General features: G+C 43.2%; 3 protein-coding genes across 15 annotated transcripts; 1 reads left to right on the top strand and 2 right to left on the bottom strand.

Moving 5' to 3' along the window:
* Positions 1–25,544: 25,544 nt before the first annotated feature.
* Positions 25,545–173,710, bottom strand: PARN (poly(A)-specific ribonuclease). 5 transcript variants are annotated; one of them, XM_014866332.3, is made up of 24 exons: positions 173,531–173,710; positions 173,032–173,109; positions 171,616–171,695; positions 171,074–171,141; positions 170,907–170,988; positions 165,021–165,081; positions 158,222–158,387; positions 157,456–157,521; positions 156,695–156,733; positions 155,261–155,303; positions 154,143–154,223; positions 150,928–150,984; positions 146,945–147,022; positions 143,100–143,143; positions 141,152–141,194; positions 140,157–140,232; positions 138,033–138,143; positions 137,656–137,725; positions 122,361–122,416; positions 121,109–121,195; positions 118,626–118,700; positions 68,413–68,599; positions 34,665–34,858; positions 25,545–26,590 (listed from the first exon to the last, which is right to left on the bottom strand). In XM_014866332.3, exons 1-24 carry the CDS (start codon positions 173,547–173,549, stop codon positions 26,538–26,540), a joined length of 1,914 nt encoding a protein of 637 aa, XP_014721818.1. In that variant the 5' UTR covers positions 173,550–173,710; the 3' UTR covers positions 25,545–26,537. The 5 variants fall into 5 exon arrangements, with proteins under 5 accessions (XP_014721818.1, XP_014721819.1, XP_070340992.1 ...); XM_014866333.3 differs by lacking the exon at positions 146,945–147,022 and having other exon boundaries at positions 173,531–173,688; XM_044746708.2 differs by lacking the exons at positions 25,545–26,590; positions 34,665–34,858 and adding an exon at positions 42,946–44,909 and having other exon boundaries at positions 173,531–173,691.
* Positions 173,711–177,536: 3,826 nt separating this feature from the next.
* On the top strand, positions 177,537–210,355 carry BFAR (bifunctional apoptosis regulator). 9 transcript variants are annotated; one of them, XM_014866330.3, is made up of 10 exons: positions 177,537–177,759; positions 187,629–187,965; positions 195,156–195,360; positions 196,096–196,265; positions 198,403–198,547; positions 205,127–205,300; positions 207,014–207,216; positions 209,017–209,053; positions 209,176–209,260; positions 209,359–210,355. In XM_014866330.3, exons 2-9 carry the CDS (start codon positions 187,703–187,705, stop codon positions 209,257–209,259), a joined length of 1,281 nt encoding a protein of 426 aa, XP_014721816.1. In that variant the 5' UTR covers positions 177,537–177,759; positions 187,629–187,702; the 3' UTR covers position 209,260; positions 209,359–210,355. The 9 variants fall into 9 exon arrangements, 8 of the variants coding, with proteins under 8 accessions (XP_014721816.1, XP_044602542.2, XP_014721812.1 ...); XM_070484893.1 differs by having other exon boundaries at positions 177,560–177,735; XM_070484894.1 differs by lacking the exon at positions 177,537–177,759 and adding an exon at positions 179,022–179,224.
* Positions 210,356–211,758: 1,403 nt separating this feature from the next.
* Positions 211,759–227,742, bottom strand: LOC106847166 (group 10 secretory phospholipase A2-like). The gene is made up of 4 exons (XM_014866331.3): positions 227,594–227,742; positions 224,497–224,638; positions 223,410–223,516; positions 211,759–212,367 (listed from the first exon to the last, which is right to left on the bottom strand). The coding sequence occupies exons 1-4, from the start codon at positions 227,649–227,651 to the stop codon at positions 212,216–212,218; spliced, it is 459 nt and encodes a 152-aa protein (XP_014721817.1). The 5' UTR covers positions 227,652–227,742; the 3' UTR covers positions 211,759–212,215.
* Between the last annotated feature and the right edge of the window lie 9,081 nt (positions 227,743–236,823).

Genomic DNA, 236,823 nt, shown 5'->3' with positions numbered 1-236,823 from the left:
CAAACACTTACTGAGCATCCACTGTGCCAGACGGGAGATACAGTAGGAAACAAGACAGAGCCAGCCCTGTCCCCAAAAGAAAATGAACAAACCATGTATATATAATGGTGATAATTCTATGAAGGAAAAGTCCAGGGTGCCTGGAAGGAGAGTACGGGTTGGGGGTCTAGTTTGGACAGGGTCAGGGAAGGACTCTGAGACGTCACCATCTGAGCAGAGGCCTGAAGTGTGGACTGGAGACAGTGAAAGGAAGAAAGGAGGAGGGGGGTGTTCCAGGCAGAGGGAGAGGCTTTGCAGAGGCCCCGAGGCAGGAGAGAGCTGAGGGGGGCCGGGCAGAGGGGGCCGGGGGTGCACAGAGGCGCCAGACGTTTGCCAAAGTCTGAGCACAGTCAGGATTCTGGGTTTCATCCCGGCCGTCCTGGGGAGTGGATGACGAGTTTCAAGCCAGGGCCCGACACATGTACAAGCTCCCCTCTCAGGGGAGGAAGTTTCTGGAGCCCAGGGCTGGCCCAGGTGACCCTCTCGAGTCCGATGTGGGAACTGCCCGGCTCCCCCTGAGCGGCAGGGCGATGGCCACAAACCATTTCAGGACCTCCCGTGGCCCAAGACCAAAACCCAGCCGGGGCAGGAGGGGTCAGCTCAGGACAGCAGACTCGAGAAGTCTCGGGGATCCCCTGGTCCACCCTACAGAGGAGGACACACTCAGAGGGGAGGGGCACCTTGCTCAAGGTTGCAGGATGAGTGAGTACCATTCCGATATCAATCCGTCCAGAAATGACTTGCCGACCACCTACAATGGGTCCCCACTGTGATGAGCATGAGGGACAGAGTGGCGAATTTAGGACATGGTCCTTGTCCTACAGTTGCCCACACCCCCGAGACAGGGACATGTACGCTGACCCTGCAGCCACGCCCAGAGCAACCTGCTCCCCACATCTTCACCTCCTGCCCAGTTCCCATTTCACCAGCGGCCCCTCCCGCAGGCCTGCTGACTTGGGCTTTTGTTTGGGGGCAAACAGGTCACACGTCCCCTCTCACCCAGACGCACAGACACCCGCCAGTCCTCCCGCCTTATCTTTGGGAGCCTGTCTCAGAGTCAGGGAAATGATGCCTCCTGGACAGAAGGACGGATGGAAGGGCAGATCAAAGCAGCAAGCCTCTTGATTCGCCCCACCTCACTCCACTTCTCTACTGGGATGTCACCTGGGAGTCCCCTCCAGCAAGAGCCTGGCCCACCCCCCACTCTCTAGACACATTCGGGCCCCTGACTCTTGAGCAGCTGAGCAGATGTCCCATCTCGTCCTGCAGGAACCCCTGGTCACCCCGCGTTTCCTAGGGGCAGGCAGAGCCTCCACTGAACCTGGGACCTCTCTGTCCCTTCATCATTCATTCACTGGTCCAGTAAGCGTTTTCTGTGTGCCGGGAACCCACAGGAGCCCAGCCATATGAGGGCGGAAGCCCACATGGGTCTGCAGCAGCCACAGCAAACGGCAATGGGCTGGGGGACTAGCTCAGGTATAGAGCAAAGACAACAGAGGGAATGCGAGTTCTCTTCTCCCTTAGGAGCAGAGCTGTGGCCGGCACCCAGAGGCCCTGAACCAGAACACCTCGGAGGCGCCCACCCAGTTTGGAGATCTGATTTCCAGTCTGCCCACCAACACACATGCGTTCTCCTCCAGCGTGGCCAGGGCCCAGAGTCTTGCTCAGGGTCTCGGTTCAGCTTCGCAACTGCCCCAGGAGGCAGGCACGGTGGTGATCCCCACTGTGTAGGTGGGGAAATCAAGTTCAGAGAGGTTAAACAACTTGCCAACTTGAGACAAATGTATTCTCTTACGGTTCCGGAAGCCAGAAGTCTAAAATCAAGGTGTTGGCAGGGCTGCGCTTCTCCCGGGGGCTCCAAGCAAGAAGCTGTCTCCTTGCCTTTCCCAGCTTCTAGAGGCCGCCTGCACGGCTTGGCTTGCAGCCCCTCCTCCATCTTTAATGCACATCACTCCAACCTCCGCTTCCATCATCACATCTCTGTCTTCTTCTTCGATCCTCCTGCCTCCTCTTGAAGGAGCCTTGCAATGAGATTGTTGGGCCCACCGGGATAACCCAGGTGTCTGTCCTTGTCTCCAATCCTTAATCACATCTGGGATGTCCCTTTAACCACATAAGTTAACATATTCACAGGTGCTGGGGATTAGCACACGGGCCTGTTTGGGGACCATTATTCGGCCCATCACAGCAGACAATCTGGATAGCGTTTTGCATGCATCACTTTAAACAGTACATCTCACACTTTAACGTACACACAGGTCCCCAGGGGATCCTGGGAAAATGCAGATTCCGCTTCAGGAGATCGGGATCCTAACAAGCATCCAGGTGATGCTGCTATTTTATGGTCCAGAGACCGCATTGTGAACAGCAAGAATCTTGATGAGGGGCTGACAGACTTTTTCTGGAAAGGACCTGATAGCAAGCATTTTCCGCTCTGCAGGCCCTATGGTCTCTGTTGCGGTTGCCCACTCTGTTCTTATAGGCCCAAAGCAGCCATAGATAATAGGAGAATGAATGGGCCTGGCTGTGTGCCAGTAAAACTTTACTTATAGAATTTGAATTTTGAATTCTGAATTGAATATAGAATTGAAATTTGAATTCTGTATAGTTTTCGCATGTCATGAAATGTTATTCTTCTTTTGATCATTTTCAACCATTGGAAAACGTAAAAACCATTCCTAGTTTACAGTTTGTGCAGAAACAGACGCCGCGCCAGATCGGGGCTGGGGGCTGTAGTTTGCAGACCCCTGATCTGGGATGTCAGTTCCAGGAGAGAGTGTGTTTCTGTCTTATTTCGTCCTCTGTAGTATCCTTGCGTCTAGATCAGTGCCTAACACCCAGCAGCTGCTTAGAATGTATTTGTTGAAGGAAAGAGCAAATCATCTCGTTTAAGTCTCACAGCTACTTTACCTGGGAGGTATGGTTATGAATCTGGCATTGCAGAGGAGGAGCTGATGAGAGTAATGCCTCTGGATTTATTGATGGAAAAAAGGGCACAGTCCTAAGCCATGCAGCTGGCCGCCTGGAGAAGCCAAAATCACTCTGGCCCCATCCGTGTCCTTCCCTGCAGCCAGCACCACAGAAGCGCCTGCACCCCTGTCTCCTACAGGGAATGTCCTGCTCCCCCAGATAGTAGGTCTGGGGCCCTTCGCACAGCCGCATCGTCAGCCAGGTCTTGCCGAGCTCTCCCAGGGCAACCAAAGGCCACAGAAAGCTCTCCCCATTGTGGGCTGGGAACAGCAAACATCCCAGCACTTCTGGCCTGGGCGACCAGGCACAGGCTCCACCAGGTCCGCGGATGCTGGCGAAGGCTCCGGGCAGGTTAGAGCCTGGCAAACAGATTCCCTTCGGGGGCCAGTCCGGTAACATAAACATGTGAAATGGGTGGGGTTGAAACCACAGGCGCCAAATGGCTGCTACTGCCATCAGCAGTGACACCTGTCCAGCTCTGTGGCTTTTTAAAACCCTCGGTGGCCAAGACAACACATCAGAGAGACCCACGTGGCCTGAAAGCTGCCGGGGTGTGCCTCCCCTCAATTTCAGAGAGTGCCTCCCACCCAGGACATCTGCCCATGCCCTTCCCTCAGCCTGGAATATTCTGGCTGCCCCATTAGTTAACTCTGTCTGGGATTCCTAGTCCCAGAGAATCCTTCCCCAGCCCCGGCACCCTGCACCTCCTTGTCATCCTAGAAATCTCACATGTTCGCCTGACGGTTTGATCAATGTCTGTCTACTCTTGTATTCATTTCCTAGGGCTCGGTAACAAATTATCACAATCTTGGGGGCCTAAAACAACAGAAATTTATTCTCTCACAGTTCTGGAGGCCAGAGGTCCGCAAGCAAAGTGTCAGCAGGGCTGGTTCCTCCCGGAGGCTCCGGGGAGAAGCTGTCCCAGGCCTCTCACCTGGCTTCTGGCGGTGGCCGGCCATCCTTGGCGTCCCTTGGTTTGTAGATGCATTGCTCCAACCTCTGCCTCTGACTTCTCATGGCTTTCCCTCTGTGTTTCTCAAATCTCCCTCTCCTTTCTCTTATAAGGACACCAGTCACTGGATTTACAGCCCACCCTAAATCAGAATGACCTCATCCCGAGATCCTTAATTTAATTACATCTGCAAAGACCCTATTTCCAAATAAGGTCACGTGCACAGCTGCCTGGGGTTTGGATTTGAGCATATCTTTTTGGAGCTATTGTTCAACCCATTACAACCCTAAGAGACTATGAACTCCATGAGGAGAGAGACTATGTCAACCTTTCCCCACCAGCATATCCCTGGTACCCGCCACCCAGCCTCGCACACCCTCGATGCTCAGGAAATATTTGTCAAAGGCAGGACTGGCTGTACAATTTGCGGAGACCAGTGCGAAATGAAATCGCAGGGCCCCTTGTTCAAAAATGAAGAATTTCAAGATGGCAGCTACAGAGCATTCAATCAGCATGGGGTCCTTCTGACCAGGGGACCCTGACCACACAGGTCACCCGCCCGTGAAACTTGCCCTGGTCAAATGAACGATGAGTATTGAAAATTACTTACCTCGAGAGTCACCCTGGGGAGTGACTGGTGACATCATCTCCAGCCCAAGCCCCAGGCTCAGAACCCGAAGTTCTGTCCATTCCACAGATGGGTAATCAAGGCCTGAGAAGTCAAGGATGCGCGACATCAGATGGAGCCGAGACAGGACCCAGGTCTCCTGACCCCCGACCCCTTCCTCTCACCCGGCCTCTTGGTTCTTTTTTTTTTTCAGGAAGATCAGCCCTGAGCTAACATCTGCTGCCAATCCTCTTCTTTTTGCTGAGGAAGACTGGCCCTGTGCTAACATCCGTGCCCATCTTCCTCTACTTTATACGTGGGACGCCTGCCACAGCATGACTTGCCAAACGGTGCCATGTCTGCACCCGGGATCCGAACCGGTGAACCCTGGGCTGCCAAAGCAGAATGTGCACACTCACCACTGCGCCACCGGGCCAGCCTTTGGCTGACTCTTTAGCAGGAGTGCAGCACATTCAACCCTCTCAACTCCACCCAGCGCTGGCCATCTTGCAAGCTTGGGGACATTTCAAACCATGTGCAATGGGGCCACTGAAGGACCAGAAGAAAAACAATTGTCCTTAATGTAAACTAACCACAGGCTTGGCCCGAGCATCTGTGTCCATCAGAGCCACATCTGATGGCCGCTCACCCTGGAGCTGGCTGGGGTAACCTGCAACAGCCGGTCCTCTTCCATCTCACAGCCACCCCATGAGGAAAGAGCAGCTTTATCCCCATTTTACAGAAGGGAGGCTCGAGTTCAGGGTAACGTGCCTGAGGTCACTGCTGTCTGCATCCAGCTCCATCTGACTCTGGGACCTGAGGTCCGAAACCCTCAGCTCACAACCTCTCAACAATAATGCCAACACCCGTGCTATAACCCCACGCAGCCCTGCAAGGAGATACAGGTATTATCCCTATCTTCCAGGCAAGGAAACTGAGGCACAGAGCAGCGACTTGCCTAAGGTCACCCGGACAGCAAGTGGCCGATTTGGAATTCAAAGCCAAGCAATGAGCGGCCTGAGTCCTTGCTGCTCACTGCTCAGCAAGGCCACTCATGAGCCTCTGGTGGGGTCACGGGCAGAGTCCGGGAAGGGAGACATCACAGGGAGCTGCTTTTCCCGTCCGCAGACGACAGTGATCGGGCAGGTGCGCAGAGAGCCCAAGGCTCAGCGTTTTCCCCAAGCACTCCCTCCAAGCCGAGTCCAGGGCACGCAGAGGGCACAGAATGAGGAAGCCACCCGGGCCATGCTGGTGTAGCTGGCACAGGATCTGCCGTCTACACACCGGGCGCTGACCCTCTCCTGGAGCCTCAACTTGTAAAGTGGGGACAATTGTGGCATGTACCTCACGGGAATGTTACAAGGACTAGATAGTTCACACAGTACCAGGCACAAATCGGCACACGATAAAGGCCTTAAAAATGCTGATGGGCATATGGGGTAGGACACACAAGTATGTGAGCCTGTTCTCCCGGCTCCCAGGGACCTAAAACCAACCCAAGCCCCAGCAAGGGGGGCCGGCTCTCCTGGCTTGCCCAGAACCAAGAGGTTCCCAGATGCAGAGCTCCCAGGGCTACAACCGGAAAGGCCTGGGCACATAGGGACGAGCTGGGCAGCCCAGCCCTAGCATCCCAAGGCTGCTGGCTCAGCAGAGCCCTCTTTGGGCTTTCGGTTTGTTGTGAGCTCGGGGGCAGCTGGGGAGGGCTGGGGGTGGGGGTGGGGAGTGAGGATGCTGGTCACCACTGTCCCCAGGGAGATGAGGCCCTGGGCCTCAGGGCTGGGGATGGGCCTTCCCTGTGAAGTGGCGCCAGCTGCACACATCATGTGGCCTTTTCCGCTGAAATCTTTCATCAGCTGAGAATTTCTTCTCCTCCTGGAAGGGGGCCAGTTTCCCATTCGAAGTCCTTAGCAGGGTGGGGAGAAGAAGTGCGGATTCTCAGGAAGGCCCTGTGTTAGAGTCCCAGGGCCACTGTGACAAAGAATCACAAATGGGGAGGCTTAAAACAAGACATCTGCTGTCTCACGACTCCCGAGGCTGGAAGTCTGAAGCCGAGGTGTCCACCGGGCCCTGCTCCCTCTGCAGGCTCTGGGGAGAACCCTTCCTGGCCTCTTCCAGCTTCCGCTGGTTGCTGGTCATGCTTGGTGTCCTTGGCTTCTGGCTGCACCACTCCCATCTCTCCTCCTTCGTCACGTAGCCTTCTCCCTGCGAATCTGTGTGTCCAAATTTCCCTCTTCGTAGAAAGACAGCAGTCTAGGGCCCTGCTGATCCAGGATGACCTCACCTTAACTTGATTACATCTGCAAGGACCCTATTTCCAAATAAGGTCACAGTCACAGGTTCTGGGCAGACATGGATTTTGGGGGGACACTATTCAACCCAGTATAGCCCCCCAGGGTGGGGGACCTCCCTACACCATGCCTGGAAGGTAGTGCAGAGGCTGAGGCCCGAGTGCTGAGACACTCTCACCCACTCGCCACCAGCCCACTGCCCTGACCTGTGCTGGGGTGAAGGTGGATGAACCGGGGGGAGCAGGAGGAACAATGGGTCAAGATGCCCCAGTGGCCAGGGCAGGAGCAGATGGTGACGGATGGTGCGGTGGCACTTGATGTCCTGGTCTGCCCGGCCTCCTTTCCTCCTCTTCCTGGCAATAGGGCTGGGACTTGCCTCTGAAGACTTGCCCCTCACCTCCTCTCAGTTAAGGAGCTTTGGGTAGAGATGACATCATTCCTAGCTCAGGGGATGGCCATGGTCCCAGGCCTGGCCAATCAAAGCAGTGCACCCTACTTGACACAGTGATTGGTTCAGGACTGGCCAGGCGACCCAATCAGAGCCAACAAGACACAACCTGGGCCTCTTGCTATTTACCCTTGGGAAGATGAGGCCTTGGGCAGCCATTTCCACACTACAAGGAGAGAACCTGAGCTTGAATGAAACCACCACAAAGAAACTAGATTCCAGAAACACAGAGAAGGATTCCTGACACCACGTTCGTGTACTTGGATCCAGCCATTCCTGAAGCCACATCTACACCTGCACTTTTCGATAATGTGGGCCAATCAGTACCCTTTTTGCTTAAGCCAGTTTGAGTTGGTTTTGTGTCAGGGACAAATGAAAGAGAACGGACAGATGGTGTGAAAGCACGTTGGACCTCAGTACCGAAATGGAAACTGAGGTTTGGTATGGTTGAGTAACTTTCCCAAGGTCATTGTTCTGACTTTGTAGCAGGTGCTAGGCTAGACAAAGCTTGGTCCCTGCTTAACGGGAGATAACAAACAATTACAGTGTCAAGGGGCAAGGCCAGTTTGAGCATTTCAGTCCCCAAGCACACCCAGGAAGGTGAGACCCAAGAAGAGAAACTCAAGGATGCCAGGGGGAAGAGTTTTGAGGGGAAGATAGAAGATGATATGCTGAAAGGAGGTTTGGAAATAGTCCCCCAAAATTGGGAAGGGCCTGGGGCTTTGCAGAGCCCCCTGAGAGGAGATGTGAGGCCCCTCAGTACTAGGAACAGAGCTCTTTCTGGCTGCTGGGAAAGCTTGGTTCACAAGCTGTGGAGCTGCCCCCTTTGAGGGCTCCTGGCACTTGGAGTCAGAGCACACAGCAGTCTCGGCGTAGATTCAAGATGGGGGATGCGTTTCCATACATGTTCTGACCTCAGATCCTCCTGAGACGTTCTCCCAAATCTGAGGAGTGGGGGCCGAGAGCCCAAGGGTTGAACGGATGGCGGCTCACAACACATCCCATTTGATTTAGAGGAATAAAGGATTGTGACATTTTGTCCGTACTCCCCAAAGTCATCTATAAATCCAGGGCAATCCCTATGGCAGTTCCCAGGGCATTTTTCAGAGAAATAGAAAAAACAATCCTAAAATTTGTACAGAACCACAAAAGACCCCAAATGGCCAAAGCAATCCTAAGAAAGAAGAACAAAGCTGGCAGCATCACACTTCCTGATTTCAAACTATACTGCAAAGCTACGGTAATCGAAACAGTATGGTGCTGGTATAAAAACAGACACAGAGCCCAATGCAACAGAATCGAGAGCCCAGAAATAAACCCTCCCATACACAGTCAATTAATATTTGACGAGAATCTCAATAGGAAAAGGACAGTGTCTTCGATAAACGGTGTTGGGAAAACTGGATATCCACAAGCAAGAGGATGAAATTGGACCCCTATCTTACACCACTCACAAAAATTAACTCCTAATGGATTAAAGACTTAAACATAAGAATTGAAACCATAAAACTCCTGGAAGAAAACACGACGAAAAACCTCCTTGACCTTGGTCTTGGCAACAATTTTTTGGATATGACACTAAAAGCACAAGCAAGAAAAGCTAAAATTAATAAGTGGGGCTACATCAAACTAAAAAGCTTCTGCACAGCACAGGAAAACATCAATAAAATGAAAAGGCAACCCATGGAATGAGAGAAGATATTTACAAATGATCCATCTGATAAGGGGTTAATGTCCAAAATATGTAAAGAACTCATACCATTCAATTGTAAAAAACAAACAATTTAAAAATAGGAGCTGAACATTTTTCCAAAGAAGACTTATAAATGGCCACCAAGGACGTGAAAAGATGCTCAGCATCACTAACCATCAGGGAAATGCAAATCAAAACCACAATGAGATGTCACCTCACACCTGTTCGAATGGCAATTACCAAAAAGACAAGAGATAAATGTTGACAAGGATGTGGAGAAACGGGGACCCTTGTGCACTGCTGGTGGGTTTGTAAATGGGTACTGGCACTATGGAAAACAGTATGGAGGTTCCTCCAAAACTTGAAATAAAACTACCATTTGATCCAGCAATCTCACTTCTGGGTATAAATCCAAAGGAAATGAAAACAGGATCTCAAAGAGACAGCTGCACTCCCATGTTCATTGCAACATTAGTCCCAATTGCCAAAATATGGAAACAACCGAAGTGTCTGTTAACAGATAACTGGCTGAAGAAGATGTGGCCTTTCCATACAATGGAATACTACTCAGCCACGAGAAAGAAGGAAACCCTGCCATTTGCAACAACATGGATGGACCTTGAGTGAAGTGAAAAGAGCTAAATGAGCTAAGTCAGAAAGACAAACACTGTGAGTTCTCACTTACAAGTGGAATCTAAAAAAGCAGAACTCACAGAAACAGAGAGTAATGTGGTGGCTACAGGGGCTGGGAGTGGGGGAAATGGGGAGACGCTGGTCGAAGGGCACAAACTTCCAGTTATAAGACAAATAGGTTCTGGGATCTAATGAACAGCATGGTGACTGTAGTTAATAATACCGTCTCGTATACTTGAAAGTTGCTAAGAGAGTAGATCTCAAATGCTCTCACCACAAAAAGGAAATGGTAATTACGTGACGTGATGGAGGTGTTAGCTCACACTGGTGGTGATCATTGTGCAACGAGGAAGCATATCAAATCAACACGCTGTACACCTTCAGCTTCCACAATGTTCTATGTTCATTCTATTTCAATAAAGCTGGAAAAAAATTTTAAATAAAAAAAATTTTCTAAAGGGCTATGATATTTTAAAAACCCACATGTGTGGAGTGATACTCATTCGTCTGACGAGTGCTGGGGGCAGGGGGGTCCCCCCAGGAAGGCTGCTGGCCACTCCCCGCCCAGCCCTGGGACCCTCCCGTCCGTCTGTTCTCAGCCAGGAGTCAGCTATTAAACGCACAAAGCACTTCGAACAATCTGGCTCAAGGCACGGCTGCCTCAGAGGCCGCCTTATTGCTGCTGATAGGATCCGTCTAGCACTTTACAAGCTTCAAGTGAGAAGTCCCAGTTTGGTAAAACACCAGGATGTCCTTCTAGGACCAAAAATCTCTTAGAGTGCTGAGCATATGATGGAAAAGAAAAACCATGTTTTCTTCCAAATGTTTAAGGAGAAACACGTAAAGACGTCTTGGTGAGTGCCAGAAACATCTGGTCACTCGCCTCCCCCCCTGAGCCACAGACGTGATGACCCAACAGCCGAGTCTTGCAATGACTCACTTCCTGCATGTCAGTGCTTTCAGGAACCACATGCAGCCGCTGCCCATTTCCTCCTGTGGTCCCAAGCTTGTCTTCCCTGAGAAAACCTCATCAGGGTCTGGGGTTTCCCTCTAGCCTCACACAGCGGATCCTGTGACCCACCCGACAAAGAAAGGTGAGCCCACTGTGTTCTCTCCCACCTGGACTCCCCCGCGCAGCCCAGGACAGCCACCCACCCAGACCCCTGCCGCCTTCCAGTTGAGGTTGACACTCATATTCTGAAAACGTAATAAGGAGAACATTCATGGTTTGCTGCAAACACGTAGTCACCAGGAAGATGGAGAGACGGCCATGCACAGAGCGATGGGGCGAGGGAACGGGGCTGAGAGGGGAAACCATCCCAATGAATCCTGGTGGCATGGGTCCCCGCACTGACACGCTCTGCCCCGTGGCCTCTGTGCATGCAGCTTTAGCTCTGGGGTTACAAGACCACCCCCTGAGGTCTGAAAAGGTGAGAGCTATGGAGTTGCCACCAGCTAAATACTGATGCCAGGGTCCCAACTGCCCAACGGTAACGTTTCCTGTGGATGGCACTCTCTGAGAGAGGCCCATTGTTAGCAAACAGCCGACTCACTATATCTTTTGTGCACATGAAATTCCTAACAGAGGATATAATGACAGAGGGCGGTGTAAAGCAAAAATCACCCCGGCCCCAGCCCATGACTCAGTGGCCCAGCTAAACGGCCATCAGTGACTCATTGAAAAGCCTCAAGCTGGACACGTATCCAGCTCCAGACCGCTCCAGAACTGCTCTGCTCCTTATCAGAATGAAAGGATTCCTTTCCTCCTTAACACTCCTCTCCCACCCAAAGCTCCCCCATGCACAGGCGCACACACACACACACACACACACACACAGTGCTCTCTGCTCAGTCCGCCCTCCTTTCAAGAAGACAGGGTGTTCAAACTCTCTTGTGCATCACTTTGTCGCGACAACTGTCCAAACTCAGAGCGTGGCCTCTCCATGTTTATCCCTCCAGTTCACACTGGCCTTTTCAAGTTAGGCACCCATGGGGAAATGCGCGACGTGTCACCGCCCACACAGCGTTCACATGGTAGGGCCCCTCTGCAATGACCAGCAGGACCCTCACAAGCTTCGGCAACTTCATGCTAAACAACCTATTAAAGGCCGTTTTTTTTTAATTTATAAAAGCATGTTTACACACATTAAATAAGAATAGGACCCCACAGGTGCACCCATTGCCCTTCATACTCACTCATTTTAAAGAAATCGCTGCTTTTACAGAATTCAAAGGACTGGTAAAGATTTTTAATAAGGCAGTTAAGCCTTCTGTGAATATTTTATTAAGTTCTCATATATCCTAGTTCACTAACAAAAATCAGGAGCGAGAATACTGGCACACATTTCATCTTCCATCATTATTGAAGGAGATTGAGAAGTCGACGACTCAGGATTTGTCAGGTTTTTTTTCTCCCCAGAACGTTTGTTTCACTGAAAGGTCTTGGTCTCAACTCAGTCTGAAAAATTGGGATTTCATTAAATGTGAAATGAGTCAGGAGTCCACATTCTCCCAGGGTGACAAAACCCCTACAGCCTGGGGGAGGGGCGAAAAAACAAGGGGGGACTCAATTCTTGCCTCAGTTAGGTACACACATCACCGTGGGACCCAGGGAACACTCTAGATTTTTCTCCCGGCGCCGCCGCAAGTAACAGCCTCTTGGGGTCCTGCAAGGACTTTAGGTCTCTGTAGACAGACACAAGGAAAGATCTCCAACAGCCTAAAGCAAAACCAGGAGGAAATACGATGCTCGTTCACTCAAAAAGCACTTCATGTCCCATAAACCTGACCTCCACTCCTCTCGGGGAGAGAAAATTGGGTTGAACTAGCACAGTTTTTTTTTTTTTTTTTTTTTTTTTTTTTATAGGGAACTCTGTAAATGCTCCAAATCCTGGGTCTGCCTCAGCAACAGCAGCGCAAGAGGAAGGTGGAGCAGAGAGCGAGGGGATCTCGCGAGAGGGGCTCAGGCTCCCACCTCTGCCTTGAGGCTGGGTGACCTTGAGCAAGTGTCTGGTTCACGTCATAAGTGGGGCGCCTGGATGAAAGGGGCTCTAAGCCCCTTTCCCGCTAAAATCTTACCGTTCCGTGAGCCCACCCGCTGGCTCAGGGGGTCTTGGCTTTTGCAGGAGTAGTCATTCTACTGGTTGGATTTGGGGAGTGGGGTCTGAACTGTGACAGGGGAGAAGCCAGAGAAAATAACATCTTAGGTCCAGCACAGCTGTGTCTCCTAGAAGAGCTTGGTGCGAAGCGTGGAGAGCAGACTCTGGACAGTGGCCCTCTGCTAGCCACCTCTCCTTAGGTGCTTCCCGGGTGCTGGCCCACTGTAGGTGAGCACTTTACAGACTCACCAATAGTCCTTTGACGTGTGTACAGGTGGCAGCGACTGTTGGTTGCCTCCCAACCTCCCTCCTTCTCAGTAACAGAACTCTGGGAATGAGTCTACCCAGAAAATACTGTATTAGTTAACTCTTGCTGTGTAACAAATGAGCCCTGAACTTAGCCCTGAAAACAATACACATTATTATCTCGCGGTTCCCATGGATCAGTTTTGTGGGTCTTCTGGATCAACCGCTCAGGATATTGCAGTCAAGATGTCTGCTGGGGCTGTAGACATCTGAAGGCTTGACTAGGGGAGGATGTCCTGAGTTCACTCATGTGGCTGTGGGACTGAGGGCCTCAGGTGCTCACTAGCTGTTGGCCAGGGACATCAGTTCCTTGCCACCTGGCCTCTCCACAGGGCAGCTCACAACATGGCAGATGGCTTTCCTCAGAGCAAGAGAACAAGAGAGGGCACCCAAGACAGAAGCCACCATCTCTTTGTAACCTAATCCCAGAAGTGACATCCCATTACTTTTGCCATATTCCATTGGCTAGAACAAAGCGACTAGGTCCAGCCCACACTCAAGGGGAGGGAATTACACGAGGGAGTGAATACCAGGCGGCAGCAATTAGAGGCTACCTACCTACCTGTCCTGGACTTTCTTGAAGCTAGATATGGCCACGTGACCAAATTCTAGCCAAAGAAATATAAGCAGGAGTTTTGTGGTGGACTTCCGGGAAGGCTCCTAAAATGGTGCATCAGCATGTACTTCTTGTTTTGTGCAGTCTGAAACGTAATGGCTGGAGCTCTAGCAGCCACTTTAGACCATGAGGTGGCCTTTGGGATGGAAGCTAGCACAGGAAGACTGAAGGAGCCCCAGTCTGTGACCCCTCCTATCAGCCGTGACTGCCTGCCATGGGGGTCTTTTTTATTGGTATGCATCATCTTTTTAAGTAAAATTTTTTGAATTTAATTTCATTTTTTGAGTTAAAATACATGCAACATAAACTTTACCATCTCAGCCATTTTTAAGTGTGTAGTTCAGCAGTGTTAAATACATTCACCTAGTTGTGCAGCCATCACCACCACACATCCCCATAACTCTTTTCATCCTGTAAACCTGGAATTCTATACCTACTAAACAATAACTCCCCATTCTCCCTTCCACAGCCCCCAGCAACCACCAGCCTCGAGAGGGCTTTACATGAGTGTTTTAAGCCACTGTACTTAGAGCTCTGTCACTCACAGCTGAACTAGTCTTTTTTTTAAAGATTGGCACCTGAGCTAACAACTGTTGCCAATCTTTTTTTTTTTTTCTGCTTTTTCTCCCCAAATCCCCCCAGTACTTAGTTGTATATTTTAGTTGTGGGTCCTTCTAGTTGTGACAAGTGGGATGCCGCCTCAGCGTGGCCTGACGAGTGGTGCCGTGTCCCCGCCCAGGATATGAACCAGCGAAACCCTGGGCCGCCGAAGCGGAGCACGCAAACTTAACCACTCAGCCACGGGGCCGGCCCCTGAACTAGTCTTAAACACTTCAGTATTATTATCCCCATTGTACAGAGAAGAAAACTGAGGTTCATGGATACATAGGACTTATCCAAGGCCAAAAGTAAGTAAGTGGTTGAGTTGGGCTTGACTTCCACTTTGTTTCATTAAAAAACACCTCCTTCGAATGCTTCTAGAGAGAGATATGGGGGGGGCGGGGCGGAATCCTCTGGAGTCCTGTCCCGTCTTCGAGACAGTTTTCACCACGTGAAGTCAAGCGGGAGCCAGGAGCTGTGTGCCACGGCAGCCAGGCAAAACAGTCTCTTTACTAGGGCAGGGAGCAAAGACTGCCAGCTGCACTCATCGTGTTCCCTGTGTCTCCTGTGGGGACACTCAGCACGGAACACCGTGGCCCGGGCAATTGTTGGTTTGGGACACATTTCCAATTTCAGAATAAGTGATAGGGAAGCCTGGACTGAAAGAGCAAAAACTCTAGCTAACAGATGGTCTGTGCTTGAAGGCAGGCTGCCCCAGGCTACGGGCAGGGTTTAGTGACGTCCTCCCAAACTCTCTAAGGCAAGAGGGCACCTCCCTCTGGAGAGGATCCTAATCAGACCTCCAGTGGAGTTTGACAAAAGGCTCTGGCTGAGATGAGTCATCCCCGATTCAGGGAACTCTGTTTCAAACCCCAGGACGGGCCAGAGAAAGCAGCCTCCCACGGGTGGTGGAGGGAAGCTGGTCAACTGGTCACCTAGGTTGCCTGTCAGTGTGTGAGGACTTTCTGCTCCCTGCCTTCACTCACCCTGACCTACAGCAGTACCTTCTATTGGGAACATGAACCCCATTAATGAACCTACCTGGATGCATGGACACAAAGGATTCGTCATCAGCCTATCCACTGGCCGTGGGTCAATGAGTGCATCTCAAGGGGCTGAAACACTTGACTTTCTCAAGTCGAGCTAAACATTTCTGTTTTACCCCCTATCAGTCTACACTTTCCCAGCGCTGGCAAGCTCTTTTCAGAGACTGTGGGGCTCTTCCTGTACCCAAATATGCCCCGTAAGAGTCAGGGCTTTGTGGTGGCAAGAGACAGAAACGTACAAACTAAGATAAGCAAAAGGAGGGAGGTGGTTTGTTGATTTGTGTAACTGGCAAGGGTGGGGTGGATCCAGCATGGGGCACAAACGGATCCAGGACCCAAATGCTGCCCTCCATATGCTCTCTCCAACTGGGTTGCCCTTCTCTGCTATGGCAAGTGCATTCTCAACGTGCGCTGGGAAATGGCTGCCAGCAACCCGGATCAGGTCCTTCCAGGACAGTGGCCCCAACAGGTAAGAGAATCTTCCTTGCAACTCCGCCTGCCCAGGAAGTGATGGGTCCCATCCCACGGTAGGAGGGGTCACTCTGATTGGCTGGGCCTGGGTCATGTGCCCACCTGTGGCTAGGGGAGTGAGGTGCTGTGAATGGCAGGCCCTACCAGAATGACACGATTGAAGAAGTTCGGCTCAAAGAAATGGGGTGCTTCCAGGAAAATGCAACTCCTTTCCACTTCAGTCCAACATTAATAAGCAAATAAGCGGATGAAGGCGTGTCTGTGTGAGAGGGAATTCTGTCTCTAGTCCCTGCCTAAGGTCGCTGACAGGCGCCCTCGCGCCCTCTGAGCACAGAAGTGCTGCTGGTAAACCGGGCTGCTAATTCCCCATGACATTTGACCTTTCAACTCCAACCAGCTGAGTGGCAGCTGAATATAAAGCCACAGCTGGATGTTGACAGTTCTTGGCCTCAAACAGAGAGAGGGAGGAAGGTGCAGATGCCACCCATCTCCTGTGGGCAGAAGGGGCAAGCAACCTGATTTGCTTGATGATGTGTCCCAGTTCTAACCGAGGAGACACGGGGTATAAGCTCCTTTATGGTTTCCCCCCCAAAACAAAGGGCCCCCTTCCAGGAGCACAACTCTTTATGTGCACTTGTGTCTGTTCACAGCAACTTTAGCGTGGCCAGGAGTCCAGGAAAATACGATGGGGTTCCTCGAGGACCACCCCAAGAAGCTTCAGACTTGGTTCTCCTGTGATGTCAGGAAGCCGATGGACGCCTGCGGCTGCTTGTTGCTGTTGTCACTGCAGGGGCCGGGGCGCTAGAAGAGAGGAAGTTTGTGCCCCAGAGAGGAGCCAAATGAGCACCCCGAACAGAGAGACGGCAGGGGCAGACTTCCAGAGTCAGGATGGACCTCACGAGTGGGTCACGTCTCATTTCCTTCTTTCACAACCCCCATTAGGCTGTCAGCTCGCAGTTTTAAAGGAGGGTCTTCAGACCACCTCTCTCCGGGGTCCTGCCTTTGATCACTGTCAAGGTCTGAATCTTCCAGCCACACTCCCTCCTTTGGCACATTGTACCCTATTGCCTTAGTCATCTCACCCATTTGGAGGCCAAGGAGAATGAAGACAGTGAGGGAAGCTGGTCCTGGCAGACACAGGGATGGACTGGAGGCCCCTTTGGTTTCCAGAAGCTGATCTGAAACCTTCCCTTTGCCCTGCGTTCCCATTGGCCCCATCTGCGACAGTAAACGCATGGCTGTACTCAAGAGTTCATTTTTCAATGTTCTGCTTTTTCTCTCTTCACAGTGCTGGAGTCCAGAGGGAAGCAGAAGAGAGGGACAGAGACTTCTGAAGTCTTGCTCGAGCTCGCCTCCTCTCCGGAGGGACCTTTGCTTCCAGAATGGAGCCGTTTCTCGGCACTTCGGTCTATTTTTGCAGTAGAGCTGGCTGCCCCATGCCAAGGTTTCTTACCACAAATAGAACTTCTGGAAGGGCCCACTGGTTTCCTCCGCGCTTCCAGACACCTCTTCACATTTCATCTGGCTTCCCTTCTCCAGCCCCAAAAGGGAATATTCCGAGTCTCCTCTGTGTTGCTGTGATGAGGGCACCTCCAGAGGCCCTCCAGGGGGACTCCCTCGGGGCGGCCGTGAGCCTGGCCTGGCGCTTGGGCTCTGGCCTCTGGCCCACCCCGCCACCACTCCCCACAAGCTGAGCTGTGAAGCCCCAGGGGGCTGAGTCCCAGGGTGAATCCCAAATGGAAGGCTCACCCCTGAGTGAGATGGTGAAACAGACGAACCACACTCAGCCCTCTGGCCCCTCACCTGTCATTTAACGTGGGCTTTGAGAACTCATCACTCCGAGTGTCATGGCCAAGGGATATAAAACTGAGACACTTCCCTAAACGGGATGCCTGGAGTCTGGACACGCTGGAAACATCCCTACGAGCTGAATTAAAACAGGTGGGGGGAAATAAAAGCTCACCTCACCAACCTGCTAGGAATTGTCAACCAGGCAAGAGCTAAGTGGGCCCAAGATCAGCTTTGGTTTGTCAGGGTCTGAGGTTAGACCATGCAGGGGAAAGCTACTTTCTCAGGTGCTTGAGACAGAGCTTCGGAAGATTCCAGAACAGCAGCAACAAACCCAATCATTTGAAAGGCTCCCATGTTATGTAAGCATCTCACCTCCTCTCAGGCGGTGTGGCTGGTAAGAGCTCAGTCTGGCAGATGGACTGGGTTCCTATTTCAGTTCTGCCGCTGCTGGCTGTGTGACCTTAGGGTGTTTCTAAACTGCTCTAAGCTTTTCCTTTCTTCTTGGGAAGCAACAAAGGGGAGAATGACAACGTGCCTGGCACAGAATAAACCTGCAAGGATGAATAACAAGAGTCTACGAGAGCTGGACCCTTAACACAAGCGAGAGTGACACCCTCCTCACGGTCCCAACCATCCAAGCTAAAGTTACGAGCTAAGAGGTGCCGACTCCACGTGAACTCGAGGTGCAAGTGACCCTGCCCTCGGAGCTGCTCCCAGCCATCACGGATTTGGTCCATAAACAAGCGTGTGTATTCCCCTTGCAGCTGACGCAGCTTGCCCAAGACCAGGGGCTCCCAGACCCAGCAGGCACCAGAATCACCTGGAGGGCTTGTTTGCAGACTGCCGGGCTCCACCCCACCCCTGGGGCTTCTGACTCAGTAGGACTGGGGTGAGGCCCAAGAATTTGCAATTCTGACACGTTCTCAGGTGATGCTGATGCTGCTGGGAACGAGGAACTTCAAAGACCTGGGCGTGTTTCGGGGCCTCCCAGCCTTCCTCTGACAATGGAGCGATGAGCTGGCTCCCGAGGCGGGCGTCCTGGACACCGCTGCTCAGGATTCCTAGTCCTTTGGCAGGAGCATAAACTGGAAAGCAATTTGGCCATCTATATTGAGAGCCTTTAAAGTGCTTCTGTTCCCTGATGGCTGTAATCCCCCTGCTGAGAAGCTGTCTCTTAAGAAACAAGCCTCCGGACAAAGCTTTATGATCGTCTGCGGCCGGCGGGTGCAGGTGTGTGGCGGACTTTCTGTGCTTAGAGCTAGGGACGGATGGAGGCCACAGAAAGGGGGAATCTCGGCCTAATCCGGCACTGACTCCTGCTGTACCCAGGAGACGCACAGAGGAGACTCAGGTACACAAAGGATCTGGCGACCTCCTGTCCCTCAGCACTTCTGCTCCCTTTTTTCTGTCTCCCTTCCATGTGACATCCTTCATGTGGACATATGACAGTATCTTGGTTAGGCACGTCGGCATTGTACTCACACATCCTGGAGTTTGAACTGAACCCGCCTGGGCCTCTGTTTTATCTTCAATTAGGGATAAGAGTACCTACATCTCAAAAAGATTGCGAGGCGCTTAGAATGGAGTATGCTTCAAAATATAGTCATGTGCTGCGTAACGACATTTCGGTCAATGACGGACCGCACGTACGATGGTGCTCGCATAAAATCAGCACCACAGGGCCTAGGGGTGTGGTGGGCTCTACCATCTAGGTTTGTGTAAGTGCACTCTATGATGTTTGCACAATGACGAAATTGCCTAACGATGCATTTCTCAGAACACAACCCCTTCGTTAAGTGACGTGAGACTGTGTATTTCCTATTAATGTTACAGAAAAAACATACAGTGGAGTAGAGAAGAAAATTTACTTTCAAAAGTTAGGATTGAACACTAGAGGGGGAATTTTATTTTTTGGTTTTTTTTGGTGAGGAAAACTGGCCCGGAGCTAATCTGTTGCCAATCTTCCTTTTTTTTTTCCTCCCCAAAGCCCCAATACATAGTTGTGTATCCTAGTTTCAAGTCACTCTAGATCCTTCTATGTGGGATGCTGCCACAGAATGGCTCGATAAGCAGTGTGTAGGTCAGTGCCCAGGATCTGAACTGGCAAACCCCAGGCCGCTGAAGTGGGGTGTGCCAATCCAACCACTCGGCCATGGGGGCCACCCCCTGGGAATTTATTCTAAAATGGAAAGTTCTCAAGAGCAGGGGTCATGTGTCTTCAAGGAAGAAGCCCCCGAGTTTTCCCAGTGTAAGTGAACAGTGGCAGAGAACTGGGGAAAGACCTTAGTGACCACCCACTCCCTGTGGGAGCCTCCTGTTCTCTCTGGGCAGCTCACAGTGACCCACAGGAGGGTGGTGGGGTTCTAGTCGGCCTGGCAGGAAACCAGGCTGAGCCAGCGTCCTCGGGCTCACACAGCTGGCGAGCAGCAGAATGAGGACTGAGCCCAGATCTGGGTGACTTGATCAGAAAGTCCAGACGTTGTGCACCACACCGTGTGCAGCACGCTGCCTCTAATGTGTGGTTTCCTCAGCCCGTTATTAACAGAAACTCTTCCAAGAGGCTGAGTGGGAATGAGCGAATGGAAAAGGGAGACAATGAGGCCTCTGAGACCCAGCGAGGCGGGGTTCTCTTATCACACTATCCATCAGGACGCTAAGTGCTTGCTGATTCACACATACCGGGCGGAAGATGAAGTCAACTGGACAGCGGAGAATTACCGTGCTTGTGAAAACAACAGAACACCCAAAGGACCCTCCATTTTTTCCCACTTAGACCCAGGCTCCAAAAGCAGGCCAAAGCCCAAGCTCGTGAGTCACGATCCTTTATCAAGGTAACTTGTAGGCACGGCGCTCGGAGATGCTATTTAATATTACCCCATTCAACAAATGGAGGACCTGCTGGGTAAGATGAGTCATTCCTGAGTAAAACGAGCAACTCTGAATTCCCAGATTCTGGGTATCGAAAATAAGAGGCTGGGCCAACTGGACCGCAGGGCACAGAGGGGAGACGTGCAAAGAGAGTCTACCTCCCTAGCACGGGTCTAAGTGTTTTCAAGGGTCTGGCGGTTGCCAGGCATGAAGATTCGACTGTCCAGGCGTGGAGCACTGGGGAGGGCAAGTCGGGGGAGGAGCACTCCCCCACCCACCTCGAGCTGGAGGCGGCGAGCGTCAAGGGCAGGTAACCAGTTCCCTGGCTGGTCTCAGAAATACAGCAAGAACTTTCCATGGACAAGCTGCATAAGCCAGGCACGGGAGCACAAGGCTGCCCTCCGCACAGGGCTCCCCACAAGTGCACAATTTGCACACCCAGGCAAGCGTCTTTGGCTTCAGGGTTTCCGGTCTAGTATTTCCCTTAAAAAAAAGGGCATGACACAAGGTTGTAATCTATCATAACATTAATAAAAAAATTTAAAAAAAAATGGGCATGAGAATTCAGTCTCTTTTCTTCTGAAACACAGATTAAAGTCCATCCCTCCCCCAAAAAAGAAGGAAAAGAAAGGGGGCTCTCTTTGTTGTCCTGTCTTTTTCCTTGGGATTATCTTGTCTAAAACATTTCAATTATAAAAGGCCCTCTCAGCTGGTGAACATTTTCACCAGGCCCGGCCGCAACCAAGAGCTTCCTCAAGTTCAGGTTCACGACATGACTAGAAAAAGCAGGAGGCCAAGACGGCAACGGGCAAGCGGCTGCAGACAGACCGAACAGCTTCGGTAGGGACCAGACAACTTGGAGGAGAGGACGGCTCACAACCAGGAGAAACATGAACTGGCCGTCAGGGATCCCATTTCTCCTCCTCGACAAAATCGGACGCGTCGATTTACTCCATGAATCATTTGGGGGAAAAAAAAGATTTCAATTGAAGTCATGAAACCTAAGTCATGAGATTAAAAAAAAAAAAGCATCTAAAAACATGGCACTATTTTTAACACTCGCTAGTTTCCCAGGTCAGGAGAGAGTGGCCTGGCCTGGCCTCAATAGGAACCAAGGGTCACAGCATTTTCTGCTCCATGTCAAGAAAAGGGCTGCAAAATTGTGCAGGTGGGAGCTGCACACGCAGGAGGGAGGAGAGCCTCTTTGTGCTGTTGTGCAGTAATATCAGCACACTTTAAACACACACACACTCAAGACCCACACTTGTCATCAGGTCAACAGAGTTTTGCACGAGGCACCAAGAAATCCAATAGGAACGGTCTTCTCCACAAACGGTGCTGGCATGACTGGATATCCAACATGGAATGAAGGGACCTCGACTCCTCATACCAAACTCCCCCCAAATTAATTCAGGATGGATCTAGACTTAAACATAAACGCTAGAACTATAAAGCTTCTAGAAGAAACACGAAAGACTATCTTTACAACTTGAGGGTTTCTTAGAAAGGACATAGAGAAAATCGATAAAGTAGATTTTAGTAAAATGAAAAATTTCTGCCCAGTAAAAGACACTGTTAAGAAAATAAACATGTTGCTGGGGGAGTGTGGATCCCGAATGTTCTCACCACAAGAAACAGTGATTGTGTGATGCAACGGCGGTGTGGGCAAGCGCTACAGTGGTGATCTTTTTGCAACATATGGGATATCAAGTCAACATGTTAAACTTACACAATGTTCTATGTCAACTGTATCTCAGTAAGGCCGGAGAAAAAAAACAAACAAACAAGCCATACACTGGACTGAATATTTGCAAAACTGATCTGACAAACGGCTGATGTCCAGAAATATATAATGAAGGTTGTTTGGCTGTACACCCAGTTGCACAAGCAGAGCGGGACAGGTTGCAGAGAGACTGAAGAAAAGACCTGGAGATGGTACACAGGGCATAAAGGTTTACTGCGTCTTGCTTGTGGGGAATGTCTGGGAGTGGCCGGCTGGACTGAATGGTGCACCTGCACCCGCTACCGTGAATGGAGAGGGGGCTGCTTATATAGGCAGGGGAACAAGGCTACATGCTTGCCAAGAGGGACTGTCCTAGCATGGGCAGCATTCCAAGGATCACAAGCTCATGTGGAAGAGCTCTGTGTTCCCTCAGAACGTGATGTTCTTTGAGAGAAACAGTTACAATGTCGGATGGTGGGTGTTCTGCCAGGACACATGGTTGCTATAAGGCACACAGGTTATTGCCAGGCAAGCATGACCCTACAAATGTCTACAACTTAATAACAGAAAGACAAATAATCCGAGAAAAGGCAAGAGAATTGAATAGATACTTCACAGAGGAATATATACAAATGGCCAATAAGTACATCGTCATTAGTCATCAGGGAAACATGAAGGAAACCTGCAATGAGTATACCATACACCTGCCAGGAGGGCCAAAGACTGACAACGCCAACTGCTGCCAAGGAAGGGAGCTACTGGAACTCTCATACATTGTTGGTGAGGGTATCAATGATACGAGCACTTTGGAAAAGATCTAGAAGTTTCCTGTAATACTAAACATACACCTGTCCTATGATCCAGCAATCCCACCTCCCCAAAATGAAAGCTTTTGTTCTCAAAAAGACTTGTACTGGAATGTTCACAGCAGCTTGATTCATAATAGCTTCAAACTGGAAAGGGCCCAGGCGCCCATCAGTTGGAGACTGGACAAACTGTGGTGGCTGCACCCTCGGCAACAAAAGGAACTGCTGACACCTGCAGTGACACGGATGGATCTCATCACTCTGAGTCAAAGAGGCCTCACACCAAAGAGTGATTCTGTTTCCATGAAGTTCTAGAAAAAGTCAAACTAATCTGCGGTGAAAAAATTCAGACCGGTGGTTGCCTCTGGGGGTGTGAGAGGGGTCGGGGTTGACCGGGCAGAGCAGAAGGGAATATTCTGGGGTGATGGTAAAGTACTGTATCTTGAGAGTTTGGGGTCCACTCATCGGAACTTGTGAAACGGTACATTTAAGTTCTGAGCATTTCACTATGAATTTTATCCCCACTGACCCTCAAATATAAATAAATATTAGACTCTGGCTAACAACAAGCTGAAGTATTTGGGAGGGGGAGTGCACTGTTTGCAACTCACTTAGAAATGCATCAAAAACTAAGATAAATTGCACCAGCCCGGTGGCGTAGTGGTTAAGTTTGCGGGCTCTGCTTCAGCAGCCTGGAGTTCGCCGGTTCAGATCCTGGGTACGGACCTAAGCACTGCTGATCAAGCCATGCTGTGGCAGGCGTCCCACATATAAAATAGAGGAAGATGGGCACAGATGTTAGCTCTGGGCCAGTTTTCCTCAGCAAAAAGAGGAGGATTGGCAGCGGATGTTAGCTCCAGGCCAATCTTCCTCAAAAAAAAAAAAAAAAAGAAAGAAAGAAACAAAACTAAGATGAATTGAAGGATGGATAGAGGGATGGCTGAACAGATATGTAATAAAGCAAATACAGCAAAATGGTAACTGCACAATCTAGGTGGGGAGTAAATGGGTGTTCACTGAACAATTCTTTCAACTTCTCTGTAAGTTTGAAAATTTTCTTAATAAAAGGTAGGGAGGAAAAAACTGAACAAAGCTATAAAAAATGGATAGAGCCACGGTGCTTAGCCTGCACCTCAGCTCCAAAATCAAAGAACTACAGAAGCATTTGCAGGAAACACGGAGGTCCCCACACCCATGTCTGCCTCCAGGTTTGGCCGCGGTCCTCAAGAAAGACACAGCCCTAAGCACAGCCCCGTCATACTATGCCTCTGGACCTCAGTTGTATCAAAACACCCAAAGCACCATCCCAGGGTTGTTATGCCCAAGACACTCAACAAAGCCTGGTGTGTATGTCTGGAGGAGCGGAGGGCCAGCCCAGTTCACCTATTTTAACTCATCTGTTACCGTTGGGAAAATAGGGGCCCGGGCGTGTACGAGGTCTCCGCTGGGTATTTAATTCTAAGCCAAGTCCCACGTGACCATGCCTATGTGGGCTCCCGTGGATGGAAGCAGATACCATGAGGGTTTCAGATCAGAAGCGTAATCTTCCACTATAACTACAGTTTCTTGCACACTGTGTATGCTGGGCATTTTACCTAATTTCATTTAATCCTGGAAACCATCCTAGGAGGGAGGTTTCTTATCCTGATTTTACGACTGAGGAAACTGAAGCTCCGAGAGGGTACTAAATACTGTGTCCAGGAACACACAGCTGTAGCTGGCAGGAAAGCAGAGTTCCATGAGGCTCGGGAGCACAGGCCCTTTCTGGAAAGCAAGCAAGGAGGGTGCAATGTGTGTCTGTAAAGCTCTGTGAGCAGAGAGCACCGGGCTTCAGGGCACAAGGAAGAACTTCATTACGTGGGGCAAGAGGCCAGCCTGCTCTCCCAGTGAAGACCTGCACCCACGGAGGCTGTTGGCCCGCCCGGCGCTCTGCATCTCCACGCAAGGCCTGCCCCTTAGGCCACACGTGTTTTTTCATTTGTGCCCAGCCACAGCCTGCCGCGGGTTTTCCCTCTTGTTCAGCGTGTTAAAGAGAAGCATCAGGCACTCCATGCACCCGGCACCCCCCCCCCCCCCCCCCGTAGATTTTCATGACTCGGCAGGGTCCGCAGCACCCTGGAAGGCCCTCCTGGTGATACTGTCCTCACCGCCTGTCTCCACCCTCCTGCTTGCGTCTCCACCAGCTGCAAGCAGTGACAGCTCAGCAGGGTGAAGCTCGTCCTGCCAAGTCTGGGTTTGCAGCTTTGTGGCTATCAAACTCCTGGGGAAGGGGGAGGCGGGGAAGAGGGAAGTGTCAAGAGGCTCTTAATTGGGGAAAGTGTTACAAATCTGAATTCCAGGTAAGAGCTCAGATTCCTCCTGTGGAAAAACGCAGACAGCCATTTGCCCCAGAGCTCAACTCCAGCGCTGGGCGTCTGACTCCTTAAGGCAGCTATAGGGGTTAGAGGCAAAAAAAGAAAAAAAAAAATCCATAAACACTGGGCTTAATGACTTACCAGAGCTTGTCAGGGGTGATCTTTACAGGGAAACATCTATGTAGAGATTGAATATGTCATTCACTTATAAAAAAGAGGAAGGAAAAAACCAGAATCCTATGAAAATTTCTTTAATTTTCACCTTCTGGAAATACATTCTTCATTTTTATTTCCATGATACAAAAATGTTAAATATCTAACAATGATCTATATGAAGCAGATCTATGAAGTAGATCCAGGGAATTCTGTCGCTCTTGCGATCCGTTTCAACAGAGAAAGGGCTGGTGCATGTTGTAGATTTGTCATGATTCCACGCACACACGTACGCGCACACACACGCACATGGACGCACACACGCCACCCAAACAAACAGAGCAGATGACCAGGCTAAGACTGGAAGAGTGAGCGCAGCACTACAGGTAAAACAGAAATGAACTTTTCACTCATACACTCCGCTCTGAGAAACTCACATCTTAGGAAAATAACTCTGCATGGATATGCCCCAGAGGCCAAGGCATATGTTAAGTTCCTTTCTGGGTTGATGCGGGAGACGTTTTCCTACTGGAGAAACAAGTTTGAGAGCTTAATATTCTCAGGCTGCTGTGGCGGGAAGCAGGCAGACACGGCCGATCTCTCCACCGGGAGACTGGAACCGCGTCCTGCCGCTGCCCCAGACTCTGAGCGTGAGAAGATGGATGAGAACCTCTCGAAGGTGGAAAGAGCTCAATCCCAAAGCCATGGTCACGGCATCCAAGAATCTCGGCTCTTTTGCATATTTCAGGGGTGACATTCCCCATCCGATGGATTCTTAAACACACTAATTCATGACAGGAAAAGTTTCACACAAGCAACAAGTAATTAGCTGGTTAATAATGCACACGTTCACGACAGCCTACAACCGTGCTGAGTGTCAGCAGGCAGTTTACATTAAAAAGGAAGAAAAGAAACACAGCTGCAAAAATAAAAACTGGCTTTTTTCAGGAGACATACTTGGTTTCAAACCCCTCCCATACCACATTTATTAAATTAAATACAGTATGGCTTCCAAATGTGCCGGCTGGCTCCTCCTCGGCGACAGTACCAGGAATTCGTTGTGCTCAGGTCTGGGTTACCACGTGTCAGGAACTTCAAAGAGCTTGGCAGAGCTGTCCGACAGGCTTCCTGGTGGGAAAGGACAAAGAAGATGAACACGGCGAGGACAGCACCTGGAGGAGAGGCGGCAGAAGGGCACGCAGCAGTGCCCGGTGCGGGGGCAAGGACAGCGTCGGCCAGGCCAGGGTAGGGCGGCTGCACAGCCTCAGCTGAAGAAGTCCATAGACAGGTCCTGTCTATGGAGAGGTGATGCCCCGGAACAGCACAAGCAGGATTAACGTAGGCCTCCCTGCCTCGGCTCGGGCGCCTCTATTTTATGGGGGTTAAAATGTGGATGCTTACAACGTTGCTCAGTGAGCACACGCACTGTATGCTTTGCTGGCCAGCTGGGCCACTAAGTGCTGGGCACTTAGTCCACTTAGTCTTCATAAAAGTCCAACACAGTGGTATCAATATCCCCATTTTACAGACGCAAGAACAGGCTCCGAGAGGCTGGGTAAGACGACCAGTCACACAGCTGGGGAGCGGCTGGGAGGGGATTTGGATCCTTCTACCGTCCCAGGAGACTGGGTTTCTCTGTGCTGCGGTGTACTGGCACCTAGATGAGAAATCTCAGGGGCTGGTGGCTATAGAGTGGCGGCTAGCTGACCAGTGGGGGTTCAGAGATCCCAAAAAGGGCCAGAGAAGCCTGCAGCTTTTTTCAATTTCAGCAACATTGCCTGAGGTCTTCCTCGAGTGAAGGGCTTCTTCAGTTACAAACAGTGTCGCCCCAAAGCTAGCAGCCCTTCTCCTCTACTCATGCTACTTTCTGCAACGGCAGCAGCAGCACAGCTGGGTCAGAGCTGAGCGAGTGGGAATGAAGTCAGGAGAGAGCGTGTTCCCTACGGAAAGTGTGGCAGACCAGGCACTACTGCGAGAGCGGTGTCACGTGTTCCTGAAGCCATAAAGCAGGGCTGGCAGGAAAACCGGCAAAGGCGAGCCCAGCTGCTAACACTCCAAGATTTCAAAAGGGGAGAGAAGTCTTTGATGCTGCCTAAAATGGAGAGTAACTTTTAAAAATGGGTGTGTGTGTGTGTGTGTGTGTGTGTGCAGGGTCCCAAAAAGCAGGAAATCGCTCAGCTGAGAGTGGCTGCTGTCAACTACAGGAATGCCTAAAGCTAATAGCTATAAACACACGAAATCATGGTGATTTCAGCTACAATGGGAATTCCCACTTCTGATCATTTCTTGAGAGAAAATCCAGAGTGACAGGATGAGAAGACCAGGAGAGGGCTAAGTTGTCTCATCGCTGTGTTGAGCACGCATATCTCAGGACCCAGTACAGATTGCCAGGCTGCTCCTGAGAAGGGCCGAGGGGCAGCAGATGACCCACATGACAAAGATTCCCAGGAGCCAGTTAGAAAGGGAATAAAGATGATTAAAAAACAAAACAAAATACAAACACTGTCCCCCCCAGAACAACTCAGTACTGCAGATGGCCCCTGATGCGACACAATGGCCTGAGCCTCAGCCACACTGTCATACAATACCTAATCAACATCCATAAGGGCATTTTTATAACTCACATATCAAAGAACTATTACAGCAGCCTGTTAGCCACTGTAAAGGTCACAGCTACAAGGCCAAACATGGGGAACTAAAGTAAATTAAAACTAGCTGAGAGGAAAAAAAGATCAATGCCTAAAAGCAACTGCACCGTCATATCTACAACAGCACCCGCTGTGGTCAGGCGGGAGTGTGTGTGAGTGAGGCCCCACACTGTCCACACATAGGAAGGGACTCCATGAAGGGCTGGGGAGAAAGAACGGAATAAGCAAAAGCTCTGGGCTGAGCCAGTCTGGCCTGCCCATTGTACTAGCTGCGTGACTCAACAGCTCTCACGGCCTCATCTATAAGATGGACTGATACGACTTCATGCCACATAGGACTTCTGTGACGGAGCAAAGTTCCTGGCACGGAGCAAGGTTTTAATGCACATTAGGTCCCTTCCCCTTATCAACAAGGTGGCCCAATATTGAACACGGCTGTTCCCCAGGAAACCAACAGTCTGCTAGTTTCCACTGCCTAAAACGTGCAGCTCTGAGCAAGAAGGATGCGCACAGAGGACTCAGGGCTTGAGCAGCTCCGTCCCTCCACCAGTACTGGGACTGTCCTTTTTAGCCACTCTGATGGGTATACAGTGGCATCTCATAATGGCTTTGATTCGAATTTCCCTAATGACTAATAATGTTAAGTGTGTCTTCATGTGATTATTTGGCTTCCAAATCTCTTCTTTGGTGAAACATCTGTTCAGATCTTTTGCCCATTTTTTTCCTTGGGTTGTTTGTTTTCTCCTTATTGAGTTTTGAGAGTTCTTTATATATTCTGGATACAAGTCCTTTTGGGTGTTTTGCAAATTCTTCCAGACTGTGCTTTTCTTTTCATTCTCTTAACAGTATCTTTCAGATAGTTGAAGTTTTAAATTTTAATGATATTCAATTTATCAGATTTTATCTTGGATTATGCCTTTGGTGTCAAACCTAAGAAATCTTTGCCTGACTCAAGATTGCAAAGATTTTCTCTTATGTTTTTGTCTAGAAGTTTTATACAAAGTTTTAGGTTTTACATTTAGGGGTACAATCCATTTTGAGTTAATCTTTGAGTGTGATACGAGATAAGGATTGAGGTGGGAATGAACAATGGTGCAGCCACTTTGGAAAACAGTGTGCCTGTTTCTTATAAAGCTAAACATATAGTTACCATCTGAGCCAGCAAGTCCACTCTTGGGTATTTACCCAAAAGAAATGAAAACTTAGTTCATACAAAAACCTGTACACAAATGTTTATAGCAGCTAAATTCTAAAAACCAGTAACAACCTAAATGCCAACTGGCAAAATGGATAAACAGCAAAACGCCCATAAAACAGAATACTAGTCAGCAAGAAGGAACGGACCACTGATACATGCAACAACATGAATGAATCTCAAATGCATTATGCTAAGTGAAAGAAGCCGAATGAAAGACTCAGAAGGTTACCTATTGTATGGTTCCATTTAAATGGCATTCTGAAAAAGGCAAAATTACAGTCAGAGAAAGCAGATCAGTGGTTGCCAGGATGTAAGGGTGGTGGTAGGAGGGACGGACTATAAATTGGCATGAGGGAATCTTCTGGAATGATAAAACTGTTCTATATCTCGTATCTCCATCACAGTGATGATTAACATGACTGTAGACATTTGTCAAAACTCATCAAACTGTATACCTAAAGTCTATGACTTTTAATATATGTAAATTATATCTTAATAAACGCTGACCTTGCAAAAGATTATGCTGATAATTAAAATTATTTGACCAAGAGTTTTTTTAAATGGGGAAAAAACAGGATACTAAACTGCATATAGAGTATGATGCCAACTACATATAAACATAATAGGCAGAGTAAAAACAATTGGTAGAATACCAGGGAACTGTGGGGTTTAATTTCTTCTGTATTTCTTCTTTTACAGATTTTCACAGTGAGTATATTATTTTTATTAACAAAAACAACAAAGGAACTTAAAAAGGGGTAAACACGAAAGGTGACTGTTTCTGCTTATTTAGCTTTGAACTAAGTAGAGTTGAAAGGGAGAAGCTCTGAGAGGTAAGACATCTCTTCCCTCAGGTAAAGCCAAAACAGAGGCTAAAGAACAACACGGTACGCTGGAAATCTGCCACTGTAGCATTTTCTCCAGAGCGGAATTCTATATAGAGAAGATCCTTTGGGGTGCCATACAAAAGTTTTTGACTAGGAAATGCTCCAAAGGCCTGGTGATGGGGTGGTTTCCCACAGCAGGAAGGCAGGGCTCCCCGTGGGTGGCTTATGGGGAGCCCAGAGGGCTGCCAGGAGGAACAGGGAGGGCACGAACAGGCACTGATCACAGCACAGCACACACCTCATCTGCCACATTTAGGCTGTAAACCACATTTTAAGGGGGTGATTAAAAGCTCCTGGGAAGGTCGCTGGACTTCCCTAGCCCGGTGGCATAGGGGACCGACAGCAACAACTGCAGATCTTGTTTCTGACTCTAAGGAGACCTGTAATTGCATGACGAGACTGCTGCTCTAAGTAGCTCCTAAAGGTTTAGACTGTTACCCTAAGGGTCTAAGCTTGAAAAGGTCAGCAGATTAGTCAAGACTGCAATAAAACTCATAGCTCCTGGCAAACATTTAAAGGTCTAATGTGCTGTGTTTCAAACATAAGGGGGAAAAAGACTTGGAATGTCTTCTCTATTACGAGACAAAAATCCCCAGGAACAGTCCATTCTCTTGGCACTCCTCCACGAAGGCTGCCTACAGGGCGCCGGGGGAACCTCCGGTATCGGAGTGTCCATGAGCATGTATTTTGAGGACAGCCAGTCTGCTCAGCATCAGGCCCCCGGAACACTGTTCACTTACTCAGCAAGTACATGTGTGCTGTGGAAACTCGTCCATCACACACCGTCTGAGGAACGTTTCCTAGAGATAGCAGATTCCAGCATAAATGGCGCACGGAACTCTTTGCCTTTATATACCCACTGAGAATGTACCTTGAATTCCCCAGAGGAGAAGCAGACAGCACTACGAATCTACACTAATCGTAATCAACACAAACGGAGAGGACTTACAAGTTTGCTTCCTGAAAAGAGGATAGAAACAACAACACTTAAGAGAAAAATATTTGCTAAGTCCATAATATATACATCATAAGCTCCAAAAAAGAATGGTCGCTTGGATTTTTATCACATGATCACAAGAAAGTCCAGGTTGGTGACTGTTTCTGATCTAAGACAGCTGCCAGAACTGCCGTTGTAAGGAATCCTTTGCTGCCTCTGAAGTTCGGCCAGGTTTCACAGACTGCAGAGGGGGGCGACGTGCGAGTTCGGGATCAGACAGCCCGCCCCGCCACCCCCAACACCAGACATATTGGACTTTGCAAGTTTGTAATTCCTTGAGCCTTGGTCTCCTCTTGATAAACGGGAAATAACGGACAGAAATCCTTTCATTTAACTCTCTGAGGTGGTCACCACAGTCCATTTTACAAGTAAGAAGACGCAGACCTAACAATGTGACTTGCCCGAGGTCACAGAGCCCCTAATTCTGTCCCACAGGAAGGCTGGTGCTTTTAGACACAGTTTCCTCTTGTCAGCTCAGGATAAGAGGGACGCTGCATTGCAGCATTTTCAGAAGGACTAGACAATAAAGGGCGTCCCTGGCACAACGTGTGGTACATGACACAAACTTAAGCGGTCAGGTCTTCTGCACGCTAAGTCATTTTGTGATCTAGGAAGGGGTCTAGCACTTAACTCTTAGTGTATCTTAGATATTAAATGTCTAACTGTGAAAAATGATACTGTTTTGTGTGGAATTTACCGAGCACTGATTGTCCCAGGAATGCTAGAGGACACAGTATGCTTGGTCCTACTTCCTCCTTGGAAAACACGAAATTCCCTAGAGGTGGCACACTGTCTTTTATGTTTTCCATGCCCTCACTGACAGCGGTGGGCACCCAACACACCTTAGTGAACCCCGAGTACTACCTGTGAGGGTACTCTCCCCAGCAGGAGAGCCAGACCTGCCTTAGAACCTGCCTCTGCAGGACAGATGTAACCACACCGCACCGAACGCTAACACGGATCCTGCTAACGCCCAAACGAGGCCCTCCCAGCTCCTGGAGTGCTCTGCACCTCTGAGAGTTTAGCACAAACCCTTCCCAGGCCTGAACTCTGCTCTCACTCATTACAGGACCTTATCAAAGCAAGCGAGCAGTCAGAGTTGGTGGTTTCCAGGGGTTCAGCGCCTGATCTCTTGACCTACATGCTGCTGAGATTGTTAGGAGTAAAGGCTTACACAAACCAGCTGAAAAGCACCCACTACGCTTCCACTCTCGCACCGTTGGAAGGTCTCACTCGGTGAATGGCGCTCAAGAGGAAAGCTCCAATCTCTCAGATTCTCTGATTCAACTACAAGTTGTCAAGACGTTTCTTTCTCTTTCGTTTTTAGCAGGACTGACAAAGAAGTACAAAATCTATCACGTTTTTAGCTCAAATCTTGAGGCACTGACAGCTTTACTGTCAATGGGAGGGAAAAAAACTATTTTAATGACGGTATTATAAATTCAAAACCCCAAATAACTCAAAAAAAGTTTTTACTTAAAACGACAAAAGTTATAAAAGGAGCTAATCTATTAACGCAGTCTATTATTAGGTATTTTAATTTTAACACCTTTAAGATTATGCTGAGATAGAAGGAAAGAAACCTAAAATCTTCTCCCTGAGAAGTACCAGATAAGCTGAAAAATTCAAAAAAGAATGAGATACGAAGAAAAAGAGGGAACCCTCCCTCGCCCAGTCACGTTCGGAGCGATCTCAAAAAGTCACGCTAACATTTAATATTTAACATTGGTTGAGCAGGTACAATGTGGCCGTGGGAACAAGATCTCACAGATGAAGAGTGAGTACACTACAGATTAAAAACATCGTTAGGGAAAGGAAGGGAGGCAGGTAAAGGGAGACGCGCAGGTTCAGGGAGACGGCTAAACTATACAATCCAGGCTTCAGACGAGAGTTTAAGTTTTCCCTTCAAGTTAAGCTTTGGTATAATGTATAACAAGCATATGCAACATTTTTGCTGCTTCTTTGATTTCATTAATATCAATGAGATTCAGAAAATTCCCTACGGTCAGATGGGGCCACGTGCAAAAAGAGAGCTTAAGTACAACACAATGAAGCCTCAGCCCGGGTGTGAACAGGATTCCGGTGCTTCGTGACCTTCCTCTGATTCGACTGTTGCTTCTGCTTCCGGATGTGAAACAAAGGAGAGGATACTCGCAGCCAGGCAGCATCCCTCTCACCCTGAGCAGACAAGAGGAACCTGTGTCTAAAAGCGCCAGCGTTCTTGTAGGACACAGTTAGGGGCTCTGTGACCTCGGGCAGTCACATAACCCTTTAGGACTCTGTCCTCTTACGTGTAGAACGGACTGTGCTGACCGCCTCAGAGAGTTAAATGAAAGCATTCTGTCCAGCGTGAAGTGCCCTCTGAACCCTTAGCAAGTGTCAGTCAGCAGAGCTCTCGGTACCGTCGTCGTCGTGACTGCCGCCTGCTCAGGTGATGCAGACTCCTGAGCGGGGAGTGGCCTTCTCAGAGGCGGGCGGGCCAGCGAGCCCCTTCCTCGCCCCCACGCCCGCACCGCACTGGGTCTGTGCACGCAGGGCTGCGTTAGGTCACGGGCCTCCACGGCACGTCTGGGGGACGGAGGGGCCGTGGCACTCGGCTTCACAGGGCCCGGGCTCACCTTCGGGTCCGGCCCCTTACTAACTCCACGGCCCTGCATGGTCTCTTCACCTCCCTGAGCCCAGACATCTGCAGCGCTAGAAGAGGATGGCAATTCCTCTCTCAGGGCTGTCGTGAGGATGAAATTAACTAGGGAGAGAAAAGGCTCCTACTCCGTGTCTAGCACGTGGTAGGCTCTCAAACTGCGTTCATTTCCTGTTTCCTTTGCCCCTTACGTAATTCTGCTTAGAAGAGAAATCCAGGCTGTCGGGGGTTTGCTGGGAACAGTGAAAACTCTGCCACTGAAAATAACATGTGTAGGAGCAGGCCTTCGTGCAAATATAAGTGCACATTTAACAGACTGAGGCCACTTAAACACATCGGCAAAACCTCTAAACCAAGGAGGAGAGAGAGAAGACTACCAAAGTGGACTATCTTTTTTTCCTTTTTTTTTGAGGAAGATTAGCCCTGAGCTAACTGCTGCCAATCCTCCTCTTTTTGCTGAGGAAGACTGGCCCTGAGCTAACATCCGTGCCCATCTTCCTCTACTTTATATGTGGGATGCCTACCACAGCATGGCTTGACAAGCGGTGCCATGTCCGCCAAAGCAGAATGTGCGCACTTAACTGCTGCACCACCAGGACGGCCCCCGGAATAACCATCTTTAACAAGGAGTTCCCCACCAAGCCTTACTCTATCAAGAGTCAGGGCATTTTAGGGATTCCTCAAATTAAATTAAATTGATCCTAAAAACCACGGAGACTACATGGGCTCTCCCACCAACTGAAGCCATGCTCTAATTTCTCCCCCAAACACGAGTTTCTAGAGCACTAAAGAGTATACGATGCCAGGACTTTAGTAAGATCTGATACAAACCTGCTGGAGAAAGGTCTTTCTTCATTCTTTTCAATTTCTTGGCCTTTTTCCTTCCCTCTGAGAGGGATTCTGCACAGGAATCTGTCTGCTCAAGCTCAGCGTCAGAAAGCTCCTCCGATACTCTGGCCTCCAAGCCAGCTTCTGCTCGACTGGGACTCAGGGTTCTCTTTCCTACTGTGCCGGTAGCTGTAAGACTGAAACGCAAACAGCGGAACAACATGAAAGGTGTTAAGAGTAACAGAAAGACTAGCCTATAAAAATATTTTAATACGCTTAATTCCATTAACACTTAACTAGCAGTCAACCACATGGGCGGCTGCCGCCTGTAGATGAAAGTTGAAGACCTTATCACGACCCGAAGTCTAAAAGTTTACCCATGACAAGCTTCTTCAGCACCAAGTTCTACACTATGCTTGTGCATAGATATACACAAATCTAAACTGTTCTTAGTGCTTCAAAGAACAAATTTTTAAAGCAAATCCCTGGTCTCTATTTTGGTAGAGCTCCTGTAACAGAAGAGTAGAAGAGAAGAGCAGAGCTGCTATAACAAATAATGGTCTTGATTACATCAAATCAGAAGATGGCATTGTTAGCTTCATGACTGCCTAATGGATACACAGAGAACAGAAGGGTTCTTGAGTCTGGCGGCTATCACACTGCTCATGCATTTGAATACGCTTACAGGGCATGCTCCACCTTCATCTAATTCTCTTCTACTCCAAAAAGGTGACTTGTCAAATTCATAATGAAACCTGGCTTCATTTTTAAAGCTTTATAGGATATGACATGTTGAATTAAATCAGATTAATGTCCAGATTTTTCCTTAAGAAAATATGTTCCCTGAAATACAACTTGATAAAAACAGAGACCACATGGCCAGTGTGAGTCCTGCCTCCTCTAAATGGGCCTTACAAATAGACTTTTTATTATAGGCCCCAAGTTATGAAAAGCATAAAAAAATCAAGTCATTCCGCTTAAGGGAGGCCACTGAAGCAAAGAGAGGGGGTGGAGCGAGGGAGAGAGAAAACTCAAACGTACTCCAATTTAAGCATTCCCTAGGAAGTGAACACTTAAAATGCTACATATAAAAAACTCTGGCTACCCAATTATTTTAGTTCCTCTGTGTTACTCCCGCACTCACATCTTCTCTGTACTTGACAGTTGTTCACTCATGTAAAGAAGGAGGAGAATAAACTGCTTCCCCCGTGGTTCTTAGAAGCCAGAGGAAGCGGAACGGGGCTTAGAGTACAGGGCCTCTTAAGACTGGCTGGCTGGCTTTGCATTTGTCATCTTTTTCACATCTATTACACGCAGCTTTCTGAAACATCTCTTTTACTGAACAGATGTGGAGAAAGGGGGGGTATTAAAAACTCATGCTAAAGTTTACTGGTTAAAAACTGATAATATCTTTAAAAAACTTTGGCTGGTTTCAGACAATCTGGAAAACTCAGGGGGTATAAATAAGAAAATAATGACCCACTCTCATATCACAAAAGGGGAAGAGGACTAAAAATTCCTCTGAGCAGCAAATCCTGGAACCGGTTGACTTAGACGTAAATGTTTAATGAAAACTCAGCTGGAACCATCGATATTAAAAATACTTCAAGAAATACAAAGTCCAGAAATAGCCCCAATGCAAAGACGGACTTTTAAACTTTCTTACTATAACTCACAATCCGGATGCAATAAAAGATTTATAAATTTGATCTCATAAAAATAAAAATCTTTTGCACGGCAGTAAATAACATGAGCCAAGTCAAAAAACAAATGACAAACCAGGAGAAAAATATTTGTAACATATATCACAACTAGAGAGTTAATGTTCTTAATATACAAATAACACTCAAAATTGAAGGAAAAAAGGCCAAAACTCCTAGAAGAAAATGGGCAAAGCTATGAATAAACAACCCCCCCACACACCTTAAGCACATGAAAAGATGTTCAATTCCATTCATAATGCAAAATAAAATGACACTGAAATATTGTTTCTCACCCACTAGATTAGCAACAATATCCAAAAGCTTGGTAAACTATTCTATTCACGGAACTGGAGAAAGAGGCTCTCATACATGGCTGATAAGAATGCAAAATCCACAAGCTACTCTTATGAAGGGGAATGTGGCGATGTCTAACAAAACTACACATTCATTTTCTCTTTGAGCTAGGAATCCCACTTGTAGGAATTTAGAAGACACGCCTCCAACAATGCATAAATATTATGCACAAGGTTCTTCACTGCAGCATTATTTGTAATTGCAAGATATTGCAGGGGCTGGCCCCATGGCCGAGTGGTTAAGTTTGCACGCTCTGCTTTGGCGGCCCAGGGTTTCGCCAGTTCGGATCCTGGGCGCACACATAGCACCGCTCATCAAGCCATGCTGAGGCGGCGTCCCACATGCCACAACTAGAAGGACCCACAACTAAAAAATATACAACTATGTATTGGGGGGCTTTGGGGAGAAAAAGGAAAAATAAAATAAAAAAAAAAAAGATATTGCAAAGCGCCTAAATGTCTAAGAACATTGGCCCACACAATCAGAGAAGTACTAAGCAGTTACAAGAAAGAATGGAGAGCTCAAAGAACTGATGTGGAATAATTTCCAGTGAAAAAGGTGAAGAAAAGCAAAGTGCAGACGAGGCATTTCCGAGTCCGGTCTTCCCAATCGCGCGGGGTGCGGGGAAAACGGCACACACCCTGAACTCTTCAGTAGGCGGGCTTCTGTAGCGGAACGAGGGAAGCAATGCTGCAAATACTTCGATGCATTACAGTACTGAGCAAATGAGTAAATCTGTTGATGTGGCTGGAAGACAGACAGATAAAGAAATCGGGCAAGGCAAGGAAGAACCCTGTGGGGATGAAATGGAATTGAACATACGGGGTTGGGCTTGTGACTTCTAAAATAACTATGTGCATATGTGTATACATACATGTGTGTGCATATACGTATGGTTATGAATGTGTGTACATCCGTACACATATTTCCCAGCTCTGTCCACTGAAAGGACCTGGAAGCAAAGAAATCCCAGCAGCAATGAGCACATCTAGTGTCCAGATCTTAGTTTCTAATACCATAGCCCAGTCAAAAAACCAAGGCTCCTTGAAGAAGTGGCTGATTTCAGGGCTGGTAAAGGAGGTTCAAAACGAGCCTGGACCATGTTGCAATACCACAAAGTAGGAAACTGCTCAAGAAATGATGGCGCATGCACAGGGACGCAGGAGCCAGTGAGAAAGGACGCCCACTGGCCACGTAGTGGAGCACCAAAATAATTAAGGGGCAATAATAAAGTCTAAACCATTGAAAAAATAGGAACCCATGAGTCTACACCAATATATAACACAGAGGAGAAGGGCGAGCTCTGAATCACAGATGAATGCTGACTATGAAATGGTAAAGGCAGAAAGAGATGGAGTTGGCAAATCATCCTCTTGCGACCATCACATAAAGAAAGGCTGAGGCAAAAATCATCAAGAGATGCTGAATCTGGGGAGGTATTTTGAGAAGAGCAGGATATTTGCATGGTCTTAAAGTGTCTCTTCACAGACTGACATCCCGAGAACACAACATCTTATGTGGTATTCTGGTCAGGACTGTATAACCTGAATGTAATCACAAAGAAACATCAGACAAACCCAGATGAAAAACATTTCATTGACAAAAAGTAGGGAGGGGAGCTGGTGTTCTTCAAAGATGTCATTGTCATAAAAAAGACTAAAGAGACATGAAAACTAGGTGCAACACCTTATCCATAGACTGGATCTTATGCTGGGTCATAGACTGGATCTGATATTGGAGGGGAAAAAGCAATAAAGACCACATTGGATCAAATAACAAAGCTGGGATAGGAAGAGTAGACTGAAGTATTATATCAATGTTGAGCTACTGAGGTTGGTAACCGCACTACAGGCATGTAAGAGAGTGCCCTTATTTAGAGCATTTAGGGATAAAGGACCATGATGTATCTAACTCCCTTCAGATAGTTCAGAAAAAAAAACGTGTATGGGGGGGTGGACAGAGAGGGAGAGAAAACTCGACACACAGAGTACGTGTTTACAGATAGGGAGGGAGAGGAAAAGAGAGAGAAGGAAGAAAAGAGAGCATGCGCACAGAAAGCAAAAACCAAATGGAGCAAGATGTTAACCACAGATGTATCTGGATAGGGTGTATCAGTGTTCTCTGTAATATCTGTGTGACTTTTTCTCAAGTTTGAAATTATTTCCAAATTAAAAGCAAAAAAAAAAAAAAAGAATTATTGGAGATACCTGACAAGCTTGATGTGTAATAAATAAGGAAAAGTGCATTTCATTGAGGAACACCTTCTGATGCCTGCTGTGACACAATCCAGGACTGAAGTGTGTGTGTGCTTATACCCGACTAATAAATACATTATCAACCTATTAACACAAGGGGGAAGCTGCCCTGACCATTAACAAAATGTCCCATTTGATACAACTGAATCCCTCTGCAGCCGCCCGGGCTCCCGCCCTCAGAGCCAGCATCTGCCCCTCTGCATTTTTCAATGCCTAAGCCCTGGCTCCTTCTGAAGCACACTTTATTATCCAGTAACATTCCACCAACATAACGAGTGCCTCCCTCAGGCCACCTCCACCTCCAGGCCTACCCATTTCACTCCTTTCTGCTGCCATGCCAGCTCTTTCCTCACTCACTGCTGCCATGGGCCCTGCTCCTCTTGCCCCTAGACTATTAAAACAGAATCCTAATTGGTCAGTCTCTCCCTCTCCGCCTCTTTCCAGACTCCCTTCCCCTTCAAATCCATTGCTTCCAAAGTTGCCGAACTTCTTCCAAAGCAGAAATTTGATCAAAATATTCCCAGCTCAAAAATTTCTATGGCTCTCCACTACAAAGCTAAATTTAAACTGCTTGGCATAGCATTCAGGATCCTCTGTCATCTGGGTCGCAATCTGCTTTTCTAGCCTTATCTTCCACAAGGTGGCTAAGCTGCAAAGACAACATGCGTTGACCTTAATGAATTCCATTACATGCACTCTTCCAGACATATCCACTGTCCTATTAGTGGGCTGATCAGCCCCTATCCAGCCTACAGTTTCCATTTCACTGTTGCAGTGTGTGCCAAGGCCCTACTGGCCATCTCTTCCTGCTCAAATACCACCAGCCTCTAAGAATGTTCCCCAGTTCCTACGTTCAATGTTCCCTTGCTTCCATGCTGCCCGTAACACTCTGCTTGTCTGTCTCGGGGGCCCTTAAGTCATTCACCCTTATTATTTATAATAAACAAAAAGTGGAAACAGTGCAGGTGTCCAGCAAAGCAGCACAGAGGACAAACTGTGGTATATGTATACAATGAAAACCAATTCAGTGTTTTCCATTGGTTAACCACCAGGGCCCGGTGGTTAAGTTTGCATGCTCTGCTTCAGCGGCCCAGGGTTTTGCCGGTTTGAATCCTGGGCACGGACATGGCATCACTCATCAGGCCACGCTGAGGCGGCGTCCCACATAGCACAACCAAAGGGACCTACAACTAGAATATACAACTACGTACGGGGGAGCTTTGGGGAGAAGAAGAAGAAGAAGAAAAAAAGAAGATTGGCAACAGACGTTAACTCAGGTGCCAATCTTTAAAAAAATAAAAACAATTCGGCATGTAACAATAAGGAACTACTGATATACACAACAACATGGAGGAATCTCAAAAACATTCTAAGTGAATAAAGCCTTCACATAAAAGAGTGGGTATTTCACAATTCCATTTATATGAAATTCCAGAAACGTCTGCTAAACTATGGAGAAAAGAATTCAGAATGGTGGAGGTGGGCAGTGGGCAGGCAGGGATGGATGGGGAGAACCTGAGGGAACTTTCTGTGGGGGATGTTAACGCTCTGTATCTTTACAGGAGTATGCTTTTGTCAAAACTCATACTTTAACATTAGGTGGATATTCTATAAACATAGGGATTGAGTGATTAATTGTAGCATTAATTGCAACTGATGTTTTTATAGGCATTTGCTGGAAGACATTATTTTTATCCTAACCGTAAGTTATTGTGGTATTTTTGACCAACTAGGCCCATGAATCTGCAATGCTCCTCTCCACAAACATTTGAGAGTCTACTGTGCCTCAGGGACTATGCTAGAACCTTGCCTCTGGAAGGTTCTTGTTCGTATGTAAGTTTTAAGTTTACAAAGCACTTTCAAAACATTTTCCCAATTAATTTACAACATATTTCTTAGGTCCTAATCTGTAGTTTCTGCTCTCAAATAAGAACCCTTTGCTTCCTAGGAAGGGCTGTGGTTTATCGGATGCCCTGCCTGAGACAGCCCTCAGATATGTGTGAAATTAATATATTTCACATGCCTAAATATGTGGATGTATGAAATATCCACATGGGCACAAAATTCTCTCAACTATCGTTCTCTAGTAAAACTAAAAGCTGTGATTATATCCCATAAAGCTTAACGAAAGCAGTTTTGGATCAAAACTAGTTTTTACTATACATTGAAAACCAGACACAGAAGTAGTGCCTTTACATTTGTGATTATTTATACACTTTCAAGGCACAGTTGCGTGTGTGTGTAGGTATGTATACATACTCTCAGCATATGCATGTTGGTAAGATAGTCCTTTACAGGTTGATTTTAAAGGTCAAAGGTCAAAATGTAAATCAGGCCACAGAACCTCCCATGGGTCTGAGCTCATTCTGCGTGCAGAATTATAATGCACAAAGTACGAATGTGAAGTGCACACTTAAATCCACTGAAGAAGCGGTGATTAATTAAAAATTAAAATATTAGAGACGCAACTTAGTTATGACAAAATTGAACATTAAACCTTGATTAGCATTTATATGGGAGATGCAAACAATAAGCCATCCTACTTATAATGGCTATTAGGTCAAACTTCGAATTTTGCTGTAAGTTAAGATATTATTAACAATGCAGCAACTACAAATCGAATTCTGCGTGGGTGAGTATCTCCAATAACTTCCTCTTTTTAGTAGAAAAAATGTTTGCTTATTAGGTGATATTTATAAGCTCCTACAAATACCTTTTGCTGTAAAAACTACAAAAATCTGGCTGTCCCATAAGATTTTCCCCCTCTTTATTTTAAATTAGGATATTATTTACATGCAATAAAATTCACTCATTTTAAGTGTTCAGTTTAGCTAATTTGGGAATTGCATAGAACCATGTAAGCACTACAGCAATCAAGATATAGAACAGTTCCTTTTCTTCAAAAAGATTCTTTGTGCCATTTTGTACTCAATCCCCTTCCTGTGGCCACTAATCTGCTGTGGTTCCTACAGTTTTGCCTTTTCTAGAAGTTCATACGAATGAAATCATACAGTACGTTATCTACTCTTTTGTGTTTGGCTCTTTCACTTAGCATAATACTCTGAGAACCAGCCACAAAGCTGGAAGTACTGGTGTTTCATTCCTTTTATTACTGAGTAGTACCTAGTTCATAGTATGGCTATACCACAATTCATTTATTCACTTACCAGTTGTTGGACATTTGTGCTGCTTCCAATTTTTTGCTATTGTAAATATGAACATCTGTGTAAAGACTTTTCTGAGTTTTCATGTTTTTTATTGTGGTAAAATACACATAACATAAAACTTACCATCGTAACCATTTTTAAGAGTACGGTGTGGTGGTATGAAGTACATTTATATTGTTGTGCAACCATTACCACCATCCATCTCCAGAACTCTTTTCATCTTGCAGAACTGAAACTCCATGTCCATTAAACAATAACTCCCCACGCCCCTCTCCCTCCCAACCCCTGGCAACCAGCGTTCTACTTTCTGTCTCTGATTTTGACTACTTTAGGGGTCTCATATAAGTGGAATCATACAGAATTTGTTCTTTTGTGACTGGCTTATTTCACTTAGCATAATGTCAAGCAAGGTTCATCCATGTTGTAGTATGTGTCAGAATTTCCTTCCTTTTTAAGGCTGAATGATACTCCACTGTACATATATTTCATATTTTGCTTATGTATGCATCTGTCAATGGACGCTTGGGGTGTTTCTTTAGCTACTACGAATAATGCTGCTACAGATATGGGTATACAAATATCTCTTCAAGACCTTGCTTTTAATTCTTTTGGGTATATACTAAGAAGTGCAATGGTTGGATCATATTGTTAATCTATTTTTAGTTTTTTGAAGAACCACCATCCCGCTTTCTATAATAACTATACCATTTTCCATTTCTACCAACAGAGCACAAGATTCCAATTTCTCCATATCCTGACCAACACCTGTTATTTTCTGTTTTTGTTTTGTTGTTTTTTTTGATGGTAGCCATCCTAATGGGTGTGAGGTGGTATCTCACTGTGGGTTTGACTTGCATTTCCCTAATGATTAGTGATCCTTCCATGTGCTATTGGCCATTCGTGTATCTTCTCTGGAGAAACGTCTAAGCAAGTTCTCCGCCCATTTTTGAATTAGTTTGTTTTTTGCTGTTGTTGAGTTTTAGGCGTTCTCTAGATATTCTAGATATTAACCCCTAATGAGATATATGATTCTAAAATATTTTCTCCCATTCTGTGTGCCTTTTCACTCTGTTGATAGTATCTTTTGATTAAAAAAAAGTCTTTAATTTTCATGAAGTCCAATTTGTCTATTTTTTTCTTTGGTTGCCGGTGCCTTTGGTGTCATATACCAAAAAAAAAAAAAAAAAATCACTGCCAAATGCAATGCGTGAAGCTCTTACCCTATGTTGTCTTCTAAGAGTTTTATAATTTTAGCTCTTACATTTACATTTTTGACCCAGTGTGAGTTAATTTTTATACATATTCCATAATACGAAGATAAGTGTCCAACTTCATTCTTTTGCATGTAGATATCCAGTTTACCCAATTTATTACACAGACCATCGTTTTCCCATTGAATGGTCTTGGCACCCTTGTTGAAAATCATCTGACTATGTAAGTGAAGGTTCATTTCTGGGCTCTCTCTTATGTCCCATTGGTCCACATGTCTGTCCTTATGCCAATACCACACTATTTTGTTTTCTGTAGCTTTAGCTTTGTAGTAAGTTTTGAAATTAGAAAGTGTTAGTCCTCCACTTGGTTCTTTTTCAAGATTGTTTTGGCTATTTGAGTTCCCTTGAGATTCCATATGAATTTTAGGATGGATTTTTCTACTTCTGCAAAAATTGTCATTGGAATTTTCAGAGGAATTGCATTGAATCTGTAGATCACTTTAGTTGGTACTGACATCTTAGCAACATTAAGTCTTTGAATCCATGAACATGGGATATCTTTAAGTCTTCTTTACCTTCTTTCTGCGATGTTTTGTAGATGGTAGAAGAGAGCTCTCTCTCTCTGTCTTCCTTTTCTTATAAGAGCACTAATTTCATCATGAGGACCCCACCCTCATGACCTCATCTAACTCTAATAACCTCCCAAAGGCCCTGTCTCCTAATACCATCACATTGGGGATTAGGGCTTCAACACACGAATTGGGGAGGGAGTGAGCACAATTCAGTTCACAGCACAAGGTGACTAGGATTTTTTCTAATCTTTTCCTCTAGAAGTGATGTTATAGTTTTAATTCTTACGTCTAGGGCTATGAGTTATTTTAAGTTCATTACGTATGTGGTGTGACGTAAGAGTAGAAGGGCATTTTCTTTTGCTGTTCGTTTTCTCTTATCCAACTGCTTTGCATTATTTGTTGACAAAACTAACCTTTGCCTACTGGATAACCAGGACCTTTGCCAGAAATTTTTAATTTTCCAACTTTCCAACAGTTACTAATCTTCAGGATTTAAGAACAAGAAATTGGAATTCCCAAATCATAAATTATTCTGTATTTTTTATAGTACTTTATTATGTTTTTTAAGTAATAATGAGTTATCATAATCATAAACAGAAATCACTTTTCTGTGATAGGATTATATTAAAAATTTCAAGGGTTAGGTCAGTAAAGTAAGGTATAGTAATAAATACATGAGTTATTATGAACCAATACACTATTACAAAATTATATATTTCAGTAATGTAAAAATAATCTCTACTTGATATAGACATAGGTAATAGAAAACATTAAAAGAATAAAACATTAGTGTCGAATGGATGCCCAATAAATTCATTTAGAAATTGAAAGATGTCACAAATACTTAATATTTAAAAGTTATTCTTAAATGAGATTTTAAAACACACACACATTAATCGCTAGTATTTGTCTTGTGACCGGCATTCCAGGTGCAGAAGAGTTTCTTTCAAGTTGTGCTGACGTTGGTCAAATTGTCTTGAGTGCGTCTAAAGCCAACACAAGGTGAGAGTTAGACTACATACTGCCTCACGGAAGCTCATTTCCTATTCTGGGGATGAAAATATTTTGTCTGCTTGCCTCGATTTTGGTTTTGCTGTAAAAATTGATATTGCTTGTCCTAATTCAGATTTTAGATCAGCTGATTTCACAGTGGAGTATTCCACAGTGATATTCACATCTTGTCTTTGTGTTTCTTCTGTAAATGTATTTACAAAGAACAGTAGCCTAAAGCAAATATTCAAACACTGAAACACTACTGGATTCTATTAAGATAACGTAACATTTGGATATGCTAGCAAGGCTGACAACACCACTACATAGAAACATGTTTCCAAGTGCCAATTTTAAGGACTGCTTCCAAAACTTATTCTTTCTTGGAACCAGAGTCACAGGATTTAAAAAAAAAAAAATTTTCACTTATGCATTTCAGGTTCTTTTTCGTTTGTTTGGTTTTTTTGTTTGTTTGTTTTGTGAGGAAGATTGGCCCTGTGCTAACATCTGTGCCAATCTTCCTCTATTTTGTGTGGGATGCCTCCATAGCGTCACTTGATGAGCGGTGCTAGGTCTGTGCCTGGGACCTGAAACTGCGAACCCTGGGCCACTGAAATGGAGCACGCAAACTTAACCACTACGCCACCAGGCCAGCCCCAAGATTCACAGGATTTTTATAAAGTGTACTAATGTGTATAAATTCATTAATATATTTTTATTTATAAGAATGACTCACTGTTAAAAGCAGACAGTGCCATGAACACACACTTCTAACACGGCAACTGTGACAAGCAGGAATGACTGATCTGATCGTGGCCCCTTCTCTCCAACATGCTCCTGTCCTGGTTTCAGAAATGCTGACCTGAACTTCTGACATTGATTCCACTCTTGCTTTGGACTTCATGTCAGTGGATTCTTTTGAACTAGGAGTGTCTATGTTGATGGTTAGACTTTGATTCCCACACATTTCTTCTTTTATCCTGATCTCTCAACTGATTTTTCTCAGGATCTGGAGTAACATACAAATGCCCCTAGAAATGCCAGGAAGGAATTCCTGCCTGGAAACAGTACTGGAAATCCACTGACCACAAATGTGTGCTTGTATTTCTGGACTCTGTTCTGTTTCATTATCTATTTGTCTTTCCTTACGCCAGCACCACACTGTCTTTATTCCTATGGCTTTAGAGTAAGTCTTACAGAGACAGACTAAGTCCTTTCGTGGGCTGGGAGGTTCGTGCTGCTGGATAAAACAGCCACCTTTCAGTGTAAAGGGCTGCCCAGCTTACAAAATTCTCTCATCGGATACTTGTATACGACCATCTGAAGCTGAACACGTGTTTTCATTCCCGTTTCACAGACAAGACCCCTCATCCTCCGCCTAAGTGGCTTCCCTCAGCTTGTGTAGCTGGTCAGGGAGATCTGAGACTGGGCCCCAAGCCCAGTGCTCTCTGAACTGCTCAAAACCCCCTCCTCACCCACACCTTCCCAGGGCCGGTTCTTAGGGTGCAGGTCTCAGATGAAAAGAGACCCCTCGAGAAGGCGTCCCTGACCCCTGAGGAGCCCCTCACCCTTCAGGACTCATCCTTCTACCTTGTTTCGTCTCCCTCCTACTCAACCCCGCCTGTGCTTCCTCCTTGTTTCTTTGTTTATTCTCTCTCTGCCTCTAGAACGTAAGCTCCACAGGGAAGGATCCCGCCTCCTCTGGACCACGACATTCTCGCCCCTGGCACACGGCCTGCAGAGAGTAAGTCCGCCGAGTCAAGTTTGTTGAACGGATGAAATACGGGAATGCTTCCCCCCAAAGCAATAAGGCAAGTGACAAACCCAAACTGCTTATTTCATCCTGCACTGCATATAATATTAACATGGTTTAAGTCCACTTCCCCAGTCTGTCTGGATAAAAACCCATTCCCTATAGATGTAACTAAGGGAAAGAGGAATGTCCCACTGTACAAAATACCTCACACAGCACAGCAAACTGGAAAAATCTGGGGAAGTGGGAGCTAGAAAATGCATTTTTATTGTTTTCACAAACTTTCATACTGAATTCAAATTCCAGGAGCGTGACTATTTCTGTTTTCGGGCACGATTCTGGGTGGATGAGGGGAGGATGCAGCACAGCCTATGCTCAATTCAGAAGGCCAACCCTTGAAGATTGCTGCTAAACTGTTAAAATTAACATTAAATAAGGTATGTCTGTATGATAGCTAGCCAGTAATAATGGACATCTCTTGTGGAAAAGGAGTGAGTGTGTCTGTGTGTGTGTGTGTGTATGTGTGTGTTACAGAGACAGAAAAAGTAAGAGAGAGATGGGGGGAGAGAGAATATACGAATGTGTTGTGTGAGCATGTGCTCAGTCCCAGATATAAATTTTATCCGTAATTATATAAATTGGCCTAAATGAGAGAGAAAATGGTTCTGGGTTATAAAGAATCAATGGCATTCAATTAGAAATACTTTTTACAAGAACCTGGTTTGAATATTTTAAACAATCCCCTACTGCTAACTCACTTTAATTCAATAGAAAAGATGAATTGACAAACATGAAAAAAATTACTCTAACACGAATTCCTAAATTAAGAATTTACAGACAACATACAATTAATTGGAGCTGAATTGAGAAGATCTGAAATTTTCAGAAGCTGGGATGAAATTTACTTTTGCACTAAAATTCACCTTTGACTCTGATGAAAGGATTTGCTAATGAAACCAGTAATGTAATCAAAGTTATAGGAGGAAAAAAACTAACTCCCCCTCCTATACCAAAAGCCCAACTATTTTAGAAAATGAACTGCTTTTAAAACATTCCTAGGAAGTTAGACATAACCGATTGAACACATTTATCTGCAGAGAGAGAAATCTCTACGAGGCAGAGAGGAGAGGAGACGCAGCACCAGAGGGTGGGATGTCAGCTCACTTTGGAGGCACTCTCTTTGGAGGTGACAAGCTGGGAGAAGAGTGCCAAAGAACCATGCGTAGAGGAGGAGACAGAAATCCAAGTGTGGTATAAAAGGCTGATTCACCCAACAGAGCCCTGCAAAATCTTGGCAAACCACAGGCACCAAATTCCTGAAACAAGCAGGTGATAAGGACGGGGGCCATGTCAGCAGGGAGAAAGCTGTCCTAGGATCTCCACTCCCATCCCCGGGAAGCCAGGGCACCAGCATTCCCCCAGCCAGCGGGAACCGGAGAGGAGCTTTAGTCTCTGGCACCTGGTCCAGCAGTAAAGAGTGGGAATGGGTGGGGCAACAAGAACTGACTAACGGGGGAAGTAGCATCCCCCGAATGCTGAGAAGTGAGGCCCCTGGCTTTCTTCTGCCGATCACATCAGCAGTCAGGCTTATCTTCCCCAAGTTGCAAATCAGAAAATCGATCTCTAAGAAAACTGAATCCTTACAGCTAATATCATACATAAGCTGAGTAGTTTTTCCCTAAGAGATCAGCAACAAGACAAAGATGTTGGCTCTCACTACTTCTACTCAACGCTGTACTAGAGGCCCTCACCAGTGCAACAGGCAAGAGAAAGAAATAAAATGCATACACTCCACTGGAGGGGGAGACATACAATTGCCTTTATTTACAGATATGACCATGTAAACAGAAAACACCACACAGCCTACAAAAAGCTATTAGAACTAATAAGTGAACTTAGTAAGGTCCAAGGATACAAGGTCAAAACACACAAATCAATTGTATTTCTTTATATTAGCAATGAACTGCAAGTTGAACTTCAAAAATATGACTTACAATAGCATCAAAAAACAAAATACTTAGGGACAACTCTAATAAAGCATATGCAAAATCTGCATGCTGAAAACTATAATACACTGATAGAAAAATCACAGAAAACTTGAATTAGTGAAAGATACACCATGTTCATGGGTTGGAAGACTCAATATAGTTAAGATGTTCATTCTCCCCCACATCATCTGTAGATTCAACACAATCTCAACCAAAGTCCTTGTAGGCTTTTTGCAGAAATCAACAAACTCACTCTAAACTCTCTGTGGAAAAGTCAAGGACTTAGAACAAATATTTTTTTAAAAAGAAGAACAAGGTTGAAGGACATGGTACCTGTTTTCAAGACTCACTATAGAGCTATAGTAATCAAGACAGTGTGCTACTGGTGAAAGAAGAGAGATCAATGGAATAGAAGAGAGTCCGGAAATAGACTCACATATATACATGGCCAACTGGCTTTTGACAAAGGAGTCAAGGTAATTCAGTAGAGAAAGGATAGTCTTTTTAAAAAAAAAAGAACTTGTACTCATGCCTCACACCATATATAAAAATCAACTCGAAATAGATCATATACCTAAACATAAAAGAAAAATCTATGAAATTTATAGGAAAAAAATGAGAAAATCTTTGTGACCCTAGTTTAGGCAAACATTTCTCACGCAGATCACAAAAATCATAAGCCACAAGGAAAAGCATAAGCTTCAGAGAAAAGATATATAATTACACAGGCAGCTTCTCACTTTATCACTCTACAGAGAAAAACCATCAATAAGATCTGCCTCCACACCCAGAGCTTCTCAATCCCTTTTTAGTTCATTCTTAAATAGTAACGTTTGGCCCAAAATAGCCAAATATTTGGAGAAAGTCTTCAACATGAGAGACAAAAACCCAAATAGACCAATATACAGTCAGAAAAAAACTCTGAGGAAACAGAGACAATGTAGGGAGCAGAGGAAAACTTTAAAAACTACAGGCAGTCCTTGCTTTGCACATAGCACACGACCATAAAAATGACGGCACAGGCTGACCACATCTGCAAGTCAAGAAGCGGTAATAAGTACATGATTTGGAAAAATAAGGAAAATATCAAAGAAAGTTGAAAGTTGTTGCCGCTGAGGAACAGGATGGGGGTGATAGGGGACTTCTGTTTACTATAAACTTTTTTGCGTTATTTGGTCTTTAAAAACAATGCTCATGTATTTCATTGAAAATATTTTAAAAGAAAAAACTGTCAAGGACTTGACAAAGATCCACCTAACGCATGAAAAACTACTACACCAACAGTGAATCATTACTGGTCTGGTATACTCAGCTCTGTTACTCATCGCCTTTGGGACTCTGAACGAGACACAGCCTCTCTGACCTTCCAGTTCTCCCTTGTCATGTCACAGAGGGTGGACTAGATCACCTTCAAGTCCCTTCCAGCTCCACAAGTATACGGCTTTACCAAGTAACACTTGCTCTCACAGTTATAGATGCCACTCATTCTTCAAAACAATATACCTGCATTTCTTCAACAATGTCCTACAATCTAGACGAGCCTTCGGTCTTCACTTCCATTCATCCGAATCAGTGTGGTATGACTGTATTTCACAGTTATTAGCATTTGCAAGTAAAAACGACACATAAGAAAAAATTCATTCCCTAGCTCCCATTGGCAGAGTGCTTCTAACCACTTCCAGTTTGGCACAGCCTGATTCCAATCAATTTTTGCTCAAATAAACGTAAAATTAAAAAAAAACAAAAAACAAAGCCAGTTACCTAAACAACATTTATAGCAATAGTACCTTAATCATCTATATTTTTGAAGATATTCCATCTCTTGGGAAATCGTCATTTTTGGTTGTTTCTGTTTTTCTTATAAATTGATTAACTTCAACTTGAGAAGGAAAACACTCCATAATGTCAATGGGCAGGCTCAAATTTGGAAGTAAATACTGTTTTACAAGTGATGATGAAGGAAGGAGGCAGGAAGGGCTTTCATACTCTGGAAGGATCCAACTTTTCCTCTCTGCTTGGGCACTCACCTTTATCTAATACCCACTGTAGCCAAATGATCTGAGCTAGCGAGCGAGAGAGAAACTGGAGATGAAAGAAGAGGATAAAAAGAAAGCTATCAACCACGTGGAGAATGCTACTCTAAATTTTAACAGTTTCATTATATTCACCAATTTAGCCATCCTAAATGGACATTCACATCATATATTTAGCCAAATTCCAAATGAGATGACATCATTAGCACTAACCATTTGATTTGAGGAATGAACAGGGTATGATGGCTTTACCAGGAAAAGAAAACAAGGTTCTACCTGAGGGGCTGCTCGTGACATGGAGAATGTTATTTTAGCTCCCTAACAGAGGACCACCTACCAGAGGTTCTGACACCAAGAAATCACACACTTCTTGCATCTTAGTTTGGTTCGAGAAGATCCTTCTGGGGGTCATTCATGGCTACAGCAAACTAGAAACTAATCCCTTCTAAGAACTTAGAATTACTAACCTAAGATGATGAACTAATGTACCTCATGGTCACTCCCAAGAATTCCCCAATTCTATCAAATAGATGGTAACTGATGTAATACTCAGAAAATGGTGGTCTGAATATTGATTTCTGCAGCACCGCATGAGACTGATTCTCTTTTAAAATGTTTTCCCTTTAAAAATGTGGTAAGGCATGCATGAATGGTCTTCAGACCTGGGATGTTCCAAGGCATCCACAGTCGATCTACTTCCACCTTCCCATGGTTCTTCCAGTCTAAACAGCAGGCAAGGCAACAAAATAAGGTGGATACTGGTGCAATTATGAAAAGAACATCATTTCTTTCTGCCTTACCTTTAGTGAAGCAATTGAAAGTATTCCTAGCATGACTTTACACTGTTCAAAAGAAAAAAGGCAGTCTGCACAGCCTTCTCCAATAAGAAACTGGGTAGGAAGATGTGTTCCTAGTGTGTTACTGGCTCTCTCGTGCATTCATTTATTTAAACCCTTTTCTGAATGACCACAAGGCATCATTTGTTAGGTGCTGGGACACTAATATGAATAAACAACAGTCCCCAACTTTACCTTTTCATTCCTACAAGAGTCTCCAAGGCAAAGAATTCCCAAGAATTCCAGTAGCATGGAAGGCATCTTGGAAGGCATTTCTGGTGGCAAGGAAGGATCACATGTGGATCTATGAGGAGGGAGCAGGCAGCGGGGAAAGAGCACGAATGGGGTTTGGGATGAGAGACATGAGGGCTTGAACCTGGGTTCCATCAATTATTGGTTTGGTGACTCTGGGCAAGTTCCTTTACTTCTCTGAGTCTCAGTTTCCTCAATTATAAAATAGGTTATTGTGAGGATTAAATAAGAAAACAAGACAAAAGAGCACATGTTACACTGCCTGGCACATGGCAGACATTTAAATGCCAGTGGATTCTCTGTTCCCTCCCTGTCCTATGTGGGCAAAAGGGGAAAGTCCATGCATTTAGTGATGTGATCTGAGTCTTCGGAGGCAGTGGTCCAAAGCTTTGAAAAGCATCAGGAATGAAGGAGAGAGAGAGAAGGTAGAGGAGAAGGAGGGCAGAAGCAGAATGAACAAGTAGGTTGCACAGAATGGTCCTGATGGCCGGAAGGGTAAGGAGGAAAGTGTTCTAGCAGCTTCCCCAGTGGGCAGGTAAGCCATCAGCTAGACAGCTGTTTGTTAACTCACAGGAGCCTGGAACCTGCAGACCATCCAGAACCACTCGAACTGCCCTACTCTGTTGGAAATGTATACAAGGTTTCTAGAAGCCACAGTTCTATTGTTTCCTCAACATTTCATTATGAAAACTTCAAATATACAGAAAAGTTTAAGGAATGGTACAATAAACATCCATTTAGCCATCACTCAGAGTCTATAATTAGTTCTACTTGGGGAATGGAAACTTGAAAACACAGAGCAGATTTTAGTTCTTTTGTATTCGGGAAAAAGAGGGACAAAAGGGAGGATCTAAATGTTCCCATATGACAAACATTTGGCTTTGGCAGTTGAATGAAATGAAATCTTTGAATCAGAGATCTTTGAGCGGACAAAAGGAAGCACCTCAAATCTGTAGACAGCACTTAAACATGGAGGCACCTATCAGCACCATGACAGACGTGGCGCTGGGCCAGGTTCTTCATCCTTACACCCGCCTCCCCCAAATAAACACAAGAACTCGACGGCTTCTCCTGGCCTCTAGTATACCGCAGAATTTTTATAAAACATAAAGTGTCAAAAAAGAACTGCCAGAAAAACGTCAAGGACTTCTACAGTCTGGCAATTAAAATACAGGATTTAACATTACATACTTTATTTCAGCTAAAACTACTACAAATAATCCTAACTGCACATGATCTGGGTAACTGAAACAGGAAATTTGTTTCGTGTTTGGTTAACAGATATGGAAAAAATAGTATTTCACTTCCCTATCATCTAAGGGTGTTGAGGGAAATTTCAATTATTAGCATCATTTAAAAAAATTATACTATTACATGAAGACAAAAAAATATGTAACATTATTAGAAACACAGATGATGATGATTATTACTATTTTAAAGATTGGCATCTGAGCTAACATCTGCTGTCAATCTTCTTTTTTTTTCCTTCTTTCTTTCTTCTTAGTCTCCCCAAAGCCAGTACATAGTTGTATACTCCAGTTGTGCGTGCCTCTGGTCGTGCCATGTGGGACGCCACCTTAGCGTGGCCTGATGAGCGGTGCCATGTCCACGACCAGGATCCGAACCAGTGAAACCCTAGGCCGCTGAAGCAGAGTGTGTGAACTTAACCACTTGGCTACAGGGCCGGCTCCAACTATTTTTAATTATGGTTAATCAAATAAACACTAACTACTTAAAAATATAAATATAAAATTTATATTACAAATAATTTTAAATTTAGTATTCAAATATTACTGCTATCATGAAACATGAAAGCATTCCAAAACATCAAATGTCACACTAAGTGTAAGGTGATATTAAACTGAGCTTTCATGTTATTTAAAATAAAATCTTGAGATGATATACTGCTTTAAAGTGTGAGGTGAAAGCAGGCTTTCAGTGCCAAATTCGAGACTTCTGCATACAGGAACTTTTAAACGGAAATGCTGAATTCTATTGGAGATGGCGGCTAACTTTTCCGTTTTTAAATTCAAAGAAAGCTAAGTCATTGCTAAAATCTTCTGAATTTTAATGAATTACAGATTTAAAAAAATCAACTGACAGATATCTTACAGATTAAACTCTTTTAAAAATACACGAGATAGTTTTTAATAAATACAATTGTTCCACTTTCACAGGTGTGCTTTTGTCAGTTTTGGTAGAATCGACACTTCATGCTCTAGGTCTAGTAAAGCAGACCTTCAGCTAAAATAGTCTACCTGGTTGCCACACACACCATAGCCCACACGACAGGTGAGGAAAGAAAGGCCAGATCCCACGGCATTATTTCAATCTACTTACCAACCTCTCGTATTTTATCTTGAGAACTTTTACAAAAGCATTTTAATAAAGTATAAAATAGATAAGTAGGAATTGGACATTCAATTCATCTACTATTTTTCTTGATAATTCACAATTTTCTATGTATTTTTTTAAAGCATTCTAAGTCTCTCATTAGCATCCTCCCCCATCATGAGAAAGGCTTCAAGTCTAATTCAACTATAAAAAATGCATTCCAAGTCGCCTGCATCTTTTTTGAATTTTCAATTGTGGGAAAATACACATAACAAAATGTATCATCTGAACCATTTCAAGTGTACAACTCGGTAGTGTTAGGTACATTCACATTATTGTGCAACCAATCTCCAGAACTCTTTTCAGCCTGCAAGACAGAAACTCTACACCTATTAAACAGCTCCCATCCTCTCCTCCCCCGAGCCCGTGGCAACCACCATCCCACTTTCTGTCTATGAATTTGACTATTCTAGGTATTTCATGTGAGATCATACAGTATTTGTCTTTTTGTGCTTGGCCTATTTCATTTAGTATAATGTCTTTAAGGTTCATCCATGTCATAAAACGTGTCAGAATTTCTTTCCTTTTTAAAGTTGAATAATATCCCATTGTATACCTGTACCACATTTTGTTTATCCAAATTGCCTGCATCTCTTTTGATGTTATTCTCAGGAATTCTGTTGAAATATCTCCTCTGGAAGAAAGCAAAGGTGTCCTGACCTACTGGTCCAAGAGAAGTCAAAGGAAAGAGACAAGGCAGATCAGTTCATCCTTCCTGGACCCGACCAGGCAGGCGAGACAGAACAGGGACAAGTTAGAGCTGTTGCTACATCTTGATTTAAAAGCTCCCAGGTTTTAGGTCTTAGGAACATACCATGGTAAAACCAATTTGTCTGGCTAATTATCCCATTTTATTAGTAATTACATACTTTAAAATTCTGCATTTTACATTGACCAGACTCTCATTTTATGCTGAATTTTATTTGAATTTCTTAAAACACTCCCTTCAGGGGGCTGTCCCCATGGCCTGGTGGTTAAGTTCGGCATGCTCCGCTTTGGCGGCCCGGGTTTGAGTCCCTGGCATGGACCTATACCACTTGTTGATGGCCATGCTGTGGCAGTGACCCATATACACAATAGAGGCACAGATGTTAGCTCAGGGCAAATCTGGGCGAATCTTCCTCAGCAATAAATAAATAAATACTCCCTTCAGGTCAGTCTGATCCTTTCTTTCAACTGTTCAGATGTGGAAAGGAGCTGAATAAGAGGGAAGACTGAGTGGAGGGCCATGGCAATTCTTCCTTACTTATTAAAAAAAAAATCATTTACAACAGATGTTAAAGGTCTCTACCATCTTTCCAGTCTGAAACTAGCATAGCCCTTGAAAGATAATTAGATCTAGCCACAACTAGCAAAGAGGAGGGGGAGGCTAGCCAATCAACATGAAGAGCTCTGCCTACTGTAGCACCAGCTCTATGATCTGGAGCAAGACACCTCCCCTCTCTGAGTTTTCTTATCAGCAACGAAATAGGACTCATAATGCTACCTGAGTGCCCTCAGGGTTCTGCCTCAGTCCTCCGTGAGGATAAAGAGCCACGACTCTTCTCCTCATGGCATTCCATCATCTTGGCCATGGCTCCCACTGCTCTTTCCCTCCAGCTCCTGTTCCAGGTTGAACAGACTCAACACTTCCCTTCCTTTCACCAACAATTCATCTTCCTCCACACTCACCTCAGTTCCTCTACTAATTAGCCAACCAGTCCACTGAAGGCCAAGACTGGACTCTCCTGAGGGGATGACCAGCGCTGAGTGTTCTAGAAGGATGACTACTGAGTACTTTTGATATTGGCTTGTATATCCCAGGGTCATTTCTGTTTCTTTTAAAATTTTTAAAAACTAACAGTTTTACATTGATGATCTGTGGGACTAGGCATCTAAATTCTCTCCCCAGAGAAGTAAGGTTGAAATTTGGAGGTTTTAAACTTAGGGCTTTAACAGCCTTTTGTTTTTTTCTTTCAAGAAAACACAATTTATTAACATGAGACAGCACCTCTCTCAAACAGGCACACTCACCAGGGTAGATGCGACATGTTCTAAGAGGCAACTTAATGCACTGGGCTATGGATCCAAAAAGCCTGTAAGAATCCTGTATAACTTTAGCTAAATTATTTAGCCTCCCTGAGACTCAACTTTCTCATATATAAATTAGGAATACCACCAACAGTTTCACTGAGTTGTTAGGTAGATTTTTAAAAAAACACCACAAAGCACGCAGCACAGTGCCCGGAATGAAGAATCTGCTTAATAAATACGAGCATTTTCTCTTGTTTTTCACATTGGTCTGTAGATATTTCAAAAAGCATGCTGTGTGTCCATGAGCTTTACATCTTTATACTGATGGGAGTGAGAAAGAGATAACAAAATGGGAAAAGGTAAAAGAAGAATGATTCATCTGAAGCAGAGCACTGCTCATGAATTAATTTTTTACAAAGCATCTGACTTATACGTTATTCATCACTTTTGCTACAAGGTTGATTATTTAAACTAGGATTAAACACCTAGGTTTAGCAGGTAAGTATGTTTTATTAAGGAGGTTGAAGAACACTAACGCCATTTGCAGCATAAAGAATCACATTTTAACAGAAGCAGAATAAGAGTGACTTCTAAGATATATGGCTAAACAAAAAAAAGGGAGGGACAGAAAAGTATGTGTGGTCCATCACCGTCTACCTAACAAAAGGTGGGGGTATATGATGCAACTGTTTATATATGTGTAAAAATGGAAAGATATACTGAAAACTAATAAACTGGTCACTACAAGGGAGGGAGGAACCCAGCTGGAGAAGGCGGGGAGAGAAGCCTGGTAGATTTGTCTTTGGAACCACATAAACGCCTTCAGAACTATAAAGCAATATTAAATTTTATAAAAGGTAATCCCTAAGAGTAAAAATAAAACAAATGTAAATGTTTATCAAGTGGGTAGCTTAACCACATAAAGAGGAATTATTTCAACTGACTTTAAAATAAGGTAATTCGACTGTTCATCTCTAGTAAGATAAACTCTAGGGACAAAAATTACTGCAAAAAAAATTATTTTCAATAATTCTATGATTAGTAGTGACACTGATATAGGTCTTCTGAAACAATCACATAGAGTGGGATAAAGCAAATAAGTAATACCAACAGGAACCGAAATTCTCAGCATAAAAAAAGAGAAACAAAATTAAAAGAAGTTAAATTAAGTCCTGGAGTCTAACTAGAATTGGAAATATCAGTATAATTTATCTTAAAAAGAAAAAAGAGGGGCCGGCTTGGTGGCGTAGTGGCTAAGTTCATGCACTCCACTTTGGCGGCCCAGGGTTCACAGGTTTGGATCCCAGGCGCAGACCTACACACCACTCATCAAGCCATGCTGTGGTGTGTCCCACATACAAAAAATAGAGGGAGACTGGCACAGCTGTTAGCTCAGTGACAATCTTCCTCAAGCAAAAAGAGGAAGATTGGCAACAGCTGTTAGCTTGGGGCCAACCTTCCTCATCAAAAAAAGAAAAAGAAAAAAGAAAGGACTTCCTTGCTAGCTCCTTTCATTCAAAAAGACTATAAATGATGATGAAACCACTATCAATAGACACACTTAGAAGGCAGATGATGGTTTCTAAACACCATTTTCCATCAAAAGGAACAAGCCCCCTGGAGAAATAGCTGATTCCAAATATAAGGCAGGAAATGTCTAAGAAGAGCCTGGACTATCTTAAGAATACCAGAAGTCAAAGAAACCATCAAAGACTTTTGGGATTCTATCAGAAGACTCAAGAGACAACTCAAAATGGTTCCCACTGGTCAGAAACAAGATACTTATAGCATCAAAAAGAAAAGCAACTGTAATGCACTAAAATATATTTTTTAAAAAAACATGATTCAGGGGCCGGCCCTGTGGCTGAGTGGTTAAGTTCACATGCTCTGCTTCCATGGCCCAGGGTTTCACCAGTTCAGATCCTGGGCATGGACATGGCACCGCTCATCAAGCCATGCTGAGGCGGCATCCCACATGCCACAACTAGAAGGACGCACAACTAAAAATACACAACTATGTACGAGGGGGCTTTGGGGAGGAAAAGGAAAAGTAAAATCTTTAAAACAACAACAACAACAAAAACCCCACACATGATTCAAACAAACAAAACAAACCTCATTGCTCACCTTTGGAAGATGCTAGGAAACCGACTAATTATTCTGAAAATTGGTTTAAAAAAGGTGTGCTGGGGGGATGGATTAAATAATTTATTCTACTTTTTCTATATGAACTATATCTTCAGGTAACTAAATAGATGATGAGAAGAAATTTTTTATCTTATTTTATTTATTTATTTTTTTTGAGGAAGATTAGCCCAGAGCTAACTACTGCCAATCCTCCTCTTTTTGCTGAGGAAGACTGGCCCTGAGCTAACATCCATGCCCATCTTCCTCTACTTTATACCTGGGACGCCTACCACAGCATGGCTTTTGCCAAGCAGTGCCATGTCCTCACCCGGGATCTGAACCAGTGAACCCTGGGCCGCCTAGAAGCAGAATGTGCGCACTTAACCGCTGTGCCACCGGGCCCAGAAATTTTTTATTTTAAATAAAAGCATTTGGAATAATAAATAAAGAAGCAACAAACTATAATATTACTATTCTGCAACCCCTAATGAAATAATGGATCTAGCCATTGACTGTTAATAGCTACTAAAACATCAAGTGAAAAGCTGACAGAAAACTTTATATTGGATGGACCAGTCTGGCAACATCTGAACCCACTTGGTCAATCTTATCACAAACAGACAAGGAGACATTTTGTGCCACCTGATGTAAAGCATAGGAAATACACAACACCATCTAGGAAATATCCTTGCCATTAGTTCAGTGTGGAATCTGATCAAATTTATAGATCTAACTACCAGTTAATTACAGACACAGTAGCCAGGGAACATGTTAAACAACCTTAAAAAGATGTTCCAGAATAAGGGAAATTCTGCAGAGCAAACAACTTGGTTTCTTAAATATATTGCAAAGGTGTGGGGTAAGGAGAATCTACAGAGAGAGGAAATTCACAGATTAAGAGAGATAAGAGACACTCAACCAAATGTAATACAGGAATCTGTTTGGAAACTAGAGTGCAAACAAAACAATTATTTAAAAAATCTGTGAGCAGGAAATTTGAACACTGGATATCTGATATCAAGGAGTTAATTTTTGTGTGCGTGTGGTGGGAGTATTGCGGTTTTGTTTAAAAATGACCGCTTATCTTTTATATATATAGACATAGTTGAAATGATATGCTATCATCTATGATTTGTTTCAAAATTATCTAAAGGGGAGAGAGAGAAAGAGTACTAATAAAATAGGACTTGCCACGCAGACCGTGGACACTTAGAGATGGGAGTTCGTTATATTGTTTTCTCTACTTTTGTATATGCTTAAAATTTTTCTGTAATGAAAAGTTTTGATATTCTTTTAAGCAAAAGTTCAAAAGGTCTCTCTTCTGCTTCCTAGGATTTCATTTTTGAATGAAAAGATACACTCTCGGATGTTTTCTTAGGGATGTGGGGATCAGAGTCAAGACAACATCCTCTGTGTGGCATGCACCTAGCTGCCGTCTGTTTGGGCGCCTTCCTCCCTGGTGGACAGAGCTGCACACTAGACCTGAGAAAATTTATGGGGAGCATGATGGACAGCGGAAAGAATGGGGCTCCGTAGATAATCCTAGTATCAAACGCAATTCTTTGTCAAGAACTGTTGAACCTCCCTGAGCCTCTTGATGGGGGATCGCCTTGCCTCCCTCACAGTGCTGCTGTGAGCATCACATGAGATAAAACACGGAGGACCTGGCCCAGAGCAGGCACTCAGGAAGCCGGCACTGGAACGTTGATTCACTCACTGAGTCACCAAACACCTGAATGCATACTCTGGGTCAGACTCTAGGTTAGGAGCTGGAGCTATAAAGATTCGGAAAAGATGGCACCTGCCCTGAAGGAGAAGAGGAAAGTAAACCAGCGATTACAGTGTCAAGAGCAATGTATTTAAGTTCTGAAAGGATACAGTTTTTGGATACAGAATTTTATATCCAGCAACATTATCAATTATGAAGGTGAAATAGAGACATTTTTACAGAGTTTACTAAGCCATACACTAAATATGCAAAAAAGAAAAAAAAATCACTGAAAGGAAAGGAAACTATTTGCCTCAAAAGAATCTACACAAAAAAGGCTGGGATATTTGGAAGATTCTCCTTTGGATAGCCAAGTTTTAATGACACAGGAAAACATTTTCTTCTCTGTGGGCCCCATTATGCAACATTTTTTCTTTAGAGAATTACATTTACACAATCCTGATATTATACACGCTGTATACCTGCTGCCATCTCTTGGAATCAACTTCTCAAGAAAGCACAAAAATATACACAGAAAAAAGGAGTAGAGTATAAATAACTAACCAAAGCGAGAAGGGGGACGGAGAGAAATGGAAGGTAATGTACATGTGCTAGTTTCAATCTCTTACAGGAGTGATCAAGATATACTGGTCAAAGTTGATAAGACAAGAAACAGAGGTATCATTTAAAGGTATAGTGGAAAACACACACACAAAAAATGGTAACAGTAGCTACCACTGGGGGAATGAAGATTTTCCCCCCTTCATTTTATATTCTCCTGTACTAAGGGAATTCTTAAAAATTACATGCATTTATCACTTCAATAGTTTAAAAAGTGCCATGGGAAACACTTTCTCTACTAAAATATACTTAACCCACAAGAGCTACAGTGACTTTGCCAACATTTACTCTGCTCAAATACAAGAAAGGTTGTGAGGTGGCTAGACTAAATAATTTTTACAGTCCTTTCCAGAAGCTAAGGGTCTATCCAAAGGAATATGCAAATTGCAGAAATGTCATTTGGTTAAGATAAAGACACAAATGTAAAGACTGTTCCTAAGCTATAGCACCTAGAGGCAAATAAGAGCGAAACAAGAAATTTCCCCTGAAAAAGGTAGCTGAGACCCAGGAACAGAAGAAGTAGTTAAAGTTGAATGGTGATTTCTGCAGTGGAGGCAGGGGCAAGAAAAAAAGAAAGGAGACAGCCACAGAGAGCTTCTGCATGCTTTCCTCCACTGCGGAGAGGGAGAGAGCCTCCACGGGGAGGGGGCTGGTGCTCCCTCTGCAGAACTCATTCTGGGACGTTCAGACCATTCTGCGGGGCTGAAGGTGAGAAGCAGCCACTCCGTTACAGAAGCAGGAAATCAACGAAGGTGCAAACAGAGGGCCAAGACACAGAGGGCGAACAGGGCTGAGCACCAGTTTCTTCTGCCATAGGCCAGCAGTTGCTAACTGTCTTCTTGAAATCACGGGGAGAAGGAGCTTCTAAGAAACTCTCGTCTCCAGACGGGAGGTGGGAAGTCTCATCCCCAGACGGTAGGCAGGACCCATTAAAAGGTCAATGATCTGTAGCTGGTGTGCTGTCTTTACTGCTTCAGTGCAAAGGGCTTCCATAGGTTCATCTGGGACACTGCCTTCCCCAATCTTATTTCTATTATTTGCTCTTCAACACGAAGTTCTCCTACTGTGGGGATTTTCAATAACCTAACTCTCGTGTTGAGAAGTCGGGACTACTTGCTATTTGAGGAGAGAAGCAAAGCATCTCAAGAGCTTGCGTTAGGTTCCTCCTCACGCCCTATGCTGTGTGCAGTGTAAAAACATTTGAATTTAAGGGCTCGACGGGGCTTTAGCATTCTTTCCACCAAAACGCCTCAGCTAAGTTGAGAAAACAGAGGCAAACACTGGGCTCCTCATGGGTATCTGCTGAAGGGAAAGAAGGAGTGAAGAGAGGTGCTAGGTGGCAGCAGAGCTGAAGCTAGGACCTTGTCTGCTAGCTGCCTGCTAGGTCAGTTCCTTTCCGCCCTGCCCTGGGAGGCTACTGGCTTTCTGTTGTCGAAGGCATTTTTTCAGCAGGAGAGAAAATACTTGCTCCACAGGCCCTTTTATGAATAAAGGTGTAAGCAGTCTGACAAAGCGATGTGTCCTGGAACACAGTCTGGTTAATCAGAATTCTTCTTTGTCTCCACAGGGCTTTTGCCCCCATTTCCTAATGTAACATGCACATTCAGTTACTCTCAGAAACCGCTAACTTGAGATGAAAACTAAGTGAAATCTGAAAACCACTGCTTTGAGACATGCTTTAGCATTTCCTACACAAGCAGGACTTCCCAAGGGCTACCACATTTTCAAGGAAGGCTGAAATGCAGTCTCACAGCAAGGAAAGGCTAGAAGGAAAAGACCAGCCAAAGGGGTTTCCCAACAGTCAAAATAAGCCAAAGAGCAAATAACCCACAGATGTGACTGACCAAAATCTCTGCAAGGGCCAAGTGGCCTTGGAAGACCATTTCCTTTAATTACAGAAGATTATTAATAAAATGAGAAGGGTAATAGCATCGTGATTCAGAAGCATTTCAAACATGAGTGTTTATTTACAGGGACTGAATATCTATTAGGGAGATCTTAAATGGTTTAGCATCCACGGTGAAGGTGGATTCTCCAAGTACCACGCTAACCTCTATTTATTCAGATCTCATGCCACCAAACCAAGGCTCTCCTTCTCAAGCAACTTATGTCCAGTTCAGTTTCCCAGAACGCAAGCCCCATCTTTCGTCCAGTTATCAACTACAAAGTCCTTGAATATCCTGGACACTGAATGTGTTACCGAAAAGAAAAGCAGCCCGCTGCCACAATACCAATGCAAACAGCAGGAGAAACGGACATCCATCTCGATCAGCACCGCTAACAGCCAACAGCAGAAGCTCAAGTGCTCTGAGGGTCCTCCCAAGGTCTGCGAGTCACTTCTCCAGAGCTAACGGCAGTGAGCCACAGAGCTGCAGCCGTCTCCTCTCAGACGCAGGCCCCACAACCCTAACTGTGTCTTTCTAAATAAGGACGCCTGGATCTTGATGTTTATACTTAGGCCCTTTTCCCAATACTTTTAGTCCCTATTTTCTTTAAGACTATTAACTGTTCAAAGAAAAAGGAGAGAGGAAGGAAGAAAAGCAACAATGTATCAAGTTTACAGAATATGCAGAAGTAAAATACAAGACAAAGGATCACAAAGGATGGGAGGGGTAAATGAAAATGCACTGTTTTAGGCGTCTTACGTTGCTCATGAAGTAGTGTAATTTTCACTTGAAGATAAGCTGTGATACACGAAAGAGGCGTATTATAATCTCTAGAGCAGTGCTGGGCCAATAGAAAGATAATGTGAACCAGATATGTGATTTAAAAATTTCTAGGAGCCATCATTTAAAAATGTGAAAAGAAACAAGTGAAATTAATTTAAACAATATTTTATTTATATTTAAATTAATATAAATATATATAATATATAAATACTTATATTTAATATTTTTATTTAGCTCAATATGTCCAAATTACTATTATTTCAACTTGTAACCAATTCTTCAAAATCTGGTGTGTATTTTAAATTTATAACACATCTCAGTTTCGACTAGCCACACTTCAAGTACTCAATAGCCACTTGTGGCTAGCGGCTACCCTTGGACAGTGTGGCTTTAGAGCAGAAGTCAGCAAACTTTTCAGTAAGGGACAGATAGTAAACTTCTGAGTTTTGTGAGCAATAAGATCTCTGTTACACCTACCCCAATCTGCCATTGTAATGCAAAGCAGCCATAGGCAATATGTAAATTAATAGGCACAGCTGTGTTCCAATAAAACATTATAAAAACATGTGGGCCAGATCTGGCCTGTGGCCAACTGCTACTCTGGAGCAATGACTAAAAGAATAACAAAAAGGGGCATAAGCAAAAAGTCAACAGAGAAGATAAAATGGGATGCTAAAAATCAGTAAGTACTAAATAATAATTTATCCAAAAGGCAACAAAAAAGAGCAATAGAGGAATACAGAACAAGCAGAACAAATAGGAAATAAATACCAAGATGGGAGATAGACCTACCTGTATTATTAATTAGATTAGATATAAAAGGCAAAGATTGTCAGAATGCATAAAAAAGCAAGACCTAACTATTTTGGATTGTTTACTACTAGGTTGACTGTTTAGAAGAAACACACTTTAATCATAAAGACAAACAAGTCGCCAGTAAAAGGCTGAACAAAAATATAATAGGCAAACTGCAAGCATAAGAAACAAGAGTGTCTATATTAATATGGGACAAACATCAAAAAAAGATTATTACTAGAAATAAAGAGGAATATTCCACAATGATAAAAGGGGAAAATCATTAAAAAGGCACAATCTTAAATGGGCATATCCCTATCAAAAGAGCTTCAAAATACATGAAGCAAAAATGGATATAACTAAATGAAGAAATAAATCTACAACCATAGCTGGAGATTCCAACGCCTCTCTCAGTAGCTGAAAGAAAAAGTAGACACCCTCTCTCCCCCAAAATCAGTAAAGATATAGAAGATTTGAGTAACACCATGAGCCAACATAACCTAAAATGGTATTACTGGAACAGTCACCAAGACAGACCATATGTGAGGCCATAAAACAAGTCTCAACACTTAGGAAAGAAGTTCTAAATAACTCATAGGTTAAAGAAGAAAGCAGAAGAGAAATTAGGAAATACTTTGCAATAGATGATAGTGAAAAGACAACACATCAAAATACATGGGATGCGGCTAAGCAGAGTCTAAAGGAAAATTTACAGCTTTAAATGCTTTTATTAGAAAAGATGACGTACAGAAATCAATGAGTTAAGCTCCCACCTTAAAAAGAGAGACAAAGAATAACAAATTAACTGCAAAATAAGCAGAAAAAATAAACAAGAGTATAAATAAATGAAAAAAGAAGACAAGAACAATTGATTCTTTGAAAGAATTAACTGATAAACATCTAGCAAGGAAAAAAACAGAAGAAACAGAAATTACCAATACCAGGAAATTTTAAAGGGATACAATTATAGATCCCATAGATATTAAAACTATAATGGAATATTTAGAGCTAATGATTTTATGCTAATGACCTTGACAACTTAAAGGAAATGGAATATTCCTTAAAAAATACAAATTACTAAAAGTGATATATGAAGAAACAGAAAATCTAAATAGTCTCAGATCTATTAAACAAATGAGTTTATAATCAAAAACCATCCACAAAAAAACTTTATGTCCAGATGTCTTTGGTAAACTCTACCAAAAATTTAAGAAAAAATCTTACACACACTGTCAGAAAATAACAGAAGAGGAATTTCCTAACTAGTTTTATGAGGTCAGCATAATCCTGACACCAAAACTTGTCAAAGATATAAAAGAAAAGAAAATTACAGTCTAATATTCCTCATGAACAAAGATATAAAAATACTTAACAAAATATCAGCAAATCAAATCCAGCAATAGGTAAAAAGGATAATACATCACGACCAAGTGGAATTTCTCCCAGGAATGCAAATCTGATGAAGCATTCAAAAACCAATCAATGTCATTCAAAATATTAACAAAATAAAGGACAAAAACCATAGGACAATTTTCCAGACGATACAGAAAGAGCATCTGAAAATATTTAGCATCTATTTATGATACAAACTCTTAGCAAACTTGAAATGGAAGGGAGCCTGAAAGAATTTCTGAAGGGAATCTCAACCTGAAAAAGGACTTGCGCAGACAATCTAAGAATCATATTTCATGGGGAACACTGAACTTGCCCTCTCCAATACTGGAAACAAGGCAAGGGTATCCATTTTTCTCACATCTATTTAACAATATGTCAGAGGTGCTAGTCAGTGCAATCAGTCAAGAAAAATAAATAAAAGACATAAAAATTGGAAAAGAAATAAAACTGTTGTTAATAGTATGCCAACATGATTATGTACATAAAAAACTCCGTTTAATATTTTAAAAAAGAAACTATCAGAATAAGTGAATTTTAAAGGGTTGCAGGATACAAGGTCAACATACAACTACTAATTATACATCTATATAGAAGCAGCAAACAATGTGAAAATGAATTGTTTTAAGAAACAATTCCATCTACAATAGCATCAACAACACAAAATATTTAGAAAGAAAATTAACATAAGACATATAAGACCTCTATAGTAAAAATTACAAATAAGGCCTAGTGAAGAAACAGACAAGATGATTCTGAAATTTATTTGCAATACAAAGGACCTTGAGTAGCCAAAACAACTTTAAAAAGAAAAACAATGTTGGAGGGTTTATGCTACCTGATTTTAGGGTTTCTTTTAGTCATAGAAACAAGAAAGTGTGCTATGGGCATAGAATGGACGTAAAAATGAGTGAAACGGAAGAGTTCAGAAACAGACCTAGATACACATGGTCAATTTATTTTTGACAAAAGTGTCAAGACAATCCAAGGAGGAAAGAAAAGCCTTTGAACAAATATTGCTGGAACAACTGGATGTCCACATGGAAAAAACTAAACTCTGACTCCCACCTCATTCCATATACGAAGTTGAAATGGCTCATGACTTAAATGTAAAAGCTAAAACTATAAACCTTCTAGAAGAAAACATGTAAGAAAATCACTGCAACCTGGGGATGGATATGCAAAGATATTTTGGATAAGCATAAAACATACTAATCATAAAACAAAAAGATTTATAAACAGGACCTCATCAAAATTAAAAATATCTGCTCATCAAAAGACATTACTAATAAAATGAATAGGAAACACTAGTCATGAAAAAATATATTTGCAGCACATATATCTGACAAAGGATGTACATCCAGAATACATAAAAGAACTCCCACAAATCAACAGTAAAAGACAAACAACCCAATTAGAAAATCAGCAAGAGACTTAAATATCTACCTCAAAAAGAAGACACCTGAATGGCCAACAAGCACGCAAAAAAGTGGTCAATATCATTAGTCACCAGAGAAATGCAAATTAAAACCACAATGCAATACCATCTTATATCCTCCAGACTCACTAAAATAAAAAAGACTTGACAGCAGTAAATGTTGACAAGGATGTGGAGCAACTGGAACTTTCACACAATACTAGTGGAATATAAAATTGTACATTCAGTTTGGAGAACCGTTTGTTTTTATAAAGTTTCACATACACTTACTCTAAGAACCAACAATTCTAGTCTTGGGTATTTACTCAAGAGAAATGAAAACATATGCCCACAAATTTTTTTTTACAGAAATGCTCATAGCAGCATTATTTACAATAGTTCCAAACTGGAAACAACCCAAATGTCCACCAACAGGAGAACAGGTAAATGTTGTATATTCGTACAATGGCACTACTGAACAATAAAAAATAATGAACTCCTGATACACACAATATCAATGATGTATTTCAAATCAGGTTAAGCAAAAGAAACTAAACACAATACCATATGATTCCATTCTTTATAAATTCCAAGAATAACAAAATTAATCTACAGTGTCAGAAATTAGAAATGGTTGTCTAGGGCAGTCGGGGCTTGGGGTTGCTTGAAAAGGGGCGTGGAGAAACTTTTGGGGGAGACAGAAATGTTCAGTATCTTGCTTTGGGTGGTAGTTACATGGGTATATACTGTGCAAACTCGTTGAACTAAACATTTTATATCTGTACATTTTACTGTATGTTCATTACACCACAATTTTTAAAATATCAAAAAAACCATTTAAAAAGTGTGGAGGGCAATCCAAAATATTAATAGTGATTGCTTCTGGGTGGTGGGATGATGGCAAATGTTTTCTTCTGTCAATTCACACATTTCTAAACTTTACAATTGTCTATTATGAACCCTCCTCCCCTCGTTTTCTATGCCTAGGTTTTATACTTTCACAAAGATGCCAAAATGTTACTAGTATTTATCTCCTGAAAGTAGGATTCTGGGCAATCAAAGGAAGTAAGTGTCAAGTTCTCCTTCTGTGGTGGGCATGTGGTTCGGGTCCCCACACGGGGTCTGAAAGGAGCGCAGGAGTTCAGGCAGAGGCAAGGCGGCACACTGAGAGGAGGAAGGGATCACACCGAGAGTCCCGCTCTGAACCCCGTGCTCTCTTTGAACTGGGGGGCAAGCCATAGAGTCCCCATTTCCTCACGCCTACAATGGAAGGAGGCGCCCCGTCCGCCTGAAGAGCGTTTTGTGAGTGTTACCTGAGACAGCTATGGTCTTAAAAAGCAAGAAGGAATCAGGTAGCAGTAACTTTAGCTATTACATGAAAAGCTAGAAAAAAGTCTCTCTCACAAGTCAGATTTATTACTTACAACCCTCTAAGAGGCAACAAGAAAAGCTATTGCTAGAGCAATTCTGCCCTTCCAAACGCAGAACCAAGAGCTCCTACCTGTTGGCGTGGTGATAGTGATTCTGCAGAGCATAGGATGCGCACTGGGTATTTAACCGCTTTCTCTCAACCTCCTTCCAACCATCTTCTGTCCACTTTCTCTTGATCTGCTTCTCGTGTTTTTTCCCCACGTACTCAGCATAGGTCTGGATGCGATAGCTTTCCGCATACTTGCTGGTATTGACAGCTACAAGGAAAAGAAAAGATGCCTGTAAGAGTCTGGCCTAGCCTCAGAGATGTCACTGAGGTAGTCAAAGCAGCCCTGGGTTCAGGGCTGAGCTCCCACCCTGGCCCTGCTGCTGAGAAGCCGGGTGGCCTTGGGAACGTGTTCCATTGACTCTGCCAGTCTGAGTTTCCTCATCTGGAGAAAGAGAGACACTGCCCCCTAATCTCGCCTACAGTGTGCAAGTGCTCTGTAAAGAATCATAATGTAAGGAAGTAAAACGTTAATTTTCAAAATATTTGCAGGCAACATTTTCTGCTTGAAAATTATTCATTTTCAGAGTAAGAAAATGAAAAAACAAAACACAAAACAAAACCACCATGGGAAAACTGTAAACTCTCACTTCTTTTATTCAAAATAAAAATGACAAGAAAAGCAGTACTGACGGTGGTGCTGATCACTGTGTCAAATACTGACAGTCTGTGCCCAGCGTTTTGCACACATGATGTCTAATCTTCACAAGACACTTGGCAAGGGAGGAAGGGCTTTTTCCGATGAGAAAGCAGGGGCAGAGACGTCAGATGATTTACTGCAGGCCAGACCACAAGTGAGTGGCAGCCGTGGGATGCAAAAACCAGGTTACTGTGAGCCTAAGGCCAGGGCCCTTGTTGCCACCCTGTTCCTCACTTTCGATTCTGCAAATTCAAGATATCCCTGCAATACCTGAGACAAGCCTCTTCTCCTCCTGCTTTTAAAGACTGCTAATTCTCTGTAATGTGCCTCTGGCTGGCGAGAGTACTTGAAAGTTGGAGCTTATTCTGTCCTTGGTGCTAAGGCTTGACTAAGCCAAGTCAGTTCTGTTGTAATCCCTTGCTCTCTCCTTCTCAGAGGCTGGTGGGATGGAATATGCTGGGAGTGTCGGAGTGAGAGCCCACGGAAGGCCTGCTGGCGGACGCGTACCCATTTGTTGGTTCTGGCTTATGCAGCTGAGCAATACTCTCCTAGCCCACTATCACTGCCTACGGTTACTACCCACAGTGGCAGTGACAGTAAGAGTCTGGTCACGCTGGCAGGGGCTGTTCGGGGCAGACTTGATACCTGGATGGCTGCAAAAGCACCATGACGTCTGAAACAGAATCTGTATACCCAGTCCTAGGCAAAGTTTTGGTACAGAGCAGTTCTCAATAAATATTACACGAATGAATGCATGGCAGAAGGCAGCAAGTGATGAGATGCATTCTTTGAGCACGTCAGAAGTGTCAAGGGACTCGAGCATATTAGGGACCTTAAATCGGGGGAAAGACAACTGTATGAGAGGCAGATGCTCCACATAGCCGACACCTGACACCTGCCATCTTCACTCCAAGAGGACCAGATGTGATGAAAACTTCTCAGGACAATCGTGCTTTACAGAACGTCATGCCCTAAATGTTTAGCCATATAAGGAGCAAAACAAAGCAACAAAAAGAAGAAGAAGAAAAAAAACCCACTTCTTTAAGAAACACTCATTTTTACTAAGAAGTTTGCTGTTCTTTTCAAATATTCACACTCGAGTCAAAGAGGGGAAAAAACCTTCAGAGTATTAAAGAACCTTCATATTACACAAAATCTCCCAAAGAAGTAGAGTGAGTTACTGAAATGTGAACTCAAAACAGCATGTTCTGACTCACTCACAAGGAGCTCAACAGAGAAAACATCCAGTTCTGGAGAGGTGCTATCGACCAAAGTCACTCATGTCAGAGAACCTTTCTTGAAATAGGATCCATTCTTGAAAACCTTACTCCTCAAGACAGTCCCTTTTCCTGCTTTCAATGGGCCACGTTCCTGACTTTTTCTCCTCATTTATCTAACCATCCAACAATTTATACATCCAACAAACATCATCCATCTATGCTCCCATCCAGTAATTGCTCACCGAGTGTCTGTCCCAGAGACTGTGCTGGGCATTTGGTAAAACAAGACACAGTCTCCACCCTCTTAAGTTCTCCCACTCACGTGCAAGCTTTATGTAGAGCTGACTTCCTTGCAAGCTTGAGACCACCTACCAAAACAGGTTAATCTACCAAGCTGATACATAATGAGAACGCACAGATTCCACCATCATTATTTCTGCTGATGGTTGGCAAATGAGCATCTCTGGATTTTCCTCTGTAAGTTTCCTTCCCTAATTCAGCAGGTTTATTTTGCAAGTGTGCCCAAAAGGGATGACATCTACAGTTCTCTCTCTCTCAAGTTTAATGTGGACTACCAAGTAAGAGCAGGCTTGACTCAATATTCCCTGTGAAAGCAAAGGTGATGATAGGGTCATAAAGGAGCCAAGATGATCTATTTAACAGTATCCAATTGTTCCCAATAATTTAGCTCTCAGCCCCATGGACAAACGCTACAAACAACTCCCTGAGCACGGCCAGGAATTTATCTGAGCACATTTGGAATTAGGATCACTTAAAAGGGGAAACAAATAACAATCCACTTTTCACTGCTGGCCTTCACACGGCAATAATTTACCAGCGTTCCTTCAGGTCCCAGCAGCTTTGCAGCGCTTGGCCTTTAATCTAGAAGCCAAGCTCTGGCTCAAAGCCACCCCTCTAATGGATGAATCAGCAAAATGAATTGGCTGTCAGCTGTGTCCTCCAGCGATTCCAGCTCCCGTCAGAAGCGGCATGTAGCAGGCTGCTTGGTAACGCTAACCTTTTCCAAATTTGTCAGGGAAATGATTCAAGGCCATCTTTCGGTCGTGCCACTTTGTTAAAGCCACTGGGGACCCAAACACACTGAGAGCCGTCCGTGTTTCCTTGCAGGTGAGCGAGAGCAGCTCCTCTCACGTAACAGTTTCATCCACTCACAGCTTCATTGTGCGGGGGCCGCCGTCTCCTGACACTCTGCACACATTACAGCATTTAATCTTCCCAGCAACCCCATGGAGAAAGGAGGTTCTAGTCAGCACACAGATAAAGAGACTGAGCAGCAGGGAAGCTAAGCAGCTTGCCTAAGGTCTCGGAGGCAAGTAACAACGCTGGTCTGGAACCAAGATGTGACGTTTAAAAAAATGACACATTGCCACACATCTGCCATATATTTCTGTGTATTTATGTGTTTATTTAGAGCAACAATTATCTTATAAAATACTTCCTTTACTAGGAAGTTTTAAAAAATTGCCTAAAATTTTTAGATTTTTTTTCCCCTTTGACTCTAGAGTGAATATTTGAAAAGTACAGCAAACTTCTTAGTAAAAATTTGTGTTTTAGATTTTTTTTTCTAAAAATTTAGAACTTTCCATTACTATCAAGCAAAGTCTCTCCACCTAAGTTTAGATACATTATGTTCACGGACAAGAAGACTTAGCAACAGGTGTGGATTCCTGCCTCAATTGGTCTATAGATTTAATGCAACTCCAGCAAAAAAAAAAAGCCAACATTTTAAATAAAACATTGAACAGATTTTAAATGAAATTAAAAACAAGTCTCAACAGAAAACAGCAGTGGTAGGGCCTGGGGAGGAGGTCAACTACAAAGGGGATGAAGGAACTGCCCTGTATCTTGACTGCATTTGTTGAAACATAGAACTGCACAACAAACAGGGTAGTTTTACTGTCTATAAATTATACCCGAGTTATCCTGCGGTATTTGGAAGGGTGATTCCAAAATTTAAATGGAAGAACAAACGGGCCAACAACAGTCCAGACATTTCTGAAGAAGAATAAGGAAGGGGGACTTGTCTTGCTGGCTAAAAAAAGCTTATTATAAAGCCAGAGTAATTAAAGGCAGTGTAGGAGTAGTGCAGAGAAAAACAAACTGACCAATGGTATAGAAGAACCCAGAAATATAGACTTATGCATCTGTGAAACTTTGATTTTTGACAGAGACAGCATGACAGGCAGTGTGGAAAAGGAAAAGTTGGAAAAATTGTTTATCCATAGGAAAAAAGTGAAATTGGATTCTTACACCACGCCGAAAAATCAACTCCAGATGGATGAAGAACTTAAATGTCAAAAGCAAGCTTTGAAAACTTGAAAAGAAAATGTAAGTGAATATCTTTCTGAGCTTGAAGTAGGAAAGAATTTACAGAGATACAAAAAATGTTGAGCATAAAAAAAGATCAATAAGTTTGGCTACATTAATGTGAAAATTTTTGTCCATCAGAGGACACTTTAAAGAGAGTGAAGACAAGCTACAAACCGGGAGAAGATATTTGTAACACATGCAACTGACGGAGGATTAGCACCAGAAGACATAAAAATGCCTACAAATCAGCGAGAAAACACCCAGGAGAAAAATGGGCAAGAGACGTGAAAAGCACGCATAGTCATTTCACAGAAAAGCATATAACGCCAATAATTACATAAGGAGTTGCTCAAATTCAGGCAAAAGCAAATTCTGAGCACAGTGAGATATCATTTTGTAGAGGGAGAGGGAGAGAGGGGGAATGACAGGGAACAGGGAGAGAACCAAAAAAGCAAGAAAATTGATTAGGACAAGTTCAGGATAGAGGCTGCGCCTGGCTGGGGATCAGGAGGTTGGGAGGACGGGCGAGGGGAGGAACGACAGATAGATGCCATTTGTCAGCAATATCTTAGTTCTTCGGTTGAATGGTGGTTTCACAGATGTTCATTACATTTTAAACAAACAAATAGTTTAGGTTTTCTGTCGTTTACCCTGTCCAACTACTAAGGGCCATTTCCAAAACAGACTGTCCAAGTTAGAAGGTCTCTGTAAGACCAGGTAAAGGTTATTCCCGTTTCAATGTCTTTGGTGATACGGAGCTGCCCCTGAGTGGTCCCTGTGGTGCACATGAGCACAGCTGCTGAGACGCCAGACTTCTCACAGCTTCCTCAGGGAGCTAAGGACATTTGTGCAGCCTGGTCATCAGGCTGCTGGAATGAGTTTATTGCAGCTACTGGCAGGGCTGGGGTGGGGTGGGAGTGGGGGTGGGGAGAACATTAGGAAACTGCTGAAGCAGTTACATACCATTAGTCCTGTGATTTTTCCGAACACTATCCTCAGCTAACATCAAGTTCTCCATTTCTAAGAGAATTACCTAGATTCTTATTAACCCAATGGTTACAAGAAGAGACATATTTATTGGATACTTACTCTGTGAGGAATGGAAAATTCTGTAAGCATATCCTGACTTTATAGATAAAGAAACTGAAGCTCAGAAGAAGCGACTAGTTCAAGGTCTCAAAGATCACAAGTGTTTGGGCTGGGATCCAAACCAAAGCTGACATTCTCTTCATGACACTGCATGCATTGGAAGGGTCCTGCTGGTGTCATTTAGAGTTAAGAGAGGCAAATACATCTGTGTAGATGCAGAGTCTGCCCATCTCTCCACAAACAGACCTGTGTAACAGCAGAAGGAATCTTTGCATGGTAACTTGGTATGTGAACCCGCCACTGAAGTGACATGTGCTGAGTGGCCTCCGCCAGCCTGGCAGGCCCAAACCCTCCACCCTGTACACCAGTGTGTGCTTTAGTGCTCTTGGGTGCCGACTCTGGAAGCCCTGTCAGCGGCCTCTCCGTACTGCTCCACAGCCTCCAGCCTGGGCCCTGCACTACGGTGCTCCCTCATGCTGGGTTTCACCCCGAACCAGGATGACCCCAGATGCTGCTCTGTGTTTGCTTGTTTACTTAAATATGAACATACTGGATACAAAAGTTTTCTCATATTCCACATAATTTTGATCAGGTTTGGGTTTTCAACAGAGTAACCACTTCTCTACTTTCACCAGGTAGAGAATGGATGGTTTTATCTTGGATTCTATGGGAGAGCAAACTTGAAAATCTTTAAAGAAAGGAGTTAAAAACAAAACACTCAACCCTAAGGGTCACTATGAACATTTTCCTGTGTCCAAAAAAAGGATCTTAGATGTATTTCCCGTCAACCATCCAAGAGACTAGGCAGACAGCACGTTAGGTGCACGGTGGAACTCACATCACGCAGGATCTACAGAAGCACGCCAAAACACAGCCGCTTCCAGTGTGCATCATGCAGGATCTACAGAAGCACGCCGAAACACAGCCGCTTCCAGTGTGCATCACGCAGGATCTACAGAAGCACGCCGAAACACAGCCGCTTCCAGTGTGCATCATGCAGGATCTACAGAAGCACGCCGAAACACAGCCGCTTCCAGTGTGCATCATGCAGGATCTACAGAAGCACGCCGAAACACAGCCGCTTCCAGTGTGCCCAAGGAGCTCACGGTGGGCAGGCCAGCCCAGAAAGCGACAGCCCTCTCTTTGACCCTTTCCAGTCCGTCCCTTCCCTACCGACATGATCCATTCTCTCCTGTAAAACCCTCAGAATCTTCAAGATAAACCCAAAGCTGCCAGGGTCTCACACGGGGCCCTCAGTAACAATCGAGCTCTGTCTGGCTCTCTCACCTCAACTCTTCCTCTCTTCCCACATTTAGCCACAGGGCCAGCCGTTCTTTGAGGCAAGGGACCATACCTTACTCATCTTTGTGGTGCCTGGGTCCTACCATGGTACTTTTGCAGGAATTAATCTAAGATTATGCAAGGAAAGGAGGGAAGAAATACAGCTTTTATATCTGCTGGCAGCCTGTTTCTACGCAAGAGAAAAAAGCCAGAACCAGGATACATATTCACCAGGATAAAATTTTCAGTTAAAAATTCCACGTGCAAGCCTGATCTAGTGGATGAAAAGCCCTGGACTGGAAACAGGAGGAGCTGGCTCTGACCATAAAGAGCAGGTTCCCTTGAGAAGTAACAACGCGTGCACGTCGCCACAGCTGAGCCTCGTGGCCACACTGGGAAGAAACCTCAGTGGCAGGGGCAGGCTCGGCGACTGACTGCCTTGCCTCAGGCACACGGTTAGGACCCTGGCTTGTGATTCCTAGTCCCCTGTTCTTCCTTCATATGGCAGGTACTTCTCCAGCGAAGGGTAATTTTTGTTTTTTAAGTACTAAGGCTGAAAGCATAAAAACTAAGACCCGTGCAGGAGATCCAAGGCCCGTACAGAGGAAGATAGAAATACTGCAGGGAGGGGCAGAGGGGCACGTGATCATTCCTCTCTGCTTTCCCAAGGTCTCCATCACAGCGCCTGACATGTAGGAGGCAGCTGGTAAACAAAACGAACTCAGGAGAAGGAAGCAGGCTCAGGTGACTGTGCTCACAGAGATGCGAAGCACAGAGTGTGACAGCCAGAGCAGCTGAGCGTTTCAAATGCCTTCCACATGTCCCTCACCCGCTCCTTATCACTGTGAAGGTAGGTGTCCTTATCCCTGCTTACCGATAAGGCTAAGAGAAAACTCAACTGGGACCCAGCGAGGAAGTGGCAGAGCAGGGCGAGGGTTCCGCCACCTCAGACTGTGTGCTCTCTCTGCTCAGCTAAAGGACAGGCACTCCTTCTGATCATGGTCCCACTGCTCACTGCACCTCACAGTTCTCTAATTAAGGCCAAGAAAGTGGAGGAGAAAACTCTCTTTACAAATTGGACAAAAGCTGACATGTGGATATGGTGGCATTTACGTAAAACCTACGCAAACGGAAGCAACAAAGAGGGAAAACCACTGGTTCTGAGGCCACAAAGGCCTGGGTTCAAATCCTGCGCAAACCTCATCTTGCCTGAGGCAAGCCACCTGCATAACCCGGCTCCTGTTTCTTCATCCACAAGATGGGCATATCTACCTACCTTACAAGGCTATTAGGAAGAGCAGAGAGTATGTACACAAAGCTTTTAGCACAAGGCCTGGGCCATAGTTAATTCATTAATTATGCATAGTTAATGACGCTACTGCTGTTAAATCACAAAACATAGTTCAGACAGAAACTGTGCCTAAGCCAATATAAGATATTGTGTAGTGATACAGACTCAGTGAGCTGTAACCCATGACACCTTGGTGTGCTAGAAGTGAGGGTAGCCTGATACACCTGAGTCCGCAAGAGCTCATGGGAAATCGCCATCATTTAGAATATGGAGGCAATGTAGCAAAATCTTTCCCATGCAAAAATATTGAAATAAAATGGACAATATAGGAAAAAAATATATAAACCAATATATCAACTATCTCGACAAGTATAAAGTCAAAAAGCCTAAACTATAATTTCTCAAAATTGTACAGAGACCGAAATTGGTCAATTAATTTTCACTAACTCTCCTGACAACACCATAGTCTGCCTTGGAAACATCCATCTCATTCATTCATTCAGCAGACACTGGCCCTAGGCTGGGCTGGGCGCTGGGGTGTGGCAGAAGGGAAGAGACATTCTCTACCCTGAGGCAGCCTGCAATGTAGAAAGAGAGGAAAGGAAAGGACAGACTGGCAGGGAAACAGCAGGTCGGCAAGAATCTAGGTGAAGAATGATGAGTTACCACCAGGAGGGGCAGCAGGGAAGGAGAAGAGACGATAAACACAGATTATGACGGGCTGACCGAGAGGCGAAGAGGCTGCTCTCTGAGCTCCGAGTTCCCATGGCCTATGCCAACCGCCTTAGCATCTAATGAATGATGTCACTAAGGAACATTGCTTCCATTAACCAGCCTGGTGGGGTTTTTTTTTTTCTTTTTCATGGTTATTAGCTGAAAAGTCTATTAAAAATAAATAAAGCTACCATTTATTGAAGACTTACCATATATCAAGAACTGTGCTAACTGCTTTACAAACAAATGTATTTAGTTGTCACTTGTTCATTTATTCATCCACCCATTTGTTTATGAATACAGACACTGATGTATTAAATTCTCATTTGTTCATTTATTCATCTATCCATTCATTCAGGAACAAACAAACTGTCTTCTAACACTAGGCCAGTGGGGCTGTGAGGGCGAATCAGAGACACAGTCCTTGTATTCACCGAGAGAGAGAGACAGTGTCCAGAGCGCCACATGTGTGCTGAGGGTTAGCAAAGGAGAAGTGCTCTGGGGTCTCCAGTGGGGAGCTGATCAAACCTAGCACACAGAGTTGTTTTCCTAAGGAAAAGACATTCGAGTCTTTCCTGAGACTTAGGAGATGGTGTAAAAAACACTGGGGGTGGGAAACTGTGTTCCAGGCAGAAGGAACATGAAGTGGCCAATCTCTGAGTGAGGAGGGAAAGGAAAGACGACCTTAATGGCGAGAGGGAAGAGGGAGCGCGTGGTGAAGCTAGAGTGACGGACCCCACAAAGGGCCTCTGGCCATGCTAAGTGCAGCGGGAGCCACCACAAGGATTTCAGGCAGGAGGAAGACATGATCTGATGTGTGCTTCTACAAGATCACTGTGATCGAAGGGGGAAGAAAGGAATAAGGATGGAGAGGACACGCAGTAAGAAAAGAAGTCATTGATCACTGTATAGGCAGGTAAGAGCAGGCACGGAAGCCTGGGAAGCTGCAGGCTGAAATCGAGGAGGGCCAACCTAGAAAGTGCGGTGCTGTGGATGCAGGAAGGAAGGAGGGGCCAATGGACTGAGCAACTGGGCAAGAGGAGGAGAGGGTCTAGTGGCATTTCGCCCCGGAGGTCACTGGGGACCTTAGTGAGAGTCAGTTCAGTGGTGTGTGGAGAGCACAGCCAGATGAGAGTGAGAGGAACTCCCTGAGGCAAGGATGATGCATGCAGACCGGCTGGATTTGTAAAAGGAAAGAAAGCATCAGGAGCAAAGGCGAGCTGGGATCTTGGGAGTTCTTCTGAAAAGACAGAAGGGGTTCAGCAGGTTTTTGCATTGTCAGAAAGAAGTCACTGGGTGGGCACAGGGATAAAGGATTGTTTGAGGCCCCGGAGAGGAGACGGGGCCGAGAGCACACGTGTGGGTTCCACTTCCAAGAGAAGGGAGGTGTGGATGTAGAGCATTGGGAACCTGCGGGCAGGAAGCTGCCCCTGGAAGTTGGCTGTTTCCTGGGTCGGGGGGTGGGTCCTCCCGAGAGCACTAGGGCTGGAGAGCGGGAAGACAGGAAGAGCAGAAACGGCCACGGAGCCAGTTCCTGATGAGAACCCAGCCATAGAGAGGGGCCTTCTCTGCAAAGTCTTACTAATCTGCCCAGGATCTTTTCTCCTCCAACAACCCCACAAGGTGAGCAGTGACTATATATATACGTTTTTTGCTGGGAAAGATTTGCCCGGAGCTAACATCTGTTGCGAATCTTCCTCCTTTTTTTTCCTCCCCAAAGCCCCAGCTCACAGCTGTATATTCCAGTTGTAGGTCCTTCTAGCTCTTCCATGCGAGCTGCCACCACAGCATGGCCACCAACAGATAAGTGGTGTGGCTCCATGCCTGGGAACCAAACCTGGGCCAACAAAGCAGAGTGTGCCAAACTTCAACCACTAGGCCATCAGAGCTGGCTCAACAGTAACTCTATTTTTACAGACATGGAACTAGAGGCTGAGAGAGGTTAGGAACCTGCCGAGGGCCAAAGTAACTGAGTGGCGGGGCTGGATTAGAATCCCCATCTCCCTGACTTGGACATATTCTTTGGACGACTGTTCTAACCTACCCCTCAAAGCTGTCAACAAAGCAGCTGCTCTAAACCCAAGGCAAACAAAAACCAGCTTTCACAAGTGCTGACACAGCTCCTTACAAGGTGGGGTGCTGACGTGCAGAAGGGAAGAAGGAATTTTACGACGGAGTCAAATAGGAGCAGATGGAGTTCCAAAGGAGTGTAGAATTGAGAGTAACTTTAAAAAAGAGACAGAGAGCATACCTTCTTCGTCCTCTTTTTCCTCTTCATTTTTTAAAGATGAAAAACACAACTCAGCATAGGAGTTGGGAAGCAATTCCATACTTAACAGTCTCGATGAACTTGACAGACAGCTGAAAGACCTAAGAATTTACAACATTCTTCACACTTCATGGGAGAAAATTAAGATTGATGTCTCAACTACCAGGAACAACTTAAAATAAAATCAAAGATCTCCTAGATCGTGAGAAATGGCAGATCTGAAACAGCAGATTCTAAACATCAAAAACACTGAGTTCTATTCTAAGGAAGACGAAACAGCACACGGTTTAGTTATACTATTTTATAACAATATCCTTAAGATCTGCTTATACATATAACGTAAAGGACTACAAATAAATAATAATCATGGTTTATAGAGAGGTTACTATGCACGAGGTGCTGGATTAGCTCTAATCTTAACATATTATCCTATATTCTATAATACCCTAACAGATTAACCTTAGCATATTCTCTTTCATTTCTAATCCTACCTCTACAAAACAGCCCTATTTTGAATATGACAAAATGGAGCCCCAGGCAGGTTAAGTCACTTGCCTGAGGTCACAACGCTAGAAGTTGGTAAATGGCCAGATTTAACCCATCACTGACACAACTTCCACTACACGAGTGCCTTTCACGCTGTAATGGCAGCATACGGTGTGCACTAAGTTTTAAATTGCAACAGCATTACCAAACAATACCTACCTTTACTACATGCAACCCACTCTGATGTTTCTTATTCTGTTTCTTTCTCTCTTCTTTTTTTATACTGGTGTCAGCCAGCATTGATTTCCTGACCCACTAACGGCCCCTGACCTGAAGTCTGAAACATGCCACAGCTCAGTGACACCCACCATTCAAAATGGCATTTCCACACAACAATGTGCTTTGTGTTCTAAAAGGTTAATCAACAAAAGAACTTTTAGGACACAATCTATTCACCAACCAGAGCCTGTGTGTAACTGAACTGCTGGCCGGAGGTAGCTGCTGGGTCCACAGTCAGAGTTAAGTAGGTTTCTTTAATCGAGACCAGTTCTTGCTAACGATGCTTCAGGTGCCAGATACAAATACACACCAAATATAAATGTACACCACACACCCCCCCAGCCAATACTTTTGGACTACGTAACCTGGCAGCTTACTGGCCTGTTTATGAAGCGTGAAATCACAATTTTAGTGGTATTGTGATAAAGCCTAAGTACAGCACTATCTTTTCTCCACTTCCCACAACCACGTTTGCAGAAAGCCTGACAGAGCAGTACATTTTAAGTTGTAAAGGTCTCCAATAGTTGAAAAGCTTACAGTCTGTCTGTTTATAAGCCAACCAGAAAAAGGAGATGCTGTACTGCAATATTTACACCTTCATTAAATGTCTCTCTGCATGTTTTGATGTGGTTTTCATTTGATAAAAGAATTTACTTATATCTCCTGACTCAGCTTATTCATTACCCAGGAGGAAAGGAGGGGACCTGGAGACAGAATGAGAATGACAGGCCCTTATCAGTCAGGCAGGGCTGAGCTATCTCACCTGCAAGGTGAGTCATTACCCCTGGGAGAGAGAGGTATCAGTCACCAGAAGCAGCCTCCAATTAAGGAAGGAGTCACAGAAATTCCATAGAAACTATAAATGGGATAACTCTATGATTCCGTTTAACCATTCCTTGCCAGCTACCAGACCGACTCAGCGCTCTTATGTGGGTACCATGATGCTACCCTGGGAACAGGAGTCCTCTTCTTAGTCCCACCTTTCACCTCTGCCCCACTCCCCACCCCTGCAATCCATCTATGGATGGGGAACATTCTGAAACTTACATCGAACGTTGACTCGCTTCTCCAGTGTCTCCAGGACACCCTACATATGATCTGTCACCACTAAAAAGGTTTAGAAAAGTGCCAAGACAAACTCCTTTAACACTTAGGCCAGCTGCCTCCACGCCTTCGCAGAGCCCTCACTGGCACGGTGCCTACTCTTTGTGGAGAGAGAACTGTTTAATAACAAAAGGGATGAAATCTGCTCTTCAGACTACAGGTTGCCTTGGGACAATGAAATGTATGTTATAACTGGCAACGTCTGACTTCAGAAGAGGATACCAAAAAACATCACACACTTCTCTAAAGGGGAAATAAACAAAGAATGATGAAGTTAGTTTTACCTTCCACATACAATTTTACTCATCTTTCCTAGGATGATGTGCTCAATGACTAATTTATTTCGCTGGTAGGTTCTGTCTACAGACCACAGACTAAAACCTAAAGATTCCCAAACATTCCAAATGGGTGGCACAGAACTGAATGAGAATTATATTGATTTTTGTTTTCTTTTTTCTTTTTTTTTGTGAGGAAGATTGTTGCTGAGCTAACATCTGTGCCAATTTTCCTTTATTTTGTATGTGGGATGCTACCACAGCACGGCTTGATGAATGGTGTGTAGGTCCACGCCCAGGAGCCAAACCTGTGAACCCCAGGCCACCAAAGCGGAGCGCGCAAACTTAAACCACTAAACCACTGGACTGGCCCCAGAATTATATTGATTTTAAAGTTCAATCCCACGTTGGCAGTTAACACATTCATCCTATATTTGTATTATTTTTCTCCTTTTAAATTACCAAATCACCTCCGGATAGACTTCATGATTTTAGGAAGACTATTCCACCTCTTTATTTTCTTCTGCCATAAGTCTGTCTCCTGTTAGGGGAGGCCATCTGCTGTCAACATCAGTGGTCAGACCTACAGGCAACGTTCAGGTTTGACACAAGCACATCCAGCTGCCAAAAGCAGCTAATACAAACTCAGTGACATTTCTCTCGAGTTGAATACATATATACACAGGAGAGGGGGAGAAGGAAAGAAAGGAGAGCGAGGAAGACGCGGATAGGGAGGAAGGGGCGGTGAGAGCATAGCCGCGCGAGAGTCAGGAGCAGCTGTTCCCATGTGGTAAGTGCTTTTGGGAGCCGGCAACTCCCAAAATTCAAAGAAGTAACGAGTTCTTCACCACTCCTGCACATTTAAAGAACCTGTGAAATTCTTTGCCAGCAGGAGAATAAGGAAGATTTTTTTTTAAAGTGATATTGACATTTTTCAGCTTCCTTGTCTCAAGTTGTTAATATCTCTAGGTTGTTCCAAATATTCATTTTGTTTTCCACATCCTAAGGAGAAGTTAATGTAGATCTTTTTGTCTATTTGGACATCCAATGCCAGATCAACTGATGAGACAAAAGAGTCAAGCTTTACATTTAAAAATATTTATATAAAAAAATTAACACAATGGTAAGTCTTGCGATATTACTACACTCTGCAGTATTCTGGAATATTTTATAACATTATATCTTAAAACTCCCAATGATCCAAGGGTTTCCTACAATGCCAAACTACTCAACACAAATTAGGAAACTGAAAGCGACTTCTGAAAGTCATATATCTGTACTGAAGAACACAAAATGCTTGATAATGGAGCATTCGTGGATTTAAAAAAGTACTCTCTACATTATTATTCCCTAGAAAAATATTACCATCCTTTAAATTTTAACTCTCAAGTCCCACATCTAATGCCTCTAACATAAGGAAAGTCTCAATGTAAAGCACGTAAACTCAAGTATGTCTGTTTGATGAATGAATTTACTTATCTTGCCTTTGCACAGTATTAGGCTGTGGCTTTCATGAAGAAAAATGTGAATATCTGCCAGCAGCTTCCACGGGACGCAGACGGAAAGCTCCACAAACCCCGTTTTCCAGTGAGCTCGCAGAGAGTGCCCCGCGCCCTGTGCCAGGTCGGGGCGGCAGGAACAGGCCTTCACCAACAGGGAAAGAACAAGCCAGGCTCGCTTCTAAGCCTACAACTGGATCCTTCTCTCAAAGCCAAATCAGCAGCAGGGAGGTGCATGGCCACAGACTCTGCTGCTACGTGACATTCGATGAGAGTCCGCGGGTCTGAATCACAAAGGAGGCAATTTTAACTAACATAAAAAAGAACATGCTTTCACTAACTAATTCCCCTCAGGACTTGATTTGGGAGTCAAACTGCCCAGCTTCTACCTTCAAGTGATATAGAAATGAGAGAAGAGACAGCAAATGTTAAAATGCAGGCAGAGGCTTGAGAAACCAAGGAGAAAGTCCGCTTACAGAGCTAAGTTTCTCTCCTACTCCACCCTGAGTGGTCAGCCAAGAGCGGATAGAGGGCTTTTGGTGAAGTAGGTAGAAAAAAGCCCCACCAACTCTCAGGTTGCCAGGCAACATGGCACATTTTATGAAGGCAGCACGATGAGAATCCTCGGAGGGCTAGCTGGAACGCGGCACCCTGCGTTCTCCCAAGCGCACGGCTGGTCGCCTCCCCTGCACGTCCTCTCCCCACAAACACACGCTGGGAGGAATGCATCAGGAGGCAGCTCCCCGAAGGCAGCCCGAAAGTCCCAAACCAGGAGCAAAACGCGTGGCAATCGGGCATGTTCTTTCTCCAACTCAAGCCAGAGGGCAGCCGGAAGTCACGGCTGTTGCCAAAAAGAGCACAGGCAGACCCTGTGCTTGGTTCCCTGGAAGCCCTGCCTAAACGCTGTTTGGATTATTAAAAACAAAAGAGTCTGACCGCTGCCTGATTGAAAAGATTTTAATCACACGGTCTCAGCAGATGGCCCCGTGGCATGAGTGTGCACTGGGGGTGGGAGAGTTCTGCCACTGGACTACCACTTCACCTCGCTGGGCAACTGTCGCCTTATCTTTGAGCTGGCGTGCTTTCCACAGTTCCTTTCAGGGAGGGCAGCCAGCACTGTGGAGCTGCAACAGGGCGTACGTGTGCGCGGGAGAGAGGGGCAGGGAGATGAAAGGGGAAAACTGCGTTTGGTCAAAATGACCCTTGAAAACTCCCTTTGGAGGCACAACGCTGGCATCCAACATGGCTGTTTTTCCCTCCAGTGTCAGAACACACTGCTGTTTCTTCTCCTGCACACCAGAGGAAGAAGACAGCTCGCAGTGAGACCATGTTATTGAACGCACACGCGTGCGAGCACACACGGTTTCTACATCAGCGGAAGGCTCGCTACAGGCAGAATGTGAGAAGTGATATTCATGTGGGAAAAGCAGATCCATAGCTCCCATTTCCTCTCCGACTCTCTTGGACACAGACTTTCACCAAGCAGAGTGACAAGCAAAACCAGTCTCACTATGGAAAAAATAATTTCCCCAAAGGAGTAAATTTGAATACACACAAGTTTAAAAAATTTACGATGCAACTCTAGTTGGGACCCAGTGAATATACAATCGATGCCTTTGTGCCTGTCCTCTGATCACACATACCCAAGCTAGATCTTGGAAGACAAGGCACGAGTTTCAGTCATTTTATATCACCAGTGATATTTCTCCAGGAGAGAACATCTAACACAGCTGCTTCTCTCTGCTTCCAAACAGCCCTGTGCTTGCAATCACTACGAGACACTGAATAACCGTGGCTTGACTTCCCAGGGCATGGATTTTACTAGATGAGAGAGGAAAAGTTAAATAATTAAACTGGTAATTTAAAACATTTTAATATTAAAATAAAATGGATGTTTTATAGAGTGGAATTTTTTAAATCTGCGAGAATGGTTTAAATAAAACACAAGACTGCAGAGAAATCGTAACTTGTACTCCCCTCCTTCCTCTCTCCCGCCACTCCCCAAATGCCCGTGAGCATTCCTATCCGCTCTCCTTTGGTGTCAGGGGTCCTTGGTGGAAGCTGAGGAATACCTCCTCCCACAGAGCCCCTTCGTAATAAATAGTAGCTGAATGAACGACCAAGTCTCTTTCCCAGGGGAGTAAGAACATCAGAAGGGAGAAGAAACCCCCACCTTCTCTTCTTGGCAGCAAGGTGGTGAATGTAATGTCCACATAGAGTAGTTTACACAGGACAATTTGTCCTCTAGATTCACAAGTGACACTCACGGAGCTGTTAGGAGTTCTTCGTGGTTAGAAGCAATCCTGGAAAGAGCTGACTGCTGTGAGCAAAGGGCAGTGAAATATCTATTTTTCCAGCATAGGTGACAGAAATGGACGTGTCATGGATAAGCAAGGAAAGCTGAGGGCAGCCTAAGATGAGAGGGTGTGCTCTCACAGTTCAAAGAAATCTGTCTGCAAGCGGTTCTAAGCCCGCACACCTGTGGACACAATGGGAGGGTGGGAATCCTGTCCTGTAAGCTCGCATCCTGGCCCTCGTTCCCTTGACCAGTATTTCTTGGCCAATGTGAAGTGGTCTCCTGGCATCAGTCAGCTCATCTACCAGGATGGTCTGGACCAGGACTGGGCAAGCTTTGAGCGGCAAGGGCCCCCTGCACCAGAGCCGCAATCATTCCTGAGACTACGTCCCCCTTAGTACACATTGCTGATGCTCCAGGCCCTGCGGCCCTCACTGTAGGAAGGGAAAACAGAAACCTGCCGAATGCCTTGCCCTAAGTCTTGCAGCTAGTGTAAGGAGAGGAAGCGGCATTCAAACCCGAGGCATTTCAGTCATTTTACCAACCAAGAAGAATGATCTCAAGGAAGCTACCATGTGCCAGCCACCGACTCTGCTAGTTCTCCCAAGCAGGGAAGACAGGCCCATGGCGCCAGTTCTTTCTACGTCCTTCTTCAGCAGACAGGTCCACTGACTGTCAGTGAATGTTCTGTCTAAATGGGAAGGGGCTTGGAGCCACTTGGAGCCTTTGACCTAGTGATTCCTCTCTTAGGAAACGAGTCTATGAAAACAATCTGAAATGACGACTAACTTTTAACGCACAAAGATGTCTGAAGATCAAAAAATATACATGTATATATACACATATATTTAAAAAAACCACAAACAAGCCTTCTAAATCTTCAACAGTAGGGAAATAGCTAAATAATTATGCTATTCGTATTCGTTAAAAATTATGCTTTTCAAGGGGATAATAATCAAACCATAAATAATAAATTCCATGGCTAATTATTTGGACGAAAGTAACTGAATGCCTACCTCATCAGTTACATCACTGATTCATCCAACAAATATTTGCTGATCACCTACTATGTATCAGGTACTATTTTAGGCATTGAAAATACATTTAGAATAAAAATCTTTGCCCTCCTGGATAGTGGTTATACAGGTGTGTTCACCTTGAGATAATTCCTTGAACAGTATACTTTGATGCATGCACTTTTCTGTATGTATGTTAAACCTCAATTGAAAAGTAAAAGAAGCCTGCCTTCACGGAGTCTACATTCCAGCGGTGGAATACGGACACTGAGCAAAGTAACACGCATTCTGCACATACAGTCTATGCAGAAAAAGAAAGGCAGGAGTGCTGAGCTGGGAGCTGCAATTTTAATAAAGTGGTCAGAGAAAGTCTCAATGATAGAATTGCCAAATAAAAATACAGGACGCCTTGTTATAGTCACATTTCAGATAAGCAACAAGTCATTTTTTAGAGTCAGTATATTCCATACGCTCTTTGAGACATACTTATTTTAACTAAAATCTGGCAACCCCACTTACTGATGAGGGGGCATTTGAGCAAAACTCATCCCTAATGGATTGAATACTGAACGCTTCTAAATAGCACACCAAAGTTAGACACTATAAGAATAAATTGATAGTTATCACTACGGAAAAATGTAAAACTTAGCTGTAGCAAAATAGACTATATCAAGAAGTACACAACAAATTGGGGCAAATATTTGCAAAATGCAAAATTCAGAATCTGGGCTTCAGTTTCTTCTACAATACAGAGGAGGAAAATAGTACCTTCATTTCATAGAGCTGTTATGAAGATTTCAGAACAGTGTCTAGTATCTAATAACTAACAGTTTAGTAAATGTTAGAAATGAGTAATAATCATAATAAAAATGTACTTACCAATCAATAAGAAAAGCACACAATTCACAAAATAAGAAGAACCAATTAAACCTTTCCAAATAATTCTAGTGCCCACTTTGACAACACATACATTAAAATTTGAATGACATCCTTGCACAAGTATTACCCACAGAGTACTTATTAATTAAGAAGGGGGAAAACTACAATGGAGCAATGTGAGGTCACCATTTAACTAAGTGATCAAATGAAACATCGGTAATAATGGAACAAATTGAAGTCACGTGCCTCTCGTTGTGAAGTGTTAACACATCACCTCTGTAGTACTCCTGCCAAAAATGCTTAATCTGAATCTTATCATGAGAGAGAGAAACCAAAACTGAAGGACACTGCAAAACAACAACTGGTCTGAACTCTTCAAAAAATGTCAATGTTATGAAAAACAAAAACAGGCTGGGGACTGTTCTAGACTAAAAGAGATTAAAGAGCTACGATGACTAAATGCAATATATTTTGACTGGATCTTGCATCAAAAAATAAAATAAAAAACTGTAAGAGACATTATTGGGACATCTGGGGAAACTTCATTATGGCTTGAACATTCAATCATATCAATACCAGAAATTTCGTACAATAAAAAAATTATATGTACAGACACGTTCATGTAGGTCTACATTACAAACGCAGACATATGTATGCGCATACGTGTATGTGCAGTGCAGGGGGGGAGATAGAAGCAAATACGACAAAATGCTGCCATCTTATCTATAGGTTCAAAATTTTTCAAAATAAAAAGTTGGAGAAAATGGCAAAACTAAAACAAAACAAAATAAAATGCATGAAGTTCAATTGCAAAAAACAAAAAAAGAAAGAAAATACATTCTTGCTCAGAAATCAAAGAACTGCTGATAAGAACAGTTTTAAAAAGAGAAATACCTAACATTGAATGGATTATAAACTGATATAAGCTTATACAGGGCAATCTGACAATACATGAGAAATTCTGATTTTTAAACTTTTCTTTTAAACCAGTTCTCTGACTCTATTATGTTACAGACAGAAGCCAGGTGAAATTCCAAAGACTTATAAATTTGCATTTGGCGTTCCTTCTTTCACACAAAATTCAGGTGCCCAAAGAGGTTTGAGAGTGTTATTTATAGCATTAAAAATAAAAAATAACCTAAAAATTCTATAATAAGAATACTGTCAAGTAATTTATGGCATATCAACTTGAAGGCTTATTTAACTAATGCAGCCAGTTAAAATGTTTTCATAGAGTTCAAATAACTTGAGAAAATTTCTCACAACTATTAATAAAAAAAGCAGAGCTAAAGGTCTAACTATAGTATGATTATATCCACGTCAAATAAAGAGACAAAATACAAGAAGAATTTATATCAGAATATGATCATGGTTATTTCTAGGTGATTCTTTTTTTTTATCCCAATGGTGTGCGTGTGTGTGTGTGTTTCCCCTCAATTTTCTGTAATGAGCATGTACTTGTTTTATTTTTAAAAACACGTTTTAAAAATAAAAGACAAAAATAATTGGCATTCTTAGACTTGGAACACAGCGAAATTTTTTGTTATTGTAGTTACCCAATTGGATCATCAGAAAGCTGAGCACAGAAAACGCAGGCTCAGATTCCCACAGTGCCAGCCTCTATAATAACTAGAGTGAGTCCTATCTGAAAAGAAAACTTTTTAGCTGATTGTGGTATAGCAAAGTTTCTGAAAATTACAGAGGAAGGTTACGAGTTATGAATACGTTTACACATATTAATATGCTGAAATGTTACACTCAGAAGGATTATATTCAATGCCAGCAAAGACCAAATAAATTTTTTTTGAGAAGGAACAGTCTCAATATTTTATTTAATTAATTTTGTGTTTGGCTACGGCTCAACCTTAAAAATCCTAATCTAGGCTGAACCAAAATTCCACAATTCATTTTATTTTTAACTATAGGCTTAAGAGAACAGAGTTATCACAAACTGAATGGAAAGCCCTTTACCATTTCTGGCTGTACACAAATTAACACCATAAGCTGACCGTTTCTAAGGTTTGATAGAATTTAAAAACTATTCTTGGAAGTAAATTGTTCTGAGAATAAAAATTATTCTGAGAATCCAGAAGGTAAAATTTTAAAAAGGCAAAATTTCCGAAGAATCAGCTAAATTATAAACAAATAAAATTATTCTGAAATAATTAAGTAAGATTATTCTGAGAAATAAGATAAACCACTCAGGGGACTTTGCCTACTTAAGAGTGACCTCTCAAGAAAGCCATGTCCACTGGGAAAGGAACCTCTCCTATAAGCGACAAGCTGCCAGAGAACAGATGTTAACAGTGTGTCGGCCTGTTTGTCTGACCCCACTGATCAGCCCCTGACCTGGCGTCCAGACAAGGACACCCCGTATGGATGGGCACTCTGACTCCCAGCCTGCATCATGGGAATATCATCACTCAGCTGGTATCATCCTTACTCACAGAAAGAACAAACAGTGCACTTAAGAGTTTCTGAATCGAGGATGGAGAGAAGGGGAAGAAAAGGCTTTATTCAATAAATGTGATCTACTGCATGATTATTTAGTAACTGTTTCTTCTGCTATAAGTAAAGAGATTGTTTTTAAATGTCACAAATGGTAAAGCAGTGTAATTATCAATCCATTTCCATGTGAAAGGATATCTGGGGGATGAAAATTTTAAACCCTAAGCCCCACCCATCACATAAGGGAGACATCAAATGGATACCAAATTATAAAGATAAACTCTTATCATTATTATGATTTAAAACCCACAAATATGAAGCTCTAATACTTGGTCAAATATCACTAATATCTAAGAGTACTTGAAAAGCATTTTCATTTGTAATATTGACTATAATACACAAGGATAGGGCAAAATGTATTAGATTTTTATAGTTGGAGCAAAAAAAAGCCTCCAGAAGCTACTGTTTCTGGTAGAAACCTGCTTCATAGAAATAAGTGCATTTCCCAACCCTTGGGGAGGTTTGTATATATTCTTCTGTTTCTTGAAGGAAGTACACTTTGGCATTGAATTTCTTCAGTAAAGAAGGAAGAATATGGGGGGTCAGCTCCGTGGCCTAGCAATGAAGTTCGGCAGGCTCCCCTTTGGTGGCCTGGGTTCAGTTCCCAGGCATGGACCTACACCACTAGTTGGTGGCCATACTGTGGTGGCAACCCACATACAAAATGGAGGAAGACTGGCACAGATGTTAGCTCAGGGCAAATCTTCCTCAGGAAAAAAAAAAATAGAAGGAAGAATATAGTTAAGTGTACTTGCTACTTCTGGTCACTAGGAAATGAGTTTCACAACTCACCAGAGTTAAGATATACAATTTATGATGCTAACGTACTCCCAACAGTTTTCTTTCAGTGGAGAGTTCTAAACCCTCACCCAGAGCTAACAAACAAAAGCATCCCAACAAAACAATGACAAAAGCAACTGGTGGGAATATTCCCATTCAGGAAAGATTTCCAGAGCCCCAAAGATTACTGGCTTAAGCTCCCCAGCGTTGCTGTGGGGCATTTCAAGCATCTTCCCTAGAGAAGAAAACAGACAGCAGAGGGAATATGTTCACTGAGGAAAATGAAAAGGTCAAGGACATTCCCAAGGCATGGGTAACAAGTTTACCAGACAAATTTCAACAAAAGCTGTAGGAAAACAGAGTAAAACAGCATACTCTCCTAAAACTGAAAACTGCCTTCCAGGGGAACTCTTGTAATCAATATATACAACAGCCAACTTAACCATTGCTGTGTTTTTCTATCATTTTCAGGAATTCTAGAAAAAGATGAAGGCTGGGAAAACTATCTACTTAGGGATAATTAAGTGCCTGTAGAGAACCACAAATTATGTATGGATTTTTAAAAATTCACTTTTTGAAAGCACAAGCAAAGAAGAAAGATCGATGATTTGAAGACGAAGGGGAAGAAGATGATCAGGGTCTGAAAAGAGCAAGAAAATAACTGCTGAGTTAAAATGACAAGTAAGGAAACCCAAACCTTCAGCTGGACTTAGTTTCTTAATCCACCATTCTGCTTTTCCAGAGATGGCACAGGTCCCTGCGTTTTAAGACTAGGTCTCCAGTGACAACCGCAGAAGCCCAGAGCAGCAGACCATCCAGCCTCCCCCCATCCTGTGACATGATGTTTTGACTCTGCTATGCAAACAATGCTCATCATCTAGCCAAGCTTGCTCTTCTGTTATGCTAAACCAGGAAGCAGGAAAGACAAGAGGAGAAAAGAAATCTAGACAGACCATGGAGGATGTAGAAGAGAACCGAGCCACAGAGAAAAAACATATTCACCAATGTCGAAAGTTCTGAATGCCACTCAACCATGGGGTTGCTCAATAAAGGTAGTTTCTGGATCATTTCCCCTTTACAGAGTCCCAAGAATGCATGGAAATCAGATCATAAGTTCTTACTCTTTAATTATCTCCAGTCTATACAAGCATTTCCTTTAAATTGTACATTAGCCTTCCCTTGTTTAAAAAAATAAAACAAAATTAAAAATTCACTGCTAGCTCTAAACGCTAAGGCACCCAGCGGCTTGCTTATCTCCACGAGCTGACTCAGGGTGATAAGTGCAAGGTCCTGTTATCTTTTAAAGGTCAAGGATGAAACAGCCTGGCCTGTTCTGGGGACACAGTCTGTGTCCCGCACCCTTAACACCCTGCTCAGGAATGAATGCTGTTCTTCACAAAGGCCAGGGAAAGAGTATCCAGACAGATTAACACAAGTCTATTCCCACTGCCGAGCAAACTCCAAGCCACATCCTAGTTGATGGCTCATTTAAAAAGAAAAAAATTACTTGGGAAGTATTCAAGCAGCAGACGAATTCCGACACTAGTCAGAGAGGGTAGCTAATAAACAACACAGCACACATGACATAAGCTTGAGTCAATGAGCTGAAATCATCACAAAAATATGAGACTGAAATATCTTTGACTCTCCTCTGCCTCCCAAATTATTAGGTTGAACAGATTTCAGTTGACATCCATGTACCTAAAGGGTTAAACGCATCTAAAAAGTAATTCTGAAAAGCCATTAGGGTCTAAAGATAAGTGATTTTCTTTTCTCCTTCTGGGAGGCTTAAGTTAAAAAGCCATTAATTGTGTACAAAACCCAGTAAGGCAAATAATTTTATCTTTCACTCTGTAGGGAAGAGCCACCATTTGGTTGAGCGCTTCCTAAGTGCCAGGCCTGTGTGAAGGGTGTATTAACAACCAGCTCACTGGAACTCATTGAGCCTGGGAGGCCTGCGACAAAGAAGCCACTGCAAGCGGGGCCTGCAGGAGGCGGCGGCTCCCTGACTTGCTATCTAGATGGACGAGCAAAGTCCTATTTCAGCTTCGCCTTACCCAGGAGGAAACTGAGGCTCAGAGAGCCTGGAGAAGTAGCTGGCCAACACCATACGGCCTGGAGACCAGGCCCGGAAATCACAGCGAGGCCAACGGAACCCCAAACGCCTCTCTGTCCGCTCTGCTTAGCCACCTCAGATACTTTTTCTTATCCACACACTTTTTAAAACTTGACCTTTCCAGGTGAAACTAGAAATAAAAACAGTCATCTTGCACATTTTAAAGGTTTTTTTCTTTCTTTTTTTTTAACCTTACAACTAAAATAAATGCTTCTCTTCCAGGAGCAATTAAAAAATATTTTTGGAACCTCACCAAATAAAGTGTATTATTAAAAACAAAAACATGGAGCCAGCTGGGTGGTATAGTGGTTAAGTTCACATGCTCTACTTTCGGCAGCCTGGGGTTTGCAGGTTCGGATCCCAGGTGTGGACCTAGCACCGCTCTCAAGCTACACTGTGGTTGCATCCCACATAAAATGGAGGAAGATTGGCACAGATGTTAGCTCAGGGCCAATCTTCCTCACCAACAAAAAACAAAAAAATTAGAGTGCTGTAACCTTGCTAATATATGATACATTACGAACTATTTATTAGACACACACTCATTTTATCAGAGGTCTCTCAAAACCGCTATGAGGGAACCATCTGTAGGCCATGACGAATGGATTCCATCGTTAATCATTATAGTTCCGTCCTGGATGTCCTGTAAAATCCTGTGTTTATTATACATCTTGTGACATACCATATTGTCTGAGTTATGACCCAACCTCAGTGGCTGTGACTGGTACTACTTTTTAGATACTTCACTAACAGCAAAATGTGTAACTTGGCCAAAAGGCCCTGCTTGACGTGTCCCTGCCCAGCTGCCCAGCTGCCATCGTCACCTCTCTCCTAGTCCCTCACAGTACTGGCCTTTTTCCAATTTGTCCAACAGAACATGTTGGTCTTGCTCCCTCTTGCCACTGAGCCTTTGAAAAAGGTGACCCATCTTCCTGGAACAATCCCCACCACTGTCACAAAGCTCATACTTACTCTTCTTTCACTTCTTAGCTCAAAACTCTTTCTCAGAGAGGCCTACCCTGACTCCCCTAGACTGTTTCCCCCTCCCACTGTCTCACACAGCACTTGCCATACTTTCACTAATTTCTGTCTCTCCCACTGAACTACAAACTCCATGAGGGCGGGGCACCTATTGCTCACCACTGAATCCTCAGCACCTAGCTCGGCGCCTAGCATATATGCATTCATTCAATAGGCCATTGGGCATCCAGCGTGTGTCAGGATCTGTCCTAGGCACCAGGACTCAGGTCATGGACCTCAGATTCTCACATGGGGAAACAGACATGGGAGGATGGCCACAGACAAAACGAAACATCAAACAATCACAGTCCTCTGGAGAACAATAAGGCAAAAAATGGGGTGGTGATGGAAGAGTGACTTTTAAATGAAGTGGTGAGGCAAAGAAATTCTGAGCAATGATTTGCCAGTGGTGAGGTGCGGGCTGTGACTCACTCAACATCCGGGGAAAGGCCATCCCGAGTGGAGGAAGCAGCGAGCGAGAAGGCCTGCGGCCGGAGTCCGCCTGGAGCCAGCACACACAGAGTGGGCACCCAGCAATGATGGTGTGTACAAACGAGACGGCACAAAAAAGCTACATCAGGCCAGGCTGTCAATTACCACAGATGCCAAGGGAAGCTAAGTTTTCATCACATAACTTCCCTGTTGGTAATAACGCACCACGTGGTCCACGGAACAAATGTCTTTACTTGTGCCCTAAATCAACACTGACCTGTTCCTTACTGTTCCCTCAAACCAAAATTGCCCTTGTCATTGTGCTGGTCAAATTCCAAAACAGATACTTGCTCCTGTCTCTCACTGTTCAAACATAAGCATTTCACACATAACTTGAACCTATGTACTAGGAAATGTTAACTATCTTTTTAAAATAACATCCCCAGTATAAACATGAAATGGCTTTAACCCACCCCCGGTAGCAAATGCTAAGGTACGTTTCATTGCAGTTAAATCACCAGGATTGACAGCTGAGCTCAAATACACATACATGAAATATATTTTATTGCCAATTTAATGTTTCTTCAGAGGTTTTAATAGTAAAAGGAAAAAGAAAGTACAGCCAAAATGAGTAACAGAAAAGCATTGTGTTCAAATCCCATAGGAGTTATTATAAAGAAGCAGCAGAAAAATTATCCTTATGGCCAATGAATGCATGTCAAGAAGACATGCCTCAAAAAAGACGAAAACTGCACTTAATACTTTGAAATGAACTAAAAGAATTTAGGAAAACAATATTAACATATGAGAGAAGGAAATCAGAATTAGAAAAACTCAGAAAGGAGGTGACAGTACTCAAGAAAACATTAGAACTCAAGAAAGAATTACATATAAAAGAAAAAAGTTAAATATATCTCAATGAAACTTGAAAAATGCATTTAAAAATAAATAAAAATCATTTTACAAATGAAGACGATAAATTAGAAAGAATACAGGAATGAACAAGCGCAACATGTCTTAAGAGAAAGAAGATGCAAAGGAGGAAAATTTTTGAACGGAAAGGAAATGAAGAGATTAAAAATGATTCAAAAAAAAGTGCCACAGGGGGCTGGCCCCGTGGCCGAACGGTTAAGTTTGTGCGCTCTGCTGCAGGCGGCCCAGTGTTTCGTTGGTTCGAATCCTGGGCGCGGACATGACACTGCTCATTAAACCACGCTGAGGCAGCGTCCCACATGCCACAACTAGAAGGACCCACAACGAAGAATATACAACTATGTACCAGGGGGCTTTGGGGAGAAAAAGGAAAAAATAAAATCTTTAAAAAAAAAAAAAAAGAAAGTGCCACAAACAGAAAATAGGCCAAGAAGATCCAAATAGGCAAAACAGAAGTTCTTATGGACAAAAACAAAATAATGGAGCAGAACAGTGCTGAAAATTACAATTCAAGACAAGTTTGCCGAAGTAACCAAAGAAAAAATTTGATACTATGGATTGAAAGGACACACCATATACTTGGGAAAACTGATCCCAAACAATTGGCCTGAAGACACGTCCTAGTCGTGGCAGATTGTAAAACGGCCCAAAAATCTTCCTTCTTTGTATGCACAGCCTTTGCAATGGGACTTTTCTGCTCTTCCCAACAAGAGGTGCAGTGTGTTTACTGCTCCCCTTGAATCTAAGATTGACATGTGATCTACTCTAGCCGAAGATGTGTTAACAAGCATAATGCAAAAAGGGAGAACTAATGGACCATGAAAAAGGGGGTGACTATGGTATTACACAATGGCATGAGAATATGGCAGCCCTCAGAACAAAGACGTAAGCTGTTCTTTAAAAACCCCACAAAAATATAAACAAAACTAGAAAACATGCTAATTAATGGAGAGAATGAATAAAACAGATCATATAGAGAAAGACTATTCATATAAAACTCATGTATACATATATATAAAATATAAAACAATGACAGAACCAAGGCCAAACATATTAGTTATATGAATAAATTTAAATGGGCTAAAATTCACCTATTAAAAGAAAAAAATTTCAAATTTGCTAGTAAAGCAAAATCTAACACTGAGTACAGTACAGTACAGAGCACACTACTACTGTGGTACTTCTGTGATGCGATCTCTCAGAAATCTTGTGAAATGAAGAAAGCAAAGTAAAAAAAAAAGTAAACATAGATGACAATTTACCTAAGAAATAGTATATAAATATGTATACTTATCTGTTTATATTAAGAAAAACAAACATGGAAGAATAAAGCACAAACTTTTTAATTAAGATTGGCACCTGAGCTAAAAATTGTTGCCAATCTTTTTTTTTTTTTTGCTTTTTCTCCCCAAATCCTCCCAGTAGATAGTTGCAAATTTTTCACTTGTGGGTCCTTCTAGTTGTGGCATGTGGGACGCTGCCTCAGCATGGCCTGATAAGCGGTGCCATGTCTGCGCCCAGGATCCGAACCGGCGAAACCTGGGCCGCCGCAGCAGAGCGCAGGAACGTAACCACTCGGCCACGGGGCCGGCCCAAGCACGAACATTTTAACAGTTACTTATTAGGGGAGGGAGAGAACAGAGTGGAGAAGACAGGGATAAAAACTAGACTTTTTGGAATATAGTTTACCTTGTTATTTAAATTTGACTTTGGAACCATGACAATATTTTCAACAATTACAAAACAATTATATTTTTAAAAGCAATCTCTAAGAACTGAAAATAAAAGAAAACAAATGAACCTAAATGTATCCAGTTGGGGGCATAAACTCACGGACAGGAAACTAACCCAAAAGACTTTAGAACAGTTATGAGATTGTGCAACTGCAAAAAATCTTAGTCTGTTCTCCATGGTCACGTCGGTGGTGACCGCATTGGTTATTCTGAGACTGCTGGGGTATATATCATGGATAAGCAAAGGAATAATTATACAATATTCTGTTTCTATCATTCCCAAGTATCATTGAGAACCAGGGTCCTTGGTATGAGAGGAAGAAGATATACGGAAGACAGAAGACATTAAATAAAAAACCTGTAGTCCTGATGTTGCATCAGAAATACCAATTTGAACTCGTGATTATTTTTATCTGAAAGAAGGAAAATTTTCTTAGCTTTGTCTATTGTAAAGACTCAGAAACAATGACCAATCCAGCAAAGGAGCACTCTAGCACCTGGACCGTGGTCTTGAAACACCATTTTCCAGGAAAAGTAACCAGAGCTCCTTGGGGAAGTACTGATTCCAGGTCTGGGGCCAAACACGCACAAGACGAGCCTGGAACATCTTGTCCTATCACAGGGCAAGTCAAAGAACTCAGCCACCCAAAGAGGCTTTCACGTGCAAAGCTGAGACAAGCGGATCATTAGTTAAGGGTCAAAACTGCGAATGACTTAGTCAGACTGTAGATGTTTCCAGGCCACTATGTCCTTGAGTTCATAATGATACTAAAACAACAGAACTAAGCAACTGGTCACCGCTGGACAATTCCAGTAAATCAACACACTTTTTTAAAAAGCAGTAAATGAAAAGAAAGAATCAAATATTTATCCTGCTTTTCCTATTCCAATTGCAAACCACATAACAGATAAGTGACAGTTTCTCTTTATAGATGTATTCCAACAAGTAAAGGAAAATGAATGCTAGAATTATAGTATCACCATATCACAACCTCTAATGAAATAATGGATCTAGGTTAAGCATTAACAGCCAACAGATCACAAAACGAGAGATACAAACACTATGTGCTTCCTGATGGAAGAACACAAACACCTATGAAGTAGTCTTGCATCCTGGCCAAATCAAATCTTGTTCAGATGAAGCTTTTAGACTTAACGAGCAATTTACAGGAAACAGGGCGGAAGAACACATACACAAGTGGATACAATCATCCTGTTTCTTCAGCAAATGAGAATGAGAGACAGACAACCATAGATTAAGAGACATAATAGACATTTCAACAATCACAATGTGTGGCCTTTATATGGATCTTAACTCAAACGGAAAAAGGAAAACTCATGACACTTGTGAGATAATTGAAAATTTTAACAGTAAGTGACTATTTGATGATATTAAGGATTTACTTTCTTTTAAGTGATAATATTGTGGCTGTTTTAAAAAAAGAATTTGTCTTTGAGAGATACACATTGAAATATTTACCAGTGAATATGATTTGGTACCTAAATGCTTCAAAATAAAACAAAAAGGGAAAGAGTGGGTGTTGGCAGAGATGAAACAGGATTGGCCATGATAGTGGTTGTAGGGGGAGGGAGTGGGTAAACAGAAGGATTCATTATATCCTTCAGTCTTTTTTGTGTATATTTAAAAGTTTTCCGCAATAAAAACCAAACCAAACCAACAACTGGACTGCGGGAGCCTCTCCCTTCCCCCACACCCTCGGAGAGCTGACGAGAGTTTTCTGTGACCTAAGACTTGCCATCGTATTCGCCTGTCTGGTGACTGCCACAGAGCGCTACCCTTTGGTTTTCTAGTCTAGCTCCCCAAACAGCTTAATTAAGGTAAAAGATTTGTCACAACGTCATTTTCACTTTCGCTGCTTTTTCAGCTCTATCAAGCTGCTGTAACAACACACTTTGGCAAACCTTAATATTTCCTTTTCTTTTTCATATGAAAACCAAAGTAAAATAGAGCACTTGGTATATAATAGACTAAGTTCCTCTAATTCTTTTATACAGACTGATTAAGATGAGGCGTAAGCGTCAGCTAAGACATCTCAACCAGAATTTGGCGCCCTCGGAACTTTCACACTCATGGGAATTAGGAGTTCAAGCAATCAAGAGAGTGAACATATCCCCAAACTCAACCTTTTGGAGCTGTTTTCTAAAAGCAAACCAGGGCTGTGAAAAAATTCAGTGACCTGCAGGTCCTGGCCCCCCCAGTTCTCCAGCCTGGCAAACATCCGACGCGGTATAATGCAGACAAAGTCACACAGCAGTAAATCAACACAGACCCAGTGAACATCAGTTCACACCAACAGAGAAATGCTGCTGTTTTCCATTCGGAGTATTTGTTAAATATTACAGAGGAGCTAAGGCAACGGTAAAAGCAGTCTGGCAGGTAAAAACAAGAAAGCCCAACACCGACACTCCAGGCAGATCTTCAGCCACAGACATCACTTACGCCATATCAACAAACAAACAGAACTGGGGTGCAGCTGAGGAGGAGGACGGAGCTAAAGCAAAACACAGAGCCTGCTCCCTCTGGCGAGGTAAAGGAGAGTTAGAGAAAGGAACCTAACACTTAAGGAAATCCTCAGGGTCACAAATAAGAGAGAACAAAGCCAGGAGTTAAGAGCAGGAGTGGGTGGGGGCGGCCATGGGGGATAAGACCTGGGTACAGGCCCCAACAACCTGAGCCACACAGAGACCCAGACATGGTTTCAGACCTGTGTGAGGCAGGAAGCTGGCTTGAGAACCCTGCATACAGCTAGGCAAGTAGAAGAGCCGCCCCACAGAGAGAAGAGGACTAAGAGAGCTCACCAACTGGCCCAGAGACTCAGCAGGCAAGTCTGTCCCTGCCTGAGGCGCTGGGTGGGAAGCGAAAGTCTGTGGGAGAAATCACCCCTCAAGCCTGCTCTACAAGTGGGCGTTAAGAAACCGGAAGGCAGCATGGCAAGCAGGAAAGATTAATTGGCCAAATCCACCATTTAAAAGACAGAGATTCTCTGATTGAAGAAAAGCAAATTTGTACCTATATGCTAGTCACAAAAGACACATCTAAAGCAACTGAGAAAGGTTGAAAGTAAGAGGATAGAAAAAGATACAAGGTAAACACTAACCAAAAAGGGAAGCTTGGTATAATTCAGTTATATCAGACAAAATTGAGTTCAGGGCAAAAAACAAAACAAGAAACCACTAATTAGAACAATAGCATTCAACTACCCAAAGCAAAAACTGACAGAACTACAAGGAAAAGCCAATAATTTCAAAACCACAGTAAAAGTTTAAAAAAAAATTCCCAATTATAAACTTACAGATCAAGCAAACCAAAATAATTAGTAAATAAATAAAAGATTAGAACCACATATTCAACAAGCTTGATCTACTGGACATATGGAACCCTACACTTCACAAGTAGAAAACTACCCTTTCAAACACACTTGGAGTTTTTATAAACACTAATTAGGTCATAAAGCAAGACTCAACAAAGACCGTGGGCTATCACAACCCCTCTCTCAAACGTGGTGCAAGAAACAGCAACTCCATGGTGGGGACTGAGGTGCAAATTAGAATATTCTCCACTTTCTGCCCCATTTCTCTGAGCACAGAGAAGCCTATCCTCTCACTAACCTAAAATTAATACTGTAGGGGCCAGCCCAGGGGTGCAGCGGTTAAGTTGTGCACATTCCACTTCTCTGTGGCCCGGGGTTCACCGGTTCGGATCCCGGGTGCGGACACAGCACTGCTTGGCAAGCCATGTCGTGGTAGGCGTCTCATATATAAAAAGTAGAGGAAGATGGGCATGGATGTTAGCTCAGGGCCAGTCTTCCTCAGCAAGAAGAGGAGGATTGGCAGCAGTTTGCTCAGGGCTAATCTTCCTCAAAAGAAAAATAAACAAATACAATAAAATTAATACTGTATATATGCAGAGTGAACTGATGTTGGAAAGGCTACACACTTATATAGGATGCGGAATGATTATGACACTTAATATCAAAGACAGGGCAGCTAACCTCAGGGAGAAAACAAGGCCTGCTTGGCCCCCCTATCTCCCTGGAGAGGTGCCAGGATTAGGGAGATACAGGACTAAGTCACTCAACGGAGAGGGAAGCCCAGAAACAACAGAAGTAGTTGATTCTAACCTTTTTCCTTAGCCTAAGACACTTAAAATATTTCATGAGCTGTTGCTTTCCCAAGGCAACTACCTAGCTATGAATTCTTTGTTTTGTTTTGTTTTCCCTTATCGGTAAACGCTCAAAGAAGAGCTGAGGCCTGAAGGCAAACCAGTATATCATCATACAGTGGGGCCATCACTGGCAGTTTAGATAATCAAGATTCATTACCAGGTACACTTTCCTGTGCAAACATGAATTATGAAAGAGGATCTTGACTCGAGGGGCAGCTGCTCACTGCTGCTGCTAAACTGCAGCATTAAGAGTATTCGATATATCAAGATAAGAAGACAAAGATCAAGCTCCAGCGTAATCACTTTTCAAAATGCTTGCAAGCATTTAAAGGGGGGAAGGACCAGGAGGGAAAAAGTTCCTTTTACTCAAATTAGAAATGTAATGATAATTTAGAGGAAAGTCTTTAAATTTACTTAAAATACTTTACTGAAAACATTTTATCTCCACTTATATATAATTTCCCAAACAATATTCGGTTAAATGTCTCTGAAGCAATGTTAAAACTGAAGGTCAAGTGCTTGTGAAAATTTCTCCAAGGAGTTAAGATCAACAATATAGCCATCGGTGCCACTCAGATCCCACCCTGTGGTTTTTATGTGTATCCCTTTCCTTGTTCCGATCCATTAAATCTGTCTGTTACTAGAGATCATGGTAGTAATTTACATATACCTAAAAAATGAAACTCTTACTTCATTTCTACATCAAAATGAATCTCCCCTTTAAATATTGCCCAACACAGTAAACCTAATGGAGAGGAAGGAAGATCTCATTTCATGAAAAAAGAGAAAAAGGAAAATTTAAACAATGACAGATTTTAAAACAATCTATGATAGATATTTTCCAGAACAAATACCACTAGTAATAAAAACAAATCCACATGGGGGTCTTCAATGAAGTATTTCCTTGTTTCTGCTTGTCTGAAGTCAGCCAGAAGACTTGCAGATAATCTCGCTATGCGATTTCAGTTTGAAGATCTCTGGGAAAAACATCCAGATTAAGTTCCTATGCCACTCCTACTAAATGTGACCCTCTACAGATGAGGAAGTAAATGCATCAAGGGACAAATGCACCAATGGCTGTTCGCTGCCAAGAAATGAAACAGATAACCCCCTCCCATCTGAAAGATAAGGATGTGTCTGGAAAATGCAGGCAGCCTGGTTTGAAGCTGTCCAAGACCTGTCAGTTTCAGTACTTAATACTGATACAGTCCCGTCAATGCGGCAGTCACAAAAGGGACAACCCCTCTGAAACAGCAAAGCAGAACACCCGATCACTCTCTGACTGAGGGAGGGTGCAGAAACACCCCATGTGAATGAAAGTCAGTGCAGCTGTGTCTGCCAAACAGGATTCCGGGTGGATGAGTGACGGCAGCTGCGTGCCAGCTATGCACTCTGTGGGGGCACAGGACGGTCCCGCCTGGATGTCCACCACATTCACTGCAGCCTCTCCTCATTATCACCAGCCTGTAAAGGGGTCCGGCATGCCAAATGACAGGTTAGAGCTGCTCAGCGAATTCAAGGATTTGATTAGCTCAACAGACCTAAAAGCAACACTTTCCTTAATTGTAGGCTCCACTAGGAAAAGACTGTACGAAGTGTCATATGTACAGAGGTGAAAAGAGAGACTACATAATGGGACACTGAGTGTTCTCACTTTGATTTCAACCAAAGTGGCTACAGGTTACTGTGTCCAAAGTACCTGCTGCAGAATTGAGCGCATCTTCCACTACTTCTTACTCTTCTCCCATCTCAGGCTCCCTCCTTGCAAAGGGGCCAAAGTGCACACTGAAGGGCAGCTGAAATGAAGAGGCTGACAAGCTAAACCAAGACCCCTGGTTTTCTCCAACCTCACCACACGACAGAAAAGTTAAGGGAAATCCCCAATGAGAGGATTAATCTGCAGAAACAAGGTACCAAGAAAAAGAATAAAGACAACATCCTCTTCAATTAAAGTCAAATTCAACAGTTGTAGGAATTACAGGCACAGAACAGATGTTCAATATACAACTAATTTAACTAACCTCAACCCTTTAGCTATACAACTATAATAAGAAAAAATGACCAAAGTCACAGTAAACTGAGGCTACGGCCTGCTGTACTCATCTCACCAAATGAAGGTCCTAGGCCTCCATTCAGCTAATTACCCAGCACTTGGAGCTGTCTCCGGACCCTGTGCCAGCTGGGGTACAAGCCGCCTGCTAGGCCAGGAGAGGCCGTGACACCCCGCAGCAAGCCCATTTTTTGCAGCAGTGTTCCTGTCAGGCAAGAGCCAGAACTCTCCTGAAGCTCTGCAATAGGTCCCTCTCCTTGAAAAGCAAATAAGAAGCAGGCAGCCCAGAAATCCTTTCCCCTAAGGGCTCTTGGTGGAATAGCGTGGAGGAGAAAGGAAAGGCAGAAGGGAACAAATAGTCCAGTGTGAAGTCTCGTCGTTCGTGGTGGTTACGGTCTCCATGAACTCTGAACCATTGCTCCTGGGGGAAAGCCAGGGTGAGGCTCCTGCGAGCCTTTGCTCACATTTTCGTAAACCAATCAACACACACTCTTGTTTTGTGTGTGCTTTTGTTTAAGGATATCTTATTAAACAGGCATTGTTAACTCATGAACAACAGCACTATAACTGGCACCTGAACGAAGCTTATCTAACACACGCATTTTCTCCAACAGGCACATCACAGCCTTCTTGTGCGGAGGAACTCTCGACAGTGCTTTGGCACTATACTTGGACGCCATTTTAAATGGCAAAATCACCAAGAAAAAGCACAAAAATGTGGAAAAGCGGCACTAAATAGACTGTGAAAAGGACACTTGTTTACAGCACGAGAGCTGCCACACGAAGGCAGAGCGTGGCCTTGTTCAACCTTAAGCGGGGAACGTGTGTGTCGGGCGACTCAAATTTTCACCGCTCTGCGCATGTAAGTGAACAACCACCACAGCTCTGTGAGTACTGATTTTGAGGTTACAAAAAAATGTTAACGAGTAGGTGAATTCACAAACACGGGATCTGTGCATAATGAGGACTGACTGTACTTTTAAGACCATTCCCAAACCAGCTTCCCAAACTGAGTCTGAGAATAAATCCGCAGACCTACCTTAGAGAAATCTTACAAACTTCCCGGTGTCTACAGAATCCTCATATTATGAACCTACCCAAAAGCTAACGTCTGTAACAGAAAGCTGCTCCAGTAACCACACAGCCCCCTGAGTCGGCTCTGAGGGAGACCCCTGACTGCGTGGATAAGAGAGTAATTACAATGGCAGCCCAGCTGTAGGAAGCCCCCGGAAAGAAAAAGACAGACAACTAAAACTCATTGTGGCAACAGTTTTGGTCTTTTGTTCAAAAGGCACAGGTGGGAGAAGACTCTAACTGGAGGTCACTTTCAGCAACAAACATGGCCCCACCTGAGGGACGTGTCGTCCTGCAAGGTGAGCATACAAACACCGAGACCTTTACACTCACAGTCTCCACAATGCCGCAAGGCACACTTTGTGTACAATCAACTTGGTAATATAATTTTATGTCTAGATTTCTGAATGGGGATGAGATGGGGGAAGAGATGAACATTTACTGAGCAGCTAGTGCCAGGCACTGTGTCAAGAACATTCCTTTATTACCTTGATCAATTCTTTCCAGTCCTGAGAAGTGGATTTTCTCATCTTCATTTTATAGCTGTTGGCTCAGAGAGGTTAAGTCAAGCACCAAGATCACACAACCAATTTTACTCCAAGTCCATCATACCATCTGGGTTTCAAGTGGTTAAAATAAATCGAGAGATTGCTTGGGTATTTCAACTAGTTGAGTACTCAATTAAGCATTGAATTGAGCAGAGTATTTCTTATAAACTTAATTCATGAGTTTTCCTCTAGGTACTCAGATCTTTTCCAAAAAGAGAAAAAAATGTTTTCTCTACGGAAAGTTCTCTCATCTCTATTCACAAATCTCCAAACCAAATCATGCAAGAGTGCACACAGGTCAAACAGCACCTAACAGCATCTTCATCCTGCATTCTATGGGAGCGTCACTTCACCCTGAGTGCAGAGGTGGCCCTGGGCAAGCACGTAACCAAGACCCAGTGCCAGGTTCTCTAGCCCCAGACTCCGAAAATTGGATCCCACGAATGTTCCCCCTTGCCTATCTGGTGCCATACTGCATGAGGAGTACACTGTGAACACCGCATGCTAAATCTGTCCCAATTACTTAGCATGAATAAGCATTTAGAGGACAAGTTTGACTTGAGGAGGGAAAGGTGGGTTGTTGCCAGCACGACAGCACCACCTTCTGGCTGGTGAAATGGAACTGAGACATAGAAAGTCACATCTGGAGTTAAAAAGCACTTTAACAGTTTGGTAACCCAGAAGGGTGGCAAACTAGAAAATTTAGCTTCCGCAAAATCTGAACAATGTCAGTAGTAAGTAAACACCCTCACAGACCAACCACGGGATAGAAAAAATTTTAACTAGAGGTCCCTACTTGTGGTCATTCCACTTTTGGAAACACTCCCGCCACGCCCAGCCTCAGCTCTCCCATACTACAGAACCTGTCATGCCTTATGAAAGAAATTCCTTATCATGTCATCAGAGTCACACTCAGAACCCCCAAGTGCACAAAAATGGCTCTCTGCTGCTCACACACAAAGCCGAAATTTGATGCGGGTAGCAGTCGTAATCAAGGGCCTGAGAATCCGGCCCTTTCTGACCCTATCTCCCCCTAGTATTGGTTAGCAGTTAGGGAACGTCACACCCTCATAGGGGTTCTAACAAGATGAGGGACAGATAGAGGAGCTGATGATGACAGCATCACCTTTACGTTCCCCCAAAGTATAGGATTCCTTAGTAGATTGTGTTGGAAATGGATCTTTGGCCTGAGGTCCAAATGGGGCTTCCTACTATAGCTACTGCTACCCCCTAAAGAAATCCAGACCAGGAGACCCATCAGTGAAGAGACCTGACAGCTGCAAGGAGCCTCTAAACTCGAAACTATCTCCTAATCTCTGCTGCCAGAAGAGATCTCAGCAGCTGGTCTCCAGGCCTGCCTTCAATGCAGTGGCCCCGCTCACTGGTCAAAAAGGCCATTGGGTGTCAGCCTCTTCCTGATTTCAACCATTAGATGTCATCTGTCATCCTTCCACGAGGAGGACCAGGCAACGGGGATGGAGAAGAGGGTCAGAAGCTTTAATCACGATACTCCTCTCTTGGTGAGAAGTCTAGAAGTCTCCTGGCCCATGGAGAAGAAAGGGTGAAGGAACAAGCATGCCCTCCCAGATGCTCTCCACACAGATCCCCAGCCTCAGACCGGTCTAGAGACAGGAAGCACCTGAGGACGGAGTCCTCAGAGTCACCTTTGCTTCCTCCCCTACCACCACCACTAACACCTGCCACAGCGCTCTGCACACATGGAAGAGAAAAGTCTCCTAAACCATCTGAGTTCAAAACGTTTTTTGACCATGACCTACAATACATTTTTATTACAACCCAGGACATACACATATATATCTGCATGTACAGAATGACACCTGAAAAAAGTTACATTAGAAAAAGCAAACCTACCTTTGTAAGGGACTCAACTCTGAAATTTTCTTTCTTCCTTTTATAAAAATGTTGGTCACACTCACAAAATAATTTCACAACCCACTGGGAGAGTGTGAACCACAGTCTGACAAACACTGCTGTAAACATCCACTTTCATTTCTACTTGTATCCTCCTCTCTCCTCCCTGCTAACCCAGAATCAGCCCTCTGTCAAGGACCAAATCAAGGCCTCTCCTCAAAGCCTTCCCCAACTCTGTTCCCAGCACCATCCCAAATACAAAGGATGTAAAATAACCATAAAGACCAGTCCCCACTTTAAGCAGCCAAGTCTACTGGGTGAGACAAATATATATGATATGCTATATCATCTCCCTTTCCTCCGAACACAAAAACACTTGTCATCTATGTTCATTCATTCATTCATTCACTTCTCACTTTGACTGGCTCCAGTACCATTTGTGTAAACATTTAAATGTTTATCAAAAGATGAATCCATCAAGTAGGATTTCTTTTTTTACAATCTTGTTTGTCAAGGGATAATTTTCATGAACTCTAAATTAAGAACTGAAGTGCACTGTCACCGACTCTTGGAAGCGAATGGCCCATTTATTATTCTGTATAGCATTTATAGATGTGGCAGGTTCCCAGATAAATTCAATTTGGCCTCAGTCTCTTAGAGAAGGCTATGAAGTAGAGTAAATGCAAAGACCAATCTTCCAGACTGAAAAAATAAATAAAACCTGCTTGAATATATCCATCTATTTTTGACCCTGTGCTACAATGCCACCATACCACATGGAAGAGTGCCATCAGAGGGAGCCACCTCTGACAACAAGCAGGCTTCCCAAGGGCAGCGACCTGTTTGGTTGACAAACTTAGCACTCAATACCTGGAAAGTCTTTCAAAGCTCCAGACTTTTAAAAGCAAACTAGCTGAATGTAAGATTTTTATGTTAAAATTTGATTTAATAAGAAAAATACACCAAATCAATATTATGGGCAAGGCTTATAGAAAAGATAAGATTCAAACTCCTATTTTTAAAGATTTTATTTTTTTCCTTTTTCTCCCCAAAGCCCCCTGGTACATAGTTGTATATTCTTCATTGTGGGTCCTTCTAGTTGTGGCATGTGGGACGCTGCCTCAGCGTGGTTTGACGAGCAGTGCCATGTCCGCGCCCAGGATTCGAACCAACGAAACACTGGGCTGCCTGCAGTGGAGGGCGCGAACTTAACCACTTGGCCACAGGGCCAGCCCCTCAAACTCCTATTTTTACCATACAAATTCCGTATTTCCACCTTCTAACTTTTCTTCCTGCCACTCCACCATATAGTACCCTCTGTCCAGGCATACCAAAGGATGTGCTGGTCCCACTTTGCACCCAGGCTTTCTCCTCTATCAGGCTAACTCCAACTCATTATCTGAGGGTCAGCACAGGCATCACCTACTCCAGGAAGCCTTCCCTGTTGACCCTCTCCTGCATCTCCATGCCAGTCTGAGCTGGTTCTCCCTCTCCTGGCAACATTCCTTATCACAGCACTCAGCCTACACTGATGTGCGGGTTGTCTAGAGACCCGTCTGCATCAGCAGACCATGAATTCCTTGAGTGCACAGACTGTTATTTCATCTTATTCCCCATCTAAATTCAGTTCCTCAGTTCTTCAACAGTAGACAGGCAAATATTTATGCAAAGAATAACACTGTAGGTTTCAAATGAAAACCATCTTTTAAAAACCTTGCAAATTCATAATTATTCTCTTCTGTTGTTACTATAAAGAACACTGAATATAAAAACATAAGGTATCTAGCAATATACAGTTATAAATCAATGACGGAAAAAAGGCTTACACTCCATCTGAAAATATAGTTAGAAAAACGCCCACCTAAACATGACCCTGCTCAGGCTATAAGGTGATTCAAATTTATTTTGGGAATTGAGAGACAATTGCTAAAATCAGTAGATGTCCTATAAACAGCTCATATTTTTTTTGGCTACATAATAGCACTATAATACTTTCGTTCTCTTCTCTTTATATAACAACAATAACGGATTTGTAGGGGAAAAGAATCTCAAAGTTTTATTTTAATGTGTGAGTGTCTTTTTTTCTATGTTGCTTTTCCCAATACTGTAAGAGTTTGCAGCTTGGCCTCAGTTGCAATTTGAAATCAAGTCTCTATCAAGTTCCCTACATTGTTCCAATTCACACGCAGCAAGGATAAAAGGCAATGTAACATAAAGTCTTATTACTAAACAATTGTTTTAAGCCATGTTTGCTTTTTAAAATCATACAACCTGCAAATCACTCTTGATAACCTAAACATATTAACGTGGGGTATAAAAGTTAAGGTAAAATCCTGGTCTGAAGTGCTGGGGTCACCGCCACCACCATCAGTTCTAAGTTACTTAACACTCCGGTGGTCTAGCATTTTCTGGCATTTTCACTAAACATAATGAAGTGACATTCACTCTGCTACTAAAGTGATGTTTGGGCTTCTTTCCAGGATAAACAAACAAAAAAAAAAGGTTGTAAAAACACTCAGCAGTGGAAATATTATCAATAAACATCGCAAATCAAAAGTGTTTCATATTCCCCTTTTCAGAATATCAGATTTAAAGCAAAAAGTTGAAGAAGGGAAACTCAGAGGAACTAACTCTATAAATTTCATGATTAGAAAAAAGAGACCGTAAGATAACTAGTTAACCACGAGAAGGAACAACTCTGCCAGCTAAGAGTTTCCGAAGCAAGATGTTTCCCTTTGCCGCGCTCCTGCACACGTGAAAAACCAAGCAGTAATTTTTTAGTCTTAAATTTAAATATTTTAGTACCTGTTCACAACGGGAAAATCAGAAAATAGAAAAAACACAGGAAAGTAAAATCTACCTGTAATTCCATCGCCCCAAGAGATTCACTGGTAACATTTTTAGTAACACAACAATATTCTGAATTAGCCATTTAAGTGCTCCAAAATCATTTCACTTATACTTCACATTTGCTAAAATCAGATTTATTTCATTTTGACAAACAGGGAGGTTGCAGACCAACAGGAGTCACAATGAGAAAACAATGTAAACATGTAAAGACTACCACAGCCACCCTACTTAATCAACCAGTTCATCATTTTTGCTGACAAAAACAACAGAACAGCATCGGAAGCCTCAGGAAGAATCAGAGTGCGTCTGCAAACTTAGCCTCTCACTGGCCTGAGAGCAATCAGGCAGATTAATCTCACTGCCTTAAATTCCCTATTACCATTGGCATCCTAAAACATTTACCAAGGGCTAACCACAGCAGCGGCACTCAGTCAGGCACAATGGTACCAGCTTTCTCGAGGATTCTGCTTCACCTTAGAAAGTACGCAGGATAAAAATAACAGGAACAACAATAACAAATACAACTACGGTCAAAGATCCACAAAATTACATGAGTAAATGAAGAGACACATTATATTCTCAGTCATAAAGATTGAATAGGTTTGAATAAAAATGTCAATGGAATTAATCTGTTAAAATGTCTGTGAAAATCCCAATGGGTTTTTTCAGTGGCACTAACAAAATGATTCCAAAGCTCAATCAGAAGAATACACAAAAGCTTATTTAGAGTGGCCGGCCCGGTGGCACAGTGGTTAAGTGTGCACTTTCTGCTTCGGCAGCTCGGGGTTTGCCGGTTGGGATCCCAGATGCGGACATGGCACCACTTGGCACGCCATGCTGTGGTAGGCGTCCCACATATAAAGTAGAGGAAAATGGGCACTGATGTTAGTTCAGGGTCAGTCTTCCTCAGCAAAAAGAGGAGGACTGGTGGCAGATGTTAGCTCAGGGCTGATCTTCCTCAAAAAAAAAAAAGCTTATTTAGAAATATGAGTCAAGAGGCCTGAAATTGTTTAAATTAAGTATCCAACAAGGAATTGGTTAAATAAATGATGACATGCTTATATGATGAGATGTTATTCAACAAACCCCCCAAAAAATATAAAGCAAGAATTTATTACATAGACATGAAGCAGTGTTAAAAGAACAAACTATAAAACAATACGCAAAGTATAAGATACTACAGGTGAAACATAGACTTAAACATCACACACACAATGGAAAGGGAAATCTCAAATATTATCGAATTCTCTTTGTTAATAAAGAGAGGGGCACTAGATAACTTTTTTTGGTAGTTTAAAATTTTTCTATTAACAAAAATAAATTATCACTATTTAATAAGAGGGAAAAAGGAGTTGTTTTTAGATCATTTTTTAAGATCGTCATTATAGACCTAACGATTTCACTTCTTCAGAATTTATTTTAAGAAAATAATCAGAGATATAGACAAAAACTAAGGTACAAAGACATTCATTAAAGAATTAATTAAAAATAGTAAAAATTTGGATATAACTTAAACATCCAAAAGGGATATAAACTAAATAAGTTATGTTTATCTGTATAATAAAATATAATACATCCATTAAAGAAAACTCTTTTAGAAAAATGTGTAATGGCATGGGATGTATTGTAAGTCAGATCCTATAGTATTTAAAATATTATGAAAATACTCATCTAGACAGAGCAAAACAACTGAAAGGAAATACTAACCAAAATATTCCTAGTATTAATGTCTAGACTGTGACACCATGATTGTTTTCTTCTTTATATTTTCAAATATTGTTCACATTTTCAATGAGTTTGATCTACTTCTAAAACTGGGTGTGGGAGAGCATAACAAAAGCACTTTTCTTACAAATGACGTTACAATTAAATTTGATAGATCTACTGAATATTCTGATAGTGCATCGCAAAGCAAACCTGCTTAGATCCAGATACCATGGGCCCTAGAACACAAAAATCACACCCAATGCTTTGGACAAGAAACGACTGAACAGAACAAGATTTGGCCTCTAGAGCACAAACTGCGCTTCTCCTGGCTACATTCTAGCTGCCCGAGGACTCATTTTCTCATTGCCGCTTTAACACTGGTAATTATATTAAGAACTCAAGAAGCTGTCTCTGGCAGTCAGGAAGCTTTCTGCCCTATTCTCATTTTGCCCAGCTAATGCCCTGAAGAATACTAATTAGAGAGAGTCCAAGTTATTGTCACGCTCTTAAATAAATCTGCCTGATACAGATTTCATAGCAGAGATGTATAAGACTGCTAATTCTAAAGATTAAACACATAGGCGAATTAGGAAAACAAGAAGGTTCTTAATAAATATGATTAAAAATTTCCATAGTGCTTTTCATGGATTAAGTGATTTAGAAGGGAAAAAACCAGTCAGTTGCTCTTACAAGTTTTCAAATCAGAAGATATGTACACAAAACATAAAGACATTCATACTTCTCGCCAGTAATGATTTTCCTTTATCAAACTGAAGTATTCAATAAGCCACTAGTGTAAAAATCCTGCCTGTATAAAAACAAATACATTGTTTCCAGGATCCAGTACTTACAGGCATAAAAATTATGTATCATTTAAACCCATAAGTTAAGTGAGTTATCAGCTCCTCCCTCTAAAACAACTTATTTAATAGAACTCTTATTTTAAAAAGTCAATCATCATTGAACTCAGTTATCTATTGATATATTTATAATTGAAGATAACTGTTGTAAACCAACTCTACACAGAATTTAAGATTGGGAAAATTAAAATGAAAGGGAAAATATTCATTTTTTGGTTTTCTTCTTGACTGTGTTGTGCATTTCTTCTTTGACAAGAATAAATACACAATAACACGTTAACCAGCTATGAAGAGCAGCATGGAAAGAAGCAAAGATACCGAATACTTTATCTGGATTTTGTCGATTGGTATACATGAGTATCTGAAAGGAACTGAACTTAAGCCACTTTTAATTGGTTAAAGGAGGGAAGCAGCAGGGCTTTTTTTATACATTAACATGAGATTTTCTTAAAATGTTATTAAACAAAGAGAGTTACTTTTGCATGGTATACCATGGCAGGAAGTTGTATATCAAAAGCAGATCCTATGAGAGCAACAATTTAAGAGCACAGGTAACCTGCCTGTCCCCTAGTGTGGACGAATAAGTTCCTAACAAACTGACCTTTCCACTGAGAACAACTGCCAGCTCTAGAAAAAATACAAACAACAAGTATCTGCGGGCTCTGGAATATGAACAGAAACAGGCAGACTTCCGAGAGGAGTCACAACTTGGAGGAAGCACACTAGAACACACAGGGAATTTCCAGGGGTTTGTGTGACTTGGCCCTAAGGGAAACTGCAGTTCAAGCGGCAATGGGGCAACTAAAACTCTGAGAGAAAAGTCCTATCTATGTCTTTCTGGTAAGAGGAACCAGGAGAAGAAGAATGCGGCAAGCGATGGCAATAGGGAGCGAGAAAGGAATCCTAGAAGAGGGGAAACCAGAAAATCAGAAACTATGGAGGCCAGAAGGCAGTGGAACAATATCTTTACAATGCTAAAAGAAAAACTCAGAATTCTACAGCCAGCTAAGATATCCTATGTGGATAAAGGCAAAATAAAGACATTTTCTGATAAAGGGAAGCTAAGAATGTCAGTTGCCACCAGCAGCACTGTAAGAAATACGATGGAAGTTCTTCCGGCTGAAGTGAAATTACATCCAAAAGAAATCTGGATCTTCAGGAACGAAAGAAGACATTGAAATGGTAAGTATCCGGGCAAGTATAAAAGAACTTATCCTCTTAATTTCTTAAGATACATATGACTATTTAAAGCAAAATTATAACACCACTTTGTGGGATTTATAATACACATGCCAACCACAGCACGGAAGACAATGGGGACTGGAGTAAACGGACCTATATGGATGTAAGGTTTCTACATTCTACATGCAGTGGTACAATGTGAACTCTAAGTAGACTGTGAAAAGTTACAGATATATACTGAAATTTCTAAAGCAACCACAAAAAAAATAATGCAAAGAGGTAGCAGTAAAAAACCAATAGAGAAATTAAAACGGAACTCTTAAAAAAGCTTCAAATGATCCAAAAGAAAACAAGAAAGGGAGAAACGAACGAAAAACAGAGGGAACAAAGAACAAATTTTAAAATGACAAGAGTAACGATATAAATAATCACATTAAATGTCAATGGACTAAATGCTCCAGCTAAAAGTCAGAGTTATCAGAACGGATAAAAAACAAGACCCAGTTATATGCTGTCTACAAGAGACTGATTTCATATATACATAGATAGGCCAGGAGTAAATGGAAGGAAAAGGATACCAGACAAATATGAAAAAGACAAGAAGGATAGACTTACTATATTAATACCAAATAAAGTAGAGTTAAAATAATAGTAATACAGAAGACAAAAAGAGACATTTCAGGGGCCAGCCCCCATGGCCAAGTGATTAAGTTCGTGTGCTCTGCTTCGGGAGCCTGGGGTTTGCCAGTTTGGATCCTGGGTGCAGACCTACACCCAACTCATCAAGCCATGCTGTTGCGGCATCCCACATAGGAGAACTAGAATGATTTACAACTAGAATATACAATTATGTAGGGGGGCTTTGGGGAGAAGAAACAAAAAAGAAAAGAGGAACATTGCCAACAGATGTTAGCTCAGGTCCAATCTTCCTCAACAACAAAAAAAAGTATACTTTATAAAAACGACATTTCAGGGCCAGCCCGGTGGCACAGTGGTTAAGTTTGCACATTCTGCTTCGGCAGCCCAGGGTTCGCTGGTTGGGATCCCAGGTGGGGACCCAGGCACTGCTTGTCAAGCCATGTGGCAGGCGTCCCACATTATATCTAGGAAAATTCTAAGTACTTGGAAATTAAACAACACAATTCTCAATAATCCAGGGTCAAAGGAGAAATTAGAAAACTTATCTAACTTAATGACAATGGAAGGACAACATATAATTTGTGAGATGCACCTAAAGCAGTGCTTAGAGGATAAATCAGAGCTTTAAATGTTTATGTTAGAAACAAAAAAAAAAAGCCAGAAATCACGCCTGGGAGAGAGTCTTAGCTATGTACACACACACAGCTAGCTGGGTGTGAGGCCTTCTCATCAGGAGATGAGAAGGTACAGCCAAGAGTAAAACTGGGACAGACGCGTAAACTGCTCGAAGGTTGAACGTGTTCCCCAACCCAGTGGGAAAGGGCGGAAGCCTCACCGGCCCAAGGTGTTTGCACAACTCCTGACTGATCACTGGTTGACCACTAAGCTATTCTCACCCAGGGGCAACCTCTAGGAAGCCAGGCTTAAAAAATTTTTAAAAGAATTAAAAAAACCCAAAATCAATCACATAAGGTTCTAGCTCAAGAAGCTGGGAAAAAAGGGGCAAAGTAAACCCAGAGCAAGTAAAAGGAAGGAATAAGAAAAAAAAAAGGAGCAGAAACCAACAAAATAGACAACAGCAAACAATACAGAAAAAGGAACTAGGCCAAAAGCTGGTTCTCTGAAAAGATCAGAAGAATCAGTAATCCCTAGCTGGAGTGATCGGGAAGACGAGAACGCAAAGCAACAATATCACGAATGAAAAGCAGTAAGGACTACAGATTCCGCAAACATTAAAAAGATAAAAAGCACAGGTAAAGTTTACAGTTATAAGCAGCTTTCAGCAAATACAATGCTGAACAGTTGCCTCAAAAAAGTCATATCCACAACTCTAATACTTCTCTTTTCGGTACAATCGAAAGCTGTGCTTTGAAAAGTACGGTTTAATACAAGCACACGCATCCTTTGGACTGAAGTGGAGCTGAGCACCTCCCCTCATCCCAACGAGGCATCCTGAACAAGCTCCTCAGGCCGTACATCAGGAGTTTATATAACTACCTGAAGTTGGGCTGGTTCCTACCTCTTCTAAAGTGCCTTTATCAATTCCTGCCTTTTAAAAGTTTCTTGTGGTATTCACAGTGTGTGCCAATCTCCAGCTTTCAAAAGAAATGAAAAGTTTATTTTTCTCAAGCTACTTCTATAAAAATTACAAGCAGAGAGATGACGTCTTATAAGGCATTTACGGACACTCAAGACAATGTCAAAACGCTGAGGGTATGATGAGATAGTTCTATTACTCTTGAAATATTGTTGAGCTCTTCTCCCATTTAACAAAACTACATCAGAAATATAAAAATCTGAATGAGCTATTCACGTGTGACCATACAAGGTGATTTCTTACTCGACTGCTTTGAGCAAAATTCTCAAGTGGTGAGGCTGTGATCCGCTCCTTGGCATCAAGTCTCCCACTGGCCATGTACTGTATCTGAACAGCCGCAGGGAGAGTACTGAATGTATGGCTTGTATGAGTTGTCACTATTGAACCCCAAAGCCACCAGGGACTCTCATCTTCACAGTAGCAGCAAACAAGAAACAAAAGGAATCAAACCAAATGGCGCTGGGTAGAGCGTTTTAATAATTAGTACAATAAGGTATCCTCGAAAAAGAGAACTTTCACATTCAAGATGCTGAAAACATTTTTTAAGAAATCTTGATTAGTCTTAGCATTATCAAAGAAAAATAGAGGTGTCAGTTAAAACACAACTCCTTAAACGTAAATCAAAAACAGTTTGTAACAGAGCCAAAGAAGCCATTACGAGCTGCTATATAAATAGGCATTTAATGATTTTTCCAATGTTACATTATTGATCTAACAGGCCCTCTGTTTCCGCTAAAATGAATAAGTAATTTGTTTAAGATAACATTAATAGGATTTGCATCACATTAGATAACCTAGGTCTCTCTCATCGTTAGTTACCACTATAAAAAACAAATTTTCCATTGTCTTTCAATGAAATACCTGCATAATTTTAGAAATCACAGTAAAACACCAGCGACATTAGATATATCCATCACGTGCAAAATGGCATTTCTAAGTCATAATACCTTGAAAATCATTTATTCAGCTCCTTAAATAATTAACATATACTTACTAATGTCAGACACTACTACTCTAAGAACTGAAAACACAATGGTGAACAAGAGATATGATCCCCGCTCTCCAAGAGTTTACAGTCTATCAGGGCAGACAACAAGGAGTGTCAGTAAGGGATGTCAGCCTAGCACAGTAAACAGGGTCCAACCCCCTGCCAAGGGAGCAAGAGAGGACGTCTGGAGAAGTGGATGCTTAAGCTGCAGTGAGGAGGGGAGAAGGACACAGCCAGGCTCTGGAGGGAGGGGATGGTTGAGTAAAAGATGGCTTCTGGCAAAGAAAACTATGGTCATAGGCACAGCACATGAAAACAGCCAGGCATTTATGTTGAGTTGTCTTTTGTGTAAGAAAAGAGACTATAGCTGCATATATCAAAAGACAACATCTACCTCTTAATCTAGGAGGAAAAAAGGTAAAAACGTCACAATTCCATCTTGGCCTATTCCCCATATTACTCACTCAAACACAATGTTTACTCATGCCACAGCATGCGCCAGGCACTGGAGAAGGACTCAGCGAGAATAAGAGGGACTCAGTATTGCCCTCTGGGAAGCAACACACAGGCAGATGATCAAATCAGAGTCCTTCTGTGGCTACGTGATTCTGAAAGGGAGCTCCCTGATTTCAGGTATCACTGAATAAAATACTGAACTTAAAAGCTACTGTTTGAAACATCTTTCAATAATAAGTAAGAGAGCAATCACTACAGAAAATCAAATACAGAATAACAGGAACTTTAAAAGAAGCTTTGACACCCCGTACACATGAAGAATTATGCCTGTATTTTTAAGTAAATCACTAACTAGTGTTTTACAAAGTATTTTTACTGTTCACAGCAAGGGAGGCCAAGCAGATATTTTAATAATTACCTATCATTTGTCAAGCGCTGCTTGTAGAGTGCCAGGCTCTTTGCTGGGAACTTACTATCCATGATCTCCTTTCACAAAGTATCATCATCCTCTCCATGTCTCAAACGAGGAACCTGTGGCTTAGGGAGTTTATATAACTTGCCCAAAGACACGTGGCCAACAAGTGGCAGAGGCAAGTCTGACTTCAAAGCCTGTGCATCTCCTTCCATCCCACCGCACGGCCTTAATGTCACCCGAATGTGACCAGCAAGGGAGCTGAAGTGTGACACTGAGCGGAAGAAGCGCGACTGGACTTTGGGTCGGGAGTTCTCAGCCACACTGAAGTCTCACTACAGTCTTAATCTCAGAGTCCCTGGGCCCCACTTGAAGTTATCTTTAGTTCTCTAATAATTCAGTCCCTTTGGAGTCCATCTAAAACTGTCTTTCTCAGGATTGCTGGGGAATAGATCACAGAAATAAGCAAATATTAAAACATTTAACAAGCGACATCATTCACATCCTGCATCTGACACTATTCCTGGTGTCATGTGCTCCTGAAGTACATTTCACATGGAAATCTACTATTAAATAACCATCATAAACGTTCCAAGCTATGCCAAGCTTTATATATAGAATCTCATGTAATCCTCTGAATAACCCTAAGAAGTCCATACTATCATCCTCAGGTTAGAGAGAGAAACAGAAGCTTATCAAGGTTAACTTGCCCAGAATCACACGACTGTAGGTGGTACGGCAGTGTGACTGCGGAGCCTAAGCTTTCCACCTCTACGACACAGCCTATACTCCTGCAATGGTCAAGTAATTAAAAAGAAATTCTGATCTGAATTTGTATATTCGTAGAAGTTTTCATGTATAATTATTCATTGAATTACATGATCAGAATTACACTATTTTAGTATATGGCCCTTTGTTAAATTTAAAAAAAAACATTAATTAGACATATCACTTAAAAATTGCACACCTTCTACATAATTAAGCACCAGGAAACTTGACTTCTATTTGAATAAGTGGCTTAACAATACATATTTTCTTCAATAACTTTCCAACATAAGAAAATAGAATATTTTGTGATAATTAATATCAAAATTATTTAGGGTCCAACGAGAGATGTGGTGCTCCATTTTTTTACAATCCTATTTTAAAAGCAAATAAAATATCTTTCAGTTTATTTGTTCGCAAAACAAGTATCTGATGCAAATTTAATAGAATGAATAAATCACAAAAATTTATAAATAAATGAGAAAAGTACAGACACGAATGGGTCAATACAGGTGTCACTTTTTGTTGTCACCCATTCCTCTCAATTTGCTACTCTTAATTCTCAAAGTAAATCTGCAAATCATTTTAGAAACAGTGCAATGGGAAAGGAATAGAATGGAAGTAAATGAAAAGACACATTATGCAGTATAGCTGATAAATCAATAAATTTGTCTTATTTTCTCACCTACACATGATACTTAGTAATTATTTCCTTTATTTTAGAGACAAGTTCAAAACAAACCAGTCAGCAGTGCTTGTGAATCAGCAGACTGCACCCACAGCATTCACACCGGGGGCTGGAGGGAAGGAGGGCAAGCCCCCACTTCAATTAATAGACAAAACAAATGTCCAAAACTTACCAATTTGTACTTGTTCAGGCTGGCTCAGGGAAACAAATGCTGACGTGTCATCAATCCAGGATATCTGAATGTTACCTGTAACGTTGAATTAAAGGTAGAGTGAACATCTGACCACTTCGATAGCTATCAGATTTCCTTTGTATGTCTGATATATTTCAGTATATGTGTTAACCTAAGGAGAGAGGAGGTGCTGGTTTAAAGTGTGATCAAAATGTCAACACGACAGAGAGCTGAAACTTCCATCTACTACTGCAGTCACTTCAGTCAAAACTTCCAGAAAAGAGACAACCAGGAACAAAAAGAAGCTTTAAAACTTTGTTTTCAAAACAAAAGAAAGCTCCTTCTAGAATAAATCCTGGGGCACTTCCTCATTCAACCCAACCTCATGTCAGGGATGGAGACTTTTTTCCTATCAAGATTCTAACAAAAATCAGAGACCTATCTAAGTTCAAAAACACACCTATTTTTTAGAGACAAGAACTTTGAAAATTACCAATGGGAAACATGAAATGAATTAATGTAGCAAGATGTAAGGAAAATCCAATGTTGATCTCAAGACCAAGTAAAGAAAACAAGCAGCAGAATGGAGGATAAGGACAAGAAGGCGTCAGAGAGAGAAAACCAAGACAGACTCACAGAGAAACGGAAAACAGAGAGGGGCGGAGAGCAGTATTAGTGAAACAAAATGATTTTCACACACAGAGAGAGAAGTCCTCAAAAAAGACTAAACGCAAACAGAATGGAATGCAGGAGAGCGCTGCGGAGAAGAGGGGAGAGCAGCAGTGGGGTAGGAAGTGGGAGAGAACCCAGGGAAAAGCAGAGGTCTAATTATTCTACTCCCACTCTTCTTGAAAAAACACAGAAGACTGGAATGTTAAAAAATGGGCAACCATCACCGGAATTTAGCAATGAAAACGTGTTTTAATTCCTACTAAAATTTTTGAAGGCTAGGAATGCTTAGAAACTGCTTTGTTCTACTGTCAGAGAGAAAAAACTCTGACTTCCTGCAGCACAACGAGGTGCCATACAACTTTCTCAATTACAAACGTCATTTACCATTATTTCATTACCCCTCCCCCCGCAGATAAACAATAATAGCTAACATTTATTAAGTAGTTACTATATGCCACCTACTATTTTAAATGCCTTCCAAGGGTTAGCTAATTTAATCCTGTGACATGTCTACAAAACAGGTGGTATTATTACTGTCATCATCATCATCTCTGATGAGGAAACAAAGATACAGAGAGGTTATGTGTCCAATATTACACAGCTAATTTTTTTTTTAATTAAAATGAAAAAAAAATTCTACTTGGAGCAGTCTACTTAATTTAGCCAATTAAAGTTTGACTACCTAAGGGTAAGAACTTAACACAAGATGAGAAACACCACCACCAAAAGCTCGCAAAAGAAATGAGCTGTAAAATTCAACTGCATTTCTATATCTGTATTTACATTTAAAAGCAGAATTTCAGGAGTCTTTAGACCATCTGCAAAGATTAGGATAACTTTCCATTTATATACCTGCTTTCACTTACTTTTCTAAAAGTTAAGTGTGTAAAGTTTTTTACTTCTAAAAAGTTAATATAAGCTTATTTTAGAAATACAGAAAAACATAAAGGGGAAGAAAAAAATCCTATCTAAAACACTCAGTGATACTAGCACGATGCCTCCTTTCAGTGTGATTTTCTACAAAGTTTAAAAAAAAATAATGTTAGTTACACAGGAATCCTACTTGTACCTGCTTTTTACTCTAAAATATAAACACTTTACCATCTTTTAATAAACTCTTCAAACGTTTTTTAAATCGCTACATACTAGTCTGTTGAGGACATACATAAACATTTACCAAACATTCTTATTATTGGATAGTTAGGTTTTTGCTGCCTTCACCTTATCAAGAATTTCCAGAGAGAAGAGCTTAAATACTTCACGTGTTAAAATAAAGAGGCACAGCTGAGGACTTGCGACCAGAACCCTCTTTATAAACCCTAATCAGACGCTTCAATTCAACCTAATCGGCTGACCTGATAAAAAGGAAAGAGAAGAACTGGCCTACCTCACATAGCTTGGTCCTCTCAAACATCTGTGTTCGTCTGCTTGGACCCTTCAGTGCCAAGCAGCGACCACCTGCCCTTATGAAACACATTCTCTCTGAAGTTAATCTTAAAAATGATTTATCCTCGGCCTAGACTTATTTTCCATGGTCAGCAGTAAGGGCAGTAATAGTAATTGAATTGTATCTTGCTTTCCATGGATAAAATAATTGCAGTCTCCTGTGGGGGGCTATTAAAAGTTCCTCAGATCATATCAGTACAAAGACAGCAGTAGACCAAACCCCCCAAAATTCCATCAGTGAGGTTCAGACCTTGCATGTTAATCTTCTTTTATGCCCAAGATGAAGCCGTCTATATACCTCCGACCACCTAGACCAAAAGAATAGCAAAATCCTGAAAGTACATTTGTACCAGTGATTTACTTACCAAAGGCACTAAAAAGCTGGTAAAGGTCGCTGGTTTTCCATTCTTTGGGGAATGTCACGTGGAGAACGTGATCGCGTTTAGGTTGCACTACAAGACAAATTTTTGATGAAATCTTGACAGCTGAAAAGTGAGTGGTTCTTTGATGAAACTAAGCCCAAGCTGACCTGGGGAATCGTTACGAATGCCTTCTGATTACCAAACAACTCCTACCAGTATTCCAGGAATAAGAGGACTCTGTCAGCTTAGCCTGAACCTCAGGCTCTGACATTTTACAGAACCCACAATTTGAACCCTAGCAAGTCTGTGCAGACACATCTTTGTTCATCAAGCTCCTGTGGAAATTATTTAAAGAAAAAAAAAGGCTGCTCTGTTCAAAAAGTTTCACTAAACATTTAACTTTCTCCTTTTAATCTAGTTGTCCACATGTTTATTTAGCTAAAAAAAATAACACCTTGTCCAAATTAAATGGACTGAGTTTAAGCAGAGGCAGTCCTGAGTCACAATCTTGTGCTCTAAGCCACCACTCAACTGTGCAACTCTAAGGAAGAGATCCAGCCACTAGAGCCATGGTTAGACTGGGATGATGACACTCAGCTCGCACAATTGTTGTGAGAATGACAGATTAAAATGAAAATCTAACATGGAGTGCACCACAGTATGTTCCCGAACTACCACTACAACGATTACTATCAAGTATAGTTCACCCATTTCTATATCCCTCTGGCATGCATGAAGGCAACTAAACCAAGGCTAAACTAAAAGAGCAATGGAAAAGAAGAGTGGGGTGATAAGGATAAAGTAGAGAATAATCAAAAGAGGGCCAATCATCTCCCAAACAGGTTTTCAACAACAACAAAAAATCGACCTACTAAACTTAAATATACACATACTCAGATAAGTGGAAAATAGAGAACTTACTGTTACTGACATAGCTAGCACATGTTAAGATCTATTATACATATATTTATAAGAAATTATGAATTTAGAGTTTTGGGTAAAAATGAAATAATGAAGAGAAGATATATTTTTTAAAAATTCAACTCATGCACAAACTGGAAAATATAAGTAAAGAGATCAGTTAATCATGGCCCAAGGGTACCATTAACTTAAGCATACCATTCATATCAACCACAAAATCACTGCCTATTTTTAAGTGAATAAAGCTCTTTCTTCAGTAATACTTTTCCTCTTATCCCTTCCAGACCACACACTTAAATGTGCAGATGCAATGAGAAAATAAAAATTCACGTACAGTCTGGTCCTTCCAAGTTTAGATAGGGGATATCCATGACTCTCATAAGAAATAACCTATAAGAAGAAAAGAAAAACAGGCAATGGACTAATTCCTGTTAAAAAACAACTGATATCAGCATCTATTAAATCTTTTACTAGAAGCTTAATTATATTACTCTATTTCTAAGAGCATTTTAAAAGCTCTTAGTTCACCTCAAAGATTTTTCTCTAGAGCTAAATATTTATCATAAACAGAAAAAAAAAAAAAACTACTGCATCCCCAACACCTACAACAGTTCCGGCACTCAGTAGCTGCTTAATAAATATTAGGTAAATGAATGAAGTTAGTAATCAAAGACTTCAAAGACAGTCCTTTGCAGAGCTGCCTTGTGAGTCCAGAGAAACCGAGGGGAAACAAAGGTTACAGCATGCTAACCATCCTACAGACTTTGCAACACTTGGTCCTACAAATTGTAAGGGTAACCCCTAGGACCGGTGCTTTGTGAGCTGAGAATGACCCCAGAGATGGTTGGGGTTTTTTTTCTTCACTGAAATGCAAAGTCACTGGATGAATATTAATCATATTGGGTGAACTGCACAGTCTAAAATAAGTGACCGTCTCAAAAGCTCATGTCATCACTGTCATCTAAAACATGTTAGAAGTACAACGCAGATCAATCCTTGGCGAAGAAAACTATCACGCTGCTACAAACCATAGCAGTCACCTCATGTATACCTTCCAAGATGGATACAAAGGCACTTAAAAAAGAGTACTTGTAAATTACAACTCTCAGTAACGCCATTCAATTTGCTTTCATTTGCAAGATTATGGACAAAATATCAGGCATTCTGTTGTTGTAAGATGACTTTAATGAGTTTTATGTAGATAACGACACATTGTGTGTTTCTAGTAGAGACTGCATTAGACAGCAAATTAAAAAGGCAATCCAAACGCCCAGCAAGCAATTAGTTTGGCTTCACTGACCTGCAATTAAGGCACATTATTACCAGGCATTCCAAGCCAAGCAGGGCATGATCTCGTTTACAAATGGAGCCATCAGCATGAATAACACTGTTCTGTTAACGCCAGAAAAAACGAAGTCCTGGTACTCTGTGGTTTGAGAACTTGTTGCCTAGCCTACAATTTAATAAACCAAATCCTATGGCTAAGAAACCAAATTTATTTTTAGTTCACTAATTTAGGCTCAAGTGTACTATTCTGGTTCTGGTAGCTTGTTACCCAATTTAATCAATACCACCTGCAACGCCAGAAGACAGTAAGTCATATAAAGCACAGAGCGCAGAGCAGGGTCTCAGTGACAGCAGCTATTACTATCATTGCCACCAGCACCTGGAAAATTCTTCCTGCATTAGAAGGCTCAATATTTTCATGCTTCATATAATTTTCAATTCTCCATTTAGTCAATTTAGAGATAGATACCCAATTTGAAAAACCAAATCAAAAAAAATCTAATTTAAAAGTTAACAGAACACATCAAGCACCATAAAAATAATTTGTTTTGTTACCCTAACTTCAACAGAAGAATAAAAGCTGAATCGATGAGATGTTCACTGATATGCTATCAAACACACCAACGGTCGGTAAACTATAGTTCATCAACAGAGCATTAAACAATCAAAATAGCTTCTGGAAACTTCAGAACATGAATAAATTATGATATGATTTTAAGTTTCAAAAAAAGCACAAAATTTTATACTATGACTACAGCTTTGTAAAATATTTATGTCATTAAACCAAGAATAAAAAATACCCCCACCCCCCAGAAAAAAAGCCCATGGTTTGGGGAAGCTAAGCTTTGTTTTTCAAAATTTCTCTTATTATTATTTTTTGAACTTAAAAAGGAAAATAAAAGCTTCCAAAAGTGAGAGGCCCAGGGAAAATAACTAGAGACTTTCTCAGAGAAGGTCAACTGTATGTGCTGGTTGACTCAATCTTGTGTATTTTTTACATGATTTTTACAATTTTTACAATTTTACCTGTTGTGAGGGGAGGAAGATAAAGTAAAACCACAAGTTTGAGTCTATAATTGCTTTATTTCTTTAAAAAATATTGTTTTATTTCTAAAATCATGGGACCTTAACAAGTTTAGAAAACCTATTGTCCTATAAATACCAACAAGGATTACACTTAAAAAGAAAAAGGAGACTTCCCCAATTTACCTCACCATGTAAAGGTTTCAAAAAATTTTTTGAACGATATCTTTTGTCAAGCAACATACAGACTATTTGTTTTCTAATATTTCCTCTCTGTGATTAAAATAGACAAAAATTTATTCTCAGCCAAAATACACAAAAGATTCTTTTAAGTGAGTTAACCTACACTATCTTGTCTGGTTACTCAATACTTTAACTAAATAGAAACTCCTTTCCAATGAATTATCCATTGCACTTCTCACTCTTCCCCCATGCCTCCATCTTCACGTCTGGGCTCTGGGGAAATCTGCACAGCCCCACACGCTGGAGGAACACGAAAACTGACTGTGTGTGTGACTTGGCAGACGGCCTCTGGAGAGAGCCATGCAATTGGGAAACGGACTCTAAAACCGTAGCTGAGCGCCTGTGGAACTGACCCAAAGTAAACTCTCCAATGGCCTCCCAACCCCCTTGGCCAGGCTGTTTGCAAGCCACTGCTCTGTAACATCCCTGCCCTTCTGAAGCAAAACTGAAACATGTCATTGCACGCATGCCTCACACAAACTGGCTGTCAAAAGGCCTAGACTGACTCCTTGGAACGATTTGACAAAATACTTCACATATGGATCATCTGACCTGACAGTTTTCATTTTAACATATGAGGAAATGCACCAGGCAAGCAGAAATGCTGATAAATACATGAAAGGCTGTTCCTTCACTGTGAATTGTAACGAAGAACAATCTGTCCCAGAAGGCCTTTCATCTGCAGATATCAAAAAGATGCTCAGACCAACACTTGCATGAAACGTTATTTCTTATTTCAGTGAAGACTCAAGATGGCTATAATTTGGGAAAGACACTCAAGTCTGTGCGGGAGTCTTGCCACATTCCTGCAAGCTTTCTGATGAAATATTATTTTAGCACTTACTCTCTAAAGGATTGACACTAACTCTGTCAAACACTAAAATTAAAATTCCCATTTGATACAATGGCCAATTTTACACCAGGATTCTATCCTAAGAAACTGTGTAACTTAGGTTCACATTCTAGATGCCATAAAACAAATTGTATCCTTTTTGGCATTTGTCAGTTTTTTACATACTACTGGTGACGCTGTTTATCTCGGCTTTCAAACATGTCTGGAAAGACCCCAGGGTAGAGTACAGCAGACTCCAGAGTCCTTTGCTCAGCAGACTGGGTGAGTTCAGCTCAGCCTCTTAACAGGCTACACAGCGTTGGCTGTGTACAGTGCCTTTATCTCTGAAGAGCCTCCCATCCCTGTGACCTATATGCTGTCTGGCACTCACAAAAAGCCATCCGCCAATGTCCATTTCAAACCAGGGCAGTATCACACTGAGACCCAGACTGTATGAGAAGGCTCGCCAGTCACTAAAGAATTTCATTTCAGATATGAAACCTCTTAGGAGCCTAGAACCTTGAGCCCTTTTCAAAATGTTCCCCAGACCAGCAACACCAGTACCGCCTGGGAACTTATTAGCAATGCAAGTTCCTGGGGCCCTACCTACCTACTGATTCAGAAACTCTGGGGACTGAGGATCACTGAGTTAACAAGAAAAGAGAATGTTCAAGTTGTATTGTTAATTGCCAATAATGATGATTCATTAATCAACTGGAGAAACTTAGCGACTTGTGCCAACTTCTCCAAAAAAGTATTAATTAGTCTTACTGATTTGTTTACATTAAACGATTTTGGCTCAGAAAAACACAAAACTATTAAAACAAATACCAAGGGCTACCTCAAAATCCAGGAAGCAATAACATAAGTCTTCTAGCACTCCCTGAAACCAGGAGGTCAACTGTGGCAAGCAACTAGGCCCTCTGCAAGAGAGAAATTGAGGAAATTATTGCTGACAGCTATTGTTCTCACGTTTAAGAAGAAAGTGAAAAAAAATTACTTATACTACTCTCGTGGCAAGTCAGCAGCAAAAGCACAACCTGTTTCTGTGAACGGGCCACAAATGCGCACCTCCAGCAGCAGAAATTCCACTTCAGCCACTAATGCAGCACCGAAGAGTGGCAAACAGTTGAAGGAGTAACGCACATGACTCAGAGACTCAGATACCTCAATCTCAGCGACATTCTCCGACCTTACCAACAAGGGTCAGACCCGGATTCTGGCAACCACAAAACACAATAGGCTGCTCTGAGAAGTACACCAAGATCAAAGGTTATTCTCTGATGACACAATAGTGTGCCTTGGACTATGGCTTATCTGAACCATTCCCTAGTTGTCCACTGAATAAGAAACGATTGCAAAATAATGCCAGTATTAACCCATTTTATGCAGCTAAGCCAAGAAACAAAAAGGGCAAACTAACACTCAAAAATGCACGCAAGAAGTCCTGAAAGCGATTCAGGACTACTTTGCACAAGAGGCTCAAATCTCTGGGAAGTAAAAAGATCATTAAAGTTCTTTAAAATTCTGCCTTACCAAATCTACATATAAAATCAATGATTCTATTCAGAAATGAAAGAAAATACTTAAGTTTGCTCCTGCAGGAGCATGCTTTCCAATGCTGTCACTGATGGCAGAGAAAGAAAGTGAATCAGTGAGGTACAGTGATGGCCACTTTAAGAAGCAAGTGGGAAAAAACGGTAACACCCAGCGCAGGGCAATGGAAGCACATTCTGACAAGAGGCCCAACCACAAAGCTTCCGTTATCAGTGAAACATGAGATCCACCTGCTGGACCACTGAAGGCCTGCTACACGACAGTGACCACCAGTTTCAGTGTCTTTTGAAAATCCTTTATTGTATTTTTTTTAAGTTACAAAATTGCATAACCAGTATAATCTCAATTAGTAAATCAAGTATACTGATCTCAATTAGTAAATGAAATAGACACAGAAAACACGCCAGTAGGAAATTCACTAAAACGACAGCTCTTTTTTCTTTTTGACTGGTGGAATAATAAGTGGGTATTTTACGTTTCGATTAGAAAAAAATATATTCATTTTTTAAAAGTAAAAAGTTCCTGACTAAAATAACAATACTGATTATTGCACGTTCAGCCTCATTTGAGCCTCTGGCGTCTGGAGGACAGGCAGGGAAGTATCGGTCCCTAGAGACACGGAACGAGGAAGCAGGTTTTTCCCAGCTCAGCGGCTGACCCTCGGCCACCATGGGAGCAGAGACAGACTCACACGCAAACCTTCTCGCTGCCGGCCCCCATCTTCTCCCCCACCCCCTCACCTTTGGCTTTTAACCTGAGCTATTTCCAAAGCCTCCACGTGAACTGGTGAGTCCGAGCGGGAGCATCTGGGGACAAGTCAGGATTTTAGTCCTGGATCACGACCCAAGTCCCCAGCGTATATAAGCGAAGCAAGAGCTTGGGGTACACGATCCCAGAAACCCTTTTTTTCAGTGCTCTAAGGGCTGATTAAATGATAGCTTCGAGTGATGGGGTGGAAGCCCAGATACGACAAATGACGTTGCTGTCTGAGGAAGGGCTTTGGGCAGACTGAATTTTCAAGGCAACGGGAACAAAATGCAGCGAAGAGAGGCCACATGTTTCCAAGACCAAAAGGCCAAGCTTCTCATGCACGCACTACACAAAGAGCTGCTCCCTGGGCACTGGGCTTTCCAATCACACCTGCCCCACACACCATGATCCCCAACAGGAAACCGGTGAGTCGGCACCTCTCAGGGTCAAGAGGGACCTAGTGGTGCATGAATCCAAGAGCTTATTTTATGTAATGTCAGCTTCGCACACATACACAGGCCCGAATGATCTAGAAGGATTTCTAACGTTATGACACGTCTCAATAAAGAAGATGATGTTTATTCTGGTCTTTTTCCCTAGCAAAAGAAAAAACCCCAAGCCCCCCAAACTCTTCATTCTTCCTCCTAGAAACGCAGTATTTCATTCAATGACTAAATATTTCTATTTGTTCATCCGCTTTCATCAAGACTACACCTCTCTTCCTAAAAAGCTTTATCTCAAAAAAGAGATTTCCAAGTAAAATTGTACTCCTCTGATACCAGTGAAGACTGGGATACAGAAATGTTGAGTAAAATCTCATCTCAACACAATGTGAGCAGTGAATTAATTTACAGCTCAACTCAAGTCCTAAGCCTTCCAAAGGAAAATTGAAACCTTTAACGACCGCCAGCTCGACGGTACTTGCAAATGGTCCTGGTGTTTCCTTGAGGGCCCAGCAGTAAAAGCACTTCATAAGAACTCTGTATGCAAGAGCTCATCATTATACATATTTATGTGCTATAAAAAGCTAATTTTATCATCCAGGGTAGGAAGCATGCAGACATCTCTCACAAAATAAGCTCATTTATTTTGCTCACTAAAGTTCTTGTGTAAAATCAGAGGGCAACCACTGGCTGGAAGGGAGTTACTGTGGCATCCGTTATTTTAATTTCACTCAGGTGGGGGCGGGGGGCACACGATTTTCAATCTAGTCACTTCACATTTTGACAGAGTGTTAACCGACATCTGTCCTGAAGCCGACTTACGTCCTTTCTTAAACAGAGATACAGCACCAGAAACATGGGAAAAAGGGGGAAGGGAAAAAAAAAGGAAAGCAGCAGCTCATCTGAGCAGTCTCCATCAATGAACAGTATCAAATTACATCAAGTAAAAATGTTCAACTAAGCATTATACAAAGGGAGTGTCTGCAGGGCCTGCAAGGAACAGATTGTAAAATGTCAGAGGAAACCGGCCCCACACAAGCCAATGGTCAAAGTCAACATCATTTAGAACCCCTGTTCAGGCGGAGAGAAGAAATCTTTCCAAGGTATCAGCATCGCCTCTTAAGAAAATGTGCCACCAACTGCAGAACTGTGTCTTTCAGAGACTGTGCACTGTGGGAGCACTCAGTCAAGAACAGACTTGGCTTATCCCCAACTCTGCCATTTCTCAGCTTTAAAATGGGGACATGATTATCTACCTCTGAGGGCTGCTGTCAGAAACCCCTGTCACTGCGGGTGACAGACTCTGAAGAGTGGAAGGCATGGAGAAGATATTTGGTAGCTAGTCTAAGCTTCTTAGAGTACACTGCTAAGCCCTGAACAATAAAAATTAAATGTTAAATGGTCTTGGAAATAACTATTGCCTACTGCCTCATACCCAAGGCCCAAGCTGGGCGAGGACTATCTAAGAATGCTGACTTTACTACTGACATGCATGTACGGGGCTAAACGGTGGCCTCCAAAAAGAGATGTCCACATTCTACTCCCTGGGACCTGTGAACGCTGCCTTATCTGGAAAAAGTGTCTTAGCGGATGTAATGAATAATTAAGTTAAGGACCTTGAGACAAGAATATCATCCTGGACTATTCAAGTAGGCCCTAAAGGCCGGCACAAGTGTCCTTATGAGAGAGAGGCAGAGGGAGAAAAGACACACACAGAGTAGGTGGCAAGCTGACCATGGAGGCAGAGATTGGAGAGAGGCGGCCCGAAGCCAAAGAATGCCGGCAGTCAGCAGAAGCTGGAGGAGGCAAGGAACAGATTGTCCCCAGAGCCTCAGGAGCGGGTACAGCCCTGCACGGACCTTGATTTCAGACTTGTGGCCTCCAGAACTGGGAGAGAATACACTGCTGTCGTCTGGAGCCACCAAGCTTGCAGTGACTGGTCACGGCAGTCACAGGAAACTAACGTAATGCCCTCCTGTGGAAGAGGCAAGCCGTTTAAATATACATACAGGGGCTGACTGATTTTTTTTACCTCTGCAAATGACTTGTTGATCGGAAAGATAAACAAGCGCCTACAGGGCTAGCACACCAAGAAGAGGTTTACAGGGTTGGTGCCTTTTAAGGTTTCTTTAAAAAGTAGCCCTTTGAGAAAGCCAAAGCGGTTTACCTAATCCATCTACTGGCAGTCAAGATTGAAGGTACAAGGTGGATAAGGCAACATCACTGTGAGGTGAGCAGCGCGCTCCCTGAAGCAGCCAGGGAAATCAGCACTAGTTCCCAGTCTCAGGGAACCAGCCAAAAGGCTTCAGAATACTTCACCGTGCCCTGGACTCACCTCTCTCTCCCCTTTGTGAAAATCAATGTACCAGAGAACTTTCAGGATAATCAAACCAAGCCAATTGTTGGAGATTCTTTTCATCCGAGTAATTTAGCACGACTTGGGTTAAAAATAAAGGGCTTCGGTTAAGGTCCATGACGATAAAATACATCTATGTACTACGGAAAAATACACTCTGTAAACTAGGGACAAACGGCTTCAAACATTCTGGCATCTGGGAGGCTACTCTAAGCGTTCGTAATGCGATTTTACTCCTTATGGCGCCTGATTCCAAAATTTGTACAATCTGGAAGAGGTTGAAAACAGACTCTGTTTTTACTAAAAAGCTTACTTCCTAGGCTCTTTATGATTAAAAAGTAATGTCCGCAACAGCACCATGGTCCACTTCCAGGCAGTCAGAATGAGGGATGAGCTTCGCTCCTATCCCTGGCTCGAGGCCACTTCCGGTGGAAGCTAGGGGACGTTACTCCTTTAGTCAAACACCACTGACATAAAACTGAAGGCTAACTACGACCATGTCTTGGGGAAGCCAGCCAATCAGCCAGGAAGGGCCCCGCAATCGCCACTGCTGTGATCGGCCTCCATGCGGCCCGCCCTGACCTCCTTGGTTCTGGCATCACCAGGCGCTTCTGGGGAAGGGCCATGCACAGCACAGCTGCTCCTGGTGGCAGACGAACGGAGGAGGCTGTGCAAGTCACTCTGCTGCCTCACCAGCATCGGGAGGCTCAACACACATGAGTGCGACCAACGCACAGCACATATGTTTTCTTTTTCTCATCACAACCCAACCTCGCATCGAGACCTTTCTCATTAAGATACAAAAGAAGTTACGAAGGGTTTTCGTAAGAGGACTTCTTGGTTGCTGTTCTCTATAAAAAAGATTTTATTAGTACCATGCATTCTGCCTCTTTCCTCCGCTCGACACAGACAGACTGCCACCCAAGGATACTCAGCTAAGTACACACAGCCCAGTTTGTTTACCTACCGCTGCCCCCAATCCTGGGAAAAACTAGCTTCACGTTATTTTCTTGGGCATTGCCTGTGGTGAGAGTCACGGTAACAACCACACTCGGTACACCTACCACAGGACACACGCTGTGTTAAGCAGCCTTATCGATGCTACTCCGCAAACCTCAGGGCAGCCCTACAAGATGGACATTTATTCTCTCCATTTCAGAGGTGGAAAGCCCGCTGCGGAAGGATGAATGTCCTGCCGGAGTGGCATGATGTGGAACAAGCTGGCCCGCCCCGGGGCCTCTGCTCTATTCCTCGTGTCCCGGATGGCTTGCATGTAAGCAAACCTCCGTCAAGGTGGTTGCACAACTTCACATCCACATATCTCAAGTTTTACATGCCCACGAAATGATCCAAACAGATGACAGCAGGACAAATAGAAAAGAAAAAGGCTCCAGGTGTTTGCAAAATATCAATTGTTTTAATAGATTAAAATCTCACTGAAGCAATGAGTCACTCAAAAAGAAATAGGTCAAAAAGAACAAATTTATAGAGAATGGAAAAGTAGACTAGAAGTTACCAAGGGCTGATGGGAGGGGGAACGGGGAGCTGCTGCTTGATGGTTACAGGGTTTCTCTTTGGGGTGAGGAAAAAGTTCTGGAAATAGATAGTGGTGATGGTTGCACAACAATGTGAATGTAATTAAGACCACTGAATTGCATACTTAAAAATGGTTAAAATGGGGCCGGCCACGTTGGGTTTGCATGCTCTCCTTTGGCGGCTCGGGGTTTGCATGTTCAGATCCCGGGCACAGACCTACACACCGCTTGTCAAGCCATGCTGTGGTGGCGTCCCACATACAAAGTAGAGGAAGACTGGAATAGATGTCAGCTCAGCAACAATCTTCCACAAGCAAAACGAAGAAGACTGGCAACAGATGTTAGCTCAGGGCCAATCCTCCACACCAAAAACAAAAAAAACATGTTAAAATGGCAAATTGTATGTTACATATATTTTACCATAATTTTGAAAATGTCATATACCAAAAACCATTGAATCGTACACTTTAAATGGGTGAACTGGAGTGGTATACAAATTCATATCTCAATAAAGCTGTTAAAAAAATAAAAAGACACAGCTTGCAGGAGGTCACTTAGTGAATGCTATTTCTTTATTCTCCTCTCCCAATAAAAATCTACAACTGAAAATGCTACAGAGGACTAAGAAATAACCACATGCCCTGAATACCACATAGTTAGAGCAGACCTTTTCCTCCCCTACATCCCTTTTCTGATCAAAGCTCATATTTGAATACAAAGCCCTACTTACAAGGTGTGCACAGTACCAGAGGTACGATTATATGGTATTTCCTCTAAAAAGAAAAAGCTGTTCATTTGCTCCCAGCATTTCGTCAGAGAAACATGTCTTCAAAGCATAAGTGTCCCCACAGCAGTGACAAGCTGACTGAGGCCCGTGATGTGCCAGGCACTGTGCACCTCACACACGCTCTCCTATTTCACACTCACAACAACCCTATCAAATGAGTACTAATATTCTCATTACAGATGAGGAAGCTGAGGCACAGAGAGGGCGACTTGCCCAAGATCGCACAGGTAGGAGGCGTGGGGCTGGGATTCCAGGCCAGGTGCCTGACCCCAGAGACCACAACTGCACTATACTACACAAGATCCTCAAGTGAAGTAATTTTCCTGGAGAAATTAATCAAAGGATTTTTAAATTTGCAAATAGAAGTCAATTCTGTGGAGTGTTGTGACACCCAGCCTCACCAACAGAACAAACTGTGTTGTAACTCTCGCTTATGGTGGCAAGTTGCACGTCTTATGGTGGGAATTACTGTAACACTCAACACAATGGACTTAATTTATACCCAACCTGAACAGTATCTCAGTAAAGACACATTCAATCCATCACCCAGAATGCTAAAAGCCGACAGCAAATACTGGGAATCAGAACAGACTGGCCTCGTCCTCTCATTATTTCAACACCTTCTGCTCCTCTGCATGAGGAGCGACAGGCAGGACAGGCGAAGGATGAGTGAGGGCCTCCCTGTGGGTGATCAGGCACCATTCTCTTGAGAGACAAGCAGGGTCTGCAATTCTGGAGACATGGGCCCACTGCCAACTCGCTAGCAACCTGGCAGACCATGCTGCTCAGCATGACCGGCAGATATTAGTAAACGGAGCAAATAAGAGTTGCTCTGCCCGTTATCAAGGAAAGGGCTGGGAAGAAAGGACATACAGTGCTGATCCTTAGTATTTTGTTTTGCTAAATCGTTCATTTAAAAATCTCTCTGATGTTAAGTATGAAGTACATGCACATTATTTAAAAAAACAACTTGCTGCCAGCACCTGATTGCCTTCCACGGAGGAAAAGGGAGAAAACATCGGGGTGCTTTATTTCAGGGGCCGTAGTAATGGTTCTTCCCCTCTCTATACTTTTCACTGTTATATATACTCTACCACTTTCCATAAATGGCTGTATTCGCTTGAATAACAAAACTTTAAAAAAGGCTCCAAATCAAAGCGAACTGGCCTCCATATGTCCCAGTCTGACACACGTCAACATCATCTGATTTGTCATGAGCAAACTCTAGAAGGTGGGTATAACCAGAAGTGGACACTTCACATTTGCTCCAATCTTACATCCACAGGATAAGAAATTTTCTTCTTTATCACGAAACTAAAAACATAAAACATATTCCACTACCACATCACTTTTTTGAATATCCTAGCATGTTAAATTCTTTTATATTTCAAGAAAGGAAAACAATATATTACGGGCACCTACTAAGTTTTCGTGCAATCTTTCTAACTTCCATGGGAGGTGAATGGCCTCAGCCCCATTTGACAGAGGAGGACACCATTTGTTCAAGGGCACATCACTCCTGCTTATGGCTTGTCTCCTCATCTGCAGCTTAGAAAGATCTTCCGGCAGTGTCATCCCAGGAAGACCTAGATTTCTAGAGAACCCCTGCTCAGATTCAGAACACTTGTGTCAAGAACAAGGCACACAACCAGAGGCACTCACAACTAATATACAGCTATGTACCTTGGGGGGCAGGGGAGCTTTGGGAGAAGAAAAAGAAAAGAAAAAAAAAAAAAGACTGGCAACAGATGTTAGCTCAGGTGCCAATCCTAAAAAAAAACAAACAAAAAACACAAGGTTGCCACCCTATACAGTAAAGTGCAGGCAATTCTTCCTTTTTAACTCTGTTACTTACAGAGATGAACCAAAATAAGAGATCTGCTCATTTCCTTCCTCTTTCTAAGAACTGAGGTAGACAGAAAATCAACCTTCCCAAAAAATCTTCATAAAAGGTTATCTACAAGAGAGTTCAAGCTGTCTTGCAGAAACAGATGACTCTTAATAAAACTTAAGGCAAAAGTCTGATTTTGTGCTTTCCGTGGTGTAATAAAAAGTAAACACAGACAGTATTTTTAGCTCTTTCCAGCCTAAAAGGATTTGACCAGAGGATCTTCTCTAAGTCTGGTTTTCCACGCATTGATTCAAACTGACCAAGGTTATAAAAGAAGGTAAATCAGTTTTGGACCAGAGAGCCTGCAACATACATGAGGAGCACAGTACACACAGCCTGTCGTTAGACTGCTCTGATCCTGATTGCCACTGCTCCACTATCTTATGACTCTCATTCCGACTCCAACAAAGTAAAGAGAGATACTGGAGGTGACCAGGCCATGAAAGAGACAAAATGGCACCATGCAAAATCCTCATGGGACATTCTTCTAGCCAAATATTGCTCAGAAAGCACCTTATATTACATTGGGTCTCTGCATACTGCTCAGACACCAGCTGTCTCAGCATCTTCTCCATAGATGACTCTGTAAAGCTTCCCAAAAAGGCACACCCAATGCAGCCAAACGCTCATTTAGAATAATGCAGGAGTAGGTGGAGTTTTAAACACAAATCTGGTGAGAGCAGAAGAAAATATTATTTGCATATGTAGGCAGTTAGATGTTCATCCAAATTTATATTAGGACTATGCATATTTGGTTAAGCTTACATTGAGAAAAGCCTGGTGCTGAAACAAATAAACCCTCAGAAAAATTTACAGATTTTTCTAAAATCAGTCGCTTGAGATAATGTTGATCGCAATTGTCGGATGTTTTTCTGTAAGGGTAATCTTGAAAAATGTGACAAAATCAAGGTTTAACGTCATAAATCAAACGTGCACGTAAGAATGAGGTCAATATTAACACACATAGAGACGTCAAAAGCAGCAGCTGCTTTTCCCAGTTTCTAAATGGGTTAAGAACGGATGACTGTGCTTGACTAAGCTATTCCAATATAGAAGAAAGATAGTTCTTATTTTGCATTTCAAATCCTGCTGGAATTTTTTTCCTTCAAAGATGAAGAAAATATCCGTCCTTTACAGATTGGTGAAAACAGAGCAAAAAATCAAATGAGGCAAGACTTTTCAGTGCAACATCACAGGAGGATTCCTGACTCCTCAACTATTTTTGGTATGCATCTAGGTTTCAGCGAATGGACACACGTCCCAATTTGAAAATGAAGCTGTGTGTTTACTGTCCAGTTCTTTTGAGTAATAGTCTTGCTCATTATTAGCAGTATTAAATTGATCTACAAAGATATAGTCTTAGTTAAGCTTTTTAATCAAAGCTTATTTTGATTGCTCTTCACGTTGGTCACAGATTACTGATAAACTAGATGCAGCCTATCTCTAACCCAGTTTGTATCCATCATCTGATTTTATAAGGAGTTGATTTTAGTGGAGAAACAGGATAATTGTTTTAAATATTTAAAACTGAGTAAACATCTCCCAACTGAAAAACATGGTTGAACAACGAACTTAAAATCGTGCACATAAAACTGCAAGGAATGCCATGATCCAAACAATATTTAGTGTCACCTGCAAGTTCATTAGTCTATGACATAAGCTGCCTTTCCAAAGATTTACAAAGATAAGCGCTGCTCCCAAAATAAGAGTTAAGAGCTAAGAAAATCCTGTTTTACCCATAAGAAACTAGACAGACACCAAGGACTCTACTGTTAGCAGAGTTAATTTTCCATGCAGAAAAATTCAACTTAGTTTTCAATATACACAACACTGTTACCCAGTCCTCTCTAAAAGACGTTTTGAAAGTCAGACCATTTACCTCTGAACTTCCATGGAAAAGAAGAACAAAGATTAAAAAAACAAGAAGCCACAGTATGATAAAATTCACTAACTCAGACTACACAAATTCCGAACCTGTACGAATCCAGATGTTTGGAATTAACATCTATCTCTACAGCACGTCAGTCACCTGAGTACAAGCACTGTGATATGAGTATTTATGCAGGCGTGTGAAGGAGACAGTATTCTTAGCCGGTAAAGCACTGAAAGGATTGTAAAGTGCTGCATGTAATGTAAGGAAATGATGGAACCAACCCAATACTGAAATACTTCTCTCTCTCAGCGGTCGTGATTGATGTGGGCTGCCTTGTTCTGTCTGGCCCGCCCAGAATCTCCTAGAACCAACCCTGCCAAGAGATCTGGGGTAAAAAGGAAGGTTTAGGGCTCTGGCACAGAGTCAAACTGTGGCCTGCTTGAGGATCATATCCATAACTTTAGTCTCCACTGTGCCAAGAAAGCCCAAACAACACTTTGAAGTAGTAATCTTGAGATTCTTTGAAAATGCTCTGAACTTAGACCTCTCCTTAAATCACACTGACTTCTTCCAACAAGGAAGGGACGTGAGCAAGCTTTGACTTCACTGGATCCATTCAGACACAAGCTTGGGATGCAATGACCATCAGAACTTCTCCACAGACGATCTTAAAAGCCATCTGTGTAACCAACATCTTCTCAGAAAGAATCTCACGTGTACAGTTTATCAGGGGTTAAGTCTGGGTACACACACACACACAGTCTCCCTTGTGTAATTTCATTTCCAAAACCACCGGTTTTTTGTCTTAGAAGAGATGCGCTACCTTTGGCAATGTTTTCTTTTCTTTCTTTTTTCCTTTTAAGCCAACATATTTAATAAATTATTTCCCAAAAGGTCAATTTCTATTTTCAAAAATCATCTGAGTCACTACAGGTGAGAAATATTTTATCTAAAAATGCACTACACCTCCCAGTCATCCCTAACTGACATCCCCAGATACTGGCTCTTCCACAGAGAGACAACTTGGGGAATGGGACCCTCTGATTACTTACTTGTTAAAAAAGGGTTCAACGAGTTTTGATCTGGCAGACACATGAGTTTTTGGAGGACTAAGAAAAGTACCTAATGAAGAGAAGAAGCAGAGTATTATACACAGTCGAACAGACAAAGCCTGAAAGTTCAGGCAAAAATATATTTAAATCAGCAGTATGGTTCAGCAAGGGTAAAAGGTGCTCAGATGGGCCAAATACCACACCAAAGGGAAGTGTCAATGGTTCCTCCCATGTAGTCTCCATTCCCCCCCCTCCAACCCCGCCAATCTCAAAACCCTCCCACTTCTAACGGGGGCAGAGGGTCCCAGGGAAACGGTAGACAGGTAAGATCCACTCTAGATCACTGCGTGCTTCACAGAAACATGTCTAGTCAGTACCTAGGTAGTTTGCCATGGAGATGAAACACAGTCCTGTGATATAAGCGTCATAGCCTGCCTCGTGGAGCTGTTCAGAAGCTGTGTCATAACTTGGAAAACCTTCTGCACTTTCTAAACAGAAAAAAGAAAAAATCATTTTCCCAAGGACATCACAAATCATGAAAACTGGGAAGCACGCTGCCCCACCACATCCAAATTGCATTAGTATGTGCTTCAGGAAGGTCCTGAATAAGCAGGAAAAAAAGCTCTCTATGTCTTAATTCTCTCCACACAACACTTTATAATAGGAGATAACAGAGTCACTGACAATGAGGGCCTTGGTCTGGACAGAGAAATGCCTCAGTTACACTATCACAGACTCAACCGCAGGCCTCATTGCACATTGGTGGGTGCTATTTATGGCCATGCATACATAACTTACTCTCAGATAATGATTCCTCTTCTGATTGCTTTCTAAGGTCACGAAAAGGAGCTCCTTCTCTTATAGATAATGATAACATTGGGACACAACAAGTATCTCAGAGTAAAGATTACCAGAATGGACTCTGGAGCCCCATATCTGAGTTTGAATCTTTGCTCCATCACTTATTTTGCTATGTGATCTTGGGCAAGTGGCTTCACCACTGCAACTCCATTTTGGTAGAATGGAGATGATAATCAAACGTCCTTCTTTAGGCTTCTGTGAGGATCAGATGAGCTAATATAAGTAAAGCTCTTACACGGTGCTTGGTACAAGGTAAACGCCTAGTAATTGTTATCTATAAATGTCCAAGTGACCCTTCCCAAAAGCAAAGACTCCAATCAATACTGGCAGCTCAGTTCATTACTGTCCTCTACTATGTTTCCAAGCTTACAGATCCAAAGATGAAAGCACAACTAACTCCAAAAATACATCAGAACCGGCTACAATGCGCTTGGAACATGGGGCCACTTCATAGAAGAGACCATTTAATGACACGATTCTTTTGTCACACTGCTATACATCGATGCTGAGAGGATAACATCAGAGAATAGTGACCTGCTTAGCGTAAATTCTCTACCAGACACCAGAATATTATATGGAAATAATGGGATAAAACTATAACTCACAAATAATTATTTCCTACAGAATCAAAAGCGTGAATGGAAATTAACAATGAAAAGGCTGTAACTGTTTTTATGTCAATACAATGCTCTTCAAAGCAAGAATTCCTTAACCTCTGTAAGAATTAAATATGTTAGACTTTAGGCTGTAAAAAAGTCTTTTAACATGATAGCCAGCTGAGTAATGTTCCCTACCACAGGCTGAAACACGTATTTCCAGAAGAGATTATTTCCATTATATTGTTATAGAAAAGGTCTAGGCTTTCTTTCTCCCCATCCCTTTTCTTAATTCTTTTTTTGGACTATACCCAGAAATGGAAGCAAATATTTGTACTCTTGCCTGATCTGTACCTTCCACTGTCAATTTCTGAACCATTCGTCCTACTGCAGTGTCTTCAGAAGTTTGCAAGCTGCAGCTACCTTTCCCCTATCAGCAGCACAATCAGGGCAACAGGAGCCAAGGAAGCAACACTTGGAAGCTTCAGCAACACCTGGGGAGGGGCCACCGCCAGACGACAAAACATCCGCACCCCTGAGAAACATTCCTTCTTCCATCTGGTTTTCCTCACTGCTGCGCCCACTCCTAAGGCACCTCGGAAGGAGGCAGGGGAGGAGACTCTCCTTTCTCAACTGTAAACCCAGTTCTCGGGCTTTTCTGAGACAAAAAAGTCTATTTCCATTCAATCCCTGGCAATTAATCACGAACTCTTTGTCTCTGCTTAAACAACGCACCATAAAAAAGAAGGACACATCAAGTTTTGAGAGAATTCCAAGCATTAGGAAATAAAAGCCCTGAACCTTTAATTGCTAAACTTCTCAATGAACAGGCTACCCAACTCTATGAACAGAAAATAAACGCAGGATTAGAAGACCACCTTTATTCAGAAAACAGTAATTCAACACAGGGCTCGAGCAATCTAACTTAGCCAAAATCTATAAATGTGCATTACAGTTTCTAGACCAGCTTCACCTTTCTTCTACAATATACATCAATAATTATCACAGAGTTTGGGGGTCTTCCGGATCATTTTACATTCTTACCAACTTTAGGAGGGTTGAAAGGTGTCTCTTTTAACCGCTTTTCCAATTCCGCAAGGGATGTGTTGTTAATGATATCCTGCAAGCCAGCAAGCAGAGAATTATGAGCCTTCGTCATCTCAGTGCAACATATATTAAACAGATTCAGTGAATGCCAGGACAGAAAAAAAAGCATCTCGTACTGCCCCCTTGTGTTCTTTAAAGAAACACAGGAGTTGAGTTCAATTTTCACCATATGGAAAGTATAACCATATGAAAGGTTTTTACAGATGTATCAAATATCTACAGACCTCTGGCCAGAAAGCTACACTGTTCTCACATTCATTTCACTCAGTTATATAGTCACTTCACAAAGTAGCAAATGATTATACTTTCATATGAATTTTCTTGATTAGAAAATATATCCAAAATATATGAAATAAGGAAAATAAAGAAATGACGAAGTATGTACATGTGTAACCTATTCAAAAATACATTATATATTTTAATATTAAAGAGGTTACATTCGAAAAATAAAGGAGAAAGGGACCAGCCCAGTGGCCTAGAGGTTAAGTTCACACGCTCTGCTTCAGCAGCCTGGGATTCGCTGGTTCAGATTCCGGGCGTGGACCACGCAGCGCTTGTCAAGCCATGCTGTGGCAGGCATCCCACATATAAAGTAGAGGAAGATGGACACAAGATGTTAGCTCAGGGCCAATCTTCCTCAGCAAAAAGAGGAGGATCAGTGCTAGATGTTAGCTCAGGGCTAATCTTCCGCAAAAAAAAAAAAAAAGGAGAAAAAACCCCACATAATTCCACCACCCAAAGACAACTGCTTATGCACATTTTGATATATTTATTTGTAGCCTTTTTCCCATTTTTTTCCTTTTCATTTCTTTCTTTTTTTGGATGTATTTGAAAATTACATTTAAATAGACCAGAATTCCAAAGCTCTTAGTTAGCAATTCAGAAAGTTTCAAAAATACAGGTTATCAGTGATATTCAAATTTTTAAAATACCTTAAAAGGTTGTGTGCTGGCCATCAATTTGGTATCCAAAAGTCTAAAAACAAAAGAATTTTTAGTAAGATAAACAAAATGTATATCAATGTTCAAAATCTATTTTACTCAAGTGAATAGCTTACTGTCTTAAAAATGGATAGGGGAATTAAGGACATTGGCCTTGTTGACCCAGCACTGGCATCTCTGCTACATTACAGTGAGGACTTAGTCCTGTCCCCTCCAGGGACTTCATCAGGAGGCCGTGGGAGAGTCCACACCCTGCCACACTCAGCACATGTTCTAGATTTGCTTGTACCCTGAAAGGGTGTGGGCTATGTCAATCTCAAGGGTAAGTCTAATATCCTCATGTGGTTTTACACGGTTCAAACGCTGCTGCAGGTCTAACGTTCCCAAGCTGGTGGGAATATTCCCATCTACTACCACCACCCAGCTCTGCACGATATAAATTCTTGGAGGGTCAAAATCTGCACTTGGTAGTTTCATGCTAATGTTGTTACTGTTGTTATTTCTTACTATTCTGTTGCAGATATCGGAAGACTAAAAAAAGAGAGAGACACACTAATATGAAAACTCTGTTGCTTTTCACATAAATGTGAACACTGTAGACAATAGGAGAGAAAGCAGCGGAAAGAGCAGCTGCTCTGCTGTCACACCTGTCCCTTTTCAAATGGGTCCTCAAGCGCAGAGGCTTGCTCTGCAGGCTCCACATGGCTGGCATGTGATCTAGCAGACATGTGACATCTGAGAACTAACACGCAATATGAACTGTGGAAAATACTAACAGGTAAAGGCATTGACTTAAGGTTGAGGAACAATATCTCTAGCTAGACAGTTCTCGACTGAACACAAAATAATCTCAACTGGACAGTTCACTTTTACGGTCATGTACGTAACAATGAGGATACGTTCTGAGAAATGAGCTGTTAGGCGATTTTGCCATTGTGCAAACATCAGCGAGCACTAAAGGGGAACAAAATTTGCCACCTCAAAACGTCTCTCTAACATGAGGATTATTTTAGGCTGATTATTTTTAAGAAACAAAAGACTCAAAGTTTTTGTTAATGCCCCCTGAACTATCTAAAAGAATTCAAACTAAAAAACCTGTCTCAGGAAGTGAGCTATCACCTTAGCATAACATGAACTGGAGACGGGGAGGAACCTAGAAAAGCCTGTTTGTGGGCTCCCCTCTGTGTTCCTCTGTTTCTGTGTGGCCAAACACTTGTTTTCACCTACCTGTGCGTTTGCCTTTCTTCCTTTGAAGTCCCTGACTCTCCCTGCCCCCAACATCTTCTTTCGTCTTTAGCTGAGGACAGTATTTAAGGTGAGGGCTTCAGCCATTTTGGTGAGTTATTCAATTTTCCTGGGTTTCTCCACTGTATACAAGCTAATAAACTTTTGTTTTTCTCCTGTTAATCTGTATTATGTCAACTATGTATTATGTAGACCAGCCAGAAGAACTCAGAAGAGCAGAGGAAAATTTCTTCCTCCCCTACAGTACTTAGACAAATCTAGATGGTGGAGTCTATTACACACCCAGGCTATATGGTACTAATCTTACAGGATCACTGTCATCTATGCAGCCCATTACTGGCCAAAATGTCATTATGCAGCACATGACTATATATCCAACACACAAGAAAGACAAGCGCCAACTCAAGAAAATGTCACCAGTTCTTCAGACAGCAGGATGTGGGACAAGACAAAAGGAGTTGCTATCTATTTTCACTCTCAGTTCAAATTTTGATTTTTAATGGAGAAAGAAAACCAATCATCAATTATAAGAGCAAACCAACGCAAAGTTGGAGCTATTAAATGATTTCCCAGCTTGTATCAACTGGATTGTAATCATGATCTAATGGTTTTAATAAATTACTACATACCTATTTATATTATATATGGCATGATCACTGCTTCAAATGAAAGACAATCCTCAAAGAAAGCCTACCTGGGGAAAACACACGTTGTCATCTCCTTAAACTCATTTAAGTCCTAAAAAACAAGAAAATGACTTCTTACAATTTCACTAATACACTCACAGTATTAAAAACAAACACAAATATTTCAAGTTCCATAGCTCTTTCTCAAACAAACTGTGATGCCTCATACAGGTCCTTTAAGCTAAAGTGCCAGACCCATTTCCATTTAGTAACTACTTTTTAAAAATCCTCACAATTTCTCACTGATTGGGAATCATGAAGTAAAACCATTGTGTAACAAAAATAGACAAATTTAAGCATTTTACGGCTGAAAGAGGAGGGGGGAAGGTTTCTATTATATATAGAAAACTTACAGTAATTGCTCTATTACACAAATTCACCATAATGGTGAGACTAGCAGAGTTATCTAAATAAAATGGTTTATATACAAAATTGAAATAGTGTAAACTAGGTTATACTTTTACTGGGAGCACCTTTGAAATGTGGGTTAAGATGGTCACTAAAACATAGACTTTTCCATACACACGTGATTCCTGCTTTAACTACTCAGAAAACTGCTAAAGTGGCACCAACAGCAAGTGCCTAAATTAGAGAATTCATTTCCCAAGTCTATTTTGATCAGGAAGTCTAAAGCTGAAATGAGAGTGCTCTAATTTTGAATCAACTCATTTACATACATAATTGCCACGCTAGACTGAGTAGTCACACTCCCGACCCCTTGTAACTACACTTCTCTACAGCGTTATTCATGCTTCATAGGAAACTGCCATTTCCAATTAGCTTTTCAAGCCTGTAAATACAGACTGTATTTAGCTAGTTTGAAATATTCACCAGCTTTTCAATGGCTATCGTTAAATTAACAGACAACATACGAACAAGTGGTTTCAATGCTAAGGCAAACAAAAATGCAATAATGACTGTTTGTAATCTCTCAGGACCATTACAAAGCTTCACAAGCAAGAAAAAATTAGAATTATGGCTACTTCCAAGGCCAGCATATAGCAGAGTTCTAGACTAATGCCTTGTAAAAGGTCATGCTGAGTACCAAGAAGACTCTTAAAAAAAGACTCTCTCCTGGATGACAGCTCCAAAATATGGATTCTTTAGTCTACTTTTATTTATTTATTTTTTTAAGATTTTATTTTTTCCTTTTTCTCCCCAAAGCCCCCTAGTACATAGTTGCATATTCTTCGTTGTGGGTCCTTCCAGTTGTGGCATGTGGGACGCCGCCTCAGCGTGGTTTGATGAGCAGTGCCGTGTTCGCGCCCAGGATTCAAACCAACGAAACACTGGGCCGCCTGCAGCGGAGTGCGCGAACTTAACCACTCAGCCACGGGGCCAGCCCCTCTTTAGTCTACTTTTAAATGCAAAATTTGGTACTGGTGCAATATAAATGTTCTACCATTTTAAATATGTTTTCTCATTTATTCTCATCACTTCTACAGGTAGATGGAAGAAAACCACTTTCTCCATTTGACAGTGACGAACACAAAGAAGTTAAGTCACTTACTCAGGTCACCTCAGTAATAATGCAAGCAATGAGACCACTTATCCTAACCCGCCTCTTACTCTGCAACAAATCACATGCTCTTTCTACTAGAATTTCATTCAAAACTAACATCGACTCATTCAAGCTAACGTTTATTAAGTGCTTATGTATAAAGTGCTAGGCTATGCAGTTAGACAGACAAGAAGGTTATGCTCCTTGTCCAAGGAGCCAGTCACCCAGGAGCAGAGGGACAAGCTGTAAAGATAAAACTGATGCACCATAAGAGGCACACAGTTCTGTGGAGTCCAGGGAAAGGAGAGATCACCTCTTGGGCAAGGCAGCAGGCAGGGAAACTTCATAGAAGAGGCGTAAGCTGGACATTGGTGAGACAGGTAAAGTTGTACACAGCAAACACTGAGAAAAGCTAGAGAAAAGTCAAGTTGGAGGAAATTATATACCAAAACCACAGACAAGAAAAAGCACAAAGCACTTCCCAGGGAACTAATGAGCCTGGTTGAGAATAAGGAGAGTAACGAGTGACTAAACTACACAAGGTTGGGCCGGATCATAGAAGGATTGGTATGCCATGCTAATACGAGTCAATTGTATAGAAAAACAAAGAATATGGGATTAGTTCAGAATTTTGAGCAGGGTCAGTGATGTGAACAGAGCCATACATCAGAAGATTCTAAAACTGGCAGAACACACTCATTTGTTAAATCAATATTTAAGGCCTTCTACGTGCCAAGCTCTGTTTGGTATTCAAAATAGCTGTAAATGCAGTATTAAACACACTTTCCTCTTTCCTTACTCATAACTTCATTGCTGTAAAGGTCAAAAAGTCATGAGAGAAGCTGCTACTTTGGTCTGTTTGGCCAATGAGAAGGGGTTGATCCGAGATGGATATCAGCTCTTTAGATTTATACAACGCAAATTCATACCCGTCATGTTTGAGACTCACAAGCCTTTGAGTCCCAGGGCGTGATATGGTTATCATGAAACTTAAGGTTGCAGAAATAGGACAAAGGAAGCAACAGACCCACTGTATTCATGGCTGGGCCGTGTTGGACTTTTCCAAGGAAAGTAAATCAAGATGCGGACGGAACAATGTCACAAAAGAAAACTACGTTACTGAGGCTTCACAGACATATAAATGAGACTGAACTCTAAGGTAGGTATCTTCCAAGCCAGAAGTAATAAAAGATTAATCTGGTGGCACTCTAAAGCAAGGGTTGGCAAACTACGGCCTGCACGCCAAATCTGCCCCATTGCCTATTTTTTAAATAAAACTTACTGGAACAAGGGCACATCCATTTGGCTATGCATTCTACGGCAGTTTTGGGGCTACAATGGCAGCGCTGAGAGTTGTGACAGAGACTGCACAACCTAGAAAGCCCAAAATATTTCACTATCTGGCCCTTTATTTAAAGTTTGCCAACCTCTTGTTGAAAGGATAGGCAACCTCTTGTTTAAACCTTGTTTAAAGGTTAAAGCGAGACAGGGTGTTCTGCCCGGAGTTGGCTAAACTCCAGATGATAAATAAGGCTACTTGCAATCCAGATGTGACAGATAGCTGGTTTAGAAACAGTAAGAAGGAAAGGAAAGGTTGTGTAAATTACATATCTCGTTTGAGACATTCTGAACACCACTAGCCTGAAGGCTATCCAGGTGGAGACGTGAGGACCCCTGCGTGAACTGTGGACCCGGATCCTAGGAGAGATCACAGCTGGAGATAAAGATGTCGGTGTGTTCAGCTGAAGTTACGAAAGTGGGGGAGGTCACTAGAGGACAGGAAATATGGAGCGAAAATAAAAGAGAGGGACTCAGGGAGCAAAAGATGAAGAGAGAGAGAGGAACTCTTTTCCTGAGGGGCCAAAGAAGCTGATGCTTTGGTGCACTGAGACGACTTGACTCCAACAGTGAGAAAACACCAAGGTCAACAGAGAATGTAAGGGAGGCAGCCTAGCAGGAGGTAACCAAGAATTCTGCGGGCCCTGGGCCAGTTCAGCTGACCTGAAGCACCACGCACCTTCAATGACCCTGCTCTGTCGAACATCAGCAGTAGCAACCAGAAGGCCACACCTGTGGCCGCGGAAGCCCTGCCCAGCACTAACTGAACAAACCATTGACGTCAAGACGAAACGAATGTCTAACCTTGCTCTGGCAATGGCAGATGGCTGGAGAGCCCTTAACATGGCTGGTATGTACAGCTCTTCAAAAATGTACAACCAGGCGCATGAGAGTCTCTCTTTGGGAGACTCTCTCTGGGAACATACTGCATCCAAGGAGACGGCACTGGGGTGAGAACACTTTCTCGGTAATAAAGACTCGCGAATTTTTCACACAGGCTGACACATCACTTACCGCAGGCAGAGGGCAGTAGAACTGATGAACTGTGTGCATGACATCCAAGAGCATATTGTGTCCAATAACAAGTTTTCCCTAAAGAAAGTCAAGGTTAGGAAACAGACTTCCAGGTACAAAATTATATTGGGGCTAGAGAGTGAAACATACGGTTCAGATTCCACAAGAATTTTGTACTAAACTCACTATTCGACATTAAAAAAATGTATAAATATATGCAAATAAATAAATTAGGGCTGGCTTCATTTCTCTTAAATTTGGGGGAGTTAAATCCAGAATGCAAAGTAAAAACCGCAAGTGATTTTTATTTCACTGATCTTTTTCTCTGATTTTTGTTCATCTTGCCACCCTCAAGAATCAGAAGTAATAAAATTTTTATTGAAGAGCTCAAGTTAAAAAAGTAACTGAATACTCAGTATCTTGAACAGTTCAATAATCTGTGAACAAACTCCAGGTATCTATTTTAGAAGTGGATTCTCTAAAACAATTCATTTATTTTCATACATTCATAATAATGCTAATAGGTAAAAAATAACTAATTTCTAATTATACTAAACAATGAATTTTTATTTCCTTTATCATCTATGTCAAAATTCATGGGGCATGTTCTTAAATGGAAAATACCATTTCCAATGAAATTCATTACTTTTCAACAGACTAACGTACAATATATGTGCAATAAGTTACTCCGTTTTGATAAAAATTCAGCTACCAAAATGGAACCTCACGTTAGATTTAGCTAGCCCAGTGACACCGTTTTTAACATAAAGCGTCTGGTCACCACAGCGGACCTTTTTACTCTGATCCCAGTGCACCTTGAGAGCAACACTCCTTGACTCACAGGGCTAAACATAATTCTTTGAAATAAATAATTCTGCACAAAATCTCCCAACTCTAACAGACAAGCTGTCCTTTGGCTCTGTGTTTGTGTACTTTCTGAATACCTATACAATGCTAACGTACCAAGTATTGATTGACACCACAGAAAAGATGTGGAGGGAACCCAAAATGGAAGACAAGCACTAAAGATGAATCTAACTATATTACAAATGAATCCTATAACCACACTGAAGGAGGCTGGAAGAAAAGAACTAACTAGGAAAACAGCACCCTGACTAGATATCGTAAGGCTAAAAGGACAAAAAGACCTGCACGTAAACGCTGCAGACTAGTCACTGAACGTGCTTCTCACAGGGTAGGGGTAGCAATTCTGAAGCTCCTTTATGTGTGTACCAGATTTAAACAAGTACATACAATGCAAATCATAAGAAGTGGATCTCCCACTGTTGGGGAAAAAAAAGCTACAAATAAGAAAAGAGCAGACTAAAAATACACCCTGTGGTATTAGACTAGAATTTGAGGTATCAGTATAAAGGCATGGTTTTATATATATATATATATATATATATATATATATATATATATATATGACAGACAGACACAGAAATAGAGACTTGTGCATTCCATATGCATGGTCATACATATGCATCATTCTTAGCTCTGTCCAGTCTAGATTCAAGGCAGGGAAAATACACGAGGAGTCTGGAACATCTTGTGTTGCAGGAAAATAAGGAACTGCTCAAAAAACGGATGGGGGCTTGTTCAAAGGACACAGGAGCCAGACTGAAGAACTCCAACCACCAAAGGTGGTACAACGTGAGCAACAAAATAAGTAGTAAAAATACTAGATTATAATCTGTAGAATAAAATAAATTTCTGTGAGTCCATACTCATCTACATTAGAAAATGATTAAATAAACAGGGGAGAAGGGACAGCTCTTCCTTATAGAAGAATTCCAAGGACAAACATAGAAAGAAAGAGAGAGTCAAAGTCACCATCAGAACACCACATGGCTGCAGGCAAGACCCACCGATAGACGCTATATTCGTGGGCAAAAGTTTGACGAAAATAGGACTTTTCATTAGTTTCAAAGTTTCTCTTCCAGGATATTTCTTAACCACAAAGGGAGAAGTAGTAACTATAGTACACAAATTCAGCAGACACCACACTAACCAAGTGATCAAGGTCAACACATCAACATCTGTGGTATTCTTGTCAAAACTATATATCCTCACTCCAATCATGAGAAAAGGTCAGACAAATCCAAATTGAAGGACATCTGACAAAACTGCAATCAATACTTTTAAAAAATATCAGGGTTATAAAAGACTGTTACAGACTGCAGAAGACTAAAGAGAGAGAACGAGTAAACGCAATGTGGGATCCTAGAGAGAACTGTGAACAGAAAAAGGACTTGGAAAAACTGGGGAATTCAAATAAGGTCTACAGTTTAGTTCATAATTTGTACTGATGTCAACTTCCTGGTTCTGACAACTGTGCGGATATATAAGATATTAACATTAGGGGTAGCTGGGTGAGGAACATATGGAAACTCTACTATTTTTTCAACTTTTCTGTTGAGTGTAAAATTAGTACAAAATAAAAACTTTTTTGAAACTACAGAAAACACAGATTTACTACTAAGAGTGATGGGAAAAGAATCTAGTGTGCTATAATATTTAAGAGTGCTTACGGTTCACTGGCTTCATACATAGAGCTAACTATGTTAGTGCTTTTAAGGTATGTGACTTTTCAATTTTAAAAGTCTGGCTCACTAATAAATAAGGCTTTTTTTGGTGGTATGCTTTGGTATGTTCACTACCAATGGTCAACAACATATTACGAATTATTCTGCAGAAAAAAGATGACAGAGGAACAACCAGCAGAGGCACTGCAAGCTAAGGCAGCTGCATTTGTACAAGGCAAACAGAGGTCCCAATCCTGGAAAAGCAAACCAAACTATCACGATGGCTACAGGAGAGCTCAAAGCCAAACGATGCCCTACACCTCTGCAGGTTGGGGCCAGCCTCAGTCAACCCAGCCACTTATCTCAAGTCTGCTGGCTAGCGTGTATGACATAAGCAAACGTGACCAGGAACAACTCTCTGCTTCTCCGGATACCTGTTATCTCGGGCACTTCTGAAGAGACTCACACCTTTGTTTCTCTCCAGGCTCAGCCAACTTTCGATCCCGTTCTGATTACCTCGCTTACTTTAGAGAAAGGGCTCCTAGCGGGCCAGCCCTCCTCTTTTACAAGGCTCTGTAACTCTGGCTATTCCCAGTGGAGGACGGTAGTGCGCCTCCCCGCAGGGGCTCCTGTTCTGACAAGCCTGCCCCTGGTAGTGAGAGCCACGGAACTCTGAGAGGGTCTCTATGGCCTGAAAGCTTCCCTGATGCTCAGCACAGCATCTAAGGGACAAGAGGATTCCTTCTCCAGGAGGACGATTCCTTCTCCCATGCCAACCACTCAAGGAAAAGGAAGTCTTAGACTCCCAGCAAGACAGCATCCAGGCAAGAAGTCTAACCTGGAGGTGTAATTCGCAAATCAACCAGCAGCGTGGCCTGGTTTATCTATGCAAGATGCGGATCCCTCTTTTCCAAAAGGACTTACAAAACAAGGAAAATGTCTATCATATCTGTCACACAACCCTCTAGCACAATTACACAAGTGGGCAACACATTTTTAAAACTTACCAACTACTAAAGCTATCAGATACGATTCAATTAGTTATGCAGAAGAACTCAACACAGTTATTTTTATCCTCTAGATTCTTCTGATTAAGGAACAAAATACCTTCAGTCAAACACTGGATTGTTTCTCCTCATATTCCTTACTTTCTTATTCTACTTCTTATTGGCTTTGAGAATAATACATACTAGTTTCATGTAGCCATATAAGGACATCACAGTATAATCCTCCTATGCATTTTACAAGAAAAGCTTTCTGAAAAATGGTCTGGATATAACTCAGCAATTAGGATGTTGCACCAAGCACATTATGACAACAGTCTAACTTATTCCTCTATGTCAGGTACACATTCTAAATGTGACCAAATGATTAATTTGCAATGACAACTAGGCATTTCACCCTAAGTATTACGCTTAGGAATCTAGTTTAAAAGAAAAAGTCTGGTTCACTTACCGAATTAGCAATGGCATGAATGACTCTAGAAAATCCCACAGCATCATTCAGTTCTTCCTAATTTAAAGAAACAAACCAAAAAAACTATTGACGTATATACAGTCCTTTGGTGAATGGGTTAAACCCTAGCCAAAAGAAAAAAAGGCACCGAAATTTTGTATCAAGTTAGATAGCTTTAGTTTCACGTGCTTTGCGCCTATCATCCCAAACACCACCATGTGAAATGATCTACGTACATCTGCTTCTTCTGTTTCAGAGAGTAGAATGAGAAAGTGGCAAATTATTCACTGTTACTAAAATAAGAGTGCCTAGGGTCTACCCACCACTTCACATCATTTGTTGAAATTTCCAAGTCTATCAAGCTGTCTTAAAACCGCAAACTTTTAGAAGATGCCACCTGCTGGCCAAATTCAATACTGTGTTAAATTCTGAGGAAACCCATCCAGCAATTGACTGATCAATTCTGTTCTCGGAGATCCTGAGTTTTTCCCTTGTCAAAGGGAGTTTTACAAAATTCTCATAGCACAGCACTCTGACATTCATCTTCTCTCAGTTTCTTCTGTTTTCTTTTCCTGCTGGTGGTGTTTAAATAGGCTCACTTTCTCTCCTATCTTGAAACCCCTTCCTTAACTCTAAGCTCCATGCAACTACTGCCCCTTCTCCTTGTCTCTTCGCAGCTAGATGACTTCAAAGACTTCTCTCCGCTCGCTCGCTCCAGTTTAACTCCCAGGTACTTGCAGCCCTCTCTGCTCTCCGGCTTCACCTTCACTGACACTGCTCACCTCTTTAAATGACTCCCAAGGCTAACAAGTGTTGGTGGGGATGTGGAGAAATTGGAATACTTGTTCCCTGTTGGTGGGAATGTAAAGTGGTATAATCACTATGAAAAACAGTATTGTGGTTCTTCAAAAAATTAAACAGAATTTCCATATGACCCAGCAAGTCCATTTCTGGGTATACCCCCAAAAGAACTGAAAGCAAGGACTCAAAGAGATACTTGTACACCTGTGTTCACAGCACCACTATTCACAAGAACTAAAAGGTAAAAGCAATCAGTGCAAGCAAGACATCTGTCTATCCACCGTCAGATGAATGGATAAAGAAAATGTGGTCTATCCATACAATGGGATATTATTTAGCCTTAAAAAGGAAGGAAACTCTGACATCTGCTACAATACGGATGAACCCTGAGGACATTATGCTAAGTGAAATAATTCAGTTACAAAAAGACAAATACCATATGATCCCACTTACATGAGCTCCCTAGAGTAGGCAAATTCACAGAGAGAGAAAGTAGAATGGTGCTTACCAGGGGCTGGGGAAGGGACAACCGGGAGTTGTTATTTAATGGGTAAAGAGTCTCAGTTTTGCAAGATGACAAGAGTTTTGGAGATGGATAATGGTGTTGGTTGCACAACAATATGAACATATTTAACAAAACCGTATACTTAAAAACAGGTAAGATGGTAAATTTTATTTTATGTGCATTTTACCACAAGTAAAAATTTAAAGAACATTAGAAAAGAAAGAAAGAAAAACTACTCCCAAGGCTAAACCCAATGGCCACATCTCAGTCCTTATTCTTACTTGTCTAAAGTATCAGACACTGTTGACACCTGCTTCCTCAAATACTCTCTCCCTTGGCTGCCGTGTCAGTCACCTCCTGGCACATTTTCCTCCTCCTGCCTGCCACTGAAACGCTGGGGTTCTTCACGGTCCTACCCTAGGCCGTCTTTTCTCACTCCTCATGCAAGCTGCAGGTGCTCTAATCTAGTCCCAGTTTCTGTGCCAACGACTACCAAGTCTAGCCCTCATGTCTCTTCTGCATTCCAGAATGACAAGTCTGCCTACAGGACACCTACCCCTGGATGTCACAAAGACATCTAAAACCTCATCAGGGCAAAAACAGAACGTAACCTCTTTTTCCACTGCAGGGGGACAACTCTGCCACAGTGCCCTGGGGACCTTGCACATATCCAAATAGGCCATGCAGGCAGAGGCGTTAGCTACAACTATTCTGTGTCTTGGTGGAAGAGCTCAGGAGGAGAGGAGGAGAGGAGAGAGGAGAGGCTTGCCAGGAGCTGCTACAAGGCCATCTGCCACCTGCCTCCCTCTCTCTCCCGGGAGGCCATCATGAGCCGGTTTCTCACCAGCCTCCAGGTCCTGAGGAGGCCTGGGGCTTTCTGCTCCGCCCCCTTCAGAATAGAGCTACAGAATACAAAAGCACTTAGCTGCAGTCTAGAACCGGCTCCTCAGTAACAGGGTATCCACAACTCACGCTGCAGTCATCTGGTCCCTTTTGTTTCAGTGTTGTCTTTTTGGTGTGTGGGACAAGGACCACATGCAGTTGGCACCTCAGGCTGATTGTCCTTCTCTATATAAGTAACAAACTGTCTAAATTGTGTCTTTACCGGCTGAATCCGTCAGACGTGGCCCTGCCTTATATACTGACACCCACCCACACCCAAACCCACTTCTGGCCTCCTCCCCCCATGTCCCCCCATCAATACCACTCCAGTCCACACCATCAGGGTGAACTGACACTGATCTACCCAGTTGCTCATATTTCTGACCTGAGCATCTTCCTTCTCCTCCCTTCCTCTTTCACCACCCACATCCAACCACAAATTCCATTGATTCTATCTTCTAAGTATCTCCAAGTTCCACCTAAACCGCTACTAACTATCCTATTCCAGGTCACCAACATCTCTTAGCTATGTTACTCCACGAGTTAACTGGTCTCCTGCCTCCAGTCTTACTCCCTTAAATCCATTCACCAGACAGCAACCAGGGTGATGTTCCAACAGTGCAAATACGACCATGTCATCGTAACCTGTCAAATCCCACGTTTTAAATTTGTTTGACGAAAACTAGGAGCTATACCTGAAGTTAGACATAGAGATATTAGTCAGTGGGCAGTGAAGCTCAGTGACAAACCATCTGAATGCTAATCAAGAACACTATCTGTAAGACTGCTTCATACGAGGGAAGATTGGTCAACCACGATGTCAGACTCACTTTGTTGGCTATGTCTAAATACTTAACTTTAAGTTCCCCCCGTTTTTTCTAGGTTTTTCTACCGATTCAATTCTTCCATGGTAGAAAACTATTCATTAAATAGAATCTAACATATGATCTACAAATACACAGAACGTAACACATCAGTATCTATGCTGCCATTTCTCACCCAAAGGAAATAAACAAAACTCAATTACCTGTTCTTTAGCATGTTTCTGCTGCTCTCTTCTTTTGCGTTCTTCTTCATCTACTTTGCTAATAACAATATATCGCTCTTTCTAAAAGACATAAAGCAGATGTACAATCTTCTGGAAGCAACGTGACCCCTCAAAATTTAGATTCTGCTACCATTAGAAGTTATAATTTTTACCACTGCACAGTCTTTCATGGGCTAAATACACAAAGTATTTTGAATGCCACCAAAAGTTGAGTTGATGCATTACAGACAAAATTCTGCCTCTGGGATTCCATGACATTTTCCCATGGTTTATTAATTCACCCCAACACACTCTGTTAAAAGTACCAACAGACTATAAGAATAAGACATTTTCCATGATGAACACTAAGATGTTACATTGCATTTGAGAATGAATTTCTAAGTAGGTGGTTTTAAAATAAAATTCCTATATCATATTTCATGAACATAAGAAAAAAATCCTAGATTTTTCTGGTGACTTGTTAGATACCAGCACCTTCTTTTTCATATACTGCATTTTGTACCAATTAAACACACCACAAAACCTCCTATGTCAAAGTTTGAGATTTATCTTCAGTAAGACTTTTTAATTTTCTTAATCTCTTATTTGACATCTGATTTAAGAGCAATAATCAAATTCTAAAATTCTAAACTTTTGCAAAAGGAACCCACCTCGAGCCCACCATTACCCCTCGGGGTTCTTCCAGAGCACCTTGGAAATCTATGACAACAGCTATGCTTATGTTTCTGCCCCAGATTCTGAAACTTAATTTTACTTGCCCACATCACAGAAAGCTGTTTTTTCATGCATATCATTACAGCTTTCTGCCATCATAAGCACATGTACTAACACTGGCATATTTTCAAGTTTACAAAGCCTATTTACTCCCATTTACCCACGTGATCACCATAAACAAGCTGTGAGACAGGGAAAGATCATCATTACCATGCTCACCCTCGAAGTACAAATGAGAGAAATGAGGCTCAGAGAGGTGAAATGACTTGCCCAAGGTCACCCAGCTCATAGGTGGGGGAGCCAAGGGGTAAATTCTGCCTTTCAAAATGTCAGTGAATCATAGCATGTGCTTAATGTTGGCCCTGGAGAATTCTTGGGGTTACCTTTTCAGTTTCTAAAGTCTCAACATGAATGCCTTTGGGGTACCTAAAGAAAAGAAAGAAAATATGACATTAGATGAGACAATGCTAGCTAAAACCCCAACTATTTTAAAAGTAACTATAAGGCTATAATTTAGCTTAGTACGTTTTATTAAATATGAAATAAGTGTTATTACAATGAAGACTTTACGGTAAGCTTATTCCATAATATTTCGGCTGCCAAATGTTTCTCTATCTTTGCTCTTACAACAAACAAATGTATCTGATTTCAAATTAATTTTTTTTTTAGGACTTAGGCATTTTCTGAAATGTCATACATCACATAATACAGTCAATTCATTACCACACAGTCAAATCTTGCTTCCCAATATAATAATGCTTACTTCCTAAGTGGAACTTTGAAGGTCCTTCTAGACGGTATGGGGCATACTCAGGAGAGGTCTGCTGTAGTTTGGCATGGTAGCCTACATCAACCAAGGAGAGGAAGCTGGAATCCACATGGAGTACATTGCAAGGATAACAGAACAGGAAAGGAGCCTGGTCAAAGGACGATGACCCTGGGGCGGGGCCGGCCTGGTGGCAGAGTGGTTAAGTTCGTGCACTTCGCTTCAGCACCCCAGGGTTCATGGGTTTAGATCCCAGGTGCAGACCTATACAGCACTCATCAAGCCACACTGTGGCAGCATCCCACATAAGGTGGAGGAAGACTGGCACAGATGTTGACTCAGCGACAGTCTGCCTCAAGCAAAAGGAGGAGGATTGGCAACAGATGTTAGTCCAGGGCCAATCTTCCTCAAAAAGAAAAAAAGGACAACAGCCCTTTTCCTGTTTTGTTCAAAGTAAATCCCCAGTATACACGTCACTAGCAGGTTCTAAAGAAAGAACAAGAACCCCAAACAAAGTCAAATGCAAACATCGATCTGTCCAATATTGATGTTCAATTTTGGGGTTAGAGAACCACTCGAAAATACAATGAAACCAATGGCAACACCTCCAGCAAAGTACATGCACAAAATTTTAGATATTATTTCAGGGGATTCACAGACCTCCTGAAACCCATCCATGGTCTAACCTCTGCTTTAGAGAATGCATTCATCTGAGTATTTCCTAGGGCTTAAAACCAAATCTTTATCATATACCTTCAAAGAAGAAAACCACTACACAGCCAGGACTTGATGGACAAGGCCAAAGAGCTAATTAAAAGCAAATGTGAAGGCTTTAAAGCATGGACTAGGAAGCAATAACAAAGAAAATAAATTAAGTATGCACCTAATAAAGTAGGGGGAAATAACAAAATAAAGCCCTGCCCAAGAACACGGTATGGTCAGCTCCCAAGAACTGTAGAATTTCAAAAACGAAATGAGAGCCACGAGATCATAATTAGTTTTTAAATCCTGGGTCCCTCACAGAGCTCTTAGATATAATGTAAACACTTACTTCCAGCTCAAAGTCTGATAAATCAGTTTTCTTTGGAACCTATAAAAACAAAAGAAAAGGTATTGATTTGGGCTCATTAAAAGAAAATCCTAACTGACCAAGCACTGTTTGGGAAAGACATTTAATTTTTAAAAGAGACTTCATTAGAAACGACAGGTAACAGCAAATAAAAACAGGCAGGATGTCTGAGGTGCAAGGATTCCTCACCACTATCTTCATCAAAATGTTCTTAAATATTACGCTATGGCCTTTACAGATGTTCTTGTCAAACCAAAGTATTACTTCCTGCGGCTGTATAAAGAGTTTAAAGCAGACAGATGCATTAAAATACTTTTGTGAAGCTAGTTACAAAGTAGAAGGAAAGCAGGATGTTTAAGTCACTGACTCTTTGAAACTGATTTTTTTTTACAGCAGAGAGAAATTAAAAGGATGGAAGGAGACAGACAGTGAACTCTTCTCTTGTAAAGCCTTTGTGAATTAAGCACCCCTCGAGGCTAAAATAATTATGCCGCTCTTGAGTACAATTGAAAGACAAAGTTGCACAACAGTTTTCTCCCTTCAGGAAGAGACAAAGCGTTCATTCAGCGTCTCAATATACCACGGTGCCCACCGTGTTAATGCTAAAGTTTGCGCTGAAGTCTTGGGAAACTATTTAGAATAAAAAGACTATTTATGAATGTGTTTTTAAGAGACCAAACGCACGCCAGAAATCACCTACCTTTCCAAAAAAAGAGCATGTGAAAATATTTATGGCAACTAACCCAGTACATGGCTCTAAATCCAAGTTCTTGTCCTCTTCACTCTGCAATAAATCTTCTATTTTCTCTCTGAGGAGTTAAAATAAAAACATGACCAGCAGTACCCTTAAGGAATGAAGTCATCAACCAACAGAACAATCATACTCAAAAGCCGTCTAAGTATGAGAACCTATGACGATGTAATTTTACCAAATCATGCTGTAACTTTTTAGTTCAGTAAGGCTTAAAGGAAAATACTTTCTTGAGGCACACTCTTTTTGTTGTTGTTATTAATGAGCTAGTGACAACCTCTCAAGGATTCTTCAATACCAGTGATTTAAATTTTTACCTCTCTAATAAAGCAGGTATATGGATAAGTAAGCTAAGCGAGACCAGACACTCCTCCAGTGGCACATTTGCTTGTCAGAAACTTCTCTGTGAGCGAAAAACACGTGGACATGTTGCCAATATCTGGACGGGCCTGCCTCATTCTTCTGCCTTAGGGAAACTGGACAGCGCTGTCAGGCCCTTGGTCCATGCAGGAGGTCCACTCACTTGCTGACAGTTTCCTGCCTAGTGACATGTGACACGTCTAAGTACAGTGCACAGAATTCTATTTACAATGTGCTGTTGTTACACAAATTCAGATGTGTGACAATTAAATCCTGCCACTCACAATATCACACTGCTGTGTGTACTGTGCATGTGTAGCGCCAATTTCAGATGCCGATGTCAGTCCTGCCCAATACACATTCCTCAATGCACATCTGGTTTCGGTTTAGCAACTTACACCACGTGGTCAATGAACTTCTTCTGATCCTCAGGAATCGTCACGGGACACTTTGAAGTGTTAGGAGACACATAGGATAGAGCTCCTGCACCATTGGACTGTAAACGTTTTTCATCATATTGCTCTCTTAACTGTCTTTCTTCTTCCTGATTTAAATATGGAATTCCTAAACAGAGTTTTTAAAAGAATACATTAGCAGAAGTAACTGTTGCATATGAAAATTTTTAAACAAACCAAAGAGTCTAAAGTACTCAGGAAAGACTTACTGTATTTAACCATGCCTCAAAAAGTAATGGAAAAAGCAAATGATTTTGAAACGTTTGTCTATTCACAGACTCCATTCATTCATTCTTCTAACAAATTTTTATTTGGCACTTACGCTGTGCCAGGCACTGTATCGGGCACTGGGAAATTTAACAGTGAACAATGTAGACACACCCTGCTCTGTAGTGAAGGCAATGACTTTACACAGGATGATCAGAGATGGCCGCTGTGACGGAAGACCTGAATGATAAGAACAAATCAGACGTGCAAAGAGCCAAGGGAAGAGTATTTCAGGCAGGAGAATAAGTATAAATGCCCAGAGGATGGGAATGGCTTGGACTATTCCAAAAACAGCAAGGGAGCTGGTGTTGCCGGAATATAGTGAGCAGGAGAGCGGCATGACACCGGGTGGGAGACAGGATGGAGCAAAACTGTGCAGGCCCATACAGGCCACAGTAAGAATTTATTTTATTCTAAGAGCATTGGGATGCCATTAGAAGATTTTAAGCAAGATAATTACACTATCTGCTTCATGTTTTTAAAGGATCATTTCCACTTCTATGAGAGTTGAAGTAGCGAGGTCACCTAGAAGCAATTGTCCGCCGCAAGTATCCAGGCAAGAGACGACCAGTTAGATCAGAGATGAACACTTTTTCTTAAAGGGATAAATAGTAAATGTTTTAGGCTTGTGGGACATATGGGGGTCTCTGATGCAACTACTGAGCTGTACTCTTTTTTTTTTTTTTTTGAGGAAGATTAACTCTATGCTAACATCTGCCACCAATCCTCCTCTTTTTGCTGAGGAAGATTGGCCCTGAGCTAACATCTGTGCCCATTTTCCTCTACTTTATATATGGGAAACCTGCCACAGCACGGCTTGGTAAGTAGTGCATAGGTCTGCACCTGGGATCCGAACCGGCAAACCCCGGGCCACCAAAGCAGAGCGTGCAAACTTAACTGCTACGCCACTAGGCCAGCCGCTCTCAGCCCTGCTCTTGTAGCATGAGAAAAGTAATACACAATGAGTAAATGAATGGGCATGACTGTGTCACAATAAAACTTTATTTACAAAATAGGCAGCAGGCCATAGTTTGTGACCTTAGTGTAGACTATAGAGATGGAGAGAATGCTTTTAGAGATAGGAGAGACAGGTTTGGATCCCAGGTGCAGACCTACACGCTGCTCATCAAGCCATGGTGTGGTGGCGTCCCACATACAAAACAGAGGAAGATTGGCACAGATGTTAGTTGAGTGATGATCTTCCTCAAGCAAAAACAGGAACATTAGCTCAAGGCCAATCTTCCTCACCAAAAAAAAAAAAAAAAGAGAGAGAGCGAGGGAGAGAGAGAGAGGAGATACAGAACTTGCTGATATATAGGAGGTGAGGGATAAGTGGAAGGGCAAAATCAAAAATGATGCTATTAAGTTTAAGCAATTGGGAAGATGGTAAGGCCACTTAACTGAGGTGGGGAAAAGTAGGCAAAGAATAGGTTTACGACTCCAAGGATGAAAATCAAAAACTACCTCCTGGATATACTAAATCATCTAAGGGTATATTTAAATTAAGAATTGCCAATATAAGTCTATAACGCAGAAGAAAGGTCTTGAGATATAAATTTAGGTATCAGAGGGTATGGATGGTATTAAAAGCCACGGGACACTAATGAACTTTGTAGAAAGAATGATGGAATTAGAAAATCACCATTTGTCAATAATAACTGTTTCAAGCAAGAATCATCAATGGATGCTAAAACTAACTGGTGAAAAGTGATCAAAGTTAACAACACCAATGGTTGCACAACAACATCAAGGTACCCAACACTACTGAACTCAACGTGGTTAGATGGTAAATTTTATGAGTATTTCTCCACAATTATAAAAAAAGTGAATATCACCAGTAATGGCACAAATTGACATCATGTGTCTCCTGATATGATGCCCTGAGAAGCACACACACTCGCTTCTGTAGTATTCCTGCCAAAAGAGAATAAATTCATTTGGACTTGACTGAGGAAACATCAGACAAGTTCAAATTGAGGGGCATTCCACAAAATAACTGGGCTCCACTATTCAAAAACAAAGTATTTGGGGCCAACCTGGTGCACATTCTGCTGTGGTGGCCTGAGGTCCGCTGGTGCGGATCCCAGGTGCAGACATGGCACTGCTTGGCAAGCCATGCTGTGGCAGGTGTCCCACATATAAAGCAGAGGAAGATGGGCATGGATGTTAACTTATGGCCAGTCTTCCTCAGCAAAAAGGGGAGGATTGGCAGCAAATGTTAGCTCAGGGCTGATCTTCCTCAAAAAAACCCAAAAAACCAAATGTCAAGGTACGAAAATTAAAGACAAACTAAGAAGCTGTTTGGGATTTAAAAAAAGAAAGATTTGACAACTCAGTGAGCAATGTCAGTTTCCTAAGTGGATTACTGTACTGTGGTTATGTGAGAGAATGTCCTTGGTTTTAGGAAATACACACTGCAGTGGTTAGGGATAAAGGAACACCAGGTCTGCAACTTACTCTAAAACGGTTCAGGAAAAAAATTATATATATATATATATATAGATACACAAAGAGAGAAAGGATGACAAAGCAGAGTACAAAGCTGACTTCTGGGGAAGCAGAGGGAAGGTATACAGGAATTCTTCGTGGTATTTTGGCAACATTTATATAAGTCTGAAATTATCTCCAAAAACAAATCTAATGATAAAAAAAGTAAAGCCACGGAATATAAGAGACCAACTAGGAAAAGTAATATTTAGAAGCTGGTGAGATGAGAAAGAGCCAATCAGGACACTGAGGAGGCAGAAGAAAACCAGGGGAAATGAAGCCCTCTGGAAGCCAGGAGGAGAGCAGGAGGGAGTAATCAACTGGGTCAAATTGTGCCACAAAGTAGAATGAGATGAGGACAAGAGGGAGTCACTGGATTTGAGATCATGGCAGGCATGGGCGGCAGACCGACCTGCAGTGTCCATGAAAGGATGCAGAAGGAAGCCCAGCTGGGCTGAGTGAAGAAAACACTGGAGGGGAAGCAGGAAAAGGGAGAGCATACAATTTGTTCAAGGTGCTTTGCTCTGAGTGGGAGCATCATAGGCTGGGAAAGGGAAGTGCAATCAAGGGAGGGGCTTTGGTTTTTGTTTGGTTTGGGTTATTTCAAGATGGAGATAGTCTTGCAGGTGTGCTTAACCTCCAAGCACCACTGATCCCTTTGGCGGTTTGGTGAAGTCTACAGACCCTGCCTCAGAATAATGTTTTTAAATACATAAAATAAAATACAGAGGATTATAAAGGGAGGTAATTATACTGAAATAGTTACCAAAGTGCTTTTTCTAAATCTGTTATACAGTAATACAGTATGTCAGCTTCTTGGTCAACACATTAAATAACAAGATCTACTGGCATTTGAAACAACTATGATAATGTCAAAGTACTGACAAATATAAGCAATATTCAAGATATCTGGAACAACTAAAATGTCATTTGAAATACCTGAGATTTCACTGCTGACACACTCCCAGATCCTGCTAACACTGCTAGGGGTGTTGCCTTCATTCATAACAGAAGAAACTACCAAATTCAGTTCAAGGTTAGGGAAAATACAGGTGTGAATCCATCCCCCTCAATACAGACTCCTGAATTCTATCTATGGGGTGGAGGGGGAGGAGGCACGGACTAAGTTAAGAAGCTCTGTACTTAGAGCATGCTTATAAATGTTGACAGGAACAATCCAGTAGAGAAGGCAAATAATCCAGGAGAGAGAAGAGTAAACTGGAGGAGCCATGCTTAAGGAGAGGGAGACCAGCCTTTGGCATGTGCAGGGACTCCTCTTCACTGTAAAGGAGAGAAGCAAAAAGGCTGGGTCCAGACTGGGGGGGTAGACCCGTGGGTGTGGCAGTGGGAACAGGGAGCAGCTCTTCTCTGATGCCTTCCACTTTCCCTGAGAGGCATGGTCATCTGCCGGGGTGGGAGGTTTGCAGAAAGACATGGTAAAAAACAGACATTTTAGTTGGAAAAAGGATTTCTAAGGCAGAAAAGTAGGATGTTTGAGCACAACTGAATGCTTATTTGAAGCTAGTGGTCATGAATTTAAAGTGACAAATTAGCTCAAGCGTGTCATGTTTTCCAGCAATATTCAGATGCTGAAAAACAGAGAGGGTGGATGGTCAGATGCAAGCAAGTGCAATGGAGGGAGAAGCAAGGGAAGGAAGGAAGGATAATGGCACCACGTGAGCAAGGAGGAAGCCAGGACAGAAGAGCGGAACGTAACCGCTAGTGAAAAAGCAACGGGGGTCCACAGATGGCTGAAATGAGGCCCTAGGCACGTGAACGAGGGGACATGAGGCAGAGCTCTCAAAGAGAAATGTCGGAAAGGGGCATGGTTACTGGTGATCAGACCCACGATGAGACCAATCCATACTATCCATCTTCTATTTTATCCATCATATAAAGACGGCTAAGGGGAGGTAGAAGCAAGGACTGCTGACCACGTGGCCAAGAAACAGACAAGACAGAGCATTCGCTGGTCATCCCTGTGGATGCTGAGGTTATGTAGAATGAGGAGAGAGGTGGGGTGGGGAGAAAGACAATGAGCCCAAGCCAGGCCTGCTGGTGAATGTCAGCAGAAACAAGGATGGCAGAGCTGGGTGACAGCCCTGAGAACTGTGGCTCCTCAGAAGTGGTTTGAAAATGTCATGAGGAACAAGGATACCTACGGCTGCCTGGCTGGAGATACAGAGAGAGAGGTAAAAGCATGTGTTTAAGAGAAGGCGGCGAGGGGAATGGTAACAAGAGGAATCACCTGGCTCCATTTCTGAGAAGGAAGACAGAGGAATTGCCGAGGAGACTGCCGGGAGAAAAGGGTCTGGCGTTTATGGAGCCGGAGTGGAAAGATTTGATAAAGCAGAGAGGTGAAGGTCCAGATCAGATTGAGAGAGTAGCAACAACAGCATGGGGTAAGAGTTTTGGTAACAAGAGATGGCCTGGGAGCCCTGATTCCACTGTGACTGAAATATTCCAACGTCTGACTATAAAACAAGGACAATCAACAAACATAACAACAAACAACATAATAAATAAACAAAACAAATAACATGATAAACAGTAAAACAAGTAGTTCCTTCAAAAGATTTTGTACTTATTCCAATATGGCGCCCTAACTACATTGGAACTTGTATAATGGCTTTCAGAGGCAAGTGTGAATCAAAGGAAAAAATTATTTTATAATACCCAAATTGGGTTACCCAGCTGGTTCACCCATTATGTTAAGCAGTTTTGGCTCCAGAATTTTTTTTAGTATTTCCAAAAATCAAAATCAACAATAGAAATTAAGATGCAGCACCACCGAAGCAATTAAAACACAACATGGCATGGGTTCTAAAAGCCTCGCGAGATCACGCTGGGAAGAAGACACTTCATTTGAAGCCTGTGTTCTAGTACTTTTGTTGAGATAAATCTCCTTCCTCACCTCACTCAATAAATCTACATTCACCGTGGGAAAGAATACAATCTATGAGAATAATGCAATTAAAAGTAGTTATTGACCTTACAGCAGCAGGTGCTGCCTACTGCTGGGAAGACCAGGGGCCTTCCCAAACACTTTTCTGGAAATGAATGAATGGAGGAAGGAAAACCACCCAGGGGTGCTCTAAAGTCCAGCACTCATTCACTGAATATTTAAAGGCCACCACCGGGGTCAGCCCCGTGGCCGAGTGGTTAAGTTCACGCGCTCCGCTTCAGTGGCCTAGGGTTTCCCTGGTTTGGATCCTGGACGCGGACATGGCACCGGTCGTCAGGCCACGCTAAGGTGGTGTCCCACATGCCACAACTAGAAGGGCCCACAACTAAAAAAAAACGTACAACTAGGTACTCGGGGGATTTGAGGAAAAAAGCAGAAAAAAAAAGAAGATTGGCAACAGTTGTTAGCTCAGGTGCCAATCTTTAAAAAATAAAATAAAGGCCACCTCCCTGACACAGAAGAGGAATCATGCTATGCCCCGGAGATGTGGAATGAGACAGCCCCTTCCTCAGGGTGCTCACCAGCCCATCACACCAGCAAGTCAGCCATGACGACTGTGCAGTGTGTGGAGACTTTTTCTCTCCCATGAGAAACGGAGAAACCATCTCCAATCATACAGCAAACGCCAACTGGGAAAGGAAGCCCTGCATTACAGCACCACGGGAGCACGGCCACTTTTTAATGTGCTATACCAGACCACCTGTCTCACTGAAGGAAGAGGGAAACGCTCCCCACGGGCGGTCTGCTGGGCGACTAGGTCACATCAGTAGAACAAACTCCACTCAATAAGATCAGGAGTTTGAGAGGCCTCATCAGAACTAAACGAAGTAGGAGCTACTCTCCTGTTCAGTTCATGGTTGACTAGGCTTAAAAAAAAGACACAAGAAAGAGTTTTTAAAAACTCTAAGGCTGCACGTGATGTACTGGAAATCTTGAGATTCTGTCTCAGAGAGCAGGCACAAAAAGATAATTCTCAACCAAATCCAGATTTATAAGCTCTAACAATAAGTCACACAATCTTACCATTGCGGAAAACTTTATTGAAATCAAATCCTTGGCTTGCTAGAAAGTCAATGCTCGAGCTCTGAAACAAGAGTAAAGAGAAGATACATTTCGGGGATGTTAGCGGCAGGTATGTCAACAGAAGCAGAGCAGTAACTCGGGAGTGATGACCAGGCAAGGAAGCGACAGGCCAAAGGTCAGAAGATGGGAATTCTAGTCCAAGGCTGTCAAATAACCCATTAACTTACTCAAACCATCTGGGCTCTTCTCCTGTATAGCTTCTACGACAAATATCCTTTGTTTCACAATATTTAAGAAAATTTTACTTGGTGAACATATATTCTCCCAATAGGCAAAAACCTCCCAATCACTATATTGACTAGGAGACTATAAACAGAAATAAAATGTATTCATATTATCTCACCCCAGCTTCAAGTGTAAGGTGGCTCACATGTGCAGGTTGTAAGACATCAATATCCACTTCAAATTAGATTCTAAAAAACCCAATCTTTAATTGGATGTTCTTTACATTCAAGACCAAAATAGAGAAAAGTTCCCAGTAACAAGACTTATCAAACAGATCTCAAACTTAGGGTGCATCGAAATATGCAAGTAAATTTAAATTAAAGTATTAAGTAAATAATATTACACATGGTGCACAAGAATGGCAAAATCACAAAGTTCTTTCTCAAAGTGATGAAAGAGTGGGAAACATTACTGTCACTACTCTAATTCTCTTCTTATTTTACATCATAACATGAGAAGGTGACACACCTTCTCACAGAACTCACAGAACTACCTTTCCTGAACTGTACTTTGACATGACACCGTCACTCTAGATGGAAGGACACTGTACCAGTCCCATTAAACTCATTCCAGTATTCGCTTTAGAGAGAGGGTTGAAGACAAGGTTTTCTATACTAATGACTTCTTTACTGAGGTCTGTAGTCTGAGGAAAGCTGAACTTCTGAGCCCTGGTTTGTTTCGATCCTATGGACTACAGAATTGACTGTGTGTTTCCCTCTTTGGGTAGGAGGCTCAGAGACAAACAGTTGACTTTCTTTGGCACAAATTCTGTGTTCTAATCATACCATGGTAATCACATCCTCATTTTTCTTTTCTCTCAATTTTTCATTTATTTTTTTAACTTTACATTAAAAGGTAAATACTGTATATATCCTTGTTAGCCAACAAATTCTTCTAAAAATATGGCAGGATATAAAAAGACAATCTTACCACAGACACACAAACACAAACTCGGGTACATGCACATCATTTTCCATCATGTCCAGGTTTTCTATGGTTTAAAAGAAGCAACCTTTCCCCCCACGTCTTCCCTTTTTATGCTGTTTTGAACCAAGACCAAATGTCTTCTGACTTGGGCCACAAGCCTCCTTTCTGTCTACCATGCCTGATAGTCTTACAATTCTGCCCACCACAATATTCCATCACTGACAAGGGCACCAAAAGACAGATGATGGAAAGGCATTTTTGTCTCTCCTATCACTAGACTCCAAAAAATCCTAACTTCCTTCTCTCTCTTTTTTTTTTTTTTTGTGAGGAAGATTCACCTTGAGCTAACATCCATTGCCAATTCTCTTTTTTTGCTTGAGGAAGATTAGCCCTGAGCTAACATCTGTGCCAGTCTTCCTCAACTTCATACGTGGGATGCCTCCATAGCATGGCTGATGAGTGAAGTAGATCCAGCACCTGGGATCTGAACCCACGAACCCCAGGCCGTGAAGTGGAGCGCATGGAACTTTAACCAACGGGCCATGGGGCCAGCCCCCCTAACTTCTTTCTCTTTAAAAATCCAGAATCACGATGCACATGGATTGGAAGAACAAACATAGTTAAAATGTCCATACTACCCAAAGCAATCTACAGATTCGATGCAATCACAATCAGAATCCCAACGACATTCTTCACGGAAACAGAACAAAGAATCCTAAAACTCATATGGGGCAACCAAAGACCCCGAATTGCTAAAGCAATCCTGAGAAAAAAGAACAAAGCTGAAGGCATTACAATCCCTGACTTCCAAATGTACAAAGCCATAGTGATCAAAACAGCATGGTACTGGTATAAAAACAGGCACACAGATCAATGGAACAGAACTGAAAGCCCAGAAATAAAACCACACATCTACAGACAGCTAATCTTCGACAAAGGTGTCAAGAACATACAATGGAGAAAAGATAGTTTCTTCAACAAGTGGTGTTGGGAAAGCTGGACAGCCAAATGCAAAAGAACGAAAGTAGACCATTCTCTCACGCCATATAAGAAAATAAACTCAAAATGGATCACACTTGAAGATAAGTCCTGAAACCACAAAACTCCTGGAAGATAATACAGGTAGTACACTCTGACATTGAACTTAAAAGGATCTTTTTGAATACCATGTCTTCTCAGAAAGGGAAACAAAAGACGGACCTGGAGGGAATTATGTAAGTGAAACAAGCCAGACTGAGAAAGACAAACACCGTATGATTTCACTCATATGTGGAATATAAACAAACACATGGACAAAGAAAACAGTTCAGTGGTTACCAGGGGAAGGGGGGGGTGGGGGTGGGCACAGGGGGTGAAGGGGAGCACTTATGTGGTGATGGACAAGAAATAATGTACAACTGAAATTTCCCAATGATGTAAGCTATTATGAACTCAAAAAACAAAATCCAGAATCAAAGATTCATCTATTCCCTTTTTGAAACTATATATTTTTCACTCAAATGATACCCTTTAGGTTGCACAACAATGTAAATGTATTTAATGCCACTGAATTAAAACCACTTAAAATGGTAGATTTTATATTATGTGTTTTTTACCACAATTTTCCAAAAAATGGGGACCAGCCCCGTCGTACAGTGGATAAATTTGGCGTAATCTACTTCAGTTTCCAGGTGCTGACCTACACCACTCATCAGTGGCCATGCTGTGGCAGCAACCCACATACAAAATACAGGAAGATTGGCATAGATGTTGGCTCAGAGTGAATATTCCTCAGCAAAAAAAAAAAACTTCAAACTAATAAAATTTATTTGTGGTTTACTATCCACTACCTTTGATTTGTCGTAAATGTACCATTTTCAGGATTTGAGAGATGAGTAGCTATTTGGGAGGACAATTTGAGGCATCTATCAAAATCTTAAATGCACATGCCCTGGGAGTCAGCAATTCCCTTTCCAGGAAATCTATTCTATAAAAATATTCCTACATATACACAAAGATATACTGTACATGGATATTGACTATAGCATTGTTTAAAATAGGGAACCACTGGAAAGCGTCTAAATTCCAATTAAATAAATTACACATATCTATACTAGGAAATATGAAGACATTGTGTTGAGTGGAAAATGCAAGTTATATAAAATATGAATATTAGGATTCTGTGTATATTAAAGAAAAAAGCTAAAACTATGTATACATGTATAGACATATGTGTATATGTACACACAGTCACGTGCCACATAATGACGTTTCAGTAATGACAGACTGTGATACAACAGACACAACAGACAGCGACCCCATAAGATTAGTACCATGGAGCCTAGGTACGTAGTAAGCCATACCTTCTAGGTTTGTGTAAGTGTACTCTGTGATGTCTGCACAACAATGAAATCACTTAATGATGCATTTCTCAGAACATATCCCAGTTGTTAAAGAACGCATGACTGTACGTACAAGCTGGAGAAAAGGAGTGAAATGGGGAAGGAAGTGGCATGGGCAAGATAGTGCAAAAAAAGAACTAATTTTTTACTCTACAGATAGCAGCAATGTTCTGATTTTTCACAACTGTGTATGTAATATCTTCCATGAATTCAACTATAGATGTTCAGTCAGAAATAGGAAGAAGAGAAGGAAAGGAGATGAAAACAATGTAAATGCCGTGCCATTCCACCTGCCATTCCACTGGATGGGTACATTCCCTGGCCATGTGTGCGGTTCTCAATCTGCCCATTCCTCCATGTCCTGACTAGTGTGTGAGCGTCTCACTGTGTGTACAGACCCTTATTTTTCAAAGAGCATGTTAGGTTGTTTTACCCCCAAACCTATTTGCTTTAAGGGCGATAGTTTTTCAAGGGCCAGCCCAGTGGTCCAGTGGTTAAGTTTGGTGTGCTCCGCTTCAGCAGCCCAGGTTCAGTTCCACACTACTCATCTGTCAGTAGCCATGCTGTGGTGGTGGCTCACATACAAAAAGAGGAAAATTGGCAACAGATGTTAGCTGAAGGAAGATCTTCATCGGTGGAAAAAACAAAAAGTTTTTCAAGAGTGATTTTTGATGACACAATTTTCACACTACTTACTGACTCTAGAACCTAACTCCCTTGTAAGACGCAACCCTGCTGCAGGTACAGAATTTTAAACAAGACAAAAACCACCTTAGATGAAGGATGAAAAAAAGAAAATTCAAAGACATTATCATTTACCCCATCCATACAATTCATATGTTTACCTACTGAGTCTAAACCTTTTCACTGCCTTTGCTTTTCAGGATTAGAGAATTGCAACATTTTCATCCGATTGCGCGTTTTAGACATTAGTCTCTGGCCTGTCTCCAAGTTTATTACATGTTTTTTTTCTTAAGGAGAGGCTGGCAACTGGAACCACATGAAGCGTTCCCGGTATAACCGCAGAATGGCCTTGTACAGTGGGTAGAGTTCCTCTGATCTGTCTCCAACACATTTTGTAGAATAATAGTACTTGTTTTGCTCTTTTAGAAGAGCGTGTCATCCCCAGGGTGTCTCACTGCCACTGGCTGCTTTTATTTGACCAACATCTGGCTGAGCTATGGAACCCACCATAAGTAACCGTCTTCTCCTGGTACTGCTGGAAAACTATATCCACACAAATTTCACACCAATACCAACTATGGTTTATTTGCTAATTTAAGAAAGCAAGTTCTAAGGTCCAAATCACCTTCTCCTTTTCTCTTCAGCCCTAGATGTATGATTAACTCTCAGTTTCATTTGTTTATATCCTGCCTTATTACAGAAAGAATTTGACATGACTCAGTCACTCGGAAGCCTACCCTCCAGGCTTTCTTAAGTGCATGAGCACTTTCATGCAGGAGAAGGGAAACATGGGAAGACTCAAACAAACTAACATTGCTACTGGGAGAGAAGCCAGGGCACAAGATTACAAGGGAGAAAAGATTAACACTCATTTTTAATCACGTATCCATACACTACACCATTTATTCACATTCTCTTTATCCACTGTAACAGTTTAAAAGAGAGCAGAAAGGGGAAACTGATATTTACTCAGTGTCCACCTGGGCAGCTACAGCTCTAAAGGGGAAGTTCTAATGGGGAATCTTCTGCATCCTTACCTCGGCTCATAAAGTAAGACCTCTCCTCCTCAGGAGGAAACGGTGGTCTCCCCCCTCCCCTTTCTAAATCAGTGACCTTGGGAAAAGGAACTGAGCATATGTAATTTAGCCCCTTCTAGGTTCGCTCTTTTTGTAGAGGATGAACACACACACTCTGCTGTTCCAGAAAATGAAGCTCTACCCTTGGAGATGGGTGCAAGGAGAGCGGGGTGGGAAGAAACGCGCAGGTCCTGATCTGTAGGTTCAATTCAGGGGTAAGAAATTAAAAATCCCAAATGGAGCCACATTCTCCAGCCATGCCTCCAATTCAGCTTTACTAACAATAAGGCTCATGTTCTGATTTCCACCTCCCTGCCTCTTGAATCTTACTCCTTAATTCATTCCGAAGTAAACGGGGAGATAATAGTGTCACTAATTTACAACCCTAAAACGGAAGGTCAGAGAGGGGAAGTGATTTGCCCAAAGCCCAAAGTCAGTGGTAGAAGCAAATTCTAAAGAGAATTCTGATTCCGCAATTCCACGCTGCCTCATCAGCAACTCATAACAGAAAAAAAACTCAATGATCTACTAACCTGACAAACAAATTTGACATCTGGTGAGGATCTACTGAAGGGTTTCGGGAAAACATAGAAGTTAAACGACTTTGTTATATACCTGGGGAGAATAAGATAAGAGGAGACTTAGGGGCTCACGTTACGTCACGACAAAAGAATTCCCACCACTTGTTAAAATAACCTACTTTGAATCTGTGTAGTCATACTTAAAAGCGCAAAGGCCAAACTGAAACAGCAAAAAGTCCATGGAATGCTGGAAAAGGGAAACAAAACATCGGTCAAAACAGTGCTGTATATTCCACATGAGCAATAATATTCGCAATCAAGTGAGTTTTCTGATTACTCAACTTGGGCAGAATACTTCCGTTTAGAACAGATTACAGATTATGTATCAGAAGCATTATTAATTTATATCCACTTCTTAATATATGTCCCAAGTAAGCACCTATCCATCATCCAGAGCATGATATTAGGCCTATTTCCAAAAGGTTCAAAGAACCACATCTATTTCCTATAAGTCAAATTAACATTGAAAATATTAAACCTTCTCCAATATGTTTTCCAGCAAACAATTATTTTTGCTGTTGTTTTAAACATCACTAAAATATCGTTTCGTTGCTAGGGTTCAGAAGTTAATGTGTAAGTTTAATATTATATTTCTCTATAGTGCAACATAAAGAGGACCAACATGTGAAAAAAAAAAAGATTTTCTAGCACCTTCACTTACTTTTTTAAGCTTCTGATACCTTTCTTCTGGAGTGTCAAAACCATTTGTTAATGCAGTGACTGAAGGTCCATCACTGATTCCTAGATTTTAAGAAATAAATGTTTTTACTTGCAAATAAATGCTGGCGTAAAAAATGTCAGTCAACTAGCCAATGGCTCTATAATTTCATATTCTTGCGAATTACGATTAATTGGAATGCTCCTTACTTTTTTCAAAATCAGCATTCATTTCACTGACCACCAAGCTAAACTCTATAATAATGAATTTAGAGATGTGAACATTTCAGTTTGCTGATGGGTAGTTTCAGTGTCTAAAACAAGTTTTCAAAACACGGTAATGATTTAAGAAAAGTATCTCTATGATTAAATAAGTTTTGCTGCTTTCAAAAGATTACTGCATAATCAGACATCAACAAATTCTGAAGTATATTACCATTAGAGTATCAGTTTTGGCCAACAGTTTGGAATAACGTGTATACAACAAAGGTTATCTTCAAGGTCAAGAGAAAATTATTTCTCGTGAAAACTCTTAGCTTCCTTGGGAATTGACTCCAACTAGAAACAGCATGCTTAACTAAAACCATAGATCTGTATTTACCCCCAGCATGGATTCCTTTAGAAAGAGCTGAAGAGCTTTTTAAAATCAGGGAGTGGAAGTGGATATCTACACCAAAAGGAGCCAACTGTTCATACTGACTCCAACAACTGACAAATTCATCTTCGATCCAAAGAAAAAATCCTTGCAATTATCAATGTAGGTAAAGTATTACACACACATACACACCCATGGTAGGCAATGAACATTTCCACTAATGCATAAAGGAACACACTCATTTACCTGCAAAAGCCTGACCCTAAAGTCAGTCACGAATAACAAATATTGTATGATTCCACTTATAAGAAGTGTCTAGAGCAGCCAAATTCACAGAGGCAGAAACAGTGGTTGCCAAAGGCAGAGGGGAAGGAGGGATTGAGAGTTATTGTTCAATGGGTACAAAGTTTGTTCGAGGAGATGAAAAAGTTCTGGAGATGGATGGTGGAGACGGTTGCACAACAATGTGAACGTCCTTAATGACATTGCACTGTAAAACTACTTGAAAATGGTTAACATGGTTACGTATATTTTACCACCCGCACACACAAGCCCGACTCTAACCCTGCAGCTCTCTACCACGTACATCAAACTGTTTTAAGCAGCACAAACCATAATCTCTATCTGCCGCTCTCCGCGCCGAACAATCGCAAACCCCTCGCGTGTCTTCCGCGCTTCTCAAACGTTTCCAAGGAAACGCATGCGACTTGCCCAAGGGCTACAAAAAGGCAGGAGCGGCCAGCAGGCAGAAGCCAGGGGCAAGGGGTCAGGAGCCTTGGCCGTGCAGCGCAAGGTGCCAGCCTCGAGCTTACGAGCGAGGGATACCTGAAAACTCCCCATCGATGGCGAAGAAGTCGGCCTCCTCTATGGCCTGGTACACTTTGTGAAGATTACTCTTAAAATCTGCAGAGAAACCGAGAAGAGGCTCAGAAGTGGCTCCTGCCTACAGGCTCCTAAGGGGACAGGGAAGGAGGGCCCAAGGAGCATCTAAGACCTCGGGCCGGAGTACAAGCCCTGGACGGATGCACGGAACCGAAAGCCTCAAGTCCCCGAGGGGTGCATGGGCTAGAGAGGGACAAGCCCCGAGGGTGCACCGGCCAGAGGGACAAGGCCTAGGGGGTGACCGGGCGGGAGGACAAAGTTCGTAGGGGTGCACGGGCCACAGAGGGACATGGCCCCAAGAGGCGCACGGGGTGGAGGGGGACAAACCCCTGAGGGGCTGCCACAGCGCCAGGCCCCGCCGAGCAGCCCGGCCGTGGTCTGGGCCTAGCAGGCCGGGTGCGGGGGCCGCCAGGACGCGGGGAGGTGTGTGGCGGACACGCACTGCTCCTGATTATCTCCATTCTGCAGGGCGGCCGCAACCCCGGGCCCGCGCCAGCCCGCCTCCGCCGTGCTACGCGTGGAGTTCCGCGGCGACCACGGAGGCAGCAGCTCCGGGAACCCCGGCGGCGACTTCCGGAAACAGCGCGCGCCGGTGAGCGTCACGTGCGCCTGCGTCACGGCGGGGGCGGGGCCCCGGCTGGGCTCCTCCCTCTCCTTCCAGGGACTGGGGAGGGGCGTGGCTATCGAAGTCCCCAAGGCGTGGCCTAAGTTTGCGAGGTCCGCTCTTGAGGCGTTCGCTTTACAAGGGGGCGTGTTCTGACAGCCAGTTGATGAACCAATATTTCTTGAACTCCTATTGGGTGCCAGGCGCTCTGAAAGGGGTAGGGATACAGTGATGAACAGAAAAAGACAAGGTCCCTGCCCCCGTGGAGCTTAATTTGGTGGAAGAGGAGAAAGTCAGATAGGAATAGAATTTACCACCTGGAAACACGATAATCGCCAAGAAGAGAAAGAGCAGGGTGTTGCAATAAGAATAATTGCAGGATTACTTAGAGAGGCGATGTGGAAAGCAAAGCTGAGACCTTTATTTACTGCACAAGCCACTGGGAATACTAGGGCAAGCGGCACAGATAAGGTCTTGCCTAAAGGAATTTTATGTTGGTTTGACATTTGCCGCTAATCCCCAGAGCCTACAATAGTGCTGATACATAGTTGATGCTCAATAAACATGGGTTGAGTGAATGAATTCACTTTGGTCTTTCACAAAAGCCTACTATGAAGTTGGTTACAAGACCTGTTTTCAAAGGCTAGTTCTGTCATTTATTAGGCCTGGAATGTATTCAACCTTAAACCTCAATTTCCTCATCCACTAAATAGGATTGAGACCAGTGGTGATAACGTATGTGAATTTTAAAGCACTGTATAAATAAATGTAAGATATGATTAGAGTTTTGACTTGCTATCACATTTCCCTACATTTGCACTTCTGAGGTTCGAGAGAAATAGTGAGTACAAACCTCTTTTAACCATTTCCTCCCCCAAAGGGAAATATTAAGTACTCTAAAGAACAAATAAGAGTCTGGCCATATTTTCCTCACCAGGTCCCACAAGTCCATTTTCCTTGCCTCATTCAATGGAAATTTACCTATAGGAAATCATGCCCACTTTCCCTAGTGAGGGCAGCAGTGAATGTGAACTCGAGTTCAGACGGAATGGGAAGGGAAAATACCAGCATGACAAATAGTCAAACCTCAAGCTTGAAATGTCTCTCTGCCTTCTTATTTCAGCTAAAAAAGTCCTAAATGGAAGTACTAGCCACATATGGCCACTTAAATTTAAGTTTTAAGTAATTTAAATTTAATAAATATCAAAGCTTACTACAAAGCTACAGTAATCAAAACAGTGTGGTACTAGCACAAAGACATAGAACCCAATGAAATAGGGTAGAAATCACCAAAATAAACTCCCTAATATATAGTCAAATGATTTGCAACAAGGATGCCAAGATCATCTAATGGGGAAAGGATACACTTTTCAACAAATGATGCTGGGAAAACTGGACATCCATATGCAAAAGAATGAAGTTGAACCTCTATCTAATACCATATAAAACAGTTCAAAATAGATCAAATAGCTCTTATATTTATAAGAGCTAAAACCATAAGACTCTTAGGAGAAAACACAGGTCAAAAAGCTTCATGCGGAGCCGGCCCGGTGGTGCGGCAGTTAAGTGCGAACGTTCTGCTTTGGCGGCCCGGGGTTGGCCAGTTGGGATCCCAGGTGCAGACATGGCACCGCTTGGCAAGCCATGCTGTGGTAGGCATCCCAAGTACAAAGTAAAGGAGGATGGGCATGGATGTTAGCTCAGGGCCAGTCTTCTTCAGCAAAAAGAGGAGGATTGGCAGCAGATGTTAGCTCAGGGCTAATCTTCCTAAAAAATAAATAAATAAGTATTAAAAAAAAAGCTTCATGACATTGGATTTGGCAATGATTTTTCTGGCTATCACACCAAAAGCACAGGCAACAAAAGAAAAAATAGATGAATTGAACTACATCAAAATTGAAAACATTTGTGTATCAAGGACACTATCAGCAAGGTGAAAAGACAACCCACGGAATGGGAGAAAATATTTGCAAATCATAAATCTGATAAAGGCTTAATATCCATAATATATAAAGAACTCCTACAACTGAAGAACTCAAAAACAAACAATCCACTTTAAAAATGGACAAAGAACTTGAATAAACATTTCTCCAATGAAGGTATACAAACAGCCAACAAGCACATGAAAAGATACTAAACATCACTAATGCAATTCAAAACCACAATGAGATACCATTTCACACCCATTAAGTGGGAAATGGGAACTTTGTGCACTGCTGGTAGGAATGTAAAATCCGTCAGCCAGTATGGAAAACAGTATGGTGGTTCTTAAAAAATTAAAATTAGAATTATCATATTGCTACTGGCTCAACACAAGGTTAACAAAAGGGAAGCCATATTGTAGAAAAGAAACCATATGGTAGCTTTGAATGACCTCTGACTGACTATCCCAGCTGGATATGCTCCAGGAGATCCACCTGCTCTGTAGATTTTATGACCCCTGCTTGTACATGTACCTCCCAGCTGCAATAAGATGATAACTTCGTTTTGAGTCCTTAGGAATGTGATCACCCCCCAACAGAGAGTCTATGCTGATAGCCATCATCAATGAAAATTGAAAGACCTGGTGTGGTGACTCCCAGTTGATGACACCAGAGAGTCAACATTCCTAAGCTCCTCCCCATAACCCACTGGCCTATATAACTACTTCAAGGTTCTGTGCCCCCTTAAGATGGCTCCTTTGGACATCAGTCTCCCATCTTCCCTCTTGCTAGCAATTCGCTGCCACTATCTTGCCTCTTGACGATTGGCTTTTGTCTCACAGCGAGCTGATTGTGCCCTTTGTGCAGTAACAATACAAGGCAGGAATTCTGCTTCTGGGCATATACCAAAAAGAATTGAAAGCAGACACCTGAACTGCTATTTGCACACCCACATTCACAGCAACATTATTCACAATAGCAAAAAGGTGGAAACAACCCAAGTATCATCAACAAAATGTGATATATACATAAAAGGGAACATTACTCAGCCCTAAAAAGGAAGGAAATTCTGACACATGCTACAACGTAGATGAACCTTGAGGATATTATGCTAAATGAAATAAGCCAATCAGAACAAGACAAATACTGTATAATTCCACTTATATGTGGTACCTAGAGTAGTCAAATTCATAGGGACAAAAAGTAGAATGGTGGCTAAAAGAGGCTTGGGGAAGCGACCATGGCGAGTTGTTTGAATGGGTATGGAATTTCAGTTTGAGAAAATGAAAACATCCTGGAGATGGATGATGACGATGATGGTTGCACAAGGATGTGGATATACTTAATGCCATTGAACTGGACACTTAAAATTGGTTAAAACGGTAAATTTTATGCTATGTACCTTTTACACGATTTAAAAAATATGCTGATACCTATTGCCAGATTATCTTCCAGAAACTGACTTCACACACTCCCAGCACTAGCACATGCCATTACCCATCCTTTCACTCTACCAATTTGATCGGTAGGAAAAAAAAAAATCTCATCCCAAATGATGAGTTTAACAATCTCCAGGCCAGCGACTTAAAACCTATAATCAGCAAGAATTCTCAACGGATCAAGACGGTGGGAGAAAAGACATGGTGATAAGAATGTCATTTTAATCCCAATTCTTCTAATACCGTAAACGGAACTTTAGCCATGGTCATCGGATTTTCTACATAAAATATAAAGACAAGAAAACTTTGTGGGGAGTACAGTGCGGTCGTCTAACAATATTTTAATTTCTGGGCAAAGATGTGTCCTCCAAGCACAGCAACAGACGGCCCAGAGGAGCAGATGCAGCAAACCGCCTCACCCTCGGGGTGTAACGCCCTGGCCCGAGGTCTGTCCAAGCTAGAGGGCGGGATCGGCGGTGGTGCGCAGGCGCAGACGTCTTCGGCCTGGGTGTGGCCGCTCTAGGCAGCGGGGAGGTCGCGGGGTTGGGGGTGTGGGAGTTGGATGCGGCCTCTCCTCTATGGTCGCCGGCCGTGGGAACTCTTCTCCGCAGGCCTTTCTAGGTTTCTTCCGGAAGTGGAGCAGCCGACTCCTCCTCTGCTTCCGCAAGAGCGAGACAGCCAGGTCAGCCCCGGGATGAGCGCAGTGGTGAGCAGCGGCGCGGGGGAGTGTGGCGAGCGGGTGGCCCGGGTTCGATTTCGGGGCGGGGTGTGGAGGACGGGCGTGGGGGACGGGTCGAAAGAGGTGCGCGAGGCTTTCCTCACCCAGGCACGGGTCCTGAGCAGCCGCAGTCCTGGTCTCCGGGCGTGGACCCCCCCGTTTGGCCAACTCCCCCATCCCTTCCCGAGACCCCCACGTCCGCACGGCCGGCCTGTCTTGGGCCTCGCCGGTGCCCCCTCGGGGGTCAGGGGCAGAGCCTGTCGCTCTAGGGTCGTCCCCGGGCCGGAGGGAGAGGGCGACGTGGCGCTCGCCCCCCACAGGGACGCCTACTGCGGCCTGGGACAATGCGCCTAGAATCGACTAGGCTCCTGATAGACGCCTGGCTGGGCTTCAGGTCTAATTAGCGAGGTAGTCCTTCCACAAAGCGGCACGATTGTTCCCGTTTTAAAATAGGGTAACGGATGCTCAGGAAAGGGAAAGGGAAACCCCAAAGTCAACACTGGGGTTAGGCTGGAACCCAGCTTCTGTGATTCCGAGCTCGCGGCTCAGAAAACTGAACTTGAGCAAAAGCGAGTTTTCTTTAAAAGAAAGAAGCAAATGCGAGTCAGGCTGTGGGTCAAACTGGGGATCTTTGGCGGGACAAGAGGCGGCCCCCCCAACTTTGATGGAGAGGAGAAAGTGAGAGCCCAGCCTCTGTCAGGCTCTCAGCTGTCGGCGTTGGGTCCTCCCCGCCGAAGCCCATCGAGTGGTCTTGATGTCAAGGTCTGGAAAGGCCAATAGGAAGGAGCTGTCCTCTGTTTCCCGGGCACACCCCAGAGCCGGCGCAGAGTGCACGTACAGGTTAGGTTGTTTAGTTTGTCCTTGTCGCGGCTGGTGGGTGAACAGCCAGCCGGGGTGTTTGTGCTCTGCGTTTCCCTGCCTATCTCCGTAAACTTGATGGAAAAACGGTGCTTCTCCAGGGCATTTTTTTTTTCTGAAAGCTCCAGTGCCTGGCACTGACACTACGTATGTAGCTGGCACTCAGTAAATGCAAATATTGGTAATTCTAATAATATACCAATCGGCCATACAGTAGACTCTTTTTGAGTATCTGTGGATGGCGTTTGTCGCTTAAACCTCCTTCAAAGTAGATATTATTATCCAGAACTTATATGAGAAATATGAGGCTCAGGGAGGATAAATGTGACCTGGTTTGGAAGCCAGGTCTCTCTCATTCCTGAAACCATACTGTTTTAACTATCCCAGACTCTCCAGGAGAATTATCATCTAGAAGATGAGGAAACATACACACTTTTTAAAGACTTTCAAGTGACAGTTGATTTGGGTCTTGTCGTTTGGACATTTTTGGCCCGGAGACGGTGTGGAGCTGTCTTACAGATGGAGGGAAGAGTGTGATATGGGAAAATGCCCAAGGAGCAGGAGTTAATAGGTAGGACACGTTGTAGTGTGTGAGGTGAGTAGTAGGGGATCAACGATAATAATAATAGCTAATGGTTATATTGTACTTAGTGTGTGCCAGGCACTATTCTGAGTGCTGTGTGTGTATTAATTCATTTAATCCTGTCAACAACACTATCAGGAAGATACTGTTACTGTTCCCATTTTACAGGTGAGGAAACTGAGGCACAGAGGTTAAGTGACTTGCCTGAGGTCACACAACTAATAATTGGTAGAGCTGGGCTTTAAATTCATTCTGCCTCCAGAGTTTGTGCTCTTGTTTAAAATGTGTTGATTGCTAGTGGGCTGTGGAGATTCTTAGATGACAGGCTTACAGCTATAGGTTTTAATTTCTCATCATCGGGAAGGTTTTGAGCAAGGGGAGGGCTTGATCGGAGTTTTTCTCTGGGAGGATGATTCAGGCAGTGGAGAGAAGAGAGATGGGAGAGAAGAGGAAATGAGATTGGAAGTGTTATTTAAACTTTATTTTGTTCACACCTTACCCGTATCTTGTCTGAAACATATATTTAGGCATAAAAGTGTTTATTTGTATGTAAGAGCTTTCTAGTTCTCAAACTTCCACGTGCATAAGAGTCTCCTGAGAGGCTTGTTTAAAATGCACCTTCCTGGGTCTCTCTCCCAGATATCCTTGTTCGGAGTCACCAGACTTCCCAGGTGATTCTGATGGAGATTCTCGGAGGTTCCGTGATAGGAAGTCAAGTATTTGTTGATTCCGTTTTCATCTCCAAATATCTAGAGCCCAGCTTCACACCAGCTTCTCTCAGGTGCCATGATAGAATTCTAAGGCTTGGTTCTCAACCTCAAAGAGCTGAAGATTTGGTTGGAGAGGCAAAAACTACTCAAGCGGTAGTGTGCAAAAAGCGTAAGAGTGAGCTAAATCCGAAAAGGTTGCATTAGTTTATAATATGTGAATCAAACAGAATAGTGTAAAACCCAGTAGTTTAGGTGTGGCTTACTGGTAACCACAAGTAGTTATTGATCACTTTCTGAGTTATGGGACATCTACAGCGTTTAATACAGGATAGGTCATGGCATACATGCCACATAACAGAAACGAGAGAGGACAGAGTCTAGGGAGAGCTGGGACACCTTCTCAGTGTGCTCAAATCTTGCCCAACACCACTCCCAGGCAGTAAATCACGGCGCCTCACAGTTCAGGTGGCAGGGCGACGTTCGGTGGGGTAGCTAATTTTGCCCTAGTGATTTCTGACCTCGTCCAGAAAGAGAATCTGTCTATTTGAAGTTGAAAAAACACAAGGTTTTATACAGTAAGAGCCTGGAAATGCCTCTCTTGTATTAATGAAAGCCAATTTCTGCCACCTGCAAGAAATGCACATAATATTCTCCTTATTGCCATTTCTGACCCTTGCCTTGCTTACATTTGGGCACATTTGTTTATTTCATAGTCACTAAAAATGTGTGGTCGCTCTTTGGGCATTTAATGATGTCTGTAGTATTCCACCAGTGTTTGTAGCGGTGTCCCCAGAGGTGGACCTGAGGGGTGCCGGAAATAGGGCTGCTCCCAACCACCCTCACAGCTCTTTCCATTGTGAATGTTTCTGCTTATTTAGCTCATGGAAGAGCATGCTTGCCCTAACAGCCGCAAGCTGGAGTTCATGTTCCAGAATGCAGTGTTGTCAAATTCTAGTTTTTCTCTGGTTTGGATTTCTCAGCTTTGCAGTCGCAGCTCTATGATGTGACCTAGAAGACAAAGAACAAGTCGGTCCTTTGAACTAATAGCTGTTATTTCTTACCTTATTGGGGTAAAACAGTAATGAGAACAGGGTTTAGGTCAGGCCATGATTTAAAACCTGGCTCTGTCCTGTATTAATTAGGCCTCCATTTTCTCATCTGTAAAATGAAAATGATGGTAATAATTATCTCCTAGGATTATTATGTCTTTCACGTCATGAGGGCTCAGTAAATATTAGCAATTATTATTCTCTGTTGTTAAGTAATATGTAATGAGAAAAAATAGCCTAATTAGAGGCCCATATACAGCCAAAATCTTTTTATTCTTTCATGGATCATCTTTGCTAAGAAATGATTGAAATCATATTTTTCAGGCTAGAATCCCAATAAATTAGCCCATCAAAGGATTATTCCTAAAACATTAGGTGTGCGCTATAGTCACAATAAATTTTTTGTTGAATGAAGAGGTGGGACCGTAATTATATGCCATGGAACAAAGCAGTTTGAAGATGATGATTTCTGCAGAGTTAACAATCACACATAATGAGGTCTTTATAAGCTAAGGTATAAAAATTCTTAACTTAAACTCAGAATGAATGCATTCTTTGATAAACTTAAGAAAAATTACTGTATCAGTTGACTTTCTTAAATGTTAGTTGGGTGACTAAAGAATCAGACAGATGACAGCAGTGCCACCATCTCCTTCCAGAGAGTGGCCCTCTGGACAAGTCTACGGAGGAGCACTTGACCAAGTCAGACAAGCAAGCTTTCTTCCAAGGGAGGAAGAGCCAAGTTCATTCCAGGTTCCTCAGTTACTTAGAATTATTGGGAGATTGTTTTTAGGTCCCAGCCCTTTTTTTTTTCCATAGATTTTTCAGATAACTATACCATGTCAGGTGTTTCTTTGGGAAAACTTTACCAAAGGTCATGGTGATAGATATCTTGCAATTGCCCAAGTCTTTGGAGATTGGTAATTGTTTCCTGTCGGTTGTGCCAACATACCAAACATGAATGTTTTAGAAAAGGTTGACTTTTAGAAAAATTTGTTCATATATGTGTATTCATGTCATATTTCACATAAAATGCTTTCTAAGGTTTCATGCCATTTCTTGATACTGAAACTTTAGAGATGGTGTGTTCCTCAGGAAGTAGCATCCGTCCGGATGTTTTGAAAGTTACATTGGTGAGATGTTGGAACAGGGTGTTGGTTAGATGGCCTGAGCATAAGGACCACAACTGCTATAGGGATCCCGCACTTGTAGGGACTGGGAAATGTCCACCTGGAACACATTATGGAAGAAGGGACCACACTTATTGAACACTTCCTGTGTGCCCGAGCTTACGTGTGTCCTCTTGATGCTCATGACAGCCCTGCGAGGTTGGCAGCAGTGACCCTCTTCCTGCTAATGTGGGACTTAGAGAGAATGAGTAGCCTGTCCATGGTGTCATGGCTCAGAAAGAGTGGAGCTGGGACTCAGACCTGTCTTCTCATTTTAAAACTGAGGTGTGTTGTACTCTCTCTCGAACCAGCAAGTAAAGAATACCCTCCAAAAAATTAAAATGTGTCTTAAAGGCCTTCTGTGAAATATTTGATTCATAGAAGAGCCCGCAGACTCTCACTCTCTTCATTTTGAGCTGGGTCTCTGGGGATATGATGACAATAAAGCTCACTTAGAATTTTTAGACTTGGTTCTTGCCCTAAGGTTCCTCCGGAGTCTGTCATACACACAATCCACTGAGCAGGGTTAGCTGGCTTCTGAGTCTAAAGCAGGGTAGAAGCAGTAATTTAGAAAAATTTGTGGAAGATCTCATAGGCAGTCACTTTCTCAGTGATAAGTAACAACCTGACAGCAAATCAAGAGACAGGAAAATTATAAGTTGACAGCTCTCCAAAAGCTTACTAGCCTAAGACCGGTTAATCTGGGAACATCATACACTCATCAGTAGACTCTGAAAACATCACCTTATGGGACAGGTCATGAAAACTCAGACATCCCCAGGGGTCAGGTAAGTAACAGAAACAAGGAAAACAGTGAGTGAGGACTGGAGCAAACTGGGGTGGGCATGCCCTGTCTGAAGGGGGCAACTGCTGAGCCACTCAGGTTGAGCTGATTGCTGTCATGCAAAATGAGAGCCCAGTGCTGCCAGATCTTCTGAGTTTTTTCAGTAGAAGCCAGGAATCTGGATTTTTATGTGAAATCAGATTTTTAAAATTCTGGCACCAAATTCAATAGAAAGAAAGAGAAAGAAGGAGGAGGAGGAGGAGGAAAGAAAGAGAGGGAAAGGTAGGAAGAAGGTCAGGGAAGAGAAAGAAGCACCTTGTGAGAGAACGCCTGCTTGCAGGCCAGATGTTGCCACAGTGGAGTGGTGGCTGCCGATGTTGGGACTGTTCCAGGACAGGAACTATGGATGCTGATGACAATAATTCTGCGTCACTGTCACAGGGCTCACCTGGGTTCGTTATAACCACTCTAGGAAGCGGAGGGTGTGGTACATTAAGAGAGCCTTTATCCCAGTGAATAAACAGTTCAGAACCTTATTTGGGTCTTGGTCCCCTTTGAGAGCCCAATAAAAGCTGTAGATTTCCTTCAGGTCAGTACTCATAGACACACTCATGTGCACAGACACAAGCTCAGCGTGTAATTTCAGAGCATGCACAGACCTCCTGGGGCGCCTCTGCAGACATCACTTGAAGACTCTTTTTCAGAAACCACAGCTCTTCAGAGTGACTCAGTCCCCGGAGGCTTGGCTGTACTCTTCAATTCTCTGGCGCTCACCCTGTCATTTTAAACTTGTCTCTTTGCAGTTTTGTAGACTTTTCCAGACTCAGGCATTCTTCGCGTTAGTTTTGAATTAGGTGATTAACACCTGCAATTTCAGTTGATGATTAAACTTAAACCAAAATGTGTCCATGTGAACGGGGCACTGGGGGTGGGAATGGAATGCTTCTCCTTGCCCCAATCCTAGCCGCGGCCCCCCAGTCTTCTCTGAGGCCTTTGAGACAAGAGAAAAAGGCTACAGGGATGTCCTGATGTGAAGGACACTTGTACTTGTGAAGGAACTCAGAAAGAGCCAGCGAAGCTTCTCACGGCTCCAGCCTGCTGGTGAGTGTGCAAGGTTTGTAAGAACAGCTATAAACATGCTCAGGATCATGGGGCCTTCTCCTCACAGAGGCCTTTAATCATTGCCAGTGCAGGAGGTGGTGTTTACCCAATCTGAACACCGCAGCTTGCAACTTTAGTGTCTGAGCTAGATTTTATCACTGAAGAGGCACTTTCCTCCTCTAAAAGTCCTGCCTTCTTTAGTGGAGATAACCCGGGTACACACAGAAATAGCAGAAAAGATCAACTGGGTTTGGTTAAGCTGCGTATTCTTTCTCTATTAGCTTTCACTTTTGAATTTAGGGTAAAATGAAACTATCAGAATTTCTAAGATGTAATTACAGTGTGTGCAGTTTCTAGTTTGTTAAAGACAATTATAAAACAGAGTTCGTGGCCACCTCGCTTTTCAAAATCCGACTTATAAAATACACTTTTGACGTCAGTGTGTGATTTGTTTTCTCTCATGAGAGGTAAACTTTCAGATCTGGTAAGCTTGGAACTACTGATGCATTCTAGTTTTGAAAGGCTAACTCATGAGAAATTAATTTCAATATACATTGTCATTTCTCTGCAGGCGACTCTGGAATCCAGACACTTGGCCTCACCCTTAACTCCCAACGATAGTTTTGTATCTCCGTCTGCTTGCTAGACAGTTCTGCTTGGAAGTCTTGTCATCATCTCAAACTCAACTTTTCTAAAATTCATCTTACCTTCTTTCCAAGGTTGGCTCCATTGGTTTACAGTGGCCCATTTCTGTCAGAAATACCATTCTTCATCCCCAGTTCTGAAACCTAGCCAGCATCTTTGATCATTGTTTCTCTCTAGTCACCAAAGCCCATAAATTATTTTCTTAAACATCTCTCGGATAAATTAGTCCTTTCCTTTGCCACCTTTCGTTCTTGACTGTTTTCATCTTTGCCACCTTATTCCCAGAAGTGATAGTACCTCACTTCTAACCTGGCGCACGTAGCCCTCCTTCCTGATGATGTTTGTCGTCCTCAAGCACAGCTTTGCTGATCTCCTTGCCTCTGAAACCTTCACGCGCCCCCATTGGCCCACCTCTCGTTAACCAGACACGCAGGACCCTGTGTCGGACCTGTGTCTCCTCTGTCGCTCCCTGCTCCCTGGGAAAACACACAGCAGCGCCCCAGTCAGGCCCATCTTTTCTGACCCCTTGCACAACCCTCACTGGCAGCCTCGGTATTTTTCCTCTGACACTGAGTCCAGATGTGATCCTGAATATACCGAAAGGGCCTGCCCAGTGCCCAGCTCCTGGGAGATGCTCAGGAAATAGCAGTGGTTCCGTTATTATTTCCTGGGATAGTGCTCTCCATGTGGTAGTTGTTTAATCAATATTAGTCAAATAAAGGAACTACTTCATCAAAATGATCCCTTTTTCCAAAAACCTGTCTATAAAAGATCTCCCACTTCCTTAGCAATTTGAAGAGGCTGCCCAAAGGAAAACACTTAGAAATGTTTTTAATATTCCTAAACATACAAATAATGAGCAAATCTAATTATCAGAAGTAATTTAGGATTTGTGATTAAAAACATTTGTTTAGACTCTGTCTTCCAAAAAGGAGTTTTTAATGGGCCTATACAGAAGGTTGGTCCCTTCTTTACTATCATCTACTATTGTGAGTAACTATTAATTGTATATTTTAAAAATTTATATTTATCTTACATTTAATCTTTTAAATATACACTTATCTTTACCTAATTATCTTTTTAGTGCTGGATAAGGAATCTATTCCACTTTAACACTGAATTTAAAATTTAGCTGTGTTTATTCTCTGGGTTGAAAATCTCCCATTGCTGTTAGGCCAAAAGGAATACAGTTTTTTTTTTTTACAATTTATATGTATTTTTACAATTATTGTAACATCATACATTTTCATTAAGAGCAACTTGGTAAATACAGAAAACCAGGACAATCATGACCCTCAGCCACCCAACACACCGACTTCTAATAATTCATTATTTTTGTCTAGTCTTTGTGTATAGATTTGCATATTTAAAATATAGTGTTATCATGCTCTAGGTAAAATTTTGCACCCCATAAAAGGTGATAAAATTCTGTCACCGCTGCATTTGAAAATCAGGTAAATTGCTATCATGTATGGTTTACTTACCATATGCCAGGCTCTGTACTAGGCACTTTACTTACATCCTGTGATTTAGTTCTTAAGAACCTCCCAATGGGTAACAGTGTTACCACCCCCGGTTATATATGAGAAAGCTGAGACTCAAAGACGTTCAGGCGCCTCAGCTGGTGGAGGCAGAGGCGGGGTGAGAAGCCAGGCAGCCCAGCCCTGGGACGTGCCTTCTGAAGCACTCTACCTGCAGAGCGTAAAACGTGCGCCCCTCTCTGTGAGCAGTCTGGGTGATCAAGAGTGATTTCCTTTCTTTCCCACTGGCGCCTACACTGCAATAATACCAGGAATACTATGAATACTCACTTCTTTAGCCCCTATTACACCATAAGCCTTCGTAGCCACTCTCCTGTCACTGTCTCTGATCCTCACAAGAACCCTTGAAAGTTTTTGTACTGTTATCACAGTTGAGGAAACAAGGCTCAGAGAGCTCAGGTAACTTATGCACGCTCACAGAGCTAGTGAGTTGGAAAGCTGAGATTCTAACTCTGTGGTATTCTCCATCATACTGCCTTTCAATAAAAAATCTCCTTAGACCCAGATAAGAATGAAAAGAGAATGGTCCTTTGCTATTTGCATAGTAGTGACATTAGCGTGTTTCTATGGCACGAGATTGTCCAGACGCAGAGGGTATAATATGCATGTTTGGGTTGGTTTTGTGGGAAGGGGGTATATTGAGCCACTAGGCAGTTGACCTGGCACAGGGTGCCTCAGAAAAGAAGGCTTCACTCACTTCCCAGTACTGCTCCTATGGAAACCTCCAAAATCAAATGTTTGTCAAATAAATACTTACCTAATGGGAAGACAGATTTATTTGGATAAAATGTGTTATTTACATGAAGTACATCTGTTAGTGCCAACTCTAGACATTTTACTGGGCCAAGAAACTGGTTTATTGAAAATCATATACATTGAAAGGACTTTAGAAATTTAATTGAGAAAGCTGAGGCCAGAGAAATTTCATTTTCAAAAGAAGTTAGTGAAAGAGAAGGATCTAGAATTCCTCCATGCCCCCACCCCCGGTCCATTGAACTTTCCACGACACTGTTTTGCTTTCCCTAATTTCCAAATGTGTGACAAATAGGCCAGAAAGCAGTTCTATGATGTTTATGTGATTTATGGAATGTGAATTTTTATAAATCAAATTTGTCACATTTAAAAGCCAGCATTAGTGGCCAACCCTGTGGCGTAGGGATTAAGTTCACCTGCTCCACTTCAGTGGCCCAGGGTTCATGGGTTCAGATCCTTGGTGCAGACCTATACACCGCTCATCAAGCCATGCTGTGGTGTGGCGTCCCACATACAAAGTAGAGGATGATCGGCACAAATGTAAGCTCAGGGACAGTCTTCCTCACCAAAAAAAATAAAGTGAAAAATAACCAGCTTTAAAAGAATGACTGTAATCTCAAACAGCTACTGAACTATTTCTCCTATTTCTGTCCTTTTTTTCTAGATTTAATGATGCTTTGCAGCAATTTTCTAAATCTGAAATTTTCTGTGCCTGGGGATCCCAGAATTTGCTAAGCGATGGAGGAATCTCAGCAAAATGATCTGAATATGATGACCCTTGAGGAAGATGACCATCTCAAGAGTACCGGCCCTCAGATTTCTGTTAGTGAATTTTCCTGTCACTGCTGTTATGACATCCTGGTTAACCCCACCACCTTGAACTGTGGGCACAGCTTCTGCCGGCACTGTCTGGCTTTATGGTGGACCTCTTCGAAGAAAACAGAGTGTCCAGAATGCAGAGAAAAATGGGAAGGTTTCCCCAAAGTCAATATTCTCCTCAGGTAATGCTTGGTGCTTATTGGTAGTATATACAGCTTGTACAGTGTGGTTTCTCTTAATGGGGGGGCAGCAGCCATGGTTGAAAAGGCTGGAGGCACTGAGCCGACCTCCACAGCGGTCATTCTGGATCTGTTGGAATGTGAGTCAAGGAGCTCAGGGACCTGAAAATCCAGATTCCCTTCCTCACAGGTGACTGTAATTTGTTTATTACTTATTGTAAATGAAGGAAAGGAATCTGGTTATCAGACCATTGCTCATAATCTGTTGTCATATAATATTTTTTGTTGATTTGTATTCACTGAGAATATCCTGAGTCTAACAGAAACTGGTATAACTGTACAATTCTGAATAACTGGTTTGATGCTGATTTTCATAGTCTTTGACCAAACTCTGTTCTGTTTATCACATTAGTAGAGGTAGTTAACTCGCACAGAGCATCACAGAATGAATGGCAAGACCTTTCAGATAGTGGATTCTTTTCTGTTTCTGTGTAGCAGTAATGTACCTGTGAGGTCTTTGAGGCTAAAATCCTTGTCTCTTTTGTTGTTTTCTTGACATCAGCTGGGCACCAGAAAGTTCCATGAAAACATTAGCCCAACATTCTCTTTTTCACGGGAAATGTATTTACAGGCACTTTGCTGTTACCTGTTGGCCTTGGTTTCCCTGAAGGTTAATCTTAAATTGAAGGAGGGTTCTCTGATCATGTATAGTTGAAAATGAAGAGCCGTACAGGTGACCTGATGGTTGGTCCATCCATCTTACTGAACTTCACTTTTTTCCCTTTTTATGAATTAATTTTTAATAATATAAGCAATACATATTTACATTAATTTGTTACATTCTTTTTTAAAAATCAGAACATTACTGATAAAGCTAAGGCCCCTTTGACCCCTCCTCCTGTTACTGGCTACAAACATAGGTTCTTTACCTGCCACACAAGAGAGGCCAAATGAAAACAAGAATGCCAGGCTTACGGCAAGGAAAGGGTTTTTATTTCAGGTGATGTCACCTGGGAGATGAAGGTGAGTCCTCAAATTCATCTCATCTTGTCTCCCCAAAAGATGGGAAGCCAGAGATTTTAAAGGTTGCAAGGAATGCAGCTGCTTGTTGAGGGGAGGGGGGCTGTCTGTGACCTTGCAGGTGGCCATCCTTGGTTGGTGTCTCCGTGGAGGATAGTGGATTCTGGTGTCAGGAAGCCAGGGAGTAAGCAGGGAAAGGACATAAGTGTTTTGATTTTAACCCCCATCTGCTGGGTTTAATGTAGAGAAACTGATATCAGGGCCAGTATAAATTCCCCCCTATTTTATGTTCATTTCTCAGTCTTGAGGGATTTGGGGCAATGACCAATCCAGCTGCTTCCTGCTGAAATGGGGCATAGGTTGTTCCATCTCATTGAACCAGTCTTTTAATAAGGCGGTCATGCAGGTGGGCTCCCAAAGTTAGGCCTGTATTGTGTAAGTAACCAGATATTTAATAAGAAGCATTTCTAGAGAAACAAAAAGAGAAAAACAAGGTTAATGGTTGGAGCAAATTATAAACCAGTTCCTGAGCCCAGGGGGCAGCCAGTCAAGATTCCTAAGATCAGGGTCAAAGCATCTTTTGCAGTTTGAAATGTCTCTGATGGTATCATTGCTCACTCAGGTAGCTTTCTGAGAGGCTTACATAGCAGGAGGCATGAATCTTTTTAAGTTTATATCAAGTCCTACAGCTTCAGTTTGCACAGGAAAAAGGGCAGGTTTAGTTTTTAATGATTTCAGATGAAAATGATGGAAAAAATGGAAAATGTTAGTTTGGAGATTTGTTGCCAGATATTTTGGGAGACTAGAAGAATTCAGGATCCAGTCCAGTTAACAGATATAAAACAAAAGCCTCAAAGACAATTGATAGAACCAAAATCCAGTATTTATAAATGTATATTATAGTTTTTATTGAAATAATTTCTCTCTAAAATCACCCTCAATTTTACCAAGGACAGCCAAATTAAGACTAACTGGGTTGCAAAATAAGTCTAGTTTCAACAGATTTGGCCCAATTATTTACATAAATGCAGCAAGAATAGTAATTGGTTATATGCCTTCTTTTAAATCTGCTTTGCTAGAACTTTTTATAAGGAATCTCAGGTTGAACTTTAAAGGCCTCTCAAGGCCAGGAAAGCCAGACCCAGATCTTGTCATCAGACTCTGCCTGCAATACCTACAGATTTGGGTGAATTCCTTTCTTCTGAGGTCCCCAAAATATCTAGAGTTCTTTGCACCTGCCAGAGGGAGTGACATTCTTTGCTCAACCTTACCAGGTTACTGGGAACCCTGTAAGCAAGGTACCAGACCAATATTTCCAAGTGGCTTTATTCTAAAAGGTCAGCCTTTCTTCCTCAAAAGCTGTCTTGTCATATCTGAGTCTATATGTTTTCCTCAAATATGACATTCTAGTTAAAGCCTTGCTATTATAACTAATGTTTTCAATTGTGTCCTGTTATAAGAAGAACAGATTCTTATTGCACTTATGCAAACAACTATATTGCTGTGAAAACAATACTTACTCACTAAGAATTTCCAAATTCTGGAGGGATCAGGTAGGGAGAAGAAGATAAATGTTTCAGTTTTGCTCACAAAGGTATAATTTTATCAAATTGCTATGTCATAGTTAGCATGAGAGAAAAAAGAAAAAAATTCTTTTAAATCTGGGAAAACAAAACAAAATATCAAAAAATCAACAATATTTCAAATAAAAGTCATAAAAAATTATAATTATCCTTATCAGCTCATTTAGTTTCATGTAACCAACTCTTGATCTTCTGATGGCAGTTTCATGAGGCCATCAGTTTCTCTGTTAGAATTCTGTAATTTCTTATCCAGCTCAGTTTCATAATCTGAAAGTTTATTAGAAACCTGTACTCTAGAGTAAGTGCCAGAGTCCTTTCCATGAATTTTTCTGAAGCTGAAACATATTTTGCAAAAACATGAGAGTGAAACAATAAGTGTCTGTAAACAACAAGACCCAAGAATGGCAATTGACAAAGAATTTGGCTAATTTGGTGACACATAACAGTTTAAAATAACCAGAATTATGACATAATCAGGACAGATCAGAATTTTAGTAATGTTATACAATTTTTAAAACATATCAATAATATTTACCAATACAATGTCATAGGTCCCTATGAAACAATGTTTAATTATCCCTTTAACCATGGTGACAGTTAAAGAATTTTAGGCAAATGCAGAGAATTAACTAGCTGTAAGAAAAACCTTAGCATCTATGATTAAGGACCTAATAAAAACAATATAGGAAATTTATTTTGATAAAACACAAAATCCCTACCCTTCTGTAGACTACTCAAAGGAAAAACGTTTCATAATTTTATTACGAAGAGCAGACTAAAAGTTCAGGAAAATTACCCATTTAACAAAGAGAAGACCAAATTTTAATTTTGTACCCGTTTACTTTCTTTTTTTTTAAGATTGACACCTGAACTAACATCTGTTGCCAATCTTCTCTTTTCTTTTTTTATCATCTTCTTTTCCCCAAAACCCCCAGTACGTAGTTGTATATTCTAGTTGTGAGTGCCTCTGGTTGTGCTATGTGGGATACTGCCTCAGCATGGCTTGATGAGTGGTGCCATGTCCATGCCTAGGATTCGAACTGGTGAAACCCTGGGCTGCCAAAGTGGAGCATGTGAACTTAACCACCTGGCCATGGGGCCAGCCTTGTCCCAGTTTACTTTTGACATTTAAACTTATTTACTTCATTGACTTCATTTTAATTTTAGCCAACTTGACCATGTATAAAACTCTTTTCACAATTTTTGTTTCACAAACCTTCCATTTTGAAGATGATTAGCCCTGAGCTAACATTTGCCTCCAACCTTCCTCTTTTTGCTGAAGAAGATTGGCCCTGAGCTAACATCTGTGCCCATCTTCATGTACTTTATACGTGGGATGTCTGCCACAGCATGGCTTGACAAGTGGTGCATAGGTCCTCACCAGGGATCCAAACAGGGAAACCCCAGGCCGCCGAAGTGGAACGTGTGAACTTTACTGCTGCGCCACTGGGCTGGCCCCCACAAACCTTCTATAACCTTTTTTTTACATTCAGAATTTATCTCGTTTTTAAAATTAATTTTTAGTAGCTTTAATTATATATATTGCTTAGAATCTTTAATCCTTAGAAACCTTAATTTCTAAGTAAAAACCAAGTAAGCAATTATAAACTTTACATTAGCATTCTGTGGCTTGACAGATTTACAAACACCTTTAATAATTTTTAGAAACATGTTACTTCATGGTAATAAAAGACAAGATGTGTTTAATAGACCCAAACACTTTTTAGCTTCTCTGTAATAAGAAGTCAAAAGTAGATGAACTTAGACATGTTCAGCAATAATGTTTGTGTTCCATCCTATCTGAAAATGACCCAGATACTCAACAGATTTTATCATTTAACTTAAGTTAGTAAAACTCCGAAGTTTTTAAGTTACCAAAAAGAATTTGGAAGCTATTTTCCAAGTACACAGACCATAAAACATAATTATTGCACTCAAAAACGTTTACCCGTTTTTATCTATTTAAATTATTTGTTCCCAACAATTATGTTAAGATTACTCTCAGAAACTTTGTGTGGCGTTAAAGCCGTTAGCCGCCGTCTTCAGGTGTTTTAGGTACATATGTCAGAGTACATAATTATTGTTAAAAACTTTCTCCGAAAACTTTTATCCTCTTACATCTATTTGGTTTACCTGTTCTCAACAATTATATTTAGATAGTCTACAAAAACCTCATGAGACATTAAACAAAATCAGCTATTATTCTGTTACTACTTTTGTTGACAAACTGTAGCAGAGATGACATGAGCTCATTTGCCCAGTAAAGCCAGACTGTGTGTCTGCATTCTATCCACTGCTGCTAACTCTGAGGACATCTCTATTTTAATTCAAACCAGCAAACTTAAACAGGCTTCCATTTACCAATGATTATTTTATATCATGTTAAATAACTTTGTCTTTTAGAAGCTTTTTGATATTAGTCAAAGACTGCATTCCTTATGAGAGGTTTTGAATTCTCTCTTTTAAGAGTGACCCTTAAGGTGGACTCATGTGAAACAGAGGTTCCCCAGAATGGCCATTAAAATTCCAAATTATCTCAAAAGTTTACTTATTTTCTCTTGCTTAATTTAGATGAGGAGTTTGGGGAGAGTTGAAATGGGGAGGCTCAGTGAGAGAGGAGCAGCAGATTTGGCTTCCGCTGTTGGCGTGTTTAATTATTTATTTTCTTTTGAAGAGGCAGTAAAGTATTCCTGATTTTATTTAGAAACCTCAAAAGATTAAAATAGGCTTCCCGTTGTAGTTGGCTTTTTCCAATTACATACATCAGTTTGGGTAAACTGAAGTTGCCCCACTTTGGCCATTTTAAAGTGAGATCTCCTGTAGCATGTTTAATTAACATTGCCTGAAGGGTGGATTTATGTGCCCTTACAGTATCAGGCAGGGGAAGCGTTCCCCAGTGAGACATAATGTTTATTCCCACAACGTAATCTATAATACAATCAGGCAAAAGAGATGTAGTTATTTTACACAAAGCCCACCTAAATATAACAATTTTTATAAAACTTCCTCTTAATTTTATTAGCTCTTATACCTCTAATCATAGCTTTCATCGAGTCCAGTAACGAGTCTCAGTCTCATAATACTGTGTAGGGGAAGCTTTCCCAGCTAGAAGTAACATCTATTTTCACAGTTAGACCATCTACTCAGAATCAGCCCCAGTGGGCTCTGCCTGGGGACAGACAGCATGTTTCTCATTCCAATACACAGAGATGGACAGAGACACACAGATCCAGACACAGAAAAAACAGACACCAGTGAAGTGGCTCCCAGATTTAGAATAGAAAGTCCTACAACTCTTCACACTCCGAATGCATGCCCACATGGCCCATCCACGAACAGAAAGGACCCCAGATGGCCCCTTCATGAAGGAAAAGCACCCCAGAGGAGGGGAAGGAAGTTCACGGACATTCCCAAGGCAACTTTCCCTATTCCAGGTTGAGTCCGTTGACTCACCAGAAGCAAAAACAAACAAATCTAGAACCTGTTTCCCTGCCATAAGAAAATGTGTCTAGGGCCAGCGGTGCCGTGTCAGGCGGAAAGTACTCGGGACAGTCCTTAGGGCCAACAGTGCCATGTCAGACGGAAAGTACGGGGGACAATCCCTAGGGCAAATCATCTAGGCAGCTGCTGGCCTGCTTCCCAGGAAATCCCAGTTGGCCTGGGACCGCAGAGCCACGGGCAAAGAGCCCTCCTGGCTGGCTCGCCAGATTGTTACTGCCTACAAACAGGTTCTTTACCCACCATACAAGAGGGGCGAAGTAAAAGCTGGAATGCCAGGGTTATGGCAAGGAAAGGATTTTTATTTTGGGTGACATGAGTTGGGAGAGGAGAGTGAGCCCTCAAATTCATCTCATCTCGTCTTGTCTCATCTCCCTGAAAGATGGGAGGCCAGGAGTTTTAAAGACTGAAAGGAATGCAGCTGCTTGTGGGTTGGGGGGAGTCTGTGACCCTGCAGGTGGCTGTCCTTGGTTGTTTGTCTCCATGGAGGATGGTGGACTCTGGTGCCAGGAAGCCAGGGAGTAAGCAAGGAAAGGAGATGAGTGTTTTGATTTTAACCCCTGTCTGCTGGGTTTAATGTAGGGGAATCGATATCAGGGCCAGTATCACTCCTCTAACATTACAATCCTTCCTTTTCTTCAGAGTAATTTCAGTTATGACTTAGTTGTGATTTCTTTCATATTTAAAAAAAATTCTTATGTATGTGCCATTAGGAAATGCAAGTATTTTCTCACATCCGTGGTGTGCTATCTGTATGGTTCTACAGTTGACAATTTTCATTCAACAATATGTATATCTTAAATTTGTCCATCTTGATCCACAGTCATATGCAGTAAATTCATTTCTAAAACTATGTAGTGTTCCACTGTATGAATATACCATGTTTTATTTAACTGTTTCTCTAACAGTGGACATGTAGGTTGCTTCTAATTTTTTGCTGTTATCGACAGAACCATAACCAATCTTCTTGTCTATTCTTCTAGAATACTCGTATATTATGAAATGTTGACTATTGGTTTTGTTTTGGCTCTAAACTTTGTAAGTGTATTTAGTCAAACAACTGTCTTGTGATTTGTTTTCTGTTCTCCATAGGGATGCCATTGAAAAATTATTTCCTGATGCCATTAGAATGCGATTTGAAGACATTCAGCAGAATAATGACATAGTCCAGAGTCTTGCAGCCTTTCAGAAGTATGGAAATGATCAGATTCCTTTAGCTCCCAACACTGGCCGAGTGAATCAGCAGAGAGGGGGCGGATTCTTTTCCGGAGTGCTCACAGCTTTAACTGGTGTGGCAGTAAGTTTATCAGTTTCTCTGCCCCCCCTCCTGCCCACAGTTCCCACTAAAGACATTTCTGTTGAAATACATCTAGACAATTGATGATATAACTGCATGTGATAATTCACTGCATACATTGAAATCTGCTGGCTTGCATGATTCTTTGGGGATGTTGCTTACTCTGGTAGACAATGTAATATTCAGAGCCCAGTAAATATTAACTTTATCCCTTTTCCTCTTCTTTATAACCTATTCAATAGGTACTATTATTATTCCCATTTTAGAGATGAGCAAACAGGTGCACAAAGGTGTTAGAACTGGAATTTGAGACCATGTTGCCTTGATGATAGAGTCTTGAGCACAGCACTTTACTAACTTCCATCATAGAGAATACTTTCTAAGTTCCATGCCGCAAAAATCTAAATGTTACAAATTTTCCAATAGAAAAGGCACGTGAGTCAGGTATGTTGCCCAAGTTAAATGGGGTCAAGGATGCAGTGCTCCCGGGTGCCTGCAAGGAGTCCTGTTCCTGTCTCTGTTCCCTCACGGCCTGACAACCAGCAGAGAGAGGAGCCTGCCGAGAGTTGTGCTCCCCAGTTCTCTGTGGCAGTGGCATTGCCCTGCTTCTCTGTAGAGACTTGCCATCGTTCCCTTCCAGCTCAGCCTCTTCCCTTCTTTGCTCCACGCTCATGCATTTAGAGACTGGCGTCTCTAACCTTTGTGTTTTTTAAGGTCCCTGTCACTTTTCCCCAGGTGGTCCTGCTCGTGTCTCACTGGAGCAGCAGGGAATCTGAGCACGACCTTCTGGTCCACAAGCCTGTGGCCAAATGGACGGCAGAAGAAGTTGTCCTCTGGCTGGAGCAGCTGGGCCCTTGGGCCTCTCTCTACAAAGACAGATTTTTATCTGAAAGAGTAAATGGAAGGTGAGGAGCAAAATCTTCTGACACATCACTGAAATTTCTTTTTAAACAGCTTTGTTGAGGTATAATCCATATACCGTAAAATTCACTCATTTAAAGTGTACAATCAATGGTTTTTAATATATTCATAGATACGTCATCACCACAATCTAGTTTTAGAATATTTTCATCCCCCTCAAAAGGAAAGCGCCGACCCTTTACTGGTCAATCTTCATTTCTGCTCACCCTCAGCCTTGGGCAACCACCATCTAGTTTGTCTCTATGGGTACACCTATTCAGAGTATGTCGTATACGTGGAATCTTACACCATGTGTGACCTTTTGCGTCTGGCTTTTTCACTTAGCATAGCGTTTCCAAGGTTCGTCCAAGTTGTAGTACATGTCAGTGCTTCATTCCTTTGTATGACTGAAGAATATTCCATTATATGGTTATACCACATTTCATTTATCCATTCTTCAGTTGATGAACATTTGGGTGGATTCCATTTGGGGGCTGTTATGAATAATGCTGCTATGATGATTTGTGTAAAAGTTTTTGTGTGGACATATATTTTCAGTACTCTCCAGGATTGAATTGCTGGGTCATAAGGTAACTCTGTATTTAACTTTTTAAGGAATTGTCAAACTGCTTTCCAAAGTGGCTGTACCATTTTTTGTCATTGACATTTTAATTTGTTTGTTGCTTCCTGATTATAAAAGTAACATACATTTATTATTTATTTTTCAAAATAATGTAGAACTGTAGTATATTGGCAGTGAAATACCCTCGTGATTCTACTCATCAGAGAAACCACTGTATCATCTTGCTGGACATCTTTCCAGATTTTTTTAATGTTTAAACAGACTTACACATGTATCATTTCTTTATTTCAACTGAAAATAGATCGTACTAAGCAGATCTGTGTTTATATGTATACATACACATGTTTGTATGTATGTGCGTATACTGTAGTCTATTTCATCCATCTCTACCAATTCACATTTGAGTTGTTTCCTTTTTCCTGTTCCAGACAATTCCAAATAACATTGTAGCAAGTGCCCTGGTACGAGGAACTCACGAATTGAACCCCTGGACTTTGGGGAGGCTGTTTCTGCCCATCAGCAAATCCTCCCACCCCGTTCCAGAGCACTGTCCATCTTCATTGCGGTCCCTCTCTTCCTTGGAGAGACTGTGTAGGGATGTGACACAGAACAGCACACAGTGCTGGGAGCAGCCACTCTCTGACCCGTTTGTTGTGGACATGTCGTCCACTCACTGCCAGGCTGCCCGACTGCCCCGCCTTCCACCCTAGTCACTTCTTCCCACTGAACTGAGCCCTCAACACTTGACTCTCCCTTGGGGAAGCAAAATGCTCCTAGTTTGTCTATTTTTTGTGAGAAATAGCCCACTCCCCCAAATTGTGATTTAAAAAAATCTGTCTACCTAGCTAATATAATCTGGCTTTGCATAATTGTCTTCCTGCTAGAGGATAGATTTCTAGAACTGGAATTGGTGGGTCAAAAGGAATAAACCTTCACAAGTTTAGGAAATATCAAATTACCCACCAGAGGACGTCAGTTTACACTCCTCCAGCAGTGGTTGTGTGTGCCTGCTGGTCTCGCATCTGCTAGTGCTCAGGGATGTTTTTAACAACAAATCGCTATGGACGTGGCTTCATGTTTCCTCATGAAAGGAAGAAAGAGGGGATCTATAATCATTTTTTTTGTTAAATCACTACCCAAAACCAATGACTTCTAATGTCGTAATGATTTATTGGATTTCTCTCCAGTTTTTTTTTTTCTATACGCACACTAAAAAATAGAGAAATATGTGAGAGGTTAGAGTGCACAGCCGAAAGATCAGAGGTTACGAGCAAAACAGACCTAGGTATGCCTTGGCTGGGTCACTTTATTTCTCCGAGCCAGTTTCCTCATTCACAAAATTGTCATCATGCCTCCTACCCTGCAGAACTGTTAAATGGATCAGTGATGACTTATGAAAGTATTTTCAGATAGTCGCTGGCAAACAGTAAGCGTTCAGTTGTCTGCTGTGGCTAATATTATTTCATATCCTGAGTGTCTTCCCTTACGTCACTGACTAGAAAGTTTGCTCCCAGTATATCATCTGAAAGAAATACCCTCCTATCCGCTTCCCCCCGCAGATTGCTTTTAACTCTGACAGAGGAAGAATTTTCAAGGGCGCCATATACCATAGAAAGTAGCAGCCACAGAAGAGCCATCCTCATGGAACTGGAGCGTGTCAAAGCACTAGGCGTGAAACCTCCCCAGAATCTCTGGGAATATAAGGTGAACTGTTTATTTCTTTAATTGAAAAAAGTATAAAGACCGAGATAGCAATGGTCTGCATGCTCATTACTTAAGACAGCACCGCAGACACAGGTGAAGCCCCATGTCCCCTCCCCCCGCAGAGGTGCCCAGCTCCTGCAGCTGGGCGGTGCGTTCTTCCTGGGCATGTTTTCCTCCTGGCTTTAGGGGTAGGGCTCTGCAGGCACAAGGAGCGTTGTTCTCTGGGCTTTTCACCTTCATGGGGGAGGCGTGAACTGAGCATATCCTTCTGCAAGTAGCTGACTCTGTGGCTCTCGTTCACTCACTGTCTTTCTTGTGCAGTATTGCATTGCACGAGGATGCAATAATTATGTATTTTCTGGTTGATGAGATTGTTTCCATTTTTGCTATTAGAAACACTGCTGCTGTGGCTATTCTTTGCAAGCTCTCACACTCAGGTACAAGAGTTTTTTATGGTACATACTGAGGGATACTAGGTCACAAGTATTGCACGTCTTCAACTTTATTAGATATTGAACAATTGCTCTTCAGTGTGGCTGCACCAACTGGTTCTCCCTCACAGAGAGGATTTAGCGAATACTGTACTGTAAAACGAACACTGTATGTTTTTTGTTAGTTAGAGCATATCTGTAATGTACCGGCATACCCTAGAAAGACATCATGGAGAAAAATAAATATAAATAACCAATAAGTTTATGGGGAAAATATGCTCACCCCTAATTAAAGAAGTGAAAACTAAAACAAGCAGAAGGCATTTTTTCACCTATGGTATTATCGAGGATGAGAATGTTTAATCATATGAGGAAGGATGCACTCGTGTTTTGCAGATCATCAATTGGTGCCGTCTCTGGAGAGCAGGTTGTCAATAACTCTTAAAGGTGAACCGAACCCACTTTCTCATCCGCAGCTTCACTTCTTTGCGTTTAGAGCACAGGTAGTGTAGCGCGGTGCTCAGAGCGGGCTCAGGAGGCTCACTGCCCGGGCTCCTGGTCAGGCTCCTCCAGGACGCTCCGGCTGTGGGAGCACCAGCAAGCTGGGCCTTGTGATGCCCATTTCCTCCTCAGTAAATGACGGAGAGAGTCATAGCGAGAACAGAATGTCCGAGTCACAGAAAGTCCTTCAGCAAGATGTGCCCCGCAGCATCATTGGTAATAGCAGCATGTGGAAAAGAACCTGTTATCGGGAACAGGAAATAATACAGACACCCATACGTGTACCCACCACAAAGAGAGGAGGCACTCTGGGTGTGCTTAAGGAAGGACGCAGGTTGTGGTGTTACCTAGAAATAAAGGAAAGCGCATTGGAAAATACACACATTTGTTTGTATCTATATGTTTGCACATACATAGAAAATTTCTGGAAGGATACACAAACTGTTAGCAGTGTTTCATCTGGGAATTGAGATTTGGATGGGAGGAGAATTTTGTCACTTAATACATTTCTATGCCATTTGAAAAAAATTACATTTACTGTGTACATCTATTACTTAACTAAAAAAAGCACTAGGTTAAAAAATTTTGAAGAACAGGCATAGAGGTCCTAAGGTAGAAAGTTTGTTGTTTTTTGTTACTGTTGCTTTTTAATTTTAAAAATTCCATACTTCTCTTTTACCATAAATTATTAGTTTTGTTAATGCAGTCAAACTCTGGGTTTTTTGTAGCCAATATTAATCCTATGGTGGGTTTTAATATCTGGCAGAACATCTCTGGGTCCTGTATCCAGCAATGACCCTCTATTTAAAATACGTAAAAGTAATCTTAATATTTTAACCAGGTGAATGGGAATGTGATTCTGGCCCTGGTGTAGGAGCAAGCAGGATCTCGTCAGCCTGCTCCGTCAGTCTTCTGTGCTCCCAGCCTTTCTCCAAGGATGGCCATGGGGCCGTTAGCTGAAAGGCCGTGTGATCAGATTCCTCCAAGCCTAGGGTCGCAGTGCAGCTCCTTCTGAATGCCACTGTTCTCATCAGACTTGAAAGAGAGGGCTCCCCGCTGCAGTGCTGTCATCATAATCACCTCACCAGGTGGTCATTCCTCCTTATCTGACAGGAAGTCGCCAAGAGTTGGAATATTTCAGTCCAGCACTCACACTGCCGCCAGACCTACAAATATGTAACCTGGCCATCTCCCTTTCTCTTGTACTGACCGTGATGTGGCTGGACGCAGGCAGACTTTATTTCTGGCACTTGTGTTCCTTTGGAAAGTCTGAGATATTAGAGTGATCTATGGCCCTCCAAAAGACCACAGTACGTAAATGGATAACACAGCATTTCTGTGGTATTAACATTTCATGGAGGTGCGAGGGAAATTATGAAAGAAGTGTTTTTGAAAGGCTCCTTTGGGGTTATAATGAAAAAAAAGATTGAGAAACACTGCTTTGGAGTGAAGAACTGCTTCCATATGTCTGTGTCTCTCCTAAGTTAGGATACAAAGATATTTTTAGAAGTTAGATTTTTTAAAATCTTACTATGGAAAAGTTCAAACACAAAAGCAGGAGAATAGTACAAAACTGCTATTTACCCATAACTGTGACAGCAACTCGTGGCCATGTTTGTTTCAATAATACCCCTACTACTCCACCCCTGATTATTTTGAAAATCTGAGATAGCCTATATTTCATAAGTAAATATTTGAGTGAATCTCTAAAAAGTAAAGACTTTTTTAAAAAACAAAATTAAAATATCACCCTTGTACCCTCCAAAATTATCAGTAATTCTCTGATATTATCAAATAATTTGTCAGGATTCAAATATCCCACATCGCCTCTTTTTTTTTTTTCCTGTTGATTTGCTCCAACCCGGGTCCAAGCAAGGTCCGCATTTGCCTGTGTCTCTTCAGACTCGTTTAGTCTATAGGTTGCCCCTCCCCCTTTCATCACCGTACACTTATGTGTTGAAGAAACCAGGTCATTTTGTCCTGTGGTTATCCCACATCTTGAATTTTGCTGATTGTCTCTCTGTAGTGTCCCCTAACAGGTCCCTTTGTCCCCTGCATATCCTACAGTCTAGAGGCTTGCTTTCCTTTAGGGTTGGTATTTGGGCAAGACTACTTTATGGTGGTAGTTGTCAACCTTAGAAATAACAGCCAGTTATTTTACCAGGAAAACGAGTTTGTTCAGGAATACCCAAAGAATTGCAATTTGGGCTGTGCATGCTATGACAGACCATAGGCAAATCCAACCTAGAGGGGAGAGGAATGTTATTTTCTAAAGAAAAAGGAGAAAATTGGGAGGGGCTGGAAAGCCCATTGGGGAAAAACAAGAGTTCCAGGCAGTGCTGATTCTCATTGGCTGAGTTTCCAGGGTAGTGGATTTCTGTTTAGGATGCAATGTACATTTCTTCCTGTAATTGACAGCTCTTGCCTGTCGACTTCTTTCTGCTGGAGTCTGTGCTTGTCCATCTTTCCTGTAATTGACTTTAGGTGGTCCTACGTGGGAGCTCCCCCTTCTCCCCTTCTGACTCCATTTTAAATTGAGGTTTCCCTATATTAATTTTCACATGGTGTTTTCTTCGATCAAGAGGCTCATAATGTCCAGCTGTCTGTCTCTTTCTGATGGTAGCAGCCACTGTGGTCATTCATCATTTAGATCCATTTGTTCATTAGGGGTTGCACAATTGTGATATTGTAGTTCTCCTGTTATTCTTCATTTGTTAGCTGAAATACATCTTAAAAAAAAAGGAAAATTTCCCTCAGCAACCATTTTGATTACCTAAGTACAGTTTTTACCAGAAAGAAGGTTAAAATCTTGATTCTTTCCCTTTATTTGCCAGTTTCAGGATAATGATTTGGTTCTCTATTATCCTCCAAAGACAACCAGTTTCTTTCTTTTCTTTTTTTTTTTGGTGAGGAAGATTAGCCCTGAGCTAACATCTGTACCAGTCTTCCTCTATTTTGTATGTGGGACACCTCCATAGTATGACTGATGAGTGGAATAGGTCCCTGCCCATGATCCAAAAGCACAGGCCAGGGCCACTGAAGCGGAGTGCACGGAACTTTAACCACTTGGCCATGGAGCCAGCCCCTTTTTTTGTGTGTGAGGAAGATTGGCCCTGAGCTAACATCTGTTGCCAGTCTTCCTATCTTTTATGTGAGATGCTGCCACAGTGTGGCTTGATGAGTGGTGCTAGGTCCGCGCTTGGGATCCAAACCTGTGAACCCAGGCTGCTGAAGCGGAGCCTATGAACTTAACCACTATGCCACCAGGCTTGACCCCAATTTCTTTACTTAGGATCATTCTTAACTGAGCATTTTAACGTTCTTGATGTGTTTGAATACATTTCAGTAATTATTCTAATTGATATTCAAATTATCCAATCTTTTTTGAGTAGGACTCTCTTCAAATTATTTTGAATCCTTTTTTTTAAACTTAACTTTTGGATTGAGGTATAAGGTACTTGCTAGCAAGTCCTTTTGACGTGGCCTCATTAGTCTTTGATACTTTCCTTTGTCATGTGACAAGATGTTCAAGTTACTCTTGTACCTTTCCTGCCCCGGACCTGGAATCAGCCATTTCACAAGTTGGGCCTTTTTAAAAAATCTTTTACTAGAAAATTTCGGGTATCGGGGCCAGCTCCGTGGCTGAGTGGTTAAGTTCGCGCGCTCCACTGCGGCGGCCCAGGGTTCGGATCCTGGGTGCAGACATGGCACCGCTCATCAGGCCACGTTGAGGCGGTGTCCCACATCCCACAACTAGAAGGACATGCAACTAAGATATACAACTGTGTACAGGGGGCGTTTGGGGAGATAAAGCAGAAAAAAAAAAAAAAAAGATTGGCAACAGTTGTTAGCCCAGGTGCCAATCTTTAAAAAAAAGAAAATTTCAGGTATATACAAAAGTAGAGGAACAGTGTACTCATGCCCAGCCTCAAGCAGTACTGGCTCATGACCGTTCTTATTTCAGCTGCACCGCTCCACTCACTCTCCACACCCCCGATCCTGGGATTATATTAAAGCATATCCAAACATCACATTAGTTTACCTCTACATACTGGAGTATGGATCTCTAAAGAGAAGGGCTCTCTTCTTCAATGTAACCATTATCACACTTAAAAAAATTTAATAGTAAGCCATTCATAGCACAAGTAAGTTGAATATGTTTTAACAGTTTTATTGAGCTGTAATTGACATATACATATTTAAAGTGTACAATTTGGTAAGTTTTGCCATACGTACACACCTGTGAAACCATCAGCACAATCAAGATAGCGAACAGAGCCGTCACTCCCCAGCGTGGCCCGCTGCCCCTTTGGAAGCACTCCTTCCCGCCCCTCCCCATCCTGGGAAGCGTACAGCGGTCTCTCACTGCTTCAATTGCATTTCTCTAAGGACTAATGATACTGAGCGTCTTTTCATGTGCTTACTTGCCACCCTTAGATCTTCTTTGGTGAAGTGTCCATTCATATCTTTTGCCCATTTTATTTGATGCTTAGTAGCATCGAGTAGTTTTTAAATTACTTTAAAATTGTAGCGAAATTGACAAAGGTGAGGAGAATGAACAATGCTGGTAATCCCACCTGAGATTCAAACACGGTTACCATTGCATTTTGCTCTGTTTTCTTCTAGACAATTTTCTGCAGTTTAAACAGTCCTTTGGTTTCTCTGTTCATCCCACATATGCTGGGTGGCATCTGCCGTGGCCAGGCGCTCTTCTAGGAAAGGGACCTCAGCCTGAACCAGGCCTTGCCTGCATGGCGCCGACCCTGTGGAGATGGGATTGCTACCTGTCTTTGACTCTTGTTTTCACCTAACGTCATGATATGAGCATTACCCACAGCTTCTCGTAATCATTGTTCAATGGCCCTGTGGCTTCTGTGCTAACTATCTACTGGGCCTCCATTACTTAGGTTGCAGAGTTCACTCTTTCTCTGTTAGACACAGTGCAGCAGGAAACATTTTGTGCATAGAGCCTTCTCTATTTCGGATTTTTTTATTAAGTAGTACCCACTAATAGATTGGGTAAGTTAAACTTTTCCGTTTAAAATTAATTATCTGACATCTCAGGGGTTTTTTTGTTTTTTGGTGAGGAAGATTGACCCTGAGCTAACATCTGTGGCCAACCTTCCTCCTTTTTCTCCCCAAAGTCCCCCCGGTACATAGTTGTATATCCTAGTTGTAGGTTCTTCTAGCTCCTCTGTGTGGGACGCCGCCTCAGCGTGGCCTGCTGAGCGGTGGTAGGTCCATGCCCGGGATCCAGACTGGTGAACCCCTGGCTGCCAAAGCAGGGCACGCAAACTTGACCACTCAGCCACAGGGCCAGCCCCTAAATTAAACATTTTTAAGACTCTTTGATACACTTTGCAAAATTGCTTTCCCAGAAAGGTTGTGTTCTACCAGCTGTGCCTAAGAGTGGGCTTCTCCTAGCCCTCCCCTCCCCAGCCGTGGAGACAGATTACATCTTTATAGAGTGTAGCCCAGTAGATTAAGGACCTCGCCTCTTCCTGCCCATTCATTCATTCATTCATTGTTTGTGCAAACCACACAAAAAGGGCTGATGGCAAAGGGCGTGAGCCTGTGGAAGGCGTGCGGGTGGGGAGCTGGGCGCCATGGTTGTAATGTGGCCCTGGGTCCACCTCGTCCTCCGCAGGCCGTGAACCCGGGCAGGTCCCTGTTCCTGCTGTACGCCCTCAAGAGTTCCCCCCGACTCGGGCTGCTGTACCTCTACCTGTTCGACTACACCGACACCTTCCTCCCCTTCATCCACACCATCTGCCCGCTACCGGAAGACGGCTCCGGGGAGGACCTCATCACCAAGCTGCTGGTAGGTCTGAGGAGCGCCTTGGGTGGAGCCGGTCCGCCGGTCTGCAGTGTGATACCGGAGACGTGGCTGCAGCCTGTCAGGGACGAGCGAAAGATGCCCAGCCTTCATTTAAATTTGGCAAGAAGAGACCTACAAAAGAAAGCAAAGCAGCAACTTCCCCACTCCCAGAAGCCTGCTTTGTGTCCTGCATTGCAGAGCAAGAGGGGAGCTACCCTCTGCATTTGAAACATTTAGACAAAACAAAACAAACAGCATTGCTTTGATTATAAAAGAAGATAGCACAGGTCAGATGGCCTGTGGCGTAGATTGAGGGGCCTTCTAGCTCCGTACTCTGTCTCGTAAGAGGATCCTCAAAGGATGATTATTTGTCCTCCCATGAGGCAGGGTTAGTGGCCATCGTTTAGGCCTCAGAACAGTCAGCCGCCGTCCCTCTCCCTGATGGACGTCATCGTATCAGCTGACCGCAGGGCCCGTGGCAGGGACTGTTGCTCCCACAGCTCCTGGTTCTTGCGTTTGGCCCATGGATTCCTTCAGCATTGGCTCAGTGGTTTCTCTGTCTGGTTGTTTATTTGAGCTCAGTGTCCTTTGCACTGCTTCTCTTCGGGCAGTCTCTCTGATCTGTCTATATCAAAAAGTCACGTGGACATAGAATTATCATATGTATATTATCCACACCCATAAGTGTTGAAAGGGAGTTCCTAAATCTCCAAAGACCCTTTGTTAAGCACTGCAATCAGGTGCCTTCCTGACCTTGGCCTTGGGTGTGGTTTGAGGCCTGCTCATCAGCCTGTTGGCGCCATGTCCCTCTGATCACCCAGCTTCCAGCTGTTACCCGCCCTTGCTGGGCCAGGGCACAGAGACGCCCTGACCCCCTTTCAACGCGGCCACCCACCCCTCCTCAGGCTGAGTCCTTCCTGCAGTACTCAGGATCTGGTCCACTGTGCGCAGGCTTGCTGAGCTTCCGTTAGTCTTCTGAATGCCTGTGAGTCGTTTAAATACTCTTGTCAGTTGTCCCCTCATATCTGTAATTAGTTTTTTACTTTCCCCAAAATTACTTTTTCAAGGTGTGTGTTTAATTTTCCCCTGACCTGTTATTCCACCACAGCTGAGAGGTTGAATTTAGGGAATTGTTTGAGCTACCCATGCAGTGATGAAGACATTTGAAAACTGGTTAATTTATATTCGTTTCAACCTATTTATAACTCCTGGGTAGATTTTTACTTCTGAGCTTCCACAATTATATAATAAGCATCTCAGTTCAACCTCTTTGGTAACATTTAGCCAATGTAAGATTAATTATTTTAAGGCGAGTTGGTGGATGGAAATTTCTTTTTCTTTTTTTATTTGAGGAAGATTAGCCCTGAGCTAACATCTGCCACCAATCCTCCTCTTTTTGCTGAGGAAGACTGGCCCTGAGCTAACATCTGTGCCCATCTTCCTCTACTTTATATGTGGGACACCTGCCACAGCACAGCTTGACAAGCAGTGCCATGTCCGCACCTGGGATCCGAACCAGGGAACCCCGGGCCACAGAAGCGGAACCTGTGAACTTAACTGCCGCGCGACTGGGCCAGCCCCTGGAAATTTCATTTTAGATTGTTGGATATGTGTGTGTTTTAATAAATGTAAAACACACTGGGATAACTCACTGTAAAAGTTAATCCTCATAATTTTTTGTGCCCAATTTTATTTATCTGTGTGTTCTTCTTAAAGGATCTCAGAGAACCCACATGGAAGCAGTGGAGAGAATTCCTCGTCAAGTACTCTTTCCTTCCGTACCAGCTGATTGCTGAATTTGCTTGGGACTGGCTGGAGGTCCATTACTGGACATCCCGCTTTCTCATCGTCAACGCCATGTTACTCTCAGTTCTGGAGTTATTCTCCTTTTGGAGGATCTGGTCAAGAAGTGAACTGAAGTAAGTGTATTTTATGTTGGAGATGGTTGGAGCGACAGAGACTGGGAAAGAAATGCCACATGGTGGGAAAGTCCTCTTTGAAGTATCACTCAAGTGTGAAAAGACTCCTTGGGCTCTGGTTTAGAAACGCTACTGGAGCAGCGAATAGGAAAATGACCGTGTGTTTGGGCACGGGGAGGTTTTCATGGTGCTTCTCCATATATCTTTTCCCCACATGCTATAGACTGTGTGATTCCTGGGGGTGGGGGGTGTGCATGAATGGTTTTAACAATTAAGGAGTAAACAAGCAAGAAGAAGAGGGCACTTCGTGGAAGACAGCAGTATGGCAGAACATTAAGAGATCTGATGAGGAGTTCTCTAGGCACGAGTTCTAGTTCTGCTCGGCCACCGACTTGGACAGTAATAGCTTCTCTGGATCAACGCATAAAACGAGGGAGTTGGACTAGCCAGTCACTGAGTCAGGACTCTTTTTTTTTTTTTTTTTTTTTTAAAGATTGGCACCTGAGCTAACAACCGTTGCCAATCTTTTTTTTTTTTTTTTCCTGCTTTATCTCCCCAAGCCCCCCATACATAGTTGTACATCTTAGTTGTGGGTCCTTCTAGTTGTGGCATGTGGGGCGCCACCTCAACATGACCTGACAAGCAGTGCCATGTCCGCACCCAGGATCCGAACCCTGGGCCACCAGAGTGGAGCGCGCGAACTTAACCACTTGGCCATGGGGCCAGCCCCTGAGTCAGGACTCTTGATTGCTAGTGACAGAAGCCAACCTAAACTGGCTTTCCTAAAAAGGGAAATGCCCAGTTAAGGCTTCCTGCAGGGCTGGACCCAAAGACCCAAATGCTGTCATCAGGACTGACTCTTTCTCTCACTGTCACAGCTCTGCTTGGTCCTGTGTTGTTTGGCCTCAGGCAGCGCTCTCTGTGTGGGGCCCCTTGGTCCCTGGGGCAGTGGATCTGAGCAGCTGAGCAACCCTGGGGGAGAGAACACTTCTTTCCCCATAGAACTTACATGCTTTAGGGCTCACACGCCACATGCCCACCGAACCCATCACAGGGTGCAGGGCTGTGCTGGCCCTCCTTGTCCAGGCTGTAGGCACGTACTTACCCTCACCCAGGGGCTGGCTCCAGCCCCACCCAGACCACATGGAAAGGAGTAGGGAGGGAGGCACCCCAAAGGAAAAATCAGGTGTTTCCAGAAGAAAGAGGATGGCAAAAGTAATATATCACCACACCAGCATCCTTTCAGCCTGAAACACATCCCATAACTCGACATCCCGTGACAGGGTTCTTGGCCTCATTAATCAGTAGCAGCCTTCTAGAAAGTTCTGAGAACCTGACAAGAATTTCCCTCATTTACTTCAATTCCGTGAACTCATTTGTTCATGCACAGTTAATTGAGCCCCTGCCCCGCCCCTGGCTCTCTGCCAGGCACTGCAGCTCTTCTGGTAAAGACGACAGTCTTTCCTCTGAAAGCCCGCAGCCTATCAGGGAAAATGTGTAGGTTAAATACGGTGTGACACAGCAGTGCGGCAGGTGGTGTTGGGGCTGTAAAGGGGAGGCCTCGCCTGCTGTGGGGACCAGGCAGTGGTGCCGAGGAGGCACCCTCCAGGCTGCGTCTGGGGTTTCAAGAGGGGCTGGGGAGGTAAAGATATGTCTTGAGCCCCAGGACAGAAAGCAAGGTCTTTGCAGCACGGGCAGCCAGCTCCTCACTGGAAGGAGGCCCAGGCTCTGGGCACTTCTGTGTCAGCATTAGGATCCCATCAAGGTTCTACCTCTCAGACGCTTCTCTTCTTTTTTCAGGACTGTGCCTCAGAGGATGTGGAGCCATTTTTGGAAGGTATCAACACAGGGTCTTTTTGTGGCCATGTTCTGGCCCCTCATTCCTCAGTTTGTTTGCAACTGTTTATTTTACTGGGCCCTGTACTTTAACCCAATTATTAACATCGATCTCGTGGTCAGGGAAGTCCGACGACTGGAAACCCAAGTGTTGTGACTGGCACTGCCCAGGCTCTGAGGGACTCTTCCAGCCTCCCTGACGTCTGAGGTTTGATGCCTAGGGTGGCTGGAGGTGGGGGGGCACTTAAGGTAGCGGATTTCCTATTTTCTGCCCTAGTAAACAAGGTGCTGCTTTGTCTGTCAAAGGGTGCGGCCAGGTCCTCTCTCCCTCTGCCTGTGGCATCGTGGCAGCAGGGACTGACATCCCAGAGCTGGGACAACACAGCAGCCACACCTCCCACCCAGCTGCCTTCCTCACAGGGACTTAGGAGGCCCCGGCCACGACGGCTGGCAAGGACCCAGGGTCCTCAGAGGATGCGATGTGTGCGACATGAGAAGGCTGCTACGTCAGCAGTGCCGCTTGCCCTAACATCGGTGACTGAGAAAGACTCCCAGGGCAAGGTGGAGCCCTGATCTGAGACCAGGCTTGTTGGGGCCAGGCCTGTCCTCTAAGTCAACTTTAGGGAAACAGAAGATTTTGTCATAGGCATAGGCACATAAAAAATAAGAGGAAAAACCCCAGTCTGCTCGACGATCCTGTCTTCTTGACGAGTTGCTAGAACGGTTCAGAGTTCACCCTCTGGAAGGATTCCATCTAGACTAGTTGATGGATAGCCTCGTCGTCACTGGCGTCCACGTGTAATTGTTGAAAGCTTGCATCGCTTCTCTGAGTAGGGGACTGAGGGGGACATCAGGCAGTTAATGGAAGGTAATTCACAGCAGCCTGAGCTGCCTCAGTGCTACTTAAAATTGTTTTGGGGTTTGTTTTTAAGAATTGAATGTGTAAAATAAATTCCAGGATAATCCTTCTGTTCAAGGAAACATTTTGTACGTTGACCTCACACTGTATAATCTTTACTGTCCTGTTCTCATGTATAAAACAGCAAGTATGATTACGCTGAGAGCTGTGGTTGTACTTATGAGTGGGATGAACTATGGCCTTTTATCTCCTGCCAGCGTAGAAGCAGCAGGTGTGAAATGGGATCCCTCTGAACACGGAGATAAGTCTGCCTCCAAAGGGTTTTTGTGACTCCACGACCCATTCATTAGTCCTTTGTGTATTTGAAGATTTAACTCAACCTTTGCATCTGAAAGTTTGAAGACATTACTTGAAATAAAAAGAAAGATTTTTATACAGATGAAACTTCCGCCTAGAGAAAAACTAGTGAGAAAACATGAAGCAAACGTGCATTGGCCAATACAACCTACTAGGCACGCTTAAGTCCGCCCGCCGGACGCCAACAGTGAGCCAAGGAGCCACCCGAAGGATCTTAAGTGAAAGGAGGGAGCATGTTTTTCTTCCTCTTGTGTTTGCTCATCAGGCCCCAGGGCTGCCTGACTTTACCTGGTTAACACTGTGACCTGGCAGAGACGCTGACAGCACTGCGGGTCTGGAGACACTGCAGGACTTGCGCATCCCTGGTCTCATGCCCTGCAGGGTTACTGTTCTTTCCAGATGGAGAGATAGAGGTTGGGTGGCACCGGTGGAGCTGGGCCCAGGCTGGACCACAGGTTGCCAGACTCCTAGTCCAGTGCTCCCCACCCACACCCCGTGGCCTGCCAAACACTGTCCCCACCCCTGTTCCCCATATCCTGTTCAAAGATGAGTAATATCCATGTATGCTCTAGGGAGGAGGGCAAAGAGATATGGCCTAGAGCAAACGGGCTGGGCCGGACTCTAGCTCCTTATCGCCAGCAGGAGGGACAGGCATGTTCAGAATGAGAGGCACAGGCTGCCTCTCTCCTCTCCAGGACTCTCAGTCATAGCAGGCTTGGCTGCATCAAAAGGGGGTGTCTACTTAAAATATTCAGATCCTTTGAGGCAAGAATTCCATTTCTGCAAGTCTGCGTTAGGGAATAATAAAAAGGTGGGCAACAGAAGGTGGCAAAGGTTAATTCACAAGCATCCTCATCACATCAACAATGGATAAAAACAGGAAATAGCACCAGTATCCAAAAGTTAGCTGTCTACTACAGCTATTTAAGATGAAGTTTCCAAAGATTTTTTAATGACATAGAGGAAACCTTATGAAAATCATACGGTATAGTCTCAACTATGTCTTTTAAAATTATAGAAAAGACTGATAGCACACTAAGTTGCTAAAAGTGGTTATTCTGGATTATGGGAATTGGAGTGATTTTTTTCTCCTTTATATTTCTCTGTATTTTCCTTTTTTAAATTTCTTTTGAGGAAGATTAGCCCTGAGCTAACATCCACTGCCAATCTTCCTCTTTTTGCTGAGGCAGACGCCCTGAGCTAACATCCACTGCCAATCTTCCTCTTTTTGCTGAGGCAGACGCCCTGAGCTAACATCCCTGCCCATCTTCCTCTACTTTATATGTGGGATGCTGCCACAGCATGGCTTGCCAAGCAGTGCCATGTCCACACCTGGGATCTGAATCGGGGAACCCCAGGCCACTGAAGCGGAGCATGTGAACCTAACTGCTATGCCAGTGGGCCGGCCCCTCCTTTTTTTTTTTGGTAAGCAATGAGTATGTACTACTATTTTAATCAAGAAATAAATTTTAACTGTTAAAGGTGGAGTGGGATGGGGAAGAATACTCTTTCTTGAGCTAACAACTACTAGACTTGAACTTCACAAGAGTGGGCATCATGTGGCCGTCTTGTTTATTTCCTCAACCCAGAACCTAGAAAAGACCAGGCACATGGCAGGTGTTCATTCATATTTGACTACCCACCATCAAGAGCAGGTTAGAAGACAAGGCTTGCCCCTTTTCATAAAGGTTGAACCTCAAAAATGGTATCAAACCCAACACAATCATAAACACACTTTCAGTTTTATAACAGAGGCATGGGACTTTTGACCTTAATCAAACTGGAAACCAAACGGGCTCCAGCCCCAGGTTCCGGGACGGGAGAGAAAGCAAATACAAGGCTTGCAGCTTTAACACACTTGGCCTCGGTTCCCTCCTGCAAAGAACTGGATGCAGTTGTTGATAGTGAAAATGAGTTTTATTTCCTTGTGCAAAAGGACATTTGAAGTCAGTCTAGTTGGTCACACTTGGGTAAGTCTATGCCACATAAGAAATGGGGGTAGAAAAGGTACTTTAAGTTGTATGTAGTTGGGGCTAAACAGTAAGCGAACTCCTGGTCACACTTGCACATGAGTTCTTGGCATTTGTCCGCCGTTGGTTCTGGAAGAAATGGGGAAACTAAGGTTAGAGCAGAGACTTGAGGATAAACAAACACAAGGAAAGCCAGTAAAGCTAGAGGCAAGAAGGGTCATAAATTGCATTTGTGTGACACTTGACAGTTCACCACGTGATCTCCATCGTCATGGCAACTCCAGGAGGGAGGTGACGTTAGCCCCATTTGACAGAAAAGGAAACTGAAGTTTTCAGAGAAGTATTTTCAGCTGGAGGGTCGAAGTCCGTACAACTTTTGGCTCCCGTTCTGCATCAACACTGCTATTTCATTTGTTGGGATAAGCAGCGGGGGCCTGGTGCTGCCCAGGCCTTTCTTTGTAATGCCTGCTCTGCTACTTCCCATCCGTGTGATCGCGCCTAAACTCTCCGAGCCAAGTCTTCATTCAAAATGGGGGCCCTATCCACTGTGTTACTGGGATCACTCGGCAGCCTGGGTGGGAAAGCCTATGTGAGCTTGGCACGGGACGCGTGCTCAATCACTGTTGGCTCCACCTGCATTTCTCTGCCTTCTTTCTCCAAGTCTCTTTCAGATGCTCCTTCAAGAAGAACAGCTTGTTTTAGGTAACATTCATGTATTCCATCTCTCCCCTCCATCCTGGGCCTACCTTATACAGAGATGCAAAGCTTGCCCCCCCAAGGTAAGTCTCCTTCTGCCTTGGGAATTCCACTACTAAAGATTCATTACTTTGGGTTGGAAAGAATTTCTGATCTTCAAGTCATATCTTATTAATCTAGAAGGTATAATGCCTTAAATAGCTATGGATAAGTCACCTAACCATGCCACCCACTGCCTTTTAGTGTGGGCTTTTAATTATTCACATAAATGAGGGGAAAAACTGACCCACTATTAAATCCTTCCAGATTCTTTCAGAGGCACAGTGAAGCACGAGCTCTGGAACTGGCCAGCGTGGCCATGGATGAGGGCCTGTGAGCCTTTAGACACATCACTTCACCCTTCCCAGGCTGCTTCCTCAGGGGCAATGTCGGGAAACTCATACTGCTTTTAAGGGCTGTTAGGAGAATGAGAAGAGACCAAGTCGTGAAATGCAGGGCTTACAGCAGGCACTCAGTCAGCCGAAGCGGACCTCCTTTAGCTGCCAGCTAATCTTTAAAGATCCCCTCTTAAAAGGCGCAAGTTCCCTGGCGATCCTAGCAAGGTGGAGCATGAGAGTCAGAAAAGCCATCAGCGTCTCTCCTGGAGTAACACCTAGAGAGCTTGGCAGCACCAGGAGGGGACAGAATGACAGGTGGGGATGTCGGGCAGGGGGCCTGGGACCCTCTGGCCATCATCCTAGGCCCTGTCGTGAGCTGAGTTGAGTCAAGGGGTTCTCTACATGGCTGCACACAGTTTCCTCTGTCAGGCCCATGGCCGCTTCAAGATTATTGCTTTAAATCCCCTCATTTTTAAATGCTAAGTCAACTACTAAATAAACAAATTATAATTTAATTATGTTAAATTACATTGAATAAATTCTATCACTGCCGTAAATGGGAAACCAAAATCTTAAATTTAAGAAATTGACTTCTTAAGTATAAGAAATTGACTTTAAAAAAAGAAGCAAAGACAAATAACAAAAACCAGCGAAGATAAAGTTCTGATATCAAAGTCTAGTTAGATGCTGTTGCGTACCTGAAGGCTGTGAGCTCCCAAACTCGGGTGTCTTGGTTTTAAAAAAAAGGGCGTTCAGAATAAGAGAGGTTTAACCATCACACAACTGACACTTCCTCCTTGCCTAAGTAGGAAAATTAACAGAGGACTGAAAGGGAAGATCTTTCTCACTTAAATTCACTTGTTAAGCTTCTCATACTCTAGGAGACTGCTGGGAGGGAGGGCAAAACACAAAGCAGACCCCTCCAGCTGCGAAAGCCTGTGTTTAAAGGCTCCACAGACTGCCTTGGTTGTAATTCATTACATGGACAAGAACAGGACGATGGAAGCTGGCGTTCACCAGGCAGCCAGGCGGAGCCAGGCACTGGGCGAAAGGCTCTGCGGTCCCCATGTCATCCAGTCATCCCAGGCCTGTGGCACTGGCACCCCCACCTTACAGAAGAGAAAGCCAGGAAGGGGCAAGGGGACCAGGGCTCCAACCCAGCTCTGCCTGACGCCAGGCCTCTGACCTGTCGGCAGGAAGGGAATGGGGTGTCACCTCGGGGGGTGTGCCCACCCTTACGATTCCTGTTTCTAACAGAGGATTGTCCAGTAGAGTTTTACTGACATGGGAAACAGCTTATACTTAGAAAAATAAAGGATACAAAACATACTGTTGTATTTTTTTAAAAATTAGGCACTCGGAAAAACACCAGGTTAAGGAAGCAGTTGTGTGGGTAGTGTCTATGGGGTTCTATGTCCTCTGTTTTTACATTTTGTAATTGCAAACTTTTCTCCTTTGACCTATATGATGATTTCATAATGGAAATAGCACTCTCAATTAACAAAATTTGAAGGGTAGCTATTTCAGGGTTTAACTTACAATATTTGTTTGATTTAAAATGTCGCTATCACTCAGTGGCAGTGCCGAAAGGAGGAGGCCTGTGGGGGCTTCAGGGGCCCTCCTCCTCCCTAATCTCTACCAGGTCTCCCTTGCCCCCTCCCAGCTTCTACAAACACGCACACTTTACAGTCTTAAAAAACGCTCTTGCCAGGTAAACGCCCTTTCAGGACAAGTCCTCCAGCGGCCGGCAGGCTGCCCCCAGGCCTTCCTACACACTGATTCTAGAGGCACCTCAGATACACCGCTTGACCCAATGCTTCTAGGGCTCCATGCTGCAGAAACGCTCACGCAAGTGCACAGAGTTATCAACTGCCATGGTCTCTGCCGCCACGGACAGCAGTTGATGGGGAAATGGTCAGAAGAAAGTACATCCACGCCACAGACCAGTTGTCCTCAACCGAAGGCAGCTGCGTCCCCAGGGGGCACTTGGCAATGTCTGGAGACATTTTTAGGTGTCATATGTGGGGCGTGGAGGGGGTGCTACTGGCGGCTGGTGGGTAGAGGCCAGGGATGCTGCTAAACGTTACGATGCATAGGACAGCCCCACCACAGAGAATTATTTGGTCCAAAACGTCAGTAGTGTCAGGATTGAGAAACTCCGCCATAGCTTATTAACTAGCTTTAAAAGAATCAGGTCGACCCATATGTTCCAAGATGTCCAAGATACAGTATTAAGCGAAAAAAATTTATATGTAGAGTGAACTAATTATTATTATTGTGGAGGAAGAGGTGCCAAACGGAACAGAAGCTAGTTCCTGCTGGTAGATGGAGCATAACTTTCTGCATTACAATATCTCTGTAGTGTTTGAATTTTTCACAACAAACACATATTAGGTTTGAATCAGAAAAAGCATGTGGGTGAACAGATGAATATATAGATAGACAGATAGATAAAAATAATGAGTAAAAATCAGTAACAGAACCAGCGAGCCCTTCTGCCTGTAAGCTTTGCACGGGCTGCTGCACAACAGAGACACATGCACCCTCAGAGCAGTGTGACCTGGTGTGGTAGGGACTCCCGAGGAAGGAGCCACTGACGCTCCAGGGTGGCAGTGTTCCCACAGAGCTGGCTGGAGGCTCTGACTGGGTGAGTGCCCCAGCCAGCCCCTCTCCCCTCCCCCATCCATCAGCAAGCCCTCCAGCTCCACCTTCCAGCCGAGTGTGTCCGGAAGCCAGCCCCTTCCACCACCTCCACTGCCACCTCCCGCCCAAGCCACCGCTCACCAGGACCACTGCAATAGCGTCATACCCAGCGCCTGGCTTCCACCCTTGCTCCCTCCAGAATATGTTCCATGCAGCAGCCAAATCAGTTCTGTTAAAATGCAAATCAGATCATGTCCCTCCTCTGCTCAAAATTCTCACGGGCACCCCATCTCCCTCAGAGGAAGGCCCCCAGTGCCCTACAGAATCTGGCCCCCATCACTCTGACATCGCCTACACTCTCACCCTAGGTGACTCTGCTCCAGCTTCACCATCCTCCTTGTGCTCCTCAGACCACCCAGACGTTCATTCCTACCGTGGGGCCTTTGCACTGGCCATTCCCACCACCTCTTCACATGGCTCCTTTCATTCCCGAGGTCTCTCCTTCAATGGCATCTTATCAGTGGACCTTCTCAGACCCCTGAGCATTCTATACAAACGAGTGTCCTTCAACCAGCCCTCTGCTTTTTTTTATTGAGGCAAAATTCCCATAACGAAATTTATGACATTACTCATTTTCAAGTGCATGAGTCAGTGGCATTTAGTACATTCACAGTGTTGTATGACCATCACCTCTATCTAGTTCCAAAATATTTCTGTCACCCCAAAAGACACCCATGTTGTATGACCATCATTTCTATCACCCCAAAAGAAACCCCATTCCCATGAAGAAGTCACCCCCATTGCCCCTCTCCTGAGTCCGTGGCACCACCGATATGCTTTCAGTCTCTATGGCTTTGCCTGTTCTGGACTTTTCACGTACATGGAATCCTACAATATGCGACCATTTGTGTCTGGCCTCTTTCACTGAGCCTCATGTTTTCAAGCTTCCTCCATGTTGTAGTGTGAATCAGTACTTCGCTGGCCTTGTCTTCCGACACGGCACTTAGAAAAGCACTCGGCACAGACGCTCCTGCCCACTCTCCTCCTCCCAGACTACAGGGCCTTGATTCTTTGTCCTGCCCGAAACCTAGCAGGAAGTCTGGTGCTGAGTAGATCATCCATAATATTTCTTGGGAGAATACAGAAAAGCCAGACTCATTTCCAGTTCTCACACCAACCCAGCAGCGAAGGTTTATTCTTCCCATCTTACAGATGAGGAAAGTTCAACTCAGAGGGATTCAGCAACTTGTCCAAGGCCACAAAGCTGAGACGGGGCGGCCCAGGATTCCAGCCCAGGATCTCCTGACCCAAAGAATGTGCCTCCCTTGGGCTCCCACCCTTCTCCCTGAGCGAGAAAGATTCTTTCAAAAGCAAGCCTTGGTTTCACTGCTCCATGGCCTCAGGAACCCAACAGTGTCATGGTATTCGAGAATGATTAAAACCGAAAAGGAAAAATAGCTCCCAAGGGTTAAGTTTAAAATAAAGGGCTGCCAGTAAATATTATTATAAGCTTAAAAATTTTTTAAATATATTTAAGTCAGGCCCATAAATGGAAAATGGGCCACACCTGTAATTAAGTAAACAACTATGTCCAGAATATCTCCAAACAGAATAAGAGGATATTTTTAGCCAAAAACGCATAATAGGTATTTTGGTTCTTCTTTTCGCTTGGTTCAGGGAGGGTAGTTCTGTAAACAGGCATGGACTCCACCAGCAGACACACCAATGAGTGTTTTACAAACATCACTTTCACGTGGTTAGAGACGAGCGCAACATGCAGGCTGAGAGAGGAGACAGATCTTTAACAGACTCCCCTTCAAGCCCATTTCGCCTCCTCTCTGCCACACTGGAAGGGGCAGAGAATGTGCCCAGGAGTGGGCGCAGAAGCACCAGCTTAGGCAAGACTCTTCTTTCCCTGGGGTTCAGTATCCCCAACTCTAAATGAGAGATTGGATGAGCTGATGTCTGGGGCGCTTTCAGTCCTAAAAATGGATTATCATGTCTCCATTTTAATTCAGCTTTGCTTTTCTGCCAACTCCTAATTCACACTGAGGAGATACGGCTGAGAACATGCTTCTAGTAACCCTCATGATGGCCTCCTTCCCTCCCGAGCAGCCCAACTCTGCAGAAGCTGGGGTTTTCGTGGAGAGTCACGCCAGCTCCTCAGTTCTGTCTGGTGGAGGGAGCGGGGTTCAGAGAGAGGTTCAGATCAGGATGAGGAACAGAGGAGAAGGGAGGGGAGAGAGTAACAACCCCTGTCTGAACTGTTTATCATGTTATAAACCCTTTTTCCATTTTTGAAATACCCATCGTCCAGGTAAGGAAACTGAGGGTCAGAGAGGTCACCCATCTAGGGCAAGTGATTTTCTTTTCTTTTTTGAGGAAGATTAGCCCTAAGCTAACATCTGCTGCCAATCCTCCTCTTTTTGCTGAAGAATACTGGCCCTGAGCTAACATCCATGCCCATCTTCCTCTACTTTATATGTGGGATGCCTGCCACAGCATGGCTTGCCAAGCGGTGCCATGTCTGCACCCGGGATCCAAACCGGCAAACCCCAGGCCGCCAAAGTGGAACATGCGCATTTAACTGCTGCGTCACGGGGCCGGCCCCCCAAGTGATTTTCAACAAGGGTATCAAGACTATTTAATGAGGAAAGCAGAGTCCCTTCAACAAATTGTGCTCGAACAACTGGATATCCACATGCAAAAGAATGAAGTTGGACCCCTACCACATACATATACAAAAATTAACTCAAAGTAGATCAATGACCTAAATATAAGAGTTCAAAAAAACTATTAGAAGAAAATAGCGGTGAGTTTTTGTGACCTTAGATCTGGCAACAGAGTCTTAGGACACCAAAAACACGATCAACCAAAGACAAAACAGATGACTTGGACTTTATCAAAATTAAAACTTTGTGCATCAAAGACATTTCCAAGAAAATGAAAAGACAACCTACAGAACAGGAGAAAATATTTGCAAATCACATATCTGATAAGGGTCTAGTATTCAGACTATATAAAGAAATCTCACAACCCAAGAACAGAAAGACAAACCACCCAATTAAAGATGAGCAAAAGACTGTGCAAAAATAAATATACATTTCTCCAAAGAAGATATAAAAATGGCCAAGAAGTACATGAAAAGACGTTCAGCATCATTAGACACGAGCGAAAGGCAAATCAAAGCCACAAGAGACACTAATCACCCCCACTAATCAAATCAAAAAACCCGCAAAAAAACAAGTGTTGACAAGGCTGTGGAGAAAAGGCTCCCTCATATGTTGCTGATGAGAATGTAAAATGGTGCAGCTTCTGAAGAAAAGTTTGGTGGCTCCTCAAAAAGTAAAACAGAATTAGCAGATGATCCAAGAATTGCACTCCCAGGTATAGACCCCAAAGAACTGAAAACGGGGAGTCAAACAGATTCCCGTTCACAAATGTCCACAGCAGCGCTATTCCCAGGAGTCTAAGGTGCACACCCCAGTGCCCACAGATGGACTGACGGACAACCAAGACGTGGTCTGCAGGCTCAGTGGAATTTATGCGGCCAAAAGAGGGATGGAGTTCAGACACACGCCACAACATGGAGGAACTCTGAAAACGCCACGCTCAGTGAAAGAAGCCAGCCGCAAAAGGCCACACACTGTATGATTCCGTTTGTACGAAATGTCCAGAATAGGCAAATCTGTAGAGATGGGAAGCGAATTGGTGGTTGCCAGGTACTGGGGGGAGGCGGCTGGGGGACTGACTGCTTCATGGGTATAAGCTATTTTTAGGCGAGGGCTGATGAAAATGTTCGGGAACTCAGTAGAGGTGGTGGTTGAAAGACATTGTGAATGTATTAAATATCACTGAATTGTACACTTTAAAATGGTTAATTTTATGTTACGTTTATTCTTAATTAAAAGGAAAAAGGAAAAAAACAGGTTCTGGAACCAGGTGTCTGGGTCATTTCTAGCTCCTCAGTTACTTAGTCTCACTTTCCCAACCCCAGCCTTACCTTCGCTGTGCCTGTATGATTATTCACTTCCTAGTTTTAAATTAGATTCAGCTTTTTAATTCATCTGACAGGGACCTATAAATGGAAAATACCATCCATCAGAAGGCAATTTTAAAAATAAACACCTGGGGCTGGCCTGGTGGTGCAGCAGTTAAGTTCGCATGTTCCGCTTTGGCGGCCTGGAGTTCGTCAGTTCGGATCCTGGGTGTGGACATGGCACCACTTGGCACGCCATGCTGTCGTAGGCGTCCCACATATAAAGTAGAGGAAGATGGGCACGGATGCTAGCTCAGGGCCAGTCTTCCTCAGCAAAAAGAGGAGGATTGGCAGCAGTTAGCTCACGGCTAATCTTCCTCAAAAAAAAAAAAAAAGATTTAAAAAATAAATAAAATAAAAAATAAATAAAACAAAGCAATAAGAAAAGGAGTTAGGTTTTTCCCCCCCCTGAGGAAGATTAGCCCTGAGCTAACTGCTGCCAATCTTCCTCTTTTTGCTGAGGAAGACTGGCCCTGAGCTAACATCTGTGCCCATCTTCCTCTACTTTATATGTGGGACGCCTGCCACAGCATGGCGTGCCAAGCGGTGCCATGTCCGCACCCAGGATCCGAACCGGTGAACCCCAGGCCGCTAAAGCGGAACATGCGCACTTAACCACTGCACCACCGTGCCGGCCCCAAGTACTTTGTTTTAAAAACCAGTGAGGTTGCCCTGAGGAACATTAACATTTTTAACTGCAGTTTTATTTTTCTTTTAACTTCAGAAGTGGCTGGTCACGTAAAATGTACAGCGATGTTAGCGTGGATCATGTTACAATCATCCTCCTTAAATGCACATTGCTTGTGGTTAAGGATAAATAAATCGATAGGTACGTGGATAGATAGATAGATACAAAGAATGTTTCCAAAAGCCAGCATTAAATTTAGGAATAGAACTGCTCTTGGATAAGGCTGTAAGCCAGAAGCCTACTGTCTCATTAAAAAGGATCAGCCGAGGGTCTGGCCCGGTGGCACAGTGGTTAAGTGCACATGTTCTGCTTCAGTGGCCCAGGGTTTGCTGGTTCGGATCCCAGGTGCGGACATGGCACCACTCAGAAGGCCATGCTGTGGGAGGCGTCCCACATATAAAGTAGAGGAAGATGGGCACGGATGTTAGCTCAGGCCCAGTCTTCCTCAGCAAAAAGAGGCGGATTGGCAGCATATGTTAGCTCAGGGCTAATCTTCCTCAAAAAAAAAAAAGGATCAGCCATGTTCCAGGGACTTTAAAGTTAAAGTAGCCTTAAACTGAGACTTTCTCCTCCACAAAATTAGAAGGACCGAAAGAGAAATCAGTCTCTCCTTTTGGGGTTCAGGGTTAGTTCGCACTGTGTTCATGCACTCCCCCAAACCCTGTGCTCGGTGGAACAGTGCTGTGTCATCTCACCGGAGGTTCTGTGTCTGGTCATCTCTTCAACAGACATTTAATGACATCTACTATGCATGCAGCCCGTGTCAGTCACGGTCCTTTCATCCTCACAATAAGCAGGCTCGATTTCTGCCCCGAGTTTACTGGTGAGGAGGCTGAGGCTTGGAGAGATCGTGGCTTGCCCCACAGAATCTGAGTCACTGACCAAGCGACTATTGACCACTGGACTGGGGGTTGCAAGCTCGGATGCCCACCGGGGCAGTGCCAATGAGTGGAGAAAAGGAGGCCCTTATCAAACATGGGAGTGCTCTTCATTTCGACAAATAAATGGGCCAACCACTCCCATTTTTTCTCAAAGCAGCCTTTTGGTCTACCCCCTGTTTTCCTAGGTTTGTTATGAATATTTCTTTTCCATAACAAAATCAGTGGCACAAGGGAGATGAAATATGGTTGTTGACACTTGGCCTCCATGTCAGACAATAGGGCATGGTGGGGACTGGGGCAGATGCCAGAGGTAGGCCCTGCCTATAATTGGCAGACCCTCTAAGTTCCAGCCAATGGTTGTTACTGAGTCTGATGCTGTTAGAGCCTCCAATTTTTTAAAGGAAACCAGACATTCAGAAATTCAGATTTTTTTATATGACTTGATTTTGATTTTTCAAATGCTGGCTCAAACTGCTTTTCGAAACAATGTGCAGGTGAAACAAAATATCTGCAAGACAGACGTGGCCCAGGGGCCACCAACCTGCAATACTGTCATCCTTATTTTCAGAGAGGAGGGCACAGTGCTCCAGAAGGGGGAAGGGGTTTTCCTGGAGTCCCCAGTTAAGTGGCAGGATGTCTCTAGAACCCTGGTTCATTCCACCTGGCTCAGCCTTAGGGAAGAAGAGCCAGTGAAATGGACACTCAGGGTAGAGGCTTGGTCCAAGTTCCACATCACTCCATTCCCCAGGATGGGACCCAGCCTATGGCTTCTGGTCCTCCTAGCGCAGGACATCTGGAGCTGGAGCCTCAGAACTACGGTGTAGGAGGGCCATCAAACCATGCCATGCCATCAAACCATCCTCCCCTCCTTGAGAGGACCACACGCTGGGGCTGGGGGTGAGGACGTGGAGGCACAGAGCCCTCTCACACGCCTCTTCCATTTTTCTTCTGTTTCTAACATTTTATTGTGGAAAATTTCAGAAAGAGAAGTTGAAAGATCTGGTCAGAGAACATCTGTATATCTACCATGCAGATTCTACCCTTAATGTTTCACTTACCCCACCCTCTGTCCATCCATCCACCCATCCACCTTTTTATTTTATTTTGTTTTCATGCACATCAAAGTAACTTGCAGAGATAGTGCACTTCAGCCTTAAACACTACAGGACGTGGACTCCTTTGCTTTTTAACTTTCAATTCACAAGTAATTCATGAAGACATTCTCTTTGTAAAAAATGGAAGTAAAAAATGTAAAAAAACATTACAGAGAACATGAAATCGCCTTTACCACGACTCCCCTCACTGATCCTGTCCCTAGAGATGGCCACAGCCATCCTCAGTCTGGAGAGCATCTTTATATACCTTTTTCTGAGCTTTGCATAGATTTACATGCAACCACGGAAAGTAGTATGGTACTATTTTGCAAGTTTCTTTTTTTTCTTTTAACACAAGTTGTGCTTTCCTGGACCTGTCACTCTGTAGTCTGCTTTTTCACTCACCATCTTTCCATGTCGGCATATGGTTCTATCGTATCCTTTCTCCGGGCTGCAGAGTCTTCCACAGTGAGGACACATCCTGGGTTTACTTACCCAGGCCCTGTCTGATGAATATTTAGCTTGTTTATACCTGGTATCATTTCTATCTTTTTTGGGTTTTGTCCAGACAGCAAAGAAATAGGTTTCTTTATTTTTCTCAAGTGCTCAGGATCAAAGATCACTTATATTCCATAAATACAAAGGATGGTCTATGGAGCATGGGAAACAGTGGTAAGTTATGACAGCCTGGATGCCCCAGCGACCCCCGGCGGGGGGAGGGGGGGTGGTGGCGTGGGGGGTACCGGAACTCACCACACACGATGGTCTGTTGGACGCACTGCCAGGAGTAGCTCTCGGTCTTGGGGTAGCAGCCAGCCTTCTCAGCGCGGATGTAGCAGCAGTCATGTTTATAGCAGCACCTGTGGGTGGCCGCAGGCAGACCAGCAGTGAGGAAAGGCAGGGTGCTCTCCTGGCAACCTTATTATTATCATCAGGGTCCTAGTATAAGGCAGGCCCCGGGCTGGCCACTGGTGACACTGTGGGGAACAGGACCCTCCCTCACAGAGCTCCGGTCAGTGAGGGGGACAGACGTTGATCAATCTTCTCCCTGGTGAGGGTCTCATTGTAAACTTGCCCTGGAGGGAAGGAAGCTGGCTCTATGAGAGGGTGTACATGGAGATCACCATGCCTGGAGAGGGAGGGGCCCAGATGGCATCCTGGGCACGAGCTGTTGCTTGCGCTGAGACCTAAGGGAGGAAGAGCGGACACGAAGTTGGCCCAGGCAGATGGCAGGACATGGGTCAAGTCAGGAGGCAGGCAGGGCTTGGCTCACTCCAGGAAAAGCGAGGAGACCGGTGTGGCTGGAGCTCAGAGACGCGGAAAGTGAGGCAGTCGGAGCCAGGTTCAGGTGTGGCCAGGGGATGGAGGCAGAGCGGGACATACTGGGGGCAGCAGAATTGCTTCCCAGGATGGGGATTCTCAGGGACAAAGCCTGGACCAGAAGATGCTGTCTCCCTGTGGGTCCTCACTCACCCTCTGTGTGGCCCCAGATAAGTTACTTAATCTTTCTGTGCCTCGGTTTCCTCGTCTCTGAAATGAAGTTGTTGTGAGGACTCAAAGGGGGTCTCATAACGGTTCTAGGTGCATCATAAATCTGATCGACTTCACGTTATGTTTTTCAGCCAAAGTAATCATCCCATGGCCAGGCTGAGGGGCAGCTGGCACCAAGGTTTGGCCTTACTGGCCACATCACCCAGGAGGCCCTCTGCCTGCAAGGTAGTACCATGGGCTGGAAGCTTCCCAGTCCGAACCTCACCCTCAGTTTTGGGTACTTCCTCATAGGCCTTAACTATCCTGGACGCAGGGGGACCTTCTAGCGTGGGCCCAGGCATGTGCTTACCTGTCAATGTCATCCACGGGATAGCCATTGCCACCCAGGCCACAGTAGCAGCCGTAGTTCACATAGGCAATGGGGCTGCGGCTGCCAACACAACTCACGGTGCCTGCCAGTTCTAGGAGCCCACGCCGGTGAACGTGGGAGGCTGGGGGGAAACAAAGGTTAGAGGCTTCAGGTCAGGGCTGCCCTGGCCCTGGGGAAGGGCACTAGCCTGAGAAGGGCCTGGATGACTGGGTTTGAATCCTGCTTTTCTTACTTCCTAGCTGTGTGACCTTGGACAACTTACTCAACCTCTCTGTGCTTTGGTTTCCTCATCTGTCAAACAGGGAGATAAGGGGACCTCACTTCATAGAATAAAATGAGATCGTGCATATAAAGCACTTGCACATAACAAGCTATAACTATTATTAACAATATCTTTAAGACAGCCATGAAAGAGAAAACACATCACAGAGCCACAGCATCTGAAAGATCACACGCCTGGGCCTTTGCACAGGCTGGTCCCTCTCCCAGGAATGCCCTGATCCCAATCCCCTGCCCTTGTCAATTCTAGATTGCAAGTTGTGCATCAAATCTCTGTCCAGATGGCTGTGGTCGGCACTGGACATCAGAGATGAGCTAAACAGGGTCCCTGCCATCAAGGAGGGCCTCCCCGTTCCTGGGTCTCATTCCCTGCCCCCCCCAATTCCCCTCCAGACTCTGGCTCAGGGCCCTTTGCATCTCCTCTTGTTTTCACTGACAGGCACAGCTTCCTCCCACACAGGGAGGCCCTGCGGCCCGAGCCAGCCATTTCTGCGGATCTCCGTGTGGCTCTGACACATAGCAGCAGGTAGTAGGTGTGACTGGAGCCCCTCATTTCACAAGTGGGGAAGAGGCCCGGGCAGAAAAGACGACCCCCACAGTCACACAGCCAACAAGACCCTGACCTGACTGGGGGCTCCGACCCAGGCTTCTGACTCCCAATCCAGTGCTCCTTTCTCTTCACCCAAAAGCAGCAGGGGAGGGACACCTGGCAGGGCCATGGAGCTGAGGGGCAGCAAGGGGGCCACTGCTCGGGGTGAGGGGCCCTCCAAACCACTGTGACCTGGGCATCAGAGAAGCCCAGAGCGACCCCTCCTTCCCGTGAGGGCGGTGGGGCCACTCTCTGGCGTTAGATCAGAAACAACAGTCAGAGCGGCAGGAGGGAGACCCTCACTTGAGCCCGCCCTGCACCAGGCACCGCGCTCCCCGACTTACAGGCACCAGCCTTGTCTGTGGACAGCTGTTGTCCCATTGACAGGTGGGGACACTGAGGCTACGAGAGGTGCAAGGACCCTCCCCAGGTCATAGGGCAGCAACCGCCCAGGCTGCCCGTCACCTGGGGGCCCGCTCTCGACGGCTCCAGGGACTGAGGAGGCACAGGCGGCTTACGCACGGCGGGCGGTCATCCTGTTGCTTTTGTATCTTTTTGTCTAGAACAAGTGTCTTAATCACACTGACTTTTTTGAAGAGTCCAGGCCAACATTAAAACCAATTTTTCATTTTTCCCTAGTGGAAAAAAGTAGCATATGTGTGTGAGCAAACAGAGAGGAGCTCAACAGTAACAAAACGTAAACATGAGTTTAACGCTTTGCCTTCCTCCGGATGACCAGCGCTCACCCTCACAGCGCCTGCCCCAGCGCTGCTCCCTGCTGCCCACTTCTCTGCCTGAAACCTCCGTGGCTCCCACTGCCCTCTGGATCAAGATCCCCGAGGCCCCGCAGGAGCCGGGCCCTCCCGCCTCTTCAGCGTCCCCTCTCCACCAGCCCCACAGACCCTGCTTATCATTTCCTGTTCCTCCAGTTAAACTTCCCATCACATATACCCTGTGCAGCAAATGCCCTCACCCCTCCTCACCCAGCTCGCCAGCCACCTCCTTCTAGAATCTGCCACGTTCCCAGGTGACCACAGGGCCCTTGTCACACTGTGCTATCTGCTCGCAGGAGTGACCCTCCAGCCTGTGGCTCTCGAAGGGGAGATCTCGCCTGTAGGCAGCTCCAGATCCCCTGGTGCGCAGTGGCCTTCCAGATAAGGTCCCTTGACCCCTGGATCCACCAGACCCCATGGAACACTCCCGGTCTAAGCATAGCTGACAGGGCCCCAGTCTTAACCCCACACCCCAAATCTGTCCCCGGAGGCCCCCCCACCCTGACCTAACCACGCTCTGGCATCTCAGGGTCCCAGGCACAGCCCTCCAGAGAACCCAGGCACGGGGCGGACACCCAGCAATGGGTTTGGAACCAAGAAAAACACTCCCTCTGTGCCAGCTGAGGTGGGGCAGGTCATTCTCGGGTCTGTTTGCTCTGTCTGCCCATGGCAGCCTCTGCTGGAAGTGCCAAGGCTGTCCAGGCTTCCTGGGTGTGTGGAGGGTGGGTGTGTGTGTGTGTGTGTGTGCATACGCGCTCCTCTCGGGGTATCTTGCCTGTGTCTGTGTGTGAGTCCTACACCCAAGTGCCCAGGCGAGGCTGGGGGTGTTCTGTGCCTGTGTCTCCACGCTTGTGGTGTCTGTATATTCCCTGTGAGGTGTGTGTCTGTGCACACAGAAAGGGGTACTAGCCACAGGGACCTCTCCAAGGGTGACATCCAGGGGTGGGTGAGAAAGCAACATTATGATCTTCCCTGGCCCCAGGTAGGGCTGGGCCCCTTCTTCCCCAGCTCCTCCTAGCCTCTGGGGGACCCCTGGTAGTCCTACCTCAGCCCCAGGGACAGGTGGAGTGAAGGGGCAGTTCACAGGACCCCAGGCCAGGCGGATGGGGAGTGACTGGCAACTGGAAAGGGTTACAGCGAGTGGAGGGGGGTCTGGGGAGGACCCTGAGGCCCTGGGGTAGGACTAGGCTAGTTCTGGGTCCCTAGGAGGAGAGAATGAGTAGGGACTCCTGGGGGGGACCGGGGGACAGGGTTCTTGGAAAGCTGGGAAGGAATGCGTCAGTAGGCAGCGGAAAAGACGGCTGGGGGCTGCAGGGCTCCTGGGTCCCTGGGGAGGGCTGCTGAGCTGGAGTCCTCGCAGAGGGGTGGGGAGGCAGGGCTCCCGGGTTCCCAGGGAGGGCTGGAGGAGCCCGTGAACTCCTGGGTCCTCACTTACCCTCGCTGAGCCAGAGCACGCGTCCCAGCAGCAACAGCACCACCACCACCGGCAGCATTGTGAGGCGCAGAGGCAGACGACCCACCAGACGGCAGCAGGTGTGGGACGCCCCGGCGGACCGCCGCGGTCGCCGAGCCCGGGCCGACCCCCTCCCGCGACGCCCCGCCCGACCCCGCCCCCGGCCTCACCCTCCCGCAGGGCCCGGGCGGAGCCGGGCAGGGGCGGGCACCTGCGGCGGCGCGGAGAGTCTCTCCCGGACCTCCGCATCTCGGCGTGGAAGGGGCGCGCGGGCCGCAGGGAGGATCTGGCCCCGGCGTGTCTCGGACTGGGGCTTGGGGAGAATCACGGAGGAAAGGCGTGTGGCACGGGTCGGGACGTGGAGTCAGTGCGCTACAAGGGTTCTCGGCTGATATTACTACCTGCAGCCACCTGGCAGCGCTCACCTGGGCGTCCAAAAGGAGCAGAAGCCTTGGGGGCGGGGGAGGGACTGAAGTGATATTAAACATTTTAAATATAGGTAACTTAGCACTGCTGCTGCCCCTCGAAATCAACTCTGCAATCCCACCACCACCGCCGTAATCAGGCACAGGCGGTCAAACATTGACGCACCGCAGGGCTGGAATGGTGGGGAGGCGAGTGAGGCCGCCCCTCACCCCAGCCACTTCCGCCTCAGGCTTCTCTGTTCAAGGGTGATAGGCCCCTCCCAGGGACTGTGTGTGAAGGGGAAGACGTACACAGTAGGTGCTCAGTATTTAAAAGAGATGACAATCATGGCACGCATCTGTTCCCCTTTGTCCCTGTTACGAGCCCTACCGAATTACTCATCAGTGGAACCCGAGATTCCTCCCACCTCCATCGCCAAGCTGTAGTAAAAGGATCGGCAACTAAGGGGATGTCCCGTCTCACTGGCTATAGTATGCTAAGGGCGCCAGGCACGTGGGTTTATCACAACCTCAGACCCCTTGGTGTCCCCTTTTCACAGGAAGAAACTGAGGATCAGAGAAGCTAAGAACCAAGAAGTAGGGGAGCCCAGATTCAAATTCACTTCTACGTGGTTCCAAACCTGGGTCTGCCTCCTTTGATGGAAACCTGAGGCACGGACCATCCATCTGCCAGGCTCTGAGGTCACTGCCTCCCCACTGGAGTGAGCCCCTCAAGGCGAGGGCTGGGTCTCTCCTCTTGAACACCCAGCATGGGCCTGCCTGACACAGAACAGGTGTTCAATTAAGGTTTGCCCACATGGGGAGTATGGGTTTCATACTCTCCAAAGCATGGGGTAAAAAATATTTTCTTCCTTCTAAAGGTCTGCCATCGGTAATGCCGGATAAAACATCCCACATAAATCCAGGAGAAAGACTTTTGCTTTCAAGGAATTTCCCAATCAATATGCATAGAGGAAAACTCATTTAGAATGATACATCCTGTGGGGGATCAGAATAGGCGGCCCCAAGAGGCGCCCCTCTGCTATGCGGATTATTTTGAGCTGCAGATGATAAAGGCTCAGAAGACTCAGGAAGAACATTTGACCTTCCCCCAAATTGCCTAAAAAAATTTAAGATAGAAGGACCTGTTCCAAGAACGAGTTATCACTACAGATAATTTTAGGTATGGTAGACAGGACGGCATTTGGCAAGGGCCATCTTATCAAAAGATCTCTTTTGGGTCCCATGGTCCATAGATAACCCAACAAACAAGTATTTATCAAACATTTGATTTTCCATCTCCATGTAAATTACCTTCCTCCTTTTTGAAGGCCCAAACCACTGACCCCAACATCCTGGTTTGTCTTTAGCTGAGGAGGGTATTTAAGGTGGTGGCTTCAGCCATTTTGGTGAGTTACTCGGTTTTCCTGGGTTTCTACCATATATACATGTTATTAAACTTTGTTTGATTTTCTCCTGTTTTTCTGTCTCCTGTCAATTTAATCCAGCCAGAAGGACCTAGAAAGTATAGGAATAGTTTTTCCTCCCCTACAGTCCGTTATAATTAAGAAGTCAGGAAATCTATTCTCAATATTAGAACTTTTGCACCCAAAACTCTGCCACTTTAATTTGTTAGCCAAAATCATCTGCCAAGCTCATTTATACAGGATAAATTGTTCCAAATTATGTCAGACAACTTGTTGTTTAATGAGTATAGAGTAAATACATATGCATTCACCTTTTGATCCAGCAATCCAATTCTGAGAATCTAGCACAAAAATATACTGATAAAAAGATGTAATGGTGCATGCTGAAGGAGATTCATTTTAACACTTTTATAACAGCTAAGTAATGGAAACAACTCCAATGCCTATCAATAGGGGAAAGGTACAGCCTCACAATTTTAATGTTTTAATCAGGAACAGTACAGTTTTAATGAGAAAGAACTCTGCATATAGCTATGAGTGATTGCTAGGATATATTGTCAAGTGAAAAAAAGCAAGGTGTAAAATAGTATGTATAGTAGGCCCTGTTTTGTTTAAGAAAGGAGGGAAGGATATAAATACATTTACATATGATTTTTTTATATATATAAAGTAACAATGGAAAGATAAACCAAAAACTAATAAAAATGGTAGGGGAGTATGAGAACAGATTGAGTAAAGGGTAGAAGATAGGCTTCTCAATGTATTTTATTAGTTTTGACTGTGAATTCATGTAAAAGTTTTACATCATTTAGAAATAAAATTAAGTCAAAAAGGACAATATCCCCAGAAATAAAAAACAAGCTGAAACAAATGAACCTATCTACCCAAGTAGTTGGTAAGTAACCACAAGAAGGGGAATTATTTCAAGAGACTTTAAAACAAGGTATTGACTGTACATCCAAGAGACAAAACACCTACACCAATAGAATATAAACATTAAAATAAAGTGAATACAGCAAATAGGAATAGAAAAAACTTCCTCATCTTGACAGAGAACATCTACAAAAAAATCTATAACTAACATCATATTTAACGGTGAGAAACTAGAAGCTTTCCTGCTAAAATCAGGATGCTAAAGGCAAGGATGTCTTCTCTCACCACTCCTTTTCAACACCATACCAGAAGTCCTATAATTGCTATAGACGGAAGGGTCCTCCCAAAATTCATATGGTGAAATTTTAACTGCCAATGTGATAGTATTTGGAGGTGGGTCCTTTGGGAGGTGATTAGATGGTGAGGGTGGAGCCTTCATGAGTGAGATTAGTACCCTTATAAGAAACCCCAGAGAACTCTTTCACCCCTTCTTCCATGTGAGGACGCAGTGAGAAGACAGCTGTCTATGAACCAGGAAGTGGGCCTCACCAAATGCCAAATCTGCTGGCACCTTGATCTCAGACTTCCCAACTTCCAGAACTGTCAAAAATAAATGACTGTTGTTTATAAGCCACCCAGTCTACAGTCAGTTGTTATAGCAGGCTGATGGGACTAAGACACTAATGCAATAAGACAAGAAAAGGAAATAAAAGGTACACTGATTGGGAAGGAAGAAATAAAACTGCCTTTGTTCACAGATGACATGATTGTCTATGTAGAAAATCCTGGAACTAATAAACAATTATAGAAAAGTTGCAAGATACAAGGTTAATATGCAAAAGTCAACTGCTTTCCTGTATACTAGCAATGAATAAAGGGAATCTGAAATAAAAAACACAACACTACTTACATTAGCACTCTCAAAATGAAATACGTAGGTATAAATCTTACAAAATATGTACAGAATCTATATGAAGATAAAAATAAAACTGTTGAACAAAATCCAAGAATTAAATAAATGGAGAGATATTCCATGTTCATGGATAAGAAGACTCAATATTACCAAGATGTCAGTTCTCCCAATTTGATCTAGAGGTTCAATGCAATCCCAATCAAACTCCCAACAAGTTATTTTATGGATATCAACAAAGTGCTTCTCCAGTTTATGTGGAGAGGTGAAAGACCCAGAATAGCCAACACAATACTGAAGGAGAAGAGCAAAGTCAGAGAAGTGACACTACCTGACTTCAAGACTTACTATAATGCTACAGTAATCAAGACACTGTGGTATTGACAAAAGAACAGACAAATTGATTAATGGAACAAAATAGAGAGCCTGGAAATAGACCTACACAATTATAGTCAACTGATCTTTGATAAAAGGGCAAAGGCAATACAATGGAACAAAGCCAGTCTTTTCAACAAGTGATGCTAGAACAACTGGACGTCCACATGCAAAAAAATGAATCTAGACACAGACTTTACATTCTTCACAAAAATTAACTGAAATGGATCAGAGACTTAAATCTAAAATGCAAAACTATAAAATTTCTAGAAGATAACATAGGAGAAAATCCAGATAACTTTAGGTATGGTGATGACTTTTTAGATCCAACATGACCCATGAATAAAATAATTGATAACCTAGACTTCATTAAAATTAAAAACTTCTGCTATGCAAAAGACACCGTCAAGAGAATGAGAAAACAAGCCACAAACCGGGAGGAAATATTTGCAAAAGACACATCTGATCAAGGACTGCTATCCAAAATTTATAAAGAACTCTTTTTTAAAAATTTTTATTTATTTTTCCTTCTTCTCTCCAAAGCCGCCCAGCACATAGTGTATATTCTAGTTGTGAGTGCCTCTGGTTGTGCTATGTGGGGTGCCGCCTCAGCATGGCCTGATGAGCAGTGCTCAGTCTGCCCCCAGGATCTGAACTGGTGAAACCCTGGGCTGCTGAAGCTGAGCTCGTGAACTTAACCACTCAGACACGAGGCTGGCCCCACAAAGAACTCTTAAAACTCAACAATAAGAAAACAAACAACCTGATTAAAAAATAGGTCAAAGAGCTTAACAAACACCTCACTAAAGAAGATACACAGATGGCAAAGAAGCATATGAAAAGATGCTCCACATCGTATGTCATCAGGGAAATGCAAATTAAAACAACAATGCGATACCACTACATACCTATTAGAATGTCCAAAATTCAGAACACTGACAACACCAGATGCTGGTGACAGGAATTCTCCTACATTGCTAGAAGGACTGCAAAATGGTACAGCCTCCTTGTAATATAGTTTGGCAATTTCTCACAAAACTAAACATACTCTTACCATACGATCCAGCAATTCCTCTCCTTCATGTTTACTCAAAGGAATTGAGAGTTGCTGTGCACACAAAAACCTGCACACGACTATTATAGCAGCTTTAACCATAACTGACTCAACTTGGAGGCAAGCAAGATGTTCTTCAGTAGGTGAGTGGATAAACAAGCCGTGGTACATCCGGATGATGGAATATTATTCAGTGCTAAAATGAAATGAGCGATCAAGCCATGAAAAGACATGGAGGAACCATTAGCGTATATCACTAAGTGAAAGAAGCCAATCTGACAAGGCTACATACTATATGAGTCCAGCTATATGATATTCTGGAAAAGGCACAACTATGGAAACAACAAAACGATCCATGGTTGTGAGGGCTGAGGTAAGAGGAATTGGCAGATCACTGATGACTTTTAGGGTAGTGAAAATACTCTATATGATGTTATTGATGGATGGATGTTGTTATACTTTTGTCCCAATCCATAGAATGTACACCACCAAAAATGAACTGTTGGGGCCAGCCCCATGACCAAGTGGTTAAGTTCACACGCTCCACTTTGGCAGCCCAGGGTTTCACTGGTTCCGATCCTGGGCTCAGACGTGGTACTGCTCATCAGGCCATGCTGAGGCGGTGTCCCACATGCCACAACTAGGAGGACCCACAACTAAAATATACAACTATGCACTGGGGGGGATTTGGGGAGGAAAAAAAGCAGAAAAAAAAATTTTAAAAAAGAACTGTAAGGCAAACTATGGACTTTGGGTGATTATGATGCTTCAATGTAGGTTCATCCGTGGTAAAAAAAATATATATATATACCATTCCGGTGAGTGATGTTGATAATGGTGGAGGCTCTCCATGTGCAGGGGCAGGAATGGGAAATCTCTGTCCCTTCCTCTCAATTTTGTTGTAAATCTAAACTACTTTTAAAAAATAAAGTCTTTTAAAAAATTCCACTTCAGTTTAAAACTCCACCCACATAAAGGATGTAAGGTTCTCCCTCCTACCCATTTGGCAGGTGAGACCTGAAGTGGAGGGGGTGAGACATCATCTATTTTTTCTTTCCCCTTCTTTCCATTTTCTAAGCCTGTGGTCTTCATAGAGAGGTGTAGGAACCATAGGGAATACACAAGAAAATCCATTGGGATGGGGGAGAAAAGATTAAAACTTCTATTTACATTCATTTTTATCTAAAAAGAAAAAGAAAGAAATTAAGTTTTATTGAGAATTTAATGCAGACTGATGAGTGATGTCATGTCCTCCTATTCTGTGGTCCTGTCGGCACACACATATATTGACAAAAGAGTGGAACTACCACAACATAAGGGCATCCTCTCTCGTTTTCCACCTGCAGTATTTTGTGATGCATTCTAATGTCCAGTTATTGGATTTACAAATTATATTATGGTTCTAAATAAACTAACCTTCACAAAATGGAAACAAGAAAATAGCAGAGCTAATGCTTCTTTGACTCTTGCAAGGAGCTCTTTTCCAGCTATATTTGAGGTAAAAATAACAATCTAATCATATCTAAAAAAAAAATTAGTCAAGGGGTGGGCCCCGTGGCCTAGTGGTTAAGTTCGTGCACTCTGCTTAGGCGGCCCAGAGTTTCGCTGGTTCGAATCCTGGGCACAGACATGGCACTGCTCATCAAGCCACGCTGAGGTGGCGTCCCACATGCCACAACTAGAAGGACCCACAACTAAAAAGTGCACAACTATGTCCCGGTGGGCTTTGGGGAGAAAAAGGAAAAATAAAAAAATCTGAAAAAAAAAAATTAGTCAAGAAAATGGAAAATTATCAAGAAGGCTTCTCGAGTAAAGCGTTTATATCCACTATGGTTAACAATCTCACCCCAAGTGGGCATTATGCCTTGAGGTATTAGGTGATGATAGTATGAAGCCATTGTGATTGCCAAGATATTTAAAAATATTATTTACTTCATCTTTATCTCAGCCTTTCAAAATGTAGACTTTCGCATTTTCTACTGAAAACCTCGTACCTCCCCAGAGTGCCCCTGAGCAGGGAAGATGTAGGAACGTCCCCGCTACGCCGGACAGTGGAGATGCTGCAGCTGCATCACCACCGCTCCGCCTTGCCACCCCCCAGTCCTCCTCTCCCTGCCTTAGCACACGTCCATGTACCCAGTTTCCCTTTTTTTACAGCCCCTCTCCTCCGAGTCTTTCTACTAGTAGTAGCTTGGGGCTTCCTTCATGGCACTGCCCACAAACCCCTCCTTCACAAGTCAGTTTCTTCAGCCTGGGGAAAGGAATGTTGGGCAGGGTAGTGCCCAACGGTCTCATTCCCTGCGAGGGACTCTGGCCCGAGCTGACAGAGCCCTGGGGACCAATTCTGGAACATGGAGGAAAGCCCTGCTTAACGTCCCGTTAAACTAGTATGACTGCATTTAAGATGAATGCCCTCTGACCCAGCAATGTCTCTTGTAAGGACTAGGAATTTACTCTGAGGGATTTGTCAGATATATACAATGAGACCTATACCCAAGGATGGTCTGCATCCTCAATGGGGAAAAACTAGGAAAACTGAATCTTCAACAGGAGATTAAATTATTATATAACCATCCCAATAACTGAACACTAAGTCATCATCAAAATTATGTGGGAAAAAATTTAATGATCTGAGAAAAGATTCACATATGCTCTTTTTGGGATGGAGGGGTTGGTGAGGAAGATTGGCCCTGAGCTAACATCTGTTGCCAATCTTCCTCTTTTCGCTTGAAGAAGATTGTCTCTGAGCTAACATCTGTCTCAGTCTTCCTCTATTTTGTATGTGGGACACCACCACAGCGTGGCTTGATGAGCAGTGTGTAGGTCCACGCCCAGGATCCAAACCCATGAACCCCAGGCCATGGAAGCAGAGCATGCGAACTTAACCACTACACCACCAGGCCGGCCCCCATATATGTTCTTGGGGCAAAAAACTAGGTTATAAGACACTAAGCACAGTAATACCTATACTCTGCATTTGTCAAACGTCTATATACTACTGAAAAAAGGCACAAAGGCTATACACAAATTTAACAGTTTTCTCTGCTGATTGTTATTCTTTGTGTTTTTCTAATTTTTCTACAAAGAATAAGTATAACTTTTCTAATCAGAAAAAAATATGTTTTAAGAAAGAAGATAGTTCTTTTTTCTAAATCATTATCTTGATGATTCTTAGAATAAGAGTTACAGGGGCTGGCCCAGTGGCGCAGGGGTTAAGTTCGCACATTCTGCTTCTTGTGTGGACGTGGCCTTGCTTGGAAGGCATGCTGTGGTAGGCGTCCCACATGTAAAGTGGAGGAAGATGGGCATGGATGTTAGCTCAGGGCCAGTCTTCCTCAGCAAAAAGAGGAGGATTGGCAGTACTTAGCTCAGGGCTAATCTTCCTCAAAAAAAAAAAAAAAGAATAAGGGTTACAGAAATGTTTAAAAAATGTGTTTTAAAATGCCAAGAGGCGCCATCCCTCCCACCGCCAAATTCCATTCTTAGTCTCCCTCCCCCACCTACCAGCACCTTCCCCCACAAAAATTCTCCAACGACAGAGGTAGAAACTAATCAAAACAGAGACATCTGGAGCGTACTATCCCCTTATTTCTCTACCAATTTTCCCGATAGGCAATACTTTGATTTTCTTTTTCTTTTTTGTTTTTTAAATCAGCTGCAAACTTCCTTTTCTGTTTTGCCATCACTAAAATGGGAATATTTCTCAGTAACTCAAACTGTTCTGAATTATTCAAAATTCAAATTTATGGGTCAATAATGTCACTCATGACACCAGTCCACCAAGCATAAACATTGTGAACATTTTGGTGTATTTTTTGACATTGCGTTTTCAGTGACTGGAATGATTTCCTTTTTTTTCTTCTTTCAACTTGTTCATCTTTTTCAAATTTTCCATCTGAAATTAGTTTTTACAAAGAAAAAAACATTAATTCTAAAAAGGACACATTCACCTTGTTCTTACAAGTCTATTAAAAGCTATGTGGGGGAGATTTAAATAGGATTGCCAGATTTAGGGGGAAAAAAAATACAGTATGCTCAGTTAAATATGAATTTCAGATAAACAATTAATTTTTTTTAGTATAAGTATGTCTTAGGCAATATTTGGGACATAATTATACTAAAAAAATTATTTGGTATTTATCTGAAATTCATATTTAACTGGGCATCCT

Source organism: Equus asinus, chromosome 14, assembly GCF_041296235.1.
Source record: "Equus asinus isolate D_3611 breed Donkey chromosome 14, EquAss-T2T_v2, whole genome shotgun sequence".
Lineage (NCBI taxonomy): Eukaryota > Metazoa > Chordata > Mammalia > Perissodactyla > Equidae > Equus > Equus asinus.
This window is presented reverse-complemented; position numbering and strand designations above follow the sequence as displayed.

What these genes read in the sequence shown, in the direction of transcription:
- PARN (XM_014866332.3), bottom strand. An exon ending in AGAAACATGCTAAAGAACAG is followed by an intron (nt 150,985 to 154,142) that starts GTAATTGAGTTT and finishes TCTTTAAATTAG; the next exon opens with GAAGAACTGAATGATGCTGT. An exon ending in GCCTGAACAAGTACAAATTG is followed by an intron (nt 68,600 to 118,625) that starts GTAAGTTTTGGA and finishes TTTTCCTTGTAG; the next exon opens with CTGTCAATACCAGCAAGTAT.
- BFAR (XM_044746607.2), top strand. Translation starts at nt 187,703, where the DNA reads ATGGAGGAATCTCAGCAAAATGATCTGAATATGATGACCCTTGAGGAA. An exon ending in TGGTCAAGAAGTGAACTGAA is followed by an intron (nt 207,217 to 209,016) that starts GTAAGTGTATTT and finishes TTCTTTTTTCAG; the next exon opens with GACTGTGCCTCAGAGGATGT. An exon ending in TGTGGAGCCATTTTTGGAAG is followed by an intron (nt 209,054 to 209,358) that starts GTATCAACACAG and finishes TGTCTGTCAAAG; the next exon opens with GGTGCGGCCAGGTCCTCTCT.
- LOC106847166 (XM_014866331.3), bottom strand. Translation starts at nt 227,651, where the DNA reads ATGCTGCCGGTGGTGGTGGTGCTGTTGCTGCTGGGACGCGTGCTCTGG. An exon ending in CGTGCTCTGGCTCAGCGAGG is followed by an intron (nt 224,639 to 227,593) that starts GTAAGTGAGGAC and finishes GTTTCCCCCCAG; the next exon opens with CCTCCCACGTTCACCGGCGT. An exon ending in CCAACAGACCATCGTGTGTG is followed by an intron (nt 212,368 to 223,409) that starts GTGAGTTCCGGT and finishes CATTTCTTCCAG; the next exon opens with AACCAACGGCGGACAAATGC.